Consider the following 288,358-nt stretch of genomic DNA (forward strand, 5'->3'; position numbering starts at 1 on the left):
TTTAGATATTAGACGGTAAGGTTAATTTCCAAGATAATTAGTAAAGATTGTGGCCGGGATAGCCTGATTGGCAGGGCGCTGGACTCACGTTTGTGTGAACGGGAGCTCGAATTCAGCCGGCCGGAGATACCCAGTGTAGTAAATGGTGACTGGTGCACGTTAAAAATATCGGGTCGCAAAGTCCTCCATGTTTCTATAACATATTAATACCTTTGAGGGTACTGAATTAGAAATTGATCATTCTCTGGTTCAGGTCTAAAATTACGATCTGTGGATGAATGGATGGATGTATGAATGGCTCCGCCCCATAAACGATTGTGACGTGTGGGTGTGGCAAAAGTCGAATTCTTGGCCATAGATGGTGCCACTGGAAAACAAGAACAATTTCACCCTCTCTGCCTTAATGGCTGACGATAATAAGAACATTAGTAAAGATTAGATAGTTACTGAAATCTTAATAAATTTTATGTTAACAACGACAAACATCTATAGTTTTTTGCCGACGTTTTTTTGTAATGGAGCAAATTTAATCACAATTAAAATCTTATTATATCTGCTGTTGACAAAAGTGTTCCTTTAGATACTATACAAACGTCCTAGGTTCACACAGAAAAGGCATAGAATTGTCAACTAGTCACACAGAATTTTAACAAAACATTTTTTTTTTTTTTTTTTTTTTTTTTGGAAAAATTAAGATTTTTGATGAAATTTTGAAAATTTTGCCGCTCTGAATAGTAAGTGATATGAGTACACAGAACTTTTTATGTTAAAGTAAAATGTAAGAGACACGTAAAATAGAAAAATACGCAATTTATTCGACAAAATTCTTATAGCACAGCAAATAAGAATATTCAAATAAGTATCAAATTCATGGACTAATACTTTTTCAGCTTTGTATCACAATCAGACCTTTATTTTATCGGATTTTTTATTTCTTTTCTGATGAGACAAATGTACAGTACGCTCTATAAACACAGTTCTTAGAAACTCTATAAACACAGTTCATTTTTGAATTTTTGGTAGAATATGTAGATTAAAAAACAAACATATTATGGGTTGCAAATTAATAAATAACATAACACTATCAAAATCTTTCAAATCAAAATCTAGGAAGGCTATTGTACAGAAATCTGTTCGATTGAAACTTGAAAGTGTTTAGCAATCGTATTTCCTCTCGGTATAAAACATATTTTTGTGTTTACTTTTCAATGGTGTATATAGTTTGTCTAAAATAAGAACTCCCCCAGACATACGTCTGGAACTGTGGCGGTGACTATGGTAACGACGTATGACTATTTCAAGTAGGGGTGCGAGGTCACTGCTTTGGAGTGGTTCCGGCGAAAGGGAATCTCTTTCTTCAGTCTATTGTGTTAGTCTTAGAGTAAAGCTACCCTCCCTAAAATGAGCCATTCTCGTTTCCATAGCACCAGACAGCCTCAGACTTAGTGGCAGGAGGACTTCTTATCTTAGACAAACTATAGTTGTAGTTTGCATAGTTTCCTGCATACATTTGTCTGAAGTAAGAACTCCCCTAGTCATTCATCTGGACCAGTGGCTGTGACTATGGTTATGAGATATAACTATTTCAAGTAGGGGTGTGGGGTCATTGTTTAGGACAGGTTTTGGCACTGGTTGGCGAGAGAAAAGGAATCTTTTTCTTCGGTCTATTGTGTTATCCCTAGATTGAAGAGAAGCTATACCCTCCCTGAAATGTGCTATTCTTGTTTCCATAGCAGCAAACGGCCTCAGATTTTGTGGCGGGAGGAGTTCTGACAGTAGACAAACTATATAGATGTATTTATTCCAAGTTTAACAATAGTATAACTTCTCTTATTAAAATATTCTCCCAATACGATCCTCTGCTTTTCAGAGCAGTGACGGTGTGAATGTCAGGTGGCATTTCACTGTTCTGGACACAGTAAGGTTCTGTGGCGCCAGTTCTGAGGAATAAAGAGTCTTCCGGTTCGATGGCGGGAATTGGCTTGGCGTGAAAACCCATGATGGCGACTGTAGAATTGGCGCACTTCTTGTTAACGAAATCTGCATAACTGCTGCAGTTGACAGCTTTGAAAGAACAGTTGGTATCATTGATGGAGTTCGTAAACAGGTCTATCGCCCGGATATGATCACATATATTTTCTCGAACAAGCTCCGGAACTAGGGGGAAAAATAGAAACAATGGCAGTCATTCTAAACATAATTCAGAGTTTCACATAAATTGTTCCGTGTACACCACTGTCAACGTTTAGAATTCTCGACAAAAATGATGTAAGGAACATTTGGGGTAGCAAATTAAAACTTAAGAGAACTCCATACTGCGGAAGAAAATTTAGCTAGCAAATTCTCTTTGTCCTTCATTACCAATTTAAAATGTAGAAAAAGTAAGTTCAGACAAACCTAGAATAAGCCATGAAGTTTCAAATACTGAAAAGAAAAATTTTAAATATACAAATGAAAATAAATGATGAGATTATAATTTTGTATTATGCAGCGGAGAAGTTCTCTTCCGATAATTTGTTTGCATTTGAATATTTTGAAGTATTTTTGTCAGCAATTGAAACGTCATGACTTACTCTAGGTTTGCCTGAATTTACTTTTTCGTTTTTTTAAATTTTAAATTAGAGTAATAAAGGAGAATTTTAGACTAAAATTTTCTTCCTCGGTATGGCATCTTCTTAAACGAGAAAAATTAAAAGGGCTATTTAAATACGAAAAACAATTAAATTTCGTCTTACATTTAGGAAATCAGTATTTAGCATCAAAACTAGTTTGCTTTATTTTTGACTTTCGCTTCGACTGAATTTTCTCAGGTAATCAATCAGGCTTGAATTCCTTATGACTTGCATAGTTTATTCTATCCAAAGGTTGGGACGAATTGAGAAATGTAGAAACCGAAAAAGGCCGGCTCTCCGAATGCGTAACTGTTGCTCGGAATTGCTCAATATGGGATGCTTGCCAGAAAATGAAAGCAACATACGCACCAGCAAAGCATTATGTGTGCAAAGATTCAGTGTTATCGAATCAGTTGTAAAGTGACAGTCAGGAGCTACATTTCTTGAAATTGTTGTTTGTTGGGTAGGATGCTTTCCGCCATTTAATTATTCTATTCTATCTCAAAATGTGCTAGAAGGTATAATTAACGCAACTTCGATGCATAATTAGTTTGTTTATGCTCCACATGACTTCGCACCTGTCTTTGTGTTAAGTCTCTGTGCAAATATAAAGCGAAAAAATTAAAATCTTCGAGAAAGAATCACTGTGAAAGAATTTAGAATGTGTAACTTAAGAGAATTGTTACTTGATGGACTTAGCTTATTCGAAATAGAATAGTAAGAATAGTTGCTAACATAAAAAAATGCCACTTTCAGCAACCAATTAGGATCGAACAACAAACATTACGTCACTTGCAGGTATACCAATGTAGTTATTAAATTGCATAAATTATGGAGTATTCTCACTGCACACGATTCCCTCATGCGTGATCAGTTCATCCTACACGTGTTCTTAAATATTTGACCCCTTGTCTTAAGGAAATCAAATGCAGTGTGAAAAGCCCCTAAAGTAGATTCTGAACCACTAACGGCTGATGCACTTGTATCCGATAGCCCAAGACACGAGCGCAAATGTTTAGAATTTATATAAAACGCATAGGCGAATCGCCTTAATGTGCGATCGCTTATGCCCATCGCATGAGGTGAGAATACTCAATCAGTCGCAATCGAAGAAAGTGCAACCCTAATAGATAACCCAAGGTCGGAATAGCCTGGTTGGTAGGGCACTGGGCTCATGTCCAGGAGTTCGTGGGTTCGATCTCCGCCGGCCAAAGACTCTCCGTGTGGTGACTGATGCATGTTCAATCTGTCGAGTCTCAAAGTCCTTCATGTTCCCATAACAAATCAATGCCTCTGGGGGCATTGGGGTTCTAGGAGCTTCCTTTTCTTCTGGAGTGGTTTCAAAAATTACAAGGCTACGGCGTTGAACATTTGTAGTCGTAAACCCCAAAACTGGGTCGACTGTTCAAAGACGGATATAAAATAAAATATATAACCCAAATATTAAAAAGGAAGTAGATCCCTGGTCTAAAGCGGGGAAGAACTAGGCATAACACACCATACCGACTGGATGGTGAAATAGCAAAGCATTACGAATGAGATATCTTAACAGTTTTGTTTTCTAAGTAAATATTTGCCTCATCCTCGTTGCTATTCGAAGCCGGAAAAGAGTTTATTTGGTTCTGTTACGCAACTAGCCATGCTCAGAGGGTGATAATCACGCTTCAAAATCGTTAATTGTTCAGATGCTGTTGTAGTTTTTTTACGTCGCACTGGAGCTGCTCAATGGGCTGTTGGCGACGGTCTGGGAAACATCCCGGAGGATGATCCGAAGGCATGCCATCACAATTTTGATCCTCTGCAGAAAAGATGGCACTCCCGCTTCGGTAGCCCGACCGCCTGCATGCGAAGTCGAGCACTTTACAGTAGAACAGTTTAACGAGGACCAATACTGCACATCCTCGGTCCCTACGTAGACTGATCCAAGTAGTCACCCACCTGCACACTGACCACAGCCAGTGATGCTTGACATCGGTAGTCTGATGGGAACCGTGTCTTAAAGATCAGTCCACTGCGGAACCGCTAATGGTTCAGATTGTGGATGAAGTTGAGGCAAATATTTAAATTTTTGCTATAAGTTCGGTTGACAATTACAATACAAAATGAAAAGATGTCCATTTAGGAGCACTATGATATTTGAAGCAACTGTTACTTACGGTTGAAAAAGCTAGTATCATTTCCACATCCAGGTTCTTGCACGCCCCCATCAGGGAAAAAATTCTGATGTCCAAAATGTTGAAGAGTCCCCAAGCCTGCTCAAGGAAACAGTGGAATGATCAAGATCGTGGATTTAGCCATTTTGGATTTTAGGCAAAATTGTTGTTTTGCGTTTTCTTGATATTTTTTTTGTACTTAACAAACTTGTAATATGATACTATTATTATTTAGCGCAATGGATGGTGTTTTCAATATAAATATCAACAACAATCTCGAGCTTTTGACCTTCTCTACTTTCAGTTAGAAAGTATACGGCTGCTTACTACAGCTTATTCTACGAGGGGATATTTTCAAACAGATAATTTTGTTTACAATAAAAGAAATAAATTATATAATTTCTGAGCTGAAATCAGGTGTGTCTCATTAGGTATTAATGGCATTAAGTAATTCTGATGAGTTCGAAGTGTAAATTTATTTCAGTTATTTAGAGATGCCTTGTTAATAATGGTGACATGGTTGCTAGATTTAGAAAAAAATAGTGCGTGGAGTCCCTCCGCGCGGAAGAAGTTAAACTTCGCAACCTGCGACGTTAATTGTAGAAGAATCAGCAGTCGTAGAAGGATCACTAGTTCTATTCAACGACTCTTTTTCCTGCTCCGCTCGCTTCCGTGCTTTGTAATCACGATAATATTGTGCATTTTTCCCTCGTGGACCTCTTGAACCAGTGGAAGTGCTTGTGGTTGCCTCATCGTCTCGCCATGGAAAATGTATTTGCATTAATAGTGTATGGTAAATGCGTCATAATGTAATTTCAGAAGAGAAAACCTAACAATCAATTGATATTCACAAGAGACGTACCTTGACATAACCTTAAATCCGTCGCATTGTCCGTGGGATTGTTTTCATTCATTTTTTACAATTGTTATCCACTAAATTTGAAAATAAAAAATACTACCCTATTAAATTATATGTGTATCAAAACAAACTAAGAAAATATTTATAGAAAAACAATACTTTTATGACTTTTATTATTTTTATGCTAGTGAGAACCAAAACAATATAGAAATGAATGAGGGAAAACTAGATCCTACCACGTGATTTCCGACCAATAAAAATGTAGCGTTAAGCGTTTAACGCAACCTTGTTACGCATAAGAAGTATAACTTCAAAAAATCGCTTTTTTGGCAATCTGATTTGGCCTCATTTTACTCGCTTATTGCTTTTTGATCTTGTTGCAAGCCTTGCACCATCATGCGTTAGTGTTAGCATATCGTTCAAGCAGTGAAATTCAGTTCATTTTACAAATTATGATTTAGGTTTACATTTCGAAGTTGTTATATTGTTGACACGGTATGAAGTGCTTTATAACGATTCTTTTTTTTTCAGTTGACGATTCTTACGTCTTGAAGGGACAGGTCTTCAAATGACTATTCTTCTAACGATTCTTTTTTTAAATACAAATAATAAATCAGGTAACTAATACACGTGTACAAAAAATACTTCTCTAGAGAATCTCAAAACACAATGATTACATTGTGAACCGAATGGCTACAAAATACACCGTAAACAGTAAGTATAGGCAGTCAAGAGCTTGCATTGCATCCTATAGTGTAGAAAACACCAAACATACATTTAAAAAAGAGGAGCCACTTTTTTAAATTAAAAGAAATCGCGCTTGATAACACTGGGAAACAATTTCATTTGTTTTGTTTTCTGTTGCATGAGATCTTTTTAAAACAGATCTGAGATATTTTCATATCGCTGATTTCAAAACTGCAATAGGTTTCTCTTTCCAAACCACAGTTTTTTAAATGATATTTTTAGTGTTCTTTTTGTCAAAATGTTATATAAGATGTTATGTATAACAGAGAGCTGCATAACTGTCGGGACAAACTTCCAGGAAGGTTAGGGCATATCATCAGGATTAAAATTTCATTGGATACCGTGCCCGGAAATGTCATCATATGCCTCTAGGGGTGCTTCTCCTATTATGAATTGTTTCTTCGTGTGCTTCTAAACAGGTCGTAATAGGGTATCGCCGCTAATCGTGCACGGTGATATTTCCGGGTATTGGTTCCTATCAAGTTTAAATCCCGATGATCTGCCCTAATTCTCCTAGAAATTAATGCAACCTTCTGTTATACATAACGTTTTTAAACTTGAACATTTCGACGAAAATATTATTAAAAAAAACTGTACTTTTAGGAGTAAAGCTAATTTTAGATTTTAAATACCCACACCCGAACTAAGTAAGATTAAGTATTTAGATGCAACAGAAAGATGCAAGGCGCAAAGATAAATTTGTTCCCCAGTGTAATTTTTAGAACTTCTATTGATTTTTTTCTCATTACTTTAAAGCAATAAAATGATGCAATTTATAGTTTAAAATCCGTAATTTAAAATTAAATATTTGTCTGTTTCGAGAATTTTATGAATATAATTTTATTACGGTTTCAAAACTGATTTTGGTGATGCTAAAAAATTCTTTCAACGTTAATTGTGCAAGAAAAAGTACTTAAAAATAAAGAAAATTTAAAATGCATTTTCAAAAAATTAAAAAAATTTTTTTTTTTAAAGAAACTGCAAAACTGATGTATGAAATGAGAAGGGTATGACATTTTCCCGTTTACCTCCTCCAATACATTCCTGGTTTTTACACGTTTGAAACTTAGGCTTTGTATCGATAAATATACTGTGAGTATAATATTCATAATTGTATACAATAATCAACAATTAAAACAATAGTTAATACAATTATAACAGTGATACAATAATTACTGAGCGTGCTTTAAATCATATCTAAACTTGAAAGTATCAACACAATTTACACTTTTTAGATATCTTTCAGCATACAAAATAATTCAGTCGTTAATTAAGAAAATTGAGGCTAAAAAACTTTTCTTTTTTTTTCTTCTATAAGCTCTAAGAAAGAACATTTGTTACAAACATTTTATTAGGAGCAGTTTTTTAGAAGCATTTACTAGAAGCATTTTATTCGAAGTTTTTTTTGTCATCTTAATATCTCGAATTCTAACTAATAAATTTTTTTTTCAGTCGGAAGTACCATCTGTTGACGAACTTAATAAATAATTTGAAGTTTAGTGAAAAAAATTTATCTCGTTTATTTAGAAGCAGGCATGTATTCTGTTAGCAGGCATGTATTCTTTGGTTTCTTTTTTTTTTTTCAAATTGTGGACCATTTTTGATTGAGCCATCTGGTAAAAGAAGATACACCTTATGTGATATGTTATAGCTGCATCTAGATCAGAACATCCCTACATTTTCTTTATTCCATATTTTTTTTTCTCCACTGAATCACTTTGTAAACGGCTTTAATATTCTAATACTAATTTCTCTTAAAAGTAGTGTCACATATTTTTTCACTGCAAATTGTGAAAATGTGATTAAAATTCTTTCATAAAACGCATTTTGAAACAAAAAAAGGTTCTAAATATATCGAGGATGATGCATGAAACTTTAGCCAAGCATTCTCTTACAAATAAATATTTTTAAAGTGTATGTAATTTAAAACAAACTGCACGTAAAAAAACGTAGAACAACTGATACAATGTTTAAATAGAATAAACAAGTATGGAGATTCACGTAAAATTTAGCTAAAATTGTGTTAGTAGTATTAAATATAAAAATATTTATAAAAATTGTAATCGCATTATTGCGATCGCTGATCAATTACTTTTTTTCCTTGGAGCATTAGAACATTTCAAGTTATGATTTGCAAGAACTGCATCAATTGATGTATGTTCTCCAGTCAATTATACGTTTCTTAAGATATCGCAAAACTCTTTTCTTTCTTCATTATTCGCATTCGTAATAGCCGGCCAAGACAATAATTATGAATAAGTTGACCTTAAAAATACTTAAAATGATATTACTTAAAATCATTGAGAATCCACGCTAGTAAAAGTAAAAATTCAGTCTGCAAAACAATCAACTCCAAGAAGTTCCAAAATTATCGTTTTATAATTAGTTTTATAGAGAAGTGTGCCACTCAATTTCTTAATAGGTAAAAAAATGTCAAATCAATTGAAAAAAGCAATTTAAATAAAATACCTCCACCTGCTGTGTTAATAGTATCGACGAATAAAGCATCAGATGGTGCTAGGTGTACGATAGTAGCTGTACCACTGAAGTAAGGACCGGCTGGTGAAAGAGCTGAAATAACATGTTTTAACTCGTTAACATAATTTATTTCATACAGCTCAAAGTTTTTTTAGAAATAGTACAACTAATTATATAGAGCCGCTGGTGTTTAGGGGATTAAGCGCCCGTAAACAAGGTGATCTAGAACCCAACGAAAGCGATGGATGGGTTATACGAATTTGCACCCGGCTAGCACTGACCACAGAGCTGACATAAAATATCCTCATTGGTAGAAGGATTATGGGTAAGAACCTCCTTTCTCCGTTTATCTTAGAAGGTTTTCGCCATTTTCCCCTCGTATAAAGCAAATACAGGTTTGTTCTACCAAAATGTCCTCAACGAAGGCTAGTTTGTCCCAATGCTTATTTCATAAAGTTTCCTTGTTCTTCTGGGTTGGGTTCAAAAATACAAGGCTGCGAAGTTGAACGCGGATAGTCGTAAACCCAAGAATTAATCACTTGTTTAATGCCTATTATAAAATAATATAAAACTAATCAGTTAAAATAGAATTAAAAAAAATTCGAACTTTTATTTCATTCAGTATAGATAGTCTCAAATGTGAGAATACGAATTTTATCTTACTAGCAAACTACTTCCGACTAATCGGAAAATTTTCTATTTTAAAACTGTTAAGATCAGAGGTCTACAGAAACTTAAAATTTCTAGGTGTTAAGATATATTTTTAGAAGTCATAAAGCTGTTATAAAATTCATATATTTCACGCTGGACACGGTTTCCAGTAGGACACCGAAGTCAAGCATCATAGGCTGCGATCAGTAAGCGGGTGGGTGACCACTTTGATCAGCCTGCGTAGGGACCGAGGATGTGCGGCATCGGTCCTCGTTAAACTGTTCCACCGTAAAGTGCTCGACTTGACACGCAGGTCGTCAGGCTACCAAAGCAGGAAAGTCATCCCCTTTTCAGAGGATCAAAATTGCGATAGCATGTTTTCGGATCATCCTCAGGGATGTTTCCCATACAATCGCCAATAGCCCATTGTGCAGCTCTAGTGCGACGTAACTACTAGTGCGTAATACCTACCTACTTCATATATTTCACGAATTGTTGTTGTTGTTAATTTATTTCGCACTAGAGCTGTACAATGGGCTTTTGGCGACGGTCTGGGAAACATCCCGGAGGATGATCCGAAGACATGCCGTCACAATTTTGATCCTCTGTGGAGGGGATATTTCACGAATAATAAAGAATGTTTCAATCGATCGTTTGTTATTTTTGACACTGCTGTTTTCAAACCGAAAGGTCTTTGCATCAAGTGTGACTGTGGTCTTTAACGTTTTGCTTACCGCTGGTACAACCGATGGTCTAGAACAGCAGGTGCTATCCAAAAGGTTAAATTTCATAAAAATGCAATGTTTAAGGACGTTAAAGCGTTACGGATGGTTTAATTGCAGGTCCCCACACTGGCAAATGTCGGGTAGTTTATTTGAAAGTATCAAGATATTAAGGGTTTAATAATCCCACTCTGTTTAATAATCCCACTCACCAACCAAAAAGAAGAAAGAAAACAAAATATACCTGATATTCTTCCAAAATTGTGTATTCTCTTTCCTATATATCCACATACGTGTCCTCCCAAACTTGGGCCTATACAATGCATACTTTCAGCTCTAACACCAGTTACATTCTACAAAGAAATTTCTTGAATCAAGTGCTTAGAAAGCTTTGTTCTATGGAATAATTAGTTGATTATCCATATTAGATCGTCTGAAGATTTAATCAAATGAGCATCTTGCTCTTAGAAAGAAAATATCGCATTCTTGGATAAAAACAAAACTTTATTCACTTTTCTTTACGTGCACTCCGCCACACTGCAAAAGGCGTTCTGCTGTTCTGTTCTAGGGTTGCACTAATTTTTTGTCGGCTTAGCGATGATTTTATTCGCCACGCCACAGTTCCATTTTTAGATGAAATAAATCAGACTGAGTAATGAATGATATATTTTCGAATTAGCCTAAGGGTATCTTCTGGGTTCAATTCTTCTATAAGCCTAAAAGTATCAGGTTGATGCAAAATATTGAAATTGTATAAAATTATTGTAAGATAGGAGTTAGATATTAATATATTACGTGCATACTACCACAAGTATCTTAGTTGGAAAAATTTATAATGAATATTTATGAGCTGGGAAACTATTATAAATAATGACTAAATTTATTCGCACATTTTTTTAAATAAATTTTTTCAATTGGACTAAATAAATTTAGTTATAGATTTTCTTCCTATTGCAATAGTTCAATTAGACATAGGCTCAAAAACTTTCAAACGTGATAAAAATTAAATTTGCGACAGGTTACAATTTAAATAATTGCCACACTATTAATTATTTGAGTAATATTTTTGTTCACTTATTAATAATAAATTTTGTCTAAATTTTGCCTCTTAACTTATAAGGCCTAACATTTAACCGACAGGAGTTGAGCAAAGATTCCTAAATTTTCATCGAATCCTAGTCTCTGTAGACTACAGCCATTACCTCCTACATCAGAAAGCCTACACACTGCTTTTTTTATAAGTAGTCTGCGCAGACTATTTAAAAAGTGAACCAGTTGTGAGCATGAATCAAAATTCTTTTTTAAAAGTAATTGAGAGAAATTTATCATATATATGTGGGTGATTCTCACGAAACATGACAATTCGGACCAAAAAATTTATTCAAATTTGAAGTTCTCAAAATAATCTAAAATTTTTTTTGTATACTTCTTTAGCTACACTTATCAATATCTTATACACAGCAGTGCAGTTTATTGACATTTGCTCGAGAAAAAAAAATAGAAATTCACCAAATCTTGAATGCCAGGAAAATGGCATATTACCTTAGAAGTTTAAAAAACAGTCATTTTAAGTTAATAGTAAGTAACTCAACTTAAGCCTTTATGTTAGATGGACCATAAATTGCTTAAATTAATTCTTTTTATCCACTGTAGATAGAAACAAAAAAAATTTTGTTGCTTATATGTACAGAATAAAATTGTGTAAAATAATCAATCATTAAATAAATAAATAACTTTGATTACATCCAAGCATATTACAATCATACATAAACTTGGTATTAGGTTAATATTTGCTTTCCCTCTTTACAGTATTAGCAGTTAAAAAGAATTTCTGGTAACACTTCAATGTCCTGGTATTCATAAGCCAGGAAAATGACAGCCAGGATAATGACAAATTCGCTTTTTTATAGCATATAACTTTACTTTAATTTAATATTTTGGCCGAAGATGTTTATATTCTGCAGAAAACAACAGTATTTCTTAAAATAACTCAGATAAATCTATGCAGTTTTTGTAATTAATGATTTCTAGAAGCCAGGAAAATGACAGCATAAAAACCTACTCTCCTTGAAAAATTTTTTGAAATAGATTTTGAGCCAGAAAATTGGTTCTTTATTCATGCAACAAGACATGTTCAGATAGGAGGGTATCTAATCAATCTATTAACGTAAGATATTGATTCCTGGCGCTATCTATTTTGGTTATAAATCACTAAATAAAAGTAGCCATGAAAATGACAGATTTTCATGGGACAAACAAACTATTGACAGAAAAAATTGTTTTAAAGGAAGTTTTAGTACACAATACCCTCTGCGTATATTCAAGAAATGCTTACATAGGATAAGATAAAAAAAAATTAGGTTTTGAAAAATGTATGGGAAGTTTTGAAGCTAGTTATTATTGGAAATATTGTTTGGGACATGTCAGGAAAATGCCATTTTGATATCCAATAAAAAATACAAAACAGTCAATGCCAGTGCAAAGTCATTTTAAAATACTAACAACAATGCTATTTTTTTAATTTTTTTTAAAAAAAAGTTCTTTTAGTATTATAGTATTAGATTTTGGAGCAAGGGACAGTGAATTTCATGTTTCATGAGAATCTCCCATATACACTGAAGACCCAAAAAAAACTGGTACAGGCATGAGTATACAAATAATGGAGCCAATCAAAGTACAGCGCTGCAATCGGCAACGCGTATTTAAGACAACGAGTGTCTAGCACAGTTCTTAGATCGGTTACTGCTGCTACAGTGCTAGGTTATACAGATTTAAGTGAGTTTGAAGGTGGTGTTATAGTCGGCTCACGGGAGATGGGACATAGCATCTCCGAGTTAGCAATAAAATTTGGATTTTTCACGTACGACCATTTCACGAGTATCGGAAATCCGGTAAAACATCAAATCAACGACATCGCTGGGATATTTGGAATGCCTCGCAACGTGATGTTCAGAAGATATCCCCACCCCCTCTTACTCTCAGTGGTTTATGGACAGCCCGGCAGGATTCATGATGTCAATTATCTCCAGCACTACTTCACACATTGATCGAATCCATGCCACTTCGTGTTGCGGCACTTCTGCGTACTAGCGGGGGCCCTACACGACATTAGGCAGGTAAACCAGTTTTTTTGGCTCTTCAGTGTGTGTGTGTATATATATATATATATATATATATATATATATATATATATATATATATATATATATATATGAAAAGTGTGTCTGTAGGCGTTGACAAGTAAATAAGACAAACCTATTATATTAAAAAATTAAACAAATTTTCAGACACATATTTGTCACCACTATCTTATTTTTGCTAGATTTTCAATTAAATGCTTCTTTCGTAAACTCGTTTACCTCCATAGTGGTCTGATCAGACTTCCTACAAAAAACCGTGTGGAGGCTTTCAGTTACAGGAGGCTTTGCTGCAGCTCCCTTTTTTGAGAGTCATTCACCAGAAAAAGACCCGTTGATTCACAGGTAGCACGAGTCCATTCACTAATAAGCATCGGCTTTACGAACTATTGAGTTTTTTTTGTGTGAGAAAGTTTGATTGGTTCATACCTACCATGATTGTTTTTAAGAGCAAAGCAGTTCTTGCTCCCACAACTCTTATATTGGCAGCTGCCTGATAGAATGGAGCGAAGGAATACTTGGAGTAGTTCACTACAATAATGTTGTAATCACCCACGCTGAGGAGGACATCTTTCTGTTTCTAGAATGACGAGAACATAGTTTCATAGTCTGGAAAGTATATATGAGAGTATATATGGGAGACTTTAGTTAGTATATATGGGAGAGGGAACTCTTTTACCAGCTGCAGAAGCGTGAACGGAATTGACACTCATCAACAGTTGCCAACGTTTGGTGTGGTGTCGCTCTCGACCGGATTAGACTGCAATTTAATGGAACGAGGTCGTCTTCAGTTATGAATCCATATTTAATTTGGGCAGTGATGACCACTGTGAAAGAGTGTAGAGGCCCCACGGTGAAACATCAACCCAGTCTACAGTGTGCACAATACTTCTACAACTAGTGTATGGGGTGGCATACGACACACAATCACTTCTAATGTTGGCGCCATGCCACCCCAGCGATGTGACATTGTTTCATCAAATGTGTTGTCACGGCTAACAAGACCCATTTTTTTAAAACAAAACAATGCAAATACAACAAGGCTGTCAGAGGAATGCCTTCGCCACCTTTCTATGTCCTGCTCGATTCCTTGAACGAGGGACCACCTGAGATGGTAAGCCTGCAGTCAGTGTTTTTGCTGCAACACAATGATCAGAGACCTCAATGCCCAACCGTATCGCATCCTGCATGTGAGTTAGAATTGTCCTAAGAAGGTACTAAAACCTATTTTCCCCCACAATAAATGAACAGATTTGATTTAGTTTTTTAATCGGATATCAACATTGTACTTGCTCATGCTGACTCCATTCTGACAACTCTTTTTAGGTGCGCTAATTTTATATTGCAATGAGTGTAATGACGAATTTATTTTTTTTGAATTGAAAATATGTAGGAATTAAGTTTTATTAAGTACAATTAGTTTCTTTTCATTAAACGTAATTAGGATTTCTTATAAAATGTAGAGAGCGATGGAATTTAAGTGGGTGGAACTTACTAATTGGCCTTGAAGCTGTTTCTGGTCTGCTTTGTAGCCGTGGACTAAAATTTTGGTAGGTAAGGTTGAATTGAACGGAGAGGCTAGAATAGAGTTCCTGGAATCCTTCAGTGTATAAGGATTCATCGAATATTGTGGACCGAATAGATAATATTGGACGTCCTCCAAGTCTTCAGGTAAAGCACTGTAGGGCCTTAGCAGTGGTTCATACCAAGGCGGACCGTTGTTGAAGCACTCGACGCCTTTTATGCATTTCGTCTGTGAAAAGACTGTCAAAACAAATAATAATTTTTTTTTAAGAACAGCGTTTTAAATTACCAACGATAAAATTTTTTATTAAATCCCATTCTCTACGTCACGAGTCTTCATTGTTCATCTCTCTCAAAATAATTGCTAAATTAATTCATATTATTGCATTTCCCTTTAATATTAAGTTATAAATTTCAAACTCGGACCCTAAGTAGAGGTCCACGTTCCAAACATGCCCGCCGAAGGGAATTTTTATAGGTGAATTAGGGGGGGGGGCAGGGTGAGCCCCCAAGGGTCTATTGCATAGCTGATCGTAAGAGGGCTTTTGAAGCGAAATTGTGGCCGGCTTCTCGTGTTCGAGCGGTCTGGTGGTCAAGACACCGGACTAGTAACTCACGGTTGGAGCGAGGGGGCGCAGGTTTGAAACCCAGCTGCGGCAATTTTTCAAAAAATTTCCTTTTTATTCACTTATTATGCATTATAAATTTTTTAATGCGTTTTTCTATATTTTAGGGGGTCCTACATGTAGGAAATAATTTTTTTAAATTGGGAAAAGGGCGAATAATGGGTAAACACAGGAAAAAACCAGGAAAATTGGTTTATTTCCATTATTTTATATTATTTTACGATATGAAGTAACAGATGAGAGGACGTTTGGGATCTATTATTTAAATGTTTGAAAAATTTCTCCAACACATTGTCTAGTCTCTTAAAAAGATGCAAAAATCGAAAATTATGCACCGATTTTAAGATTTTTTGTAATACAAGACATTAGAAAAGAAAAAAAAAGCATTGAATAAAATTTCAACTGATTTTTCTTTTTAAATTTCAGAATATCAGAGATTATGCATGATAACAAATGAAATTAAATTATGAGTTTCTCACACTGTTCTGTGGATGATTTTTGTCTCTTTCAATTTGCACTAAAAATAAGCAATTTCATATGTTATCGTTATCAAATGTATGCTACTATAATCAGTAGGAAATAGCAAAAATGACAAACCGTCAAAAATATTGCAATGTATCTACCACTACGAAAATATAATTCCAATTCACTAGTATATAAGACATGTTAACTCAATTCTACGATGGGTATCTTTTCATAGATGAAAGTTGACATTGTCAATAACTTCTCTCTCTACATTGGTGACCTTCGGACGTGATGTGAACACGCCTACCTTGGCAAAAACGCCCACTTTGATTTGAACACGCCTTCTTCGATGGATGGTCCACATTGAACAGTTGACTTGCTACTTGTGACTGCGACATTGTCCTCCTCACGCTGTTGGTTCTTAGTCTCGATCACGTACAACGTATACACTCGACTGCTAAAGGCAATTCAGGAGCGACCACGACAGTGAACTTAATACATCTCTCGCAATCAGCACTCAAAAAGTACGGTGATCTTACTACAGTTCTCACGGCTTCTCACAAAATAGCAATGAATCAACTAGTGATATCCGTTCATCGAATTCTATCACAGACATAATTCTGGTAGGGGAGTACTGTAGTGTATCTACCACCACGAAAATGTAACTCCAATTCACAAGTATATAAAACATGTTAACTCGATTCTATGTTGGGGCACCTTTTCATAGATGAAGGTTGACATTGTCGATATCTACTATCACCACATTGGTGACCTGGACGTGATGTGAAGACGCCTACCTGGACAGGAACTCTCACTTCGATTTGAATACATCTACTTCGGCTTATAATAAAGTTATTTTAAAAAAGTTTAAGAAACTAGAATTTGATAAAATATAAAATTCAATGCACAAAAAATTCTAATTGTACTTACGGTAAAAATAAGTATGGCAAGTTTTTTTGTAAATGTCGCTCATGGTACTGAGCATGTCAAAAGAATGACTGTACGTAATGGTGCAAACCACAATCCACAAGACGATAATTTTACTGAAATCCATTTTTGCCTGAGAAGAGATAATTATTGAGAGAAGACGGAGATAATTTCTTACACTTTACAACATTTACCTGATAAAAAGTGAAAATAATCCTCCACCTATTTAAAAGAAACTATATATTTTACGCAGTTGATTTACATTCAGGTGTTTTTAGTAATAATTTGATAGGAAAAATAAAATTAATTTTTCTTTTCTTCTTAGAGGTCGGTCATCCAAAAGCATTCGATTGGCAAGCGAGTAATTTCGGTTTTAAGTATAGAATTAAACTCAATATCTTCTAAATGAAAAATTAAATTTAATCAGTCAAATATTCCGTACGATGATCTTTTTTGTCGTCCTTTATTTGAACCCCAAAGCGATAAGACCCTATTACTGCAGGCGTGGTGGCTCAGGGGATAGAAGTGTAAGGGTTCCCATGTTTTGAGTATTATCTTCTGTTTTTTATGTCTTCTGATCTGAAATAAAATTGATTTATAAATTAACTTATTAAGTAGTAACCCGGAAGTCTTTTTACGAATTTTAACCGCAAGCGCCCCCTGCAGCTTTATACGATTCACCATTTATAACGAAATATGTACCACAATATGTTTCACAATAGTTACCACTATTTTTCTAGAGCATTCGTCTTCCAATGAGGTGAACCGGGTTCGAATTCCAGAAAAGAAAGGTCGATTCGAATTCCGCATTCGGCTCGCACCGACCACAGTTCAGTGGTAGACGGATCATCTTTCTGTGAGGCTAACCACGGGTGGTTTTTCTCTCCTCTCCATGTAACGCTAATGTGGGTTAGTTCCCTCAAAAAGTCCTCCACAAAGGCAAATTTCTCTCCAATACTTGATCCAGGAGTTCCCTTGTCTTCTGGCTTGGGTTCAATATAACAAGGCTACGGAGTTGAATATTAGTAGTCGTAAACCCAAAATATTGGGTCGGCTGTTCACCGACGGTTATAAAATAGAAAGACCATATTACTGAAGTTTTTACCATTTAAAAAGTTTTGCTAACTTGGAAATGAATGATAATCCGTATCCGATAATGCAAGGTCAAAACTACATGGGGAATCTCAAAAGAAGCGTGTACCACCACGACCATGTGAAGCCTCACTCATCTTAAAATTATTGAAGCTAGTTTGGGAAGTGATATCACATCACCCTTACAGGCTCGACATTGCACCATTAGATTATCATTTATTTCAAAGTTAAGGAAACTTTTTAAAAAGTAAAAAATTTCAGTAATCTCGAAAATTGCATCTGGTTAATTGAGCGAGTGTGGAAGTGATGGAAACATCGATAGGAAATATCGAACTTTATTTCATACTAAAAAACCGAAATTACTTTTCTGTCAACCCCCCCCATAATGTCTCTCTTTGAGGTGAGGGAGAGGTTTTGTGACAAAGGGTGATAACAAGGAGTGTTTAAAATAAATAAAAATAATTTAAAAAAAAAAACATTTAAAATTAGCAGACAATTAAATATATTTATATAATTTCTTTCACTTTATTTCAAAGTGATTCTAATGTGTTTTTTCTTCTTCTATTGATTTTGAATTGTATTCATGTTGATTTTATTTTGTATAAAAAAAAGGAATGTTGATTAAGGTTTAAATTAATCCTACCAAAAAGCAAATTAAAAAATGAATTTATGTTAAACAGAAATCTTCACGGACTTTAACACTCTTATAAAAAATTACGCGAACCATTTTCACAAAAATTCATTCGAACAAAATTTTTATTAACTGCATTTCAAACGATTTTCAATGACGTAAAAAAAGTGAATTATCAGTTCTTACCAAACCTCTGTGGGAAAAGGTCGCCACACACAAAGATGTAGTAACTATTTTTTATTACAATTATAACTAAGATACTTCATAAAGTTAAAAGAAATGATTTAAAAATAAACATCAAAATTTTACAATAAGAACAGCCAAACGTTCAAGTAATAGAAAACGAAATGCAGTTTTGGAAGAAAAGTGAAAAAAGTTTGAAAGTCATTAAGGTGATGAAAAAGCAAAAGATTATTTAGATTTTTATAATTTTCCGATTAATTCTCTGTCATGCAAAGTAGTTAAGCAACTCAATAATTTGCGTTGTTCTAGAAAAAATTGGGTAAACAATGACTAAGCATCAGGGAAGTTGTCTCTGGAAATTATATAAAAGTTATATCCGCCTGTCACAGATGTTTCAGAAGGGTTTTTTTTTCCACCGCCAACTGTTACTTATTGAAGTTATACTTCTTATGCGGCATCCAACAAGGTTGCGTTAAACGTTTAACACTACATTTTTATTGGCCGGGAAATCACGTGGTAGGATCCAGTTTTCCCTCATTCATTTCCATATTGTTTTGGTTCTCACTAGCATGAAAATAATAAAAGTATTGTTTTTCTATAAATAATTTTTTAGTTTGATTTGATACACATATAATTTAATAGGATAGTATATTTTATTTTCAAATTTAGTGGATGACAATTGTAAAAAATGAGTGAAAACAGTCCCACGGACAATGCGACGGATTTAAGGTTATGTCAAGGTACGTCTCTTGTGAATATCAATTGATTGTTAGGTTTTCTCTGTTGAAATCACATTATGACGCATTCACATCTATATTATATAAAACGCTAATACGTACGTATGTATCAATAAAACCGATGATATTTCTTTTCTCGCGCTGGCAACAGTTTTCATTTTTAATTGATTGGATTCGGCGCGCAAGAGCACGTAGTGAGCATCATATGGCTAATCCATGTTATATAAAACGCTAATACGTTTTAATTGATAGGCTTCGGCGCGCAAGAGCACGTAGTGAGCATAATATGTCTAATCGGGTGAATTCTCACCGAATTATCAAAAACATTCTCACAAAATTATCTTCATCGAAGCCGATGTTTTACATCCGGCGTTCAGTACTATTTTATATTGTTTTACAACACATGGTTTTAGCCCTCTGGTGGGAAAGACTTTAAAACAAAACTTACAACAGTTACTTTTCTCAACAACTGAAATTTAGAATAGTGTGATTAAGAAAAATATGCGAACTGTTTTCAATTTCAAATTAATATTGACATGCACAGGTTTAGAATTTTCTACAGTGAAAAGTTTTCGGAACTTCAGCGTTCAAAAAAGTATACAAAAGCTAGACGTTAAGAACGTATCCAATGAGCGAGCAAAGCGAGCATCGGATTGCGAAGCAATCCGAAATGAACTGCGAAAGCAGTTCCGGGGGTTGGCGAGCGCCAGCGAGCAGGGGGCGAAGCCTCCTAGTACATTATTAATACAAATACATTTTCCAGGGCGAGACGATGAGGCAACCACAAGCACTTCCACTGGTTCAAGAGGTCCACGAGAGAAAGATGCACAATATTACTGTTATTACAGAGCACGGAAGCGAGCGGAGCAGGAAAAAGAGTCGTTGAATAGAACTAGTGATCCTTCTACGACTGCTGATTCTTCTACAATTAACGTCGCAGGTTACGAAGTTTAACCTCTTCCGCGCGGAGGGACTCCACGCACTATTTTTTTTAGTTACATGACTCTCAAATGGAAAAATGAGTAATTTCGTATATTCGTAAAAGAAATACTCCTCTGATATTAAAATGTTATCGATGCGGTCAGGGGAATTAGATTTTTTTGCCCCTACGTATTCTTTTTAGTCCAGTAAGATTTAAAAAAAAAAAAATTTCAACTTTTTTTTTTCATTGAAAGCTTTTTCACGTATAAATATAAAAATTTAGTGATGGTGTCGCTGTTTTCCATTGTTATCGGTGCATATTAATTGGCCGGAAAATCACGTGGTAGGATCCAGCTTTTCCTCGTTCATTTCCATATTGTTTTGGTTGTCATCAGCATAAAATTAATTAAAGTTATAAAGGTGTTATTTTTTGTATTCTTACTTTAAAGGAGTTTTACTGTACTGCTATTATTACGCTTTTAATTTACGAGTTTAAAATTAAGATAATTGTTTTTTTTAATTATTATTATTACGAGTTTAAAATTAAGATAATTGTTTTATTGTTATAACGTAATTCTGCCCTACATTTTAAGATCAAGTTATTTAAATCAGTGTCTGGTCTCTTATTAACCGTTTTACAATTATTATTTTTTGTGCAAATAACATTAATATATTGTTGAAACAAAATTTCATAGGGAAATATACCTTATATGTTCCGATAACCCCTAAATAGGAAGGTAAGTATATACCGAAAGTAGTACTTTTTATACACAAAAATGCTTGCCAATATATATTTCATTTTGACTTCGTAATAGTAAATTAAACGTAAAAAATGACTTCGGAAACAATATCTCACTTGGTTGGATAACAATGTCAGATACGTAAATTGCAAAAATTGTACTTCTGTGGAAAAAAACCGTACTATTTCAATTTTTTAACTATTAGTTATTTTATTTTTATTTAACCGTTTTTGAACAGCCGACCCAATTTTGGGGTTACGACTACTCAGCCGCAAGCCTTTCTACTCCGTAGCTTTGCAATTTTGAACCAATCAAGAAGACGAGGAACCTCCAGAATCGGCACCCCCAGAGATATGATTGGTTATGGGAACATGGAGGATATTGTGTGACTCGACAGCTTTAACGTGCATCAGTCACCATTTACTAAACGACGGGGAGGCTTCAGCTAGCTGGGATCGAACCCGCCGTCTCTTGGACCTGGGCCCAGTCCTCTACCAACCAGGTTATCCCGGCCTTAACAATTAGTTAAATCGTCTCTGAATCAGTTTCATTCAATTCAGCGAGAAAAAATGCCTATGAAACCATCGACGCACCAAAAAAAAAAAAAAAAATCGACGCACCAAGACGCGTAAAATCGACGCTCGATCAGGCTGGAATGATGCCGACTGGGGACGTATAGTCTTTAGCGACGAATCCCGCTTCCAACTGCGTCCTGACGATCATCGAAGCTGTGTTTGGAGACGAGAGGGGGATCCTGCCTTCACTATTGCACGCCACACCGGCCCTCAACAAGGCATTATGGTCTGGGGCGCCATTTCCTTTGACAGCTGGACCTCTTTGGTCGTCATTAGAGGTACACTTACTGCACAGCGGTGCATCGACGACATCCTAAGACCTGTTTAGTTACCGTTCCTTTTGCAGCGCCCTGGGCTGGTTTTTCAGCAGGACAATGCCAGACCACATACGGCACGTGTTGTTATGAACTGTCTGCAAGCTTGTCAAACTCTTCCTTGAAATGCCAGATCACTAGATCTCTCTCCCATCGAGCATGTCTGGGATATGATGGGAAGGCGATTGCATCTGGCACGGAATGTTGATGACCTAGTTCGACAATTGGATCGAATTTGGCAGGAAATACCGCAAGAGACCATCCGGGAGCTTTATCGGTCTATGCCACACGGCGTGGCATAGACCGATAAAGTATCCAGGCTTGTATCCAGGCTAGAGGCGGGTCAACACCTTATTGAACTTGTTACTGTAACTCTGCAATAAATTATTCGATTGCTCAGAAATTTTAATCATTTACTATTCTATACATTGTCTTCCTATCCACCAATTTTCGTTCTCCCCTAATTTTCAAACTCCTTCTTGGTGCGTCTATTTTTTTGTTATAGAGTATATTTATAAATATACGTAAAATCTTTCTGACTAAAAATATCTTTAATAATCCTTGGATTGTTGAGAAACATCTTTCCTTTTTTGTTGCTGCTACGTTTGTTGGATTATGTGTAAGAAGAAAATGAGTTTGAAGATTCATTTTATTTAAATTTTAAAAATTAGCTTTTTGAGTAAGCAAAAAGTTTTAAATGACGGAGTTTTTGCTATAAAGGAAAAACTCATCGAAATAAAATTATGATTTTTTGTTCACTCTTATGATTATTACAAAAAATTGTTTTTGGCCTTTTGAAGTTTCCAATTAGTTTCGGTATTATTTAAAGCAGTAGCGTATTATTAGAAGAAAAAAAGGCAATATGCTCTTTCTTCATAAAAACAACAAACTGCAATTTAATGGTATTAGGAAATAGAGGGGATTATCAGGGATACAGCGTTCACCTTCTAATGAGGTGAACCGAGTTCGAATCCCATCGATGGCTGGCCAATACGAAGTCCGAATCGGGCTTGCACCCCCTACAGTGCTGACGTAAAATATCTTTAGTGGTAGACGGATCATGGGTTAAAGTCCCCTTGCCGTCAGGTTAACCGAGGGAGGTTTTCCTATCCATGTAATGTAAATTTGGGTTAGTCCCATCAAAAAATCCTCCACGAAGGGTTCGAATCCCAGCGATGGCTGGTCGATATGAATCCCGCACCCGGCTCGCAGTTATCACAGTGCTAACGTAAATTATCCTTAGAGGTAGACGTAACATGGATTAGAGTCCCCTTGCCGCCAGCCTAACCATGGGAGGTTTTACTCTCCATGCAACGCAAATGCGAGTAAGCTCCATCAAAAAGTCCTCCACGAAGGCAAATTTTTCTCAATACTTGGTCCAGGAGTTACCTTGTCTTCTGGACTGTGTTCAAAATTATGAGGCTACGAAGTTTAACAATAGTGTCCCGCAGTGGACTGATCGTAAGGACACGGCTTACAGCAGATCACCGAAGTCAAGCATCACTGGCTGCGGTCAGTGTGCGGGTGGGTGAGCACTAGGATCAGTCTTCGTAGGGACCGAGGGCGTGCGGTATTGGTCCTCGTTAAACTGTTCTACCTTAAAGTGCTCGACTTCGCGTGGAGGTCGTTGCGCTACCGAAGCGGGGGTACCATCCCCTCGGCAGAGGATCAAAATTGTGATGGCATGTCTTCGGATCATCCTCAGGGATGCTTTCCAAACCGTCGCCAATAGCCCATTGTGTGCGACGTAAATGAACTACAACAGCAACAACAACAGTTTAACAATAGTAGCCATGAACCCAAAATTGGGTCAGCTGTTCAACGGCGGTTATAAAATAAAATACTTGAACCAGGAGTTCCCTTGTCTTCCAGATTGGGTTCAAAAGTACAAGGATACGGAGTCGAACATTGGTAGTCGTAAACTTAAAATTTGGTCGACTGTTCAACCGAGGTTTTTAAAATATAAAATATTTCCATTTAATTTTTTCCCAAAATAAATTAATGATCACATAAACATATATTCCATACATTTCTTTCAAATTTATTTCTATACAAGATATACAAATAAAACATACAAAAGACGTCACTAATAACATTTTTTGTTTCATTGGAAGTCCCAAGAAAATAGTTTTTGTTTTCAAAACATAAACTGTACACTAAGTTGCCAGATGTACAAAACCAGAATATTCAAATTAATACATATTCCGCATAAACTATTTAAAACTCTTTTCTTTGTGATAAAATGCACAAAAATGTAAAAGATAAGGTAGCCTATAATTTTATAAACCTGATTAGGAGTCAATAATTAACTACTAGTTGAGCTTTTTAACACAGCGTGGCTCTGAAATAGTTTTTGCGAGAGTGTCGCTTTTTTGTTTCATCTGGCATTAGAGTGAAAATACTTTACATAATATTAACAGTGAGGGAGGGGTAAATGAAAGTTTAATTACGAAATAGCGATTTAATAAAAAGGTATTCATTTGATAAAATACGAAGTTTGCTATAAGGTATAAGGTCAATTGAATTAAAATTAGCTACCAAATTATAAATCTGTTTATGGCAATCCTTTTTGAATTGTTCTAGAACTGGGATTTCCAACTTACATGAGGCCGGGGGTCACAATTAAAAACACAAATCAAATGACAGGCAGCAACTTTATCAAAATTTTATATAAGACTCTTTTATGTTTAAAGGAACATTAAATATTACTGTCAGATTTTTATCAAGTTGTACTAAACAAAAGTATTGAATTACTAATTAAAATAAGAAGTAGATTTTTAAAAACAATTAATTGCATATTAAAAAATTCGGGCTACAATAACTTTAATGTGCACCTATGTATTAAACATGTAACGTGCATCAGATGTCTAATTGTTAAGATATAAAACTTTAAAAGGTTGGTATTAAAACTTACATAGTACCACCCAAAATGCTCAATGAGAAAATTGAGGTTAATCTGCTGCAACCACCAGAAAATAGATATTTACAAAATTTAAAAATGTGTGTGTAAATAGTTTAGTCCAAAATGAGTGGTTTCAAAAAATTAAATCGGAGAATTTCTTCGAGAAAATTTCTGATACGCACATGCTAAATTATATTCACAAAATATTAAAAAAAATGAAATGAAAAAGAGCAACATACACGATTATTTTTGTATTTGAATAAATATTTTCTTGGATGCAAAACCTGAGAAATAAATTTTTTTGCACCGTTGGTGTGTTAAATTACACAGAAACGAAGAAATTAGGTTTTTTTCTTAACGAGAAAAGTATTTTAAAACCATATAGATTTTTTACGAAAATTGTCCTAAAAAAATGACAACTAATATATTTTAGTTTGCGGGCCGCAAAAAAAAGCTTCGCGGGCCGCCAGTTGGAAACCACTGTTCTAGAATATAGTGAAAAAATTGTTCTAGAAGTATTCCAACTAGAGCATAAGAATTTCTTCAAGCAAAAGAGAAATTCATCCTAGAATTTTTTTTTTTCTGAATGGTTTTAGAAGAAAACGATATATCAATTTTCATTGCATTATATAAAATAGAAAATAATGATTTTAATTGTAATTTTTGTAATCTACAACATAACTGTCAGCATGGACAGGAAAAAAAATCCAGTAGATTTTACGAAATAATATAAATTTCATGATAATAGTCGCAAAATGTACTAAATATTTTACACATAGGGAATTTTAGGGATTTTTATAGTCATCAAAATAGAAAAACTTCAATATTGTTCCAGTTATGATTAACATTAAATGAACTTGAAATGTTTTGCATTATGTTTACTCATAATTTTGAATAGTAATAAGCATTTAATTTATCAGAGATATTAAAAGATTATTTAATTAATTTAAAAAATGGAGTTCTGAACAAAAATAAACTAAACGTTTTAGAACAAAAAAAAAGTTTTAAATTGATTTTTATAAATGAGGTTGGCTTCATTATGCATTAGCAACACTTATTTATATATTCAAGCAAGCAATAATCTACGCAAAAATCGTAATTCAATACGAATTTTTTGAGGAATTTTACTAAATTTTAGGGAATGTTATAAAATAGGAAATAAACTAGGAGAATTCTGAAATTCAGGAAAATTTCTATTTAAATAATAATTTTCCCATCTGAACATGTAAACAGTTTGAATATACGTTTTCAATAAAAGTTTTATTAAGTTGCGTATTAATGGTGACATTTAATGCTTACACTCTATATAATGTAAGCGTAATGTATGTAGAAATCGCTATTTAAAATTAGTCAAAACTAACATTATATGAAAAATTCCTGTTTTAATTATTTCGGAATATTTAAACGAAAATACGCTTCTGTATTTAAAACCAACACAGCCTTAAAAAAAAAAAAAAAAAAAAAAAAAAAAACCAACTTTGTATGAAAAAAACCCACTTATTTCCGGACGAAGTCTAAATTTTGCCAGGAAATAAGTTGTCAAATATATTCTACGTGCATAGCTTTATATACTTAATCAGGGCCCCACGCTAAGGATTTCAAATTATTCGTCAGTAAATTAGCCAAATATCAAAACTAATCGCCAATTTCGAAAGTTCCAGCTTTCCACTCGCAAATTTTCCAATTTTATTTTTTAAAAAAAGTAATTTTTTTTCCCCGTGGCAAAAAACCATTCGCCAAAACACAAATTTATTCGCCAAATTTACGATTACGATAGCATTTGGCGAGGTAGCGAACGCGGGCTCTGTTAAAATAAGAATCAAAAACGGTCATTTTTCAAAAAAAATGTATAATGAATTGCATGTTATTGAAATGAGTCCTTGTGAAGTGCCAAGTACATTTTGTTATTCTATTAGTTTTAAATTATAAATTGATAACATAATTATCATACATAATACATAAGTTATTGAATGGAATTTCTCGAAACATTGCATGCAATAATGAAATACATGTATCTTTTTGTTGATCAACAAATGTACATTTTTATTTTTCAATGTATGAAATCTATATATATTTCTCACAATTCACAAAAAATTAACAACATTTGTCATAATTATACTTTTTTTTTTTTTTTTAAAAAACAAAGTAAATTTTAAACATTTGTTTTCTAAGCATTGCAAGTATATAATTTAAGATTTTAATGAGCCTACAGAATGGCTCATTAAATTTTATTAATGACTGTACACAAATGAACATATCATGGACAAACAAGATCTACAATATGCATTCACATTCCATTAATATGCATTAATTTTTATTTTATGTTCATTATTTAATTTAATCTGTATTTTGTAATTAACAAAATTATTACCAAATGAAATATTAACAAACAAACAACAAAAAAAGATTCACAAATATTAAATAAAGCCCATCTATAATAGAAATCTTATAATAAAATGGGGATATTTTGTTACAATAATTTAAAATGCTCCTTACAGAAAATTTTTTTTAACTTAAAAGTTTATCACCACATTCTTGGTCAAAAATATATAGGGGAGAGTCGGGTAGCCCCGTCCAGCGGGTATCCCCTCCCACTGTCCATTTCATATGTATAGAATATTTTTTCAAGTCAATGGGCCATCGGACATTAATTGTTATATTGAAAAAAGATTATTTTCAAAGTTTCAAGTATTTATGCAGTTGTTAACATGGTAAACAATAGTTTTAAAAATATGTTGAATACAGTAGTCATGAAATTAAGAAAAATTGGTTGAATGTTTTGATTAAACTTCATTTTAATACTAAAAAAATAATTTTTTCTATACATACAGCATTAAAGTATGCAGTCTTAAGTTTAATTTGCACAAAGAAAGAAGTCTATATGCGAAAAATTGTTCGAGTAATTACAAATTTACAAAAAAATTGGGTTTCGGGTAGCCCCGCTCACATTAATGTCGAGTATGAACGACCAATTTTATTTCATCGATAAATATACGGTTGCAAAGATTATTATTTTATTGCTTCAAATGTAAATGTTATACGCATTTTTAACAACAAATATTGTTGTTATTAAATGATAGAATTCACTAAAAGTATATAAATATGTAATAAATAAAATAATTTTGTGATGAAAATAATAAACGTGGTTTACCTATTGTCAATACATTGATCATTTTCGTTTACACCTGAAAAAACAGTCAAAAAACATAATTTTTGTAACTGGGCGGGGCTACCCGAAACATTTTGAAAAGAGCTGAAAAACGTGTTTTTTTAAAATTTCTATTTTTTTAAGTTAAACTATTCTTTTTTTGGTTCATTCTTTTTGCATTATTTAATTAGATGATAAAACAATAGAAACATGCAAAAATATTGATTATTACTCAATATTATACAGAAATATAAGCAAAATACTCCTTAAGTGAGAGGGGCTACCCGACTCTCCCCTTTATCACATTAATTTTGAAATATTGGATGTTACATCTAATTGATTATAATTTGTTTAGATTACAATCCCTGAAGGGTTTACAACCTAAATAAATTATATACAATAAGTGGAATGTGTATGCATGTTACACATACTTTGTTTTATGGATAAGTAATGTATTACAATTTAGTAATATGTTTCGTGTAATCATGTACTTCATTTTTTTCCTTCACGTATTTAATTCAATAACTTTAAATTTTGCTCGCAAAAATCATAGATTACTGAAATGTTAATGTAAAAAACCTATTTTCAGTGAATGTTAATGCAAAAAAAATGATTTAATGTGTACTTCTCGCTTGTTGCATGTCAAATGGCACATACTTGCACGTGTGTCATAAGTTCGCATATGACACTTTGGCCAAGTTAGTTTTTAATGACACTTGTGATCTTAAACTCGTATCTAATTGATCTTAAAAGACTTTATACATCCTTTTGATCTAATTGCGGGGGGATAAAGTCTGACGCCTGATGAACCTGCTGATGAACGGCCTTTCTTCTGGCGAGACTAAATCAAAATCTATATCAGTTTCGTTCAACTCAACTGATAAGTTATGATTGCATCAATCAAGTCATAATTAAACATAAATAATTTGACTGTCTGATAGTCTAAACATGATACAGCAACAACAAAAAAAAAACATGGTCAACATATTGCTATTACTAATGACATAAAAGTTAAACATTTATTATTACATAAATGTATGAAATGATATAATCTATTCAACCCAACGATTATCAATACAAAAATCTTTCACAATTATTTAATGTTCGAAAATTATTTTTTGTAAAGTGCCTTTCTTTTTTGTATTTAAAAAAAATTAAGCTTATGACATCTGTCAGTACAGAAATAACAAGAATTTAAAACGTTGCAAAATATTACACTTTTAGGACAATATAATAACCTAAACTGGAAAATTAAAAAATTGTTTGAAAGTAAATCTGGCAACAGCAAAATTATAAACAATATTTGTGACTAAATCGGGTCTCTCAGACCGCCGTTCAATCATCACACATTTGAGTTCGTTTGCTGTTCTATATCATCTTCCGTAATATCGTCTGCGGATGCGTAATAATAATCGTTATCGTCTTCACCACGAGTACTTTCCAGGGCATCCTCACTGGCCACAGAGGCATCGTCTTCTGTGTTAGCGTCCAGTTCCTCTTCAATGTTTTCCTCCTGCGAGAGTAATTTTTTGGCAATGGCCACTTTCATGGCTTCTTGATGACGATTCATTTTTCTCTTCAATTCGAAATCCTCCCGGCGAGCTAAAATAAAATACCTTATGTTAAAATATTTTAGTCAATATGTAATTTTAAAAAAAAAGTTCTATTTACAGATTATTATATTTGTAAGGATTTGGTTTGAGGTGTGATGGCTCAGGGGATAGAGCTTTCGACTTCCGATGAGGTAAACCGGGTTCGAATCCCAGCAATGGCTGATCGATACGAATTCCGCATTCGGCTTGCACTGACCACAGTGCTAACGTAAAAATATCCTCAGTGGTAGACCACCACCTCCTACATCAGAAAGCCTACTTTCAAATAGTCTGCGCAGACTATTTAAAAAGTGAATCAGCTGTGCGCACGTATCCAAATTCTATTTTAAAAATAATTGAAAGAAATTTATCATATATATTTGAGAATTTAAGCTATAGTGGTTGACAAGCAAATAACACAAACCAATAATATTCATAAATTAGACATATATTTGCTACCACTAGATTTTTATTAAATGGCTCTTTTATAAACTGGTTTACCTTCATAGTGGTCTGATCGGACAACCTATAAGAAACCGTGTGGAAGCTTTCAGTTATTGGAGGCATTGGGTAGACGGATCATGGGTTAGAGTCCCCTTGCCGTCAGACTAGCCGTGGGAGGGTGTCGTGGTTTTCCGCTCCATGTAACGCAAACGCGGGTTTCTATCAAAATTACAAGGGTACGGAGTTAAACATTAGTAGTCGTTCGTAAACACAGGGATGAGATTAGCCAAAAGGCAAAAAAGCTGAATTTCCACAATAGTAAATTTTACGCAAGCGCAACCCTTTAATAATAAATTTCAGACAGTTTAAGGTAATAAATAATGTGTCGACATACAATTGGTACTAATCTATTATTATATAAATGATTACATTGATACTTAACATTTAGTGAAAATAAAAATTACCAATTGAAAAAATAAAGCTGGAAATTATATTTTTCCTCAGTTCACATAAGAGACAATTATTACTTGAAAAACTACCTGGTTCAGCAAATTAAAACTACTGAGAATATACATTAATATTTCATTTCTTTTAATAAATACTGTTATGTGATTTATAGCAAATATATCAGTAATATTACTTTTTAAATTATATTGGAAAAAAAAAACTTTAACAATGGACCGAATCACTATGTTCATATTATAGTCTAATCTAACTAGAGCCCTTTGAAACATATCAATAACAGTGAAGTAGAAATATATAGTAACTCCTTAACATACAAAAATTGCTATTTTAGTTTGAAAAATTACATGACAATCAGCAACTGTTTAGATAATTGTCTTTTATTTGATAAGAATTTTGCATTTTATAGCATAAATAACAGCAATTATAAATAAAATTTTGATGATGAGTTAACTCTTTCCCCCCCCCCCCAAAAAAAAAAAAAATTATTAAATCCCTTTTTAAGTGATTGCTTTTGTTTGCTATATCTTTTATGTTTGCTATATTTAGTCGTTAGTCCATCTTCAAACATCTTGTGACAAATCCTATTTTTTCTTTTTTGCAAGCACAGAATGTAAGTTTTGAATATATTCCCCCCTTCCAGTTTCCTGATGTTGTAACACTTACATATACTAATAATTGTAGTTAGAAAAACAGTCATCCTTATGGTAACTAATTGAAAAATTTTACTTCTTACAAGAATCCCGATAGTTGATCTTAAAATTGCGTGAATATGAATAACAATTATGGATTTTGAAATCACATGAATATGAAACTAGATATACGATTTTGAAAATGAGAAAATACAAACTGGGATATAGAATTTTTAAAACGCGTAAATACAAATCACGATTCATAATTTTTAGATCGCATAAATAGGAATATGATGCGGAATTTTCAGATTGCATAAATAAGAATTATGAATTTTTAGAGTGCGTGAATCCGAATCCCAATGCCTTATTTTAAAATAACGTATAAATACGAAAATCAATGTTTGATATTATAAACCGCATGAGCAAATCAAGACATTGAATTTTAAACTTGCGTGAATATGAATCGCTACATGGGTTTTCAAAAAGGCGTAAATACGAATCACAATATCGGATTTTTAAATCTCGTAAATAAGAATCGCAACATACAATACTCAAATCACGTGAATCAGAATCGCAACACGCAAATATGATAAGCTATGTTTGATATTAAAATCGTGTGAATGAGATGGAGATATTAGCAGATTCCAGGCTTGGGACCTCTAAAAGGCTTGTCAGAAGCAGCGTCGTTTGAACTACAAAAATCGGATCTATCTGGAGGGCGGGTAAAAAATTCCGAAAATCTTATTTGCTGTGAGTAAACGGAGAGAAAATAGCTAAAATAAGTAAAAATGAGAAAGGTTTGGTAGCTATGCAGTTTGAATTTTCTGTTTCTCTTTGAAAATCGGTAAATTTTCTGAAAAAGCGGAATACTTGTAAAAAAAATGAAATTTTTAGAAAAATCTGAATTTTTGACAAAAAAGCTGAAATTCAAGTGATAAAAGTGAAAAAAGCGGAAAAATCTCATCCCTGTAAACATAAAAAATTGGGTTTGCTGTTCAACGATTAAAATAAGGATTTTTTTTTTATATGTGGTGATTTTAAACGTTATTGACACTTGTTATGTCAAATTTTAAGAATCTGAATGAATGGTGTTTTAAATTTTAACATCAAGTATATTTAGAACTAGTTTTAACGAGAGAAAAAAAAAGTCACAAAATATACGACATGAAAAAAATATTTGTTAATTTATTTTGTAAATATAAATATTTAAAAAAATTAATAATATGTTTAACCTTGAAATTTTTTCATTGTACACCGAAGAGCCATTACATTATGACCACCCTCCATCTATAACAATGGGCTCGCCCAGGAACAAAGTTTTCATAGGGCACATTAGGAGCCATAATCCTTTTATAACAATCCCTGACGTCTGTAAGCTACTTGAACATAGTTGCAGACTAGGTTCACCCATTCATGGCAATAGTTTTTCCTGCGAGGAATGATGTTTACCAACAGGATAATGCACCATGTCATAAGGGTCGAATCGTCGAGGAACATTCCAGTGACTTTCAAGTCATGTCTTGGCCCCTAAATTCACCTGACCTTAATCCGATAGAGCATTTGGTCCTACTTGGAAAACCAAATTTGTGCTGCCACGCTACCCTCTCGCAATGTGAGGGAATTGCAGAACCATCATTTGGTGAGCGCTTAGTACCAAATACCTCAGACTATCTATCAGCACCTTGTGGAATCAATGCCACAGCGGGTGTTAGCAGTTTTAAAGGCTAAAGGTGGTCCTACATGTTATTAGCAGTGTGGTCATAATGTAATGGCTATTCGGTGCATATTATAAATATATTATGTCGCTTATTACATATTAATTTTTTATATAAATATTATGTCCTTTAATGTTTTTAAAAAATAATATCTAAATCTTTCATTGTAATGACTTTTTTTTCACTTTGTAAAAAACAAAAAAATGGAACATTTTCTATAATTTTTGATTTAATTGATCAGATTTTCACGGACTAAGATTTCAATATTAATGGTTTGAGGACCTAATCTTAAATATGATAATTAGATTAGTTTAGTTTAAGTTACGAAATCACAGACATAAATAAATTCTTCGAATCAAATCTCTGAATAAACATACAGTCGGACTTTTGTTTTACGAACTTCCATATTATAAATGTCTCTATTTTTCGATTTTTTTCTTCTTCGAAGAAGCAAGAACATATTTGAAATTTCCACATAGCGAAGTGAATTTTCTACTTAACGAACTTTTCTTTGAAATCCACTTTCCTTATTTCAAGAAATATTTCAGAACCTTTCAAACTTAAATTACACATTTTATTTTCGAAGCCACTTTACTTTTAGAGAAAGCAGTAAAATCCCTTTCCCTTATCGTTTGCACTTCAAACAAAAAACTCTGGCACAATTATTTATCTGTAGCAATTAAACTGAATAACGCATGCGGTAATGTATGTTTAAAATTACTTTTATATTAAAAGCAGCAATAATTTTATGCCTAAATTCAGTTTTTTTTTCGTAGAAAATGTATGTAGCATGATAGTGTAACACTTTATAATGTTTTGCTCTATTCTTGCTTTCCATGCAGATTTCTTTTATGATAAAAGATTTAAAAAATAAATAGTAGATACTAATTTACAACATAAAGATGCATCACTTGCTATTTTAATTATGTCTAGAGCTTATGAATTTAAAACCTGTTTTGTGTTGTTCCAGTATTTCAAATGGTGATTTTCTATTTAACGAATTTTCCATATAACGAACTTATTAACGGGATTTAGCGACTTCGTTAAGTAGAGGTCCGACTTTACTTTATTCTTTAAGGGATTTGAATTCTTACTAATCGTAATATGGAGAGTAGCTGCAATCTGAAACATATAGATTTCATGGATGGTTGACTGAATGTAAACAATAGCAAGCTTTCTAAAATCGGAAGAAATTCAGAAGACTTCGGGTGTATCCCTCCGCTTATGTTATTCTTACGAGGCGATGTGTAAACAGGCTTAAATGTTCTAGGAAGTTTTATTATTGTGATTTGCGTTTAAATTTAAGCTTAATTTTACTTTTCATAAGAGTTTTCTGTAATTTATATATTCTAACAGGTCACGAGTCTGAAACAAATTTACCAAAATTAATATCGCAGCATAAATAAAAGTGTAAAGTTTGCCATGTTTTGAGTGTTTATCCCTTATTTGGCTATATTTGAAAAAAAAATAGTGCCGTTTGTTTCATGTTAGGTTAGCACGATAGCAAGCTTGCGGAGTCTTTAGCATTTGTTTTTTGTTTTGTTTTGTTTGTTTTCATTTGTTTTTTGTTTCGTTGAAAGTTTAAGTTCAAGAAAGCGCTATATTAGAAACACTACAAGTATAATAATATTGGATGGCTCGTTTTTTCAAGCTTAGGCGTAAAAATCAGTCGGAAGTACTAACCCAGAAGTATCTAAAAGAACACATATTTTGGATAAACCAGTTTAGTGCAAAAAAAATAATTATTTATGTCCTGAGAGGTTACGAAATAAGCAAAAAATGAAATAATCGATCGTTTTTTCGATCGTTCTCCAGTTTAAATAAGCATCTTTTAAGCACTAAATGAATATTTTTAAGCACTATATACACTAACAAAATGCAAAATAATTTTCAAAGTATTTTCATGATCCTGATAAAATAACTAGTTTCTGATAAAGAACTCTTTTCTTGATTACATTAGCCACCATAAGAAGATCGAGAGATTTTTCAGTTCCATTTCAGAGGGCGGAAAATGAAGCCTGAAATTGATAATATCTTGCAAAATGCAGAAGAGTCGCACACGAGAGTGCTATAATCTCACCGAACCCAGCTCAGTAGACGCACATGCAGACCCGCAAGTATTTCATCAAACATGCAAAATGATTGGCGCTTTCATACGCTACGGACCTGCGGTAAGCCGAAACGCATTGTGTTTGCATGAATTGAGAAAACGCTGAATAGAACAATGTGAAAACCACGCATTTGCATCATACGTGGTGAAAATCGACAAGAAGAAAATCTCATTTTCGAAAAGGGGAAATTAAGCACTTAAAAAAAACCCAATAAAAAAGCACCTTTAAAAAACAAAATCGAAAATAAGCACCTTTAAGCACTTTTTTAAAAACGTTGCACACCATGTTAAAATAATTTGAAATAGGATTCGTTCTTCACGTTCATCCATAACGTGGATGATTATGGGACGGCCCAGAAAATATCAAAATGGTGTCCGTACTTATTTCCGTATTCGCCTTTAATGGCCGTCCGAATTAAGGTGGTTTTCTTTTTCTAGTGTTTAGATGTAATAAAAGTCACTGAAATACATGTCCGCTAATGGCACGCGTTAAGAGGACGCCATATCAATGGGAAAACTTTTCATTGCAAATTCTTTTTCACTTCCATAACCAATTTAAAATTGAATGTATAGAAAGACTGACTTCAGACAAACCTAGAGTAAGTCATGAAATTTCAAATACTAAAAAGAAATTTTTAAGCTATCAAAATGAAAACAAACTATGCGATGATATGGAACACGATGCGATGATATGCGACACAATGGAAAAGTTCTCTTCCAATAATTTGTTTGCATTTTGATGCTTTGAAATTTTTTTTCCAGCAAACAGAAACTTATTTTTTTAAATATATATTATAACCGTCTTTGAACAGCTGACCCAATTTTTGGGTTTACGACTTCTAATGTTCAACTCCGTAGTCTTGTAATTTTGAACCCAATCCAGAAGACAAGGGTATTCCTGGATCAAGTATTGGGAGAAATTTGCCTTCGTGGAGGACTTTCTGATGGAACTAACCCGCAATTGCGTTACATGGAGAGGAAGACCACGAGAACCTCCCACGGTTAGCCTGACGGCAAACGGACACAAACCCATGATCCGTGTACCACTGAGGATATTTCACGTCAGCACTGTGGTCGGTGCAAGACAGATGCGAATTCGTATCGACATCTCATTGGAAGGTGAACGCTCTATCCTATGAGCCATCACGACTCAACAGAAACCTATTGGTTTGCCTGAACTCAATTTTTTTTTTTTTTTAAATTTGCTCTGGCTGTTGTGGTTCATTTACATCGCGCTAGAGCTGCACAATAGGCTATTGGCGACAGTCTGGGAAACATCCCCGAGGATGATTCGAAGACATGCCTTCACAATTTTGATCCTCTGCAGAGGGGTTGGCTGCCCATCTTTGGTAGTGACCCGAGGAACTGCACAAGAAGTCGATCCCCTTACGATTAAACAGTTTAACGAGGACCAACAACGCACACCCTCGGTCCCAACGCAGACTGATACAAGCGGTCACCCACCCGCACATTGACCGCAACCAATGATGCTTGACTTGGGTGATCTGCTTGGAACCGTGTCTTCACGATCAGTCCATAGCGGGACAAATTATTTTTAATTTTTAATGGAGGTGAACGAGAATTAGCGACGGAAAGTTTCTCCCGTGGTCTGGGTCCTGTTAATCTGTAGTATAAATGGAGAAATCCAAAAGATAAAATATGATAAATATACCTTTCTCTTCTTCTGTTTCACCAGGATATTCTTTTGGGGGCGTTTCGATGGGCTCGACTATCACTTTTGTTGGTTTTTCCATATCAAGGGAAATTCTATAACAAGAGAAAGAACAAAAATATTGAAACAATGCATGTAAGATGCAACAATGTTACACAAATAATCAAATGCCAGTTCACAGGAGTACTCAAGTCAAAATTATTGATGGTTTACCATTGATGGATCAACATAATCTTGTTGATAACTATCAATAATTCCATCATGGACCATTATATTTTTGATAGTAACTAACATAAGTAACCACCATCCCAATGTAGGAATTCGGACTGATTTACGATGGTCCGAGAAATGAGTATAGCAACTGGTTTTGATGGTTTGTTCATGTTAAACCATCAGAAATTTCCATCATAGTTTCTTAGAAATCAAATGTTGGAACGCTTATAAACAACCATCATCCCTATGTAGGAATTCGGACTGATTTATGATGGGCCAAAAGAAAAAAAAAATCTAATTATTTTGATGGCATATTCCTGAGAACCAACAATAATTCTCATTAAACCATCATGGAAATGTATAGTTGGAACCATCGTGGATTGTTGGTTCATGAGAATCAAACTTCTCTTGATGGTTAACCATCATAGTATTAAAGTAGCACTTTCCATCATGAAATGATGGAAGTTTGTTGGCATATCAATAATCATGAATGCATAATGGACAATGTTGGATGATGGTGACCATCAAATGATGTTGAACCATCATGAATCGCACTGAAACCACCAAAATAATTTGATGGTGACCATCAAATGATGTTGAACCATCATGAATCGCACTGAAACCATCAAAATAACTTGATGGTGACCATCAAATGATGTTGAACCATCATGAATCGCACTGAAACCATCAAAATAACTTGATGGGACCATCAAAAATTTTGATCCGGGTAAGTTTGGAGGAGAAAAAATTAGCTGAAAATAGGAGATCCAAAAATGTTATGAGCAAAACACATTTTAAACAATTGAAAAAAATACTTTACATTTAAGCAAGAAAAAAAAATTATGTAAGAAAGATATACATCCATAGGATATTATAAACGTTTTAATAGAAAAATATTGATGCGTTTTTAATATTGTTTTTTCTTAAATAGTGTGAGTATGATTCTCGAACGAAAATTTTTAAATCGTGTGAATACGAATTTCGCTGCGAGATTTTAAATCGCGTGAAGACGAATCCAGATTTTAGAGATTTCTAAATCACATGAATACGAATCTCGATGGGAGATTTTTAAATCGCGTGAAGACGAATCCTGATTTTAGAGATTTTTAAATCACATGAATAATTTTTAAATCGCGTGAAGACGAATCCTGATTTGAGATTTTTAAATCACATAAATACGGATCTCGATGTGAGATTTTAAAACCGCGTGAATATGAAGGGCGTATGTGAGATTTTAGAGAAGTAGTGAAAATACTATAATCGCTACTTTTTTCTGGAATTTTCAGTGTAGTGCTCTACTTTTTAAAAGAAGTAGTGTGGCCGGGATACCCTGGTCGGTAGGGCGCTGGACCCATGTCCGAGAGTTCATGGAACCCCGTCGGCCGAAGACTCCTCGGGTAGTAAAGTGACTGATGCACGTTAAATCTGTTGAGTCACTAAAGTCCTCCATGTTCCCATAACAAATCAAAACCTCTGGGGGTACTGGATTGGAGATCGATCGTTCTCTGATTCAGGTCAAAATTAGGATCTATGGATGAATGAATGGATGTATGAATGGGTATAAAAGTACTGCATAAAAACTCGTGCAAATTATGTCATTATTAAAACACTACAGTGCGTCTAATAATTTGATCCACTTATTATAATATACTAATATAATGATTGATATAATAAGTATTCTATATTTATATAATATATCGTCTAATTTAACTAATTGATACACGAACGTAAACAAGTGCAAACCGGCTTCAGTCGTGTAAAAACAATAAATGTGTATAGTATCACCTGATAATTAAGATTTTAAGTAGAATCTTACAGAGCGTCTCATCATTTGGCCAGGTACTATAGGTGAAAAATTTTTAAAATCCCATATACCTTCCCAGAATTTTTTTTTTTTAAATTTTAAGAATAATTCGAAATAAATTCATTTTTATAAATCAATTTTAACTCCAAAATATTTTCGCATAACATTAGAACAGAAAAAAATGGTCTTATTACATATATTAAACATAAAAAAAGGAGGAAAAACAAAACAGTTTTTATGGTTATTATGAATGAGTAATGACTCACATAAATTTAAATAGCTCCATTTTTATTTTTCTACCTTTTAGAATACGAATCCAAACAACTTATGTCCAGTAACAGTACGTGATTTTCGAAGTACAATTCTATTTTTCTCGAATAGAATTGTATTTCGAAATACAAATCTATTTTTCTTCTAAGATGGAACTTACGAGTAAAAATTGCCATTCACTTAATGGATTATTGAAGTTTGATTCTCTTTTAGTCGACATTTATTATTTGTTTCAAGTTCTTCGATATCAACAATTATTTTTTAAAGAAAGCGTGACTGGAGGTACAGGGCAAAATTAGGAAATTTTAATATCGACCAGCATAGTTAATGGTTGTACAAGGCGTGTAAATATGTATCAAATGGCGATTAAATAATTGTTTTTCAGTCGCCTTCCTTTTTCGTCGAAAAGACGCTAACACAGACAGGGGTCTGTCAAGACATTTTGTGAAAGGTCCGATTGTTCTGAAATTGTGAAAAAATTACATTCTTTAAACCAGGGTCCTGCTTTCATGAATTTGTGCAAATAGGGTGCGGTTACAGCCAAACCTTTTTCAAGGAGTTTTTAAATTGTAAATAGACACAAGATTATGCTCAGCACTGTAAAATTATAATATATAAAAAAATAAACTTTTATAAATAAACAGTAATTGCTGCTTCTAAATTAGAGATGCAACATACAAATATTTGGTATTTAGCCTATACTGCTGAATGGAGAATATTCATTTCGGACGAATAATGGAAGAATCGTCTGCCGAAGACAAAACAATTCGTTTACATCCATCTTTCTTGTTTTCTGGCCTGTTTTTTTTTTTTTTTTTTTGCTTATTTTAAATTTACTATCGTGATTTTCTATGGAAAAATTCCAAAGTTCCAGGAAGATTGGGATAAAATTTCAATTTTATTCTTAAAAAACATGTTTTGCTTTTTATTTTAACATTTATTAAGATAACTAATATTCTCAAATCTTTTAGGCTCTTTTTTTTGAAAATAAATTAGTAAACTTACTAGTTTTAATTAGAAGAAGGAGAATATTCATTTCGGACGAATAATGGAAGAATCGTCTGCCGAAGACAAAACTTAATTCGTTTACATCCATCTTTCTTGTTTTCTGGCCTGTTTTTTTTGTTTTTTTGTTGTTTATTTTAAATTTACTATCGTGATTTTCCATGGAAAAATTCCAAAGTTCCAGGAAGAATGGGATAAAATTTCAATTTTATTTTTAAAAAACATGTTTTGCTTTTTATTTTAACATTTATTAAGATAACTAATATTTTCAAATCCTTTAGGTTCTTTTTTAAAAAAGGAAATAAATTAGTAAACTTACTAGTTTTAATTTTACATAAAATATGTTTCTTAATGTTTACGATGAATGAATTAAAAATAAACTGCAGAAAATTTAAAGAAAAACTGCAGTTTGAAGACTGCGGTGATTTGGCCCATAGCACTGCAGAATTTTTGAAGTCGAAGAACTACAAAATTACTACAGTTTTTAAACTGCAGTTATTTCGATGTTGATCTACTGCAAAATAAATGCAGTTTACAAACTGTAGTAATTTTGTAGTTCTTCGACTTCAAAAATTCTGTAGTGCTATGGGCCAAATCACCGCAATCTTCAAACTGCAGTTTTTCTTTAAATTTTCTGCAGTTTATTTTTAGCTGGGAAGGGTTTATCCAATTAACAACACAATAATGAAGATAAGCAAATTTGTGAAGGGTCCGAAGGGTCTGCAGTTTATTTTTAGCTGGGAAGGGTTTATCCAATTAACAACACAATAATGAAGATAAGCAAATTTGTGAAGGGTCCGAAGGGTCTGCAGTTTATTTTTAGCTGGGAAGGGTTTATCCAATTAACAACACAATAATGAAGATAAGCAAATTTGTGAAGGGTCCGATTAAAAGAAAAATCACTTTGTTAAGGGTCCGTTTTTAAGTTAAAATATTTTGTGAAGGGTCCGTTTTTATGAAAAGATATTTTGTGAAGGGTCCGTTAACGGACCAAAATTTCTTCTAAACAGACCCCTGATAGGGTGCATTTCATTAAAAACAATAATAAAAGGCACCCTATGTGCATATTATTATTATTTTTTTAAATTGTTAAAAAGATCAATTTTTGAAAAAGTGACCGCATGTTTTTAAATGTGGCTACTTTTAAAAATGCTACAGCTGGCCACGAAAAAAAAAGTTTCTAATTTTGCCCATGACCGATCAGTGGGCAGTAGTAGCTTTTTTAATAGAGCCCACTTTTTCAAAAACTGAAAATTCGTAACTAATGATATCATTAATGTAAAGCAATTTTTAAAATGTGGTAAACACAATAGAGTTCATTTCTAAAAAGAAGAAACATTTGCCAAAATACTCTGCGTCGGTTTGTGCAAAATTCGTACATAACGTTTTCAGTGCATTAAATGCAGAGTTTTTGAACAAATAATGCAACATTAAATTTATGTTTATAACAAACGTAGAGTTTTATTAGTTACAAAATAAATCTGAAATAATTTTTGTTACTGTGATATTTATTAGATTGCTTTTAAATATTATTTGGTCATTAAATTTAAAAAAAATAACCTTTGCCCCTTGAAAGAATCGTATAAATAATGACGGATGATTTTCTTTGTAATAAATAGCACATCTCTTAGAGCGCATTTGGTTAAAAAAGTGGCGATTGGGTGGCGATTTAACAAACAAATTTTTAAACGCCATTTTCGATCTGTGGCGACCGTTAATTTCGCCCTATAATTCGAAACAGGAACCGTTAAACTGGGTGCCTAGCCAAATCTTTCAACAAAATATAAGCACATTTCAAGTACTAAAAAATATTTTAAGCACCATATGCATTAACAAAATTCAAAATAATTTTTTAAGACTTTACATGATCATGATAACATAAATAATTTCTGACAAAGAACTCTTTTCTTGATTATATTAGCCACCACAAAAAGCTCGAGAGAATTCTCGGTTCGATTTCAGAGGGTGGAAAATGAAGCTTGAAATTGAAAGTATCTTGCAAAATACAACAGAGTTTCCCTTAAATCCTGCAGTGGGTGTAAGTAATACTTATTCATGAACAAAATATTTTAATTAACATTTTAATCAACAACAAAAATATTTTAACCAACATTCAACATCAACATATTTTAATCAACATTTATTTTAATGAACATCAACATGCTGAATGTCGACAGGTGTATAATTTCGAACAATAACCAAAGCGATTATGTAAATATCAACATTCACCGTGCAATTTCGACAGAAGAATTTTGATTAATCAGGGTGCGCATGCCAGATTTTTCAACAAAAAATAAGCACCTTTTAAGTACTTTTTAAGCACTCAAAAAATATTTTTAATCACTCTCCAAAAAAAAAAATCATAATTAGGATCTGTGCAGCAATAAAAAAAATAAAAAAATTTCTATCGTTTAAAGTTCTTAATTTATGAACACAAAATCAATAAAATTCAAAAACATTTTCACTAACTTCACATAATCATGTACCTATAATATCAAGTTTCTGATAAATATTGCAGAGAAAATTGTGAAAATCATGCATTTTTTTGGAAATCAGAACGACAATCGACACGGCAAAGAAAAAACTCTTTTTAGAAAGATAGAAAATTAATCACTTTTTACAAACCCCGAATAAAAAAAAAGCACCTTTAAGTACTTTTCAAAAACGCTAAGTACTAACCCTGTTAATTAGAGAAACCGGTTTAAGATATCCTTCAGATTAGAATATGTTTTAACGATGTTGTTAATATTTTCATACAGAAATGATATTTTGTTGCCTAAATCAGTTATTCAGTGTTGCAAATTCTTGCCAGAATTGTTGCCAAAAAAGTAACGCCAACTCATAATTAAATAACAAATAATCGGGCGACGAAAAGATCAACTTATCGATTTTCTCTCCAGTTTATCTTATTTTACCAACTCCAATTCCCTTCAGGGGAAATGTTATATATTGATTTATGTTTTACTTAACATGTTATTTACTTTGAAGATGGTTCAATATTTTTTTACAAGCATAGGGAAAAGTTACAAACCACTAAACCGATTTTCGAATGAGGAGTTGGAAATGACACTTTCTTATCCTCAAAATTTAATTTTTCAATATTTAATGCATAAATATTGTGAAACTAACTGGAAATATAACTTCAAAAATTCTTTTTCAAAAAGGTTTTCTTTTATTTCAGGGTGCGTAGCCAGACTTTAAAAAAAAAAAAAAAAAAAAAAAAAAAAAAAAAAAAAAAAAGCACCTTCTAAGTACTTTTTAAGCACTTAAAATTTTTTTTTACTTTTCAAAAGAAAAAAAAAATTGTAACTAGGATCTGTGCAGTAACAAAATGATTTTTTTCTATCGTTTAAAATTCTTAATTTATAAACATAAAATCAATAAAATTCAAAAACATTTTCAAAAACTTTACATAATCATGATATAATAACTAGCTTCTGATAAATATTGCGTAGAAAATTATAAAAATCATGAATTTCTTGTAATTTTGAACGACAATCGTTAAGGCAAAGAAAAAAAATCTCTTCTTAAAAAATAAAAAAATTAAGCACTTTTTACAAACACCAAATAAAAAAAGCACCTTTAAGAGCTTTTAAAAAACGTAAATCAAAAATAAGCACCTTTAAGCACTTTTTAAAAACGCTACGCACCCTGTATTTACATTTATATCAGCTTGACTTAAATCGTGATTAAAATCATGGTTAAAATAAATTTTTTTTTTTTTAAAAAAAGAAAGAAAAAATTATTAATTTAAAACAAAAATTTCTTACAAGTATCTTGTTATTATTTTTGTGTAAAATAAACCTATTAAATTATTTATCATTTATGAAAGAATATCTGTGTTTATATATTGAGACATTTTTGGGAAGAGCGGAAGCTATTTTCAAATTTTCTTTATTCTGCCGCAATCGAATACCTTCCAGTTTTACTCCTATAGATGGCGCCACTGCTTTGACTATAGGTGGCGCTACTGCCAGAAAATATGTCGTTTTCATCTCCATGTAACGCAAATGCTTAATCCAGGAATTCTCTTGTCTTCTTCCTTTGTCAAAATTAGAATACTGCGGAATTGAACATTGATAGTCGTAAACTCAAAAATCGGTAATCTGTTCAACGTCCGTTATAAAATAAAGCAAAACTTAAAAATTCCATGGAAATGTAACAACATAAAAAAAGCGTAAGGGTCCCCATGTTTTGACTATTATCTTCAGTTTTTTATGGCTGCTGTTCTGAAATAAAACGGATTTATAAATTAACTTATAAATCGGAAGTAGTAACCCGAAAGTCTTTTTACGAATTTTAACCGCAAGCGCCACCTACGCTTAGCTTTACACGATTAACCATTTATAACCAAACATGTACCACCACTTTTTCACAATAGTTACTTATTTTTCTATAATGACTAGTTGAGCCGTGATGGCTCGCCTGCCAATGAGGTGAAGTGGGTTCGAATCCAAGCGATGTCCGGTCAATACGAATTCTCCATCTGGCTTTCACCAAGCAAGGTGTTAACGTAAAAATATCCTCATTGGTAGATGGATCATGAGTTAGAGTCCACTTGCCGTCAGGATAATCGTGGGAGGTTTTCGTGATTTCCCACTCCATGTAATGCAAATGCGTGTTTGCAGAGCAAAATTTCTCCCACTACTTGATCCAGGAGTTCCCTTGTCTTTTGGATTAGGTTCAAAATTACAAAGTTACGGAGCTGAGCATTAGTAGCAGTAAACCCTAAATTGGATCGGTTGTTCAACGACCAGGGGTCTGTCCAGACATTTTGAGAAAGGTCCGTTTTTCGTGAAATTGAGAAAAATTTACTCACATTCTTTCAACCAGGGTCCGCTTTTATGAATTTGTGCAAATAGGGTCCGTTATTGCAAAAAAAATTCTTTCAAGGAGTTTTTAAATTGTAAAGACAAACAAGAATATGCTCAACACTGTAAAATTATAATTAAAAAAATTAAATTTTAAAAGATAAACAACAATTGCTGCTTCTAAATTAGAGATGCAACATACAAATATGTGGTATTTAGCATATACTGCTGAACGCAGAATATTAATTTCGGACGAATAATGGAAGAATCGTCCGCCGAAGACAAAACTTAATTCGTATACATCTATCTTTCTTGTTTTCTGCCCTGGAAAGGGTTTATTCGATTAACAAAAAAATAATGAAGATAAACAAATTTGTGAAGGGTCCGATTAAAAGAAAAATCATTTTGTGAAGGGTCCGTTTTTAAGTTAAAATATTTTGTGAAGGGTCCGTTTTTATGAAAAGATATTTTGTGAAGGGTCCGTTAACGGACCCAAATTTCTTCTAAACAGACCCCTGACGACGGTTGTAAAATAAAAATATAATGACCAGTTTTAGTGACCAGGCATTCGTGGGTTTACCAAACAATAATCTTACAAAATATATGTGTTGTTAAAAAGATATTTAATAACAATAAAATAAGTCTCCAGCTTATTTAAGATATCGATGAATTATAATGCTATTAATTGAACTTAATTTACATGTTGTGGTTCATTTCTTTCAAAGAAAAACTATTTATGATCTAATTAATCCATTAATTATTTTAATGTCTTTTTTAACATCTTTCGGCAATGATTCGATGTTATAAATAGATTAGTGGTTATTCTAAAGTCGTAATAAAATGCTTTAACTGAAAATAAATCTTTCCGGTAGCAACATAAAAAAAGTACTATGATTTCATTATTCTAAACTGAAAAGACTTTTCTTTCATAAATGCGTTCGTATATATTCTTTCTTTATGTATAAACATTTTTTACATATTTTTTTCCCCTCTTTGTTACAGAAAGTGAAAACGAAATGAATGTTGCTTTGGAATTTTAAATGAAAATTCTTTTGTCGTAGATTCTTTTTCCCTCTATGTACACAAATATAATGAGTTTATTTGAGAAACAGATATTTACTTATTTATTATTTTTAACATAATTGGAAAAAAAAAGCGAGGCAGAAAGGAAAAATGAATACATTTGACAATGTGACACACTATATTGAGAATAATGTCCAAATTTTTTTAACCACAAGAAAAGCTTTTTTTTGAAATAAAGAAAGAAAAGAAAATATTATATTTCAATGTAAACGCCGATCTTATGGTTTAAAAACTGACAATAATGTAAATTAATCTATTAATATAAATTAAAAAAACATATTTACAAATATAATTAAAAATAGTATTAAAGAAAATTGATCATAGCGATCACAGGTTTCCCATTGGCAAAATGGCTGATGTCGAATTTTTTTTTCCAGTTTAAACTGCAGGTTAGAATTTCTGATTCTTAATTAAAACAATAAAAACAAAAATATCGTTGAAATGATGAAATTCTCTTTAATTCAGTAAGTTTCTATGGCAGCGGTTGCCATAGCAACGCATGCAATAACGACGCATGCGCACTGTTACTCTTGAATGCAGTTGAAAAGTATGATGTCGCCCAAATAAGGTGCGCACTCCATCAAATCCAAAACAACACCCATTTTGCCAATGGGTAAAAAAAAAAATATGACGTATCATTAAGCAGTACCTTTACAATTAATACTCTTACTACATTTTTATTTTAAGCATTATCTTGAGAGCCGTAATTGTTTTCGTAACCATCACAAAGACAAAATATTGAAGTAAGACTTTTTCTTTAAATCGCTTATTTATCGAGAATTATGGATTCATTACATTATTTAACAGTTGAAAGAATGTAAAAGTGTATATACTTAACAATTCCAGATTTGTCGATCAACATTTAACTATAAATAATCGTTAAAAACTATTAAAGTAAATGTCCATTATAACGATAATAATAGCAGGTCATTACAGCGAGATTGTTGGTATAATCGTTATATTATCATGAAATAAAATAGTGTGTCTTTTCGAAAAATGGTACCTCATTATATGTTGAAGTATATTTTATATGGTGTAAAGATAAAAGGAGGTTTAATTGCTGCATGGAGAATTAATTTCTTTTAGCATAATTTTTCTAAATTTTTAAATTTTCAAAATAATTTCAGTGTTTTTATGTTATAAAAAATATTGTAATTTTGCTTTATATTCACTTTTATTTAGTTTTTACCCATAGGCAAAATGGGTGTTGTTTTGGATTTGATGGCGTGCGCACCTTTTTAGGACATCATCACACTTTTCAACTGTGTTTAAGAGTAATAGTAAACAGTGCGCATGCGTTGTCATTGCATGCGTTGCTATGGCGACCGCTGCTGTTTGATAATTTTGTTGAAACCAGAGAGATGACATAAATACTTCTTGAGTTGTGAATAACAGAGAATTTCATCATTTGAACGATATTTTTGTTTTTATTGTTTTAATTAAGAATCAGAAATTCTAACCTAAAGTTCAAACTGGATCGTTTTCAGTACTAATTCAGGTGAATATCACGAATAAAGAGGGTTAAAAAATTAAATAACAATCATTATGCCAATGGGTAACCTGTGATCGCTGAAAGGCTTTCACAATTTTTTTTATTTATATAATTCTTTTTAATAAATATTTATTAAATATTTATATTAATGAATAGTTATACTGATGATTAACGGTTTTATTTAAGTTGAATTGTTCATTACTTTTCCCTTGCTAAAAATTTTCTAATACTTATTATAAGTTATTTATGGTTATGGTATAAGTTATTATTTATGGTTTACTGTTATTATCACAAATACTAATTTCATTCATCTTGATCTGCTAATTTTTGCTTTCATAATATTTTCGAAATATTTCTTGATTATGAAAGTAATTTGGCGTTTAAACAGCAGTGATATTTATTGATTTTAGAGTTATTAATTTTTTTTCTTCTAATCTTTGACGTATATATTAGTAATATTTTTTATATATACTGAGTTTATTCACTATATTAAAAAGTTTTATTTATTTTTATATATTCGCAAAAAATTTTCACACTGGTTACAAGTTGCTTTTCTTTATCATGTTATTGACGTTTCATATATGTGTCATAGTATTGTTAAACAAAAATATATTCAGTGGTAAAATTTTATTATTGTTGAAGTTAATTTTTCTGGTGCTCGAATTCAAATTTTCATTATAAATAAAATATTTGTCGCTTAAATATAATATTAAAGTTATTTCAAATTGCTAATACCTTTACGAAGTGGTTAAATATGAATGCTGAAAGTAATTTAATCGCTAATAATAAACCGATGCCTCAAATAGTTTTATAATTGATATAGAAGAAATGATACAAATTTGTCACAAACGCTTATTTTTCTTGTTTTGAAAGTGAAATAAAATCATTTCCAATTAATTCGTGTTTTCTTTCAATCTAATTTGACTGGACTATTGACACACATCTTCTTCGGGTTCTCGTACAGGTTTTTTCCTTCAACAACAACCATTTTCAGACATTTTTGTCTGAATGGAGACTTTCATATCCGCATTTTAATCCTGGGTATCATCCTGCTCGGCTCGTTACAGGAGTCTGCATGCTGCGACATGTCCTTTAATTTATCATTTCAACTAACTTCACACAAAAATCCATGCACATCATCTTATATAATAAAGAGATAGCCATGATGGCTCAGGGGATAAAGCACTCGCCTTCTAATGAAGCGAGCCGGGTTCAAATCCCAGCGATGACTGGTTGATACGAATTCCGCATCCGGCTTGCACCGACCACAGTGCTAACGTGAAATATCCTCAGTGGTAGATGGATCATGGGTTAGAGTCCCTTTGCCGTCTGGTTAACTGTGAGAGGTTTTCGCGGTTTTCCTCTCCATTTAATGCAAATGTTGGTTATTTCTATCAAAAAGTCCTCCAAGAAGGAAAATTTCTCCCAATACTTGATCCAGGAGTTTTCTTGTCTTCTGGATTGGGTTCAAAATTACAAGGCTACGGAGTTGAATATTAGTAGTCGGAAACACAAAATTGATTCGGCTGCTCAACGGTTATAAAATAAAATAAAATATATTTATACAAAAATACTGTAGGGAGTTTTATAGGGAAAATTTTGTTAAATCTTCCCTATAATATGTGCTAAAAGCCATGATTATAACATGCCCGAATAATCTGTTAAAAGGTTTCTTAGGGGATTTCTTATTTCCTTACGAAAAAAACTTATTATTGTTAGCTCTGCATTATATAATCTATTATTAAAATAGGATGTGAGTTATTAATTATGTGAACAGGTTTTATTCTGAATAATGTAGCAAAAAGGAAAATTTAAAGAAATAAATAATATAAAAATATTTGTTAAAGCACATTATATTTATGAGTAAAAAGTTATTAGCGAATTAATAAAAGTTATTAGTTATTTGCCAAATATCGAATGGCACTCAATTTGCTATCACCAAATTTTTATACTTTTCTTATATTTTCGTTACTTCGCTTAAGTTTTATACCTTTTTGTTGCTGACATCACAAAGAGTTTCTAGCTTCCTTTTCAATGCAATACGTTCACCAAAATTAGGCAATAGTTTCAATATGTCGAATTATTAGTTGTCGTTTTTTTGCGAACAATTTTCGTAAAAAATCCATATGGGTTTAAAATACTTTTCTTTCGTTTAAAAAAACATAATTCTTCGTTTCTGTAAAATTTAACATACCAAGAGTGCAAAAAAATTTTGTTTCTCAGGTTTTGCATTCACGAAAATATTTATTCAAATACAAAAATAATCGTGTATATTTCTCTTTTTTTATTTTGTTTTCTTTTTGTATTTTGTGAATATAATTTGGCAAGTGCGTATCAGAAATTTTCTCGAAGAAATTCTCCCATTCAACTTTTCGAAACCACTAATTTCGGATGAAATTATTTACATTTGTAAATTTTAAAACGCACGAAAGCTGGAATAAATATCATGTTTTATTTAAATTCCTTGAATTGAATATTGTTTGAAAGGAAAAGAAGAAAAAAAACTAATTTCATATGCTCGGGAATTTTTTGTTGTTGTTGCTATAATTCCTAATAAGTCTAAAAAAAAATTTTATTTATCACAGAATTAAATTTAAATGGAAAAAAATCTTTTCATTAAGTTTCTGATTAGGAGAAGATTCAAAATGATACGTAACAGGTATTATTTGTAACGCTGGTTATTTTGCTTTTTAATATTAAAAAAACTTTGTTAAAAATCTGACGGTAATATTTAATGTTCCTTCAAACATAAAAGAGTCCTATATAAAATTTTGATAAAGCTGTGGCCCGCCATTTGACTGGTGTTTTTAATTGCGGCCCCTAGCCACATGTAAGTAGGAAACCCCTGGTTTAGTTTGTATTGAGATTTAAAAATTTAACAGCTCACAGCTTACTTACGAACAACAATTAATTCAACAAATCGTTTTCAGAAACATAATGCTTAAAATAGTGAAATAAATACAACTTAAAATTTATTCCGAATTTCGTATGCAAATCCTAAATAGAACAACAAAAAAAAGAAAGAAAAGAACTTAACTTGGAAAAGAAAAATGCTCAATCTGAACTTCAAATGTGCATTAAAAAACATAAAAAGAACATTTAGATTCGAATTTCAGATCAAAGCTATAAAACGAATTTCATTTAAATAAAAGCAGTGAAATAAACGTTTTATTTCCGGTAAGGTCTTCTTTAGAAAGAGAATACAAATGACTAGAATAATATTCAAAACAAGAACCGAATAAGTAGGACGAATACGGAGGTGTAAAATGACCTGATTGACACCATAAACCCTTTTAGAAATTAAATTGGAAAGACAAAACAGCTAAAAACACAAATTACGAAGGAAAAAAAATCGTCTGCAAGGGAAGTTAGTTTCTCGTTTTAGTTTTGATGTTAGAAATTCAGATTTAAAACTACTGCTTTGATAAAATACTGAGTCCAAATTTTCTCTCAAAAGTTTCTTTAAATGAGTTTTACCTTTGAATAGTTAGCAGTAGAATAGTTTATTGAATATTTTCCGTAGTACACTTTTTGCAACTGATAAAAATTTTAAAATAAGGGGATTTTAGTGTCTGACACAATCGTTTGCTCATATTATCTTGTAAGTAACGAAAACCTTTACTATTTACGAGCTTTCGTATTATTTGAACGACCACAAATTAAATATTTAGTTAGCTTTTGTAGAGAATGCAAGAGTTATGCCTTCTTAAATAAGTAATCCAGTAACATTAGAATTTCTCATCGGATCGGCATAAATTTCAACGCGATACCCTAAGAATAAATGCTTTTATAACTCTTGTTAACGCTTTCGTTGTTAATCTTAAGAAAATAGATTAAAAATAGTTAGCGCAACTACAGTGTGTGGGGTTTTAAGTTCTAATGGCAGATGCATTTTTATAGATGCATCAAAGGAAACTTTCAAATGATATCGAATCACTTATTGCATGCATAATTTATTTATTTCATATCATGTTTAACAATGAAAAAGGAATTAATCATCAGAATATGAAATAAAGCGAGACTTTTATTATCTTCGAACACGCCAAAATGGCATTGTAATTCAAACATATCATTCACGACAATCCATATTGATGATCTGACTGGTATGAAATTAATGTTTGCAAAGAGGGTTTATAATATTGACAAAATGCCAGATCTTGCATCCTCAGCTGTTGAGTTATGCATAATAAGAATGACATAGCATCTTTATAGTATTTCATGCACGAAATACAGATCACAACGCAGCCTTATCTTACCTCTGAATATTCATCTCGTAATGAAGATTTGTAATAATAATTTTTTTTTTTTTTTTTTACATACAATGAAATTACGAAAATTAGTATGCATCTAAATTGTTTTCTCATGACAATAGTATTCCTACTTTCTCGAAGATGGCGTTCTTTAGAGAATTTCTTTACGGCGAGAAATAATACGAAAAAGGAGTATGCATTTGGTGTCGGGTCTCTACCACAAGTATATTCAAACTTTTTGCATTTCAGGGGATGATTTGAACTTTCTTATACAGGGTGCGTAGCCAAATTATTCAACAAAAAATAAGCACCTTTTAAGCACTTAAATAATATTTTTAAGCACTTTAAAAAAATCACAATTAGTTAGGATTGGAAAATTTTTGACAAATGACGGTTTTAATTGGTTTTAACCGTCATGTCAACAAAAAAAAAAAAATCTTTCGGCATTGTTTTTGACAAATGTCAAAATTTTTGAATCAATTTTAAATGCTATCCATTTTAAAAGCTAGATTTTTCGGTTCGGTATCAGAGGGTGGAAAATGAAGCCTGAAATTGAGACTACCTTGTAAAATGGAGCAGAGTTGCACATGAGAGGGCAATAATCTCACCGAACCCAGCTCAGTCGACGCACATGCGGACGTCCCAAGTATTTCATCAAACATGTAAAATGATTGGCGCTTTCATACGCTATGGACTGACGATACGCCGAAATAGATTGGGGTTGAATTAATTGTGAAAACGTTGAATAGAACAACGTGAACAGCTTCCTTCTGCAAAATTCGTAGCGAAAATTAACATGGTAAAGGAAAAATCTCATTTTGGAAAAGGGAAAATTAAGCACTTTTTTAAAAACATCCAATGAAAAAAGCACCTTTAAGGGCTTTTAAAAAAACGAAAATAAGCACCTTTAAGCACTTTCTAAAAACGCTACGCACCCTGTTAAAGAAAGCTCTTGATCAAAGAACAGAAAAAAAAAATAGAATATCAAAGTTTCATCCTATTTAAAATTATTATTGCATCTTTATTTTATCAAACATCTTAATAAAACCATAAACCTTAAAGTAGCTAATGGTTTTCTTTCCTTTTTTTCTGTTTTCTATAATTTGTATTATACTAAACAGAAGGAAGAATATTAGCTAGCAATAAATTCTACCAATTTAATTTATAAAAACTTAATTGCTTTTTAATTGCAAAGTAATTTTACGTTTGGAATGATTGTAGAAATCTGCAACCTTAAGTTGAGCCCTTTACAATAGAACAGTTTAACGAGGACCGATACCACGCAGCCTCGGTCCCTACGCAGGCTGATCAAACCGCTTACTGACCGCATACTGACTCTTCGGTGTTCTACTGGGAACCGTGTCTTTACCATCTTTCCAATGAGGGACCTCAAATAAAGGAAGACATAATATCAATCTGCCTGTTGTATCAATTATAGTAATAATATATAATTATAATTTTTAATTGATAAATTATAATCACACTTATTATGAAATGATCATATTTTATAATTTGTCATTGTATACAATGCTCAAGCAATGTGAGAAAGATTCAATTGTTTCATACTTTGCTTAATTTATTAATGAGTTTTTAATTGAGTGAAAACAAAATATTAAATACTTTTTCGGAAAAACAAGTTTGTTAAATTTATTATGTATCTCAGTGTTAGGAAACACTACCCTTATAGAATGGTTTCGAAAACAACTTTTGTATGATAAGAATTGAAATAAAATAAAAATGTAAAAATTTGTAGAGCACTAAAAATATGAATTACAGCTTTAATGATTTATTTTTCAAACACGAACAATGAGGCTCGCTATCTGATGCAAAATTATATTGCACTTAATAATAAAAGTAGCATTGATAAATAATAATTTTTTTTTAAAGTTTCTAACTTAAGAAATGCAAATTTATTTTTGAAAATATATTGGCAACAATGGAATCGCAGACGAGTGTAAACAAAAGATTTACATGGATGAAAATACACGAATATGGCGAATGAAAAAGTTTCACAAAATAGAAACGAAATAGGTCTGCAGCATTTTGCATTTAAATTATACTCAGAATTACAAACTTCTTTTTTAAATTTTTATTTGTAAGTCAAATGTTATACTTTATACCGACCGTTTGAAATATTTATGCAAGAAAAACGGAAGATAAATTTGTTCTGTGTTTCATTCTCATCCAGTTAGAAAATTACTAAATCCGTCGAAAGATGGCGCTGCTAGCTGAGATAGTTCTAAAGCAAAGTTCTCAAAGTAATCACCAATCAGTTCTTTAAGTTTAGAATTTTTTACTGCTGAAATATTAACTTAACGTTAGTTAACGTAACGTTAAAAACGTAACGTAACGTGATATTAACTTTACGTTAGCAACTTGTTCTTTCCATTCGATTTTGAGTAAGCTAAACTGGTCAAGTATCAATTCTCTTAAGTTACTCATTCTATATACTTTCACAAAGATTTCAATTCTTTAACTATATATTTCTTACTAAACACAAAGACATGCTCAAGCTATGTAGAACAGAAGCAAATTAATTATGCATCGAAGTTGCCAGGAACACAAATTAATATTATATCACTGTCACAATAAAATAATAAATCTAAGTTAAGTAAAAGAAGTAGAAATATATTTCAACTAATTCGATGTGCGATACGGCTCTATATTTAATTAACTTATCGTTAATTAACATCCTAACTTATGTAGAGAAACTTAGCTCAACTTTAATACGCCATTTTGCTGATAAAGATTAGCTGCCTCTGACGTCACAGATCACGTGTGCGGGTGTGGGAGGTCGTCTTCTTCTTGAAGTGCAAGTTCCAAATTATCAAGATCTATTACATTCAAAGTGATAAGCGGCAGTTAAAAATAAAAAGGAAAAAAAATGATAACAATTTAATCAGTTTATCAAGAACTAACTATGAATAACGTCTCATTAATTATTCGATTTTAATTCTTTTGTTCTTTTATCTTTAGATAAGATTACCAGTCTTTGGGTACAGAGAGAATGATCTGGGGTTTCCCCGTTTTTCCCCTGATTATTGAGATTATCAGGGGTGATTGTGAGCCCTACTCAAAAAACCTGAAAATTTCTCGAATAATATCATAATGACGCATTTCAGAAAATTAATGTCTTTATAAATTTAAATCATTGATATTTTCAAAACATGAAACTCTAAATAAATTATGTGCAGCATAATTTAAATGACATGAAAGTTTACTTTTATCTCTAATCACGTTTATTATTCTACTAGAAAAAATACATACAAATGAAAGAGATGCCAAGTATAAATTCGAATTCTAATGTTTCTAAATAAAACATAAAAAAAAAATCCGAATTTTTAATTTCCGGAAAAAATCCGGAAATTTAGCAAAAAATCCGGAAATCCGGATTTTTCCCGGAGCGCAATCATCTTTGGATTGTTTTAGATAGGGTAGTCAACGAAAATCTCAAATGACTTCTTGATCCCTCTGAAATTATAGGGTTAAAATGAAATTTTAATTATCTATATACTACAAATAATAGAACACTATAATGCACTTTTACAGGGTGCTGGACTTCGGTAGCGTACACTATCGATCCTCTTTAACAAGTGCTGATTTTAGCTGGCTTCCTATTGGTCGTCATCTATTCACCCTTCCCTCCTATTGGTCGTCATCTATTCACCCTTCACTCCCATTGGCCGTTGCTGTTCGTGAGAACGTTGAGTTCTAATTCAGCAGGCCGAAGACTCCCCTTGTAGTAAATGGTGGTTGGTGGTAAATCAGTTGGGTCACAAAGTCCTCCATGTTCCTATAACAAATTATAAATCTGGGAGTTCTGAATCGGAGATTGATCGCTCTATGGTTCAGGTCAAAATTACAATCAGTGGATGTATGAGTGGGTCCGCCCAATAAACGGGTGTGACGTATGGGTGTGGCAGAAGTCCAATTCTCGTCCATAGATGGCACCCCTTTACCTTAATGGCCAACGACAACAACTGAATGTATATGCTAGAAATTAGGAAAAAAGTTGAACTAATATATTTATGATATAATAGAAGTACCCAGGAGTTAATAGTTTAACCCCTTAACGCTTGGTTAATTCTCAAGAAAACGGTCATAATAGTGCCTATTTTTTCCTTCTATCACAAATAAAAGTACATATTTCATTAGAGCTGACATCTAGTTTAAAATAAACTAATTATCTACAATTGCCTTAAAAATATCCTGGTACTGCCATCTGGTGTGTAAAATGAGAAATAAAGTGTTTTCCGAGCAAAAGAAATTAATTAGTTTTATTCTTATTGGCGTGTTACTACTGAACACTCCAACCCGGAAATATCACGGGAGCGAGAAATAGAGGGCGAAAGCTCACCCCGTCACTTTCATGGGAGGGAGAAGGAAGGGGTTAAGGTAAATACCCAAAATTCAGATATACCCAGGCATTTATAAATTTAATTGAAAATTCAAAGGTTATTTCTTTTTTTTTTAATTTTTACAAAAATCTATATTTTAAAAACGAGAAAGTTAAGCTTGCATTGCGTACATTTTTTAAAGCAACAATGAGCCTCAAAAATAAGGTTTTTATCAGGTATTTATAAATATTTTGAATATTTCTTCCTTACCTGTAATATTTTAAATAGTAAATAGATTTTCTTTTTGTAAATTAAAGATATTTATGCTATTCTCAAAACTATAATCAAGACAAATTCAGGGTGCGTAGCCAGATTTTTCAACAAAAAATAAGTACTTTTTAAGCACTCAAAAAATATTTTTAATCACTTTCCAAAAAAAAAAAAAATCATAATTAGGATCTGTGCAGTAATAAATATTTTGTCCATCGTTTAAAGTTCTTAATTTATAAGCCTAAAATCAATGAAATTCAAAAACATTTTCAAAAACTTTACATAATCATGATAAAATAATTAGTTTCTGATAAATTGTGCAGAGAAAATTGTGAAAATTCTGAATTTTCTGCAATTTAGAACAACAATCGACACTGCGAAGAAAAAAATCTCGTTTCAAAGGATAGAAAATTAAGTACTTTTACAAACACCGAATAAAAAAAAAGCACATTTAAGGACTTTTAAAAAACGGAAATCAAAATTAAGCGCATTTAAGCCCTTTTTAAAAACACTACGCACCCTTAAATTATGTCATTTGCCTTAAAAGTTACTGAAAACTATATAAATGCGATAATTTGGGGGTATTTATCCAGGGTTACCAAGAAAAAGGAAGAAAAACAAGATTAAAATGGTGTAAACTAAATTTTTAAAATTAGAACTATTAGTAAATTTTGCGTTACGAAACTATCATTATGTTAAATAAAACTCCCTTTTAATTGTTCTTTTTTTCTCAATCATACCCGGTAACCAAACTACTACTGCAATAAATAGTACCATAGTAAATTAAATAACGTATAACTATAATTTATACTTTTAATGCTTTTAATTCCTGAATAAAAGAAAGAGAAAAAAAATGTTAAAAAAAATCGTTTGCTATGCTAATATTTTCGTATTTAACAGACGATAACCAATTTAAACTCGTGATTTTTTCTCAATCGTACCACAATTTTTTCTCAACGTAATCAAAACTTTTTTCTCAATCATACCCTGTAACCAAACTACTACTGCAATAAATAGTACCATAGTAAAATAAATAACGTACAACTATAATTTATACTTTTAATGCTTTTAATTCCTGAATAAAAGAAAGAGAAAAAAAATGTTAAAAAAATCGTTTGCTATGCTAATATTTTCGTATTTAACAGACGATAACAAATTTAAACTCGTGATTTTTTTCTCAATCGTACCACAATTTTTTCTCAACGTAATCAAAACTTTTTTCTCAATCATACCCGGCAACCAAACTACTACTGCAATAAATAGTACCATAGTAAATTAAATAACGTATAATTATAATTTATGCTTTTAATCCCCGAATAAAAGGAAAAGAAGAAAAAAATGTTGAAAAAAAATCGTTCGCTATGCTAATATTTTCGTACTTAACAAACGATAACAAATTTAAACTTGCATAAACATTAAATACCGGATTTGTTAATCTTTTCAAAACAGATACTTAGGCAGGAATAAAAGATAAAAAAAAATGAGCATAAACTATTTTTAATCGCACCATTGTATCTGACAGACAAAAAGATATAAATTGCAATCATGTATTTCCTTGATAGCATTTTTTTTTCTTCTTAAAAGAAGAAATTGATAGAAGTATCCGAAGGTCAGTATAAATATGCGCAAATCTGAAAATGCATGCGTGTATGCATTATTTTTTTCAATTATCAAATAACAAAAGATAATAACTGTGAAAGGAAATAGACGCGATAGATAAATTATGCAAGAAGAAAACGTAAATCCTTCGATTGCAAAATACGAGGGGAAAAAAAAGAATACAAGATATTCGAAATCTTTAGAATAACGCTCCGATGGAACAATAGACAGTGATTCGTAGTTCGTTTTGGGCAGTTTTAACACTAAACATACCATATAAGAACTTTTGCATCGAAAATGCGCTTATCATATTATCGTTTCTGCACATTTGACTTCATGACTTTTTCTAACAATTATATACAATTAATATTCTATTAATATTTTTTTTTGTATTTTGTTTGTTTCGAATAATACTTGTATATCTATTTCTACCACAACCGCTCATTTGACCGGGAGAATATTTTATTGCTTTATAAGGTTATCGGATCAGAAATTACGATTATATGCGCGTTCATCGTATTGCTATTCGATGAGTTGCACATTTCTGCAAAGACTGTTGCGTAGTTGGTTCAATCAGAACAACTGTGAATTCAAATACCAAAAGTACCTAAAATTTTAGATTGGCATTTTTGTGTAATAAAAAGTGACAAAAACTAAATGTTTCGGTAAGCAGCTTATATTTTATTTTGACAGCTTTACTTCATTTCTAATTAACTGTTAGTTTTTACCCAGAAAAATGTCACAACAATCAAGACAGCACAAGTTCTTAGAAGAAATAATATTAATTATAAGAATTATAAAAATAATAATAATTGGAAGAAATATGTTTGCGGAAAATGTATAATGGAAACATACTGTATATGCAAACAATGCGTTGAGCGATGAAATAAAAATTCTTATTCTTTGTGTTTGTAATACAATATAAATTGGCAATATACAATTTTGTTTAATTATAATAAAGTTTAATTAGTTTATTTCCTTTCTAACATCCATATTTCATTCCATTCAATCAAGAAACATAAAGTCCGAGAATTTGACCGACTATGGTAGAAATAGGCATAGATTAAGTGTTGGTATGTTTAGTGTTAAAAGCATGCTGGGCCCCCCGGGCACAAAAATGTTTCAGACCCCTTTAACATGCCATAATGTTTAAAAACGAACTAAAAAACATAAAATAAATCATTTTCAAGATATGCAATGATTTTAATAAATTTAAACACATTTTGATTACTTCAAAAACTCAATTAAAGCATTTTAAATAGTGCATAATTTTTTACAAAAAAAATTGAAATGCTAACCAGTTGTAATCCTCGAATAATAAAATAATTTTCAAAACCAAGGAAGTTAATTAAAATAATTAAATTAAATAAACATAAAAGTGTAACTAATCAAAATAAAAAAGTTCAAAAGGTAAAAATTATTTTATTAAACTGAACAGTTATAAAAACATCTTTCAATGCCAAAGTACCTAAAATTTTCATTGAAACAAATAGAATTCGGTTGCCTTTTTAAGTTCTCTCGGTGATAAACTATTCAAGTTATTGATGTTTGCATGAAAATCGATCACTATTTTTTCTTCCTTAAAAATTAATATCTTTAAATTTCGTAAGTATTCACTTTAATCCTTAGCCCCCCAAAAAATATTTTATTAAATTGCTTATTATTAATTTTTTGCCTTTCAAATTTTCCTTCTTTTTTCAAAAAATATCAAACATTTTTTGTGTACTAGTTCTTATAAGTTTCAAAACAAATCCCTTTTCAATGTTACAATTACTTTTTGTATTACAAAAACTATTTGAAAAATTACACGTCACACTTATAAAAAACTATATATTCTTTAAGCAAATTATTTCTCATAATTATTTGACGATATTGATATTAACATTAATCGAAACAATTTTGAATTGTAAATTATCCTTACGCAATGTTTACCAAAATTTAAACAACGCAATTTTAAAAAAAATAAAATTCTGACATTTTAACTAAACCAGACGAAGAGTTCTCGAACAATAAAACCTAATACACTTATGAAAAACAATCCTCCAAAAAAATTATTTCTCATAATTATTTGACGATATTGATCTTAACATAGATCAAAAAAATTATAAATTACGGAATATTTACCCAAAATTTAAACAACGCAATTTGAAAAGAAAAAAAAATTCAGACAATTTAACAAAACCGGTCGAATAGCTCTTGAACAATAAAATTTAAAAAAAAGCACTTTCAAATGCATGTTTCTCGAGTTTTATTGCTAAAGACAACAATGAAAAGTTATTTCCAGTTTTATTGTGATTTAAATCATTTAGTTGCTAAGTCTGTATAAATATTTCAAAGGTTATAAACCAACAGCACCGATAGGAATATTTCAGCAAAGATAGGAAACATCCTCTTCACGGTTCTGCTTATAACGCTTTCAAAAAGTAAACACACAGGTCACGCTTTAGAATGGCAAATGCTATCCCTATCTATTCATATTTCGATTCCTTATAATTCATTCATGATTCACCCAACAGAAAAAGCAGTCACGCAATTGTAAAATTAGTCAGAGAACTGTTTACTTTTTTTAGAGGAAAAAAAACTTTTTTATTTCAAAACAAATGGAAAAAAAACATTTACGTCGAAGAAATAGATAATTATTTGATTAAGTGCGTCTTCTCTTGGATTTGATAATTTTTAAGATTTTGCACTTTTTACGTCGAAGAAATAGATAATTATTTGATTAAGTGCGTCTTCTCTTGGGTTTGATAATTTATTAAGATTTTGCACTTTTTACGTCGAAGAAATAGATAATTATTTGATTAAGTGCGTCTTCTCTTGGATTTGATAATTTGTAAGATTTTGCACTTTTTACGCCCAAAAAATAGATAATTATTTGATTAAGTGCGTCTTCTCTTGGGTTTGATAATTTATTAAGATTTTGCACTTTTTACGTCGAAGAAATAGATAATTATTTGATTAAGTGCGCCTTCTCTTGGATTTGATAATTTGTAAGATTTTGCACTTTTTACGACGAAGAAATAGATAATTATTTAATTAAGTGCGCCTTCTCTTGGATTTGATAAATTATAAGATTTTGCACTTTTTACGTCGAAGAAATAGATAATTATTTGATTAAGTGCGTCTTCTCTTGGGTTTGATAATTTATTAAGATTTTGCACTTTTTACGTCGAAGAAATAGATAATTATTTGATTAAGTGCGTCTTCTCTTGGGTTTGATAATTTATTAAGATTTTGCACTTTTTACGCCCAAAAAATAGATAATTATTTGATTAAGTGCGTCTTCTCTTAGATTTGATAATTTATAAGATTTTGCACTTTTTACGACGAAGAAATAGATAATTATTTAATTAAGTGCGCCTTCTCTTGGATTTGATAAATTATAAGATTTTGTACTTTTTACGTCGAAGAAATAGATAATTATTTTATTAAGTGCCTCTCCTCTTGGGTTTGATAATTGGTAAGATTTTGCACTTTTAAGACTTTTCATGATTGAGTGTCGTTCGACAGACCTTTCAGGAAAAAAAGGCTTTATTAGAAAGTGTAATTGAGAGATTTTACAACTCTTATAGAGTTTTGCTCAAGCAATAAAATTATGCGGTTGACCGTCAGATTTTATTGTATTTTATAACTGCTGTTGAACAGTCGAACCAAATTTTGGGCTTATGACTACTAATGTTCAACTCCGTCTCCTTGTAATTTTGAACCCAATTCAGAAGACAAGAGAACTCCTTGATCAAGCATTGGGAGAAATTTGCCTTCGTGGAGCACTTTTGGATGGAACTAACCCGCATTTGCATTACATGGATAGGAAGACCACGAAGACCTCCAATGGTTAACCTGGCGACAAAGGGACTCTAACCCATGATCCGTCTACCACTGAGGATATCTTACGTCAGCACTCTGGTCGGTGCAAGCCGGATGCGGAATTCGTATCGACTAAGCCATTGCTCGGATTCGAACCCGGTTCACCTGATTGAAGGCGAACGCTCTATCCCCTGAGCCATCATGGCTCATTGCATGTCATTTGTAGTATTCTATTTTAGAATTTTACGGCAATTGATGTTACTCATTTTATTCTTCCTCTTTGTCAGCGCAACAGCCCCTTGCAGGCCTTGCCTTCATGAGAAAGAATATTGCCTTCGTGGAGGACTTTTTGATGGAACTAACCCGCATTTGTGTTGCATGGCAAGAGGACTCTAACCCATGATCCGTCTACCACTGAGGATATTTTACGTCAGCACTGTAGTCAGTGCAAGCCGGATGCGGAATTCGTATCGACCAGCCATCACCGAGATTCAAACCCAGTTCACCTCAATGGAAGGCGAACTCTCTATCCTTGACAGTCAGATTAAAAAACTACACATTTGTCGGTTTTTAGACATTTTAAAATTTAATTTTTTGACAGTTTAATCTAATGAAAAACCAATTTAGATGACACTAAAAAAGTTTTTTAAACTTAAATCTTGCAAAAATAAACATACTTATTTAAAACCTAAAAACTGACAACTATATAAAACGAAACTACCTTTCGAAAAACAGTGATTACTGGGAGTTATGAAACTGAGATACGTTAAATATTCTATGTTCAAATTTACGATTGGCTACTTGCAACCAGAGAAAAAGAATACTGCTGAAATTATATGATTGTATACAATCACGTGGTTGTGCATGACGTGTTGACGTTACAGATATTAAGCTTAGTATATTATCACACTAAATAAATTTTCTGATCAGATTTGATTAGATCCCTGCAAACGTCACGCGTGTGTATCGAACCTGATTGGCTGCTGAATTGTAACTTAAGAACAAATACAGCGATTTATCCACGTGTGTATGACGTAACTTGCAGGTATCCAATTGTTTCTAAATTATAACCCTTTTTAAAGCCAAAGCTGTGGTGTCGGTAGTTGAAAAATTCGTCTCAGAGAGCTTGACTCCGACTTGATCTTTCTTAAAAATTTTCACCGAATGTTCGAAAACTATTAATAATATTACTTCATAAAATTATATTCTTCAAATTGTAAATTCTGGAATGTACGGTTAAAGGTACTATATTTAAAATTGCATTTAATAATAAAGTATAACAATTGAGTACTTGCACTTAGAGAAGGAGAAGATCAAACATACCCACCCCTATGACGTCAGAACCAGCTGATGGCCAATAAACAAAATGCCATGTCAAAGTTGAACTAAGTTTTTCCACATAAGTTAGAATGTTAATTAACGTGAAGTTAATTAAAGAGAGAGAGCCATATCGCACATTGAATTTGTTGTGAAATACTTTCTTAGATTTATTATTGGTTTATGTATTTTGTTGTAACATGTGATATATTCTTGCTTTGTGTACCTGGCAACTCCGTGCCTGTCTTTGGGTTAAGTAATAAATATATGGTGAATGAATCGAAATCATAGTAAAATAATCTTTGTGAAAGATTATAGAATGTATCACATAAGAGAATTGTTGCTTTACGGGTAAGTTAACTCGAAATAGAATGGAAAGAACAGTTGCTAGCGTAAACAAAGCCACGTTTTAACAACCAATCAGGATACTACCAGGTACTACCAGATACTACGTCACTTGCAGGTATCCCATAGAAGAAGAGAATTTTTAAAAACACATGTGTATTAAACATAGTAATTACGTAAAACGATTATCAGAAAGGAGTTAGATATCAATATCTAACATGCATACTCGCATAAAAGAAGATCTTTTATTTAATATCCATGAACTAGAAAACAAATTATACGTTACTTTCATTTGTATTATTTTTTTATTTCACTTTTCAACTAAGTTGAACAAAACTTCGTGTTTATTTAACAAAAAACAACAACAACTTATAAATAACTTCTTAATCGATGTCAATCAAATATTTATACAGTTTTAATGGCTATCTGCATGAGTTCTTTTTCAATAGTTCAATCAAGCGATTTCAATATGCTCAATAAGGATTAGGTTCAATAATTTTGGAACAAAAATTATTATTTAGATAGTTATCATAATACTTATTTGAATACCATTTTAGTACTCTTACTAATTATTAATATCATTAGTATATATACTGACGCCCGGTGGCTGAGCAGTAGCGCTTCGCGCTGTCGTGCCACAGGTCCTTGGTTCGATCCTTGGGCCGGGCAAGGCCGACTCAGCCTTTCATCCCTTCAGTGGGTCGATAAAATGAGTACCAAGCATGCTTGGGAACTAACACTGGGGGTTCCGCGTTCGGCTGACCACCTGACTGGAACATATGCTCCGGCACCCCAGAGCCCAAGGTCAAGAAAACTGAGATGGGCACAGTCGGCCTTGGCCCTCTTAATGGGCTGTCGCGCCACTGAGTTAGTTAGTTAGTATCAGGGATGAGAGTAGTCAGAAAGTAAAAAAGAGGAAATCCAAGAATATATATATATATATATATATATATATATATATACAAACACAAAAAATTGACAAAAAGAGTGAGATCCTTAAACTTGTAAACCATGTGATTATAAATCCTAATGATTAATTTTAAAATTGCATGAATATATAAATATTAATCACATGCCTTATTTTTAAATTGAGACAATATGAATCCCGATATGAGGCTTTTAAATCACGTGAATATGAAACTCTATATAGAATTTTAAAGTATGCAGAAATACAAATCATGATGCGTAATTTTTAGAGCACGTAAACACGAATCACGATGCATAATTTTCAAACCGCATAAATACAAATCACAATGTCTAATTTTTAAGGCACGTTTAAGTACGAAAATCGATGTTTGATTTTACAAACACAAAAACGTATCACGACATAGAATTTTAAGCTCGCATGAATACCAATCGCTACATAGGGTTTTAAAAAGCGTAAATACAAATTACTTTATTGGATTGGATTTCGTATAAATACGAAAATCGATGTTTGATATTACAACCGCAAAAACGAGTCACGACATAGGATTTTAAGCTCCCGTGAATACGAATCGCTACATAGGGTTTTAAAAGCGCGTAAATACAAATCGCTATGTTGGATTTTTAAATCTCGTAAATAAGAATCGCAATGTACGATATTTAAATCGCCTGAATAAGACTCGCAACGTTCAACTTTTAAATCAGGCAAATACGAAAATCGATGTTTGATAATATAATAGCGATTTTAAAAATGCATAAATGCAAAACGCGATATTGGATTTTTAAATCTCGTAACTAAGAATCCTAATGTGCGATGTTTGAATAGCGTAAATAAGAATCGCATAGCGCAACTTTGAAATCAGGTAAATACGAAATCGATGATAGATATTAAAATCGCGAGAGACTGGACTTGTGATTTCTAAAAGGCTTGTTTGTATTGTTTTTGTTTAGACATAATAAATAAAAATTTACAAGATTAAGTGCATGAGCAAACAAATATTTTCACCCCAAATCCACCTCTATTATTTTATTTATTTATTTATTTTTTTTCGTTTGCTTTCACGCCAGACAACAGGGTCATGACGTCTGAATTGCAAAAATACGAGCTATCCGGCGGACGAATAAAAATACGGAAAATCTTATTTTCTGTGAAGAGAAAATAGCTAAAATAAGTAAAAATACGGAAGGGTTAGCAGCTAGGATGCAGTTTGAATTTTTTGTTTATCTTTGAAAATCGTAAATAAATATGATTATTTTATTTCAACGATTGAATTTTCAAAAAAAAAAAAAAAAAAGCGGGATATTTATTTAAAGAAAAAACGAAACTTTTAGAGAATCCGAGTTTTTGATAAAAAGGCTGAAATTCGAAAGGCAAAAGCGAAAAAATCTCATCTCTGTATCATCTCTGTGTAAGGTCAACCAGTTTTATCCCAAGGAAATGATTTTTTGAGAAACTTCAGAGGGAGGAATGAGGACTTCAATGCTTTCGCTCCGCGGAAAATTAAAATCCTCATAAAATATTTTAACTTGTTCAAAAAAATTTCCGCGGAAATTAGCGGGAAAAATGGAAAAATCTAAAAAAAAGCGGAAATCCGCGAATCCGCGGAAGAATCTCATCCCTGTAGTATATATACTAATTATTAATGTTTTAATAATTTTCATAAGATCACTAACTTCTCTTCTTCCTATAATCTAACTTTTAACTAACCGAATTCAGCTAATTTTCTTCAATTTTAATTTTCATCGTCGACAGCCAAATTTTCTTCGACAAAACGTCACAAAAGTAAACAAAAATGAGAAAAAATGAGATGCTTCAGGAGAAAGCAAGAAGATATATTTTAGAAAGAAGTGAATGAATGTAAATCAAGAGTTTTGATAAACGGCAAACCTATTTACAAGCAGACAGTTTAGTGAATGGTCTGTACTAAAATAGAACCTTTTCAACTTCTACAAGTGGCATAAATCAGTCACATTCCAGTGACCAGATAAGAGTTACATATGTATGGGTGTCCATGACAGAGGATGGTACGTAATCGAACATCACTTTAGAGATAGTTTCCAGTTTCTCAATTTTTTCTCGTAATGACGGATCATAAATTACAGGAAACAGTAGCGCCATTTTCTTTAGTTAACATTCGAAATGAATCGAATTTCAGATGTCACTGTTTCAGGAATCTATTTATACGGATTGTTAGATATGTTACCGTCAAAGCACAAAAGATACCTAACTAATTTGCATATTGTGGTGTATTTAGCCGTTCGAGGCCAGGTCTAAAGAGTGAGTAGAAGGGTTAGGTCACACCTTTGAAGAGACTCTTGCCGCTTTGACGTTATGGCGGCGCAGCATCAATTTCTCGCTTTAAAAATAAATTGTTTCGCATGTAACAAGCTTTTTTTAAAAACTTATTCCAATGCATTCATTGTTTTCCATATTTATTTGAAGTAATTTTCTTCTCATCTGATAGCAAAAAATTTAACAGTAGTAGTCAAGTATCACCGGCAAGAATTATTATTAAATACAAAATGAGAAAACGTAATTTTCCATGTTTTACTTCAGAAAATATAAAGGTGGCATCAAATGAATTATAAAATGTACTAGAAGAATTCCTGTGAATATAAAAAGCATTATGTTTTTCGTTTATACGTTTAAGAACTTTTAATTTCGCCATTGAAATAGATACCGTCTCGTAACATTAAACAGAAAAGAAGAAAAAAAATGTACAAAGAAAAAAAAAACATAAAAAATAATACATTTAAAAAATAAAAGTTATTAATGCTTAAAAATTCTTCCAATTTCATAATGAATGTATTTTTTAATGTCATTATTTAAAATATTTATAACGCCTCAATTTTAAACATTTTTGCCACGGAAATCTCCCCAGTTATTATAGTTAGTCATTAATTTCGTTAAGTTAGTTTCAGTATTTAATAGTTAGTTATTAATTTCGTTGATAGTTATTTTATTATATAGTTATTGTATTTGTAAGTTATTGTTTATTATTTTATTAGTAGTTTATTTTATCTTGTTTTTAGCTATTTTACTTAGTTGTTTATTATTTATTTTATTTTGAGTTGAAAAAGACGTGATAGTAAATATTGCAATATTTTATAAATGATTGTCATTTTCATAATTTGTTTAACATCTTTTTAATAGAAATATTATATTTTCTTTTCAAAAATGCTATTTCCATTTCATTTACATGAAGTAATTTCATAAAGGCAACCGAAATATTAAATAAATTATGAATTATAGGTTGGATCTTAATACATCACTGGTTTAAAAGAAGTACTAATTATTGGAACTTCTTTGGCCCCTAGGTTCCGCGGAACACCATTTGGGGACCGCAAAGCTAGGCCCCATAGTCTACACATTGGCTACATAATTAGATGAATGATTTCTACACATTAGTGGTAAAGGATATGTTAGGACGTTAACTATTCGCATTTAAGTTGGAAGTATATTCGTTGTTCAAATAATTTGCACTCGTATCATAAGATAAAAATTATAGCAGAAAGTCTTTAAATTAAAATTTAATCGTTATTGTATCGACATTAAGCAATTCCATTATAAAGAAATTCGCTCATAAAAATTACGTAATTTTTATGAGCGAAATTCGCTCATAAACGTGACTTGCTCAAAAAATTCGCTCATAAACGTGACTTGCTCAAAAAATTCGCTCATAAACGTGAAAAAAAAATATTCCAATGTAATAATTCGAATAACAGTAAACAATTCTGTCATTATATTTGAGTTTGACTGTAGGTAGTTTTTTTTTTTTTGGAGAATGAGAAAAAAAAAAGATAAAAAGAATTCCTTAAAAACGAAAATCGCGAAAAATGAGCTTTTGTAATGCTTGCAATAAATTACATAATCAGAAAAATAAACATCCTCTTGAAACATTTTTTAACTGTTTGCACGCATCGATTTTTTATTGCAATAACAACTGCAAAAAACAATAACACTTTTCCCCTGTTTTAACCATCTTCTCCACTCGTTAATTTGAAGCAGAGAAATTAAATAAGAAAACTGGTAGCGGTAAATTGAATTAGAATTCGGCTCAATTTATTCTGATAGACTTATTAATAGCTTTTTTTTTATTTTCTCAGAGAGTGGGCGATTTACAGACGGCAACGTACCAAATTCAATTTAGGAAGATGCCCCTGATCACGTGATGAATAGTGGGAAGAGGAGAAAAAAAAGAAAGAAGTCCTTTTTATTCTAAAAAGTCTGTGTGGGAAGGCATAGGCAAATATTATTCTCAAAATTTCTAAAATAAATAATGAAAAAAATTTAAATAAAGGATAAAAAAATATAAATCGGTTTCAAAATAAAATCAATCCGAGGCAAATATCGTTTGGTTTTCAACAGAAAGCGGACGTTTACAACTGAAGTATGAAAACGATTTCAATACTTCGCCTTTTATAAAATAATTTACTTAAAAACTCGTTTTTCATTTTGCGTTTTTCAATACAATTAAATAAAGCACGATATATTTTAATAAAATTTCAGGAAAAAAAAAGCTACTGCAATATTTAAGTAGCTCAGACAATAAAAACTTAAAATAAGAAGCCTTGGTAATACGAGAACAATTTTGCGGTGTATTATTAAGAGGCACAACCACGTATCTAGAAAACGCACGGGGTCCTAATACTTAAGGCAGGAGAGCAGTCGAATGTGTGGACCCATCTCAAGAACTAATGAAGAGAATATAAAATGTTTGCACACAATTGCAAAATTCGTTTATCTAAAAAAGAGTTCAATGTAAACTATTTAATATCTATTTATAATTTCATTTACTAATAGTTGAAAAATTCGTAAGGTACACAAGTTTTCACATAATATTGAGGTGTTTAAGTGTAAATGAATAATCTTTGGATAAACGAATTTTACAATTGTAAGCAAAATGTCTTCGAATCGCTTCATTAGTTCTTGAGGTGCTGAACTCACGTTCGTAAAAACGGGAGTTCGAATCTAGCCAACTGAAGCCTCCCCGTGTAGTAAATGATGACTGGTGCACGTTAAATCTGTCGAGTCACCCAGTCCTCCATGCTCCCATAACGAATTACACCTCTGGTGGTATTGAATTGGAGATTAATCGTTCTCTGATTCAGGTTAAAATGATGATCTGTGGAGGAATGAATAGATGTATGCAAGGGTTCGCCCTGTAAACGGGTGTGACGTATGAGTGTGGCAGAAGTCGAATTCTTGGCCATAGATGGCGCCACTGGAGAACAAGAACAATCGCTCCCTTTGCCTTAATGGCCAACAACAGTTCTTGAAATATGCGAAATAAGCAAAATTAAAGTTAAGGGTTCAAGTTTTTGACTTCAGATTGAGGCCTGCCTCCTTCCCAAACCATCGGGAAAAAATACGTTTTCATCGTCTGCTCTAGCAAGCAACAAACAGAATTTAATTTGAATTTAATCTGATCATCGTGAAAATCTGATCATCTGGTCAAAAATTATTCAGGGTGTTGTTCAGGGTTAATTATTTTTTTCGCAGACTGTATATTATAAAAATTGAGTTTCATAAAATTTTCAGACTTTTTTTTAAATCTAAATTTCAGTTTAAACTCAATTTTTTGGACAAAACTTTTATTAAATTTTTAACTTTAATTCGAAATCTTTCAAATTAAAAAAAAAAATATATATATATATATATATATATATATATATATATATATATATATATATATATATATATATATATATATATATATATATATATATATATATATATATACAGGGTGTCCCAAAAGGTCGTTTACAAACTTAACATGCTGGTCTGTCATATCATGATGAACAAGATTTACATAGGAACTTGTGTCCGAAAATTAAAACTGAGACCGCTAGAGGGCGATAATTGCACGAAAACGGGAGAGTGGGAAAAACAGTAATTTCAGACGTGGGCGTTGAAGGCAAAGGATGAATGAGTTTAGTAACGCATAAATGGCCGACATGCATTACGTATACGGCGCCGCTGATGGAAATGGACGAGCCGCAGCACAGACGTACCTTGAGCGCTTCCCAAACAGACGTCAGCCAAGTCATGTTTTGTTTGGACGATTACACCGCAGATTATGTGAATCAGGTGCTTTCGTAGCACGTAGCCACATCGGTCGAGAACATGCTACACGCACACCTGTCGTAGAGGAAACCGTGCTACAGGAGTATGCCATCAACCCGCAAAGAAGTCTCCGAGAAGGCGAACGTGTCTTGGGTGTAGCTCGTTCCACCATAATGCGCATACTGCACGATGACATGCAACACCCTTACCACTTCCAAAAAGTACAGGCATTGTGCGCTGACGATTATCCCAAACGCATTGCATTCTCACGCTGGTATTTGCAACAGCGGGTCGCACAGCCAGATTTTCCATCATGGATTTTGTTTTCTGATGAACCCTGCTTTACACGGGATGGTGTCGTGAACCTGCACAACATGCACGTATGGGCGCATGAAAACCCAAGATGTACACGTGCCCATGCACATCAACAACGTTTCAGCGTAAACGTTACGGCTGGTATTATCGGTGACATGTTGGTTGACCCTTACCTTCTACCTGAACGCCTCGACGGAAATACCTATCGCATTTTTTTAGAAAGAGTTCTGACGGATCTGATGGGTGACGTTCCAGCCGCTACACGCCGAAACATCTGGTTTTAGCATGATGGAGCGCCTGCCCACTTTAGCTACGCTGTTCGAGAATACCTCGATAGGATTTATCCTAATCGCTGGATCGGTGGAGGCGGACCAGTCCCATGGCTGCCGCAATCCCCCGACCTGACTCCCCTGGATTTCTACCTGTGGGGACACATGAAGTCCATAGTGTAAGAGACACCTGTAACATCGGACATGGATCTTATAGCGGAAGCGGCAGCACGTGTCCGTGACTGTCCTGGCCAATTTGAACGGGTTCGTGAATCCATGCGCCGACGCTGTGAAACGTGCATTGTGGCGAATGGAAGGAATTTTGAGCATTTGCTGTGATGTAATGTTGTTTTATAATAAAAATCATATTAACACCGCTATCGATATCATTTTTTCTCTCCTCATCCAAACCTGCACTTATCGCCCTCTAGAGGTCTCAGTTTTAATTTTCGGACACAAGTTCCTATGTAAATCTTGTTCATCATGATATGACAGACCAGCATGTTAAGTTTGTAAACGACCTTTTGGGACACCCTGTATATATACTAGTAAATATTTTACTAGTATATATATATTTTTTTTAATTTGAAAAATATACTAGTAAATATTTTACTAGTATATATATATTTTTTTTAATTTGAAAAATATACTAGTAAATATTTTGACGCCCGGTGGCTGAGTGGTAGCGCTCCCGTGCTACAGGTCCTGGGTTCGATCCTCGAGCCGGGCAAGGTTGACTCAGCCTTTCATCCCTTCAGTGGGTCGATAAATGAGTACTAAGCATGCTTGGGAACTAAACAATGGGGGTTCCGCCTTCGGTTGACCACCTGACCGGAACATCTGCTCCTGCACCCCAGAGCCCAAGGTCAAGAAAACTGAGATGGGCACAGTAGGCCCTGGCCCTCTATGGGAATTTAGTTCAGTAAATATGTTTTAATAAAGTACTCAAATGAAAAAAAAAAGTGGCTCTTGAAAATTGAAGATAACCATTTAAATATGAAATGAGATAAAAAGATGCGTCTGCCCTTATTAATTTAAAATAAAACAGTTTTATTTGTATAATTTAAATAAATATTTATTTAGAAAGTTCTTATTTTTTCGGCATTTTTTCCCCACTATCACAGATAATCGTAGTAGCTACTCTTATGCGCTGAAAGCTAAATTATGCAATTTGTCACTTAGCAGTAGAAGGCTATTGCCATCAACGAAAACAATATCAGACTATTTTGTCTTCTTTTTTTATTTTTTATTACGATTTACGATCTTTTAAAGATATGAGATGTGCTCCCGTTTTTTAGTGTAAGTAGGATAATGACTTTTTTTTTTTGCACCTGCCGAGATTAAATAAAATAGCTTTTTGTTACAAGTGTGGACAAAATAATGAACAAAATGATAGTTTAAATGGAAGCCCGCGGTGAGAGAAGTTTTAATTAAAATACAACATTTATTTCCGATTAGCGATTTTTTTTTCAGGGGTTGCAAAAAACTAAGATGATATTTGTGTTAGCAACGCTGACTTTTAATAGTTGGAGAATTAGTTTAGGAAATTTTAATTGAGATTGATGCAATTGACGTTTCAATTTAAGTGTTGAATTTAATTTATTCCCATTTATGGAAATAAGAAGAATTTACTTAACTAACTTCAGACTAAAAAAGAATAGAATCGATTCACATATTTAATAGCTTCCTTAATATTGTTTGAATCAGAGCTACGAAATCAGTAGTTGATTCACTCAAAATATTATTTTTAATTAAATGCTTACAAAGAAAAGGAGATAGTTTTTTTTTTATGTACTTACGTACTTTATTGACGTCGCACTAAAGCCGCACAATGGGCTATTGGCGACGGTCTGGGAAGCACCCCTGAAGATGATCCGAAGACATGCCATTGCAATTTTGATCCTCTGCAGAGGGGATGGCTCCTAGCCTTTTAGTACTAGGAGCCATCGTTTTTTTAAATTAACGATTATAGCTAAGGTTATTTCATTTAAAATTAAATTTTATTTTATAACATAACAACTGATGGAATAAAAGATTATCCCTAATTAACGGAAATTACATTCTAAAAAGTCCAGAAACGACTGTTTTATTATAATTTAATACTTTCTTTAGTCGACCAATTCGTAATGCTACGATAAAACAGGCGTTTCTAAGCCTGTTTAAATAAAAGTTTCGACAATTATTATTCAGGGTGCGTAGCCAAATCTTTCAACAAAAAATAAGCACCTTTTAAGAGCTTTTTAAGCACTAAAAATATTTTTAAGCAGTATCTACAGTAACAAAATAATTTTTCATGGCTTTACATGATCATGATAAAATAAGTAGTTTCTGACAAAGAACTCTTTTCTGATTATATTAGCCATTATAAAATGATCAGAGATTTTTCGGTTCCATTTCAAGTATTTCAGCAAACATGTAAAATGATTGGTGCTTTCATATGCTGCGAAACGACTCAACGCCGAAATGCATTGTGTTTGAATGAATTGTGAAAACGTTGAATAGAGCTCTAAAATAGATAAATGAATAGTAACGATAGAAAAATAATTATAGATGTATGATAGAAATCGTTGAATAGAACAATGTGAAAAACTGCGATTTTGTATAATCAGGGGTCTGTCCAGACATTTTGTGAAAGGTCCTGTTTTTGTAAAATTGTGAAAAAATTACTTGTAAAGTCACATTCTTTCAACCAGGGTCTTGCTTTTATGAATTTGAGTAAATAGGGTCCGTTTAATGCAAAAAAAAATTTTTTTCTATGAGTTTTTAAATTGTAAATAGATACAACATGATGCTCAACACTGTAATATTATAATAAAAAAATTTAAATTTTCAAAAATAAACAGCAATTGCTGCTTCTAAATTAGAGATGCAACATACAAATATTTGGTATTTAGCCTATACTGATGAAAGCAGAATATTCATTTCGGACGAATAATGGAAGAAGCGTTTGCCGAAGACAAAACTTAATTCATTAACATCCATCTTTATCCCCTCCCCCCGCTACCGGGAAGAGTTTATTCGATTAACAAAACAATAATGAAGATAAACAAATTTGTGAAGGGTCCGTTTTTATGAAAAGATATTTTATAAAGGGTCCGTTAACGGACCCAAATTTCTTCTAAACAGATCCCTGATAATACGTGGCGAAAATAGACATGGTAAAGAAAAAATCTTATTTTCGAAATGGGAAAATTAAGCACTTTTTAAAAAAAATCCACGAAGACTCCCCATGTAGTTAATGGAGACTGGTGCACATTAAATCTATCGAGCCGCAAAGTCCTCCATGTTCTCATAACAAATCATTACCTCTGGGGGTACTGGGTTGGAGATCGATCGTTCTCTGATTCAGGTCAAAATTAAGATCTGTGGATGAATGAATGGATGTATGAATGGGTCTGCGCTATAAAGGGGTGTGACGTATGGGTGTGGCAGAAGTCGAATTCTTGGCCATAGATGGCGCCACTGAATAACATTTCAATCGCACCCCTCTGCCTTCACAGGCATGCGAGAAAGAGAGAGCTGCATTCTTTATCGCTGAATTTATTAAAGTCTATAAATCTGCCAAATTTCTCTGCCTACAGAACCACAGTTTTACGTAGAGCAAACCATTTTAAATCGTATGCCACATCTTTAAAGAGTTAGTCTACGTCCATTGTAAATGTTTGTTTTGATTTTGCAGTCGAAGTTAAAATGATATTCCACTACGTTAGCGTTTTTAACTTACGGAATTTTTCAAAATCTCTACTTTTCACTTACGTAAGTTAAGATATTTTTTCACGTTCGTACGTGTATTTAATCAGAACTGACGCATGCGCACTTGAAATGCTCATGCGCAATTATTTGAAATCTTGCGTACGAAAGCTAACGCAAATTTGTGAAATCTCCATATTTTTTATATTTTATTTTATTTTATTTTATATCCATCGTTGAACAGCCGATCCCATTTTTGGGTTTACGACTACTAATGTTCAACTCCGTAGCCTTGTAATTTTTGAACCAATCCTGAAGACAAGGCAACTCCTGCATCAGTACCCCCAGAGGTATTGATTTATGAGAACATGGAGGACTTTGGGACTCGACAAATTTAACGTGCATCAGTCACCATTTACTACACGGGTAAAATCTCCCTATTTATTTATTTTTATTAAATCGGTGAATAGCCTTTTTCGTAAGAAGGGCCGCAGGCTCACATTTAGTCGTAAACCCTAAATTGGGTCGGCTGTTCAACTTTGGTTATAAAATATAAACAGAAATGTGGCATTATTGTTAAAGTTTTAACCGACCACTTTCTGATTAGTTAGTTTGCTTACATTTTAACCACAGTCTAATACGAATATAAATTTTTAAAGCATTTCTAAATGGTGCAAGGATTGCTGATCAAAATTTTGACCACTTATAGAATTAAACTAACAGACCAAAACTAAGAAGAATAAAACACTAAAATAAAATAAAAAAATTTAAAAGCGGAAGAAAAAGAAAAATTTAAGACCTAAAACGGTTTAAAGCATTTATTTCAGAGTAACATTTTCGCATTTTTCTCCATAGTCTTTTGTGATTTGAGATCCTTTGATGGCAACATTAAAATGCCAATTTTTGCTAACCGAATCAAATATGATAGAACGTAACCGCTATTAAACTGTGCGAGTATTTCTTCTCTTCTGAAAAAGTTATTTTAAGCAAACGATAAAGTGTTTTATAAAAGAAAAAAGGAAAAGTATTTATGTAAAAGGTCAAAGCTAGGTTGCACACAGGGCTAAAGAGAATAGAAGGGCTGGTTCACTCCTTTGAAGTATCTCTCGCCGCGCCGATACTCCGACGTCACTCTAGTGACGTCACTTTGGCGCAAAGCTTGCACTTTTACTTCAAGAACGGAGCGTTTGGCCTTACTAGCTCTAACTAATATTGGATCATTTCTTTTTGCGAGATATTCTAAGACATTTGTTATTTTCTATAATGACTTTCCTCAGTTTTTGCAGTGAATTTACAAGAATTTAAAACTATTATCGAAATGCCAGTTTGCGCGATTGCAACTTGCAAAAATTCTGATATAAAAACAAAAGGAAAAAGTTTAATTTTTCGCGTGTTCCCTAAAGTAAATGAACAACTACGTAAAGAATGGATTTCGAAATGATACAGTTAGTATAAAACAGCAATACGTTTATTCTGTCGTAAAGAACTTTTATAAAAATTCATTATCTAAATAGAAACCGCCTCGTTACTTCATAAAGAAAGGCAGGTGAAAAGAATTAAAAAATAGATAAAGTCAAAGAAAATTAAAATGTAAGTAAAAAGTATAAGTAAAATATATAGTACATTGTTGAAATTCTCCTAATTTCATAACATATTTTTTAATGTAGTTATTCTAAATATTTATGATTTTTTTTAAAAATTATATTCTCTTCAATTTAAATATCTATAAATTATATCATCGTAAATTTAAATGTCTATAAACAATTGTAAAATTTCTAATGTCATTATGAACCTAAATTATTATTTTGTTTCAGTAATTAGCGTTTAAGGTTGATGTTTCCTAATGATTAAGTATGAACAAATTGCTATTAACGACATATTTTAAAATCAGGGATTCTAAATTTAACTTAACTTATCTTTATAAAAGAATATGTACATAAAAAAAAGTGTCGATATATGCCTTCATTTTTCTTAATAGTTAAAGTTAAAACTGAACTTTTTAAAATAAAGTATTTATCGCGTCATTTTCACCAACTAGCAAAAATTTTTTATAAGTTTAAAATGGTATTTTTTTAATATAATAACCAAGAAAGTTTTTTTGAACTATGTTTATGAACTGAAATAATGTGTTAATTACGTAAAGTTTGAAGGCTAATAACCAGAAAAAGTCTAACTTATTTTTACAAAGAGAAAGATGCAAAGTTATCATATCTTTGCTTGCGATCTCCGAGATCTGTGGACACAGTGACGTCATGAGGAGGGAAATCGTAGCTTCAGCTCTAAGAGCGGTGTGAACTAGCCCTTGTATTCTCTTTAGCCCTGGGTTGCACATGCCATATGGTTAAGACGAAGAAAAAAAAGTTTATTCGCAGTCTTTATCGAACAAATCATCAGTTATTATATGTATACTGAATTTAGACATAAACGTCAAAAAATGAAAAAGAACGCCTGAATTTCCTATTGTTTCCAAACATCAAAAGAACCCTTCGATGTAGAAAATAAATTGTAAACTGTTTCTATTAAAAATACATTTTCCTTAACATCAGTGACATAAGTTTCTTCACAAAATGTCCGTTTTTTCTAATTCTTCTTTTTTTTTTATCGTTTGCTATTTTTTTTTATTTTATCGTTTGCTAAAAGAAGACAGAGCTCATCGTTTGTCACGAAAGGTTAATTTCTACTTAGGATAAAATTGAAGAAGAAAGCCTCACGCAATGTCCTTAAAACTGATAGTAATTGATCTTAAGATGAGTTTTATTAGAGGGACTCTCTTATATATTTTCCAAAGCTTAGCTAAAGTTGCCAGTAGGGGTCATTTTAAGAAAGAATATAAATGAGTCTGCTAGTTTAATTTACCAGGAATGTCGTCATTAAGGTGGTTTTTCTGTCTCACGTCTTATTTTAATTTCATAACCGTCGTTGCACAGCGGACCCAATTGTTGGGGTTGTCCCGCAATACTCAACTCCGCAGCCAGACTTTTGAACTCAATCCAGAAGACAAGGGAACTCCTGGATTAAGTATTAGGAGAAATTTGCCTTCGTGGAGGACTTTTTGGTGGAACTAACCCGCATTTGCGTAATTAGTGTCACTCGAGAAATGAGGGCTTTAAATGGTCATTTTACAACTTCTTTAAATCTAATACCAAGTGATCTTTCCCCGTCTTTTTCTTGGCCCCGTAGTGGGCTGATCGCAAAGACACGGTTCTCAGTAGAACACCGAAGTCAAGCATCACTGGCTGCGGTCAGTAAGGGGGAGGGTGATTACTTAGATCAGTCTGCTTAGAGACCGAGGGTACGCGGTTTCGGTACTCGCTAAACTGTTCTACCGTAAAGTGCTCGAATTCGTGCATAGGTCGTCGGGCTACCAAACGATCGTTTGTTATTTTTTTCTCTGACTGACACTGATTTTTTCAAACCATGTGTGACTGTACTCTTTAACCTTTTGTTTACTGCTGGTACAACTGATGGTCCAGATAGCAGGTACTATCAGGCGCCTTAGGCAAAAGGTTAACATGTTTCCATAAATTAAATTAAAACCATCTTTATCCCTCATGAATGAAAACGATATTTGGCACCACAACTCTCTGCATATTGACTTAAAAAAGAAAAAGAGAGTAAAAAAAATTTCAGTAAAACGGAAAAGAATAAAAATCTTTTGCTTTAAGTTAGAACAAAGTAAAATAAAAAACGTTTGGTCTCGAAAAGGAAGAGGAGAAAAGCAAAGAAATGCAAATTTTATTCCACCCCTATTTTAATTTTTCAAATAAATAAATAATAATTATTTTTAAAAAGAAATAAAGATGTCTTCCACATTTTCCCCTTTTTCGTATAGGCTTGTTCACATAAACGACAGAAAACCCTAAAAAAGTTAGTCGCGCGAAAGTGGGCTATCTTGTCATAAATATACAGTTTTTGTATCTTTAATACTAATATTTTGACGGAAACTAGTGGATTATTGGAATAGTGACAATAATGGATTTATCGTTGTATGCTGTTTTCGTTACATCGGGTTTTTATTGTACGTATTAAAAAAATTATATCCCGAACGCTTATTCTTATCTAAGTGTGACATTTTTAAAAGTGTTTTCCCGTTTCATTGGAACTGATCATCTGCACACCAAGCTTGTGCTCAACAATAAAACAATTTTAACTTACAGTTCATTTCAACAATTAGCTTTCTCATTGTTTACATTTGTTGTTTAAATACAAAAAAACTTCCTAATTTCCTTACCAACAATACTCTAATTTAATTGTTACAAGATTAATAACGAAACATTGCTTTGTTTCAGTCATTTCCATTTTGATAGTGGTGCGATCAACTTGTTCTTATTAAGCTCTTTTCAAAAAAAGCGTTTTAAATACCCACTGACATTATGAAGTGGTTTAGAAAGATCTGCAAGTTCTTTTCCAAACTCAATTGCTGTTCAATGCGTAGCGTTGGACAGGGTGAACATTGTTCACTTGCAATTGGATTTTCTGAGCCAGACAGAGTAATCGTTCTGTATGGCCCAGAGAGATTGATTTAATCTCTCTGAATGTCCGTGATAAGTAGCATCAGCATGTTCTGAGGGTTACGCTGTGTCCGGACCTTTTCTTGCAGTTGCTTTTTCTGTGATTTTTGGCTTTAAGACAATTAAAAATCAAAATATTTCTTGCATTTTACACGATTTTTGGCCGAAGGACAATTAAAAATCGAATCACTATCTGCTTTTTATACGGTTTTTGGCGGGACAATTAAAAACCGACCCTATCCGATGTGGCACCACCTTGTCGCGGTGGATAGGCTTTAAACAAAGAGTGCCACGACAGCTTCAGTTACTTAAAAATAAGAATAAAATACTTATATCACAGTATATTAGACAAAAATATAAGTTTATATTCTAACTTAATAATACTTCTAAATGTAAATTTATATATTAACCACTGTTTAAACTCATAGAAGATATTGAATGATCGTAAATAGCTTCACTTTTTTAAAAAAAATTGTCACCATACTATTCATAAACAAATATTAATATCATTGATTCACGTAACTAAATAGTTTTAAAAAATTACATTGAAATATAAGGATATGATTTAAAACGAGAAATATTTGAAAACTAAGAATTAATTTGATTAAACAAACCCTCTCTATTTCAATGAAAAACTTGGGTTTGATTCAATTTAAAAAGCAAGGTCTAACAGTTATCAAACATTTTAACAAATTTTATCTGTGTCAATTTTTGATTATTGTAAACCCGACAAAATTAATATATTTGGGTTTGAAAAAGGTAATAACGAATCTAAATAGGTTCTTCTTCTGGATCTTCTACTCTTCTAAAGGGAGTCTTCTGAATAACATTTGATCTGATGATCAGATTTTCACTTTCTCAATCTCAATGGTTCGAAGGGTGACCTCAAATAAACTATCAGTTACAAATATATATTTATAATAATATATTTTCAGTTACAAAGTCAGACACAAAGACGTATTTTCTCTGAATAAAAAAAAATTTCGACGGATTCGGATTTTTGACCCCAATTATATAGGGAGTATTCGCTGTCTAATAAATACGCTCCCGATAGTTTGCTTAGAACAGGGGTTCAAAGTTCGGACCCCTTAATGTTAATTTAAGTTTTTTTCGAACTTTTTAAACGAAGTGAAAATTTTTTGCACACGATTATAAAATTGGTTTGCCAAAAGAAAATTCGATGCAAAAATAAATTCTAGTAAATATTCGTTATTTTTTTTAATTAATTCATTAAGTAATAATCAAAGAAATTTTGAATGGTAAAGTATACAATTTTTTAGCATCATCTTAAAGCACGTAATTCTATATAGCAAAATACAAACTTTAATATGATTAAAAAAATTTTATACCTTACATTTCGAACTGCAATGATTGCATATTATTTTACGTAATTCTGAACATTAATATGTTGAATAATACATATTTCTTCTTCTTTTTTTCATATATTTTTACATATGTGTAATATTTCGTTATACTCCGGCCCACCCTAAGTTCAAATACTAAAACCCTCAGATATTTGAATAAGAAAATAGTTCGAATGGAATAGAACAAGAAGGCGTAACAGGAACCATCTTTGGCCCTCATGAATGAAAAAGATATTTGGCACCACAACTCTCTGCATATTATTGACTTAAGGAATAAAAACTGAGAGAAAAAAAACTGTTGTGGAACGAAGAAGAATAAAAATCTTTTGCTTTAAGGTTGAACAAAATAATAATAAATAAAAAAAAAATGTTTGGTCTTGAAAGGGAAGAGGAGAAAAGAAATGCAGATTTTATTCCACCCCCACTTTCGGATTATGTTGGCGGGATTGCTTTAGCGCATGCGCATCCATTGATTTCTACATCATTGATGGTTGGGAGACGAAGAAGAAGGTTTTGCTCTGTTGGAGACGGCGATCGGAAACGCTTTTGGAGTAAGTCGTTAGGTTAGAGGTTGAAATTTCCACCATTTGGGACAAAATATATTCACTTACCAACCTGATCTTTGTCGGCAAATTAAAATCACATTAACTCTGTCCCCAAACGTTAAAAGATGAAGAAAAAAAATTTCATTTTTCCATAAGGAATATAGTTAGATTTCAACTCACTAATTGAACAATATGTTCTTGCTTTAATTTTTTTTTGGTTGCAGAAAACGATTTCACATTTTCCTTCAATTTATAAAATCGTTTTCTAAAGATAAGGATCAAAATTGTAATAGTATGTCTTCGGATCATCTTCAACGATATTTCCCAGATCGTCGTCTATAGCCCATTGTGCAGCTCTAGTGCAATGTAAATAAAGTACGTACCTACCTAAAAACAGGAGATATAGTTCTGAGGAGATATAGTTTAAGGCTATGTCAACCTTCATCTATCAAAAGGTACCTCAAGATAGAACTGACTGATACAGTATTTGTCAGGGTATCGATTCCGTGGGGGGTATTTTCATCTTCATCTAAGATACGAAGTCATCGAGATTGTCTTATATACTAGTGGATTGGTATTTAATATTTATAGTGATAATTACGCCACAATTCTAAATTTAAAGTTATCTTTTTTTTTAATTTAAATGAATAAATAATGCTCAACAAGACACCTTTTGGGAAACAAATTGTTTATTGTTGTAACGTATACAGCGAACCTTTAATATACACTACCCTTAACATTAGTTTTTAAACCTTAGTCAAAAAATAAATAAATAAATAAAAAGAAAGAAAGCAAAAAGACAGAAGTGAAGCAAGAGGACGCAAAATTTACATTTAAGCGAAGAAACAGCAAAACCATTGCAGAAATCTGGCGAATTACAATTCAGAGGGATGAAACAGAAAACTTAGGTGCCCATTGGATTGCCGAAGGAATTGTAAAGTGATTATTCGAAACACAATCGGAGATTATTCGATACACAGTAAAGCGATCTTTAAAAACAAAATCTGAGATTGTTAGAAACACAGTAAAGCGAATATTAGAAACACAATCTGAGATTGTTTGAAACACAGTAAAGCGAATATTAGAAACACAACCTGAGATTATTAGAAACACAATCTGAGATTATTCAAAGCACAATCTGAGATTATTAGAAACATAATCTGAGATTATTCAAAGCACAATCTGAGATTATTAGAAACATAATCAGAGATTATTAGAAACACAATCTGAGATTATTAGAAACACAATCTGAGATTATTAGAAGCACAATCTGAGATTATTAGAAACATAATCTCAGATTATTAGAAACACAATCTGAGATTATTCGAAACACAATCTGAGATTATTAGAAACACAGTGAAGCGATTATTAGAAACACAATCTGAGATTATTAGAAACACAATCTGAGATTATTAGAAGCACAATCTGAGATTATTAGAAACATAATCTCAGATTATTAGAAACACAATCTGAGATTATTCGAAACACAATCTGAGATTATTAGAAACACAGTGAAGCGATTATTAGAAACACAATCTGAGATTATTAGAAACACAATCTGAGATTATTAGAAGCACAATCTGAGATTATTAGAAACATAATCTCAGATTATTAGAAACACAATCTGAGATTATTAGAAACACAATCTGAGATTATTAGAAACACAATCTGAGATTATTAGAAGCACAATCTGAGATTATTAGAAACATAATCTCAGATTATTAGAAACACAATCTGAGATTATTAGAAACTCAATCTGAGTTTATTAGAAACACAATCTGAGTTTATTAGAAACACAATCTGAGATTATTAGAAACACAATCTGAGATTATTAGAAACACAATTTGATATTATTAGAAACACAGTAAAGCGATTATTAGAAACACAATCTGAATAAAATTTATCAACATTCGCAATATAACCCTATTATTAACATTCGCGATATTATCTTTTAGATAGTTATGGAATCGATAATGACCGTGATATTAACCTTTTCAATAATTATAGTTATTAATAATAATCATGGTATCATCGCAAACAAAAATTGCTGTTGTCATAATGATCGCGATAATGTCATGATATGAATATGCAGAGCCCGCGCTATAAGGATTTCAAATTATTAGTCAGTAAAAAAGCAAAATATCAAAAGTATTCGCCAATTTTCGAAAGTTTTCGCCAAATGCAAATTTTAACCATTTTTTATGATTAATTTTTTCCGCATAGAAAACTATTTTACTGTAGTTTGTTTCAGGCTTGTATTATTCGGACCAAACTCTAATTTGCTATGCGGAGCATCTACCAAAAATTACTATAATCGAATTAAAAATACTGATTTGTTTAGAAAAACTTATTTAGACGTAATTTTCAGCATCGAGGTAAATATATATTTTTCTTCTCAGTGTAAAAAATCATTCGCCAAAACACAACTTTATTCGCCAAATTTACGACTTTTTCTCATTTGGAGAGGTGGCGATTACTTAGCGTGGGCCCTGAATTTTGGTATTATTGCATTCAATAATTATTACTGCCGTTCATAATTGCGATAATGTTGAATTTGATACGCCTATTGCTTATTATCGGTAGCCGGTGCGACCCTGGTAAACCCGAATCAAGCGTTCTTCTTTCGTGTTGGGCGAATCATGATCCCTATAACCGATAAATACCCATAATATTACTATTTTATTAGTTCCATTTTAAACATTTAAAGGAACTCCAAATGAAATCAACTAATATATTCAATTTTCATGGATCCTTGCGCATTAGTTCGTATTTGCCAGTTTATAGAAGAATATTCGATGAAATCCTGATATTCCAAATGAAATCGACTAATCTATTCAATTTTCATGAATCCTTTCGTATTGGTTCGCATTTGCCAGTCTATAGAAAAAAATTAGGTGAAATTCCAAATGAAATCAACTAATCTATTCAATTTTCACGGATCCTTTTGTATTAGTTCGTATTTGCCAGTCTATCAAAGAAAATTAGATGAAATTCTGAAATTCCGAATAAAATCAACTAATCTATTAAATTTCCATGGATCCTCTCGTATTAGTTCGTATTTGTAAGTCAATGGAAGAAAATTCTATAAAAATCTGAAATTCCAAATGAAATCAATTAATCTGTTAAATTTTCATGGATCCTTTCGTATTAGTGCGTATTCGCCAGTCTGTAGAAGAAAATTTAGATGAAATCCTGAAATTCCAAATGAAATCAACTAATCTATTCAATTTTCACGGATCCTTTCGTATTAGTTCGTATTTGCCAGTCTATAGAAGAAAATTAGATGACATTTGGTAATGTTACTTCCCGTAATTGATTAGCGCCCATGACAAACAGACTTCAATGCACTCATTCGAATAGCCTGTGATTAAAATTCTCTCAACCATTTCGCCTTTTTTGTTCGTGGACTCATCATTAAGATGTTTAACTCAACTAGAACATATTCTGAACTCACTAGACCAGTAAGAATAGTTCGTCAAAAATGTATAAATTTTTAATTGTAGTTATTTTTATTAAATTACTATTTTATTTATTTCAAATATTTATTTATTGCAGGGATGAAGGTCCACGCCAAATAGTGAATGTATAAGCGAGGACAACAACCTGCGTATTTAAAAAAAAATAAAATGTTTTCTTTTAACTCTTTAGTTTAAGTTGTTTAAAATGTTAAATGACTTAACTACGTTTTTACTAACTCGTTGGACTTCGTGTGGTGAAATATTGCACAATCAGAATTTCCATCCGTTCTTTTTACAACTAATCAATCTTTTCTTCATCACGACCAGTAGAATTTATCATTCTTTAATATCCAATTAGAATTTATTGTCATGATCAGAATACAAGCTTTAATCTTTCCTTGATCACTGTTGGCAGAATTTATAGTTCTTTATTCATGACATAGAATTTATTGTCATGATCAGAATGCAATCTTTAATCTTTTCTTGATCCCTGATGGTAGAATTTATCGTTCTTTAATCATCACATAGAATTTCTCCTCATGATGACAATACGATTTTTAATCGTTTATAAGATCACTGCAGACAGAATTTATCATTCTTCTTGCACTAATGATGTCAACACATGATGTTTCTAAAATGCAACTACCATCTGAAAAAACCACAAAACTTCCGGCTGTTATTCTTGAAGAAAAATAAAACCAAATTATTTTTTAAAAATTAACTGATCTTCTAATTATTTTTCTGCCGTTTACTTTAATGAGCAACCTCCTGTTTCTCAGTAGTTACGAAATTCCAGTTTTATTTCAGTTCCTCACGGGATTTCTACAAATGACACATTTTTGTGTTTACTTTAATCCATATTCAAGACAGTAGCCTCGTAATTTCGAAACCAACCCAAAAGACAAGGGAAAGGGGGAGCCAGGAGGAAAGTACCCAGAAGAAGAGAAGGAAATTCCTAGATCAAACATTGGGACAAACTCACCTTCGTGGAGAACGTTTCGATGGAACTAACTCGCATCTACGTTACATGGTGTGGAATACCTAGAAAAACCTCACATGTTTAGCCCGACGGCAAGAAGATTCTAACTAACCAATGATCCATCCAACACTGAGGATGTTTTACGTCTGCACTGTGGTCGGCACGAGTCGAGAGCAGATATCGTATTTCAGAGTCGAGGGTCTGTATTGCCCCATTGGATGTATCAGTTTCTATATTTTTAGTTATAATTCTTATTACGTGCTAAGTGTAAAATTTTTGCCTTACGCCGAACATCTTTAAGTGCTCTAAAAAATTCAATCACTGATTCCAATACGTTTTTTTCAAGAAATTATTAATTTATAAAAATAATTTGTGCTTCTACACTATTTTCTTAATACTTTCCACACAATTTAATAACGAATTAATGTTTTATATAATGGATGCATTTTTTATGATATTTATATATTATTATTCATGTTTTATAGTTCAACTTTGATCTTTCAATTGGGTACTTGCACTTCGAGAAGAAGAAGATCAATCATACCCACACATGTGAACTATGACGTCAGCGCCCGCTGATCGTCAAAATAAACAAAATGGCTTGTCAAAGTTGAGTTAAGTTTCTCCACATGAATTAGAATGCTAATTAACTTGCAGTTAATTAGATAAAGTGCCGTCAAGCGTATTGAATTTGTTAAAATATAATTCCTTCTTAGATTTATTATTTGTTTATGTATTTTACTGTAACAAGAGATATATTTTTATTTTGCGCACCTGGCAACTTCGATGGATAATTAGTTTCTTTATGTTCTACATGGCTTCGAGCCTTGTGTTAAATAAGAAATAGATGGTCAAGAATTGAAATCATTGTGAAAGAATTTTGTGAAGGATTATAGAATGTATCACTTATGAGAATTGATACTTGACGGGGTAAGCTAACTCGAAATAGAATGGAAAGAACAGCTGCTAATGTAAACAAAGCCACGCTTTTACTTGCAGGTGTCCAATTGGCAACCCTAACATAAATAGTAACTTAACATAACTATCAAATTGGGCACAATCTGTAAATTACAAAAAAAATATATGCTTATTTAGAATTGTTTGTAAATTGAAAAAGTATTAAATATAGAAGGAGTGTCCAAAAAAAATCGAAAATTTGGACTTTTCCTTTATCAAGTAACCAATAAAAAATGCCAGAGATCCATAATCACAACGCATTTATTAAATAGTTAAAAAGGAATTTTGATCTTCTCCAGTAATTTAATTCATAAACTCGGTAAAAAAATAAACATATCGCCTTTTTTTAAATAAAAACAATTTTTAGAAATAAAAGTCAAAATCGTTTGCTTGCAAAATCGTTAAGAAAAAAATGAAAAAAAGAGCGTTCTTTTCTTCCATTTTAAACATTAAAATAACACTAAATCAAACGAAATAAATCAAAATTCTTTTAGGTAAATAAATAGTTTCATATGAGCGGCATGCATAAAATATAGAAATAATATTTAACCTATCTCTTTTAGATAGTGAAAATATATATGTGTTCATTCTTTTATGTTAAAAGAAAATGGCGCTAAGATCGTTTGCTAAGGTCATTTAAAATCAACTAATTACGCATTACTACAGGAACTTAATAAAATGTTAGCAGTTAAAACGCTAAAACATATCACCGGGGATGCGTTAAATAAACTGGAAACCACAGCGAAATTGCATAAAACGCATCACAATATTTTAAGAAGACTTAGTAAACTTCATGGTCGTATGCGTCGTCAATTTTAAAGCGAGTTCATTTTATCGTCGTCAACTATGCATTATGCTCCAATAATTTCTTCATTAATTTGGAAAATATCGCTCCAATAGTTTAGCTACGAGAGTATTTGAAATATTGATCCAAGCCATATAATGTTAGCAATTTTGAGCATACCTTTGAAAATATTAATGCGAATTGAAAACTTTTTGCACTTAAGTTTGTACGTATAGTCTGTTTTATTCCATTTAGCTTGTTTAGTCAATTACTCAATGATTAATAATAGATTTCAATAGTTATTTGTATTATTTTATGTAATTTAATAGTCTTCAAAGTACAAAGAAACCTCTCCGGAGCGACCCACCACTCTCTGTTCCACAGTAAAATGATCGTTAATGAAGGTTGGTCGTTATTAGGGTTAACTTCCATTGACTTCAAAATGTTATCGATTGATTGATATTTGATTTTTTGTAAACACTTTTAATTTCAGTCAGTGTCCCTCGTGTTTTAGTCAAAAACCGAATTGATGAGTAAAATTTAGCTTCAATAAAAATGATCCCTACTAATGTAATTATGAGTAAAAACAAATTTACCAATTATGACTGATAGAACTATTTTAAATAAATGAACAATTATGTTTCAGTTTGCATCTAATTTCATTATAAAAATTGGTTAGCTTTAAGAAATGAGAGGTTTGTTTGAGATGCTCAGTTTTTTCTAGAATAACTTTTTTTTCTTCCTAATTTAACTTTCAACTCTAAAAAAAAAATCATTGATAACCTCATCTTCAGTGCCCTCTGCATCAAGAGGTTGTTCCAAAGATAGTCAAAAAGAGCTCTCTAAATATAAATCTCACACAAATATTTTGAATACATTTTAACGTTTATTTGCTACTTATTTGTTTGGTTAATATTTTTTGTTTTGATATTTTTTCGTGTTTCCTTGTTAGACCTTTTCCACATTTGATGCAGAGGTGTGTCCCGTCGATAGGAGAGGTTTTGATGGTCTCTTTGGAAGGTTTTCTTCACACCAAGTTTAATGGCAAAAAATTCCGTGTCTCATAAAAGTGGTCGTAATAGAGGAGGTCGCTACATAGAGGTGGTCATTTCTAAAGGTTTCACTGTATATTTAAATTATGACAAACAACTATCGTGAGCCATGGTGGCTCAGGGGATAGAGCGCTCGCCTCCCAATGAGGTGAACCGGGTTCGAATCTCAGCGGTGGCTGGTCGATACGAATTTCGCATCCAGCTTACACCGACCACAGTGCTGACTTGAAATATCCTCAATGGTAGACGGATCATGGGCTAGAGTCCCCTTGCCACCAGGTTAACCGTGGGAAATTCTCGTGGTCTTCCTCTCCATGTAACGCAAATGCGGGTTAGTTGCATCAAAAAGTCCTCTACGAAAGCAAATTTCTCCCAGTACTTGATCCAGAAGTTCCCTTGTCTTCTGTATTGGGTTCAAAATTACAAGGCTACGGAGTTGAACATTAGTAGTAGTCGTAAACCCAAAAATATTGGGTCTGCTGTTCAACGACGGTTATTAAAAAAAAAAAAAAAAAAAAAAAAAACGTGAGACGTGGTGGTTTAGGGGAAAGAGCGCTCGTCTCCCAATGAGGTGAACCGCTTTCGAATTCCGGCAAAGACTGGTTTATTCGAATTCCGCACCCGGCTCGCACCGACCGCAGTGCTAATGTAAAATATTCTCAGTGGTAGACGGATCATGGGATAGAGTCCTCCTGCCGTCAGGCTAACCGTGGGAGGATTTCGTTTTTTTTTTCCTTTCCCTTTAATGCAAATGTGGGTTAGTTCCATTAAAAGTAACCAAGGTAAATATTCCCCAATATTTGATCCAGGAGTTCCTTTGTCTTCCGTATTGGGTTCAAAATTACAAGGATACGGAGTTGAACATTAGCAGTCGTAAACCAAAAATTTGGCCGGCTGTTGAACGACGGTAATAAAATTATAAAATAAAAAGCAACCAACGTGAAACACAAAATTTGAAGGAAAAAAATACAAATCCAGTCTGTAACGAATAACAATTTAAATAATAATAATACTTTTTTTTAATTAAAAAAAACGTATTTTTATGAAAAATGCTAATTATAAATCGAAAAGGGTTTTCTAATTTAAAATAATTTTTTAATATTGTAAGCAATGGGGTGCATTTTAGACAAGCACAATCAAAAATTTCTGAGAAGTTTTTTTTTTTTTTTTCTAAAGATTTTCCATTTCTAAAGATTTGAAAGATATTACAAAGTTAAAGGAAATACAAGAATATTTATAATGAATGACATCCTTTTTTTGTTACATTGAACAAAAGAAAAAAATTCCTAAAAGCTGAAGTTCATTATTCGAAAGTTATAAATGCAAAAGAAAAAAAGGAAGTGATACGTGTAATCAAAACAACATTAATTGTTTAAATACTGTCGAGTTTTTGAGTAATCGGCTGAAAATAAAAGCAACTGATGAGTTAACGAACATTAAAGATGCTGCTTTGTGAAAAAAGCATTTTGTATTATTTATATGATTTGAAACTTGGTCTTTTTGAATGTGGTGTCACATTTTAGGAGATTTTTACGGCAGCTTTCCCCTTAAAAATGTTTTAAACAATTAAAATAGTTTATTTTTTTAATTTTATTTAAATCAAATGTATTTTTTAAATATTCGTTTCCTTTTTCAGGAAAAACGTCAGAAGATTAGCCAGAATAAGTTTCAAACGATTTGAATTAACTTATGATTCAGGAATCGTTTTCTTAAATTTAAACTATCACCTTATTTATCTCATGTACCATAAATACAGTTTCGAAAGTTTTTTTATTTTTTTACAAGTTTAGACTGCTTGAAAAATTAAAAAAGAAAAAGGAAGAAGAATCTGGAGAAGAAATTATTTATTAATAAAAAAAAATAAAAAAAGAACTTCGGTACCAGCATTCCAAGTAACTCTACCATATAATTAATTAGAATTTCAAAAATTCATATCAACAACGCTATCATATCGTGTTGCAAGTTTGAATCAACTAATAATTGACTAATATGAACATAATAAAATTCAAATAACGTTCAAGATGAAATGATATGCAGTTAAAACAATTTATTTTGTTAGGTTTTTTAATATATCTTAGCAATTAATTTAAATTTATTATTGATTATAATTTATATATTTTATTACATATCATAAATTATATTAACTAATATTATATGTATTAATTAATATAATTTATTAGTAATTAATTTTAATTTAAAGACCTATAAGAAGAGATGTAATGCAGACGAGAACTATGTAAAAATAACTGTTTAATAATTATTATAGAATAAAATGTTATTATTCATTTTTGTTATTATTCAATAAAATGTTATTGATACATAACCAACTCACTGAACTCATCTTCATAGTAGTCTAGTGTAATAGTGAAACCACTTATTTATGACAAAATTATGTATTTATCAAAAATTTTAATAATTTTAACCTTATAAATAACAAGATTTTTTTAATCAATCACCTAAAATTGAGAAAATATAAACACAATGAATGTGAATATTATGACTACAATTCTTATAACCTTTCCTAATCATCAAACATTTTTCCGTACCGTAAAGGGTTAAAATGTATTTTAACAATGAATAAATTATTTATTATTTTTAAACATTCATTATATTATTTTTAAAAAATGTAAGACTACGCAGACTTAGATGAGAATTATACGTTATAAGCAGAAAAAAAAACCACAATCGACCTATAAATATCGCTTTTTTTTCACTTTTTACAATTTTTTTCTTTAGAAAGTAGCACTCTTACGAGGAAGAAATAGGTTAATTTAATTTTATTAATTTGAACACGATGCCAACATTAAGAATAATCTTATGAATTTTTTTTAAAATTTTATTTGCTTACAGTGATTTTAGAATTCTATCACGGCTGAAGTTCAATGCCACTGAAAAGAAATTTACCCAAATGCACTGCAAATTGCTCTTTTAACAATGAATTCGCGGGAAGGAAAGAATCATGCTCTATTTTCAATTTTTATAATTTAGGCACGGACAGCGCTCATATTTTTTTCTTCTTAATTTTATTTTCGGAAAATCAAATTGTGTTTCAAATAAATTGACATTATGTAATAGATTAGCATATGTGATATGATGAGGTTATTTAAAAATTCTGCGAAAAGTTCTTTTTACTTTAGTGAAATTAAGAAAAATCGGTACTTATCGGTAATAGGTACCTTATTTTGGCAATTGCTTTTCCAAGTTGTCGCCAACACGAACCCCATTATAGGTACCCTATTTTGGCGACTACTTTTCCAAGTTGTCGCTAACAGGAACCCCATTTGATTCCCATAACCCAGTGTTTCCCAAAGTGTGGTACGCGTACCCCCAGGGGTACGAGTACAGTTTAGAGGGGGTACGCTTTCTTATTCGAAATATCTTCCAACCAAAGAAAATTTTAAAAATTTTTATTCAAAATCAAAGCTATCCATGAAAATTTCCGATTGCGTATTTTTTGCAGAGTTAATATTTAGTGGGTGTCAACAGCCAGTTGTGATTTTTAGCTTTAGTGCAATTTTTTTTTACAGTAAAAAATACATTCATTTTTTTATTAGTTTTACACAGCGTTACGAAAAATTTAGAAAGGGTACGCAAAAGTCATAAGTTTGGGAAACACTGCCATAACCGATTAGTGCCGAATTTTAATACTGCGATATACTTAACAATATGGCTCTACATTTTTTTTTCAATTTAAGTAATTTTTTATTATTTTTACAAAGCTTAATATTCCCGGTTTTGAAAATAAAATGTCTCAACACTCATAATATAGTATTCAGTAATAAAGAAGATTTTGAGAATAGATAGATTTTCAGATAAGAAGATTTTGCCTTCACAAGGTATTTGTCCATCTTACATTAGCACATAAAAAATTTGAACGTCTTACATGAAGAAACCTAACCTACGGTAAACACGTGGTTGCGGATATCTGCGGCAGTGTGGCATAGGTAATATTGCCCGCCTCTGTGACTTCGCTCGCCAGGCTAAGCAAAACGAGCAACAATTCCAGAATCTTCCACGGCGAAGTTCAGTGCATGCCGTTAAAAAAAAATAGTTTTATTTAACTTTTTTAAGCTCATCGACGAAAGATTTTTGCTATTTAAAACTTTCTTTCATAATATTAAGACGCAGGAGTTTAGACTTAATTGATATAAGTCTTAAATGTTTTCACTCAAATACATAATTTAAGTACTTTTGGGGAATCTATCCGCATGTTCGTACGTCCAGCAGTGGACACGGTTCCTAGCAAAAAGTAAATCATCGTAGAGATACGGTTCCCAGTAAAACACCGCAGTTAAGCATCGCTGGCTGCGGTCAACAAGCGGGAGGGTGACAAATTTTGTCAGTCTGCGTAGGGACCGAGGGTAAGTGGTATCGGTCCTCGTTAAACTGTTCTGCCGTAAAGTGCTCGAATTCGGGCGTAGGTCGTCCGGCTACCAAAGTAGGGGAGCTATCCTCTCTGCAGAGGATCAAAAATAGAGATGGCATGTCTTCGGATTATCCTCAGGGATGTTTCCCAGACCGTCGCCAATACCGACCGAGTATGCAAATGAAACTCCATTGTGCAGCTCTGGTGCGACGTAAATGAAGTACCTACCTAAGTACCTTATAAATAAGCGTAGGAAACCTTACAGTATGGTTACTTTTAATTAGAGTACTGTAAATGGGGCAGAGTTGCACATGCGAGTGCAAGAATCTCACCGAACTCAGCTCATGTGGACCCGCAAGTATTTCATCAAACAAGTAAAATTATTGGAACTTTCATACGCTACGGACCGATGGTATGCCGAAATGAAATTGTGTTTGAATGAATTGTGTTGTTGTTGCTGTTGTTAATTTACGTCGCCCTGGAGCTGCACAATGGGCTATTGGCGACGGTCTGGGAAACATCCCGGAGGATGATCCGAAGACATGCCATCACAATTTTGATCCTCTGCGGAGGGGATGGCACCCCCGCTTCGGTAGCCCGACGACCTGCGCGCGAACTCGAGCACTTTACGGTAGCACAGTTTAACGAGGACCAATACCGCACACCCTCGGTCCCTACGCAGACTGATCCAAGTGGTCACCCACCCACACACTGACCGTAGCCAGTGATGCTTGACTTCGGTAATCTGCTGGGAACCGTGTCCTAACGATCAGTCCACTGCGGGACTTGAATGAATTGTGAAAACGTTGAATAAATAGAAAGTACAACGTGAAAACCACGCTTTTGCATAATACGTGGCGAAAATCGACAAGGTAAAGAAAAAAAAATCTCATTTTCTAAAAGGGAAAATTAAGCACTTTTTAAAAACTCCCAATAAAAAAGCACCCTAAAGGGTATTTTTAAAAAAAAATCGAAAATAAGCACCTTTAATCTTAATCTAATTTGTAGATGTCATATCATCCGAAATCCACTTTTTCGAATATTTCACCTAATAAGACAAATTTATTTGTATTTTCAAAATTAAATTTCTCAAGTCCGATTTCGCTTAAATTTTTCCGTGTAAAATGACATTCTTTAAAACGATGTAAAAAATTGTATATACAAATTTTTTTCCAACTATTATTAAATAAAATATAATAAATATTTACTAAAAGTTTTTTTTTTTTTTTTGCGTGGAATTATCTTTGGATAAACGAATTTCACAATTGCGTGTAAAAAATGTTCAACTCTCTTAAAATATTATCGAGAAATGGAGAAAATTTGCAAAAAGTAAAATTATCTCTTAAAGGGATCCAAAAAGAATTAATCCAAACTTCTGACTGCTCTCCTGATCAAACTATGGGGATCATATTTTCCAGATTGCGACTACCCCCTATACTTTGGGGGTCTGAAATCCGAATCTGTCGAGGAAAAAAAAAGGTATGTTTATTCAAAGAAAGTGCTTTTTTGTTTACTTTAGCAAGAGCGGGTAGAAGAGTTAAATCCACGGTTAACAGCAAACGATATTCAACTCTAGTTAAACTCACGAGACAAAGATTATTAATAATCAAAACACTAATCAACATCGATTTTTGGAAAATTTCACAATGGCAAAAGAGTTAAGAGTAAATCATAATAATCTTCTAAAATATATCAATAACATAATGAGCTGTGATTGCACGGCGGTAAAGGCACTTGACTGTCATTGTGCATAGCGTAAGATCAGACTTAAAGCACACCTAGCTTCAGGTCAGTGGGTACCAGCTTGACATTTGGGAAGTAAAGGTGGCGAGTGCGCAGGGCTAACCACATTGCCACCACCAAGGTGGAGCCTTAACCTCCATCACCCCCTTGGCTGTTGCGGAAATGGCTTATTTAATAATTATTGTCATTATTACTATTTATTTACAAATGTGTAATAAATGTGAATCTTAAGAATAATTTTAATAATAAAAGATAAATTTAAAAAAAAAAACTATTTAAACGTAGAAGCCTTTTAACCTTTTTTTCTTTGCCTTGCGAAAACCAGGTAAACAATTAAAGATACAAATTCTTCCAGAAACTTGCTGCAAGAAAAATTATAATTTTTTATTGGAGTTGCGATTTTAATCCATGAAAAGTAATTACGCAAATTCTTAAAAATTTTAAATTTCCAAGTAATAAGAAAACTCGTGTAAGGAAAAAAAAGTTCACCTTTTTAAAAATTACTTTAATTAAATTTTATAAATGGATAGGAGAAATTGAAAGATAGATGGTAAAACCATAAAAAAGCTGATTTTAGGTAATAAAAATTTAGTAGTAAGTTATTGTTAAAGTAATAGTTGATTTCTGCGAGTTTCAAGCCTAAAATTAAAATTGTTTTTCGTTAAATATATTTTGCGGTGATTTTGCTTGCTTTTTTTGATCGATTCTTCCAACAACTGGTTCATAACAATACCTTGTCATTATTTTACTATGAATCACGTTTTATAAATCCAAATTTTGGCATTATTGCTTCATTATTAGTCCTTACGTTCAATAATGGATACACACTCTGCGAAAAAGATACGGCCCTAAAGAAGGTCGTGAACGAAAAAAATGAGATAATATATATAGAATAAATAATTTAATTAAAATTTTTTTTTTCGAATTTCTTTAACCAAAACCTGTTCAAAACAAATATAAACAAAAGGTTTATTTAAAAACTGAAGAAATAATAACTATACATATAAAGTAAAACATTAAAAATAAAAATTTCAAAAGAAAGTTGCTAACCTGCAATCATTTTATTCTTAAAAAAAAAAAAAAAAAAAAAAAAGAAGAAAAAAAACAGCGAATTCAAAACTTCTTTTTTTTTTCAATTCATAAATATTTATATTCGTACTTTTTAAACATTATATGCACTTTAGTTCAATTTTTAAAACAGATTGATCTTGCTTTTAATAATATTTAAGTTATTATCAATTGATAAATAATAATCAAGTTGTTATAAATTAATATAAAACCATATTCATAGCGGCTCCAAAAGCAATTTTGTGGACCCCCAATCAAAGATTTAAACGCTCATTAAAATCTTAAATTAGGTACTTACTGAATTTCAGAATCATCGTGTTCTATAAATGTGAGCGAACTCTTCCGTAGAATGCTCTTAACGGGTAGTTTTGTTAAATTTTCCGTCATGATCACGAAAGTTCCGCGGTTTTTTTATGGTTTCGTTTAAACCTTCTTCACAGCTGATTTGAAAATTTCTTCTCCAGAGAGAGAGAGAAAAAAAAGAAAACAATATCTTTCACACTAACGCAGCACGAACACCGGCAAATAGATTCTGCCTTCTCGTCTATCAGAGAGAAGAAAACGTTGGCGGCATCACCGAACGATGGCAAACAGAAAACTGTTTCCAACCATCGCCAATGGTTGCCTCTTCACTTCGCCAAATTTGGTGAGTAAAATTTATAGTTCAGTAGGGCAAGATACTATACTAACGGCATTTTATCCGAATGGAATTTTAATTCGTTTATTTATTTATTTATTGTTTTTTCAGGTATTTGATGCTAATTGTGCAAATTGAATTTTTTATTTTTGATACTATATGGTTTTATGTTTTAATGCAAAATAATATTTTTATGCGTTTAATTCTTAAATATTGTTTGAACCCCGAAACGGTGTATTACAAAAGTATGACCTGTCCACTTCCGTATCCATAAAGGTCAAAAGGCTGAATAAAAACATTTAGATATTTTGTAATTCTTTTTTTTTTTCATTTAACGGGAAATTATGATTAGAAATATAAAGAGTCATTGATTTAACCTGTAACAGAATTCATTATTTTATTTTATTTATTCATTTTCGCTTTTGCTGAAGGATAATACTGTAATATATATATATATATATATATATATATATATATATATATATATATATATATATATATATATATATATATATATATATATATATATATATATATATATATATATATATATATATATATATATATATATATATATAAGTTCAAAATGAAGAATAAAACAAAGAAAAATTATAGACATATGAAAAAAAGGGGGTGGGAAATAATAAGTAAAAAAACAACAAACAAAATTTTATTTAAAAAAAAAAAAAAAAAAGTGAAATAATAATTAAAAAACCGGAAAAAAAGATAAAATCTCTTCAGCCCACACGATTATATCCGCAAAACAGAGTGCTTTCTGATATTGTATCAATAAAGCCAAAGCAAAATACATTAATACAATAGTGTGAGGAGCACTCAAAAAATTTTTTTTTATAAAATAACTACATAAAAATAGATCATAAAAAGTAAATATAACATGTAAAAACAGATAATAAAATAAAATAAAAAGAAAAAATAAAATAAAAAACATTAAAAAGGGGGGACTATAAAGCGAGTAGCAAAATCATAACAACTTACATGGACAGTTATTTTTCAAGAATGATTTAAAAATGTTTTCGCAGAAAGATTGCCAGATAACAAAATATGAAAACAAAAGCGCAAATTGAGTGTAACAAAAGGGTTCTAAATTATGATCAATTTTTAAAATTATCCAGTATAATATTACCTTGTGCACATCCATTTCGGGCCCATCCTTGGTAACTAACAAATCAAAACTCAGAATAACAAATCACTTCAGCAGTGCAGTAAGAACGACACTTTATAGAGAAGGAATGTATAGAGAAGGAATGTGTATTATGTAAGAACCACGCTTTTGTTTTCATATTTTGTAATCTGGCAATCTTTCTGCGAAAACATTTTTAAATCATTCTTGAAAAATAACTGTCCATGTAAGTTGTTATGATTTTGCTACTCGCTTTATAGTCCCCCCTTTTTAATGTTTTTTATTTTTATTTTATTTTTTCTTTTTATTTTATTTTATTATCTGTTTTTACATGTTATATTTACTTTTTATGATCTATTTTTATGTAGTTATTTTATAAAAAAAATTTTTTTGAGTGCTCCTCACACTATTGTATTAATATATTTTGCTTTGGCTTTATTGATACAATATCAGAAAGCACTCTGTTTTGCGGATATAATCGTGTGGGCTGAAGAAAAGATTATATCTTTTTTTCCGACTTTTTTTCCGGTTTTTTAATTATCATTTCACTTTTTTTTTTTTTTTTAAATAAAATTTTGTTAGTTGTTTTTTTACTTATTATTTCCCACCCCCTTTTTTTCATATGTCTATAATTTTTCTTTGTTTTATTCTTCATTTTGAACTTATCTAATGAGTGCTGTTTACTTGCAGCTTAAGCGCAATAAATGTTACTTATTGTTTCTCTTAACTTTCTTAGTGTTTTCTTGTATTTATTTATATATATATATATATATATATATATATATATATATATATATATATATATTGAATCGAACGCAATTTTTAATCCGGAAATATCATCAGTTTCTTAAAATTATTTATTTAATAGAATGTTTTTTTTTTCTTGCTTGATATCTTTTATGTTTGTTGTTTGTAACGCTTTAAAACAATAATAAAAAGCAATCTAATTTAATCGAGTGAGCTGACTGTGAAATTACATTTTGTTTTCTAGCTTTTAAAATTAATAATTTTTTTTTAAATGCTTAAAAATTTTTTTTTTAATTTAATTAAATTTTAAATACTTTTAATACTTTTTTTCTTCTCTTTTTCAAAAATACTTTTCTTTTTTATTTATTCCCTCTTTTCCTGTAATTGTTTTTTTTTTTTTTTGTTGCATTTTTTTCTCTTAAAAAGAGTTTTATACCCTTGCAGCTTATGCGCTGTTAACACTAGATTGCCCAAGGAAGTCATTTTGACTGCTTTTAATTTCAATTAGAAAAACAATGATGTATACAATGACACAATTTCTTAGAATTTTGTGACTTTTTGAACAACATATAATTATTTTTTTTTTGTTAATATTTACTAATACAGAACTGTATATAATATAAAAAATATTAAAAATTAATTTTAAACTAATTTATTGACGCATTCACAATCTAGTCATTTTGACTGCTTTTCGGCAATATAGGTATATAATAATTTTCCGTCTTTCTAGTGTTAATAAAAATTATTAATTCTTTGTTTAGCTTTTGTTTCTTTGTGAACTTCTCTTTTGTTTATTTTTTGTTGCGTTGTTGTTGTTGCTTACATGAAGAAAAAAAATCTTTTGTATTATGATAAATCGCGTGCAGGACCAACTGGCAAACGTAAGCAGCTAGTACGAAGTCTATTTAAATATGAAATAGACAATTATAAATGCAGCACCGAAGGAATATTCGAACAAAAACAACTTTTTGGCAGAAAAGAAATAATTTTGTAATGCATTTTAAGTTATTGAATTCAACGAATTATAAGGCTCTTAATATGTGATCATCCACTAATAATGTCACGCTTAAAAGGAAGGCGTGGAACAGTTCGTGACAAGAGGGTGGGAGGGTTAACAAGAAGCGTGACATCCCACATTTTGATAAGGATAAAAACATTTTAAACGAACACATTAACTATTTTTATAATTCTTATTGTCACATTTTTTTCATTTTTTACACGCTTATACCCTAGTACATTTTTAGTCACTAGAACACTATAAATACAAATATAGTCATTGTTATTGTTATGTTCTCAAATGCCGGTACTTAAAGTTATAAAGTCATAATTAAAGTTAAAACTTTAAATGTGATCTAGAACGAGATACTTTGTTTCTGCTCGTCCAATCCAATGTTCTTTCCAATGAGGGGAACCGGGTTCGAATCCCGGCGATGACTGACCAAAACGAATTACGCATCCGGCCTGCACGGACGACAGTGCTGACGGGAAATATCCTCGGTGGTAGACGGATCATGGGTTAGAGTCCCCTTGCCGTTAGGCTTACCTTGGGAGGTTCTCGAGGTCTTCCTCTCCATGTAACGCAAATGTTGGTTAGTTCCATCAAAAAGTTCTCCTAATACTTGATCCAGGAGTTCCCTTGTCCTTTGGATTGGGTTCAAAATTACAAGGCTACGGCGTTGAACATTAGTAGTCGTAAACCCAAAAATTGGGTCGGCTGTTCAACGACGGTTACAAAATTAAATATAAAAAGGATTATATATGGTAATGCAATTTGCAACGTGTTGATAAGTGGAGGGGTAGGGGTATAACACAAGATCGATTTCTTCGTCAAAGGCAGTAGCATTGCTAAAGGCACATCGTTTTATTATTATTATTATTTTAATAAATATGTCATTATCATGAATATTTTATAATATTTTTTTAAATGACTTTTTTTCACGGTTGTTTCTTAAAATTTTTCTTCATTTCAGAAACGTGTTTACTGTAATGTTTACCACATTTTGAGAAATGCGTATCATCATTAATATTAACAGTTTTATTTAATCGTTCAAAATATTATTTTTTTTCCTCAAATAGTGGCCCCAAGCTTTTTTTTTAAAAACCATTGTAAAAAATGCTGCAACTAATGCGACCACTGGCTTTGAGCAAAATTTTCTAATTTTGCCCTATATACTCTTGGGCGAGAAAGGGGAGGAGGGGTTCGAACTTTGAAAAGAGGTGTGACGTCATTTATGAACGTTCCCTAGATAGCTCTAAGTACAAAGCGACGAAACAATATCTCTCTTTTTACACCTAGTGCCATGAATCAAACAAGAACCGGTGAAACTTCTGTTCCCCATGCAGACATAAATGTAGGTATATAGTTTGTCTAAAGTAAGAACTCACCTAGCCATTCGTCTGGACCCGTGGCGGTGACTATGGTAACGATGTTTAACTATTTAAAGTAGAGGTGTTGGGTCATTGTTTAGGGCAGGTTTTGGCACGGATCGGCGAGAAAAAGATAATCTTTTTTCTTCGGTCTATTGTGTTAGCCCCAGAGTGAGGAGAAACTATAGTTTGCCTTAGGTAAGAACTCCCCTCGCCACAAAGTCTGAGGCCGTCTGCTGCTATGGAAACAAGAATAGCGCATTTCAGGGAGGGTAGCTTCTCTTCACTCTAGGGCTAATGATTACCTTTCTATCTCCGATCCGAGCCAAAACTTGTCTTAAACAATGAACCCACACCCCTACTTGAAATAGTTATACCTCGTTACCATAGTCACCGCCACGGGTCCAGACGAATGGCTAGGGGAGTTCTCACTTCAGACAAACTGTACCCTCCTTGAAATGAGCTATTCTTGTTTCCATGACAGAAGACGGTCTCAGATTTTGTTGCGGGGGGAGTTTATGCCGTAGACAAACTACAGGTAGGTATTTTATTTATGTCGCACTAGATCTGCACAATGGTCTATTAGCAACAGTCTAGGAAACATCCCTGAGGAAGACATGCCATCACAATTTTAAGCCACTGCGGAGGGGATGGCTTCTCCCCCTTTGTTAGTCTATTGACCTGCACGCGAAGTCAAGAACTATACGAACAGTTTAACAAGGACCGATATCGTGCACCCTCGGTCCCTACTCGGGCTGATCAAAGTGGTCACCCACTCGCTTACTGACTCGCTTACTGTAGCCAGTGATGCTTAACTTCGGTGTTCTGCTAGGAAACGTGTCTTCAGAAATCAAATACCACTAGTACTTAACAATTAACGTATTGTTTGTTAGACACATGCTATATAATCCATTTCCATAAGAGACCTTTTTAATAGATATTCGAGAAACAACTACATTTTTTTAAAAATAATTTTGTATGCAATATAACTTTTTTGTCTTTTCGTTCCGAATTACAGACGACATTTCTCATTAAGATGTATTCTATAATAACTTCCCAAATTTAAAACGCAATGTATATTTGGAGGCGGGACAAAAATAACTAGGTGAAGAAAAAACAAACTTTTCTTTCTTCAATTTTTAAATTCGGGAAGAATAAAAGTTTAATTCGTATCTACCAAAACCGGTCCATTTGTTTAATGAGCAGAAACATATACGTTTTTCGCTAGAAACTATGTATCAGTTTGATCTTTTTTTAAAAAGAGAAAGAAAAAAAAAAAAGCTGGTGGTACTTGATTTTAATTGAGTTTTTGTTTTCATGGTAGTTGTTGTGGTTACTTAGGCCATTTGCCAATGCCAGCAAGACTGCTTGAATTGAAATCAAGCTAATTTTTAAGGCAGAGAGTGTGTTTCTTATTTCTTCAGTGGCGCCACCTGCGCCCAAGAATACTTCTTCAGCCACACACACGTTTCAGCTCGTTTTACAGGGAGGACCTAATCATACACCTTTAATTCATCCACTGATCTTATTTTTGATCTGAACCAGAGAAGAAACAATCTCCAATTCAGTACCCCCAGCGGTATTGATTTATTATGGGATCTGAGAGGACTCTGTGACCCCAACAAAAGTTCCGTGCACCAATCACCATTTACTAATACGCGAGAATTCTTCGGCCTGTGGGATTCAAACTCACGATCTTACGAACCATACGCCTAACGTCTTACCAACCTTGATATTGTGGCCCATGATAATTGTGTTTGATGATGGTAATTGGATATTGATTAAAATTTTTATCTCTCGAATATTAATCTGTGACCAAAGTTTTTTTTAACACTTAATTTACTATAAAGACTCTAGAAATACGTAACGAAATGTCCATCGAGAACTCCTTTAAATATATGTCGCATTATTTATTCATAACATACCAATTTATGTCCTTATTATATTTGTTTAGAACACATTGGAAATCCCACGGAAGAACGAAAAACACAAACAAACAGGAAACGCATTCGAAAAATTATTTCCTCGTTATGTTTGCTATTAATAAATTAATCTTTACAGAAATGTTGTTCGAATAGTGGAACATTCAGAATTAATTTTGATTTAATAGTCGGATTTTCACTTACCAGAACTCACTTACTCGAACTTAATGATTCACGGGGTTGACCTAAAACATGAAGGCAGACGATATTTTAAATTACGAAATCAGACGCAACATGCTTTCTCTGAATTTCTCTCATGCTTTTTTTCCAACCGATTTGTGTTTTTGGCCCTCATTGAGAGGGGGGGGGGGAAGCCGCAATTTGAAGGAACCAAATACTTCAGCCAGAAGAGCGATTCATAGTTGGAATCCCTTAATAATTTTATTTTTTGTGTATTTCGCTAAATCTCGAGAATTTTTTTAAGCGAATTGAAAATTTTTTGTTTACATTTATACATTTCGTTTATCCGAAGATAACTCCATGCAAAAAAAAAAAAATTTAGTAATTATTTACTATTTTTCATTATTTAATTTACTAATAGGCAAAAATATTTTGAATAGTGACGTTTACAAATTCTTATATCATTTTAAAGAATGGAGTTTTCTATTTCAAAATATAAAATTTGTGAAAAATCGGTAAAATAGTCCCTGAGAAATTGAATTTAAATACGCAACCTTTTTACAATTCGATTTCTCAGGAAATATTTGACTTTGGAGAAGAAATGCCGTGTATCTATGTTCAACTTGCATAAATGATTTAAATTTTTTATTTATTTTATTTTAAACACTGGATTTAATAGTTAATTTTGTTTGATTTCGTTTCAACTTTATACAAATACTTATACTACATACTAAGTAAGCATTTCCAATTCTGTATTTCTATGTCAATGGTTAAGCATAGTACTTATGACGTAACTATGTGACATGCTCTACGTTTGTTAAAAATGTTCACAAAACTAAAATCTTATCATATTTGCTTTTTTCATTTTATATTATAACCGTCGTTGAACAGCCGAACCAATTTTGGGCTTATGACTAGTAATGTTCAACTCCGTAGCCATTTAATACTGAACCCAATCCAAAAGACAAGGGAACTCCTGCATAAAGTATTGAAAGACATTTTACCTCCGTGGAGGACTTTTTGATGGAACTAACTCGCATTTGCGTTACACGGAGAGGAACGCCACGAAAACCTTCCAAGGTTAGTCTGACGGCAAGGGGACTCTAACCCACGATCCATTTACCACTGAGGATATTTTACGTCTGCACTGTGGTCGGGGCAAGCCGGATGCGGAATTTTTATCGACCAGCCATCGCTGGGACTCGAACTCGGTTCGTTCACCAAATTGGAGGGCGAATGCTCTAACACCTAATACATCACGGCTCGATTACACTTCTTGGGAAATTTAAGGGTGAGAGATGAAACATAATGTAAAGGAATCCAAATAAAACATGTTTATGAATTGTGAAAAGTTGCAGAATGCCTATGATCATTCACTGTTCGTTCCCATAACAAATAAAACCTCTGGGGGTACTGATCCAGATTTTTCTTGTCCTTAAAAATGTTATTTAATTTGTGATAAAAAAAAATATGTTAAATTAGTGATTAGACAGTTGATATGGAAGATGAATTTCTTTATAACATATAATAATATTATATTATAATCATCGTTGAACAGCCGACCCAATCTTGGGATTATGACTACCAATGTTCAACTTCGTAGCCTTGTAACTTTGAACCCAATACAGAAGACAAGGGTTTACTTGACAGCAAGGGGACTCTAATCCATGATGAGGAAATCGTATCGACCAGCCATCGCTGAGATTTGAACCCGGTTCACCTCATTGGAAGGGGAACTCTCAATCCCCTGACCCACCACAGCTCCATACCTGCTTTTGTAATTATATATTAAGTTTTATTCTCGTGGATGGCCGCCATATTGCTATGTTCATAGGTTATCCCAATCTTTTCTGACTCAATCGCCCACTTCGTAAGGTTATTAATGTCATGACCAGGCCCATACTCGAAATTTCTTGACGACCTGCCACGATGAAAGCAACCCTATTCTGCAGGCACGACCAAACGATCTCGAACTCACTGGCACAAGGCCCCGAGTCATGAACAAAAAAAAAACGTATCATGTACATTGGAGACAAGTCGAGCACTAAGCCACGAGGCGAAAGTCACAAGGCTGCAGTGCCGTCTAGGTGTTGATTTTTTACATACAAATTTAACGGTTGAATATTCTTGAAAAAATAATAAAATCATTTTTTATTTTATTTTATCGTACTTCTTGTACATTTTTGGCACACCTACGAAATCCCTTTCTGAAAAACTAAATGTAATTCTAAAGTGATAAAAAATTCACAAAAAAAGTCCATATAAAAACACAATTGGTTTACAAGCAAATTAAATTAAAAAAAAAAAAACGTTATTGGATATTTTTTTTATTTCATCATATTGCGTTTCTACATTGTATTTTCTACACAACCTCGTAATTTCAACTTTCTAAATCTTATAGTTTTGTGCAACAAAAACAAAATATGACAAAAAGTTGAACATCCAAATTTGCGTCATTTTTTTTTTTAAATATAGAGAAATATGTACCTAACTTTTCGCTAATGCAGCACTCAGCTCAAATTTCACAAGTTATTTTTGCGCCTACAATTTAAAAAATTAATAATTCTCGGATTAATTTACGAATGTTGCGCGAGCACCCAAAACAACGATAGCCTTACAAATTTTTAATATAATGTAGAGCAGGGGTGTCAAACTCAAAAGCAAACTTGGGCCAAATAAACAATGCTTAACTTTAGGTGGGCCTCAAAAAAAAGTTTTAAAAAAGATCAGTGTTTACAGAAAGAAATATTTTTATTTTGAATAGTTCATTGTAATAAGCATATATAAAGTAAAGTTATTGTTTGACATTTCTTCTCTGCGAGACTACTTTCAATATTGACCCAACGAGAGCTATTAATATGGTTTCGGACAGGAGATTTATTTTCATTCATAACAGAAAAAAAAATTGCTCGCACTAATAAGTACTTCCAAACATGGAAATAATTTCATATGCGAATTTTCGAGTATTTTCAAACCTTGCCGGTAAATATTTGTAAAATTCAAGCGCACCCACTTCAATGAATTTTGTTTTCAAATTTGAGTCGCACTGAATCTCAAACATTTCCATTTGCATATTACTGGGTACTGAATCTATATTTATTGAGAAAATCGAAGAAAACAAACAAAACTTGTCTTCCGAAGAATTAAAATCTTTAAAACTTGTTTCAAATTCTGTTTTAAGATTTGAAATTTTTCTGCGTATTTTCGATACGATGCAGTATCCCTGGATAGGGTAGGTGCCGCAAGCCAATTAGAATTTTTCATTTTCGCACGTACAATTTAAAATGATCCGTGTAGTTTATAAATAAAGTATATTATAATTTTATATGCTAGTTTCCTTTCTAATTCACATTTCTATTTTATTTTTACTTTGCGTTGGATATATTGACTGGGCCGCGAGTTTGACACCCCTGATGTAGAGAGACAATTTTCTTATCGAATCAATCATTATATTTATAGGTAGATTAAAAGAATTCTTTAATAAAAATTAAACATTGACTGTAATAATTAAGTGAAATAATGAATTAAATATTTTCTTTTAATGAAACTAAATATAGTCCTTGTCGTTTCATTTCTAGGTATTGTTTAATAACACTAATGACAGTAGTTTGATTGCCTTAAAAAAAAGTACAAACACAAATTATTAGATAAATAATTCTTTTATTTACAAATCCAACACACAATTATTAGTAACAGTAATATATAATTTCAAACTTATCAAAAAGTATAGACAGATGGAAATGGTTTTAATTGCATGGACTAGCTCTTCGAAATTCAATACTGCGGAAGAAATATTTAAGTTCTTTAAGAAAAATAAATCATTTTGCATGCTGATATGTCACACATCTATCCCTAGTTGTTAAGATACAAAACTATACATTTTTATATTTTTTTTACTATTTGGTTAAATATCTAAGAAGAATACAAAATTGAGATACAAAAAAAAATCTATAACCTAGTTAGAAAAAGAACACAAAATGCTTTAGGTAAATCACAGATTTTAGAAGTACTTTGCTCTTATTAAAATACTGATAAAGGCGCAAAATGTACGCTAAAATTTTTATTTTAAGCTCTTCTATAATACAGTAGCATTGTAAGATAAGCTGTAGAGTCGGTAGTTAAAATATTCGACTCTACAAATTTTTCTCAAAGGAAAAAAATCAAAACTTGTATATAATTGTACAAAGTACTGAAGTGGTTGAAAAGCATGTTAAGAAAAGAGCATCATCTCTCACATTTGTAAACACTTTATTACAACGAGATTACTTAGTGAATATTCATGAACTATGTATAGGAAACTATTGTAAATGATATTTTTATTAATTAAACTAAATGAAATATATTATAAAATATTTTATTTATTAAATCATAGTAATCATTTATTAGATCATTCATTGCTTTTTTTTTCACCAAACAGGCTTACTGTTATTGGCAAGTGGCATTAGAAACAACAACAACAATTACAGTCTAATTTGTTAGATTTCGATAGTGGTTTTCTTTTTTTCTTCCTGACTTAGATATTAATGCCTGACACCTAATGTATTTACTCTTTGTATTTCATTTTTAACAAGAAATCTATATTAATGGTGTAATACTATGAATAAAAATTTTTTTTGTGTGTACAGAATCTTTCTGGTTACGTAGTAAAAAGAGTGAAAATAAAGTTATAATCATGCAACAACTTATAAGCCCATATTATTATAATAGGATATATTTAAGTTAAAATATGCATCTCCGTAAAAAATGTTACTTTTTATTATTGTACATTAGATTTTTCTGACCAATACAGTAATAAAAATGTAAAATGTGTATCAAAAATCGTGAAAATCTCAGTGCTTAAAAATAAATCATAGGAATTTTATAAACATAGTAATTAAAAGGCACTTGCTTACTTTATAAAAACTTTCAAACTCCATCATTAATATTTAAACTATCTAGTTGAAGATGTGTAGTAAAAATAGAAAAGAAAATTTAAATTAATTATTATAGTAAGCAAAACCAATCTAGAAAATTAGAAGTTTTAAACTATTAATATCATAGAAAGTGAACCATGCGATAAAAAAGACAATAAACTTACAAACAAAAATCATCGGTGTTCATAGTTGTTACAAAAAACATGAAATATGAGTATAACAAGTATTGCTGTTCTTTAAACATACTATATGTGCCACAAACATAACTATATTGGTTATTATGAATGGATTATGAGTTATCAAAATAACCACAAACAAATAAAATAAGAAATACTATCTGCAGTAACCAACTGAAGTGAATGTATCACAAAAATGAAATCACCATAACAGAAACAGAGACTAGAAGGTATGATGACATATTATAGTAGAAACTATAAAAGAGATGGGGAACAAATTTATTAAATATTTCTCTTCATGTTTCTGTTCTTCTCGTAACAGAAAAGCTGAATTATCAGTGTCCCATTAATAAACTACTGAATTTAAAATCAGAAACTGATAGACAAATTTTCTTCAATCATTACATAACTTTTTAAAAATAAGGAAACAGTATAGAGTAGTAAAACTAAAAAAGTGTTTTTTGAATGCAAAGTAACAAGTTTTTGTTAAATGATATTAAGAAGTTTTTGAAATTTCTTTGCTATTAATCAATGGACAATTGCAGCATCTCTTAAATTTTCCAAATTATAGTCATTACTTCTTAAGATTGATTTCCTGATTACGAAAATATAATTTTTAACTCTGACAAATAAATATTTATTTAATTATTAATATTTTAATTTGAGCGAAAACGCCCTCACTCGAAAACGACCGCTGATTGGTGTGACGTCATTAGAGCCTTACTCCTCACGACCTTCCCGTTGTTATTATGTATTTTCTTTCTTGCGGTTTTAACTAGCTCTTCTTTAACTTATTTTTTCCAAATTTTCCCGCGTGTATTTAAATGCGTATTTAGCAGCAAATATTTTAAAATCTATTGCATATATAGAATCAAAATGGAAGAGGGGTTTCAAAAAGCTCAAACGGACAATTTGCCGCAAGTTACTGAAGAGATGATTATGGATTTTTTTCGAACGAACCAAGATTTCATTTCGCCTGAAATCAAAGGCATAAAGGCTCAAAGGTATAAATTTGTTTATTTATAAACTGTAGCTGTAAATAAGGGCGTCGGCAAGGAGGTGCACTTGCACTACCCTGGATTTTCTTTAAGCAATTAAAAATAAATAGAAAAGCAATTTAGTTATAAAATTTTATGTAAAAAATTGATTAATCAAACAAGAATTGCAATCATACAGAATAGTTTTAATCTTTTTTTTTTGTGGGGATGGTAGTTTGTTAGAGGGTTGCACCCCCCTATATTTTATTCTACCGGCGCCCCTGGCTGTAAATAATTTTGTGTGTGAAAATGGAGCGGCGATTTGTTATAACACATATAGGTACACGTTAAAATATAGTAAGGATTTAAGTATACTAAAAACATCTTTCCACTTTCATAAAAGTATAAAACTAAACGCTATTCTTACACACTAAATTATTATTACTCACAAAAACAAATAATTATACTTACTCACAAAATTATTATTATAAACGTTATACTTACTCTTTTATTAAAATTATTTTATTAAAAATTAATTTTAATAAAATGTATTATTTTATTAAAAATTAATTTGAATTAAAGTTATTATTTTATTAAAGACCAATTATAAACAACTTTGTAATAATTACAATCAATTTTATTAAAATTAATTTAGTTAAAAATTAATTGAAGTCAATTTTATTAAGAATAATTTATAAACGATTTTATAAAAATAAATAAGCTATTATTTTTATTAAATTATTGTTTTATCAAAAATTAATATTTAATAAAATAAAATTAAAGAAAATTAGATTCTAATTTATAAAAAAAATTAAAGAAATAGTCAGAGGCAAGCTAGTTATAGAATATTTTTACCCTTTCTACTGTCAAACATAAATACACATCTTCAATTTTAGTATATTTTACTTTAACTACACCTGCTAATGTTTTTTTATCGAATTTTTTTATTAAATTTAAAAATAAGTTTTGCTTCATAATATTTTTTAAAGTGTTAAATCCAAGGTGTAAATAATAACATGAACCATTTTGAAAGATACTGGTACATTTTATGAATGATGTATTAAAAATCAAAAAGATTTTTATTACATTATATTTTAAAGCGTCTAGTTATGCAGATAGTGTGCATATTGAAGGATTTAAAAAAATATAATAGTTTTTATCCCTATTCTGTAAAAAAAAGAAAAAATTAATGTATACTAAATTTTATATTAAATAACTATTTCATAATTTAAGGTTTCCAGAAACTTTTGGAATTTTTACGGAAAAGAAAGATATGAAATAGCGATTAACACAAACTAATATTACATGGACATAGGAAAGCTGTAAAAAACTTCTTCTTCTTTATCGACACTATGGCCTTGGGGAGGCCAGGTCTGTCTCAATTGGTTGTTTAGTCTAATAAGATTCTGTTTTTCAGTTTTTAAATCATCTTTTTCACATATATATATATATATATATATATATATATATATATATATATATATATATATATATATATATATATATATATATATATATTTTAACTTCAGATCAGCAAGACAAACATATGGGGATAATGCTATAGGCTATGTGCAAGTTAAGCGAGAAAGTGATATCTGCATTGTTAAAGGGAAAATGACTCCTGAGCATAAAATAAAAACCAAAGCATATGTAAGTGGTCTTGGCAGATATGTCGAGGGCATTTTTCAGAAAATTCAGGATTTTTATTCTCATCACGCTTCATTAGATGGCACCATCTTTTCCTTATCTCAGCTTTTCTTGGCACATCAAAAAATATCTTTTCAGGAGCTGTGGAAGTTGTGTTAGTGCACATAGGCACTATACAGTACTTATATTTACTTGATGAAGACATCAAACAGCAATACACTTCGATTTTAAAATATATTTTTAAAAAAACAAACGATGTTCAACTAGGCACGTAAACAAGCGTTAAATCACCAAGGAGAAAAAGTGTAAACAAACGCGAGTCAGGCTCGAATGGCGTCACTTTCCTAAAAGTCACGTGACTTCCTTTTTAAACTGAAAACGAAAGTACACGATTTTTAATTGCTCTTAATTAAAAAAGTAGCATTTTTTGGGAGGTAAAAAGATGTTTTTCAGGACTTTTCCATCATTCTGAATTCATTAAGAACATAAAAAAAATTGACTGCAATTGTCCATTTAAATTTCATAACATAATTCATTCATTTAAATTTCAAGACATAATTTAAAGATAAATATTTTAAAACTTTTTTAGATACTTTGAAATAGCAACATAACTTCAACAGTCCTTAGAAGATCGCCTTATTTTTATGCACCCACTCATAACAGATTCAAACAATACATCAAAATATGCCATGTTAGAATAAATAAGCATTACACAGCAAAAGATCATTTGACTATGCACAGCATACAAATTTCAGGTAGGAGAATCAAATCAACAACTGATAATCTTCCAAACACTATTTCACAGTCTCGTATCGTGACATTCACTGTTTACCCGCAGTTTGAGAGCATGGTTGGGGGGCTTATTTCTAAATGTCAGTTTGGAACTTTCCACCTCGACGACAGTGCGGAACTCTTCCACCTGGGAAACTTTTCCCGCTTCCGAATCAGCGAACCATATAAGATTGGACTGATGTTTGTCATCCCCATAGTGTTCGAACCACGTAGGAGTGCCACCCGTGAAGTGGCAATCTTTCAGATTATCATCCTGATAATCCTTAGAACTTGTCACATTATCATCCTGATAATCCGTAGAATTCTTCAGATTATCATCCTGGTAATCCTTAGAACTATCAGAGATCAGCTGATCAAAATGAACAGAATTAGAAGGTTGTCTGGTTTTGCTGGAATCCACTAAGTAGTCAGAAGTGGCAACATCTGTCGGGGCACTGTTGGTACGGTGGTTCGTCTCAAAGTACATTTGGCACTCGTTGTAGCTGTCACTACCAGAGCTGTCAAAAGACAAGCTGATATCTTCAAGCTCTATGGGGGAATCGATTCTCAAATCAGCAGAACTCAAGGATCCAGATTTGTTTTGAATCATCAAATCAGCAGAACTCAGGGATCCAGATTTGTTTTGTATCATCAAATCAGCAGAACTCAAGAATCCGGATTTGTTTTGTATCATCAAATCAGCAGAACTCAAGGATCCGGATTTGTTTTGTATCATCAAATCAGCAGAACTAAAGGATCCAGATTTGTTTGATATGTCTTCGTTGCTGACAGACTTTTCATAAAAATTTGGCATATCCATGGAGCCCCCCGAAAGACTGTAAGGTCGCTGCATGTCTTCCGAACTTACAGAATCTGATTTGGGAAAAGAATCGGGACGCTCTGGGGGTGGAACTGAAGGTCGGCCGACGGGCTTTCGAGATCGTTCCACGACGGGTGGAAGACTCTGCCGCACAGAGTGAGTCTGTCTAGGAGGTTTAGTCTTTTGCCTGAGCTCAGGATTTAGGTTGCTCTTAGGATCTGGAATCAGATGATGTTATAAGTAAAGATTATTACAAGAGTAAAGTTTACATTATAGGTATAAAAACATACAATACAAGAGAAAAAATACATGTTACCATTCATAGACTATGTTTTTACTGTAAAAACAAATACTTTTAAATTTTACAAAAACTGTAACGTCAATTGTACCAATCAACGGACATTATAAGCTAAAATTCTTACATTTTGCTTACATATGGGTTTTATGTTTATATTTATTTGGATGAATGTGCAGTTTGCTGTTAGGAGGCTACACTGGGGTGTGAAATATTAAAAATTTTAAGGGCCAAAAATTCAAAGTTTTAGTTTTATGTGCGAATTTTTTCCCAGTGATTGATGTTCGTTAAATCAAAGCTAAAAAATCGTTAAATGAGAGCATTTTAGCACCCTTCTTGTCAGGACAGAAAAAATAGTCATTAAATCGGAGAGTAGGCAGGTCGCAAGACACAGAGTTTCTTTTACTCTCTTTTTTATCATTGATTAGCATTTTACCACCTGTTGCACACCCAATAATGAAATTCAAGGATTTTAAAGTTGTTTTACAATTTTAATGTTTCCAACAAATATAAACAGACCTGCTAATAAAAATTTCTGTTTCCAAATTAAAAAATTTTCCTTTTGTATTTTGATGTGATTCAGTCAATTATTAAGTAGCACTAAAATAAATAATTGTTATTAGAGATATACAAAGCTAAGTCAGATAAAAAATTAATTTTTTTAAGTTACCTTAAAATATTATGACTTTACAGGATGTTTAAATACTTATCTAGGTTTTGACAGTTGTACTTTATAGTTGAAAAAAAAATTTTTTTTAACGAAAACATATATTTAAAACAAAACAAAAAAAGTTTAAATATGAAATAGTATTAAAGTGACACTTTAATACTATTAATACTAGCAACACTTTATGTGTTATGCATTATTATTTTTTGTAAATAAAAAGGGGCAGCCCAAGGACAATTAACCATTTGCATACCAATGTTCCAAAAATGGAACATAAACTTTAAACTTAATAAGCAGTTAAAGTCAGAATAACATTATTTTTCACACCTTTAAAACTAACATTATGAAGAATTTTTTGCATTTAGTTTGGTTTCATTTCCATAGTTATTTTATGAATTTTAGAAATTTGATATAATTTGTAAATATTTATCCTTTTTGCAATATACCAAAAATCCAATATTTATAATATACAACTACAATAGTTCTAAGCTTTTAAAGGGATAATATAACCCTCTGTTAGTCCTCAAATTCAAAATTTTATTTCAAAACTTTAAAGTCAAAATATAAGTTTAGAAAACAAATGTTCCATTTTTGGAACATTGGCATTTTTTATTTTTAGATTTTAAGTGATTTATTGCATTATGTTGAGTGCATTTCATTCAACTGGTATTATGACATTTATACAAGATAAACTATGATGTCTGTGAGGGGGAATTTTAGTTTAACTTTTTTTTTTTACATTAATTTGCAGGGGTAGATAATAGTGTAATAATGGCAGAATATTTAGTTGCTGATAATACTAGTGTAATAATGGCAGAATGCTTAGTAGCTGATAATTGTGTAATAATGGCAGAATATTTAGTTGCTGATAATTGTGCATACCCTCCAACTTTGCCTACCTGGCCATCAGTAGCACTCGCGCAACACACATTTACGGCATCCCGCAATATTTGCTATGCTCATATTGATACTTAATTATATTCACTTATAATTTCAAAAAGCAGTTGATAAATATAAGAAAATAGATTTTGAAACAAGCGTAAAATTTTATTTCACATTGAGAAATTTTTTAAAACATTAAAATGCCATAGACTTTTAAAAAATCATGTTATTTAGATAGTACAATTTTAATTCACATACAGGAAGGTACACTTTTCTAAGGATATAAAATTATTAAATTGCAAATGAAAGTTTATTGTACATTTATACAAATTTCAAAGAAAAATAATATAACATCTCAGTAAAATGCAAAAAGTGAACTCTCCACAACTTTTTCTCTACATTCATTCAATTGTTACCAAATTTTTTTCACTTATTTTATTTAGGAAGGTCAGATTCTAAGATGTTTCCTATTAAATACTTTTTACACCAAATTTTAAAACAATTAAATCAAGAAAACAATTGAATACCAATTTATTGAAAGAAAAATGGAATATATAAATGAGTTTCTTCCTAATAAAACTTTCAGAATTAGAAAACAATATTTAAAAACTTATATCATCTAAAGCTTACACATTAAACTTTGTTCTTTAAGAGGAATGAATTTGTATAGACATTAACCAATAGCTAAATTGTTTCAAATCTTTGAATTATCTATTATAATTAAGGAGTAAAAGCATTAATTAAGAAATCTAATCTATAAGCAAATCTGATTTTAATTAAAAATACCCTTAATTACAGAAACACAGTATCTAAACCTGTCTATGCTTTTTCAGTGATGAATAACAAGCATTTTTTGCTCTTTTTAACTCATCCTCAGTAAATTGTGCATTGTAACAAACTCCCATGCTTAATTTAGTGATTAGAATTGATTCTAATGTTTTGGTACTCAGACTTGAGCGATTATCAGTTTGATTTTTACGAATCATGCTAAAAATTCTCTCAGATCCAGCATTACTATGGGGAATTGACAGAATTGAAAGCATTATTTTTGACAAAGCCACATATCTCTTTATTCCATTGTTATCCTTTAACTGGCTAATTTTATGCCATGCCTCATCTACTCTGGTATGATTTAAAATTTCAGAAGGAAAATTGTCTGCCTGATAAAAGGCAAATTCTAACTCAAGTTGATCAATGTCAATACCACAATTAAACAAATCATAAAAATACTTAAGAGATGCAAAATTTGCATTCTGCCTATTCAAAATGTTTGCCACAGTAGCATGCTTAAGAAAATCATCCTCTAAAGGAAACTTTTTGAGAATATATTCACATGCAGTGACAAAAAACTTTCGCACTGCCAAAAAGAACTCAGTTGTTTCTTCTGGCGTCAGATCACTCAAAATGGATCTAGCACTTGATCCTATTATAAGAGACTCATCAGGTTTTTGATACTTGGGTTTCTGAAATTTCGCTTGTAACAGAGAAGACTTGGATTTGCTTATGGTAGAAGGCGAAACAAATCGTACAAGAAGCTCATAATATAAGCTCATTAAATCATCATACAAAGTATGGATAGAAGGTTGCTCTTTTTGCAGGGCAACATTTACCTTGGTGAATACAGGCAATATCGATGTAACAAAAACACAATATATCTTTGTTTTGTTTGATTTAAGTAACTCTTTTATTTTTTCTGAGGTAGCATTCTCTTTAACATCAGATTGTGAAAAAAAAATTAGCAATGGGTCCCACTGCTCAACTAGTCTCTTTAGAGAATTTTCTAAACTTAACCACCGAGTTGAAACATGTTTTAAAATCTTGTGAAGTTTCACATCACATTCTATCTGACAGTTTTTAAATTCATACTTTCTTTTACTACTCTTTTCAAGGTAGTAAAAAACTTTTATCACCAAATTCTCCACATCAACGGGCAATGAGGCTGTAGCCTTTTTAGCTGCTAGATGAACCAAATGACAAGGGCATCCAATGAATTTTATATTTGGTTGCTTCTGTTTTATATAGCTCAAAACACCTTTATTACATCCAGTCATTGTGTTAGCATTATCAGAACTGAATGCTATGCAACTCTCCCACTTCAGTAGATATTTTTTAAACTCTCCATCAAGAAGTTGAAAAATTCCCTCACCAGTGTTGTTAGTTGATTCAGATAAAGAAACCAGTGATGATACGATTTGTCCTTTTTCTTCATCATAATAATTAAAAATTAAAGGATATAGCTTTTTATCTGATATGTCATTGCTTCCGTCAGTGGAAAGAGAAAATAATGAGGTTCTGAGCTTACTTAGAGTACTCTCTCTTATCCCCTCAGCAGTGGAAACAGTTATTGCCTGGGTCTTGGTATGTCCACATCCATACTTTTTTGCAATGTCGGAATCTGGGAACATTTTTTTAAATAAGGCGCCAGAATGATCGGAAGCAGATAGAGAAATATTGTGCTCAATTAAAAACCGTACGAACAATACTTCAGCTTTAATCACTCCATTTTCTTCTAATTTGGAAGAATAAAAATTGTTAATAGGTTGCTGATGCACCTGTGCTTTTGCAGTAGCACAATGTTTAGGACCGATCACGTGTCGGCGACAATCATCCAGTCCACCGTGGACAATTGAGAATTCCGAACTACAAATATTGCATTTCGCAAAGCCATCTTTTCCCGATACTAAACAAGGAAACTTTTTAGTATATTCCTCTCTAAACTTTTGATTATTCTTCCTCTTCTTTCGTAATCCATCGTCATTAGAAACTTCCCGATCCTGATTAGATCTTTTCAAATAACGATCCATCACAATAAAATTTAATAATACATACACAACTTATAAACTAACGCGATAAAAGCTGGATGAAAAATAATCTAAAATTTCAAACAAAAACGTATCATTCTTTTAACATCGGAGCAGCAAAATTCAAAGTTGTTTTCAAAAATTTTTATTGAAGTCACTTCACTTCACACGGTGTAAAGCAAAAAACTAACGCAGTTTCTCAAAGACCAGCTGCATTCAGGCAGATTACAATGGCGCCGCCGATGAGTAACCCTTCATAATCACGTGGTTTCTCCCGACCAAGGCTAACAACTCATGACGTCATTTTCGGCGATACGCAATCAGTGACGTCACCATGCTTGAAAGACGACAACAGCGGAAGCGGATAGATCGGACAGGCGCTTTCGTTTAATCCGTAGTATTTTACTATTCACCCGTAGCTCCGTAGTTTATCTCCAATTTCCGTAGCAACTACGGAAATTCCGTAGCAGTTGGAGGGTATGATTGTGTAATGATAGCAGAATACTTAGTTGCTGATAATAATGCATTTAGTTCAGGGAAAAGTTATTTTAAAACTTTAGAAAAAAAATTGATACGACAGCCAGTTGAGTAAATCATCTAATAAACCACATGTTAAAATAGTCACCTTTCACTGGATCGTTGAAAACGGAATCGTTTGGGAGTGTTCCGAGAAGATTTTCGTGGGACACACTGAGACTAGAGATTCTGTTATTTGAAGAGGCAATGTTAGACTGTGATGAAAAGCCACTGCAAGATAGAGAGCGGCTGATGGATTGAGGAGCTTTGGGGGCAGCTTTTTTCTTTGGCCTAATAGGAACTCTTGGACTAGGCGACTTTGGGCTACTGTTAAAAAGAAAATCATTTCATTATACAACTCCAATATGTTATGGTAATATAAGTTTTCAGCATACAACATCATACATAATCCAAAATTGTCTATAAAATTTAAATATGTTTTTGTCTATTCATCAGGTTTTAAAGCATCAGTATAAAGTACCAAGTAAAAAAAAAGGCATCAAAGTTTTAAAGTATTAAGATGAATCATAACAACCCTTCAGCAGGACAGTAAGCATTGCAGAGTTTCACAGCATCTGCAGATTAGATGTGCAGATTTTTCATCTAAAAGTTTAAAAAAAACTGCAAGTCAAACAGTGTCTACATATCCGTTTTCAATGCTGTTTTTTCCCCCACTTACAACGACGAGAAAAAAAGATCTCATGAGAAAATGAAGATTTTTCTATCGTTATTAGGGAGCAATAAGGACTCATTTCTCTCCCTTTCAAAATTTGACCAGGGTGCGTAGCCAGATTTTTCAATAAAAAATAAGCACCTTTTAAGTACTTTTCAAGCACTTAAAATATTTTTAATCACTTTCCAGAACAAAATCATATTTAGGATTTGTGCAGTAACATAAATTATTTTTTTCTATCCTTTCAAGTTCTTAATTTATAAACATAAAATCAATAAAATTCAAAAACATTTTCAAAAGCTAGACATAATCATAATAAAAGAACTAGTTTCTGATAAATTTGTAATTGATAATTTGTAATCTGATAATTTACATTTTCAAAAGCTAGCGAAGCGCTACCGCTCAGCCACTGGGCGTCAAAATATTTACTAGTATATTTTTCAAATTAATTAAAATTTTAAAACTTTCATTAAAACACAATTAGTCCTCGGAAAATTATGAAACTTTTTTTGTAATTAATAGTTCTTATGTTACATAAATAAATGATAATTGATTGATACTGTAAAAATTAATGCAATTGTTATTGATTAATTGTTATTGTTTTAAAAAATTAAGTACTTCTTTCGGAATTCCTATGCAATCCTTTTGGTGTATAATCGTGAACTAAATACCATAAAAAAATTTCATGATTTAAAGAGAGTGTTGACTATTTATGAAATAAAATACCTTTTATTATAATTAATACGTTATTTTTTATAACTATTGCAAGTTTTTGTTTGATATTCAAAACAGTTACATTTTATTAATCTTTTGTTCAACATTCCAATGCTGCAAAAAAATTGTTGTACAAATCTCAATGGAGAAAAAACTACAATTTTTAAATTTTAAAAACTGTTTTGAGAAACTGATCAAATTTAATAGATGGAGAACTATTCCATTATTTGCCATCATGAAAATGTGCAAAGTTTGAGAATTACTCATAGATTCTAATGATTTCCATTTAATTGAAAAAAATCTTGCCACATTTAAATTTTTTCTAAATTCATCTTTTTTTAACTATTTAAATTATTTGTCTGTTTTTAAATTGAATTTACAGAAAAAAAATTAAAATTTTACTTCAAGCTGTAGTTTTTAAAAATTTTCCTGAAAAAAGAGCTTTAAGTAGACTAGGAAATATCGATAGAAAAGAGCCAGTAAGTAACAAATATTACGAGCTTGCAAAATAATGCATACATAATACACAAACATTGCAAAGATACTTAAAATTCTATATTCAACTCTGCAGCTAAAAGCAATGATTTATAATTTTTTATAATAATCATAATGTAATAATCACAATATCAATAACCTGTTAGTAGGGCTACTGGACATAGAATCGAGAGCAGAATCATTTCCGTTCAAAGCTGAAAAACTTATGGAGTTGACAGGGGGGAATCCATCGATGTGTCGAGGGGTGGTCGGCGTGCTCAAATAGAACTCACATTCTACAAAGAGAACAATGGCGATGACAGTACAGTACTCAACAAATATAAATTTTTTCAAGAAAAATCAAAAACACTTTTACCTCCAGGGAAGAACCAATCAGCATAAGTTATGAGGGTGTCGACGATGGAACTGTGTAAATTAGTAGCAGCCATGTTCATGCTATTAAAGAAAAATATATGTCATATAAAAATTGGATTTCTGTTAAATTTGCTAAGAATTTAAGAATATATCAATGAAGGATCTGTACGTAACGAGAGAAAGAGATATTCAGTCAAATCTCAGTGACATTTCTCCTTTTTCTGAAGGTTGTTGTTAATAATTCGGAAAAAAAAAACATTTCAACTATTTCTAAATGGCATTGAAACATATTTTATAATGTTTATGTACTAAAATACCAACGTTGGAGAACTAAAATAATGGAGAATTAACTAGCAACATTTTTTAAGCTACATGTACAGTTTTGATACATCATGCTTATTCAAGAAGAGAAATTCGAAATTGGAAATAATATAAGCACTTACATTTATTGATATGCATATAAATCTTAATCTAAAAAAGATTTTTAAACCATTATTCATAATTACTTTAACTACAAACACTCAACATTTCCATAATTCTAAGTAATTGGCTTTTACAGAATTTTTACATATTCATATTTCGAACACAAGTAGCTGATTTGGCTTTGCATAGGAATTTTTTTTTTATCAAAGTTCTGTTTATAACAATTATCAGGGGAAATTAATATTCATTAAAAGCAAGCTTTTCACCAGAAAGTGATAAGCGAAATTCGGAGAGAATTTTTTTAACTTTAGAGAAAATTATCTCGAGCTCTGCATTGCTCACCAAAATGCATAGGATGCCTAACATAACATCTGCTTTATTTTGGAACTGTTTTTTTTATGCAGTTAATTTTTTAGTAACAAAACTGACACCCACAATAAATGTTTCTGAAAAGAGAAATACATTTATTTTTTGACGATTGGTAAAAATACAATTCAAACAAACAAAGTTATTGTCAGATTTCCGTAGGTAAATAACGAAGTTTGTTATTGGAGAAAAAACGATTGACTGAATAAACGACTCATAGCAGCATCTTCACTATATCTGATTTAGTCAGCACTGCAGTGCTGCCATCTGTTGAGGAATAAGAGAAGTATTTTTGCTATTAGCTAATATTTATTGACAAAAAATTGTTAGAAATTCAAGAATATACAGGGAAACGAAGATAGACGCAAAATATGGGAGTCTTCATTTAAAAAACAGGAGACTTGGCATGTATGTACAGGAGAAGGGATAGAAAAAAGAACTCCTCCTTATCTAACTTTTTTTATACGGCATATCCTTCCACCACATTAGGCCTTATACTTTAGAGCCTACAAAGACAGCTAAATGGAAATAATATTGGTTGAAGGATTTGTAACTTACCCTAAGACATTATCATTTGTGGGAGGCCAGAGCAGGTTGGGACCAATCACAATTGCAATATTCTGAATAGACATTTTATTCACATTTGAATTTTGGCAGAGCTTTGCCAAAAACTTAATGAGGTATCTGCAATAAACATAAAAAATAATGAATATTTTATTGACATTTTCCCCTAATTACTCAAAATTTGAAACAAATAACTTAAATGTTCATTTTTTAATTTTAGAAACAGCTATCCTTAATGTACAAGATTTGAATTCATTTACTAAAAATAATAAGTATATGATCTCATTTTACCCTTCTAAAATTTCATAATACTAAAATTGAATTAAATAAATAATTTTTCTTCACCCAAGAGTCTTAAAAATTCTGAAACAGTAAATCGGATTATATAGTTAAGACACTTCAAATATTTTTACCCAATTTGTGGATGGTACCCAAGGTAAAGATATCAATTTTTTGCAATTTCAGAAATGTGAATCAAGGTTTTTTAGTTTTTTTTTGTTGGAAATCAGATGAAAAAAGCAGACTTCCGTGGATTTGCCAGAAAGTAGCACACCTGCTAAATAAGGGGGGGGGGGAGAAATAGGAAAAATAAATAAATAATATCACCTGAGATTGTTGAGATGAGTATCAGGTAATGAATTCACAACATTCCACAAAGCTTTGAGCCTTGAATCATGGTCAGGATCCCTAAGAAATACATCCACTCATTAATCATACAATGTCTATATTATCAATGGAATTTAGATATACAAAAGTTGAAGGATTCCAAGCATTTAAACATTTTAATTATAAAAGTTCAGTGTTAAGTGAATATCTCTATTATGATAAAATTTCTTGAAATATTAATCGATAATAACATAATTAGTAATTAAATTAATTAGTATGCACCATAAATTTAATAATTAGTATGCAGCACAAAAGAGTTTAAACACTGCATGTGCTTATAGCAGGGGTCTGTTTAGAAGAAATTTGGGTCCGTTAACGGACCCTTCACAAAATAATTTATCTTTTAATCGGACCCTTCACAAATTTGTTTATCTTCATTATTGTTTTGTTAATCGAATAAACCCTTTCCAGGAAAGGGGGGAAGAAAGACAAATGTAAACGAACTAATTTTTGTCTTCGGCATACGCTTCTTCCTTTATTCATCTGAAATGAATATTCTGCGTTCAGCAGTATAGGCTAAATACCAAATATTTATATGTTGCATGGCTGTTTATTTTTTAAAGTGTCAGCAATTGCTGTTTATTTTTTAAAATTTAATTTTTGTAATTATAATTTTACAGTTTTAAGCATAATCTTGTATGTCTTTACAATTTAAAAATTCCTTGAAAAAGTTTTTTTGCAATAACGGACCCTATTTGAACAAATTCACAGAAGCGGACCCTGGTTGAAAGATTGTGACTTAACGTTTATTTTATATTCACAAATTACAAGTAATTTTTTCACAATTTTACAAAAACGGTCCTTTCACAAAATGTCTGGACAGACCCCTGTATATAAAGTTTTGCTACTTCATACAGTTGTAGGTTCGAAACAACAATTACTTCAACTATATAATATTTTTAAATCTAAATAAGAGAAATGATTTTTTCAAAATAGAAAACCATACAGTATTTTAAACTAGGATTCTTATTCTGAATTTTATGATGAAAAGTGTAAAAAAAAAATTTCTTTAAGATAAAACAATAATTGTATAAATAATAATTACAAAATGATAATTGTGGAAAATAAAAAAATTCAAGGTACAAATATAAATTAACCTCATAGGAATAGTTTTTCATAAAATATAGGATTTCATCGCTAGAGATATTAAAAAAATTGCAGTTTGCTAAAATAACTAAATTTGGTTTAAAAAATATTTTTTTATTTTTGCTGACACTTCAAAATTCTCAAACATATTACATAAAATATGTATATAGTTTGTCTAAAGTAAGAACTCCCCTAGCAATTTGTCTGGATTCCTGGTGATGACTATAGTAACGAGGTATAACTATTTCACGTAGGGGTGTGGGGTTATTGTTTAGGACAGGCTTTGGCTCAAGTCGATGAAAGAAAGGAAATCTTTTTCTTGGGTATACTGTGTTAGCCCTAGAGTGAAGAGAAGCTACCCTCTCTGAAAGACGCTATTCTTGTTTCCATAGCAACAGACTGTCTTAGACTTTGTCGCGGGTGTAATTCTTACCGTAGACGAACTATAGAAGTCACAGTACCATGAAAACAAAATTTTTTTAGCAGCAACCAAACTGAAGAATTAAATTATTGTAAACTGCAGTATTACAAATATCAAAATGTTCATCCTTCATGCACATTTTTAGAATCCTAGTCAAAAAGTAATTCACTTTAAGGATTCATAAATTGAGATCCAAATGATAAAGAATATGACTAATCAGCATTGAGTTAAACAAAAACAAAGGACGGTTTAAAAACATCTATTATTTGAGGTGGGTGCAATCAACCAAAGCATTCCTGTTTTATTAAACAGGATTTTGACGATATTAAACCCTCCTCACAACTCAATAGTTAGTTGTGAGAATTTAAAGACTTTTTTCCACTTAAATATTAATTAGCCATTCCTAGCGAGCACAATTTTTTTAAAATTAAACTTTTACAAGAATTTTAGAAAGCAATTATTACACAACAACTTAAAGTTTAAATAAATAAAATGAACTTACACGGCAGCCTCCATCCACTGATCGTAGAGCTCATAAGTGAGAAGAGGTTCAGGAAGTGATCTTAGATATAACTTCAGAACGCCTGTAACATAAACAGAAGCAGCACTTCATAAATGCAAATCTAGACAAGACAGCTCTATACTATTCTCAGTAATAAATAGAGTTGGCAAAATTTAATCCACTACAAAGTGGGCCATCATCCAAGGTTTCAGGGCCAAAATTAGTATTTCAATAAAATTTGTTTCAAAATTTGGAGTTTTTTATGTGCAGGTAAATTGAATTCATAGTTAATATTTTGAAATATGCTAAACATACCCACCCCCCCAAAAAAATGGCGGCTGAAATATGGCGAGCAAAAATAAGAAAGATAATATAGTATGTTTAAATAATTAAATACAGCAATGAAAATATAATAATTTTTGTAATTTTATATTAAAAATGAAAAGCAAATTATATTTCCGAAGTAATAATACAAAATAACGCGTAAACATGAAAAAAAACATAGCTTTTGTTTTTCGGTATATTTAGTCCACCTTTGCAAGACGGGCAAAATGGGGCAGGTTCTTTCGAAAGAAGAAACATCAAAGAAGACAACAAAAAAAAGTTTAGCTAATTACCTTGCGGAACTTTTTGGAACTAAGTTTTGAAAGTCATTCAAACATTATAAAATGTCAAATGATAAAATAGAAACTATAAGTTTGTCAAGAGTATTAACTAATCCAACAAATTGAAAAATTGTACTATAATTTTAGACTAATTACTCTGATAAAAATGCAACAGTAAGGTGAAATTCCTATATATATTTCTGAAATAAAAATTTAAAAGTTACATTAAAAAAAAAATTTTAAACATTTTTCAGAACATGGTATTCTTGTTGGTTCAGGAAGTAAATTATGAATACTTATAATATTTGCAATGATTATGAATACTTAATTTGGGCTATATTAAAACTGCCTACACATATTTTAGTTGAAAATTTAATATTTGACTTTTGGCCAAAGATCATGGTCTTCTGGCCCACAGTGCACTACTTCAAAAACTTTAATTGATTTAAATAATTTTTTTTATTGAAAGAATTATTGATTAAGGATAAAAATATATATTTTTTGATTTAGGATAATTTGTAATGTACATTCGGAAGCTTACATTTTTGGTAATACAATTTGGTAATACTAATTGTATACAGAAATCTAAATTATCATTTAATGTTCAAAACAGACTAAAAAATAAGACTAAATGTGAAACTTTCCATTTGTTTTGTGTAAAATAATATGCTATTAATAAACGCATTTAAACAAAACTAATTACCGTTGTCTAGGTCGATTCCCTATTTTTGGCAAGCCACTTGCAAATTTTGGATGTGTCAGGTGTAGAAGTCATACTTTGAAAATACCAAATAATATTACAGAATTTTTAAAATTAAACAACGTAAAAAAAATTATAAAGCCTAAGAGATTTTATCGAATTAAAAATGTTTCACATTGTTCTCTTTGGATAAGACAGATTTGTCCACAAATAATGTTATAGTAAAATCTTTCAAAAATATGAAATTTCAAATTATTTGAATGGGGATGAGGACAATTTTTTGTGTAACTCGACAGTTTAAATTTTCAGATTTAAAAGTTTTTATTTGTAATACTCCAGAATAAGTAAACTTTTTTTAATTCTTAATTTTATTTCTGAACATAATTTATTATTTTCTTAAAAAAAAAAAAAAAAAAAAAACTTTTCAAGCTGAAATATGCATAACATATTTCCTAACATTTAAAAACCAAATTATTATCTTATTTAATACTTTTTCGATAAATAAAAATCATTAATATAATCTGTAATCTTTTTATACCGCAACCTTGAACTGAGTGCGGAAGAAAATCTATTCTAATTAATTCCCTCTACATCTGTCTACACGTTAGCGTAGAATTCGAAAACCGTTATATGGTTGCCAATGTTTTGATTTAATTAAAATTTGCTATTATTTCTTACACTTTCCTCTCCGCCAACTCATTTGAATGCATAAGGCTAAGAAAAAGAGCGTTTGCTTTAAATTTAATCATGGATTCCTTAACTTTCCTTGGTGTAAACTATGCCAACATACGCATGCTACTGGCATTTTTGAATTCTTGGTAAAAATTTTTTGACTATTATTAAATAAGATAATAAAAAAAAAAATTTATTAAAAGTTATTTTTTGCATGGGAATATTTTTGATAAAAAGGAAATTCATACTTGTGAGCAAAAAATTGAAACGTGGTAAAATACACAAAAAGTTAAGTTAACATTAAGCGGTTCTACTTTCGGTCACTCTCCTAACTTAACTTTTAGGACCGTATTTTTCATATTGCGGCTGCTTCCCATATTTATTCCTATATATTTCCTATATTTTTGAAATCCGAACCCATAAAAAAAGTATGTTTATTCAGAGAAAGTTTGTTTTTGTGTTCCATTTCGTTAACTAAAAATGTCATATGCGTTAATTAATTAGCATATTTGAGGTCACCCCCTCGAGTCATTAAGATTTAGTCCTAGAACATGAAGATCCGATCATTAGATCAAAAATTCTTCAGTGTGATACGTTTTTGTGTTTAAGCACTGTACCTGAAAACTTTATTCAAAAAATAAACTTAATGCATAATACAAAAAAAAAAAAATTTCTTCAGCATCATACTTCAGGAATAAACAAATCTCAAATTTCTTTTTAAAAAATTTAGGTTGTGCTTGATCAATAAAAAAAAACTTCTACTTGATTTATGATTAAAATTAAGCTTTATTAGTAAAAAATATTTACCAGCAACATTATGAGGGTCTCGTTCATCTTCAATTAAATGTTGAAAACTCGAATCAAAAGCACTCTGAAAAAGACGTGTGAAAAAAAAAAAAAAACTATGAGATATCATCGTAGAACATTGCATATGAACATTAGCATTTGAAATGAATTTAAAAAACTGAACTAAAAATAGCAATTAACCATGAGACCATTATCCTGAGAGTCAGGAAGGAAAAATTCCCAGCATCTAACTTTTATTGACATTTTATTTCTTTAAAGCTATCTAATGGGATATTCTTTGTAAAGCAAAATTGTGAGTAGACAGCGCCCAGCTTTTGATGTGTCCAATATTAACTGTTATAACTTTCTTATTAAATTCTTTGGTTGCTTTTTTTTCTTACACTTGGGTCTATTTCCCATTGGTCTCAGAAATGCAAGAATTACTTTTCCAGGATGCACAGCCAAATCTTTGAAGAAAAAATAAGCACCTTTTAAGTAATTTTTAAGAACTAAAAATATTTTCAAGCCCTATATACATACATAAAATGCAAAATAAGTTTCAAAGACTTTACATAATCATGATAAAATAACTAGTTTCTGATAAAGGACTCTTTTTCTTGATTATATTAGCCACCATAAAAACATTTTTGAAAAACAAGAGATATTTTGGTTTGATTTCAGAGGGTGGAAAATGAAGCCTGAACATGAGAATATCTTGCAAAATGCAGCAATGTTGAACATGAGAGGGCAATAATCTCACCAAACCCAGCTCAGTGTGAGCACATGCGGACCCTCAAGTAATTCAGCAAACATGTAAAATGACGTTGTGAACTGAACTGACAGTACGCCAAAATGCATTCTGTTTGAATGCGGAGTATTTCATCAAACATGCAAAATGATTGGTGCTTTCATAGGCTATGGACCAAAAACATGCCAAAATAGATTGTGGTTGAATGAATTGGGAAAATGTTGAATAGAACAATGTGAAAAGCATGCTTTTGCATAATACGTGGTGCGAACTCGAGCACTTTACAGTAGAACAGTTTAACGGGGACCTATACTGCACACCCTCGGTCCCTACACAACCGTGTCTTTACGATCAGTTCATTCAGAGACACTTAAATGTTTAAAAATGTCTACTTTTTAGAAACAAGAGTAGTAAAGAATTTCGCTTCATTTTTAAAAATATCTTAAACTTATTGGATTAATAAAAGAAATACACTTTAATTCAAAAACAAATTTTCTAATTCATGTATAAGATAAAGCTTAAATATTTATACATTTTAACAGTCTGTAACAAAATATTTAAAAAAAATACTAAACTTGTTCATTTTCAACTTAAGGTTGATAACTTATTATTCAGTTATTATTGTAAATTATTTATAAATTGCAACTAAAAGTTAACTTTCAGTCATTTTAATTGCATTCAAACCAAGTAGAATCTAATACAAACTAACTTTATCATATAAAACTGTTTATTAAATCATATTTTTAAATACAAACTAAAACTTAGTTTGATGTCAGGTTTTAAAATGATTGGTAACAAAAATTATATTTTGAGTATTAAAAAAATTGTTTTAACTAATTAGGTGCTAAATATATACATTATATAAGATATTTAGAACAAAAGCTGTGATGATAATGATATTCAATTATTATTGTAAATTATTTATAAATTACTACTAAAAGTTAACTTTCAATCAATTTAATTGCTTTCAAACCAAGCAGAGTCTAATACAAATTAACTTTATCATATAAAACTGTTTAGTAAATCATGTTTTGAAATACAAACTAAAACTTAGTTTGATGTCAGGTTTTAAAATGATTGGTAATAAAAATTATATTTTGAGTATTAAAAAAATCGTTTTAACTAATTAGGTGTTAAATATATATGTTATACAGTACAGAACCCGTTATCCGGATATCAGAAAACCGGAAAACCAAAAAACCGGAGCGAAATTCGATAAATTTTCCCACCATTTTTTTAAAACAATGTTTTTTTCCTCATTAGATTTTCGGATTTTTCTTTCTTTTTTGAAAGATGTTTACCTTACCATCATTTTGGAAATAATCATTAGAGTATTACTTCATCGTTCTTTCTTCTTTTTAAGATTATTTCCAAATAATTTCTTTTTTTTTAGTTGGGTTTAACAATAAAAAACGACTTTTTGTAGCGATTCAGAAAACCGGAAAAATCAGTTATCCGGAATAGCGATGGTCCCGATCGTTCCGGATAATCGGTTCCCTACTGTATAAGATATTTAGAACAAAAGCTGTGATGATAATGATATTCAATCATTACTGCAAATTATTTATAAATTACTACTAAAAGTTAACTTTCAGTTAATTTAATTGCATTCAAACCAAGCAGAGTCTAATACAAAATAACTTTATCATATAAAACTGTTTAGTAAACCATGCTTTGAAATGCAACATAAAACTTAGTTTGATGTCAGATTTTAAAATGATTGGTAATAAAAATTATATTTTGAGTATTAAAAAAATTAGGTGTTTAGGTGTTAAACATATACATTATATAAGATATTCAGAACAAAAGCTGTGATGATAATGATATTCAATTATTATTGTAAATTATTTATAAATTACTACTAAAAGTTAACTTTCAGTCAATTTAATTGCATTCAAACAAGCAGAGTCTAATACAAAATAACTTTATCATATAAAACTGTTTAGTATACCATGTTTTGAAATGCAACATAGAACTTAGTTTGATGTCAGGTTTTAAAATGATTAGTAATAAAAATTATATTTTGAGTATAAAAAAATTAGGTGTTTAGGTGTTAAACATATACATTATATAAGATATTCAGAACAAAAGCTGTGATGAAAATAAATCTGTTATTGAGATCTGTTTTTGACACAGCCATAGTTACAACAAATACTTGAAGATATGTACAAATGTTTTACATTTTGAATTGAAACTTAATTGTATGAAATAAATCTTAAAATAAACAGTTCAAAAATTGAATTGTTTTGTAGCATAAAAAATGCAACCAGTATATGAGAAATTGCGACAATATTTAATTTAATAACCATTAGATTTATGTTACACACACAAATTATTGACAGTTTAATGCCTCATGCAAATTAATTAAAAGTTTAAACACTTTTTTAGCGAACATAATACTTTATTTGCAGTTGTACAACAAGTGGACAAGTAACCTGGTCCATTTGTTGTATCATTAAAAAAATAATATTCATGACATGCAGACTTGTTTTAATATAAAAGAATGAAACAAAGTAAACCTTTTATATTCAATTGAATAAAATTAATGAAATTATTTAAAATAATGAAACCAAGACTTACTTTTATTTTTTTAATTTTAATCATGCTTCCACCGATTCTAAAGAGTCCCTAAAAAATAATTATAATTCCACATTTTTATTTATTGATTAAAAATAAGCATTTCTTTATTAACAGTTATTACAATAATTGAAAAACAAATGTATTATTACAAAACAACAGCAAATACACAAAATATTTTAATTCGTAGAACAAAATATTTCGAAAATATTGCTAAGTTATTAAAAAAAAACCATAGGAACAGCCTTAATAATCCTGAATATTGAAAACCTGAATAGTATTTATGTTCAATACATTAGTGCTCTTATTAGAGATGTTTCTAAAAATTTATTTTAAGTACATTTAAAGTCAGTTTTATAACTTTAAATATCATCTGTACTAACTAAAATAAGCACATTTGAGGTCACCATCTCAAACTAATAGGATTGAAACTTACTATGCGAAAATCCCATCAAAGGTTATTCAGAGTGTTTACTTTTTTATTTTGTGTATAGTACATAGATTTGTTGGGCAGCTCCACAGAGCAGGACACATCGACCAGAGGTCTATTGTACCCTAACCCTAAATCATGATTAGCATGAAAGCTTTATAGCTGAAGTAAAGTTCAGCAAACACATGATAGGAATATCTTGCAGTTCCCAGGTCTGCAAGATATGCAATGTTGTTCTAAATGCTCAAATCTTTAAGCAGAAAAGACCTCACAATCACATAGTATATGATGTGAAGTCTTCTCGTCAAGATGACAAAGTCAACAAAGAGGATCAGATACAAGACCCATTATGTGTAGGTCTCTCCTGATACTGGGTGCAGTGTCCGATACAACCGGGTGCGGGTCCAGCGAGAAGACCAATGATCTTCCACAAACTCTTACTGTTCTGCATAAGCAGCTCTTTTTGACGCACACTAGAACAGTCATGATTCAGCTCTTTAGCCTATCTCTGACAACCCGAGTTGTATTGCATACCTGCCAACATTGGAGAAATAAAATAACGGAGATCTTACTAACCGATCCAATTTTGGGTTTACCACCACTGGTGTTCAACTCCGTCACCTTGTAATTTTGAATCCAATCCAGAAGACAAGGATATTCCTGGATCAAGTATTGGGAGAAATTTGCCTTCATGGAAAACTTTTTATGAAGCTAACCCGTAATTTGCGCTACATGGAGAGGAAGACCACGAAAACCTTTCACCGTTAACCTGACGACAAGGGGACTCTAACTCATGATCCATCTGCCACTGAGGATATTTTACATCAGCACTGTGGTCGGTGCAAGCCAGATGCACAATGCGTATTGACCAGTTATTGCTAGGATTCGAACCTGGGTTCACCTTATTGGAAGGTGAACACTCTATCCTCTGAGACATTGCGGCTCGACTTAAGCAATTAACACTCAACACACTGTAGTACTGGAATTAGCACCATCTGCTGAGGAATAAGATAAGTATTTTTGACATAGGTAGATATTTTATCACAAATTTTTTTCAAAAAATGTCTTCAACAAATACGGAGAAATTTGAAAATATACAGGTGAACAGAAGATGGTCGTAAAATACAGGAGTCTTCATTAAAAAACAGGACACTAGTCAGGTATGGTATTGTACATAGAAATAGTAAATGAGGTTATAAATAAAAAAAAAGGAATTAATAGAGTAAATAAGAAAAAACCTCTTCCTCCATAGCTGATTCCAGAAGCCAACAGACACTTGTTTCAATGACAACAGCAATCTCCCTCTTCGTCACTCGGAGGTGATCCTCCAGGGATACACCAAATACTGGTTGGTAAGGCCAGCTCTCTATGAACAAAAATATTCATTCAGCACAACTGTTTGAATAGAATTTTTCAATCTGTTTTATTAAAAAGGATTTGATTTTTGAAGTAGAATTTCAAAAAGAAATATTGATTTAATATAAAAGCGATTTGTGTTAAAATATGCATAAATTAAATAATGCTAACCAAAAAGTTATAAATACTAAAAATTAAAAAAAAAATTTGTGTTGTTAAAAATTTTACTTATCGAAATACAAACTCAATTCTTTAGTCACTGACATGGAGTAAGACATCCATAGGGGACTTTCAGGTTTAATGTGTATGAAAATAAATTTCATATTCTTACAATAGGAAAAATAAAAATACATAAAGTACAATGCAAAGAAAAACACACCAAGTATAATCAAAATCAAAAGGCATGTTAATAAGTAAAACAAGCTCATAACCTGTTGCAAGTTTTTCTTCTTCTTTGCATCATAGAAAAATTACTTTAGCATGTATGTCGATACATATCTACAGATAAATTTGTCAGACATATTGTAGAACAATAGAAATTAAGAGAAAAGAATGATAATGCAAAGTTTTAGTTATTTATTTTTAAGACCTGGACTGGCCTCCTATTTGTAGGCATGAGAGAATACATGTCTGAGCTTGGCTAGATATCTAGAAAAAGTTTCAGTTATGAGTTTTTCATTTATTTTCATATAACTTTTAAGTTTATTAAATATTAATTTAGTTTAGAATTAAAAAAATGGAAAAAATATTTGATCTCATTATTTAAAAATCTCTAATTATTCATCTTATTTTATTTTTCTCTTCGCGAATTTCAGCTTTCCTCTAATATGTGAATATCTTGGGCTCAAACATTTCTTATGGATCTTAAGTAGGCAGATACTTGTTCTTCTACAAAAACAAAGTAACCAAAGTATTGTCTGTAACACTGAATAAAACATTAAAATCAAATAACAGTAGTTAAAACTTTCTTCTCACAAAGTTTTACAAGGATACAAAATTAAATAACTAATTAGCTAGAAAAAAAGCATTCCCACAACAGCGCATAGTGAGCCAAGGTGGTGGTACATGTAGGTTAGAGCTGAGTAATTTTGCATATATGATCATTACATATACAGTGAAACCTGTTTTTGTGCGGTCCTTTTTTATGCGATTTTGTTTTTGTGCGATTGGTTTTGCGTGATTTTATTTTTGTGCGATTTATTTTTATGCGGTATATGAATCTTAGCGGCGTTAGCACCAGTTTCATGTATCCTATCAATGTGCATATACATGTTGTGGATGAACTCTAATTGCGTGGTCTCCTTGACAATGATGTATTTGGACTTCGCGATGCTCTGTTTATTTATTTTCATTAGTTCATTTATTATCAACTCCATTTTCTCTTCTGTTTAAAATTTATTCTACGCTACACAAGTTGAAGTAAGTCAGTAAAAAATCGTCTACTGTGCTAAAATACTTTGTATTTTAAAATTAAACCATTATTTTTATTTTGTAAATTTGCGTCTGCGCATATCTCAAATACTATACGCTTCGTATTTAGAGTTTTACACACGATTCACGTGATTAAGGATTCATTTTATAGTGTGATTAAAGGTAAATAAATTAATTACTTTTGTTTCTATTTATATGCAGTTTTCATGATTTTTATATAATTTTTTAATCATTAGTATTCCCTTAAATGGACAAGAGTACCGGAATCTATTACAGCAGATAAAATATATGCAGAGATTCATATTTCCAAAAAATTGGAAACGCATTTTCGTAAAATAGATACCAATGCGGAAAGACGCTTAAAATTCCAAAAAGAGCTGAGATCATGCATGCCTCACTATCGTGACGTTTACAAGCAATTGACCAGTCGACTGTCGTCACAAAAACTGATCACTGACATTATGGTACCAAAAAACAAGTCAATTGAAATCCTATCTTCAAGCGACGAAAGCGATTTTCAACCAATTCATCACAAGAAGATGCGCGTTTTGGATTATGACGAATAGCAGCAAACTATTTAATGCATAATTTGAAAACTTCTCCATGTAAATGTACAATGAAGAATTAAATATTTTCAAAATTTCTTTTGGTCTAATTTAATTATTTAATTTAATTGAAAGCATTCTCTCATCTATTTCATGAATCATTGATGTATTTTCGGAGTCCGACTTTTTTTATGCGGTCCTTATCCATCGCATAAAAAAAAATTTAGGTTGTATATCGTACAAAGTTGTTATTATATGTAAGAATTCATAAAATTTTCGAATATTTTTTTTGTAGAATTTCTTTTATGCGGTCCCTATCCACCGCACAAAAAAAGGTTTTACTGTATGTGTGATATGATTGTTGCAATGTGCATAGGCTGTCTCTACATCCTAGACAAGCTGCCACCCATTGATCCACCACTAGATATTGAACCCCAGTTAGTTCAGTGATTTAACCACTGAGCCACCGTGACTCTAATAATTATTTTACTATTCACATAATAAGTGAATGAACTGACTGATTTGAGCTTCCATTTCAGGCAATGCAGATTCCAGCATGTAGAAAGCCTTCCGGTGATAATCCAACTGCGACTGGCACAGCTTAACAAACAGTTGAGACATTTCAGGCTCTCTGCTGATGAGGTTATACATCTCGGAAGTCAAAGAATCCTGGAAAGAAAGGTTTTACCACACATGTCTCTAAATTCATAAAAATGTATTAAAATTATCAGCATATTTTTTTTTAAAAAATAACATAAAGATGGAGAGCACATGTTGGCAAATAACACACATTAGAGCATATTAAATTTAATACACTTATTACTTTTTAAACAACATTAGTTTCAAAATCATAATTGTCACATACTGTATTTAGTTAAATGGAAAAGGGGAGTTTGGCCAAACCTGTCTAAAATAAGATGCCTATGTCTTGCTTGTTAGTTTGAGATGAAAGATATTCAGGGTTTGCTACTCTAATCCAGAAAAAAAATATTTTCTGTGTTTTCTCTGTACATATTATACATAGTATATCAAGAGGAAACACACTATCACTGTGCTTTTGTGTGTGAGATAAATTGTTCTAACTATACCAAATTTAATTACTGGAGAAACTTAGAGAAAAAAGATATAGCTGAACGTATTTAAAACAAATAATTACATAGTAAATGTAATAGTTTAGTATAGCTGAAATATCTTCCTTAAGTATCCCATAGATTGCACTTTAAGTGGTCACCATTTTTTAGAAGACAAAAATAAAAAACAAAATTCACTGTATTTTCCCAGTTTTGCAAAGAAAAATTTTAAATCCATGCATTATCCCTGTTATTTTAGGTGATTTTTAAATTCCCTGTATTTTCCAGGTTTTCCCTGTGGAGTGGTAGCCCTGTTCAACCTAGGAAGGGTTTTTATATCTTTTTGAACATTGTTTTTAAATATGCATTAATAGATCTCAGCAATGTGATATGGATATCAGTTTTCTAAGCCAAGAACCACACCATCACTTTTTCAAAGCCAATTAAATCAATATTGTTACATTTTTGTGGGACAGTCTTTTAAAATAATGCACATTTAATACTAACTCTATTTATAGATTAGATTCAATAATTCTTTTAAAATTACATGTGTTACAATAACTAATAAATAGTTAGATAAACAGCTGAAGCATTGAATTTATGAACCTCTGAGCAACTGAACTTCGTTTAGTTTGTATCACAACACTGCATTTACAAAATATTTCAGCGTCGATTCCTGTCAACTTTTAAAGTGGCAAATTTAAACTGAGTTAATATCTGTAAGAAAACAGTTTTGCCTATTTATATCTAGGATATTGTTTAGTTATTCAATAGAAAATCTTTGGATTTTTGATTAAAAAAATTTTTTGGCAACAAATAAGTTTCGTTTTATTTCAGTTCCGTTCATCCTTCACTTATTTATTCATCCTTTTATTTGTGATAAAAAATTGCAAATTCATTGCCGACCTACTAGTTATTATAAATATTATCTGCATGACCACACTTTTAGCTGCTCTAAACAGTTATGACCATACTTTCGAGATTGCTGTTATCTCCCTGAGGGTTCAAGAATCAGAAACAAAAAGCATGTTTTTGTGTCAGATTTCATAACTTAAAATACTGTCTGCACTAATTAAATTAAAATATTTTAAGGTAAGGCCTTCAAACAAATAAGATTTAATCTTAGTGTGAAAAAATAAAATAATTGGATCAAAAGGTTTACAACAGGTTCTGTTTTTTTTTTTAATATTTTGTGCATACACATTTCAAATGCAAGAAACTCAACAGTTGAAGGTTTCTTAAATTCGATAGTAGCTTCATTGAAAATATTAAAATGGTTTTACCAAAAGCATAATCTGAAGAATATATGCTGAATAAAATTTATGAATTAAGCAATCACAACTTTGTAAATTCTGGGTTGAAGGAAGAATTTCTTTTTTTAATAGCAATACATAAAAAACCTTCTTTGACATCTTGACAGAATAGTGACTAAATAATAACTTCTTAAAAACAATTTTGACGCCCGGTGGCTGAGCGGTAGCGCTTCGCGCTGTCGTGCCACAGGTCCTTGGTTCGATCCTTGGGCCGGGCAAGGCCGACTCAGCCTTTCATCCCTTCAGTGGGTCGATAAAATGAGTACCAAGCATGCTTGGGAACTAACACTTGGGGTTCCGCGTTCGGCTGACCACCTGACCGGAACATATGCTCCTGCACCCCAGAGCCCAAGGTCAAGAAAACTGAGATGGGCACAGTTGGCCTTGGCCCTCTTAATGGGCTGTCACGCCACTGAGTTAGTTAGTTTTAAAAACCATTTTACTTTGATGCATGTTTAATAAGAATGTTAAACAATGATACATAATTTTATTCAATCAGTTCATAACTTCTTTAGAGAGAAGGATTTTTAACTTTTGTAGTGTATCTACCACTACAAAAGTGTTATTCCAATTCACTAGTATATAAGACATGTTAACTCAATTCTATGGCAGGGTACCTTTTCATAGATGAAGGTTGACATTGTCGATGTGACTCTCCCCACAATATTCAACCCACAATATTCTCCCCACAAATTTTTTTTGTCAATATTCATTGTGTTTAAGTAAAGTTTTACTGTTATTTGATAAAATAATATTTAAAATTTCTAAATATTTTAATTCCAACAATTAAATACAAAAGCTGGCAGTTAGTTACTCGGAAGTTGGCAAATCCGTTTACAAACAACACACCAATTTAATCAGTGAAACAAAGATATTGAAATAAATATGTTTATTATTGCTTTAATCTATTTCGGCCAAAGGTGCGTACACGCACCATTTCAATAAAAAAACCTATATTTTTCACTAATTTTATTTTCTTGCTATTGTCAAGGATTCTTAAGATACCCAAAATTTAATAGTAATTCAATTGGAGTAAACACTTTCTGTTGAGAAATTTTTTACTATTAAAGTATTTTAATTTAAAATGGTTATTGAGAAATTAAATTTTTTTTAAAAGTTTATAATTATTCCTTTTGAGATTTGTCATTATGTTTCTATGAGGGATTAAAGTTGCAAGCAGGCTTCTAAAGCTTGGGCAATGACAAAACAGGAGGAAAATTGCAACGGAATAATTGAGAGAAAGATTTTGCAGAGTATACAAGGTAAATGACAACAATAACTGGAGAAGGAGATTTAACTTTGAACCGAACAAGATTTATAAGCAACCTGATATTATTAAATACATAAAAATAAATAGAATGAATTGGATAACCCCTATGTGATTCGAATGAATGATGACAATATAAAAAAGATACTGCTTTTTAGACCCACTGGAACAAGAAAGAGGGAAAGGTCACGGTTGAGATGGGCTGACTCAGGAGTCTGATTTTCTTGCAATTAATGAAAATAATTGGAGATCAAAGATAAATCGAAACTCGTTATGGAGAAATCTTCAGAGTAGGCATTGGTTCATATTGGGCTGTCTGGCTAACTATGATGATGATGAGGATGAAAGTTGCAAACCAGTAAATAAAAAAACAAATTTCATAAAAAAAAAAAAAAAACAAGCGCTCAACTAAATGGTTTGTTCATAGATTTGGTGAATGGTGCCTATACGCACCATTTTATTTATTAAATAAAATATAATTTTTTATCCACGCAATTTTTTTGTGTCTTAATGAATGTGATCTAAGCATTTTTAATGAAAATAATACCCCATTTAATAAAATTTATATGCTTGGCTCTTAAAGTGGGTTAAATTAAAAACTCTAGTAAATACATTGCAGAAAAAACAGTTTTGGTAAATAAAAACTAGCTTATACAAGAAACAAATATATAAGAAAAATTAATTGTTACTCGACACTGGTCTACTCTATTGACTATATCTTCTGCTTCTTCTTTCAAAAGTTGAGCTTTGGTTAGAGCATTGGCGACGTTGGCATTAGTTGCTTGCTGACTACTTCTCCATGCATTCTGATACCTACAAAATGTAGGACAGTTGTAGGACAAAATGTACAACAAATGAAACTTTTTCAAAGGAGGGCTACATCAATTAATAATAACATAATTATTGTTAAGTATAAAATGAGTAACATCAATTTGTCTTAAAATTCTAAAACAAAATACTACAAATGACATGTAATAGGGCTGGGATAGCCTGGTTGGTAGGGCCTGGGCCCATGTTTTAGTGTTCGTGGGTTCGATAGGAGGGCGGCCAAAGACTCCCTGTATAGTAAATGGTGACTGATCCACGTTAAATCTGTCGAGTCACAAAATCCTCAATTTTCCCATAACAAATCATTACCTCTGGGGGTACTGATCCAGGATTGGTTCAAAACTACAAGGCTACAGTGTTGAACATTAGTAGTCATACACCCAAAACATTGGGTAGGCTGTTCAACGAAGGTTATAAAATAAAATGACATGGAATGAGCCGTGATAGCTCAGGGGATAGAGCGTTCGCCTTCCAATCAGGTGAACTGGGCTCAAATCTCAGCAATGGCTGGTGGACATGAATTCTGCATCTGGTTTGCACGGTCCGTAGTGCTGACGTAAAATAACCTAAGTGGTAGACAGATCATGGATTAGAGTCTCCTTGCCATCAGGCTAACTGTGACATATCTTCGTGGTTTCCCTCACCATGTAAAGCAAATTCGGGTCAGTTCCATCAAAAAGTGCTTCATGACGGCAAATTTCTCCCAATATTTGATCCAGGAGTTCCCTTGTCTTCCGTATTGCGTTCAGCATTACAAGGCTACGGAGTTGAACATTAGTACAGTCAAACCAGGCTATAGTGAACCTTCAAGGGACCGACATTTCAGTTCACTATAACCGGGAGTTCACTATATCCATTACGCAGGTAATTTAACTAATGGTTCCCTAAATCCTCCCTTTTATTACACCTTATTCAAATAAATGACTGAAAAATATTAGGTAGTAGCAAAAAATGTGTTATTTTTTTAATACTCTTCTTGTGTACAAAAAAAATTAGTAATCCCTAGCTGATGAGCAATCCTCAACATCAGATATAGCAACATTTCCCGACTCTCAGATAATTTTTCCTGAATTTCTGTTATTCCGCTTTTTAAACCTGTCTAACCTGCTCTATTTTAACACATAAAAGTAGTCTCATAAAATCGCTCAGCAAATTCATCGACATTTGTTTAAATACTCTGAGATTGCGGTTTCTAATGCTGAACCACTTCAGTAATGCTTCTTCAACATCTTTGTGATTAGCTTTTCGCAATTTTTTTCTGGCATCTAAATTTTTTTCACGAGAAGAAATTATTAACTGCCCATTTTTTCATATTTTACAAACTGCAGATTTTGATAGTTTATATTCTCTGGAAATATCAACTTGATTGCATCCATTTTCAATTTTTCTGACTAAGCCTATTTTTTCATCAATGAAGAACGTTTTACGTTTACTGCTCGTTATAGTTAAATTTGAGACACTTGTTTGCAGGCTTTTTTAAACTGAAATGAGGGCCTTATCAACACATATTAGTGTCCAACCCTTTAACCAATAATGATTCATTCCCTATGTTAAAAAATGCATATTGATCCCACTGACACCTTAGTGGTGCATCAATTGCCTGGGTTGGAAACATCTGCTTGGTTTGTTTAGGAATGGGAAAGTGAGATAATAGAAGCAAACAAGAAAAAATGCTTATCGCTACATTCCCCTCTATAGATAGTTTTAAAAATCGGTGTATGTATTTATTTTGAAGTAGAAAGTTCAAAGTTATTACAAAAAAAATCTGTCGAAGACAGAAAAAAGTTCATTATATCCAACTTCCTCACTTTTTTGGTTCACTATATCCACAAAAAATAACATTATACGTGTATAGCAAGGCACGGGACCGAACATTTTGTTCACTATATCTGGGAGTTCACTATAAACCTCGTTCACTATAAACCTCGTTCACTATAGCGGGGATTGACTGTAGCAGTAAACCCAAAAATTGGGTTGGCTGTTCAATGACGGTAATAAAATAAAATGCAATATAACACTTACAAAGTAAATGTAAGGTGTATTTACAAAGTAAAAAGAAATATAATTTCTTTGAAAGCATTTACTTTTCTATATATATCAAAGTGAAAGCCTTATCTGGATGAATGTTCGCTAATGACTCGCAAAAGGGAGCACCGATTTGGATTGAATTTTTTTTTCAGCAGTTGGCAAATTTTCAAGGGGTAGTTTAAAAAAAATTTACCTCTTTCTGGTATTATGTGGTTTGGCACAGTATCGAAAATACAAAATTCTCTTGATTAAAACCATTGTTATAGGTTAGAACATGTGATGTCAGGGAAACAGTATTTTTTAAAAAAATATTTTAAAAATAGAAGGAGGCAAAACCACTAAAAAAAAATAAAATGTTCTTAAAGCTTGCATATTTTTCTTTTAATGTTAACATATGTTGCAGTATTCATTTTAACGATAAATTCACCTTGACGCCATATGAACATGTAAGAGACAAAAATAAAATCCACTCTCATTTAAGCAATGTGAGTTTATTCTACTTACATACTGCCCAGAATTTTGTGTATACGATTTTACACCTATAAATACTCTAAGTTCTGCATAAAGGTGAACTAGTCAGCCATAGGAGGCTAGTGTTTAATAAAATTAAAATATAGAAAGTGTTTAACGTTTATGAATAAATTCTATTTAAAAATATTATTCTCTATTTCACTTTGGATAAATTACATGTACCTTTAATTTTTAAGTATATCCTAGAGTAGAATTTGTTTTGAGAATTTTTTCATTAAAAAAAATTTTTTTTTCTTCACGAAATTCAAAATGTTGAAAGATGACTTTTTTCTGCTTTAAAAACTTACTATGTATCTCTGTGCATATCAAAATTTGGTGTTTTGTCAAAGTTTACTGCTTGAAAAACAATTATAATTGATATGAAATGGATTTAATACAATTGAATAATCAATTATTAAAGATTTTAAGCAGGGACAGCTCTTTAATTTTTTATAAAGGTCACTCACTATTCCAGGACCACATCTGGTAAACACTTAACATAGAGCAGTGTTTCCCAAAGTGTGGTACACATACCACACTTTGGGTACCAGGGTAAACACCAGGGGTAAAAGAACAGTTTAGCTGGGGTATGTGTTCTTATGCAAAATATCTTGCAATAAACGAAATTTTTCAAAAATTTTTATTTAGAAACAAAGCTAGCCATGAAAATTTACAATTACGTATTTTTCTCCTAGCTATATTTTGCTGAGTTAACAGTTAATAATTAGTGGTGTCAACAGCCAGTTGTGATCTTTAACTTTTGTGCAATTTTTTTATAGCAGCAAAAACAATATCATCCTTCGCACTGATGCAAATTAACTTAACAAAACTTTGTATCAAAAAAGAAAAATAAACATATTTTTAAAAAAATACATTCAATTTTTAATTAAAGGTACACAGCGTTACGAAAAATTTAGAAAGGGTACACAAAGGCCATAAGTTTGGGAAACACTGACATAGAGGATACAATCATCAAAAAAAAATTATTAACAAAATAAAAAATTGTTTTGTTAAGAAAATAAAAAATTATTTTGTTAACAGAATAAAAATTATAATCTATTATTTAATTATAATTAAAATAATATATTTTTATTCCTGATGACCAGCTGTGTTAACATTTCGTCAATTCAGGCATTTACAGAGCAGATTTGTTGGTTACTTTTTCAGGGGCACCATATTAGGTGGGCCAACATTGCTCCCACAGTAAGAACAGATAGTACAGAGAATGACAGAACATCCATGCCTTGATCGGGATTCAAAGCCAGAATTTTTTTGGTGCAAAGTCAATTCCTCGATCTCTACACAGTCCGGTCGACTAATTAAAACAAATAATACTTAAGATTTTTAGAGGTATTAATCTTCTGGTATTAAGTACACTGATTGAATTCGATTCTTGGTAAAAAATAAATAAAAGTTAGAAAACCAAGTCAATAGATTAATACTTGACATTAAAATGAATATTAAGATGCTTCCTGAAGTAAAAAAAGGAATTTTTAATGAAGCTTTTCTTACTTAATTAATTTGAGCTCGATAGGCAATTTTGCTTCACTTTCAACCCTCTTTTTCAAAATAAATAGTTTAATCAAATTATAATTTTAGATTGTATTAACAGAAAATTCTTAATTACAAACACTGTTTCATATATCAGAGGAAATTAACATAGAGAAATCAACAAACCTTGTCTTGGCAGATTCCATTTCAGACGTTAGTTTTGATAGCTGCTTTCGATACTTCAGAATATTGGAAACATCAGTCTGCAAATTTAAAAACATATTTAATTTTAGATTTTTTTTCATTTCATTTTTTACATTAAATTAGAAAAGACGGAGAAGAGGAAATTTCTTACATTTAGTATGTTTTGAAGGGGTCCGACAACTTCTTCCTTCACTTGAAGGGTATAGGTCATAAGGTCATTTGCCAGAGTATCTTGAATGTGAGCATAATCAACCAACGTTAATCTACAAAAGTATGGGAATTCATAAGAAATTAACTTTGTAAACAAGTATAAGAAGGTCACTAATACAGTCCTTTCAATTAAAAATTAATTTTAGTATAAAGATAACTAGAAAAACTTTGTCAGTAAAAAATAGGATTTGTGATAAAAAAGAAAATCGATTAGAAAAATTCATACATTTTATACATGCTTGAAAAGAAAAAATAATTGTTAAGACAACAGTTCTTTACGACAATTCATGAAAACTCTCTTCCTTAATTCATTAAAGGTGGTATGTAAGGTATAAAATAATAATAGTCCATTAATTTAAGTGCACTTTTGATAAGTTCTTTTAAAAAATAAAATAAAGGAATTTTTTTTTCTCTCACTGTAACTGATATTTAAGAATTCTTTCTTCGTCTTTATTGACTAAAATTGCCACAAAATAGTATTTTTAACAGGCAATTAAAAAAACTGCTTTTATTTAAATATTATATAATTATTGTACATTGATCGATATATTTAACCATATATATGTCATAACAACATATATGTCTAACCATAATTATTTACAATGATCCATAGCGTTTTTTTTTATGTGCTAGGAAAATATTAATCTAGCAATATCATTTTACCATAAGTTAAATTTTATTATATAAATAATATAATTAAATAAACAAAATGGTTATATTTCCATTATCTTAAGTTAAAGAAAATTAAAACAATAAAATTTAGGCTAAAATCTAAATTTTAAAATTTTGTTTTAAACAAAAATTTAGTTGTTTGAATGAAATGTCTTTTATCTACAAAATAGAAACCAAAAGTATATTTACCAGATAGATAAAAAAAAAATCTGCTTAAATCTAAGACAAAAAATATTCAAAAAAACATACATTCGACAAAAGACATTTTCTTAAATGCCTTTAATTATTGAGTATTTAATTTCTTAAAAATAATTAAAGTTAATGAAAATTTAGCAGTTTTTCTATGTATGGAACAATGGTAGAAGTAATCGAAGACAACACATGACAGTGCAAGAAACTAAGCAGAAGTTACTGAAAAGAGCTCTAGAAATGAAAACTTATCTTGGTATGCTAGAAAATTTTCACACTTCTGCATTTAATAATGATGATGAAAAATTGCTTTACGTATAAAACTATTGACATTGTTAGTTATCTGGGGAAAAATTACAACTAGAATTAACTTATGTTTTTTTTTTTTGGACAGTTAAATCGTCTTGTTTGTAATAATGAATTTTTTCCACATTTTGTTTGTTGTATGCTGCTTGTGATGTTTTTTTGTTAACTTTCTGAAAAATTTATTTGTTTATAACTCTGAAAAGGGGCAACTTTTAATAGCGATCACATAGGTACAGTTCTGCCAGTGATGTTTGTTCGGAGCTTATAATGTGACAATAATAAATTTTACGTTTTAATGTCCCTAATTGTAGACAGGATACCCCTTTTATACTTTGTTTATGGTAAGAACTTCCCCTGCCACAAAGTCTGAGACCGTCTGCTGCCATGGGAACAAGAATAGCGCATTTCAGGGAAAGTAGATTCTCCTCACTCTACAGCTAACACAATAGACCAAAAAAATAATATTTCTTTTCTCTCGCCGACCGGAGCTAAAAGCTGTCCAAAGCAGTCAGGGGTCTGTCCAGACATTTTGTGAAAGGTCCGTTTTTCGTGAAATTGTGAAAAAATTACTCACATTCTTTCATCCAGGGTCCGCTTTTATGAATTTGTGCAAATAGGGTCCGTTATTGCAAAAAAAAAAACTTTTTCAAGGATTTTTTAAATTGTAAAGGCATACAAGATTATGCTCAACACTGTAAAATTATAATTAAAAAAATTAAATTTTAAAAAATAAACAACAATTGCAGCTACTAAATTAGCGATGCAACATGCAAATATTTGGTATTTAGTCTATACTGCTGAACGCCAAATATTCATTTCGGGAAGAATCGTCTGCCGAAGACAGAACTTAATTCGTTTACATCCATCTTTCTTGTTTTCTGCCCTGGAAAGGGTTTATTCGATTAACAAAATAATAATGAAGATAAACAAATTTGTGAAGGGTCCGATTAAAAGAAAAATCATTTTGTGAAGGGTCCGTTTTTATAAAAAGATATTTTGTGAAGGGTCCGTTAACGGACAGAAAATTTCTTCTAAACAGACCCCTGGCAGTGACGCCACATCCCTACTTGAAATAGTTATACCCCGTTACCATAGTCACCACCACGGGTTCACACGAATGGCTAGGTGAGTTCTTAGTTTAGACAAACTATAGTTGGAAGTCTCAAGCTATTTCATGCCACTGGGCATAATGTGGTTCAAACTACAATGAATAAAATAAACAAACCCAAGAATGGAACTTTCTCCGAGAGACAGTCCCCATTCTTCCATGCATTGAGCCAGAGCAGCTTCTGGAGTTTTCTTCTGAAAATAAATACATCTTCATTAGTAAATTATTTGTTGAATGACCAACTAAAGATTACAGCTCAATTCTATTAATCTAAAGAGTGGTTGTTCCGAGAGAAAAAACATTGTACTACCCTGAAATGAGTTTAAGAAGGGGTGAAATGAGTTTAAAGGGATAAAAATAGTTGTTCTCTATATAAAAGCATAACCAAAATATCACATTCAAATTTTCGGAAAATAAACACATTAAATCTAATTTTTATAGTAGGTGCCTAAAAAACTACTGACAATTTGAAAAATCATATAAATGCGCAACTTCTTGTGTTCAACATAGGAAAACAGAAAATTTAATGGCAACAAGTTTCAAAATTAGTTTTAAAAAAAAAAAAGTCAACAGATGTTGCTGCAAAGTTAAAAAACGATTAACACAAAGCAACAAAAATTTCGATTCCAAATTTTGTCATTAAAATATCTTACTATATGTAAAATATATAATGTTGGTGTCGCAGTTTTCCATTGTTCCCGGTGCATTTTTATTGGTCAGAAAATCACATGGTATGATCCAATTTACCCACATTAATTTTCATATTGGTTTGGTTGTCATTAGCATAAGATTAATATAAGTCACAAAGGTATTGTTTTCCTATAAATATTTTTGCATCCCTAATTTAAATATATTTACCTTTATTTTCATTATCACGTTTTTGCTTTTGTTTGTTTTCTAAATTAAAGAGCTTAAGAGGATTGTTATTTCTAAACATGATTACTTAGAAAAACGATTTATATTCACTAACATATCTTAATAGTATCATAAAGGGGGGGGGGTATTTGGACATGGAAAGTGGCAGGAAATATGTTCTTTTTAATGCAGTTTTTAGTTGATTAATTTCAACTGTTTCATGCCAAGAAACAGCAATTATTGCAAAGCAATCATCGGGTTGGTGAGCACCAGCGAACAAGGGGCATAGCCCCCTAATAAATTATAATTTTTACGAATTGATATAAAAAATATAAAAAGACGCAAGTTTTGTTTAAGGAACTTGTTTTTTAAAGAACAAAAAAACTAATATGGAGTTCTTGAGTCAAGTATTAAAAGATAAAAAACTAGTTAAAATTCCCAATGAGTATACACACATTATATATACATATATATATATTGATTTTTTACTTTGGTCAATATTTTCATTACTCCAATAATATTTACCGGCACTTAAAGTAAAATCTTATTCAATCGTTACTATTAGCGATAATTTTTTTTGATACATAAAGTATCAAAATATTGCATTTAATGATTCATATTCCTGTTATCGATAATACCATCCTATACGACAGTTATTTTCGTCGATCGCGATAACCTCAGAGTATTATCAGCGACCTGTGTAAACCACAATCTAGTGTTGGTTCCTGAAGTAGGGGATAGTCGGGTTACCCCGCCCACTTAAGGAGTATTGCTTATATTTCTGTATAATATTGAGTAATAATCAATATTTTTGAATGTTTCTATTGTTTTATCATCTAATTAAATAATGCAAAAAGAATAAGCCAAAAAAGAATAGTTGAACTTAAAAAAATAGAAATTTAAAAAAACATGTTTTTCAGCTCTTTTCAAAATGTGTCGGGTAGCCCCGCCCAGTTACAAAAATTATGTTTTTTGACTGTTTTTTCAAGAAAATGACCAATGTATTGGCAATAGATAAACCTCATTTATCATTTTTATCACAAAATTCAACCGATTTTTCTTAATTTCATGACTACTGTATTCAACATATTTTCAAAACTATTGCTTACCATGTTACCAGCTGCATAAATACTTGAAACTTTGAAAATAATATTTTTTTAATATAACAATTAATGTCCGATGGCCCATTGACTTGAAAAAATATTCTATACATATGAAATTGACAGTGGGCGGGGGTACCCGACACTCCCCTACCAGAATTAGTTGTTTCAAAATTCAATTCCTGTCCATAAAAATGCATTTCGTCAGGGTGTCTTATTCTTTTAAACAAAACCCTAATATTTGCTGTTGAAAAAAACAAATATTGGACAAACTCAAATTATTCGTACTTTCTCTGACTTTTCGGTTACTTTAAATAAATCCTCTGACATTTCCTTAATATTTGCAGAGTCATAAAATTCTCTGTCCTCTGGCTCACCTGTTCATATATATATATATATATATATATATATATATATATATATATATATATATATATATATATATATATATATATATATATATATATATATATATATATATATATATATATACAGTCAAATCCCATTTCAGCGAAATTGTTCGATGCAACGAATATTTTTCAAATCCCCAAATGAGAGCTGTGATGCTCAGGGGATGAGGAGAACCCAGTCGATACGAATTCCGTATCCGGCTTGCACCGACCACAATGCTGACTTGAAATATCCTCAGTGGTAAACGGATCATGAGTTAGAATCTCCTTGCCGTCAGGCTAACCGTGGGAGGTTCTCGTGGTCTTCCACTTCATGTAACGCAAATGCGGGTTAGTTCTATCAGAAGGTCCTCCACGAAGGCAAATTTCTCCCAATACTCGATCCAGGAGTTTCCTTGTCTTCTGGATTGGGTTCAAAATGACAAGGCTATGGAGTTGAATATTTGTAATCGTAAACCCAAAAATTGGGTCGGCTGTTCAACGACGGTTATAAAAAAAAAAATCCCCAAATGAATCTCCATGGAAACAATGAATTAAAAATACCGATATTACGAAATTGGTAATCGTAATATTTAAGGAAGGTGGAAATAAGCAACAATTCTCATTTTCTCTCATGATCAAGACACTTTTCCGTTCTTCAAAAGTACACAATGGTCTCAGAATTCAAATATTTTTGCGCATCTTCAAATTAAAAAGTTTCAGATGTGAAAAAGACATGTCAAAAAAAGACGCGGAAGGGACCTGAAAAGACTAAACCTCAACCTATTCATGTTTGAAGAAGTAAAAATACACGTGGCTTTCCAAAAGAGTGATTTCCAGTTAAGTTCAGTTTGAAAATGTGCAGAATTTTGGAGGAGTTTGTAATTTCTACTGGTTCTAAATCATTTGCGCAGAAAAAAAAATACGGATTACGTAATTTCTGATAAGTGAGTGATAATAAATCCACTGTGCATTTTTATTTAAAATTGTTTTTGAGAGCTTTCAAAATATTGAATTGATATTTTCTACAGGTAGAGTACAAATACACTCTATAATAAAAAAAAAATCGACGTACCAAGAAGGAGTTGTCCGATTGAAACGAAAATTGGTGGATAGGAAGACAATGTACAGAATAGTAAATTATTAAAATTTCAGAACAATTGAATAATTTATTGCAGAGTTACAGCATCAAGTTCAATAAGGTGTTGACCCGCCTCTAGCCTGGATACAAGCAGCCACACGGCGTAGCATAGACCGATAAAGTTCCCGGATGGTCTCTTGCGGTATCTGTGCTGTAAGTGTACCTCTAATGACGACCAAAGGGGTCCGGCTGTCAAAGGAAATGGCACCCCAGACCATAATGCCTCGTTGAGGGCCGGTGTGGTGTGCAATAGTGAAGGCAGGAGGATCCCCCCTCTGCCCAGTGCGTCTCCAAACACGTCTTCGATGATCGTCAGGACACAGTTGGAAGCGGGATTCGTCGCTAAAGACTATACGTCCCCAGTCGGCATCATTCCAGCCTGATCGAGCGTCGATTTTGCTCGTCTTAGTGCTTTCTTTCTGCGTTGATTTTTTTTTGTTATAGAGTGTAGATCAAAACTGTCATTAAATGCAATATTCATTATTGTTTTATGCGAAAAATTCCAATGTAACTAAACAATTTTGGTTAATGTAGAAATTCGTAATATCGGTATTACGAATTTTCGTTACAGCGTAGCGATTGCTTCGGTCCCTAGGAACTCGCTAAAACGGGATTCGACTGCATATATATAAGAATAAATAAAATAAATAGAGACGTGTACCACAGCATTGCTTCGCTTGTCGGTGGTTTCGGCCAACCTGTTGATGCATGCCGACAGTTTCTTTCCAGTGGCGTAGCAACTTTCCTTGATGAGATCGACACGCTTTTCAGCCGCATTCAGTTCCTCAGACAGAACACTCCCACTCTTCTCACTGAGCAAAAGAAAAGAAATAATCAAAAATACAGTTCACAATACAAATTGTCGTTACAAACAAATGCCCATATTTAATGTTAAAACAACTAAATTAAAAAGACACATTCACCCTTTTTACTTTCGAAGAACTATGTGATTCAAAGTACGGATCTCAAGAGGACCCCATACCGCGGAAGAAAATTCTCCTGACAAATTCTCTTTCTCCTTTTGTACTAATTTGAAATTTAACAAATTCTCTTTCTCCTTTTGTAGTAATTTAAAATTTAAAAGAAAGAAAAAGTGAGTTGAGACAAACCTAGAGTTAAGTCATGAAGTTTCAAATACTGAAAAGAAAAATTTAAAATATACAAATAAAAGTAAACGATGAGATGATAATTTTGTATTATGCAGCGGAGAAGTTCACTTCAAAATATTAAAATTGCAAACAAATTATTAGAAGTATTTTTTTCAGCAATTGAAACATTATGACTTACTCTAGGTTTGCCTGAACTTACTTTTTCTTTCTTTTAAATATTGAATAAGTAATGAAGGAGAAAGAGAATTTGCGAAGAAAATTTTCTTCCGCGGTATGGCGTCCAAGTGGGAAAAGATTGAAGGCAAAAAAAAAAAACTTTTGACGTCATCGATAATATTGAATATCGATTTCTATTGTAAAGTGTCTATTAAGGAAATAAGGGAGCAATGTAGATAGATGTCAACAAAAGGTTCATTCTTTCGAAGTGTGCTGCGGAATTCTTAAAAATAGCTGTTAATTTTTCTTTCGATGAGGAGAAAGATAACTCGGCCGGTGGTCGCACACACATCACTTTATTAACAAAAAGGAGAAACTATGTTCGTTATTAACTTATCTGTATTGATACCGAAAATGAATAAAAAGTGCCTTCAATTTATTCTCTTTCGTATAATATTGTTCATTTAAACAGTAGAAAAATGTCATTTCTTCTAAAAAAATGTCGCAATAGCGGAAGGCTAAGCTTGTTACAGACATACAGTTTTTCAATCTTTAATATTTGGATAGGTAAGTACTTTATCAACTTAGAGATTAGCATTAGAGATTTTGTGACGGTGAGGGAAACATCCCTGAGGATGATCCGAAGGCATGCCATTGCAATTTTGATCCTCTGCAGAGAAGATGGCTCCTCTGCTTTGGTAGCCCGACAACCTGCGAGCGAAGTTGAGCGTTTTATGGTAGAACAGTTTAAAGAGGACCGCGCACCTTCGGTCCCTACGCAGGCTGATCAAAGTGGTGACCCACCCGCTTACTGACCGCTGCCAATGATGCTTGACTTCGGTGTTCAATTGGGAATCGTGTCTTTACAATCAGTCCACTGCGGGACATAATATTTGTACTTTGACGAAGATTAGGAAACTTACGGTCCTCTCATGGTATGCAGTATTCTTTATGGCGAGCTCTTACTGTAGTATAAAAATATCAACGGTGTTCAAAATAATATACAATATCTGTGTACAGAGATTTGCATGCATAATGTGTACAGAGGTACGTAGATGTCTAGGGCTAATTCCTCGATTAATTGCCCCCGAAAAATCCCTCGATTATTTGATGAATTGCCCCCAACATTGTTATCAATCTCTAAAGAGTTATAAAAAATTCTACTAAAAAAAAAAAAAAATTTGAAACACTATTTATTGAATTGATAAAAATTTAAATTCATATTTAAATCTTATTTCATTGCATGCAAAAGTAGTTATTTTGTAAAAATTCCAACAAAATAATCCTAAATGCAAATAAAAAATACTTAAATTTTAATGATCTAAAACTTCATTATTATACATGTATGAAAATATGTATTTATTTTTAAAATTTTCTGGCCTTACAAAGTATCAAGTCAAAATCTATTAAAGAAAGCTAAAATAAAAACAATCGAAGATGAAATTAAAAAACGAAGATGGAGCTGGCTCCGACATATCCTTAGAATGCCCAAAGAAAAAATTACATCTCTTGCGCTTACATGGGCCCCTGGTGGTAAAAGAACAAGAGGAACACCCAGACTTAGCATCCAGCTCATGTTTTTGGGTGAATTAAAAGAATGTAGAATATCTGGCTGGGAGGAAGCAAAATCTATTGCTAGAGATATGAGGCGTTGGAGGGATATGCTAGAGGCCTTAAGTGCCCAAAGGCATGTAGAGGATAAGTAAGTAAGTATGAAAATATGTACTATTTTGTTCTTCATAAAATATTTTGTTGAAGCCAAAATAGTTTAACTTAAAAAAAAAAAATTGAATTTCCCATTAAAAATACTACTACTCTAGTAGCAGATTATCAGTTATTGATTAAATGCCTGAAGCCGCTGCCGTATGTCATTGTTAGTTTCATGATCTCCTTGATCATGATCTACGTAATATGTATGTACGGTGACCAACGTACTCCGATAACTTTTGATCGGATCGTTATGCTCTAGGACTTAATGATTCGAGGAAGTGATTTCAAATATGCTCATTAATTAATGAAGACGATATTTTAAGTTACGAAATTAAACACAGAAACGAACTTTTTCTAAATAAACATACCTTTTTTATGTCTGATTCGGATTTCTAATCCCCAAAATACTGAAGGTAATCTGGGAAATGTGGTCACAATAGTTCGGTCAGGAGAGCGATGTAAGGTTTGAAAAAAATTTCCTAATTATCTCGATCGGGCATTTCATGGATAAGAAAACAAACAAAATCGGCAATTTTGTTAACAATCAAACTTAGATCTTATTAATCATGCGAACGAATGAATTTTAATTGTATGAGATAAAAGAATACATGGATGTAAAACACTAAAGATTACATTTTAAAGCAAAAAATAAACTTAAAAAATATAATTTAGCTTAATGGCGCAGTTAAAATACTAAAAGACAGGATAACCAAGCAAATCAGTATTTCACATTAAAAAATTAAAATCACTCACTACATTCATATGATAGATTAATTGTCAATTAAAATCGGTAATTAAAATGAAATTTGAATCCCAATCAGTTTTGCTTAACTCTTTATGTCAAGACGAAATATTTTTTGCTGGCTTATATCCAGGATTTAAGACTAATTGTGAGTTTTACGTTTAATGCATCTAGCCGCTGTTGGTGTCAAACATCTCTTCAATAAAAATGTGGCTTATTTTTGTAAGTTTTATGATATTTTCACTTCAAGGATAGTAATAAGTAATCAGAAAATTAAAAATTTGTGATTAAAAAATATGTCAAAATTGTTATTAATACTTGGCAACAAAAAGTTTGAGTATTAGAGTTAAATAATTATAAACGTTTTGAAATTGAAAATCCGTTTCATTTTTTTATTTTTATTTTATTATCGTCGTTGAACAGCCGACCCAATTATGGGTTTACGACTACTAATGTTGAACTCCGTAGCCTTGTAATATTGAACCCCATCCAGAACACAAGAAAACTCCTGGATCAGTACCCCCAGAGATATGATTTGTTACGGGAACGAACAGTGAATGATCATAGGCATTCTGTAACTTTTCCCAATTCATAAACATGTTTTATTTGGATTCCTTTACATTATGTTTCAACTCTCACCCTTAAATTTCCCAAGAAGTGTAATCGAGCCTTGATGGCTCAGGGGATGCCCCCCAATGAGGTAAACCGGGTTCGAATCCCAGCGATGGCTGGTCGATAAAAATTCCGCATTCGGCTGGCACCGACCACAGTGCTGACGTAAAATATCCTCAGTGGTAGACGGACCATGGGTTAGAGTCCCCTTGCCTTCAGACTAACCTTGGAAGGTTTTCGTGGTTTTCCTCTCCATGTAACGCAAATAAGAGTTAGTTACATCCAAAAGTCCTCTACGAAGGCAAAATGTCTCCCAATACTTTATCCAGGAGTTCCCTTATCTTCTGAATTGGGTTCACAATTACAAGGCTACGGCGCTGAACATTAGTAGTCGTAAATTCATAATTCATTGCGTAATTCATACAAAATGTTAATAAATAAATGTTAACAAAATGTTAATAAATTCATTGCGTAATTCATACCCGTAACTTAAATATTTTTCTTCGTAAGGGGTAGAATCAATTTTGTCAACAAGATCAAGATTATCAACAAGATCAGCATATTGACATAAATTTAATACATACTACGTAAATTTAAATTTACAAAACGGTGATGATGATTTATAAAAAGATGATTTCATCATGTTTCAAAATTGTAATGATTCCGTACTTGTAGATTTGTGATTTTATTAGAGGCGGTCATTGTACCATGAGCAGACGGAACCTTTGATAAAAAAAATCTGGAACGATCCCTACAAGCAAAATCTTGTAATAAGGATTCTCCGTGTAAAGAAACCACCTTTTCTTTGCAACGAACGCGGATTAACTCAAAACAGAAAAAAGTGAGAGAATTTCGAAAAGAAAGAGTGCCAAGGAGAACTAATTCCGCCATCCCATCCTTGAAAACAGCCGGAGTTATTTTTACTAACATCCCGCCAACTATTTGATACAGCTTCGAACTCTAAAATATATTAAAATAATTCTCCAACATTACTCTTCATTTTTTTCCCAACCATCATAAAGATTATTTTATTTTTACGTTTTAGGTGGAAGAAAAATTTATTCTAGTTTTAATAAATACGATTTAAAATTCATAATTTGGCCATTGAAACATTAATTTAATGCGTCAGGCGAAATTTTTTAATGAAATGTTATCTTACTACCATTTCGGAAAACGCTCTCGCGCCAAATAAAACTGTATACGTAAACCCGTAAACCTCTTGAATTCAACTATAATACACTGCTGGACAATGGCTAAGGACGGACCACAAATGGCTGCATAGCGCATAAAAAATTAAACGTGGTTAAATGAATAATAATAATATAAAAGTACGTAAGGACATTAAAAAAAAAGATAATTTATTGTGCTCTGAAACCCAGAAGGTTTGAAATGTGTTTAGGGGTGAGCCCTGGTGGCTCAGGGGTTAGAGCGTTCGTTTTCCAATGAGGTGAACCGGGTACAAATCCCAGCGATGGCGGGTTGCACCCAGCTCAGACCGATCACATTGCTGATGTAAAATATTCTCAGTGGTTGACGGATCATGGGTTAGAGTCCCCTTGCCATCAGTTTAACCGTTGGAGGTATTGGTGGTTTTCCTTTCCATGTAAAGCAAATGCAGGTTACTTCGATTAAAAAGTCCTCCACGAAGGCAAATTTCCCTAATACTTGATCCAAGAGTTCCCTTTTCTTCTGCATTGGGTTCAAAATTACAAGGATACGGAGTTGAACATTAGTGGCAAACCCAAAAATTCCATTATCATCATTTTTGTAAAATTGTGAAAAGAGGACCCAATTAAAAAACACAAAAACCACTGGTCTGTCCAGATTTTTTGTATAATGTCGCTTTTTTGATAATTTGTGAGAAATCTATTCAAAACGTTTTTGAATTTACAAAATAAGGTTAATGCTAGCAAGGTCCTGTTTTTGTGAAATAACACAAATACTATGTCTTTTAAGAAGTTGTAGCTTTAAAATTATGCATTAAAGACGTCATAAGACGCATATGCATTATGCATAAAGACGTCCGTTTTTCAAAGGAAAAATATTGCGAAGGTTCTATTTTTATGATAAAACATTTTGGGGGAATTAACGGTAAAACAATTTGTTAAGAGTCCTTAAAAGAATCCAAATTTCTTTTAAAACGACCCAGTGATTTCACTTAACTTTGGAAACTACAGATCCTAAGGAAACATGATTTTAAATCCTGTCCTTTTTTCCTAAAAGCGGGTCTCAATTTAAAATAATATAAATCATTTTAAACACTTGAAATTTTCAAAATTACAAAATTCAAAAAAAAAAATTTGCATTTTAAAAGCTGTTAAAAAAAACTAAAGTAAAGTGGGGGGGGAGATAAGCCAACAAGAAAAGAGTTATATTTGAAATCAAGGTTTTTAATGAGAATTGGTCAAATATTTGCATCAAGGAAAAGCTGCAATGTAATTTGATACTCACTATTACATTCATTTTCACCTAATGTAATTATTACAGACATTTTTTTTTTCTCTTTTAAAGTTTGGTTTCATTTGACTAGCTCAAATCTGCTGGTCTGATATTTTATTTGTATTATTATTTTTTTTTTCCTTTAAAGGGGGCTGGTCACGACATTTTTTTCGCGTTCCCTCTATGATTTGTGGGGCATTTGACGCGAGATCACTGAGACCTTTGTAGCTGATATAAAATGCACTGCGAGTAAGACCTCCACGTTGGCAAATTTATCCCAATAATTGATCCAGGAGTTCCCTTGTCTTCCGGATTGGGTTCAAAATTATAAGGATACGGAGTTAAACATAAGTAGTCGCAAACCTAAAAAATTATTCGGTTGTTCAACGACGGTTATAAAATAAAAATAATAAAATGCTCTGAGAGCGTTGGCGTGCATTCATAATTATAGAATATCTGAACAGTACAATTATGTGGACAATGCAATGTTATAAATAGCACAAAGGACAAATTTAAAAATCAATGGAAGCCAATCAGTAGCTTAATAGAGGTGAAAATAAACTGATTATGCAGACAACGAAAAACAATAGCAACGCTCAATAAAAGATACCTTTTTTTTGCTAGTTCAAAGATAAAATTATCACAACAGATAGATTATCAAAGTGTTACAAAGAGATAACAAAATGTGATTTCTAACAACAGCATCAAAATAATTCGAAACAAATAAAGACATAGCTAACTGGACAACAAAAGGGTCCTTGAAACGTACGCGTATAGAATGAGTACTATACTTAAATGGGGGGATCTGCCGACGGGCCTGTGTAGTGGTCAGGGAGATGACCTTACATCAGAAAGGTACTGGGTTCGAATTCCGGACAAGGAACGGATGTTCTTTCATTCTCTGTACTATCCGTTTTACTGCGGAGCAACGTTGGTAATATGGTGCAACTGAAAGAGTGGCTTACAAAACTGCCATATTTATGCCTGACAGACGAGTGTCAATCGGGTGGGCTTTGGAGGAAAAAAAATAATGGGAAAATATAATATTTAATATACTGCTGTTAAAATTTTGAATTATTTTTTGAAATATTAATTACACTTACGAAAACAATGAAAGGGAAGAATGTTTTTTTAAAAAAATTGAGGTGAGGAAACAGTTTACAGAGACAGGAACAGTTGTCTGGAACTGGTCAAAGCCGCAAAAGGACAACAACGCCGTTATTTGAGACTTCTAGCCAAAAGGGATAGGTCAGCGACAGCGAAACAATTGTCTCGTAATCTGTATAATGTAACAGGAATATCCATTTCACAGATAACAGTCACCAGGAGACGTAATACAGGTGGCACACATGCCTGACGTCCTATAGTCTGCATCCCCTGGACAATGAACAACAAAAAGGACCGTATAGCGCAGTGGTCGGCAACCTGTGGCTCGCGAGCCACAGGTGGCTCTTTTGATGTAAAGTTGCGGCTCTCCAGTTCCATACGAAAAAATTAATTAATTGTTACCAAAGCCCTTAAAAATAAGAAAAAATATTTTTAAGTACCTAATTTCTCAAGAGCTTTCTATTCTTATAATCGTTAATTACAAACCGCTACCCTCAGGCCTGTCGTTAAGCCCGGTTAGAGGGGTGTCTCATTCCGACTCGATTCCGAGTATTCACCCGGAAAAGTGGCAAGTCTGTTGTCTGTTTGAGCATGCCGTTACCGACACCAAGAAAAGGCACAAAAAAAGGATGATGCCTGCGACTCTGATCTTGTGAAACAGCAGACAAAACCCCGGAAATTTCTGTCAACTTGAAAAATCCAGGGTGCTTTAAAAGTATTTATCTAGAAATGCCTTTTTCTCACGTTTTCTCTTGCTCTTTCTAAGAATAAAGACAATATTTTTGTCCATGTCGTTAAGAAAGGGTTCAATGCACATACAGCTGTGGTTTTCTCTATATGACTGTCCAGTTTCTTTTCACTCACCTCCCCAGTTACTTCACTGACCTGTCTTTAACTGTCCAGTACCAGTTTACAAGTACTTAGTTACTCAAAGCATATCTTATAAATTAATATTATTATTGAATGTAAGTATAAATTTTTTATGAATATTTACTATTTGCAGTCTTATTGTTTAAATATTAAGGTAAAATTAAATTTCATTAAATATGTTATTTTCTTATTAAATTAATTCCTCAATTATTGCTTCAAAATTTAGGTATAAGACTTTTTTCAAAAAAGAAAAAAAATATTTTTTTTTAAAAATATATATGGGTAAAAATGGATTTTTATGAAGTAGATAAAAAATTTTTAATCTCTTTTCCACTGTAAAATGATTAAAAGAAAGAAAAAAGAGCAATTAAAATTTTTTTGCGTTATTTATATTCATTTAGTAGGAGCTTGAGATGGAAACAGATAAATCACATTTGAATTCTAAATATAGGAATTCTTTTCCCTTTTTTTAAATAGTTATTTACTAAGCTTTTTAATTTTGTGTTTAAAATAGTAATTTATTTTTAAATTTAATTTTTTCAGTTGAGATTATTTTTCACAGATCTTATTTAATTTAAATTTCAAAAATTAAATTCTATATTTGTTCGTAGCAGTTGTTTTCATAATAAGTTCAAACTGCAATTCTTTATGAACAAAACTATACTAATGCTTATTTTATTAAAAATGTAATGTGTTTAAAAATAGAAAAGCTGCAGTTTTTTTTTTAAATAATTTTTTTTTCATCTTTTTTGTTACTATGTTGATGTATTTCGTATGTATTTAATGTTTTTCATTTATATTTTAGATTTAAGTTAACAATTTTCCATTTGTTTAAGTTAATTATTAGTAAAAAGAAACTTAATATTTTTGTAATTATGTAAAAACTCAATTCACAGTTTTGTATTAAAAGGCACGACAATTAACAAAATAAATAATTAACAAAATTGTACTTTAACTACCTTAACTAGAAAAAAAAATTATTTTGCGATTTAAGGGTATTTTTTTTTTTTTTTAATATTTTAAAAAAAGACTTAAACATTCTTCGGTAAAGCATTATTTACAAATCATCAAATTTTAAAATTATTTATTTATGATTTATCACGCTGCAGTGTTTGAATACATAGTTAAATTTTTTTAAAAGTTTTATTTATTATTTATATAGTATTATTTTTATATAAAGAAATATTCGGATAAAAAATTTAACATTTTACAAATTTAAGGCAAGAATGCGTGAAAAAATTTATCTGTGCTTCCAAAACTAGTTCATCCCCCCCCCCCCAGAAAAAAAAGAACTATTTCTGTATTCCCATTCAAGATTTTAGTCACAGCTCTTATATTAATAACAATGTAAATTATAAAATGAATAATAAAAATAAATAAAATTATTAAATGAAAATGAAAAATAAAATTTTAGTAATAAATAAGCATTAAAAATAATTATTCGCAAATCAAATTACTAAAATTAAATAAATACGCATATAATATTTGAAATACATCAGAAAGAATCCTACTTAGATTAAGAGTTTTAAAAAAATGCACGAGTCATAATTGATGTCTGATAATTTTTCAGTTTAATGTTTCAGTTTAATGAATTTAATTTAATTTAATTTTCATTAATTTTCATTTCATTTAATTTTAATTAACTAATTTAATTTTCATCTACATTTTTTAAAGCCTTTGATGTGTATCACATGTTATTATCATGTAAAACATGATGTTATGAAAAGACCACCCTTAATATAAATTTTTATAAGCCTTGTCAAAAATAAAGATAAAAATCTACTTCAGCGGATGTAGTAAATTAAAATTTAAAAGGGAAAAAACAAGCATATAAATTTAAAAAATATCTAATGCAATATATTGATATAATCTTTATAATAATAGTAATAATAACAGGCCTGTTTAATTGCCAGGTGAATGTTGAAGTTTTTAATTTATAAAGTTATTTAATTTGGTAAAAAATCGCTAATCGCCTTTGTACACTCGCCTTCCTCAACAGTGATTTGTTTGTTTTCGATTGTTAAAATTCTAACGTGTGACCTCTATCCGTTCGTTTTCGCGTTCACTTGAAACAAAATTTCTTTAAATGCATATTAAGAGCGGTCACTCCGAATTACCTGCATATTATTAAATTTAGCAATCAAATACATTAATGTTGTAATTTTGCGTATAAAATATATTTAAAATAATAGAAGATCGTTACTTTCAGTGACTTTTATTAAATTAATTTTTTTTAAAAATGTTAAATTATTTGAGTTGGAAAGCTCGAGGCTCTATAAATGTTTATAATAAATAGAAAATAAATAGAAATAGAAATTACAATAAATAGAAAAAGTACGTGACCATCGTTTCTAGCACTTCATCATAAGTCGATTTAACGTTTGCCTTGAAAAAAAATGCAAAATTTATTTAAATGTTTAATAATTAAGTGCTTAAAAATTGTTTTTAACAATAACAAGAATAGACGGTACATATTTCTTAAAAAAGGAAAATTTTGAAAAATTCTGATATAATATAAATGAATATTATTACGGAATTGCTATGAAAAATTAAAAAGAATTATTATAAAATCTGTCTGATAAGATTGTGTTTCGTTGCACATTCAATAAAAAAAAATCGCGTTTTCTGTTGAAAATTTGACAAGAATTAGTAAGAAAATTTGCAATTTTCATCGAATTTTAATGACCCAAATATTCTTATCCCCCCCGAAAGAAATAAGTTAAAAAAATTAAAAATTAAATAAAAACTAAATTTTAAAAAAATTATTAGCGTATTTTGAAAATAAAGAATAAATATTATTCTGTATTCCAAACCGTTTTTTTTTTAATTAAAAAACATATATACATAAAAAAATATTATAGTATTAAATCAAAAATTTTCAGTGGCTCTTTAAAATCGGGAAATTTTGTAAGATTGTAACTTTTGGCTCTTTCATTTCAAAAGGTTGCCGACCCCTGGTATAGCGTGATGCAGAGAACGTCTGTCTTGGACAGAGGACGATAGAGGGCAAGTTCTGTTTAGTGATGAGCCACGATTCAATAGTGACACTTACCCAGAACGTGTTCCCATCTCGAGAGAACCCACGAATCGATTCTCGGACATTATGGAAAAAGACCACAACAATCGAGGTGGTCTGATGGTCTCGGCACGCATCAGGGTAAACGGATTCACCAACCGCCATGTTTCGACAAAGGTACTCTGACAGGTCAGCAGAACAGAGATGAGATCCTTGCACCCTATATGAGACTTTTCCATGGAGCATATAAACCGAATTCCATCTTTGAGAACGATAACACTCTTCCACATGGAGCATGTTTGGAAAACGAATAGTTCCAATCGAAGGATATTCAACGATTGGAATGGCTTGCGATGGCCCCTGACCTTAATCCTATCGAATTCGTAAGGGATGTTCTTGGAGACTTAATTGCAGCTGGAGGACCAACGAACATTGAATGAGTTGAAGAGTACCTTGGCACAAAAATGAGTGTAGTTGACTCAGAGATTGATATGAACCCTGGTAGACAATATGAAACGCCGAAGCGAGTGTTGTGTAGCTGCTAAAGCCGATTAGACATGTTTCGCGCTGACTGACAGGCTGTCGGCACTGACTGTCCCTGTACTGACAGCCTGGCTAAGCCTCCCTGGCGAAGGTGTCAGGCATTCCATATTGTATCACTCAAACAGTAATCGTATCACTAATTTATCACTTAATTAAGTATTATGTTAAAGGGCATCCTTGGATTTCTAATCAGATATTTTATTTTACGTTTGCTTCCAATGCTACAGCCGTGCATAACAAACACGAAGAAATAAATGAAAAACATGAAACAACCCATAAAAACTATACAGCAGTGTATAACATACATGAAAGGAACAAATAAAAAAAACATGAAACAACCCAGAAAAATTATACAACGACACACGAAAAACACAAAGGAATGAATGTAAAAACAAGAAACAACCCATTAACAGGGTGCGTAGACAAATCTTTCAACAAATAATAAGCACCTTTTCGGTGCTTATTATTTGCAAAATGCAAATTAATTTTCAAAGACTTTACATAATCATGATGAAATAACTATTAGTTTCTGACAAAGGACTCTTCTTTTTGATTATATTTGCCATTTTGATATATTATAAGCTGAATAGAACAACATGAAAACCACGCTTATGTATAATACGTAACGAAAATCGGGAGGGAAAAGGAAAAAAATCTCATTTTCGAAAAGGGAAAATTAAGCACTTTTTAAAAAATATTAATAAAAAAGCACCTTTTAAAAACGCTAAGCACCATGATTAAATGTACACGGTAACGTCAGGAAAAAAAAAAACGAACAACGGAAAAACGTCACAAAATTTGCAATATACATTCAAATACAACTAAAATTGCGCAGCTATTTTAGTTCTTTTAGGGGTTATTGGAAGTCAAAATTCATTCCTCATACTTCTTTTCTCATATTTACATTAGAAATACAGTAAATAACAGATCCAGTGTGCAGCATGCATGAAATCAAAGTCAAACTGAAATTAATAAATGATCCAGAAAGTACGCGAATTAGAGCATCGCTTCCGTAACGGCCAAGCAAGAACAACTGTCGAGGATTTCATGCGTTCAACACGGGTCACGCGTTACTCTTAACCCTAGGTGTAAATATTATTGAAAATGATCACGCTTATTGTATGGTATATAACTTACGATGAACTTGATAATGTAAAAACTTTATTTGCTTCAGAAAATTATGAAGGGTTTTAAAATGACAGAAGAAGTTGACATTCAAGATTTACATTTTCATTTAATCACATCTATTATTACTGTTATTAAAAAGCAAGTTTTGAAGAAAAATAATAAAAAAATATTTCTCAACAAATGAAAAACAAAAATATCTGTACTAGGTATGCAGTGAATTTTTGAAACAATAAGAAAAAACTTCTAAATATTGTAACTTATTTCTTGCTCGATAATTTTTGTTTTCAGAAAAAAATATAAATAATTATAAAAAATAATAATAAGTTAACTCTAATTGAGAATTATTGAAAATTAGACATTTTTTTTTTATAACGAATGTGGTTATTGGGATTCGTAAATTATTAAATAATTAAAAATAAACTATTGATAATTAAAGAGAATGTCAAAGAAAACTGGAATTGTTTAAAATTATAAAGTTAAATGTTCAACTTCCTAATTGATTTTTAAATGTCATATACCAAATGTCATATACCTGGCCAAATTATTAGACGCACTATAAGATTCTACATAAAATCTTAATTATCTGGTGATACAATATTAATATAGCTTTATTGTTCTTAAACGACTGAAACCGGTTTGCACTAGTTTACGTTCTAGTATCAATTGGTTAAATTAGGTCATATATAATATAAATTCGACGATATATTATATAAATATAAAATATTTATTATATCAGGTATTATATTAGTATATTATAATGAGCCGCGATGGCTCAGGGGATAGAGCGTTTGCCTTCCAATGAGGCAAACCGGGTTCGAATCCCAGTCGATACGAACTCCGCATTCGGCTTGCACCGACCACGGTACTGACGTGAAATATCCTCAGTTGTATACGGATCATGGGTTAGAGTCCCCTTGCCATCAGGCTATCTGTGGGAGGTTCTCGTGGTCTTCCTCTCCATGCAACGCAAATGCGCGTTAGTTCCATCAAAGAAAGTCTTCTACGGAGACAAATTTCTCCCAATACTTGATCTAGGAGTGCTCTTGTCTTCTGGATTGGGTTCAAAATTACAAGGCTACGGCGTTGAACATTGCTAGTCGTAAACCCCAAAAAATTGGGTCGACTGTTCAACGACGGTTATAGAAAAAAAAGTCTATGAAATTCAGATGGAAAAAAAGATAAAAATATATAATCATACTAATAAAGACAATAAAAATCTTAGATACATAAATGTGCCATGCAATCGGTTAAGGAAGAGTTGTCATAACTTCATGTTAGGGTTTTTGTTCTTAAAAAATTTGTCTGGTGCCTGAGCAACATTCTGACTCATCTTTAATTCCGACTCGACCCTAATTTACGAAGCACTTCAGTCAATTAATTCTTCTCCTTGAGAAACATTCCACGCTTAATTCACCCTTAAGAGCTGCAAAAGGCCAGGCCTAAGTGCAGTTCATAATTTAGAGTTACTGCAGTCATTTTATTTATGTAAAAAATTACTCAGAACGATCAGAGCTAAAATGGATCAAACACAGAAGCAGATGTGCACTAACTTCAACCATGAATGGTCGGTCCATTGGTCAATATGCGCTTCCAGTCCCAAAAAAAAAAAAAAAAAAAAAAAAAAAAAAAAAAAAAAAAATCTACCTAACCATGGGCATGAGAGTAAAAAAAAATCTAAATTATAAAAAAATAAAAAAGCGAGTTAAACTATTTTGCTCAAAAATTAAACATTTAAATTAGTTACATGCTTATTTAAAGTTTTTTTTTTCTCGTTACATGTGAACCAGGGTTCGTGATTTTTTTGATTTTTTTTAAAAAAATCGAAAAAATCGGATTATTTTGATTTAAATCGGATTTTTTTGATTTAAATCAGATTTTTTTGATTTTTATTTAAATACACTATAAGAGCTTTAATTTATGATCAAAAAAACTTTATAAATGTTTAATCAAAATTAAATTAATATTAAAACTATATTATAACAATATTTTAGAAGCTCTAACTTACTAAAATAATTTTTCATTATAATGCATAGCGACCATTTTGATACAAAGGCATGATTGAAATTAAAAGACAAGATAAAATAGATAATTTAAAGAATACTATTTTAACTAATAACACAAAGTTTCAATTAGCACAGCATAATTTTAATTTAAAACTGTGATCTCTTTTTTTTCCTCATGATTTATAAAATGGCAAAATAAATGCAACAGATTGTGTTTATAAATGTTGTTATTCATCAAAAAATAATTATTCAATCTATATATTTTTATGTTAAAATATTCATTTTCAATCTTTTATCAAAATACATAAGTTAAGCTAAAAAACATTTTTAAAAAAATCTATGTACTTATTGGAATTTTTTTTTCACAAAAGAAAATCTGATAATTTTTGAAAGATACCGTAAACATATTATGAGAAGAAAAATAAAAACCAGTTAATAACCCTACTGCTTCAAATAGACTTTGATAGGGAAGAATGACACTATATCAGGAAAAAAATATCTGAAGTCAGCTTTTTTTTTTTTTTCTATTTTTGGCATATTAAGGTAATTTCTTTTTAATATAACCTCAAGCTTTAGAAATATAGAAATTTCCATCAATAAACTATAATGTAGATTTGAATTTCATGCTTTTTTAATCAAAGGGTAGAATTTTAATTAACATTTGCTTTTTGAAAAAAAGCATGTTTATTTACTTTCTACAGCTATGCAAGTCTATATTAAGACAGCATTAAATATTTACTTTAATCTGTACTTTCAATGTTAAGAATCAAAAGATTTTTAAACATGTAATTTTAAATGTGTTTAACACACTCCAAGAAAAAAGTAATTTCGTTAACTAAAATTAATTAATGCAGCAATTTATTTAAAATAAATTTTAAAACTAAGAAAAGAAAATAATAAAAGTATCAATAATTTAAAGCACTGTTTTTTAACTTTTAAAATCAATATAATATATATATAAAAATCAGTTGATTTAAATCAATGATTTTTTTAAAAAAATCATTTGATTTTAATCATGATTTAAATCGTGATTTAAATCAAGCTGATTTAAATCAACGAACCCTGATGTGAACAGAGAGTATCCTATAAATTTTTAAGCTTTATTATAAATCATGATTAAAGAGAATAAAGTAAAACAATTAAATAATGTAAAAATGTACTAAGAAATGTATTAAGGAAAAATAGACATTTAACATCGCATTTTCCTTCATTGGAAAATTAAAATAAGAAAGACTGTAGAATCTCATGCCAGACTTGTATAAAAGTAACTTATTATGATTCATCAAACTAATTTCAATATTTTTTTTTAAAAAAAAAAGAAGAAAAAATTACGTAGAAATTATAACAATAAAAATTCCAAAATACAGAGCTACTATTTGAAGGTATCAAAAAATAAAAGACTTTATTAGAACATACTCAAAACATGTGTAATTCAAAATCTTATTTAGGAATTAAAAATATTATTTGAGCAACTAAAGGATAAAACCTCGATAAAAATTTTGTGATATCTAGGGATTGACAAGAGATAGCTTGCAAGCCATAGGGACCTATGGTTTTTATCATAAAAAATTAATGAAACCATATTTTAAATTATTTTAAGTTAAATTTTTTTTAAAAACCTATATTATAAATAAAAAAAATATATATATCACACTGATGATAATATTTTCATTATTTGCTTTCATTCGTTTATACAAATTTAAAATAAATTATAACGTAATTTTGAAATAAATATACTGTGTTACATAAAATAATCACAATAAACTGAATCGGTAAGACATTACTTGATTAAAATCTTCATTCGTTTCAAAAATATACGAATTGGAAATAACAGTCGACTGATTCAAGTTATCAAAAACAGGTGCCCATTTTCAAGACCCGTCAAACGTGAATTGGAAGAAACAAAAGTGGTTTGAAATATAAAACGATATATTGCCAAGAAAGATGGAAAAATAAAGGTGGGAAACAAAGCAAGAAAAACCACAGTAGAGCAAAAAAATAAATAAAATAAAAATAAAACAGAACAAGAAAACCGCAGTAGTCGAGAGAGGCAATTCAGGGTAAAATACATTTTAACACGATATGGAGAGGTGGTGAGGAACAAATGTTGCCAACAATGGAATCAGTATTCATGTGAATAAATCAGCTGATGAGACTGAGATAGAAAAAATTTTGACATTGTCGAAATTGAATTTTAAATTTAATAAATCCAATTTCAACAATGACAAAATTATCCCCCCCCCCGCCTCTCCATAGCGCGTTTTACAATGATTCCCCCCTCCCCTCTCTGTCGCTGTTGTTTTTCTTGTTCCATTTTTCATCTCCAGTTTTGTTTTTCAGCTTAGCGTTTTATTTTTCAAATCGCTTTTGTTTCTTCTCATTCGCGTCTGGCAAGTCTTAAAAATGGGCGTACGTTGTCTGATTGCTGCCGACTGTTATTTCCAAATTTGCATATTTTTGAAGCGAATGAAGTTTTTAAAATGAATAAATATATTGTATTTTTTGTAAAACACGCGAAAGTCACAGCAGGCGGAGGCTTAGAAAGAAGAAGTGTTATAAAGCAGCAGCGAGTTAAATGGCCATTCACTTTGGCTATGACTCTTTCACATGCCAACAGGAATCTGGATTGGCGCTCTTTTCGCGGGTAAATATTTGATTCTCATACTCATTCGCCTGAGAAAAAAAAAAAAAAAAAAAAAAAAACACATCCAGAGCAGCGATGGCTCAGCTCAGGGAATAGAGTGTTCGCCTTCCAATGAGGTGAACCGGGGTTCGATCCCGGCGATGGCTGGTTGATACCAATTCCGCATCCGGCTTGCAACAACCACAGTGCTGACGTGAAATATTCTCAGTGGTAGACGGATCATGGGTCTGAGTCCCATTACCGTCAGGCTAACCGTGGGAGGTCCTCTCCATGCAACGCAAATGCGGGTTAGCTCTATCAAAAAAGTCCTCCACGAAGGCAAATTTCTCCCAATACACGATCCGGGAGTTTCCTTGTCTTCTGGATTGGGTTCAAAGTTACAAGGCTACGGAGTTGAACATAAATAGTCGTAAACCCAAAAATTGGGTCGGCTGTTCAACGACAGTTATAAAATAAAAAATAAAAATAGTCACTATTTAAAAAAAAAAAAAAAAAAATTAATATGATATTTAAGCTTAAACTTTAGAGTGAATTAATTTAAATTTAATATTTATAAATTTGCATAACCCTTAAAAAACGTTTTTTTTTTTTTTTTTTTTTTTTTAATTTTTCTTCTTAAAAAAATAACGTTCCCTTCCTAAAAAATGTCTTCAAATTACAAATCATAATAAAATATTATACACAATAAACTACTACATCTGTTAATTTACAATAGAATTTTTTTTTTTTTTTATATATATATAAATACAGTTCAATTCACCACTATAAATCAGTGTACAACTGCTAGAAAATTTTTAGGAAATGCAAATAAGAAAAAAAAAGAAGATAATTTAAGATCAGCCCCAAATAATGATTGTACACAATTTAATAATTTTTCAAGCGTATATTTTATGCCGTAATTAAGTGAAGTTGACATTAATAGTGAAATGCAGGGAGGAGAAGTTACGCATGGAAGTTCTCCCAGAGTGAAAGCTTACGGATGACGTAAATAGGCGTTGTTGGCGGAATTCCGTGACAATCACCTCTTCCTTCACAATTAAAAGAGCCGGATGGATGACAAAGAGGAAGTTCACACTAAATGGGGTGCCTTCATTTTTCCAACTATTCCAAACGGATTAACGAAATGCATCTGTAACTCGGTGGTATCTCTCGCTGCTAACAACAAAACAAAGACCATAACATAACAAGAGATAGCATCATTTCAAAAAGAGATGCAATAAGCTATGGGTTTTAAGTTATTCCTGAAAAACGCAGTATTTTTCTTTTTTGCAACCATAATTCTTGACTACGATTTAATATCATTTGCCGCATTAAAAAACTAACAAAAGATGAAAGAAGGAGAAAAAAAACAGTGATTTAAATTAAAAATCCTAAAATGAATCCAAAATAACAGGAATCAGTTTAAATCAATGAAAAAAATGTATGCAGTGATAAAGGTTGTAGTATGAAAGATTATTTATCAAAAAAAAAAAAAAAAAGAAAGAAAAAAGAAGGTTGTAGTATGAAAGATTATAATAAAAAAAAGAGCGAAAAACACGATTGCAATTTCATAAAAAGTTTCCTCGATAGTGCTATGCCTAACCCTTTTCTTCGTTTAGATTGCTTTTTTTCTTTTAATTGCCAACAATTTAAATAAAATGTTAAAATCAGCAATTAAAAAAATTTATATTTGAACCCTTATTTCTTTCTTTTTTTTTAAAGAAAGGAAGAAATTACTAATTTAAATAGTACTACACGGAAAAGAAAGGGAAAAAAAAGCATTTTTTTTTTGTTTAGACTCTGTTAATTCCTGTTAACTCCAATTACTAATTCCTGTTTATTCTTACGGAAATTAACCTTCTGAAGAGAAAATCTAATTTCTAAAATATTAACAACTGCTTATATAAATTAGAGAATATCCTCCTTCTTAAAATAAAATAAAAACAATTAATTGATAATTTTTTCCGCAATTTTTTAAAACATTTTCTGCTGTTTGCAACCCCTTTTTCCTCCCCTAACACCCTGTAACCACAACAACAACGGAAAAATCCTTTACAGGTTACGTAGCCAGATTTTTCAACAATAAATAAGCACCTCTTAAGTACTTTTTTAAAACTCAGAAAAAATTTTAATCACTTTCTAAAAAAACAAAAACAAAAAAAAATCATAATGAGGATTTGAGCAGTAATAAAAATCTTAAAATGAAAAAATTCAAAAACTTTTCTTCAAAATTTTTTACATACACGTGATAAAATAATTAGTTTCTGATAAGTGATTGGTTATATTTATATCCAGTTAATAATTCAAAATTTATTTAATCTTTCGGAATTTTAGGCCTTTGTGAAACTATTTAAAGCAAAATGCATATGAATAGAAATGGCATTTTTTAAAAGAAAACATAAGATTGCTACATACAATTATATGACAATAAAAACATACAATTATACTGAACAAATTATGAAAAGAACACAATGCATTAATTATTATTATTGCATTAGTATTTCCAAACCCTTTTATGTTTTCCTATCAAAATAAAATAAAACTTAATTCTTTAATAAAGAAAAATGTTTCCCTAATAACCATTTTCAACGCTTATAGCAGTTATTTTTAGTTTTCAGTTCGAAATAAATCATAGGTCGGCCTATTTTATTTATTTTCAGCTTATCTATATGCACAGACTGGGCTAGATGCAGCACAAGGACTGCAAGTTAATTGTGGAATATAAAACCTATGAAAAAATTATTAATGATAAAAAATTTTCATTCCTCTAAGTAAATATATTTTAAAAATAAATTAGTCTTACATAGGTTGTTCACAATTGCCTTAATACATTTTATTTATACTGGTCCGGGTTCCCCTGAAAGAAGATTGATTATTTAGGGTTTCGCAGCCGAAAAAAATTGGAACCGCTGCATTAGTAAGCCTATTTATGCACTTTCATCGTTTTATGCTTCAGTCTGCGTTGCTCAAAGTATACCCTATCCCTTGTTGGATAATTTCAGAAAATTTCATTTTTTTAATACAGTTTAAGTGAGGAAATAACAAAACAAAAAACAATTAAAATAGTTACGTTTCCCTCTCGAAAAATAACCGATGTGTTGGCGAGAAAGTTTGGGAAGTTAACTTTACAAAGGCTTCCCCTCGCCCGGTTTAAGCCAAAATGGTGGTTAAATATTAGGGAGTGGATAATGCACAGATTTTCGGTAAAATATCTCCACCATTACTTTACCGAATTTCGACTATCAACACCACTTGCCGTGATGGCTCAGCAGTAGCGTAGCGAGGGGTGGGCAAGGGGGGGGGCATTATGCCCCGGGCGCTACACACAAAGGGGCGCCAAATGGTCCGCAAAACAAAAAATTGCTGAGTAATTTTTTTTTAATTATAATTGATTTCCGGAAAATATATTTTAAATTTAGTGCCAGTGTAATATAATAAATGTTAATTCCTAAATATTATTCATAATATTTAATATTTAATTCATAATGTCATTTTAAGTCTAAATCAAACTGTAATAATATATTCATAATAGAAATGGCACGTCTTTTCTACTGGCAGACCTGTGTCTGTCAGTACTTCCTTATGGCATCTACGCTGTGTGGTTACATAAATTATCTCGTAATATGTTATAATAAATATTTGCAGTGCACAAAGTACAAACATTATTTCAGAACACTATTTTTATTTGTATAAACGCAATCCAGCTTACGCATTTATTTTAAAACGATAGCAATAACACTCTAATGTACTTATATGTACAGTCACGGGAAAAAAGTGTCCGGAAAATAACAACTAAAGGATCGTCGAATTTTTAATATAGATACTTCTCAGACACACAGCAAATACAGCGTTTCGTCGTTTCTAGGAAAGGACACAAACAACGCCGTATTTGTTGTGTGCCTGAGAACTATCTGTTTTTTTAAAAAAAGATTATTTGTTACTTTCCGGATACTTTTTTCCGTGACTCTATATATCCGTGACATTTGCGACAGGTTGTGGAAGAGCGTAACAAATTAGTGAAATACCCGAAATAGTAACTTTTAAGTTATTTTGGGCGTGTATTTTTCAGTTTTGCGTCTTTGTCATCGCGCTCTGCTTAGAATAAAACTGAAATGTTATTAAATATTAAATGTTATATATAAGTTTAATGTCTGCATAAATTATATTGTATATTTCACTATGTTACTACCTTTCAAGTTCAAGGCATTCTTGGTAAGTAATAAATCGAATAAGATTACTTACTACATCTACTCGACGATTGTATTAGTAAGTGAATAGAGTATGAAAAAATTTGTTAACAGAAAAATTTTTTATTCTCATATTTGTCATCACAGATTCAAAATGAATTCATTCATCTTCTGGCATCTACAGTTCGAAATCAACTAATAAACGATATCAAAAGAAATAAATATTATGGACGTTTGTTTGATTCAACTCTCTCATCGATATCTCTCATCGAGAACAAATGTCCCAAATCGTTAGGTATGTACGTAGATACTGATTTTATCAATAAAAAAGTTTCCATCAAATAATCTTTTTTGGGTTTTATTGAAATACATGCTAAAGATGCAGCCTCGATCAAAAATACAATTTTAGAGAAATTAAATGGCGATGAAATTTCATTAACAAACTGCAGATCACAATGTTACGATAATGCTGCCGTGATGCACACATCTGAAACGCGATGGAGCGCCAGAATGCAAGCGGTTAGCGTTATCATCTATGGGCTAGAGAATATAAAAGAACTATTAGAAAAATTAGCAGAGCACACTACCACTACAAGTGACAACAGAAGTGAAGCTACAATTCTGTTGCAAAATATACTAATCAATTATAACTTTATATATTTTATAACTTTAGTTCATTTCTGGTATGAAATCTTAAGAAGGATTGATTGTGTGCAGCTCAGATTACAAGATACTCGAATGAATTTTAGAGAAGTGTTCCATGATCTTGAATCATTAGCGACTGAACTAGCCGAAATTTGAGACAAGCTCTGTAAAGAGGCAATAGAAAAAGCAGAGTCTCTTTGTAAAAAATGGGATATGAATACAACAATACGTGCCTGGAGAATTAGCTATGGTGGTCTTTCCGCAGAAAGTGAAATTTCTCGCGTTATGAAAAGCACTCTTGATCATCTCCAACAAGAAATGTGTACACGAATAAATGACCTTAATTTCAAATTTGGATTTCTACTAGACGTTAAAAATTTATTAAACAAGGATAATGTTGATAACGACCTTGAAAAAAAAATGTAAAAATTTGGGTAAATTTTATAATACAGATTTCAATGTAATAGAACTTTTTATCAAAATATGTGACAGCAAAATGTTACTCCTCAGTAGAAAAGAAATTGACCCTAAAATTCCATTAGAATTTCTTACTTTTATAATCAATCTCGAATGGAGAAGATGTTTTTACAAATCTGAGAGCGGCACTTCAAATACTCCTGACTATCTCAGTATCAATTGCCAGCTGCGAACGTTCATTCAGTAAATTAAAATTAATTTTGACAGATCGCCTAAGTGACCTAAGTGATCAATTTTGATGATATTATTGATACATTTGTTTCATCAAAAGCACTGAAAATTTAGACAAAGTAAATAGTTTTATTAATGTATTATAATCATATGATTATTAAATATATGTATCTCCTTAGAGATAATAAATATTTACTTTTTTATTGTTTTAAAACTGCATGTTTTTAAAATATTTCTTTATAAATATGCAAAATAAATAATAGGTATCTTTTGAACTAATTCTAAATGATCATATACATTTCAAAATCTAGTCTTGTTCTCTCAACTACATTTTTTGTCTCAAATTTAAAGCCTAGCTTAAGTCTATGACCTTATTTATTTTACTTTATTTATTTATTAATTTGTGAGTATATTTTACATATATGGTTTTCGAATGGGGAGTGGCGCTAAAAGGGTATTGTGCCCCGGGGGCGAGTTAAGCTCGCTACGCCACTGTGGCTCAGGGGATAACAGCGTTCGCCTTCCAATGAGGTGAAACGGGTTCGATACGAATTCCGCATCCAGCTTGCACCGATCACAGTGCTGACTTAAAATATCCTCAGTGGTCGATGGATCATGGGTTAAAGTCCCCTTGCCGTCAGGCAAACCGTGAGAGGTTATCCTCTCCATGTAACGCAAATGCGAGCTATCTCCATCAAAAAGTCCTCCGCGAAGACAAATTACTCCTAATACTTGATTCGGGTGTTCTCTAGTCTTCTGGATTAGGTTCAAAATTAGGAGTCGCAACCTGACCCCACAGCAGATGTAGCCGCCATAATCATCAAAAGTGAAAAACAAATAAAAGTCCCACGAACAGATCCCCTCTGTGATTGGACAAAATTTGCCTTGGCACAATGCAAAATAAATATTATCGAACCAACTGATCAGTCTGTATATTAGACAATCAGCAAATATTAATATGAGAGAGATAGAATAACTATACTTAAAACAAATCATAGTCAACAGTTTACACCAGTTTTAGATTATAAGTAGTTTTGGTCCCAGTAAAAAATAAAAGGGAAATTGATTCCTAAAATACTTTAGTAACCCCTTTATAAAGAGTCCGATTCGCGTGATTTCGATCTTGATCTTTTTTTTTCGGTAGTTACGGCTACAGATTTCAAGATTTTTTTTTTTTTTTTAATGTAATGATGAATTACAAAATTCGAAAAATAAAATAATTAGTGTGTTATCTAAAAAGGAAATAATTAGTGTGTTATCTTTCTGCAAAATGCGAGAATATCGCCCATTATATTAGAATTAAAAAAAAATATCACATTCAATTAAAAAAATTATTTTATTTTATCCAATTTTTTTGTATGTATTTATTTAATTTTTTTTTTGTTTTGTTTCTTAAAGTTAACGCTTCTATAAATTTTAATTAGTAACACGTAGTTTTGGTCCCAGCAAAAAATAAAAGGGAAATTGATTCCTAAAATACTTTAGTAACCCCTTTTTGAAGAGTCCGATTCGCTTGATTTCGATCTTGATATTTTTTTTTCGGTAGTTACGGCTACAGATTTCACGATTTTTTTTTTTAATGCAATAATGAATTACAAAATTGGAAAAATAAAATAATTAGTGTGTTATCTAAAAAGAAAATAATTAGTGTGTTATCTTTCTGCAAAATGCGAGAATATCGCCCATTATATTAGAATTTAAAAAAAATATCACATTCAATTAAAAAAAAATTTTTATTTTATCAAATTTTTTTGTATGTATTTATTTAATTTTTGTTTTGTTTTTTAAAGTTAACGCTTCTATAAATTTTAATTAGTAACACGTAGTTTTGGTCCCAGCAAAAAATAAAAGGGAAATTGATTCCTAAAATACTTTAGTAACCCCTTTTTGAAGAGTCCGATTCGCGTGATTTCGATCTTGATCTTTTTTTTTTCGGTAGTTACGGCTACAGATTTCACGATTTTTTTTTTTTAAATGTAATAATGAATTACAAAATTGGAAAAATAAAATAATTAGTGTGTTATCTAAAAAGGAAATAATTAGTGTGTTATCTTTCTGCAAAATGCGAGAATATCGTCCATTATATTAGAATTAAAAAAAAAATATCACATTCAATTAAAAAAATTATTTTATTTTATCCAATTTTTTTGTATGTATTTATTTAATTTTTTTTTTGTTTTGTTTTTTAAAGTTAACGCTTCTATAAATTTTAATTAGTAACATGTAGTTTTGGTCCCAGCAAAAAATAAAAGGGAAATTGATTCCTAAAATGCTTTAGTAACCCCTTTTTGAAGAGTCCGATTCGCGTGATTTCGATCTTGATCTTTTTTTTTCGGTAGTTACGGCTACAGATTTCACGATATTTTTTTTTTTAAATGTAATAATGAATTACAAAATTGGAAAAATAAAATAATTAGTGTGTTATCTAAAAAGGAAATAATTAGTGTGTTATCTTTCTGCAAAATGCGAGAATATCGTCCATTATATTAAAATTAAAAAAAAAATATCACATTCAATTAAAAAAATTATTTTATTTTATCCAATTTTTTGTAAGTATTTACTTATTTATTTTTTTTGTTTTTTAAAGTTAACGATTCTTTAAATTTTAATTAGTAACATGTATATTTGTTATTTTTAAAAGTATCTAGCAGAAAGATATTAATATTAGAGAGGTATGTAGCAGAAAGCCCGAAAAAATTTTGCGACCGAGTATATATATATATATATATATATATATATATATATATATATATATATATATATATATATATATATATATATATATATATATATATATATATATATATATATATATATAGTATGAACCAAATCCCATGTCTTCATAGACACACTCTTTTATTTGCACCGGATGATTGGAAAAAGAAAAAGACTCATCTAAACTACGTGGGACATTTTCTGTTTTTTCCTTACAATATATATCTCATTACTCAAACAATTACTTCTATCAACTCGTGAACTTCCTATGGATGTCCAAGATGCAACTAAATATTCAAAGTAAATTCCACATCCGTGAAATGAGAGTCATCTTTGCTACAACTTTGCTTAATGTTCTTTTCAGACGGAATTTTTTTTAGCAAATTAATTGTAAGTGACAGGAAGTGCAAATTGTCACAGCATCCATGATACCATAATTTAGAGATGCCATCCCAAGAAGTTAACAATTCTTAGATCTCTTTTTTGCCCAATGTCCTTGTTTTTTTTTTTTGTTTTTGTTTTTTTTTTACAACGAAAGCAGCTTACAGCAAAATGAATTTCGGTTTTCAAGCATCTTCTCTTCAAAACTACTCAACACCCAAAACTTCATAACATTAAAACAAATTTAATAAAACATAATAATATTAAACTAAACAATAGGAATTTAAAATAATTTAATAACAATGAAAAAAACACTTATAGCATAAAACAAAAACTAAAAGAAATAACAAATGGACGTTAGCTAGCATCATATATATATATATATATATATATATATATATATATATATATATATATATATATATATATATATATATATATATATATATATATATATATATACACACTTTTTTTAATAGATTAAAAAAAGGATTTCTTTTTTAAAGAAAAGAGTTTCATCTATTTTGATTGTTAAAAAGGTCAGAAAAAACACACGTATCTGGTTATGGGACCTTGTACTGTATTAATTCATGCTTAAATAAATAATTATTTTATAAGCCACCTTTTTGTCAGAACTGTTCCTTAATAACATACTATGTAGTCTTTACTAAATGGTTTGTGTCAATGTTAAACTCCAATTTTTTAAACAACATTAGTATTTCCTTTAACTTTTAGACTTGACTGTGTAATATTATAATGAACTTTAACTGTAACTTTATACAATAATTTAACTGTAACCATTATTTTTCCTTTAACTGTTTCTTATGTATCTTAAGAGTAATTTTATTTCCGTGTAAAAAGTGTTTTACCTACATAAAATTCTGGTATTTAAACAATTTTTCGAGCAACATGTTTGTTATCATTCATACACTCCATACAATGAAAAATATTTTGAGCCTAAACCTATTTAAATATAAATGAAATTAATACTAAATCTAATAAAAATATCAATATTGCTGTTAGTTATGCAATCATGTGTAGGTACCCAAATTATGTAACCATGTGTAGGTAGTGAAAGAATACAATTAAATACAAAATAAATAAACTAAACTCAGAGGAGCTACAGCCCATAGTGGGCCAAGGTCAACTGTGCCCATCTCAGTTTTCTTGACCTTGGGCTCTGGGGTGCAGTAGCTGATGTTCGGGTTAGGTGGCCAGCCTAACGCAGAACTCTCCGTGTTTAGCTCCCAAGCATGCTTGGTACTCATTTTATGGACCCACTGAAGGGATGAAAGTCTGAATCAACCTTTGCCCAGCCCGAGGATCGAACCCAGGACCTGTGGCACGAGAGAGAAGCACTAACACTTAACCACCGGGCGTCAAAAATAAATAAAAAAACAAAATAATAAACTTTAAAAACTTAACAGCTGAATTTACTGTGATTACTGTTGTTTGTTATTCACTAACATGTCAATTCTAGCAATCAAACCAGTTACCTCTGATCTGATTATATTAAAGTAGCTTTGAAGGGAAAAAATCAGATTAAAATAGTCTTTTCATTTTTATGCTTATAAGTAGAGGAAAAAAGATTTTTATTGTATTGTATTCGAAAATGCCTATATTGTGAGACAAATTTAAGGTAATAATATGCGCAGACCATTGAACAGTGTTCGGTGAACAATCAGTACTGGTTCATTGACTGCTGGTCAGAAACAATGATATAGACAGACCCCAAAATGCAAAACGAGCTAATTTAGAATTAAATGGTTATGAAGCAAAAATAAAACAGTAGCCAGGGGTCTGTCCAGACATTTTGTGAAAGGTCCGTTTTTCGTGAAATTGTGAAAAAATTACTCACATTCTTTCAGTCAGGGTCCGCTTTTATGAATTTGTGCAAATAGGGTCCGGTATTGCAAAAAAACTTTTTCATGAAGTTTTTAAATTGTAAAGACATACAAGATTATGCTCAACACTGTAAAATTATAATTAAAAAAATTAAATTTTAAAAAATAAACAACAATTGCTGCTTCTAAATTAGAGATGTAACATACAAATATTTGGTATTTAGCCTACACTGCTGAACACAGAATATTCATTTCGGACGAATAATGGAAGAATCGTCTGCCGAAGACAAAACTTAATTCGTTTACATCCATCTTTCCTGTTTTCTGCCCTGGAAAGGGTTTATTCTATTAACAAAATAATAATGAAGGTAAACAAATTTGTGAAGGGTCCGATTAAAAGAAAAATCATTTTGTGAAGAGTCCGTTATTAAGTTAAAATATTTTGTGAAGGGTCCGTTTTTAAATTAAAATATTTTGTGAAGGGTCCGTTTTTAAGTTAAAATATTTTGTGAAGGGTCCGTTAACGGACCCAAATTTCTTCTAAACAGACTCCTGGTAGCAAAAAAATTCTTCCTTAAAAGATGCTAAAAAAGTGGTACAAGAAACGCATTCTAGACACTATTTACATTATATATATATAAATATATATATTTATAATGTAGTATAAATATATACAATATACAATTATAGTATAAATATATACAATAATGACCCACTTTACATAAGAAGAAGAATTTAAATTTCGGACTACAAAAAAGATGTATATATATATAGATAAGATGTATATATATATACATCTTATCTATATATATATAGATATTATCTATATATATTATAGATATAAAAGATGTATATATATATATATGTAGTATAAATATATACAATATACAATTATATATATATATGTATGTATGTATGTATTATATATAATATGTATATATATATGTAGTATAAATATATACAATATACAATTATAGTATAAATATATACAATAATGACCCACTTTACATAAGAAGAAGAATTTAAATTTCGGACTACAAAAAAGTTGAAATGATTCATTGACCCAAATGAGATGTTTTGGAAAAAATTAAAAACAAATATATATTCTATGAGCCAGTCAGTTTATATGGAAGTAATTCTTCGTTCTTGATAGTAATAGAATAAACATAGCATACAAATGTCCAGAATAGTGGTCATAGAGGAAAAAAAAGATCATAAAAAGCTCTAAAAAATAAATCTTTGTATTAGTTAAATACAACACTAATTTCTTGGGGAAATCCTAGAATATATTACACACAGCGCTGTAGTTGGAAGGAAAGGGGAAGAGCGCTGTTCCCTGATATATTTGGTTTGTAGCAGAAATTTTTTTTTAAATATTTAAAAAATATTTCAAACGAATTTTTCTCTTGTTCATTATTTCTAAAAGAAATTTCTCCTTAGTTCGGGGAAAAAAATTTCATTTTGACAGAAGTATACTTAATGGTGTAAATGAAAACAATAACTGGACAAGGAAATTTAACTTTGAACTGTACAAGATTTATAAACAACCTGATATTAATAATTACAACAAAAAAAAAGGGAACAAAAGTTCGGGGTTGAAATATACTGATTCGGTGGAGTTTGATTTTCCTGCAAATTAATGAAAAGAACAGGAGATCAAAGATAAATCGGAAGTCGTTATGGAGAAATTTTCAGAGGAAGGTATTGGCCCACATTGGGCTGTATGACCAACTATGATGATGATACGAAAGATAAAAAATAATGCAAATTGGAAACAATCCCCCTTTTTTCAAAATTAATCTCTGCTTTTTTTAAAAATTAAAACCATGTCAAGTAATTTAAAAACGTGGTTTTTTGGCCTGAGAAAAATCAATCGGCTATATACCCTACCAAAAGATAAGGACCCCCCAAATTTATTTTCCAACTACAGGACTGTTTACACACTTGGTGCAATCTTGAAAACTGTCGCTAGCGATAAAATGGAGCATTGGTTAACACTTGTTGCCAATGCCGAAATAAACTTTTTACAATTACCTCCAAGTATTTGCTTAGGCAAAAACCATAGCAGATTTTAACTTGAAAATGCAAAAACATAACAGGCAGTGGCACTTAACCTTACGAGAACATCAATGTGGGGTATACCGGGCAGTGGCACAAAAAGTACAAAATTAAAAAAAAACTCAACATATAGCAATATATAAACACAAAACTTTTATTAAACAGCATTTATGCTAATCAGGCACCCTGTGGCACAATAATTTTAGGCTTTCTGCGACAAAACTCTCTAGCACTGATATCTTTCTGCAAGATACTTACAATAATAACAAAGATAATAAAGATGAGCCACTATGGCTCAAGGGATAGAGCACTCGCCTTCTAATGAGGTGGACCAGGGTTCAATCCCGGTAATAACTGGTCAATACAAATTCTGCACCCGGCTTGCACTGACCACAGTTCTATCCTCAGTGGTAGACGGATTGTGGGTTAGAGTCCCCTTGCCGCCAGGCTAATCGTGGGAGGTTCTCGTGGTCAACCTCTCCATGTAACGCAAATGCAGGTTAGTTCCATCAAAAAGTTCTCCGGGAAGGCAAATTTCTCTCAATAATTGATCCAGGAGTTCCCTTGTCTTCTGGATTGGGTTCAAAATTACAAGGCTAGGGAGTTGAACATAAGTAGTCGTAAACCCAAAATTGGGTCGGCTGTTCAACGACGGTTATAGAATATAAAAATAATAACAAAGATGTATGTTACTAATTTAAGTTAACAAAAACGAAACAAAAAAAAGTTCTTATTTTCAATTGAGTATGTAATATTTATTTGACTCTAATATTTTGGGCGATATTCACACAATTTGTTTGGGGGGGGGATAACGCACAAAGTATTTTCTATATCGCATTTTGCAAATCATCATCACATTAAAAAATAATTAAATAACATGAAATCTGCAGCAGTAATTAGCGAAAAACAGATAGATGACGAAATCACATGAATAAGACTTTTCAAAAAGGGGATACTCGAATGCAAGTTTCGTTACAAGATTTGATTGTTTTAATAAATAATATTGTTTAAAAGTATCTTGTTTTAAACACTATGCGAAAATTAAAAGCAATAATTGCCAAAAAAAATTATAGAATCATTGCTTTAAGAAATAAGTGATGAAATGCGCAATTTGAATTTCCAACATAACCAGCGGAAAATACAATCCACATGGAATTGCGATATCGGCATAAACCGAGTGCCTCGAAAAGTGATTATTTGAATGCACAATTCAAATTTTACGTGTAAATTTCTGCAAAAAAGCAAGGCAAAGTTTTTTATTTCCCAAAAGAAAAAATTTCAGCAAGAACTCTGTAAAGTTCTGCGACAATGTCGCCATGATTCTGCCACGGGGAACAGGCATATAAAAAAGATACAATAATAAATACTTTGAAGTTGCTCACTTACCATTAAAAAGTGTATCCTATTTCTTTTCAACAAAATACCTTGAAATAATATCTATCTCTAATCATCGCTTTAGTACATGCCCAGTAATAAAAAATTGATTCCACAGTCAACTCTTACCAAACACAACAAATCTACTTCTTAAACACATTTTATTTTAAATAAAGTCTACCATAATATTCATTCTGCAGAAAGAGGGGGAAACGTCACACAAAATACCATCTTAAAAACCAAAATTAAATTTCTGTAGAAAATGATACGTCTAAAAACAAAACATTCATTATGTCAATACTTTTCTCTTCCCATCTACGCAAATAAAAATCATCATTGCGACATAAAATATCAGCTGCCAATACTAACTTCTCATTTTTGCAACATGCCCAATGACAAAGCTGTCAAATATACATCATCATAACAGCAACATGCCTACTAACAAAACTGTAATATACATCTTCATAACAGCAATGTGCCCAATGACAAATCTGTCATATACATCATCATAACAGCAACATGCCCAATGACAAAACTGTCATATACATCATTATAACAGCAACATGTCCAATGACAAAACTCTCATACACATCATCATAACAGCAACATGCTCAATGACAATACATCATATACATCATCATAATTTGCGTCAAACATCCAACTCTCTAATATAATCTTGCCCATATCATTTATAATACATTTGATTCTCCAATAATTCCAGTTACAAATTAAAAAAATAAACGTCAAGCCAAATCTACAACTACAGATAGAAAACTTTATTACCCTCTTAAACACCACCTAGGTCACCATGTCATATACACTATGAAACCATGTAACATATACTAAGATTAAGGAGAGTTTTTGACCCACCCACATACCCAGAAAAACTGGGTGCGTTTTCTTAAAAAAAAAAAAAAAAAACACTTAAAAAACCTGGGCTTAAATGGGTTTTTCATAAACATAATCAAAATAGATTAATAAGGAATAAGGTAAAAGAAAAATAGATTTAAGGGATTTCATATTTATATTGAGTCTGGAATTTTTAAATCAAAACTATTAAAATTATAACTTTTTTATTTTAATTCATAACTTAATTATTATTTTGTATAAAAGTTTTCTTTTCATTAAAACTATTTTCTTATTAATTAAAATTTAAATCTAAAAAGTGTTAAACTAGGTAATATCTTAAAAAACCCAAAAAAGTCTAATAAAACCCACCCAGTTTGGGTTTTTTTAAACCCTGAGATTAAGTCAATTTATTAATTACTAGCCGCTAAAGGCGGCCAGCTGTCCGCCACGCTAACGGTTTTCACAAATAAAGTTTTTTAAAACATAGCAGGAAATCTGAAAATTAGTGGACAATTAAAGTGTTCCTGTCCTGCAATTTTGTCTTCATATCCAGTTCTGTTGCAGATGTGTTATAGCTCTTGAGGATGTTTGAAGATGTAACTTTGGTATGGTAACATAAGGCCTATGGTAACCTAAGGCCTATGGTAACCTAACCTATAATATAACTATCAGGTGTCTACCCTTCTTCTTCTTTGAGAATCTCTTAATATCCTTTTCTTTGATAAAATACAAAGTTTTTTGGAAGGCGGTTCTGCCATCATGTCAGTAATCGGGTTTTTAAGAAGTCAACGAATACTTTAGAACATACTATGAAAGCAAATCATGAAACTTCAGTATTAAAATCTAAGTGCTTACCTGCAAACTGAAACTTTCTGAAATAACTAATTACATTTAATAAAAACTGTTAAAATAAAGAATAGAAAAACCAAAGAGATCCAAGGTAAGTGTGATCGTTCCTTCAAAAACAATTTAATTCCTATTTTATATATTATATGGCTACAACGCTTAAGGAAAAAAACTAAAATGCTAAATACATGAAAAGAACACAAAAACGGGGAAAAATGTACTTGAGGGTGCCCCTTGGCGAAATCGACGACTTATGTTTGGCGTCTTACTTGGTTGCCAGAACTCCGTGGTAACAGGAATAGCGGCCAAAATATAGTGATATTTCAATGAAAAAATTGAAAATTTAAACAAAGCTTTTTGAAATAGCAGTGAACAGAATAGAATCAAAATTAATAAACCCACTAAAATGCATTTTGAATCGAAACAAAAATTAATGGAGTAAGCACAGAAAGAAAAAGAGAAAAATAACTCACTTCTTCATTAAGCTTGAATATCTTCAGATTTTGGTGCACAGAATTCTCTAATTGCAGTTAGGTACTGTCTAAACTACGATCCCTTTCTAATAGATCTTTTTATGATGGGAGCATTTGAACCTTTCACACGACCCATTCAAATCCATCTGATCAATCTTTACGTTCAACCAGAGACATCTTTCCCACAAACAGGACATTTATGTCTATTACTAATTAAACCTTCATTCATACACCAGTCAATCACTACTTTTTTTCCTTTGTTATTCAAATCGTACACAAACTTAAGATTTGTCTTATTGACAGTATTCATTTTTAGTACCAGAAGCAAAAGTAACCTTACCAGCCAGTATCCAAAGTAGAACTAACGGATCTCTGAAATTACATTTAAAAACAACGCTAAATTCTTAACCAATCAGAATCACGATTAAAATCTAAACCAATCAGAATAATGATTGGTTTTCAACATCGCCCAGCTTGGCGATCAACCTCGATCACAACTTGGCGGGGGCACCCTCAAATATAGTCTACCCCGAAAACGAATTCATTTTTTATGGTATCAATTTCTATTTCTATATAATTTTTATGGTATCAATTTCTATTTCTACATTGCTACAAAAATTATCGTCTTCGCTTAAGAAATAAAAAATAGAGCGTTGAAAGAAGAAGAAAAACTTTTTATAACAATTATGAACAGCGACAAATAAATCAAAGCAAAGCGTTCTATTTACATATGGAATATGTTGCCACATTTTTAATACAAAAGTTAAACTTTTCTCCACTTTGATAAATGTAAACAAATGCGAACCTTACAATTAAATTATTAATTCCTTCGTATATTATTGGTTTAAGTTATCGAAATTTAATATTTCAATTGTAAGGCTGGCATTAGCATACATTTATAAGAGATATGCATTTTTTAATAGTTTTTTTAATATGGCTCTTATTTGAAGACGAAAAAGCATAGATTTTCTTACAAAATGACTGATAACTAAAAAATTAATCCAAATTTTTGAAAAAGAAAAAAAATACTTCTTCATTATGTCAAAACATAATTTTGTGTCAAGTTTCGTGCCTGGGCGAGGCTTCTGGGGCGATATATTGTGATTACAGACAGACACACAGCCGCTTTTATTATTATGTATAGATTTCAGCTTCCATACCAAATTTAATAATTTTATCTTTCATACCCAGGAAAAATTTAAGACGTAATTCCTCCATGTGATCTTATATATTTTTATAAAATGTCATTAAAAACAGAACAAATTGACATAATATTTAATTCTTCAATGTTTAATCTCTAATATTTATTCTCTCTGTCCAATTCTGTAATGCCCATCTTTATGAATACTCAACAGAACAATCCAAAGATAGCCATTGATTATTTTGCATATCATGAGGTTTAAAAAAATCAAGACGAGATTGCAATTCAAACACCTACTAAATAATTCTTATCTTAATTATTGCTGCAAACATTACCCATAAAAAAAAAAAAATCAAAGAAAGAATCAAAAATGTCAAAATATCGTGAGGGTGAAAAAACTATTTTCATGTAGATATTAATTAAAAATCGCAACATTATTTGATAAATACAAAATCACTTCAAAGTAAAAATCTATCAAAGTTTACAGTATAATTAAATTTCCTCCCACCCTTCATGTAAATGTGCGTAAAAACAATAGCAAATGTGTGTGTTTCTTACCGCTGAAACTTCTGGTCAGCAATTTGTTTGACTCGCAAAAATTGTTTCATCATTTTGAATTCTGGTGGAATTCTGTAAAAACCGGGGCGAATCAAAAGGTGTATCTAAATGATCTCATTAGGTATGAAGAATTCATCATTTACACTAATTCACGACATTTTGAATGATTATCAACTCACATCACAAATCACTAGGAACTGAAAGTTTGAAATTGCAGACGATAAAAACAAACAAAACAAAAGATAAGCGCGTGCTGATTAAACATTTCGAAATGAAGTGAAAAAAATGAATATAATATTTTTTTTTTAAGAAACTTTTTTATTGATAAAAAATAAATAATCACGCATTCATTGTGTAAAAAAAGATTTGATTTTATTAATGGTTGAATATTTATTTTAAGGACATCACAACTTGGAAAACGACGAGTACAATTAAAGGCATATTTTCACTGATTCCAGTTAGCTTGAAAGTACGGACTTCGGATCCCACTCATGCGTAATTTGCGGATTGGTGAAATCTTACGCCGAGGAATTATCTTTTGTTTGCCAAGGTCAATGCAAACTGATCACTGGAGGGTGTGGAAATAGTGTACAAACTAGTGACTAGAACAGTTGTAGTTTGTCTACTATAAGAACGCCCCCCGCCAAAAACTCTCGGAGGCCGTTTGCTGCTATGGAAGCAAGAATGCATTTCAGAGGGTAGCTTTTCTTCACTCTAAGGCTCACCAAACCGAGCCAAAACTCGTCCTAAACAATGACCCCACACCCCTACTTAAATTAGTTATACCTCATTACCATAGTCACCGCCACGTGTCCAGACGAAATAAATTATGAAGCAAAATAAAAACATTTTTGTACGCAATCTAAGCTGCTCAAAACATTAAATTTCATAAAAAGCACAACTAAATGGAAGCTGTTAATAATTGCTGAGATTTAGAGTCTCATTAAAGTCTGTTAACATTTAATTAGTTCGTTATTAAAACGTTTTCGTGGTTTTTATCTGTGAGTAATTTAAATTCCAATTATTTTAATTTAAAAAGTCTGTGAAAATATGATTTTACTCCTAGGAGTGTATAATTACAAGTTACTTAGATATCTAGGTTGTGTACAAAAATACAAAAAGTACAAAAATTAGAAGAGCATTTCACGATATTTACTAAGATAGGCTATATATCAAAGATTATATAAAAAAAATGATTGATTATTAAAAAATAATTTCCTTTGCTATAATGAACATTTGAATAGAATCCTATTATCGCCAAGAAATTTGAAAAACATTTTGGTTTTTTTCCTTTGCTTGTATCGCAAAATTTAATTTGTTTTAATTTAAATTTAATTTCACATAAAATAGGTTACTACAATAGTTTTTATAAATGTGATTTTACTCCGATATTTAAATTGCAAGTTACTTTGATTTTTGGATTGTGCTAAAAATTAAAAATCTAAGAAGAGTATTTCACAACATTTGCTAAGATTGATTTACAGATTGTCTGTCAAGGATGATAAAAAGAATTATTGGTTACAAAAAACGGTTTTATTACGCTAATGAACATTTAGCTGGAGTCCTATCACCGTTCAGCAATCTAAAGGATTTTTTCGTGGTTTTTCTTTGTATGTAGCACAAATATTGATAATTTTAATTTAATCTTAATAAAAATAAGTTATTCTTTAAACTTTCATGCATATGATTGTACTCTGATAGTTAAACTGCTAAGTACTTTTATTTCTCTGTTAAATTTTTAGAAAAAAGGGCGTTTCGTTATGTTCACAAAGATGATACTCCATCTCTCAAGGATCACAAGAAAATGATTGGTTATTAAAAATAATTTCCGTTAAATAATTAACAATCAGCTGAAATGCTTTTACTGATAAAAAGCAATCTGAAAAACATTTGCGTGAATTTCTTTAGCGTGTAACGCAGAATTAGAAAATTTTATTTAAAATTGGTTATTTCTAATAGTTGTTGTTGTTGTTAATTTACGTCGCACTAGAGCTGCACAATGGCCTATTTGCGACGGTCTGGGAAACATCCCGGAGGATGATCCGAAGACATGCCATCACAATTTTGATCCTCTGCGGAGGGGATGGCACCACCGCTTCGGTAGCCCGACGACCTGAGCGCGAAGTCGAGCACTTTACGGTAGCACAGTTTAACGAGGACCAATACCGCACACCCTCGGTCCCTACGCAGACTGATCCAAGTGGTCTCCCACCCGCACACTGACCGTAGTCAGTGAGGCTTGACTTCGGTGATCTGCTGGGAACCGTGTCTTAACGATCAGTTCACTGCGGGACTTATTTCTAATAGCTTTCATACATTATTATTGGCGATCGAAATGGGCTGCAGGTGGCGTAGCAGAACTCTCTACCTATGGCAACACTTCGCATGCTTTTCCCATTAGCATGTGGAGAGTTATAGAGGTTGAACGTACGTTAATTTCTCTCTTGATTTTTATATAGAATAAAATCTTTCAGTTTGGAAAACTGCATGGAACTGAAAACTACATTAAACATAGCTCTGAAGAAAAGTATCACGGGAATTTTAAAATATATTTTTAACAAATAAAAAGGAAAAATATTAAGAAAAGGGAAAATATCGTAGTACATTCCTATGCAACTGAAAAGAGGAGGAGAGTGAAGGGAGAAGAGTCATGCGACTACTAATCTTAAACTCCCTAGCCTTGTAATTTTGAATCCAATCCAGAAGACAAGGGGACTCTTGGATCAAGCATTAGGAGAAATTTTGTCTTCGTGGAGGACTCTTTTGATGGAACTAACCCGTATTTGCGTTACATGGAGAGGAAGACAACGAGAACCTCCCATGGTTAGCCTGACTGCAAAGGGACTCTAACCCATGATCCATCTACCACTGGTGATATCTTACGTCAGCAGTGTGGTCAGTGGAAGCCACCTCATTGGAAGGCGAACGCTCTTTCCCATGAGCCATCCTGCCTCATATTCTATCTATTAAGGACAATAATAATAAAAAAATGGTTATTTATGAAAATATTTTCATTGAGATAATGACGAACACTTAACTGGAATCTTATTACAGCCAGTCAATTTGGAAAAACTTTTCTGTGGTTTTCCTTATCATGTAACACAAAATTTTATAATTTTAATTTTAAATTTTGTCTCAATTAAGATAGATTATTTTTATAACTTTCGTAAATATGGTTTTATTTTGATATTTAAATTTTGAATCACTTTGAATTTTGGAATGATTTAAAAATTACAAAAATATGAAGTGTATCTCGTTATATTCACAAAGATGCTAAAAAAATTGGGAAAAAAAATTCTTGCGATTACTGAGCATTTAGCTGGAATTCTTCGAGCGACCAGCAATCTGAAAGATATTTTCGTTTTTTCCCTTTTTGTGTAACACAAAGTATGAATTTTTCTTAAAAATTCAAAGGGTTTTTCTTTTGAATTCGTTCTGTTAAATGTGTATATCATATATTTAAATATACAAAAAAATTCAAAACTGAGCATTTATATTTAAGTTATAATAAAACCAGACTTTTCAAACTAGTAACTATGATTGAATAAGCAAATATCCTTCCTTCTGTTGTAATTAACCCAAATTCTGAAAACCGAAGCTAATAGTTAAGACACGGTTCGCAGCAGATCACCGAAGTAAAGCATCACTGGCTACGGTCAGTGTGCGGGTGGGTGACCAGTTGGATCAGTCTGCGTAGGGACCGAGGGTGTGCGGTATTGGTCCTCGTTAAACTGTTCTACCGTAAAGTGCTCGACTTCGTGTGCAGGTCGTTGGGCTACCAAAGCGGGGGTGCCATCCCCTCTGCAGAGGATCAAAATTGTGATGGCATGTCTTCGGACCATCCTCAGGGATGTTTCCCAGACCGTCGCACTGTGCAGCACCATAGAGTTGAAATACTGGGTAGAGAGAGTAGAATAACCCCCGACCCGTGGACAAGATAAAGTCACGTGACTGTAGCCCAAACTTGCCGTTCACTGAGACCGCTTCGATTCCCGTCCATTCGTTTAGCATTGCGATCGTCTGATGCAATTAACTGTCTGTCTTTTTAATTCAGAAATAAGAATGGTACAAAAGTCCTGAGCATTTTGCTGCACGGAGAAGTTTTCTAGGGACTGTCCGATAACTTTTTACAAGAAAGGGCGACATTTTTTTTTCACTTTTTCTATTTTAAAATTAATTTTAAAATTTATCCGATGCTCAATCATGCTCTGATAATCATGTTTTATTTGCTTTAATAATCAATTACGCTCGTTTTTGCTCACTTTTTTGGCATTTAACATAAGTTTTTATTGTTTCTTAAACTTTAAACTTATAATGTTTAAGTATATTTCAATATATACTCTATTTTTAACTGAAATAGCTGCAAAGCTTTATTGGCTTCCTTGGCGAGATACTTTAGCGCCAATTTTTTTTTTTTTCATTTCTGTATATTCTGAAGATTTTGTATATCTTTACCTCTTGATTACTAAAACCCAATATTTATCTTGTTCTAAAATGTTTCCTTTAAATATATATATTTAAATAAAAAATATGGTACATAAGAAGTTGTGTTTTTTAAATTACATAGGAATGCTTAAAAACCAAATTATTTGTATATTCTTTTATGTTTGATAAATAATTAAATTCTATGAAATATTTTTAGTATTTAAATATAAAATAGTGTATAGTAGTTTTAGTGTTAATTTTTAATAAAATTGTATAATTCTGTTACTATACATAAAATGAATACAAATTATGTACTATTTAGAAAATAAATTAAGGTATATTTAATATAATCATTAAGTGCTTGTTTATCTTCTTTTTATTTAAAAATAGTTGCTTTATTGGAAATACTTTATTTTACTAGTATATTAAAGCGTAGAATTAGTTTGATTTAGTGCAACAAATTTAGAAAACATAACATAGAAGTGGATAAGTTGTATAGGAGTAAATTAGTGCAGTAAATTAGCGCAGGTGATGCATTGGTATGGAATAAACTGCTCAGACGGCCAAGGCTAACAGCTGGCTGTGGTGCAAAGATTTAACATCGTGAACCTTTCTCGTAAAATTTCAACTGTTTTTACCTTTGTATAGATTGTATATATTTAATTTGCAGCTGACTAAAAGATATAGTTTTAAATGCACTTACTATTTTTAAGAAAATTAAATTTTTTATGGATGGGCATTGTAATTTTCTTTATGTCCATAAAATGATTATGGTTCTTTTATTTGTAAAATAAAATATTTTTAACTGTTACTTTTAAAGTTACTGGTTTTCTGTATAAAAATTATTAAATATACATTGACCTATAATAGTTGCATAAATTTACCTCATAAAAAGTTGCATAAATTGCAATTTCCATCACAAATAAAAGTAAGATATTTTAATTATAAGTTCGTCAATCTACATTTAGTACAAAGTAAAAATTCTAATTGCTTTCTCTTTTATTTAAGTATTTTTTGTTTAAATTTCGAAAGATTTTCCACTAGTCTCTTTGTATGTACAATTCAAACTTCCTAGTAATTTATGGAATTAGATTGTACATGAAATACAAAGTAAAATTTCTAATTAAACTCTTTTATTATTTTATTTGATTAGTTTAATGCTTTTAATCTTATATTTTTCTCTATTCGGAGCTGAAAACTTTTATATTAGAATAAATATTTTATTTTATATTTAGACAAACTGTTAAGTATTAAGTTAAAATGCAACAGCAGTTTATTTTTGAAAATATCTATTTTAAGTGTCAGGAAAAAAAGAAGATAACAATAACAATAACAATAGAAATAACAATAGAAAATAACAATAGTTAAATGTAATAATAGTTATTACAATATATATTGTTAATTTTTTTTTTAAAATGGGTCTTTGCAATAAAAACATTTAAAAAAAATTTTCTGAATATAGTAATAAATATAAGTGATGCAGAATATCGTTTTTTATTTTTATATAATGAATAAATTTTAAGGAATAGTGTTAAGGGTAAAGACGAGAACTACTGAATTTTTTTTTTAATAAAGGCAGTACTTTAATTAAAAATTATTTGTTCAGAAAAAAAAAACTCATGTTTTAAAAACCCATTTAATAATATTAAAGAAATGTGATTAACGAAAATATTTTTTTTCCCTCTTTCAAATGTTCCGATTATTTGCGCATCGGTAATATCGAAATAAAGCTGTTTAAAAACTTAGTGCGCCAACATTTGTGATACTGCGCCAAGTATTGCACTCTTTCCATCACGTGATTGTAACTCTTTGCTTGCTATCTGTGGCGTGTCTTTTCGGATGGTATAAAGCGAACTTGGTTCCTCTACCTACTATTTCAACTCTATGTGCAGCACTAGTGCGACGTAAATGAACTACAACAACTACAACAATCTGAATGATCTCTGTTTTTAAAGCTTCAATAAGCAAACAAATAAATTACAAGCAATGAATGGACATATTTAAACAATATACAAAATAATATACTGGTTTTCAGAAATAAAAAAATTTTAGAATTTAAATTAAGCTGCGTTTTAATGATCGTCACATTACGCGCAACGTTTAGGTGCAGCTGGGATGTCAGAAAAAAGTAAACTTAAAGATGCGAGCGCCACTTTTTGCGCTTAAAACCGGTCTTTCAATAGCGTGTTGCTTTTAAAAACGGTTACCCGGGAAAAATCCTTATCCCCTCTATTAGTCTCTGATTATTTGATTGTGTTAGTCGACTGATCGGTAGTGATTTTCTTGTGTGCAGTTAAATAATTACGTTAAAATGACTGACAAACAATCTAAACTTGCTGTTTTGCCTATATCTAGAGTTCGAACTATCATGAGAAGCTCCCCGGATGTTGGAAGTATCAGCCCTGAATCTTGTTTTCTAATTACAAAGGCCGCGGAAGGCTTCGTTGCTTTTTTAATTCGGCAGGCTTTAATGGCCAGCAACAACAAGACTCTGATTGACTACAAAGATTTATCAAAAGTTGTGGGCGATCAAGAAGTCTTCTCCTTTCTAAAAGATATTTTGCCTCCTCGAATCAAAGCAGCCAAATATCTTGAATTGTTGAAACAAGTTGAAGCGAGTGAAAGACGGGTGAATGCCGAACTCCATGATCTGTGATTTAACTATAATAAAACAAAAAGTAATATTTTTTATTGTGCGAAACTCATCTTGTGTAATTCATAGTGACAAATGCTTCATCTTTTCAAATGCCAACTATAATCAGCACTAGGATTTCTTTTTCTTCAATTTAAATAATCTTTATAACAGGAAATTATATTTTCTATTATTCCTACAAGACTATCAAGTTAGCCAACAATTGTTGTGAAACTTTATCTAATAAACACTAACTGTATTATATTTTGTTAGTTTTTTTTAAAATTTACATACACTTATCAGAGTTGCCAAACTTTTGTCATACATCATTTATTGAGGATGTTAACCAATTGTGAAAATACCATGTTAGAAACTTCCATTTATGCATATTAATTGAATAGTTGATCCTTTGGTTTGAAAAAAAAAATTAAATTCAATTAAAAATAATCTTATATAACAAAAATTAATTAATATAATTCTGTTTAGAGGAATTTTATTGATCATAAACCAGTGCCACCTACGTAAGTAATCAAAGTAGAGCCCCTTGTCATTATTTAAAGAAGCCACAGTTTTGTTTATTTTCTAATAAAAAATTTCTGTGATCCAACTTTAGAAAATTATCATTTAAGATGATATTTTAATATATTAGAAGTTACTCCAATGCTATATCAGGGTGTGTAGCTTTTTTAAAAAAGTGCTTAAAGATGCTTATCTTTGTTTTTTAAAAGCCCTTAAGGGTGCTTTTTTCCATGGGTGTTTTTAAAAAGCGCTTAATTTTCCCTTTTCGATAATGAGATATTTTCTTTACCATGTTAAATTTCACCACAAATTATTCAAAAAGACTTGTCCTATTCAACGTTTTCACAATTAATTCAACCTCAATCTATTTCAGCGTACCGCCGGTCTGTAGTGTATGAAAAAACCATTTGTTTTACATGTTTGATGAAATACTTGTGGGTCCTTTCTTGTGTATACTGATCTGGATTCAGTGGTAAGTATTTTTGACTTTTGTGTGCAACCCTGCTGCATTTTGCAAAAGATTCTCTATTTCAGATTTCATTTTCCGCCCTCTGTAATAGAATCTAAAAATTTCTCGAATTTTTGCTGATTACGGAGTAATGGGGACCAACTAAACATTGTATTTTTTTTCTCAAATCGATAGAAAATTTCATTTCTCTTGTTAATTTCATCGTTTGTGACACGCCATCGTCTTCGTCACTGTAAATAAAACCGTCAATTTTCAAAAACATGCCAGCCTTGTCTAGTTATGATATTTTGCTTAAAAATATTTTTTGAGTGCTTGAAAAGTGCTTAAAAGGTGCTTATTTTTTTGTTGAAAAATATGGCTACCCACCCTGTATATTATCTGGGTTATTTGCTTAAATAAGATAAAATAGTTAGAGAAAATCTTTAAAAATGTTCGAAATTATAATAAAAACTGTAGTAATAACAAGGAAAAAAAAGTAGGGAAACGAACTCCTTTTTTTGTAACTTCTTGGCTGTTTTTTTTTTTTTTTTTAAAGAAAACAAATAAAACTCCACTTAAATATGGGTTTTATTGGATTTCTTTTAAAAAAATCCACATCGATTATTTTGGGCAGATGAGTGGGTAGACAGCCCTGCCTTTGGTAATTTCTTAAAAAGTTCAATTTCTGTCAAGTTGCAGGGTCTTGGTGATTATTCTGAATAATAACCTATTATATATATCAGGTAATATAACTTCAGTATATATTACCTGAGCAATGTATTCTGAGTAATAACCTATTAATAACAGTTTTCAAATGTTAAATGACGTACTTCCTCATTTGAAATTTTTAATCACAGTAAGTGAATTATTAACAACTACAGTTTTTATTTAAAAAATCACACAAATAATTGAAAGAGGAAAAAATTGATGATTAAAATAAATTATCAAGACAAGTTAACTTGCACAAATTTACATTTTGATATAAATTTTTTTTCTCCAAGATGTAGTTATGATATTCTACATTCTACACTAAAATTAATTAACTGTACTGTACCACTAAAATTTAGCATAGTAAAACTGTTTGTTCTGTTTAAAGCAAGATTCTAAATCTCTTTTGTATCTAGAGTAGTCTGCTTTTGCCAATAGGTTTCAGACTGAAATTACAGAGCTTTGTATAGTGCGGCTTTCAGGAGAACTTCTCTGTCTCTCATCGCAGCAGGTACCATGGTTACGAGGAAAATTCACCTCGAATTGGGGTGTGGGAGGAATAGTTATGTCTTGATCTTGGCATAGGTCAGCTTGAGTAAACCTATCAACACTTTCATTCCTCCATTAGAAATGTGCTCTCGCTTGTTACCATTGCAGCTGACATCCCTAGACTTTTAGTCTGGAGGAGTTCTCAAAAGCTGCACTGTACTTTATGAAAGACAGAAATGTCTAAATCCTTAAAAATTTTTTTGCAAGAAAAAATTAAGCAAAGTGCATATTTTGTTAGAAAGAAGATAACTTAGTTGGTGGTCACCCACACATAACAAAACTAACTTGAAAACTATCAGATAAAAACTTAATTGAATGGAATGTTTAATGGCACTATAACCTGAATCAGCTATGCCGAGCAAAATTTAAATGAAGTTAGCTAATTCAGTAAGGTTCATCAAATAATGGTATAATTTAAAACAATTTTAATAAATTACAGAATGTTTATGCAGTTAAAAACTATCACAAAAACTGAAACTATGACTAAAAGGCAGAAAAAGTCAAATAAATAAAATTACTGGAACAATTTCATTTTAAACTTGTCCTTACATGCATAAGGAGTGACAATGACTATCAGCCAGATCCTGATTTATTTTCTTGATATTGGCTAATATCAAAACCAATATGTTTTTAAAATATGTTACTTTTTAAAGTGAAAAAAAAATAAAAAAAAGAACTTTCAGAAAGATGGAATATAAAACCTTTCAGTAATATTACAGTTAACATTTATAGGTTTATCAAAACTTTTTTTCACCATATTAATTTTCATCGAATTTGGAATAAGAAAGGCATCGTTTATATTTATGATAACTTTATTTATAATTACAATATAAGAAAAACAAAAGCTTTTTAAATTTTTGTAACTATTTTCTTATTACTCTTATCAAATACTTAAAAGTCTAATTAAAAAAATTTTTAAAAATATTTTAGACCAAAATTTATTTACGATACAAATATGCAATAAACATTCAATTGCATGTTAAGAAGTTACAAGTTAATGACTGCAAAACTCTTGTCACAAAAAACTAATTCAATAAGTTTAAGGAAGATAACAGTTAATCTTTTACATTTACTTTTACAAATACTCCTTATAACCCCTTTTACAAATTAAAATATTTTCACACAACAGACCTAAAGTAACAGTAATATGAGTGCTCCTTATCACCTATAAATTATTAAGGATTGTGTAAATAAATATAAATTATTAAATGTGTAAAGAGTCAAAATTTTCAACTTCATATCTACAGAAAAACATGACGCAACAGTCTATATCAGTGGTTTTCAACTGGGGTCCGCATTTTTTTGTGGCCAGCGAACTAAAATATATTAGTTGTCATTTTTTGCGGACTATCTTCGAAAAAAATTTGTATGGGTTTAAAATACTTTTCTCGATAATACAAACCTAATTTCTCACTTTCTGTAAAATTTATCATACCAAAGGTGCAAAAAAATTTATTTCTCAGGTTTTGCATCCAAGAAAATATTTATTCAAATACAAAAGTAATTCTGTATGTTGCTCTTTTTTATTTTATTTTTTTTGTATTTTGTGATTATAATTTAGCATGCGTGTATCAGAAATTTTCTTGAATAAATTCTCTGATTTAACTTTTTGAAACCACTCATTTTGGACAAAATATTTACACACACATTTGTAAATTTTAAATTTAAAATGTAAATATCTATTCTCTGGTGGCTACAGCAGACAAACATTTTGTCATTGAACATTTTGTGTGCTACTATGTAGGTTTTAATACCAACCTTTTTAAAATTTTATATCTTAACAATTAAATATCTGTTGCACATTAATTGTTTAATACATGGGGGCACATTAAAGTTATTGTAGCCCGAATTTTTTAATATGCAATTAAATATTTTTGAAAATCTACTTCTTATTTTAATTAGTAATTCAATACTTTTGTTTTGTACAACTTGATAAAAATCTAAAATCTATTTAATGTTCCTTCAAACATAAAAGAGACCTACATAAAATTTTGATAAAGTTGCTGCCCGCCATTTGATTTGCGTTTTTAATTGTGGCCCCTCGGCCTCATGTAAGTTGGAAACCCGTGGTCTATATTATAAACCCAATTGGTACAAATAAGTGTTCATGAGAGTAACAAGTAAGGAAATTAACAATTAGAGAACAGATATGTAGTAAGAATAAACTTCCTAGACAAATATTTACTAGAAAAAATTAAAGTGCATATTTTGTTAGAAAGAAGATAACTTAGTTGGTGGTCACCTGCACATTGCTTTATAGAAATATAAATCTAAAATTGTGAAAAAGAAATAATCTTTTTCACTTTTCTGTATTAATACAAGAAAGAAATAAAAATGTGTTTTATTGAAACTTTTTTCTTATAATATTGCTTATTTAAACTGCAGAAACATGCATTGACCTGAAGAAACTTTCATTGTAATAGTGGAATATTAATTTATAAAGATAAAAGTTTAGCATCTTAAAAATTGGCACTTTGACATCGACTTTGAAATTCATCTTTAAAGTGGATTTCTTCCAATATGCCGCTTATGAATTTTACTGTACTTTGTGAATAAAACCACCCAAAAATTGCAAGTGGTTTACTTATTTATAATGGCTAAAGAGGAGATTTCCTAATTAAAGAGGAATAATCAGATGTTTTAAATTGAAGTTTGAATAAAAACATACATAATCCCTCATATGAAATGTATCTGGAATAATGAAATGTGGCATACTGAGGTGTATAGATGTCTGGGAGGGCTTTTTTAAACTTCTTCGAACCTATCATCCATGACTTATTCTATCATTATACAAACTGAACTTGGCATCAGGACAGTTCAAGGAGGGCCAAGGTCTATTGTGCTCATCCAAGTTTTCTTGACCCTGGACTCAAGGGTGTTGAAGCATGAAGCTTATGTTTCAGTTGGGTGGTCAGACAAAAGTGGAAGCCACAGTGTTTAGTCCCCAAGCATGCTTGGTACTCATTTTATCAACCCACATTAAATTCATTTGAAATTTTTTAAAATTTTTTATTATATTTCATAAAATATCTTCAAATATGTATCTGTTAAATTTAATTGCAAAATAATTGTTAAAAATTGTTTTAAGGTCCTTTTGGGCTTTCTGCGACAAACCTCTCTTTTGAGTGTAATATCTTTCTGTAAGATACTTTTAATAATAACTAATATACTTGTTGTTAATTAAATTTAAAGTAACAGAAAAGTTGTATTTACTACGAAAAGTCTCTTTGGATGTAATAAAATTTTATATGTATATTTTTTAAAATGAATATGTAATATATTTTTTATTCTAATATCATGGGTGATATTTTTAGATTTTGTAAGAGGAAAACACACTAATTATTTCTTTTTTCGCATTTCGTAAATCATCACATGAAAAAAACATAATTTAAAATTGTAAAATCAGTGAAAGAAAAGAAAGCCAAAGTTTTTTTTATTTTTCCCAAAAGGGAATAATAAAAATCACGATCATTGCTTTCCCTCTGATGCTGGAAAAAGGTATCTATGAGTATAATTGTGGAAAAAAAAAAATCTTTCAAAAATTTCTTCAGAAATTTTTTTTGCTTCAATATTCCTTATTTTTCATTCTTCTCAAATAAGAATTGAAAATTAAGAACATTTCTTTCCCCACCGTTGCACGAAAAAGGCATATTTTAAATATAATTTTAGAGAAGAAAAAAAATTTCGAAAATTTTTGCAGAAAGGAAAATTAAAATTTTTTTCTTTCTTAGGGGAAATTCTTTCTGCAAGAACTCTGTAACCTTCTACGACAGTATCGTCGGGATTCTACCATGGGGGTCCATTTTGGCTGAATTCCTAGAGTTATGGGGTTATTGCTCCCCTTCTACATACCAGTGATCGTTAACATTGGGTGACTACAATCGAGAAAAATTGAAAAATTGGTTGGCTAATTCCTGTTTACCAAAATATATTTGTAAATTGAAGTAAATACACCTAGATGCTAAAACAGTTTTAATACCTGAAATTATAATGGTAAATACTTAAATTTAAAGAATATATTTCCACATGGGTATTATTAGGGGAATATATTTCATCACCCTGCTTTCGTAACCCTGCATTTTCCTAAACACATTTTTGTCATATGTAACAAATATTTTATGTGACAGTGACAGATTTTAACCTCTCACTGACAAATGAAACTTGCATCCCGTATCGGATTGCCATATTTTAATTATTGTGTTATTGTTTTAGGTATGGAAGAATCGCCATATTTTGTAGGAAATCTGTGTTATGATCCTTTATCCAAACAAGAAAATATTGATGCACTGACATTGCTGTTGAAAATTGTGAAAAGTTGCATTGGACCTCGCGGCAAACTCAAACTTATTCGCAACGCTTCTGGAGGCTACACCACAGTGACCTCTACATCATCAAGGCTTTTTCATTCACTCTCTGTGAAGAATCATTTCAATAAGATGGTACTGTCTTCAGTGAAATCTCACCTCAGGACATACAAGGACGGTGGGCTTTTCTGCGCATTATTTCCACTTACAATAATTCAGCACTCATCGCTGTGTGATACTCCCTCGTTCCTCAAGGCAAAACTGTACGAGTATTGTGTTGAAACGTACATCGCTTGCTTGAACTCGGTCGAAAATCATTGCGTTTGGAAACTCGATCCCTCTAATTTTCGACATTTGCAGGCTGTCACACGAACGATAATATCCTCCAAACTCGAGTGCTTACTATCCACCTCACAGAGGGATCAGTTGTGTGCTCTGTTGCTGGAGTTGTTCTTAAATATTTTTCCTTCGAGCCATTTTAACTTTAGATTCGTGACTCTGGAGGGACATAATATGAGTGAATCCCGCTTGTTGAACATGCTTCTTGTACGAGTTTCTAAAACAGATTGGATATTATTTCATCCACCTCATCGTCATTTGAAGGTCGCCTTGTTTACTTCCCCCCTGTCTTCTGATGAACATGGTTCTTTGAAACAGTTAGAAGGCAAGCTTGTTTCGGCAAAGGTTGACGTCGTTTTTTGCCAAAAAGTTGTTGACCCTAGTGTGAAAAAACATCTGAATGATGAGGGAATCACAGTGTTTGATCAACTTGGCACTGAAACTACTACATTTTTGAAGTATTTGTTAGGTAATCTTTGATAATTGTGTGTAAACTATGAGGAAAAATTTAAAATTCCTAATAAATTTTGATTAAATGGTTAGCCAACTAATATATTAAATAAGAAAGGTTTTCTTAGGGCCACTTGCAAAAAATAGTAAGATTGCTTTTTTTTTATTTTTAATGTAGAAATGCTTCATCAGACATTTAAGTGGGATTTTTATTTCTCTTTGTCACTATTAGAAGTGTGCGAAATCTCCTTAAAAAAATGATGTTATTTTCTTTTTCAAACACTTATGAGTATTTCATCAATTTGAGTTTGCTAAAATATGATGTAACACGAAAAGTTAAAGAAAGAAGGAAAAGTATTTTACGTTGTTGTAAAGTAACTACATTAATTGAGTTTAGTTAATTACCTTCATTCAGTACTCTCCAACAAATGACGAAGATATTAAAATTTTTTATAGCTATTATTAAATAAAAAATTTAATTTTGAGTCTTCAATAATACATTGGCCATAATTGTCAGGGAGACAAGTCTCCATAGCCATTGGGGGGGGGGTAGTGGTTAAAAATTTTATACAATATTGTTGTTTTAAAGCTGTAAATTAGATATTTAAGGAATATTATATTATATTTTTTAGAAACAAATATAATAATTTTTTTAATAAATATGAAATTATGAATATCTTAAAATTACTTTTTGTCACTTTCGTAAAATTTTTCTTTAGTATGAAAGGAACTTTGTAATGTTTATCGTATTTTGAGAATTGATTCAAAAGAAATGCCTTCATACGTTATTCATATTAATAGTTTTTTTTCAATAATTAAAAGCTTTCACTTTTTGAAAAAATGCCGACGTTTTTGAAAAAACGTTTTAAACCATAAAAAGCCTTATTTGAACAAATTAGACGACTCCGAATCTCATTGTCTATGTTATTGTCGGCAGTAACAATTGAACCAAGGTAAGTAAAATTCTGAACAGTCTGAAACCTGTGGGAACCAATCTCCAGATAGGATTCACATCTCTTTTATCAAAAAATACAAAACTCCTACTCTATAAAACATTAATTAGGCCAATACTTACCTATGGCTCTGAGACCTGGAATCTAACTCTAGCTGGTGAAAATAAAATTGCCATTTTTGAGAGAAAAGTTTTGAGGGCCATCCTTGGTGGGATAAAAATAAATAATTCCTGGAGAAGACGATACAATACTGAACTGTATAAAATCTACAGAGAGCCAGATATTGTGAAATTCATTAAAATAAATCGAATTAACTGGGCAGCTCACATTTTCAGAAGGAATGATGACTCAAATTTAAAGAAAATCCTATTACACAAACCCCTAACGAACAGGAAAAGAGGTAGACCCAGGCTGAGATGGCTAGATTTAGTTGAGACTGATTTCCTTACTCTAAAGGAGAAAAACTGGCGAACAAGTGTCAAAAGTAGAGAGAAGTGGATTCGAATTCAAAGGAAGGCACTGGCCCACCCTGGGCTGTCTAGCCAAATATGATGATGATGATGCCCACGTTTTTAGAAAAAAGTGGTCACTGTTAAAAATTTCCCAATTTTTCAACTGAAAGCTTCTGCTTTTACTTCATTTTTTACAAGGATTAAAAAAATACGTATGAAGGGTAGTCATTAAAAAACACCTTATATGAGTTTTTTTAGGTGAGGGAAATAATTTCTTTGCTTGTACTCTTTTTCAAATTAATTTTATATTTATACTATTGTATTTTTTCACCCCTATCAGATGACTGTGTCATTGCTACACTTCACAACGTTGATGATTTGTGTTTTAAGAGCATCAAATGTTTTAAGGAAGAAATTGGAAAAAAGCATTATATTCTCCTTCAGAAAGAGGAACACAACTTCTCTAGTATCATCCTTTGCCACTCTAATCAAGAATTTCTCTCGGAAATGAAGGTATATATTTTTGACACAGCTATTGAATGATCTCTAAGATTCTGCTAACATTACAATTTGTTTTCAATTTGGCAATAAGAATAATGAACTTAGAAAAATTATCCATGAAGCATAGCGTTTTTAAAAAGCGCTTAAAGATGTTTATTTTCAATTTTTGTTTTTTTAGAAGCCCTTAAGGGTGGTTTGTATGTTTTTAAAAAGTGCTTGATTTTCCTTTTTCAAGAATGAGATTTTTTTCTTTTGATTTTTTTTATTTTGATTTTCGCCATATATTATGCAGTGGTTTTCACATTGTTCTATCCAATGTTTTCACAAATCATTCACACACACAATGCATTTCGGCAAACCATTGACTCGCAGCGTATGAAAGCGCCGTGATGAAATACTTGCAGGGACGCACGTGCATATAATGAACTTGGATCGGTGAGATTCTTGCTCTCTCATGTGCAACTCTGCTGCATTTTGCAAAATATTCTCAATTTCAAGCTTCCTTTTCTACCCTCTGTAATTGAACCGAAAAATCTTGATCCTTTTATGGTGGCTAATATAATCAAGAAAAGAGTTCTTTGTCAGAAGCTAGCTGTTTTATCATGAATGTGTAAAGTCTTTGAAAGTTATTTTGCATTTTGTTAATGCATATAGTGCTTAAAAATATTTTTTAGTTTTTAAAAAATACTTTAAAGGTTCTTATTATTTGTTGAAAGATTTGGCTACGCACACTGTATGAAATCATTTGGACAATTAATTGGTTACTCTTGTTACATGTATAATGGTGTTGTACATCAATTTGCTTTTACTTATAAGCTTTTTATTTTAGCTAGAACAATTTTTTTACTCAATTACAATGAATAATGCCTACCTTTCATATTTATGAAAGAAAAGAAAACTTGATAAATTTTAATAAAAGTTTTCATAGAATTTAAAATATGGTTACTCTAGTTACCTGAAATGAACTCGAGATATTTACAAATTTCCCTTAATGATTATATTATCTAAACCATATAATAAAATCTTTATATTTTAAATAATTTCATCCAAGGAAGGTCAACTTATGATTCTATACATTCTGAAATAGATTTTTATAAATTCACCATAAAATGTCGTTCAACATGTTCTTCCATTATGCAGCTATATTTGTCTCCAAATATCGCTGCTATAATTTCTTTGTTTCATTCCTTTTATTACAAATTTAATTTACAATTCTTGCCATCACTACATACATATATTTGATATGATAGTCTCCTTTGAAGCAGAGTTCGTAAGGTCCTTTAGAAACTGTAATGATATCTACAATACTAAGAAGATAGATGTATATTATTACTTTCATATTCACCATAACATTCAATAATCAATTTCAACAACTCCATTTAGTTACAAAATCTTTTTTGAAATTTTAAAGTTGAAGATCACAATAAAGATGCCGGTTTTCTTAATGTTTTAAGGACCATGTGTACCTTTTGAGAATAGTAGTATACAAATGTTTGCTTCCGTCAGCATAAGATAATGATCAAAATAATAAATCAAGACCCAAGTATACTTGATTAATCCAAATGTAATACAGTATACTTGATACAATGATCAAAATAATTTATTAGCATAAAAAACGTATGAACACGGTAATAAAAATCAACGTGTTTCAAGCGCTTAAAAATAAATGAACATTTTAGACTTGCCAGACATAAATAAGGAAAGCAAAAATGATTTGAAACAGAAATTCTTAAGTTGCCAACGAAAAATGAAAATAAAGTGAAAAATAAAACTGGAAAAATTTTATTATCCGAGAGTTAAATAGAAAATAAGAAATGAAATAAAAAAAAATTAGAAAAACTACAATGGCTAAAAACTATTTATTATTTTTTAGATGTATAGTCACTTTCTAGCAGAAACATGCTTTTATGAAACTGAACATTCGTTGAATATAATGTTTTTTCAAGTCTCTTTCCGAAATTGCGAATAAATTTTCAGATGCATTTAAAATAAGCATCATATTTCATAATTAAAAATAAAAGTTTAACAATCTGCTATCAGCAGAAAAAAGTATGAATGAAGTTTTTTGTTACATGTGTGTAAGTCAAATTCTTCATAAGTGAACTACATTCAACTATTAATTGCCCCACATAAATATTTCTTCTTTCTCGCCAAATTTATATTTTAAAAATAACTAATTGTATTTTTTTCTCAGCTTTTACTAAGTAAAAACAGTTGGAACTTTAGATTTCAGGAAAAAAATTGTACATTTATGCTTGCTTCTTCAATGAAATCAAAACCACTTAAACCCCTGAAAGTTGCTTTTCATCTCTCATAAGTAAAAGTGGCATAAAAAAAAATTTGTGTCTTGTCCATTATATCTCTGAATCTATCTGCCCCACCGGCCTAAGAATCCCTGTGTAGTAAATGATGACTGATGCACGTTAAATCTGGTGAGTCACAAAGTCCTCCATGTTCTCATTACAAATCAATTCCTCTAGGGGTACTGATCCAGGAGCTCCATTGTCTTCTGGATTGGGATCAAATTTACAAGGATACAGAGTTGAACATCGGTAGTCATAATCTCAGAATTGGGTCGGCTGTTCAATCATGGCTATAAAATAAAAGAATATGTTTAACTAATACTAAATTAGAATTTTCTAAATCACCTCTAAATTTGAAATTTTAGTGAGAAAATATTTTAAGGGTAGTAAAAATAAGTTAACTGTATTATTTCAATATCTGCTCTTTGTTCCTTTATTTATTTATTTTTACCTTAATTGGATTGTGAAATTCTTTTTGTGTCCTTAGGTTGTTTGTGAACAAGTTATTGCTACACTATTTCGCCTTCTACAAAATCCAAAAGTATGCTTTGGGGCTGGCTGTACTGATATCTTTACTGCTTTATTGTTAACCCAAAAAGTAAGCAAACAGCAAGCTGTCTTTTTTTACTTTTCTAATTATATAAAATGCACTACGAAACTATTATAGGGCTATAAACAATGCAAATATTATTACCAAAACAGCTTTGGATTTTTTTATTTCAAAATCTGGTTTTTGATTTTGACAAGCCTTAAATAAATAAATGATAAAAATGATAATAAAAAAAGTGGTTAAAACTGACATAAGGGTTTAAATCATGTTGATACCAAATTTTATTTCTTTACTTTCATTTTGTTTTTACAGAAAGTAAATAAATAGCAGATCCTTTTTTCAACTATTTTACACCATGCTTCATGAAGTTATTATAGAGCAGGGATGGCGAACCAATGGCACGCGACACAATATTTTGGACACGCCACCGATCACAAAGTTCACTATGAAGCATATTAACAATTAAATTATAATTCACAAAGAACAAAAAAATAGGCAATTATTGACAAAAAATTAACAATTAGTGTCAAAAAACAATTAATAACCATTAAAAACAAGCTAACAATAAATGACTAGCAAAAAAAAATTTAACAGTCCTGCATAATCTAACATCTTACAACCTAATATATGTTATTTGTCATCTTATCTGCAACAACAGAAGTCACACTGATGTTACTTTAAGTTGAACTACGCGTATAACTGAGACATTGTAAAATGTTTTTTTTTTCATAGTAAATAAATAGTTTTGAGTTGATACTATTTTGTATCATTATTTTCCCAAAAATCACGAAGTCAAAATTATTCGACGGCAGTTCTATGATCTCATTCAACATTTTTTTTAGAAAAAATGGCACATTGGTGCATAAAGGTTCGCCACCCCTGTTCTAGAGCAATAAATAATAAGCATATACACTACCTTACAATAATGGAAGAGACACTTTGAGCTCTTGACATTTTTTTCAAATGTCTCAAGAAATATTTAAAGTATTATTTTATAACTTAAGAGATGCTTAGTTCGTGCGACGTTTCATACTTAGCAATAAGATTTAAAGCTTTCAATAGTATGAAAGACTGACAATAAGTTATGAAAGAAAACAAGTATTTTTTTACTCCCTATACCGGAAAATTAAGTAATAAACTTCTAACTTATATCGATTACTTTAATTTTTTTTTGTAGCTTTTGAACTTTTCAAAAAAAGCTCAAAACCATCAGGGGTTTTCCTAAAATTTCATTATGTATTATATATTCATATATTCATATTGTATATTGTATATATTCATAGTATTTCATATTGTATTAAACAAGATTTATTAAAAATGAGACTGGTATGTGGGTTATCATTCCCCATGAAAGGATGTTTTCTTTCACACTTTAGTTTCCAGATGATTATTATAAGGTATGATTTTTTATTAAATTTTGTCTTATGAGATACAAAATAAAATTTGTGGAAAACCCTTAATCAATTAACGCTTTCTTTTAAAAACTGCAAAAACTACAAAAAGAAATATTCAAATCAAATTTTTTACGTTAGTTGCCAAATACAATCACTGCAAAATTAAAACATTTTTTAAAAAAAATTTTAAATAAAAAATCTTGTAATTAATTTAAACTGTTCCAAATTTTTTTTTGATTTCATTGAATATTTATTAAGTTAGAGCGAAAATTCATAAGGCAAAAAAATAAGTTTTTTTTTAAAGATGTCCATATTTCCATTAATATTTACTCTAGGTGTACAAAATTTTATGCAATTATTAAAAATAACAACTAAAGTAATGGATACAAGTTACAAGCTTATTGCTAGATTTTCTGGCATAGCGTGCTCAAAAATACTTGTTTTTTTTTTTTTGTAATTTATTGTCAGTCTCCTAAACCTCTGAAAGCTTTAAATCTTATTGCTAAAGTTATAAAATAATCCTTTTAGTACTTCTTGAGAAATTTCAAAAAAATGTCAAAAACTGAAATTTTCTCTACCATTATTATAGGGTAGTGTGTATATATATATAATTTATCAGGTTAAACCAGGACTAAAAAAAATTATATTAGCTTATATTTCCCCCGAATATTATACACTGATAAAAGAATTAAAGGGAGAAAAGTTTTTTTTTTTGAAGAAAAGAATAAAATAAGTAATTCCTATATGCAAATAAGGTTTCAGACAGATGATAGCTAAGCTCTTTGCAGACACTTCTGCTACACAGTGGCCTGTGACATTATAAGGCAGTGACACTGTTTTCAAATTTGTGTAGAAGTACCCCATTTGCTCACCAAAACTTGTAGTGTAGCAATGTTTGTAATATTGAAGCTTACCACAATCTTTGGTTTTTGAATTTCTTTGTTTACCCATTGTTAATATAACCAGTTATCATTACCTGGACTATGCCACGAAATGATGAATAATTGAAAAGTTCAAAATGGGCCAGTAACAGACTACCTGTTGGCTGACGTCGTTTTTGAGAAATGTGGTGTCTGCTGACCGGTTCAAGGCCGCAAAGAGGTAACAATGCTGGCTAAAGAGCGTTATTTGAGACTTCCAGCCTAAAGGGATAAGTCCGTGACAGCGATACAACTGTTCCGCAACCTGTATAATGCAAAAGGAACATCTATTTCACACATAACATGACTGTCTTGTGTTCAATAGAGATGGTCTGACACGTTAGTGGTACAGGGACGAGATCCTTGCACCCTATGTGAGACTTTTTCGCTGAGCATATGGGCTAAATTTAATTTTTATGGACTATAACTCTTGTCTACAAAGGTGATCCTCCAATCGTTGGATATTCAATGATTAGAGTGGCCTGTGAGGTCTCCTGACCTTAATCCCAATGACTATTGATGAGTTCAAGGGTACCTTGGTGCAAAAGTGGGTAGGGTTGTCACTTCTAGTAAACAGTAGAATACACTGATGTGAGAGTTGTGTAGCTGTTGGAGTTTATCATACACCCTATTAGGCATGTTGATTGACTGGTTAGCTGTGGTGTTGGACAAGTGACCATTTTCTTTATTTAGGATATAGGTTGTGCTTATTTTCCATATATTGATCTTATATCAGATGATATTTTGATTAGGTTTGGTTATATTTGTTTTGTTAGATATTTTTTTATTACAAACAAAAAAAAAAAATTGTTTCACCACTGCATATACAATCTACAATCTTTAGCATGATCTTCCGTTAGTGCAGCCCTTCCATTATGACGACTGCACCATGAAGTCCCATCTGCTGCTCCACAGATGCAGTACTATTAAGGCCAGTCAGAGCATCCGAACTGAGCCTTCATTCCAATACAGTGACCAAAATTGTGTTAATTTTTTTAATTCCCAGAAAGTCTTTTCCAAGAATGGCTGTTGCACAATTTTGCGCTTTCAAGACTGGGAAATTTATCTGGTAGACACTTTTTTCTCACCACTAACTACTTTTTCCATTAAAAGTATCTTAATAATTTTGCTTGTAAATTGTTAAAAAAATTATTTATTTTTCTTAATGTAAAAAAATTTTAATATTATAAGGTATTATTAAAGAATGTAAGAATATTATAATTATTACTGTTGTAGCATCATGTTTTAGGAAAAATAATCACGAAATACATAATGGTTTTATTTCAGACTTGTTTTTCTCATAATCGATTTTAAATTTTTGAATCAGAATGAAATATAATATTAATGTTAGAATTTCTGCAAATGCTACTCTCAGCTTTACTTATCTTTTCATTCTTTAATGTTCATTGAGGGTTGGCAGGCCGCAGGTTGTGCATTCCTAATTTAGGACTTTCTGAAATAAACTGGTTTATGTTGATAAAGAAGAAAACCACAAAACCACCTAGAAATTACCTGATTGCTACTGTACGATTTCTGGAGACAGAGTGTTTAAAAATTAATGTTTTTTCTCATTTTCTTTTTAAATAAGCTAAATTTTTGTCATGTTTCTCTCCTGTATAGATCAAAAAGGAATCAAGAGACATTGCTGCTAATTTCCAATGCACTGATGATAAAATACTGTCTGTTCTGAGTTATTTTCTTTTAAGCCTCACCTCTACTGCCATTTCACCTCACCAGGAGTCTCCACTTATGTTTAAGGTCGACACTAAATACTGGCATCTTTGGAAAATGGATGATAAATCTGACTCTCCCAGCAAGATTTGCTGTTGTGGTCACTGCAGCATTTCAGACTCAGAATCACTTTCTTGGTATTCCTTGTCAGACTTAATACAAATCCCAGACTCTGTATCATGTGACAAGCCGTCTTTTGAAGAGATTCGTATAATTGACGAACTGAGTAGCAAATTGAATGCCATTACTGTGGGTGGAGAAGTAGCACTTTCTCTGTTAAAAACTCATCTCTGTATATTTACAGCAACTCATGCTTTTTCTTGACTGTTTGTCGTGATCAATAAATATTTTAAGTATAAAATCAAATCTTTGGTGCTCTATGTTTGACTTGATGCATATCATTTAATTATGTTTTTTTCTAATTATGTTTTATTATGTTTTCTAATTATGTTTTATCTAAATAATTTAATTATGTTTTTTTTCTTCTAGTAAAGCTTCATACATAATCATGGTGCGTAGCATTTTTTAAAAAGTGCTTAATTTTCCCTTTTCAAAAATGAGATTCTATTTCTTTCCCATGTCAATTTTCACCACATATTATGCAAAAGCTTGCTTTTCACATTGTTCTATTCAATGTTTTCACGAATCATTCAAACACAATGCATTTCAGCCTACCGTCGATCCATAACACCAATAATTTTACTGGTTTGATGAAATACTTGTGAGTCCACATGTGCGTATCGTAAGCTGGGTTCGGTGAGATTATTGCACTCTCACGTGTAACTCTGCCGCATTTTGCAAGATACTTTCAATTTCAAGCTTCATTTTCCACCCTCTGAAATCGAGCCGAAAAATCTCTTGATCATTTTTTAATTACTAATGTAATCAAGAAAAGAGTTCTTTGTCAAAAACTAGTTATTTTATCTTGGTCATGTAAAGTCTTTGAAAATTATTTTGCATTTTGTTATTATCTATAGTGCTTAAAAATATTTTCTGAGTGCTTAAAAAATACTTAAAAGGTACTTCTTTTATTTTGTTGAAAGATTTAACTACGCACCCTCATAATTGATTAACTGTTTATTGATTATTGATATGGTTTGAAGAGAAGTTAGACTTTCTCTGTTAGGTTCACATCTTTGTGTGTGTTTACAAGAACTCAAAATGGCTGAACAACTTGATGATGTTGTCTCTGCATCACTTTCCAAAAACATAAAGAATAATTAATTGATTAAAGCAATTCAAACAATAATTTGATTTTAGGTATTCTGGAATAACATAATTGATAAAATGTCAAGAAGCAATGTGTTAACAATATAAATACAATGTAGCAATATACTGCATACTATATCCTAGTCTTCTTAATGCTTTAAAGTTCTTTGTTTTACCCAAAAATAAACTTATTTAATAAAGTTTTTTTCTTCTCTTTTTTTAAAAATTTTAATATATATTTTTGCATCAGCTTTTTTAATCCCTTAACCCCCTTAACATATATTTCAGAAAAATGGACCAAAAATAGAAAATTTTTTTAACTGTTTAATTTTGTTCTTTATATTATTATAAGAGTTAGAAAATGATTTTGTATTTCAGAAATAAAATTCTAAATGCAATAACTACTGTATTTATAATTTTTACATACGCATTAAAAAGCAATGTATTACATGCACATCTTATTCAACAGCAGCAAATTAAACAAAATTTTTAAGCTAAATATGATATAACTATTATAATATAATATAAAAACACAACAATATGATTTTCAATACATAAATTTTACAAATCTTTTACAGTATGGTATATCACAAAACCCCCACCCACATTTCCCTCCTTCGACTGAAGTCGTAATCGTTGAAAAACTAGGACCACTAATTCCATCTATTAGGATAATAGTGAAATAAGTATCCTAAGTAGAAACGAACCCGTCTCGGGCTTCACAAAATAGAAACGTTAATTTTTCTCCAGTTTGAAAAAAATTTCGGCATCTCTAAAGCACGTAGTAATTGCCCAAACTGGATTCGGGCAGCGCTGGCAAGGTGTTAAAAATGCAAATTTTAATTCTATCATTGCTTTTTATTGTCTTCTTATATAATATTTATATTGTTTAATAAGGGAAACTTTTTTTTAAAATCATTTTATAACACTTTCTATCTATTAACTCAAGGTATCTATGCATGACATTCGATGTCGATTTGAAGCATGTTTTAATAAAATAAAAACTGCAGTAAAACCTTACTACAACAATATTTTGGGGACCAAATAAATATATTGTTGTTGAGGGATATATTTTTGTTATATTGAGGGCTCACATCCTTTGGGGACACAATGTGATTTTTTTAAAATTTAGATGTTATATATGTATATAAAAAGTTAATTTGCAGAGTGTTAATTATGGTTAAATATTAAAAACGATTGAAATAAATTCAGAAAATAAGATTGTAAACATACCTGAAAACCGTTTTTATTGAAAATAATCTGATAGTTCTGTTTGTTTATACATTTTTTTGACTGTCAAGTCAACCAACAAAGTATGCATTGAAGACAAAGCACGAAAATGAGTTTTGTTTGTGAATAATGCTCCCCCGAACCCTCTACAGAAAAAGTCTCCTTCTGGTGTTAATGTGATGCTCGTGGTCGTATGAGCCTCATGATCAGCTTCTAACATGAAGGAAATGAAATCAGATACAGGGTTGCCACAGGTGACTAAAATGCGACTATTTGCAACTATTTTCAACCTGAGGCAACTATGGCTATTTTTTTTTTCCTGAAAAGGCTATAAAAGCAACTATTTTCAGCAAAAGGAGACTATTGGGAGACTTTTCTGTGCTCCTAGCAATGTTTTTTTATAGCATAAATTGGGTTGACAACCTGCAAACTGCGGTATCTGCTGAAAGTAATGAGTTCTTTTTCTTCTAAAAAAATAAAGAAATGTTAAATTACAAATTTGAGTCATCACTTTTTAATGCGCTCAATTTGCACGGATTCCATTGTGAATCTTTTTTGTTTCTCAATTGCCTTTTCAACAGTTATTGCTATAAAACTCTGCTTGATTTTAAAGAACCCAATTTTTAATACAATACTATGATGAATTTCGAATTTTAGTAATCACTTTTTCAATATATATATTTGCTAAATCAATTATTGATAAAAGGAAAAATTATGTGAAAGGGAAAATTAGTAGAAAAGGTATTTTTTTTAACAAAAAATTATTTTTCTGCATTAATTCTAGCATTTAAAAGTATTTAATGTTCTGCAAGTATACTAATTTTTTTATAAAAAAATTTAGTGCTAGAACACTAAGGTTTATTTAAAAATTATCATATTGGCCGTCAACTTGACTAAATGGATCATGGTATATTATAATGAAGTCATTTAATAGAATTTTAGTCATATTATTGAAAATTTTTTGTTCCTATTGAGGCAACTATTTTCATAATTTTAGGCCACTATTTTCATGCTTTAGGCTACTAAAGACAACTCTTTTGTTCATTTTTTTTCTGTGCATGGCAACCCTGAGATAGGAATGTTACATCTGTGACTTAAGACATAAGGGAGGCAATTCTAAAGAATGGAAGTTCTTGGGATGGTCAGCAGTGAGTCTTCTGTTGTCAGAAAAGATAGAAAAAATGGCGAAAGATGATAAAAGAATATTTTTTTTTACATTATTTGAAAATCAATAATGAATGGAGAAAATAAGGTTCAAATTTGGAAAAAAATCGTTTTACAGGGATTTATCGCTTCAGAGAATATCGTGATAAGCATGGCGTTAATTCACATGCAAGTTTGTTGGGACCACAAAACATTATCGTAATAAAGGGAGTTGTTGTATTGGATGTCGTAGTAACGAGGATTCTCTGTATTATAAAGTTCTTTTTCTGAAGTTTTAGCCACAACATGTAACACCCTGATATTATGAACAAAAGTGGATGGTATTTGTGACGTAGCAAATTTAACAGATAGCAAATTATGTCAAAACTATTTTTAAAAAATCATTATTTCCTTTAAGGACAAAAGATATTATGTTACTACAATAGTGGAGTTTGTAAAGCTTGCATGAAAAAATACAATTTTTAATACAGCACAAAAAAAATTAGTTCTTAGCTTCTACGTAAATCAATTTTTTTTCTAGTTACGTCATACACTTTTAAGAGAAGTATTAAACGTAACAACCTTGTATATAATACGTAAATAATAATGCAATTTTTTTTTTAAATATGAGCATTTTTTTAAAAAAAATTTGAAGAACTTGACCATGAATTTTGAAAACAATAAAAAAAAAACTTGTATTACTTCCGATTTACGAAGATCATGTAATTAGTCAGATATTTCAATAAATATTTATCACGAGGAAATTAAGTTGACCAATATAATCACTTACAAACAACAAATTGTATTTTTTTTAACACTCTAAGTCAGAGATGAGGAACATGCGGCCTCTATTATTTTTCTTACTCTGGCAGTAGCTCTTGTATTAATTAATATTTAATTAGTTTGGTTACAAAAATTTAAAAATTAATGTAATAAAAGAATGCCCTGCCATCTATATTTTTCATTTATAGCCGTCGTTGAACAGCTAATCCAATTTTTAGGTTTAACACTGCCAATGTAATTTTGAACCCCATCTAGAAGACGAGGTAACTGCTGGATCAAGTATTGGGAGGAAATTGCCAAACGTTGCCATTAACCCTTTCACGCCGATCGTAATGTACAATACCCATTAAGCTCCAACTACTGAATCTGATTGCTTTCCAAGTCGTCCCATTGCTGAAAATCTGCTGATCCACGGGTGCTTACTGCCATGCTAAAAGGAAACCTGAAAAGTGTTAGAGTGTGCTGTGTCGATTAGAAACTGGAGTGTTGACCTGTTCCCCAAGTTCTGGCTGCAATACCGATGGGCGTTCAAGGGATTTGGTTTGAATTTAAGAACTCTAAGTTCGATTTTCGAATAGTTTTAAAGGAATAATTTACTTTTATTAGATTATAATTGCTTTTAGTAGATTTTGAGATAAATGTGCCTTTTATTTTTAATAGTTTTTAATGGATTTGGAGAACGTTTTGCTTTTTATTTTTAATTATTTTTAGTAGATTTTAAGATAAATGTGCCTTTTATTTTTAATAGTTTTTACTGGATTTGGAGAACACTGTGCCTAGTATTTTTAATTGCATTTTATTGAAGATATAATTTCGTATTGCTAAATTTCAAACCAGAAGTAACTAATAATTTGTACATATGTGATATCTACATAATAGTATTTGGAAATGATTTCAGATTGTATATATATATTTTTTTGAAATATTTAGTATCAATAAAATTTGTTTGTAAATGTTTAATTTTGCAAATGATTCCTTGATTGATTTTTGTTTTCGAACCTGGGTGATACTGTTGCCAGTTACTAAATTGATCACTAGATAACGTAAACCTAAATTTGAGAGGTAACAGTACATTAATAGGAGAAAATGAATTATTTTTTTCAACCAGTATTTAATATTTTCAGATTTAGGAGCAAGCTTAGAATTATTTGTGGCAAAATGCGTAAAAAATAGCTGGTTTAGTTGATTATAAGTGAGTGGAGAGTTTAAGAGTAATACTAAGTTTGTTGAGTCACTTAAAGCTTTTCAAGCATCACTGGCTGCGGTCAGTGTGCGGGTGGGTGACCCACTTGGATCAGTCTGCGTAGGGACCGAGGGTGTGCGGTATTGGTCCTCGTTAAACTGTGCTACCGTAAAGTGCTCGACTTCGCGCGCAGGTCGTCGGGCTACCGAAGCGGGGGTGCCATCCCCTCCGCAGAGGATCAAAATTGTGATGGCATGTCTTCGGATCATCCTCCGGGATGTTTCCCAGACCGTCGCCAATAGCCCATTGTGCAGCTCTAGTGCGACGTAAATTAACAACAACAACAACAACAACAACACTTAAAGCTTTTGAACTAAATTATCCTGAGTTCCACCAACATTTGCCACGCCATTCGTGCGGGCATCTCGATTGATTCCAGAATTGTACCTAGGCGCATCTTTCTGCAAAATAAAATAAGCTCAGTCAATAATTAAAAGCATTAACTTATCAGGGCTGTTTGTATTCCGGTAAAGATCTTAAAGCTTGTAGTAAAATCATTTTATATCTAGCTTATATTTTCGAGAGAAGTAAAGAGCCTTGGCTACCACGACAAATTTAAAGTTATAAGGCTTGTACAAGACTGTTTCCAACCGTGGTAGCCGAGCGGTTAGAGAATTAGACTATTGTTCAGAGGGGTCGGGGCTCGGTCTCCGCTAAGAGGCACATGCGATATACATGGTCCTAGAATCTGTGGAAGTCCTGTGACCGATCGCTGAGCAAAACCATGGGTATACCACCTGAAGAAAAATTTTTCGTTTTTAGATATATGTCAAAAGTTTGGCCTCACGAATGAGTGGTGCTGCCAACTATACAAGAGGTTCTGAGCAAAGACGCACTTTCACCTTTTCAGCATGCAACAAGAAACAACACGCTGTTTCATATGCTTTGAAATAAGTTCCAATAATGCTTTGGTAAAAATGGTCTTCACAAAAATAAGCTCGAAAGAAAATAATGTTATTTCAGTTTCATAACTTTCCGGCTATACAAACAGCTTGTAGTGTATCTACCACTACAAATATACAATTCCAGTTCACTAGTATATAAGACATGATAACTCGATTCTATGCAGGGGTACCTTTTCGATGAATGTTGACATTGTCGATAACGACTCTTCAAACATTGGTGACCCGGACGTGATGTGAACATGCCTACCTTGACAGAAACTCCCACTTCGATATGAATACGCCTACTTAACAGTGGCACCCACTTCGATCTGAACACGCTAACTCGATTGGCTAACTCGCATACTTCGATGAATGGTTCACATTGAATAGTTGACTTGTTGTGACTGCGACATTATCCACCAAAGTGCGGTGTTCTTAATACAGCTCTCCCGGCTTTTCACAAAACAGCAAACTAGTGGTATCCCTTCGGTCGGTAGGGCGCTGGGCCCATATCCAAGAGGTCGTGAGTTCGATCCTCGCCGGCCGAAGACTCCCCGTGTAGTAAATGGTGACTGATGCACGTTAAATCTGTCGAGTCTCAAAGTCCTCCATGTTCCCGCAACAAATCAATACCTCTGGGGGTACTGATCCAGGAGTTTCCTTGTCTTCTGCATTGGTTCAAAATTACAAGGCTACGGAGTTGAACGTAAGTAGTCGTAAACCCATGAAATTGGGTCGGCTGTTCAACGACGGTTATAAAATAAAATATAATTCTGGTAAGGGAGAACTGTAGTGTATCTACCACTACAAGTATACAATTTCAATTCCCTAGTATATAAGACATGTTAACTCGATTCTATGTTGGGGTACCATTTCATGGATGAATGTTGACATTGTCGATAACGACTCTTCCCACAAGCTTTAACTTAATACAAGACATTCAGAATTTTTAAAGCTGATTAAACTAAAATGTTTGAAATAAAGCATAAATTGATTGATTGATTGATTTGTTCATTTACGTCGCACTAGAGCTGCACAATGGGCTATTGGTGACTGTCTGGGAAACATCCCTGAGGAAGATCCGAAGGCAAGCCATCACAATTTTGATCCTCTCCAGAGGGGATGGCAACCCCGCTTCGGAAGCTCGACGACCTGCACGCGAAGTCGAGCACTTTACGGTAGAATAGTTTAACGAGGACCAATACCGCACACTCTCGCTCCCTACGCAGACTGATCCAAGTGGTCACCCACCCGCACACTGACCTCTATCAGTGATGCTTGACTTCGATGATCTGCTGGGAACCGTGTCTTAACGATCAGTTCACTGCGGGACAATAAAGCATAAAAAAGCATTTAAATAGTGTTAATCCAATTGCGACATTTAACGAACGAGGCTCATCATATATTTATTTAGTAAAAATTAAAAAAATTGCTGCCGAAATATTTTTTTGTCAGTCTATTTCAGAGAGAAATAATAAGTAGCAGGCCCTCAACCGACGGTCCAATTCGTCCCAGAGATGTTCAATTTGGTAGATTAACTATATTGGGTTAAGATCAGGGCTCTGCGCCGGCCACTCCATGTGTTTAAAGTTGTTGTTCACATACCAATCAAGAGTCCTCCTTGTAACTTGGGATCTTGCGTTGTCGTCTTGATACAAGCAATCATCCGTACCGTACGTTGCCCACAAGGTGGGAAGGACATGATTGTCGAGAATATCACAGTATCCATCGGCATTCATCCTACCATCTACCTTTACCAGTGGGCCAGCCCCATACCAGGAGAAACACGCCCATACTATCAATCCTCCTCCACCAAACTTTGCAGTTGTCCCGTCACTTTCTTCCAGATAGTGTATATAATTTTATGTTATTAATACATTCTGGTTGATGGAAATATTCAGCTTGTCCATTTGTAATCACTAAGAAGAAAAGATTTACAATCCCAGTCGGTATTCATTCCGCACCCGGCTTGCACCGATCAGAGTGCTGACTTGAAATATCCTCTGCGGTAGACGGATCGTGGGTTGTTAGAGTCCCCTTGCCTTAAGGCTAACTGTGTGAGGTTCTCGTGGTCTTCCTCTCTATGTAACGCAAATGCGGGTTAGTTCCATCAAAAAGTTCTCCACGAAGGCGAATTTCCCTCAATACTCGATCCAGGAGCTCCCTTGTCTTCTGGATTGGGTCAAAAATTACAAGGCTACTGAGTTGAGCATTAGTCATCGTAAACGGTTACTCTCGTTTCCCTTAGTTAAGCTTTGGGTGACCCGTTGACCACACCTGTGAAATATTCCAATTAAATATTTATATAAATATCTATTTATGAAACAAATCGTTAATTTATATTTCAGAGCCCTTATTTAAAGTAAAGTAAAAGAAAAGAATAACTCGAGTTAACATTGAGGGAGGGGTTCTTAACACATTGAATGCCATGGGGGTCACCGGTGGCCGGCATTGAGTTTGTTTGTAGCGCCACGGGGATAACCGGTGCCAAGATTATTAGAAACGCATAATTCCAGTAAATTTTTAATTTTTTTAATATTATTATCGTTACTAAAATGGTTTGAAGAAATGTATGCAATATAGAACACACCAAAATAGTTTTATTCATATACACAGAGATGCCTACAACAGAAAAAAGCTACAACAGAACCAAATATATACTAGATAATATATAAATTTTTTTAAGTAATAAATTTTGGCTGCTAGGAACATTCTGTTTATCCAGTTACACATGCTGTTTCCAGTGTTTAACAATTTGAAAAAAAAAAATGTTCTAAAAATGAAACATTGTCATTTAACCTCTTCGAGACGGGCTAGTCATATATGTGTTCTCAGAGTGTCGAGGTAAAAAGAGATGAAACTGGTAGCCAAACTATTTTTATAGCAGTTTATTTGTGGGCGGGGTAATAATAGTTTGCTTTATTTAATTCACCACCACTTAGTTCGAATTGAAAATTGTATAGTTACACTATTAACACGCAAGCCCAGATAGCAAAATAAGAGTTATTTTCATTCAGCAAAAACCTTTCAATCTAAATCTGAAAAGGTTTGTAACCTTAAAACGAGATCTGCGACAATCTACTCTAATCTACGCACATTACCCTCATCCAAAGCCATGGAAAACAACCTGTTATATAAAAACCTTAAATCGAGGTTGACTTAGGGTTTTCAAGCGTGAAAAAAACCTTTAATAAAGCTAGTCTCAGGGTGAAAATAATCTTAAATCTTGGTAATTTTAAGGTTTCTTTTCGCAAAGTCTCGTATGCTCAGCTAAAATCCACCTTGTCATGGAATTTTAATGGACAATGCAATTTGATTCTATCGCTAGTGTGACGTCAGATAAAACGTCATTATGGACCTAAGTGACAATAGTTTTTAAAAAAGCCTTAAAAAGTAATTTTTAATCTTTTTAGGATAAAAGGTATGAAACTGCAATATTTTTGCACTATTGAAAAAAGGTTTTTTAGTACAAACACATTTTCGTGACAATAAAATGAAAATTCCGACACAAGGTTTGCCGTAAGGTTACATGCTTTCTGGGAAGGATTGGATGTGTTAGATTCAAAGTGAAAGCAAAAATAAGCCTGTCAAATTAGCTAGGCCCAAATTTAAGCTACCGCTTTTTAACTCTCTTGATTCTGATTCCGTTCGACTACATTTATGACTCAGCAGCTACTGGCCCTCCAACACAAATTTGAAAATGCAGTTCTCTTCTCGGACTCACAAGCGGCCATACAATCAATTAGCTCACATGAACGTCCCTTGACACCCGAGATTTCCCGATGTCAAGACCTCTTGAGGTCTTCATTTTTGAGGGGAAAACGAAGAGTCCTCCAGTGGGTGCCAGCCCATTGTGGTGTTTGGGGCAATGAGCAGGCAGATGTACTTGCCAAGAAAGGTGTCAATTTTCTGCAACAACCAAATACGGCAACTTCCTTTTGGAAAATCAAACTGTTCCTTAAAAATTTATGTAAAACCAACTCATTGCAAGACCTTCAGACTCGCACAGCTCTGAAAAGTTGGAGAAATGTAAGCTCTTCTTTAATTCCTGACAAACCAAGACGTGATGCAATTGCGGCCTTCCGCTTATATACAGGCCACGATTGTCTTTCTGCTCACTTATACCGCATAGGCCTTTTTCTTTGTGCACTTTGTAAATCTGGAGAGAAATTGGGCAGGGACCACCTGCTTCTATGTGGGCCCCTTCATGGACACACTGAGTCCTCAAGATATTGGGAAGCAAGAGAACTTTTAAGGCAATGACTTGGGTCTTCTTTCTTTGTTATCCTACGTACATTTGTATTTGCTATTTATTTCATCTTTCTATTTGTACCTTTTGCCTTGCCATTAGAAAAAAAAAACATTTATGACTCACCCGTCCCGAAAAGGTTGAAAAGTAAGGAAAATATTCCAGAAAAAGCGCAGTAGTTGGTAATCCTGCTTATCAAATAAAAATTTTCCTCTCATTTTTAACCGTGTCAAGCGTTCATTTTGCAGTAATGGAGAAATTGCCTTTATGACCTTTGCACAATGATAATAAAATGTGTTTGGATACAAATTATATTTTATTCAATTAACAACCAATTTGATTAAAAAGCACAGCAATTACTTGTATTCAAAATAAACTGTGGAACATTGTGCAAACGAGGTAACCGGCCTCAGCACTTAAGTGATAGTTTTTGACTCAGGGGGTGAATTAAAATGAGGTTAGTAGTTAATAAGTGGTTAGTCACAATATGTTGCTGTAAATGACCGAAATAGGTGGTTGTTGACTTCCACAAGTGAATGTTGACAATAGTCAATAATAAATGCAATTATATCATCGAATAAATTAATATCAAATCGGATATAACACCGGACATTCACCAAAGCGACTGTAAGATTCACTGGTGACAATGTCGACATTCCCTTGATTTCGGTCTTTCACGATCATATTTATAATTTTATGTTCATTTGTAATCACTAAGAAGTAAAGATTTCGAATCACAGTTGATACGAATTCCGCACCCGGCTTGCACCGACCACAGTGCTGTCTTGAAATATCCTCAGTGGTAGATGGATCATGGGTGAGAGTCCCCTTGCCGTCAGGTTTACCGTGTGAGGTTCTCGTGGTCTTCCTCGCCATGTAGTCCATCAAAAAGTCCTCCACGAAGGCAAATTTCCCTCAATATTCGATCCAGGAATTCCCTAGTCTTCTGGATTGTGTCAAAAATTACAAGGCTACTGAGTTGAACATTAGTAGTCGTAAGTCCAAACAATTGGGTCGGTTGTTCAACGACGGTTATAATATGAAAAATAAAGAAGTAGAGATTTAATTTATCAGTCTTTAAAAGTTGTAAAAAGAGGCATGTTCCCAAAAATGGAACATCGGCTCTTTAACGTTTAATCAAGACTTATCACCCATTTTTAACTTAAAATTAGTGGTTCATTCTTAAAATTATGTACAAGTTCTGGTGCTGCAATTGAAAATCATCTTCAATTAGAAAAAGTATGGAGAATGAGCTGTATAAAGAAAATAAAGCTTAAAAACTGAACGACTCAATAAAATGAGAGACGAAAAACATAAAATACATCCGTAGTTCCATCTAAAGAAAGACATGGCATATTTTAATAGAATGGGGAAAAAAACAAAAATTAGGAATCTTAAGTTTCGAAAGCAAGCAGTGGTGTCTCCATCTGGTGTGGAAACGAGAAAAGTTTTCATTTGCGATACTGACCATATTTAATAACAACACTACCTGATTTGCAAAGGGTTTTGTAGAATTTAGATAAGGGTTGCCAAATTTAAACATAGTGATATTGATACCAGATTTGCAAAGGCAGATAAGAGAAGTGTATCTGAACTGATAAACTAGTACACATGTGAGAATGAAGGTGAAAGTAAAGGTGTACTAAAGACTGATGCGCCCACGCAGAACAGCGTAGAATAAAGCAGATTTTAGTGGGTGGAGATGATTGTACTGTTCTTTTTCTGAGACAAAGTGCTGCGAGCCACACGTGATAATTGTGCGATACGAAAGCATTGTTTCAAAAACTTTAAATGTTTTAATATCGCTTTTTAGCTTTAGAACATCGACCGGAAAGTTTTAGTGCTTAAATTTATTCCCTTTAATTCGGAAAAGTTTTTGGTAGGTAAAAACTATTTTGATTATTTTAGTTCATAGGGTGCATGTCCCCGGTTGCTCTCGTTTCCCTTAGTTAAGCTTTAGGTGACTCGCTGACTACACCTGTCAAATATTCCAATTAAATATTTATATAAATATCTATTTATGAAACAAATCGTTAATTTATATTTCAAAACCCAAATTTAAAGTAAAGTAAAATAAAAGAATAACTTGAGTTAACATGGAGGAGGGGGGGGGTTCTTAACACATTGAATGCCATGGGGGTCACCGGTGACCGGCACTGCATTTGTTTGTAGCGCCACGGGGATAACCGGTGTCAAGATTATTAGAAACACACAATTCCAGTAAATTTTTAAATTTTTTTATATTGTTAACGTTACCAAAATGGTTTGAAGAACTTTATGAAATATAGCACACAAAAATAGTTTTATTTATATACACAGAGATGCCAACTTGCTCCGGACAGCGAATAAATATTATCAAGTGGTAGTTTATTAATTGTGATTTTTCGTTTAATGAATTAAATTTAGTAGACTTTTATTCACCACTATTTCTAAACAATTCGTTGGCTAATGTAATTCACCAAATTTCTTTGGGGATATGTAATGCTAAACTTTTTAAAAAACCAGCAAAATCTGCCTAATATTTGCGAATTTAGTTAGTAGTTATTTACCGTTTGGCCAGACGGGCAAGCCATGTAAAATTAGCGTGTCATTCAAAGTGTTAACATCATCTTATGGATCATTATGTTTATTAATTTGGAATTCCTAATTTATTTACGATTTTATGGAGCTTCTAAAAATATATGTTTAGGCCAGATTTTGTAGAACAACCTGATTAAGTACTTATTGCGTAAAATTATACAGCAAATCTTTGAAAATCATGTTTCGTTTTGTTTTACACTTTTAAAAACTAAAATTCTTTCTTTAACAATAACTATTAAGTTATATTTAAATTCTCATTTTTTTTGTCCACTATTGTTTAAATAGAGCTAATAGGTATAGTTAAATAATTGGAGTCAAAAGTAACAAATAGTATTTAATGAAGCATTCATTGTTGAAAACTAATTTAAACGATAAGTAAAAGTCATTATTGAATTCATTTTGTGTTTGAAATTCATGTCTGAAGGTTGCGTTCTGAAGATGAGTAAAAGTTGTTGAAGAAAGCTGAAAGAAAATAGTAAGTTTAAACATTACAAATACTTATTTTATAAAATATAAAGAAATAAAAAAATACAGTTTGCAAATAGTTTAATGGTACTCAAAATATTTTAAATTTTTTCATAGCAATGCATTTAAGTATCTTTAAAATGAAACTATTTGTGAGTTTGATGTTTGAATTATCTCTTTCTAAGAATACAATCATTATAATTAAAAGCCATAATATATTTTAAAATATTATAAACATAAACTAAATGTAAGAATTGTAATGAAATGAAATTAATTTTTTTTCCTTCAGTTTTGTTGACTGTACAATATCATTGAAAATCAGCCATTTTATGGTTTTTGTTAAGGCTGTCTTTCGAAAACTCCGTTGTTCATTATGCTTTTTTGAGTATTATATACTAATTTCATAACAGTTGTTAATTTGCAACGGTTACTCCTGACTGTTGGATCAAGTTTAAACTATATTCTAAAAATGGCGCAAAACGTCATAATGGAGAAAAGTCACTGTTTTGTTGTGAAAATGGAAAGCGTTTGTAGTTTAAGTTTGTAGCATTTAAAAACTTACTCCAATGTCGCATTATCTGGGCTCATAAGAAATGACAAAAATTAAGAAAAAGACAGCGATTTTGATACTTTTCATCTAGGGGGAAAATATCGCCAAATTGGTGATTTTTAAAGAAGTTTAATAACTAAGTTTGAACTATTTTATTTTTGAAGTTCGAACTATTTTATTTTATATTTTATAACCGTCGTTGAACAGCTGACCCAAATTTTTGGATTTATGACTATTAATGTTCAACTCCGTATCCTTCTAATTTTGAACCCTATCCAGAAGACAAGGGAAATCCCGGATCAAGTATTGGGAGAAATTTGCCTTCGTGGAGGACTTTTTGATGGAACAAACCAGCATTTGCATTACATTTGCATTACATGGAGCTACCTTCCACAGATAGCTTGACGGCAAAGGGACTCTAACTCTTGATCCGTCTACCACTGAGGATATTTCACTTCACCACTGTGGTCGGTGCAAGCCGGATGCGGAATTCGTATCTACTGGGATTCGAACCCGGTTAGCCTCATTGGAAGGCTAACGCTCTATTCCCTGAGCCTTCGCGGCTCACCCCCATAGGTATTGATTTGTTATGGGAACATGGGGGACTTTGCGACTCGACAGATTTAACTTGCATTAGTCACCATTTTACTACACGAGGAGTCTTCGACCGACGGGAATCAAACCCGCAAACTTTTGTACATGGACCCGGTGCTCTTCTAACCAGGCTATGACGGTCTCAAACTTACTCCAATGTCGCATTATCTGGGCTCATAAAAAATGACGAAAAGTTAGTGATTTTGATACTTTTCATCTAGGGGGAAAATATCGCCAAATTGGCGATTTTTAAAGAAGTTTAATAACTTTTGAAATATTTAAGATATTTGTTCTAGCATCCAGATATAGTTCGTTCACCAGGAGTTGAGACTTGGCTCCACCTCCTCGGACGCAGAGTTCATTTCAGCGCGGGGGAGTTAGAGGAAAAACATCTCCGTTGTTGAAATTGAGACAACCCTTAATTTGCGCCAAACACAGAAAGTAAATTCTTTTTCACTTACTTTGCTTTATCATCTGCTAATATACCTTTTGTTACACTAGCTAATTAAATATAGTTTAAATTTAAAAACTGTTGTTCTCCCAGCGAAATGTCTCATAATGGACAAACTATTCACTCAAAAGAAAGAAATATCATAAAAAATAGTGTAAAATATCATCAAATTTATGAAATATTCATTGTTAAAAAAATTCACATAAAGTTTGCGAAATAAATATTTTTGCCAAACGATCGCCAAATAGCAACATTGTTCAGGATTGCTCACAACCTTCTCCCTAAAATAGCGAAATAGTATCGTACCACGTGATGAAGGCGGAGCCAAGTGCCAACTCCTGGTGAACGAGCTATAATTCTTTACGCCAAGATGATATATATATAATTTGAAATTATAGCTTTGCTTCAAATGTAAGGCACTTAAATTGTTGATTTTTTATTTTCCTTGGAGAAAGAACTTCGAAAAATCGTGTTAATTAGTGTCACAATAAATTAAAGATAACTATTTCTTTCATTCATTTCATTTTCATTTCTTAGATCATAACATGATTTTTTTTTCGCCAGACATTGATAAAATCTCCCTGGAAGTACTGGTACAAATTTAGCGTTAGGTAAAAGTATTAGATCTAAAATGTTTCGTAATTTTAAAAATAAATATTTAAATTCATTATTATATATTTAAAATTCATTTAAATTTATTATTTATCTAAAATTTATTTAAAATTATTATTTATTTAAAATTTATTTAAAATTATTATTTATTTAAAATTTATTTAAAATTATTATTTATTTAAAATTTATTTAAAATTAATATTTATTCTAAATTTTAAAAATAAATATTAAAATTAATTGTTATTTATTTAAAATTATTATTTATTTTGAATTTTAAAAATAAATATTAAAATTCATTATTATTTACTTAAAATGTATTTAAATTTCTTATTTATAATAAATTTTAAAAATAAATATCAAAATTCATTATTACTTATGTAAAATAGAAAAAGGAAGAAAAAATGCAGCCATCGACTTCAGTGCCAGAAGTTATGTGGTATTAAAAATTTCTTTATTTCATTGGAAGATGAATAAGCCTGTAACTTCCTCGGTAGTTAAAAATCGTATCTCTAAACTACAGGAAAACACTCTTCTATATAAAATGAATATTGATTTATTTTAGATATAGGCTTCTATGTACATTCCGTACAAAATAAAAATTACAGCCGACTTCTCTGCTAAATAAAATTAAAAAGTGACATAATATATCATTCAAGCAATGAGAAAATACCATGGAAAAGAGAACACACTGGTGGTAAAAACCATTTCTGTTTTAAATAGTTACCGGGAAAAGCAAATATATTCACTTGTTTAAATTATTCATCCATATCTACGTTTTCTTGAGAAAAAAAGCAGTTCTATATAAATGCCATAATTATGCATTTATATCATAGTGCTCCTAAATGGACATCTTTTCATTTTGTATTGTAACTGTCAACCGAGCTTATAGCAAAAATTTAAATATTTGCCTCAACTTCATCCACAATCTGAACCATTAGCGGTTCCGCAGTGGACTGATCTTTAAGACACGGTTCCCATCAGACTACCGATGTCAAGCATCACTGGCTGTGGTCAGTGTGCCGGTGGGTGACCACTTGGATCAATCTGTGTAGGGACCGAGGGTGTGCGGGATTGGTCCTCGGTAAACTGTTCTATCGTAAGGTGCTCGACTTCGCGTACAGGTCATTGGGCAACCGAAGCGGGGATGCCATCCCCTCTGCAAAGGATCAAAATTGCGATGGCATGTCTTCGGATCATCCGCAAGGATGTTTCCCAGACCGTCGCCAGTAGCCCATTGTGCAGCTCTAGTGCGACGTAAATGAACAACAACAGCTATAATTGTGAGAAAAAATCTTATTCCTTTTATTTTTCTCGAAATTTTTATTTTTCTTGATAAAAATGCTAGAGTGAAATATCTTCCGTACCAGTTTTTTTCCCCGTCTTGGTATGCATACACTTTTAGCCCCGGAAAATCGGTCGCTTCTGTCTGCAGCACATTTCAATGAAATATTCCTACATAAAAATTTAACTGAAGGTAAAAGACCAATAGCAGCATAGGATTGCAGTGAATGTATCATCAGGGGATAAGGCGTTCGCCTTCCAATGAGGCGAACCGGGTTCGAATCCCAGTCGATACGAATGCCGCATCTGGCTTGCACCAACCACAGTGCTGACGTGAAATATCCTCAATGGTAGATGGATCATGGGTTAGAATCCCCTTGCCTTCAGACTAATCGTGGGAGGTACTCGTGGTCTTCCTCTCCATGCAACGCAAATGCGGGTTAGCTCCATCAAAAAGTCCTCCACGAACGCAAGTTTCTCCCAATACTCGATCCAGGAGTTCCCTTGTCTTCTGGATTGGGTTCAAAATGACAAGGTTACGGAGTTGAACATTAGTAGTCGTGAACCTAAAAAATTGGGTCGGCTGCTCAACGACGGTTATAAAATGTAAAATAAAAAGTACACGTCCCCTCTGGCCTTGTTTACCTTTAGTTTAATCCTTTAATTTTAATCCTTTAGTTTAATCCTAGTTTAATCTTTTAGTTTAGTTTAGTTCAGTTAGTTTAGTTCAGTTAGTTTAGTTCCTTTAGTTTAGTTTCCTTTAGTTTAACCCTGGCAATCCATTGACCCTCTTGTCAAATTTTTTTATAGAGAGGAAGGACCTTTTGAAATATATATTATAGTATAAATATATATTTTAAAAATCATGTCTAAAGTAAAACAAAAGAATAACTCAAATTAGCATTTAGGAGATAAAATAAAACGATTGTCTTATTTCATACTTTACAGAACATTAGCTAAGCTAATTTAGAATATTTGTATAAATTTTTGCAAGGATTTTAAAAATATCTGTTTGGGGTGGATTTTGCGAAAAACACTGATAAAATACTAATTGTGTCGAGTTGAATGTCAAATCTATATAAATTATGATTCCTTGTGTATTCGAAAAATTAAATAAATTCACTCTCCAACAATGGCTATTGAGTTGGTCTTTAAATTTTTTTTGTGTACACCACTGTTTCAACAAAGCAAAAATATGTAGTTAAACAATTAGTCAAAAGTAACAAGTATTGTTAGCTGTAAAAGTATCCATTGTTGCAAGCTAATTTGAACAATATATAAAAATCATTATTGAGTTCATTTTACGTTTAGATTTCGTGTGTGAAGGTTATTTTTTGAATTTGAGTGAAAGTTTTTAAAGACTGAAGAAATAAAAGATGCTGTTGAAAGAAGTAAGTGTAAAGATTAGAAAGATGATTTAAAATTGTAAGTCAAAGTATTTCGTTAAATATTTATTTCATAAAATTTAAAAAAAAACAAACGAAATTCAAGTTAATGGTTTAATGATATTCAAAAATAAATGATATTCATTTTTTACAATGCATATAACTAATTTTAAAATTAAACTACTTACGCGTTTGTTTGGTCTTTTCTAGGAAACAATAGAGTTCAATAAATATAATTAATATATGTGAAACTATAAACATAACCTAAACGTGCGAAGTAGCAATCATAAATAAATGCAATAATTTCTTTTCCTTTTCGTTTAAATTGCAAGCATCTTTTACCTTTAATTAATAAGTGTCACTATACATTATCGACAACTATTTCTGCTTAAGGTGACCAAATTTTATTCCTGCTATTATAATTCCTTATTTTTTTGATAGAAATCTCCTACAGGGAGTAAAGAACTGGTAAAAATTTAACGGGAGGCAAAAGTATTGCTGTAAAATGTTTTATCAAAGTCGTATTTTACTCAAATTCATATTTTAAGGATGATAGTAAACACATATTTTGAGTGTCAAAAAATAAAATTTCCTGTTTATTTGGAAGAATTATATGTATAGAGATAATTATATTTCCTGAATTTGTAAATTAGCGTATTTAGGACGCACCGCTTCAAACGTGACATTTGCAATTTAATATGTGATTTCCCGATTGCAAAGTCGAAAATTGATACCGGTTAATGACCGGAATTAACTTTTTGAGACAAACATAATATGTAGAAGATTGATAAAATTGTCGACAATTTAGGTTTCACTAGGGTTTCTCAAAGGATAATTTTTATTAGTACCAGTAGCTACTGATTTTATGATCCCCTGACAAACATTATTTTTCAATTGCCATTTTACTATTTTCTTACCTAAGTTGAACAGTTCTTTGGTTTCAATATATATATTTAGTACCAGTCTCCATTAGTGCCATCATTTGCAGTAAATTATTGATTTTATAATCCATAACATAAATTTTTTAATTGACATTTCACTATTTTTGACCTAGGTTGAACAATTCCTAGGTTTCAGTTTATAAATTTAGTACCAGTCTGCATTAGTGCCAGCAGTTGCAGTAGATTATTGATTTTATGATCCCTAACAAACATTATTTTTCAATTGCCATTTCACTATTTTCCTACCTAGGTTGAACAGTTCTTTGGTTTCAATATATATATTTAGTACCAGTCTCCATTAGTGCCATCAGTTGCAGAAGATTATTGATTTCATGATCCCTAACGAACATTATTTTTCAATTGCCATTTCACTATTTTCCTACCTAGGTTGAACAATTCTTTGGTTTCAATATGTATATTTAGTACCAGTCTCCATTAGTGCCATCAGTTGCAGAAGATTATTGATTTTATGATCCCTAACTTACATTATTTTTAAGTTGACATTTCACTATTTTCTGACCTAGGTAGAACAATTCATTGTTTTCAGTTCATAAATTTAGTACCAATCTGCATTAGTGCCAGCAGTTGCAGTAGATTATTGATTTAATGATCCCTAACTTACATTATTTTTTCTATTGACATTTCAATATTTTCTAGGTTGAACATTTCTTTCGTATTAATTTACTGTTTTTCAAATTTAATTTTTCTTTCTTTTTTTATTTCACCAGTTATTTCAGAGCCATTTTTAAAATCTAATTCACCAGTTTTGAGTTTTGTACTTAAAGCGAAAATCGTCTTTATGTATACATATACTTTATTATATTACTTAGCATGCATATACTTTTTAACCGCTTTATTTTGCTTTGATACTTTCTATTAATACTTACATTTATTTTAATTTACTTAATATGTAATCAACCTAATCAAAACGTGCTAATATTTACATTTGGCTACACCTTCTGAAGCTACGTAGCCATTTGGATTTGTTTTAGAAGAAGGTTTTACAGAAGCCCGTTCTCCAGTTAACATGTTTGAATTTAGATTATCCTTACAAAAGGATTTAACACTAGCACAAAATAAATCAATGATATCTCTTATCAATTGATATCTGAGAACAGATGTTGGTCGAAATCATTGAACAACTGCATCATAAGAAAACCACACTTCAAGCAATAAAAAAGTAATCACATAATCACATTTTTCATTAAACTGTCACATTTTACTTCCATTTTTTCCCCAAAAATCATCCAGTCTCGAGTCGCCAAAATAGGAATGAAATCGAACAATACAAACTAATATATTTTGTATTGGATATTTGTAGCCATCTTAGAAACATAGAATTTTTCTTTTTAAATGGATGAATATTGTTTTATTTAATTTCTAGAACTTTAGATTAAAATAAGTTGAAAGGCAAATATTTTAAAGGCCTTCGGAAATCTCAAATATTTGATATCAGTGTAATTTTAGGGTTTTAACAAAAAGTAGTGTCAAAATTTATTGATATATATGAGGTAAAAATAAGGATTACCTGGTTTCAAATCTTACAAATCATTATATATTTCTGTCATAACTATTTCTGCTTAAGATGAAATAGTTCTTTAATTAAGTGATAGTTTAATTAAGTGATAGATTAATTAAGTTTATTTCAATTCCGCGCTTATAATACCACTACTTGACTTTTTTCTCTGAACTTTGATAAAATTTTCTACACAGTATAAAGAGCTGGTAAAATTTAACGCAAGGCAAAAGTATTGCTCTAAAATTTTTTATCAAATTAAAATGAAATAATAAAAAATAGGTATTATTCATTTAAAATTATTTTTGCAATAGATTATTTTTGAGAAAAATATATTACAGTTGCGCGAAAACATTTCTCAAATCATACAATTAGTTTTCCAGCAAAAATGAAATACAAGAAAATGTATATGCCTGAAACCTAGATCGCTTTTACTAATTTTATTTAGAGTCATATTTTTAGGACCCATATTAAGTAAACCCATATTTTGAGTGTCAAAAAATAAAATCGCACCACTATTTAGAAAAATTATATACTTAGATAATTATAATTATATTTTCTGAATTAGAAAATTAGCATATTTAAGACGCACCGTTTCAAATATAACATTTTCAATTTAATATGTGATTATTCGATTGTGAAGCCGAAAATTGTGACGGGTCAATGGCCGGAATTAATTTTTTTGAAACAAATATAATGGGTAGAAAATTGGAGTAAATTGTCGGCAATTTTAGGTTTCACTAGTGTTTTTCAATGGATTATTTCCATTAGTACCAGTAGCTACTGATTTTATGATCACCTGACAAACATTTTTCAATTGGCATTTAACTATTTTCTAACCCAGATTGAACAATTCTTTGGTTTCAAGTTATTAGTTTTCAAACTCATTTTTCTGCCTTTCACAATTCACCAGTAATTCAAGAGCTATTTAAAAAAAAAATCTGATTCACTATTTTTGTGCTTACACGGAGAATATCGTCTCTATACAGCACACATATACTTTTTTACTAATATATTTTTCGTTGATCTTTCTATTAATGCTTACATTTACTTTAATTTACTTAATCTGTTATCGACCACCTAATCAAAACATGCAAATATTTACATTCGACTTCAACTTCTGAAGCTATGTAACCATTTGGATTTGCTTCAGGTGGCAATTTAACAAAGGCCATTCACCAGTTAGCATTTTGAAGTTAGTTTACCCTTACAAAATAAATCAATGCTTGCACCAGTTTCCTTTAGAATAGAATTAAGACAACAATATTAAAAACGACAGTTTTAAATAAATCCGTAACTGTTTCAGTAATAACAGCAAGACTCGTTTCAGCTTTATACATTTCAGTTTTTCATTTCCAAATTTAGCGCTTGGAAATATCTGACACAGTTATGAATAGTCCTGTATTAAAATTAAACCATCATTACTATTTCATCATCACTCTTTTCACGATGATATCTAACTTTACTTTTATTTTTTTTAATCTCACGATACGCAAAAATACATTATTACGAACGAATTAAAATTTCTTTAGTTTTTGAATCCATCTAGAAAACAAAACTTTTCTTTTTTTGCTCTAGTGGGACAAAATTTTGCGTTTCAAGAACTTCGGAATTTGTTTGCTGAAATTTAAGAAATAAATAATAAATACAGATTGCTTAAAATTTTAGGTTGTATTTGGCTAATAATATACAATTTTAATCATCTGTTATAGTTTATGATTGTTTTATCATGGCTTCGTGATTAAAATTGTATCTCTGGTCTTAATCATCTGTTACTGTTACTTAGGATTATTGATGCTGTTTTAAGTTAAAGTTAAAGATGAATGGGAAAGGGGAAACACATAATTCGAAATTTTTTTAAATTTTTTTATATTATTATCGTTATTAAAATGGTTTGGAGAAATTAATGAAATATAGAACACACAAAAATAGTTTATTTATATACACGGAGGGGCCAACTTGCTCCGGACAGCGAATAAATATTTTCAAGTGATAGTTTATTAATTGTGATTCTCGGTTTAATAAATTCAATTTAGTAGATTTTCATCCACCACTATTTCTAAACAATTCGTAGGCTTATATAATTCACCACTTTTTTCAGATATGTTATGCTATACCTTTTAAAAAACTAGCAAAATCTGTCTAATATTTGCAAATTCAGTTTGTAGTTAGTTACCGTTTGGCCAGACGGTCAAGCAATGTAAAATTAGCGTGGCATTCAACATGTTCAAAATTTTTGAATTCAAATTACTCAACAGTGTCAACTTTTAATATATATATATATATATATATATATATATATATATATATATATATATATATATATATATATATATATATATATATATATATATATATATATATATATATATATATATATATATATATATATATATATATATATATATAACAAATTAACATTTACACAAATGATAACCTTATCCAAATCAAACGGTATTTATGTTATTTTGATTACCCTAATTTATAAATATTTTTACTCAGATTCCAAAAATACAAATTTATGGAGAATCGTCTTGGACACCCAAATAAAATTATGAATTTGCAAATATATCGGAATTTCGTTTTGTGTGTTTTCATTTTATCTAGAAATGAAATAATATTGATTTACATTTTAATTGTTGCTTACCTCTGTACACCATTGTTTCCAGAGAGCAATTAGATGTAATTAAACAATCACTGCCGTTAGTAACAAATACTATTTTATTTAAAAATGTCCATTGTTGCAAACTAATTTCAACAATAAGTAAGAAGCATTATAAGAATCATTTTGTACCTTGAATTCGTGGTAGAAGGTTGTGTTTTGACGATGAGTAATAGCTGTGAAAGCTTAAATGATGAAGTAAACAAAAGCTGCTGTCCGATGATTAAAAATAGTGAGTCGAAATATTTAATTTAATATTTAACGAAAATGAAATAATATTTAAATACATATAGTTAATTACAATTGCATGCACTAAACTAACCAATACACATAACAATAACTAATACGTGCACTAAATACAAAGTCACAAATAATATTCTTTTAAAGCAGTGCTTTTAACTATCATTAAATCTTGTTGAATTTTCAATCTATCGAATTATCATATGGGAAAAACACAAATATTGTAAATAAAATGAAATAATAAATTTTAATAATGAGAATAATAAGCAACATCCTTTTATAGCAGTATTTTTTCAAATAATTTTGAAACTTGTTTGATGTTTCATATCTAACACATTATCATGTAAGAAAAATACAATTTTTATAATTAAAATAAAATAATAAAATATAATATTGAGCTTAAAAAGAATTAGCATAAACTAAACGTGCAAAGCTTAATGAGAATAAAATTTAAAGTTACTATGAGAGTTAAACTATAATTTATTATGAGTAACTCTACTTTTTGTTCTTTAATTTCGTTAAATGTATAAACAATAAAAATAAGTTACCTTATTTTTTTTTTTTAAATAAGTGCAGCAATAAATTTTTTATAATAATTTCCGTATAAGTGAAAAAGTTTTAAATTTTGAGATCATATTCCCACAACTTGAATTTACTTCTTTTAGTAACGGTCTCCCACCCCGTAATGTGCGGGGAAAAAAAGCTGAAGGTATTATTTATTACTTAGTAACACTTATTCAAAACTGTTTCCAATTTAATGTCTAAAAATTTTTTTTAACTTTACGAAGAAAAAAAAAACCCGATTGTAATACCAAAATCAATAGAATTGAAATCATTATTATTTTCTTATAAACTGATTCACTTGCCGCTGATTTTCTCACTCGAAGATAATCCAATTCTCTAATATGCTGATTTACTGATTCGCCCAGTAACTGATTCGTTGACATAATTCATTTTCCATCTACGTTTAATTTGATACATCTACTCGTTCACTGAACCTCTCATTAATTTATTCATTATAAGGATTCTTTGCGAACCAATTTTATAGTTGCACAGTTTTGAAGAAGGCAGTAAATAATGTGAAAGCAGTACAAAAGTTCAGTTTTTTGCGCTTTAAAGGTCATTCTAGTTGTTTGAAATCCATATGTTGATTTTTTTGATACTCATTGGTATGCATTCAAAGAAACATGTGCCTTTGTGGATCACTGACAGCACAAGATTTTTATAATTGATTAAAAACTTTGATTTTTAGATTTTGACGGAAAAACTCTAAATAAATAGCCTTTTTCCATAACATGTAGCCTTTTTTAATGACTTTTGACACCAAGGACTACCGAAAGTATTTATGTCTCAATAGTTAATGTGGAAGTAGTTAAACACAAAATAATTACTCACTCATTAAAATTTCATACATTTCTTAAAAAATGTCATTACATAGAAATAGGTATGATTTTCTCAAAAATCAAGATGATCTGCAATTTTTAACTCACCAAAATCTTAAGAAGAGAAAACTCTTTTTGCCAAAAATTAAAAAGCTAGTATATAAAAAACATAAAAAGCGAAACTTGTAATCTTACAAAAAATATTGAAGCTATTTCATCGTAGATTATGTTTAACGCCAAGCATGTTTTATTTTCTATTTAAAGGTTCAAAAGGGATATTTTTCTCCAATTAAGAAAGATTGTCATGGAACTTTTTTTCGTTCGGAAGAGAAGAAAGAAAAAAGAAGATCCACCCCAAGGGAAGGAAAATTGACAAGCTTTCTGATGTTGGAGAACATACTCCTTTGATGGTATATTAATATTTTTTATACATCTTACTTCTCAAATCAGTTATTTCATCTTTGATAATTTTTAACGCCAAGCATGTTTTATTTTCTATTTAAAGGTTCAAAAGGGATATTTTTCTCCAATTAAGAAAGATTGTCATGGAAATTTTTTTCGTTCGGAAGAGAAGAAAGAAAAAAGAAGATCCACCCCACGGGAACGAAAATTGACAAGCTTTCTGATGTTGGAGAACATACTCTCTTGATGGTATATTAATATTTTTTATACATCTTACTTCTCAAATCAGTTATTTCATCTTTGATAATTTTTAACGCCAAGCATGTTTTATTTTCTATTTAAAGGTTCAAAAGGGATATTTTTCTCCAATTAAGAAAGATTGTCATGGAAATTTTTTTCGTTCGGAAGAGAAGAAAGAAAAAGGAAGATCCACCCCACGGGAACGAAAATTGACAAGCTTTCTGATGTTGGAGAACATACTCTTTTGATCGCATATTAATATTTTTTATACATCTTGCTTCTCAAATCAGTTATTTCATCTTTGATAATTTTTAACGCCAAGCATGCTTTATTTTCTATTTAAAGGTTCAAAAGGGATATTTTTCTCCAATTAAGAAAGATTGTCATGGAACTTTTTTTCGTTCGGAAGAGAAGAAAGAAGATCCACCCCAAGGGAAGGAAAATTGACAAGCTTTCTGATGTTGGAGAACATACTCTTTTGATGGTATATTAATATTTTTTATACATCTTACTTCTCAAATCAGTTATTTCATCTTTGATAATTTTTAACGCCAAGCATGCTTTATTTTCTATTTAAAGGTTCAAAAGGGATATTTTTCTCCAATTAAGAAAGATTGTCATGGAACTTTTTTTCGTTCGGAAGAGAAGAAAGAAGAAAGAAGATCCTCCCCAAGGGAAGGAAAATTGACAAGCTTTCTGATGTTGGAGAACATACACTTTTGATGGTATATTAATATTTTTTATACATCTTGCTTCTCAAATCAGTTATTTCATCTTTGATAATTTTTAACGCCAAGCATGTTTTATTTTCTATTTAAAGGTTTAAAAGGGATATTTTTCTCCAATTAAGAAAGATTGTCATGGAACTTTTTTTCGTTCGGAAGAGACGAAAGAAAAAAGAAGATCCACCCCAAGAGAAGGAAAATTGACAAGCTTTCTGATGTTGGAGAACATACTCTTTTGATGGTATATTAATATTTTTTATACATCTTGCTTCTCAAATCAGTTATTTCATCTTTGATAATTTTTAACGCCAAGCATGCTTTATTTTCTATTTAAAGGTTCAAAAGGGATATTTTTCTCCAATTAAGAAAGATTGGCATGGAACTTTTTTTCGTTCGGAAGAGAAGAAAGAAGAAAGAAGATCCACCCCAAGGGAAGGAAAATTGACAAGCTTTCTGATGTTGGAGAACATACTCTTTTGATGGTATATTAATATTTTTTATACATCTTGCTTCTCAAATCAGTTATTTCATCTTTGATAATTTTTAACGCGAAGCATGTTTTATTTTCTATTTAAAGGTTCAAAAGGGATATTTTTCTCCAATTAAGAAAGATTGTCATGGAACTTTTTTTCGTTCGGAAGAGAAGAAAGAAAAAAGAAGATCCACCCCAAGGGAAGGAAAATTGACAAGCTTTCTGATGTTGGAGAACATACTCTCTTGATGGTATATTAATATTTTTTATACATCTTACTTCTCAAATCAGTTATTTCATCTTTGATAATTTTTAACGCCAAGCATGTTTTATTTTCTATTTAAAGGTTCAAAAGGGATATTTTTCTCCAATTAAGAAAGATTGTCATGGAAATTTTTTTCGTTCGGAAGAGAAGAAAGAAAAAGGAAGATCCACCCCACGGGAACGAAAATTGACAAGCTTTCTGATGTTGGAGAACATACTCTTTTGATCGCATATTAATATTTTTTATACATCTTACTTCTCAAATCAGTTATTTCATCTTTGATAATTTTTAACGCCAAGCATGCTTTATTTTCTATTTAAAGGTTCAAAAGGGATATTTTTCTCCAATTAAGAAAGATTGTCATGGAACTTTTTTTCGTTCGGAAGAGAAGAAAGAAGATCCACCCCAAGGGAAGGAAAATTGACAAGCTTTCTGATGTTGGAGAACATACTCTTTTGATGGTATATTAATATTTTTTATACATCTTACTTCTCAAATCAGTTATTTCATCTTTGATAATTTTTAACGCCAAGCATGCTTTATTTTCTATTTAAAGGTTCAAAAGGGATATTTTTCTCCAATTAAGAAAGATTGTCATGGAACTTTTTTTCGTTCGGAAGAGAAGAAAGAAAAAAGAAGATCCACCCTAAGGGAAGGAAAATTGACAAGCTTTCTGATGTTGGAGAACATACTCCTTTGATGGTATATTAATATTTTTTATACATCTTACTTCTCAAATCAGTTATTTCATCTTTGATAATTTTTAACGCCAAGCATGTTTTATTTTCTATTTAAAGGTTCAAAAGGGATATTTTTCTCCAATTAAGAAAGATTGTCATGGAAATTTTTTTCGTTCGGAAGAGAAGAAAGAAAAAAGAAGATCCACCCCACGGGAACGAAAATTGACAAGCTTTCTGATGTTGGAGAACATACTCTCTTGATGGTATATTAATATTTTTTATACATCTTACTTCTCAAATCAGTTATTTCATCTTTGATAATTTTTAACGCCAAGCATGTTTTATTTTCTATTTAAAGGTTCAAAAGGGATATTTTTCACCAATTAAGAAAGATTGTCATGGAAATTTTTTTCGTTCGGAAGAGAAGAAAGAAAAAGGAAGATCCACCCCACGGGAACGAAAATTGACAAGCTTTCTGATGTTGGAGAACATACTCTTTTGATCGCATATTAATATTTTTTATACATCTTGCTTCTCAAATCAGTTATTTCATCTTTGATAATTTTTAACGCCAAGCATGCTTTATTTTCTATTTAAAGGTTCAAAAGGGATATTTTTCTCCAATTAAGAAAGATTGTCATGGAACTTTTTTTCGTTCGGAAGAGAAGAAAGAAGATCCACCCCAAGGGAAGGAAAATTGACAAGCTTTCTGATGTTGGAGAACATACACTTTTGATGGTATATTAATATTTTTTATACATCTTGCTTCTCAAATCAGTTATTTCATCTTTGATAATTTTTAACGCCAAGCATGTTTTATTTTCTATTTAAAGGTTTAAAAGGGATATTTTTCTCCAATTAAGAAAGATTGTCATGGAACTTTTTTTCGTTCGGAAGAGACGAAAGAAAAAAGAAGATCCACCCCAAGAGAAGGAAAATTGACAAGCTTTCTGATGTTGGAGAACATACTCTTTTGATGGTATATTAATATTTTTTATACATCTTGCTTCTCAAATCAGTTATTTCATCTTTGATAATTTTTAACGCCAAGCATGCTTTATTTTCTATTTAAAGGTTCAAAAGGGATATTTTTCTCCAATTAAGAAAGATTGGCATGGAACTTTTTTTCGTTCGGAAGAGAAGAAAGAAGAAAGAAGATCCATCCCAAGGGAAGGAAAATTGACAAGCTTTCTGATGTTGGAGAACATACTCTTTTGATGGTATATTAATATTTTTTATACATCTTGCTTCTCAAATCAGTTATTTCATCTTTGATAATTTTTAACGCCAAGCATGTTTTATTTTCTATTTAAAGGTTCAAAAGGGATATTTTTCTCCAATTAAGAAAGATTGTCATGGAACTTTTTTTCGTTCGGAAGAGAAGAAAGAAAAAAGAAGATCCACCCCAAGGGAAGGAAAATTGACAAGCTTTCTGATGTTGGAGAACATACTCTCTTGATGGTATATTAATATTTTTTATACATCTTACTTCTCAAATCAGTTATTTCATCTTTGATAATTTTTAACGCCAAGCATGTTTTATTTTCTATTTAAAGGTTCAAAAGGGATATTTTTCTCCAATTAAGAAAGATTGTCATGGAAATTTTTTTCGTTCGGAAGAGAAGAAAGAAAAAGGAAGATCCACCCCACGGGAACGAAAATTGACAAGCTTTCTGATGTTGGAGAACATACTCTTTTGATCGCATATTAATATTTTTTATACATCTTGCTTCTCAAATCAGTTATTTCATCTTTGATAATTTTTAACGCCAAGCATGCTTTATTTTCTATTTAAAGGTTCAAAAGGGATATTTTTCTCCAATTAAGAAAGATTGTCATGGAACTTTTTTTCGTTCGGAAGAGAAGAAAGAAGATCCACCCCAAGGGAAGGAAAATTGACAAGCTTTCTGATGTTGGAGAACATACTCTTTTGATGGTATATTAATATTTTTTATACATCTTACTTCTCAAATCAGTTATTTCATCTTTGATAATTTTTAACGCCAAGCATGCTTTATTTTCTATTTAAAGGTTCAAAAGGGATATTTTTCTCCAATTAAGAAAGATTGTCATGGAACTTTTTTTCGTTCGGAAGAGAAGAAAGAAGAAAGAAGATCCTCCCCAAGGGAAGGAAAATTGACAAGCTTTCTGATGTTGGAGAACATACACTTTTGATGGTATATTAATATTTTTTATACATCTTGCTTCTCAAATCAGTTATTTCATCTTTGATAATTTTTAACGCCAAGCATGCTTTATTTTCTATTTAAAGGTTCAAAAGGGATATTTTTCTCCAATTAAGAAAGATTGTCATGGAACTTTTTTTCGTTCAGAAGAGACGAAAGAAAAAAGAAGATCCACCCCAAGGGAAGGAAAATTGACAAGCTTTCTGATGTTGGAGAACATACTCTTTTGAAGGTATATTAATATTTTTTATACATCTTGCTTCTCAAATCAGTTATTTCTTCTTTGATAATTTTTAACGCCAAGCATGTTTTATTTTCTATTTAAAGGTTCAAAAGGGATATTTTTCTCCAATTAAGAAAGATTGTCATGGAACTTTTTTTCGTTCGGAAGAGACGAAAGAAAAAAGAAGATCCACCCCAAGGGAAGGAAAATTGACAAGCTTTCTGATGTTGGAGAACATACTCTTTTGATGGTATATTAATATTTTTTATACATCTTGCTTCTCAAATCAGTTATTTCATCTTTGATAATTTTTAACGCCAAGCATGTTTTATTTTCTATTTAAAGGTTCAAAAGGGATATTTTTCTCCAATTAAGAAAGATTGTCATGGAACTTTTTTTCGTTCGGAAGAGAAGAAAGAAGATCCACCCCAAGGGAAGGAAAATTGACAAGCTTTCTGATGCTGGAGAACATACTCTTTTGATGGTATATTAATATTTTTTATACATCTTGCTTCTCAAATCAGTTATTTCATCTTTGATAATTTTTAACGCCAAGCATGCTTTATTTTCTATTTAAAGGTTCAAAAGGGATATTTTTCTCTAATTAAGAAAGATTGTCATGGAACTTTTTTTCGTTCGGAAGAGACGAAAGAAAAAAGAAGATCCACCCCAAGGGAAGGAAAATTGACAAGCTTTCTGATGTTGGAGAACATACTCTTTTGAAGGTATATTAATATTTTTTATACATCTTGCTTCTCTAATCAGCTATTTCATCTTCGATAGTTTTTAACGCCAAGCATGTTTTATTTTCTATTTAAAGGATCAAAAGGGATATTTTTCTCCAATTAAGAAAGATTGTCATGGAACTTTTTTTCGTTCGGAAGAGACGAAAGAAAAAAGAAGATCCACCCCAAGGGAAGGAAAATTGACAAGCTTTCTGATGTTGGAGAACATACTCTTTTGAAGGTATATTAATATTTTTTATACATCTTGCTTTTCAAATCAGCTATTTCATCTTCGATAGTTTTTAACGCCAAGCATGTTTTATTTTCTATTTAAAGGATCAAAAGGGATATTTTTCTCCAATTAAGAAAGATTGTCATGGAACTTTTTTTCGTTCGGAAGAGACGAAAGAAAAAAGAAGATCCACCCCAAGGGAAGGAAAATTGACAAGCTTTCTGATGTTGGAGAACATACTCTTTTGAAGGTATATTAATATTTTTTATACATCTTGCTTTTCAAATCAGCTATTTCATCTTCGATAGTTTTTAACGCCAAGAATGTTTTATTTTCTATTTAAAGGATCAAAAGGGATATTTTTCTCCAATTAAGAAAGATTGTCATGGAACTTTTTTTCGTTCGGAAGAGACGAAAGAAAAAAGAAGATCCACCCCAAGGGAAGGAAAATTGACAAGCTTTCTGATGTTGGAGAACATACTCTTTTGAAGGTATATTAATATTTTTTATACATCTTGCTTTTCAAATCAGCTATTTCATCTTCGATAGTTTTTAACGCCAAGCATGTTTTATTTTCTATTTAAAGGATCAAAAGGGATATTTTTCTCCAATTAAGAAAGATTGTCATGGAACTTTTTTTCGTTCGGAAGAGACGAAAGAAAAAAGAAGATCCACCCCAAGGGAAGGAAAATTGACAAGCTTTCTGATGTTGGAGAACATACTCTTTTGAAGGTATATTAATATTTTTTATATATCTTGCTTTTCAAATCAGCTATTTCATCTTCGATAGTTTTTAACGCCAAGCATGTTTTATTTTCTATTTAAAGGATCAAAAGGGATATTTTTCTCCAATTAAGAAAGATTGTCATGGAACTTTCTTTCGTTCGGAAGAGACGAAAGAAAAAAGAAGATCCACCCCAAGGGAAGGAAAATTGACAAGCTTTCTGATGTTGGAGAACATACTCTTTTGAAGGTATATTAATATTTTTTATACATCTTGCTTTTCAAATCAGCTATTTCATCTTCGATAGTTTTTAAAGCCAAGCATGTTTTATTTTCTATTTAAAGGATCAAAAGGGATATTTTTCTCCAATTAAGAAAGATTGTCATGGAACTTTTTTTCGCTCGGAAGAGACGAAAGAAAAAAGAAGATCCACCCCAAGGGAGGGAAAATTGACAAGCTTTCTGATGTTGGAGAACATGCTCTTTTGAAGGTATATTAATATTTTTTATACATCTTGCTTTTCAAATCAGCTATTTCATCTTCGATAGTTTTTAACGCCAAGCATGTTTTATTTTCTATTTAAAGGATCAAAAGGGATATTTTTCTCCAATTAAGAAAGATTGTCATGGAACTTTTTTTCGCTCGGAAGAGACGAAAGAAAAAAGAAGATCCACCCCAAGGGAGGGAAAATTGACAAGCTTTCTGATGTTGGAGAACATACTCTTTTGAAGGTATATTAATATTTTTTATACATCTTGCTTTTCAAATCAGCTATTTCATCTTCGATAGTTTTTAACGCCAAGCATGTTTTATTTTCTATTTAAAGGATCAAAAGGGATATTTTTCTCCAATTAAGAAAGATTGTCATTGATTTTTTTTTCGTTCGGAAGAGACGAAAGAAGAAAGAAGATCCACCCCAAGGGAAGGAAAATTGACAAGCTTTCTGATGTTGGAGAACATACTCTTTTGAAGGTATATTAATATTTTTTATACATCTTGCTTTTCAAATCAGCTATTTCATCTTCGATAGTTTTTAACGCCAAGCATGTTTTATTTTCTATTTAAAGGATCAAAAGGGATATTTTTCTCCAATTAAGAAAGATTGTCATGGAACTTTTTTTCGCTCGGAAGAGACGAAAGAAAAAAGAAGATCCACCCCAAGGGAGGGAAAATTGACAAGCTTTCTGATGTTGGAGAACATACTCTTTTGAAGGTATATTAATATTTTTTATACATCTTGCTTTTCAAATCAGCTATTTCATCTTCGATAGTTTTTAACGCCAAGCATGTTTTATTTTCTATTTAAAGGATCAAAAGGGATATTTTTCTCCAATTAAGAAAGATTGTCATGGAACTTTTTTTCGCTCGGAAGAGACGAAAGAAAAAAGAAGATCCACCCCAAGGGAGGGAAAATTGACAAGCTTTCTGATGTTGGAGAACATACTCTTTTGAAGGTATATTAATATTTTTTATACATCTTGCTTTTCAAATCAGCTATTTCATCTTCAATAGTTTTTAACGCCAAGCATGTTTTATTTTCTATTTAAAGGATCAAAAGGAATATTTTTCTCCAATTAAGAAAGATTGTCATGGAACTTTTTTTCGTTCGGAAGAGACGAAAGAAAAAAGAAGATCCACCCCAAGGGAAGGAAAATTGACAAGCTTTCTGATGTTGGAGAACATACTCTTTTGAAGGTATATTAATATTTTTTATACATCTTGCTTTTCAAATCAGCTATTTCATCTTCGATAGTTTTTAACGCCAAGCATGTTTTATTTTCTATTTAAAGGATCAAAAGGGATATTTTTCTCCAATTAAGAAAGATTGTCATGGAACTTTTTTTCGTTCGGAAGAGACGAAAGAAAAAAGAAGATCCACCCCAAGGGAAGGAAAATTGACAAGCTTTCTGATGTTGGAGAACATACTCTTTTGAAGGTATATTAATATTTTTTATACATCTTGCTTTTCAAATCAGCTATTTCATCTTCGATAGTTTTTAACGCCAAGCATGTTTTATTTTCTATTTAAAGGATCAAAAGGGATATTTTTCTCCAATTAAGAAAGATTGTCATGGAACTTTTTTTCGTTCTGAAGAGACGAAAGAAAAAAGAAGATCCACCCCAAGGGAAGGAAAATTGACAAGCTTTCTGATGTTGGAGAACATACTCTTTTGAAGGTATATTAATATTTTTTATACATCTTGCTTTTCAAATCAGCTATTTCATCTTCGATAGTTTTTAACGCCAAGCATGTTTTATTTTCTATTTAAAGGATCAAAAGGGATATTTTTCTCCAATTAAGAAAGATTGTCATGGAACTTTTTTTCGTTCGGAAGAGACGAAAGAAAAAAGAAGATCCACCCCAAGGGAAGGAAAATTGACAAGCTTTCTGATGTTGGAGAACATACTCTTTTGAAGGTATATTAATATTTTTTATACATCTTGCTTTTCAAATCAGCTATTTCATCTTCGATAGTTTTTAACGCCAAGCATGTTTTATTTTCTATTTAAAGGATCAAAAGGGATATTTTTCTCCAATTAAGAAAGATTGTCATGGAACTTTTTTTCCTTCGGAAGAGACGAAAGAAGAAAGAAGATCCACCCCAAGGGAAGGAAAATTGACAAGCTTTCTGATGTTGGAGAACATACTCTTTTGAAGGTATATTAATATTTTTTATACATCTTGCTTTTCAAATCAGCTATTTCATCTTCGATAGTTTTTAACGCCAAGCATGTTTTATTTTCTATTTAAAGGATCAAAAGGGATATTTTTCTCCAATTAAGAAAGATTGTCATGGAACTTTTTTTCGCTCGGAAGAGACGAAAGAAAAAAGAAGATCCACCCCAAGGGAGGGAAAATTGACAAGCTTTCTGATGTTGGAGAACATACTCTTTTGAAGGTATATTAATATTTTTTATACATCTTGCTTTTCAAATCAGCTATTTCATCTTCGATAGTTTTTAACGCCAAGCATGTTTTATTTTCTATTTAAAGGATCAAAAGGGATATTTTTCTCCAATTAAGAAAGATTGTCATGGAACTTTTTTTCGCTCGGAAGAGACGAAAGAAAAAAGAAGATCCACCCCAAGGGAGGGAAAATTGACAAGCTTTCTGATGTTGGAGAACATACTCTTTTGAAGGTATATTAATATTTTTTATACATCTTGCTTTTCAAATCAGCTATTTCATCTTCGATAGTTTTTAACGCCAAGCATGTTTTATTTTCTATTTAAAGGATCAAAAGGGATATTTTTCTCCAATTAAGAAAGATTGTCATTGATTTTTTTTTCGTTCGGAAGAGACGAAAGAAGAAAGAAGATCCACCCCAAGGGAAGGAAAATTGACAAGCTTTCTGATGTTGGAGAACATACTCTTTTGAAGGTATATTAATATTTTTTATACATCTTGCTTTTCAAATCAGCTATTTCATCTTCGATAGTTTTTAACGCCAAGCATGTTTTATTTTCTATTTAAAGGATCAAAAGGGATATTTTTCTCCAATTAAGAAAGATTGTCATGGAACTTTTTTTCGCTCGGAAGAGACGAAAGAAAAAAGAAGATCCACCCCAAGGGAGGGAAAATTGACAAGCTTTCTGATGTTGGAGAACATACTCTTTTGAAGGTATATTAATATTTTTTATACATCTTGCTTTTCAAATCAGCTATATCATCTTCGATAGTTTTTAACGCCAAGCATGTTTTATTTTCTATTTAAAGGATCAAAAGGGATATTTTTCTCCAATTAAGAAAGATTGTCATGGAACTTTTTTTCGCTCGGAAGAGACGAAAGAAAAAAGAAGATCCATTCCAAGGGAGGGAAAATTGACAAGCTTTCTGATGTTGGAGAACATACTCTTTTGAAGGTATATTAATATTTTTTATACATCTTGCTTTTCAAATCAGCTATTTCATCTTCGAAAGTTTTTAACGCCAAGCATGTTTTATTTTCTATTTAAAGGATCAAAAGGGATATTTTTCTCCAATTAAGAAAGATTGTCATGGAACTTTTTTTCGTTCGGAAGAGACGAAAGAAAAAAGAAGATCCACCCCAAGGGAAGGAAAATTGACAAGCTTTCTGATGTTGGAGAACATACTCTTTTGAATGTATATTAATATTTTTTATACATCTTGCTTTTCAAATCAGCTATTTCATCTTCGATAGTTTTTAACGCCAAGCATGTTTTATTTTCTATTTAAAGGATCAAAAGGGATATTTTTCTCCAATTAAGAAAGATTGTCATGGAACTTTTTTTCCTTCGGAAGAGACGAAAGAAGAAAGAAGATCCACCCCAAGGGAAGGAAAATTGACAAGCTTTCTGATGTTGGAGAACATACTCTTTTGAAGGTATATTAATATTTTTTATACATCTTGCTTTTCAAATCAGCTATTTCATCTTCGATCGTTTTTAACGCCAAGCATGTTTTATTTTCTATTTAAAGGATCAAAAGGGATATTTTTCTCCAATTAAGAAAGATTGTCATTGATTTTTTTTTCGTTCGGAAGAGACGAAAGAAGAAAGAAGATCCACCCCAAGAGAAGGAAAATTGACAAGCTTTCTGATGTTGGAGAACATACTCTTTTGATGGTATATTAATATTTTTTATACATCTTGCTTCTCAAATCAGTTATTTCATCTTTGATAATTTTTAACGCCAAGCATGTTTTATTTTCTATTTAAAGGTTCAAAAGGGATATTTTTCTCCAATTAAGAAAGATTGTCATGGAACTTTTTTTCGTTCGGAAGAGAAGAAAGAAAAAAGAAGATCCACCCCAAGGGAAGGAAAATTGACAAGCTTTCTGATGTTGGAGAACATACTCTCTTGATGGTATATTAATATTTTTTATACATCTTACTTCTCAAATCAGTTATTTCATATTTGATAATTTTTAACGCCAAGCATGTTTTATTTTCTATTTAAAGGTTCAAAAGGGATATTTTTCTCCAATTAAGAAAGATTGTCATGGAAATTTTTTTCGTTCGGAAGAGAAGAAAGAAAAAGGAAGATCCACCCCACGGGAACGAAAATTGACAAGCTTTCTGATGTTGGAGAACATACTCTTTTGATCGCATATTAATATTTTTTATACATCTTGCTTCTCAAATCAGTTATTTCATCTTTGATAATTTTTAACGCCAAGCATGCTTTATTTTCTATTTAAAGGTTCAAAAGGGATATTTTTCTCCAATTAAGAAAGATTGTCATGGAACTTTTTTTCGTTCGGAAGAGACGAAAGAAAAAAGAAGATCCACCCCAAGGGAAGGAAAATTGACAAGCTTTCTGATGTTGGAGAACATACTCTTTTGATGGTATATTAATATTTTTTATACATCTTGCTTCTCAAATCAGTTATTTCATCTTTGATAATTTTTAACGCCAAGCATGCTTTATTTTCTATTTAAAGGTTCAAAAGGGATATTTTTCTCCAATTAAGAAAGATTGTCATGGAACTTTTTTTCGTTCGGAAGAGACGAAAGAAAAAAGAAGATCCACCCCAAGGGAAGGAAAATTGACAAGCTTTCTGATGTTGGAGAACATACTCTTTTGAAGGTATATTAATATTTTTTATACATCTTGCTTCTCAAATCAGTTATTTCTTCTTTGATAATTTTTAACGCCAAGCATGTTTTATTTTCTATTTAAAGGTTCAAAAGGGATATTTTTCTCCAATTAAGAAAGATTGTCATGGAACTTTTTTTCGTTCGGAAGAGACGAAAGAAAAAAGAAGATCCACCCCAAGGGAAGGAAAATTGACAAGCTTTCTGATGTTGGAGAACATACTCTTTTGATGGTATATTAATATTTTTTATACATCTTTCTTCTCAAATCAGTTATTTCATCTTTGATAATTTTTAACGCCAAGCATGTTTTATTTTCTATTTAAAGGTTCAAAAGGGATATTTTTCTCCAATTAAGAAAGATTGTCATGGAACTTTTTTTCGTTCGGAAGAGAAGAAAGAAGATCCACCCCAAGGGAAGGAAAATTGACAAGCTTTCTGATGCTGGAGAACATACTCTTTTGATGGTATATTAATATTTTTTATACATCTTGCTTCTCAAATCAGTTATTTCATCTTTGATAATTTTTAACGCCAAGCATGCTTTATTTTCTATTTAAAGGTTCAAAAGGGATATTTTTCTCTAATTAAGAAAGATTGTTATGGAACTTTTTTTCGTTCGGAAGAGACGAAAGAAAAAAGAAGATCCACCCCAAGGGAAGGAAAATTGACAAGCTTTCTGATGTTGGAGAACATACTCTTTTGAAGGTATATTAATATTTTTTATACATCTTGCTTCTCTAATCAGCTATTTCATCTTCGATAGTTTTTAACGCCAAGCATGTTTTATTTTCTATTTAAAGGATCAAAAGGGATATTTTTCTCCAATTAAGAAAGATTGTCATGGAACTTTTTTTCGTTCGGAAGAGACGAAAGAAAAAAGAAGATCCACCCCAAGGGAAGGAAAATTGACAAGCTTTCTGATGTTGGAGAACATACTCTTTTGAAGGTATATTAATATTTTTTATACATCTTGCTTTTCAAATCAGCTATTTCATCTTCGATAGTTTTTAACGCCAAGCATGTTTTATTTTCTATTTAAAGGATCAAAAGGGATATTTTTCTCCAATTAAGAAAGATTGTCATGGAACTTTTTTTCGTTCGGAAGAGACGAAAGAAAAAAGAAGATCCACCCCAAGGGAAGGAAAATTGACAAGCTTTCTGATTTTGGAGAACATACTCTTTTGAAGGTATATTAATATTTTTTATACATCTTGCTTTTCAAATCAGCTATTTCATCTTCGATAGTTTTTAACGCCAAGCATGTTTTATTTTCTATTTAAAGGATCAAAAGGGATATTTTTCTCCAATTAAGAAAGATTGTCATGGAACTTTTTTTCGTTCGGAAGAGACGAAAGAAAAAAGAAGATCCACCCCAAGGGAAGGAAAATTGACAAGCTTTCTGATGTTGGAGAACATACTCTTTTGAAGGTATATTAATATTTTTTATACATCTTGCTTTTCAAATCAGCTATTTCATCTTCGATAGTTTTTAACGCCAAGCATGTTTTATTTTCTATTTAAAGGATCAAAAGGGATATTTTTCTCCAATTAAGAAAGATTGTCATGGAACTTTTTTTCGTTCGGAAGAGACGAAAGAAAAAAGAAGATCCACCCCAAGGGAAGGAAAATTGACAAGCTTTCTGATGTTGGAGAACATACTCTTTTGAAGGTATATTAATATTTTTTATACATCTTGCTTTTCAAATCAGCTATTTCATCTTCGATAGTTTTTAACGCCAAGCATGTTTTATTTTCTATTTAAAGGATCAAAAGGGATATTTTTCTCCAATTAAGAAAGATTGTCATGGAACTTTTTTTCGTTCGGAAGAGACGAAAGAAAAAAGAAGATCCACCCCAAGGGAAGGAAAATTGACAAGCTTTCTGATGTTGGAGAACATACTCTTTTGAAGGTATATTAATATTTTTTATACATCTTGCTTTTCAAATCAGCTATTTCATCTTCGATAGTTTTTAACGCCAAGCATGTTTTATTTTCTATTTAAAGGATCAAAAGGGATATTTTTCTCCAATTAAGAAAGATTGTCATGGAACTTTTTTTCGCTCGGAAGAGACGAAAGAAAAAAGAAGATCCACCCCAAGGGAGGGAAAATTGACAAGCTTTCTGATGTTGGAGAACATACTCTTTTGAAGGTATATTAATATTTTTTATACATCTTGCTTTTCAAATCAGCTATTTCATCTTCGATAGTTTTTAACGCCAAGCATGTTTTATTTTCTATTTAAAGGATCAAAAGGGATATTTTTCTCCAATTAAGAAAGATTGTCATGGAACTTTTTTTCGCTCGGAAGAGACGAAAGAAAAAAGAAGATCCACCCCAAGGGAGGGAAAATTGACAAGCTTTCTGATGTTGGAGAACATACTCTTTTGAAGGTATATTAATATTTTTTATACATCTTGCTTTTCAAATCAGCTATTTCATCTTCGATAGTTTTTAACGCCAAGCATGTTTTATTTTCTATTTAAAGGATCAAAAGGGATATTTTTCTCCAATTAAGAAAGATTGTCATTGATTTTTTTTTCGTTCGGAAGAGACGAAAGAAGAAAGAAGATCCACCCCAAGGGAAGGAAAATTGACAAGCTTTCTGATGTTGGAGAACATACTCTTTTGAAGGTATATTAATATTTTTTATACATCTTGCTTTTCAAATCAGCTATTTCATCTTCGATAGTTTTTAACGCCAAGCATGTTTTATTTTCTATTTAAAGGATCAAAAGGGATATTTTTCTCCAATTAAGAAAGATTGTCATGGAACTTTTTTTCGCTCGGAAGAGACGAAAGAAAAAAGAAGATCCACCCCAAGGGAGGGAAAATTGACAAGCTTTCTGATGTTGGAGAACATACTCTTTTGAAGGTATATTAATATTTTTTATACATCTTGCTTTTCAAATCAGCTATTTCATCTTCGATAGTTTTTAACGCCAAGCATGTTTTATTTTCTATTTAAAGGATCAAAAGGGATATTTTTCTCCAATTAAGAAAGATTGTCATGGAACTTTTTTTCGCTCGGAAGAGACGAAAGAAAAAAGAAGATCCACCCCAAGGGAGGGAAAATTGACAAGCTTTCTGATGTTGGAGAACATACTCTTTTGAAGGTATATTAATATTTTTTATACATCTTGCTTTTCAAATCAGCTATTTCATCTTCGATAGTTTTTAACGCCAAGCATGTTTTATTTTCTATTTAAAGGATCAAAAGGAATATTTTTCTCCAATTAAGAAAGATTGTCATGGAACTTTTTTTCGTTCGGAAGAGACGAAAGAAAAAAGAAGATCCACCCCAAGGGAAGGAAAATTGACAAGCTTTCTGATGTTGGAGAACATACTCTTTTGAAGGTATTTTAATATTTTTTATACATCTTGCTTTTCAAATCAGCTATTTCATCTTCGATAGTTTTTAACGCCAAGCATGTTTTATTTTCTATTTAAAGGATCAAAAGGGATATTTTTCTCCAATTAAGAAAGATTGTCATGGAACTTTTTTTCGCTCGGAAGAGACGAAAGAAAAAAGAAGATCCACCCCAAGGGAGGGAAAATTGACAAGCTTTCTGATGTTGGAGAACATACTCTTTTGAAGGTATATTAATATTTTTTATACATCTTGCTTTTCAAATCAGCTATTTCATCTTCGATAGTTTTTAACGCCAAGCATGTTTTATTTTCTATTTAAAGGATCAAAAGGGATATTTTTCTCCAATTAAGAAAGATTGTCATGGAACTTTTTTTCGCTCGGAAGAGACGAAAGAAAAAAGAAGATCCACCCCAAGGGAGGGAAAATTGACAAGCTTTCTGATGTTGGAGAACATACTCTTTTGAAGGTATATTAATATTTTTTATACATCTTGCTTTTCAAATCAGCTATTTCATCTTCGATAGTTTTTAACGCCAAGCATGTTTTATTTTCTATTTAAAGGATCAAAAGGGATATTTTTCTCCAATTAAGAAAGATTGTCATTGATTTTTTTTTCGTTCGGAAGAGACGAAAGAAGAAAGAAGATCCACCCCAAGGGAAGGAAAATTGACAAGCTTTCTGATGTTGGAGAACATACTCTTTTGAAGGTATATTAATATTTTTTATACATCTTGCTTTTCAAATCAGCTATTTCATCTTCGATAGTTTTTAACGCCAAGCATGTTTTATTTTCTATTTAACGGATCAAAAGGGATATTTTTCTCCAATTAAGAAAGATTGTCATGGAACTTTTTTTCGCTCGGAAGAGACGAAAGAAAAAAGAAGATCCACCCCAAGGGAGGGAAAATTGACAAGCTTTCTGATGTTGGAGAACATACTCTTTTGAAGGTATATTAATATTTTTTATACATCTTGCTTTTCAAATCAGCTATTTCATCTTCGATAGTTTTTAACGCCAAGCATGTTTTATTTTCTATTTAAAGGATCAAAAGGAATATTTTTCTCCAATTAAGAAAGATTGTCATGGAACTTTTTTTCGTTCGGAAGAGACGAAAGAAAAAAGAAGATCCACCCCAAGGGAAGGAAAATTGACAAGCTTTCTGATGTTGGAGAACATACTCTTTTGAAGGTATATTAATATTTTTTATACATCTTGCTTTTCAAATCAGCTATTTCATCTTCGATAGTTTTTAACGCCAAGCATGTTTTATTTTCTATTTAAAGGATCAAAAGGGATATTTTTCTCCAATTAAGAAAGATTGTCATGGAACTTTTTTTCGTTCGGAAGAGACGAAAGAAAAAAGAAGATCCACCCCAAGGGAAGGAAAATTGACAAGCTTTCTGATGTTGGAGAACATACTCTTTTGAAGGTATATTAATATTTTTTATACATCTTGCTTTTCAAATCAGCTATTTCATCTTCGATAGTTTTTAACGCCAAGCATGTTTTATTTTCTATTTAAAGGATCAAAAGGGATATTTTTCTCCAATTAAGAAAGATTGTCATGGAACTTTTTTTCGTTCTGAAGAGACGAAAGAAAAAAGAAGATCCACCCCAAGGGAAGGAAAATTGACAAGCTTTCTGATGTTGGAGAACATACTCTTTTGAAGGTATATTAATATTTTTTATACATCTTGCTTTTCAAATCAGCTATTTCATCTTCGATAGTTTTTAACGCCAAGCATGTTTTATTTTCTATTTAAAGGATCAAAAGGGATATTTTTCTCCAATTAAGAAAGATTGTCATGGAACTTTTTTTCGTTCGGAAGAGACGAAAGAAAAAAGAAGATCCACCCCAAGGGAAGGAAAATTGACAAGCTTTCTGATGTTGGAGAACATACTCTTTTGAAGGTATATTAATATTTTTTATACATCTTGCTTTTCAAATCAGCTATTTCATCTTCGATAGTTTTTAACGCCAAGCATGTTTTATTTTCTATTTAAAGGATCAAAAGGGATATTTTTCTCCAATTAAGAAAGATTGTCATGGAACTTTTTTTCCTTCGGAAGAGACGAAAGAAGAAAGAAGATCCACCCCAAGGGAAGGAAAATTGACAAGCTTTCTGATGTTGGAGAACATACTCTTTTGAAGGTATATTAATATTTTTTATACATCTTGCTTTTCAAATCAGCTATTTCATCTTCGATAGTTTTTAACGCCAAGCATGTTTTATTTTCTATTTAAAGGATCAAAAGGGATATTTTTCTCCAATTAAGAAAGATTGTCATGGAACTTTTTTTCGCTCGGAAGAGACGAAAGAAAAAAGAAGATCCACCCCAAGGGAGGGAAAATTGACAAGCTTTCTGATGTTGGAGAACATACTCTTTTGAAGGTATATTAATATTTTTTATACATCTTGCTTTTCAAATCAGCTATTTCATCTTCGATAGTTTTTAACGCCAAGCATGTTTTATTTTCTATTTAAAGGATCAAAAGGGATATTTTTCTCCAATTAAGAAAGATTGTCATGGAACTTTTTTTCGCTCGGAAGAGACGAAAGAAAAAAGAAGATCCACCCCAAGGGAGGGAAAATTGACAAGCTTTCTGATGTTGGAGAACATACTCTTTTGAAGGTATATTAATATTTTTTATACATCTTGCTTTTCAAATCAGCTATTTCATCTTCGATAGTTTTTAACGCCAAGCATGTTTTATTTTCTATTTAAAGGATCAAAAGGGATATTTTTCTCCAATTAAGAAAGATTGTCATTGATTTTTTTTTCGTTCGGAAGAGACGAAAGAAGAAAGAAGATCCACCCCAAGGGAAGGAAAATTGACAAGCTTTCTGATGTTGGAGAACATACTCTTTTGAAGGTATATTAATATTTTTTATACATCTTGCTTTTCAAATCAGCTATTTCATCTTCGATAGTTTTTAACGCCAAGCATGTTTTATTTTCTATTTAAAGGATCAAAAGGGATATTTTTCTCCAATTAAGAAAGATTGTCATGGAATTTTTTTTCGCTCGGAAGAGACGAAAGAAAAAAGAAGATCCACCCCAAGGGAGGGAAAATTGACAAGCTTTCTGATGTTGGAGAACATACTCTTTTGAAGGTATATTAATATTTTTTATACATCTTGCTTTTCAAATCAGCTATATCATCTTCGATAGTTTTTAACGCCAAGCATGTTTTATTTTCTATTTAAAGGATCAAAAGGGATATTTTTCTCCAATTAAGAAAGATTGTCATGGAACTTTTTTTCGGTCGGAAGAGACGAAAGAAAAAAGAAGATCCACCCCAAGGGAGGGAAAATTGACAAGCTTTCTGATGTTGGAGAACATACTCTTTTGAAGGTATATTAATATTTTTTATACATCTTGCTTTTCAAATCAGCTATTTCATCTTCGATAGTTTTTAACGCCAAGCATGTTTTATTTTCTATTTAAAGGATCAAAAGGGATATTTTTCTCCAATTAAGAAAGATTGTCATGGAACTTTTTTTCGTTCGGAAGAGACGAAAGAAAAAAGAAGATCCACCCCAAGGGAAGGAAAATTGACAAGCTTTCTGATGTTGGAGAACATACTCTTTTGAATGTATATTAATATTTTTTATACATCTTGCTTTTCAAATCAGCTATTTCATCTTCGATAGTTTTTAACGCCAAGCATGTTTTATTTTCTATTTAAAGGATCAAAAGGGATATTTTTCTCCAATTAAGAAAGATTGTCATGGAACTTTTTTTCCTTCGGAAGAGACGAAAGAAGAAAGAAGATCCACCCCAAGGGAAGGAAAATTGACAAGCTTTCTGATGTTGGAGAACATACTCTTTTGAATTTTTATTAATATTTTTTATACATCTTGCTTTTCAAATCAGCTATTTCATCTTCGATCGTTTTTAACGCCAAGCATGTTTTATTTTCTATTTAAAGGATCAAAAGGGATATTTTTCTCCAATTAAGAAAGATTGTCATTGATTTTTTTTTCGTTCGGAAGAGACGAAAGAAGAAAGAAGATCCACCCCAAGGGAAGGAAAATTGACAAGCTTTCTGATGTTGGAGAACATACTCTTTTGAAGGTATATTAATATTTTTTATACATCTTGCTTTTCAAATCAGCTATTTCATCTTCGATAGTTTTTAACGCCAAGCATGTTTTATTTTCTATTTAAAGGATCAAAAGGGATATTTTTCTCCAATTAAGAAAGATTGTCATGGAACTTTTTTTCGTTCGGAAGAGACGAAAGAAAAAAGAAGATCCACCCCAAGGGAAGGAAAATTGACAAGCTTTCTGATGTTGGAGAACATACTCTTTTGAAGGTATATTAATATTTTTTATACATCTTGCTTTTCAAATCAGCTATTTCATCTTCGATAGTTTTTAACGCCAAGCATGTTTTATTTTCTATTTAAAGGATCAAAAGGGATATTTTTCTCCAATTAAGAAAGATTGTCATGGAACTTTTTTTCCTTCGGAAGAGACGAAAGAAGAAAGAAGATCCACACCAAGGGAAGGAAAATTGACAAGCTTTCTGATGTTGGAGAACATACTCTTTTGAAGGTATATTAATATTTTTTATACATCTTGCTTTTCAAATCAGCTATTTCATCTTCGATAGTTTTTAACGCCAAGCATGTTTTATTTTCTATTTAAAGGATCAAAAGGGATATTTTTCTCCAATTAAGAAAGATTGTCATTGATTTTTTTTTCGTTCGGAAGAGACGAAAGAAGAAAGAAGATCCACCCCAAGGGAAGGAAAATTGACAAGCTTTCTGATGTTGGAGAACATACTCTTTTGAAGGTATATTAATATTTTTTATACATCTTGCTTTTCAAATCAGCTATTTCATCTTCGATAGTTTTTAACGCCAAGCATGTTTTATTTTCTATTTAAAGGATCAAAAGGGATATTTTTCTCCAATTAAGAAAGATTGTCATGGAACTTTTTTTCCTTCGGAAGAGACGAAAGAAGAAAGAAGATCCACCCCAAGGGAAGGAAAATTGACAAGCTTTCTGATGTTGGAGAACATACTCTTTTGAAGGTATATTAATATTTTTTATACATCTTGCTTTTCAAATCAGCTATTTCATCTTCGATAGTTTTTAACGCCAAGCATGTTTTATTTTCTATTTAAAGGATCAAAAGGGATATTTTTCTCCAATTAAGAAAGATTGTCATTGATTTTTTTTTCGTTCGGAAGAGACGAAAGAAGAAAGAAGATCCACCCCAAGGGAAGGAAAATTGACAAGCTTTCTGATGTTGGAGAACATACTCTTTTGAAGGTATATTAATATTTTTTATACATCTTGCTTTTCAAATCAGCTATTTCATCTTCGATAGTTTTTAACGCCAAGCATGTTTTATTTTCTATTTAAAGGATCAAAAGGGATATTTTTCTCCAATTAAGAAAGATTGTCATGGAACTTTTTTTCGTTCGGAAGAGACGAAAGAAAAAAGAAGATCCACCCCAAGGGAAGGAAAATTGACAAGCTTTCTGATGTTGGAGAACATACTCTTTTGAAGGTATATTAATATTTTTTATACATCTTGCTTTTCAAATCAGCTATTTCATCTTCGATAGTTTTTAACGCCAAGCATGTTTTATTTTCTATTTAAAGGATCAAAAGGGATATTTTTCTCCAATTAAGAAAGATTGTCATTGATTTTTTTTTCGTTCGGAAGAGACGAAAGAAGAAAGAAGATCCACCCCAAGGGAAGGAAAATTGACAAGCTTTCTGATGTTGGAGAACATACTCTTTTGAAGGTATATTAATATTTTTTATACATCTTGCTTTTCAAATCAGCTATTTCATCTTCGATAGTTTTTAACGCCAAGCATGTTTTATTTTCTATTTAAAGGATCAAAAGGAATATTTTTCTCCAATTAAGAAAGATTGTCATGGAACTTTTTTTCGTTCGGAAGAGACGAAAGAAAAAAGAAGATCCACCCCAAGGGAAGGAAAATTGACAAGCTTTCTGATGTTGGAGAACATACTCTTTTGAAGGTATATTAATATTTTTTATACATCTTGCTTTTCAAATCAGCTATTTCATCTTCGATAGTTTTTAACGCCAAGCATGTTTTATTTTCTATTTAAAGGATCAAAAGGGATATTTTTCTCCAATTAAGAAAGATTGTCATGGAACTTTTTTTCGTTCGGAAGAGACGAAAGAAAAAAGAAGATCCACCCCAAGGGAAGGAAAATTGACAAGCTTTCTGATGTTGGAGAACATACTCTTTTGAAGGTATATTAATATTTTTTATACATCTTGCTTTTCAAATCAGCTATTTCATCTTCGATAGTTTTTAACGCCAAGCATGTTTTATTTTCTATTTAAAGGATCAAAAGGGATATTTTTCTCCAATTAAGAAAGATTGTCATGGAACTTTTTTTCGTTCGGAAGAGACGAAAGAAAAAAGAAGATCCACCCCAAGGGAAGGAAAATTGACAAGCTTTCTGATGTTGGAGAACATACTCTTTTGAAGGTATATTAATATTTTTTATACATCTTGCTTTTCAAATCAGCTATTTCATCTTCGATAGTTTTTAACGCCAAGCATGTTTTATTTTCTATTTAAAGGATCAAAAGGGATATTTTTCTCCAATTAAGAAAGATTGTCATGGAACTTTTTTTCCTTCGGAAGAGACGAAAGAAGAAAGAAGATCCACCCCAAGGGAAGGAAAATTGACAAGCTTTCTGATGTTGGAGAACATACTCTTTTGAAGGTATATTAATATTTTTTATACATCTTGCTTTTCAAATCAGCTATTTCATCTTCGATAGTTTTTAACGCCAAGCATGTTTTATTTTCTATTTAAAGGATCAAAAGGGATATTTTTCTCCAATTAAGAAAGATTGTCATGGAACTTTTTTTCGCTCGGAAGAGACGAAAGAAAAAAGAAGATCCACCCCAAGGGAGGGAAAATTGACAAGCTTTCTGATGTTGGAGAACATACTCTTTTGAAGGTATATTAATATTTTTTATACATCTTGCTTTTCAAATCAGCTATATCATCTTCGATAGTTTTTAACGCCAAGCATGTTTTATTTTCTATTTAAAGGATCAAAAGGGATATTTTTCTCCAATTAAGAAAGATTGTCATGGAACTTTTTTTCGCTCGGAAGAGACGAAAGAAAAAAGAAGATCCACCCCAAGGGAGGGAAAATTGACAAGCTTTCTGATGTTGGAGAACATACTCTTTTGAAGGTATATTAATATTTTTTATACATCTTGCTTTTCAAATCAGCTATTTCATCTTCGATAGTTTTTAACGCCAAGCATGTTTTATTTTCTATTTAAAGGATCAAAAGGGATATTTTTCTCCAATTAAGAAAGATTGTCATGGAACTTTTTTTCGTTCGGAAGAGACGAAAGAAAAAAGAAGATCCACCCCAAGGGAAGGAAAATTGACAAGCTTTCTGATGTTGGAGAACATACTCTTTTGAATGTATATTAATATTTTTTATACATCTTGCTTTTCAAATCAGCTATTTCATCTTCGATAGTTTTTAACGCCAAGCATGTTTTATTTTCTATTTAAAGGATCAAAAGGGATATTTTTCTCCAATTAAGAAAGATTGTCATGGAACTTTTTTTCCTTCGGAAGAGACGAAAGAAGAAAGAAGATCCACCCCAAGGGAAGGAAAATTGACAAGCTTTCTGATGTTGGAGAACATACTCTTTTGAATGTATATTAATATTTTTTATACATCTTGCTTTTCAAATCAGCTATTTCATCTTCGATCGTTTTTAACGCCAAGCATGTTTTATTTTCTATTTAAAGGATCAAAAGGGATATTTTTCTCCAATTAAGAAAGATTGTCATTGATTTTTTTTTCGTTCGGAAGAGACGAAAGAAGAAAGAAGATCCACCCCAAGGGAAGGAAAATTGACAAGCTTTCTGATGTTGGAGAACATACTCTTTTGAAGGTATATTAATATTTTTTATACATCTTGCTTTTCAAATCAGCTATTTCATCTTCGATAGTTTTTAACGCCAAGCATGTTTTATTTTCTATTTAAAGGATCAAAAGGGATATTTTTCTCCAATTAAGAAAGATTGTCATGGAACTTTTTTTCGTTCGGAAGAGACGAAAGAAAAAAGAAGATCCACCCCAAGGGAAGGAAAATTGACAAGCTTTCTGATGTTGGAGAACATACTCTTTTGAAGGTATATTAATATTTTTTATACATCTTGCTTTTCAAATCAGCTATTTCATCTTCGATAGTTTTTAACGCCAAGCATGTTTTATTTTCTATTTAAAGGATCAAAAGGGATATTTTTCTCCAATTAAGAAAGATTGTCATGGAACTTTTTTTCCTTCGGAAGAGACGAAAGAAGAAAGAAGATCCACCCCAAGGGAAGGAAAATTGACAAGCTTTCTAATGTTGGAGAACATACTCTTTTGAAGGTATATTAATATTTTTTATACATCTTGCTTTTCAAATCAGCTATTTCATCTTCGATAGTTTTTAACGCCAAGCATGTTTTATTTTCTATTTAAAGGATCAAAAGGGATATTTTTCTCCAATTAAGAAAGATTGTCATTGATTTTTTTTTCGTTCGGAAGAGACGAAAGAAGAAAGAAGATCCACCCCAAGGGAAGGAAAATTGACAAGCTTTCTGATGTTGGAGAACATACTCTTTTGAAGGTATATTAATATTTTTTATACATCTTGCTTTTCAAATCAGCTATTTCATCTTCGATAGTTTTTAACGCCAAGCATGTTTTATTTTCTATTTAAAGGATCAAAAGGGATATTTTTCTCCAATTAAGAAAGATTGTCATTGATTTTTTTTTCGTTCGGAAGAGACGAAAGAAGAAAGAAGATCCACCCCAAGGGAAGGAAAATTGACAAGCTTTCTGATGTTGGAGAACATACTCTTTTGAAGGTATATTAATATTTTTTATACATCTTGCTTTTCAAATCAGCTATTTCATCTTCGATAGTTTTTAACGCCAAGCATGTTTTATTTTCTATTTAAAGGATCAAAAGGGATATTTTTCTCCAATTAAGAAAGATTGTCATGGAACTTTTTTTCGTTCGGAAGAGAAGAAAGAAAAAAGAAGATTCACCCCAAGGGAAGGAAAATTGACAAGCTTTCTGATGTTGGAGAACATACTCTTTTGATGGTATATTAATATTTTTTATACATCTTGCTTCTCAAATCAGCTATTTCATCTTCGATAGTTTTTAACGCCAAGCATGCTTTATTTTCTATTTAAAGGTTCAAAAGGGATATTTTTCTCCAATTAAGAAAGATTGTCATGGAACTTTTTTTCGTTCGGAAGAGAAGAAAGAAAAAAGAAGATTCACCCCAAGGGAAGGAAAATTGACAAGCTTTCTGATGTTGGAGAACATACTCTTTTGAAGGTATATAAATATTTTTTATACATGTTGCTTTTCAAATCAGTTATTTCATCTTCGATAGTTTTTAACGCCAAGCATGCTTTATTTTCTATTTAAAGGTTCAAAAGGGATATTTTTCTCCAATTAAGAAAAATTGTCATGGAACTTTTTTTTCGTTCGGAAGAGAAGAAAGAAAAAAGAAGATTCACCCCAAGGGAAGGAAAATTGACAAGCTTTCTGATGTTGGAGAACATACTCTTTTGATGGTATATTAATATTTTTTATACATCTTGCTTCTCAAATCAGCTATTTCATCTTCGATAGTTTTTAACGCCAAGCATGCTTTATTTTCTATTTAAAGGTTCAAAAGGGATATTTTTCTCCAATTAAGAAAAATTTTCATGGAACTTTTTTTCGTTCGGAAGAGAAGAAAGAAAAAAGAAGATTCACCCCAAGGGAAGGAAAATTGACAAGCTTTCTGATGTTGGAGAACATACTCTTTTGAAGGTATATTAATATTTTTTATACATCTTGCTTTTCAAATTAGTTATTTCATCTTCGATAGTTTTTAACGCCAAGCATGCTTTATTTTCTATTTAAAGGTTCAAAAGGGATATTTTTCTCCAATTAAGAAAGATTGTCATGGAACTTCTTTTCGTTCGGAAGAGAAGAAAGAAAAAAGAAGATTCACCCCAAGGGAAGGAAAATTGACAAGCTTTCTGATGTTGGAGAACATACTCTTTTGAAGGTATATTAATATTTTTTATACATCTTGCTTTTCAAATCAGCTATTTCATCTTCGATAGTTTTTAACGCCAAGCATGTTTTATTTTCTATTTAAAGGATCAAAAGGGATATTTTTCTCCAATTAAGAAAGATTGTCATGGAACTTTTTTTCGCTCGGAAGAGACGAAAGAAAAAAGAAGATCCACCCCAAGGGAGGGAAAATTGACAAGCTTTCTGATGTTGGAGAACATACTCTTTTGAAGGTATATTAATATTTTTTATACATCTTGCTTTTCAAATCAGCTATTTCATCTTCGATAGTTTTTAACGCCAAGCATGTTTTATTTTCTATTTAAAGGATCAAAAGGGATATTTTTCTCCAATTAAGAAAGATTGTCATGGAACTTTTTTTCGTTCGGAAGAGAAGAAAGAAAAAAGAAGATTCACCCCAAGGGAAGGAAAATTGACAAGCTTTCTGATGTTGGAGAACATACTCTTTTGATGGTATATTAATATTTTTTATACATCTTGCTTCTCAAATCAGCTATTTCATCTTCGATAGTTTTTAACGCCAAGCATGCTTTATTTTCTATTTAAAGGTTCAAAAGGGATATTTTTCTCCAATTAAGAAAGATTGTCATGGAACTTTTTTTCGTTCGGAAGAGAAGAAAGAAAAAAGAAGATTCACCCCAAGGGAAGGAAAATTGACAAGCTTTCTGATGTTGGAGAACATACTCTTTTGAAGGTATATAAATATTTTTTATACATGTTGCTTTTCAAATCAGTTATTTCATCTTCGATAGTTTTTAACGCCAAGCATGCTTTATTTTCTATTTAAAGGTTCAAAAGGGATATTTTTCTCCAATTAAGAAAGATTGTCATGGAACTTTTTTTCGTTCGGAAGAGAAGAAAGAAAAAAGAAGATTCACCCCAAGGGAAGGAAAATTGACAAGCTTTCTGATGTTGGAGAACATACTCTTTTGATGGTATATTAATATTTTTTATACATCTTGCTTCTCAAATCAGCTATTTCATCTTCGATAGTTTTTAACGCCAAGCATGCTTTATTTTCTATTTAAAGGTTCAAAAGGGATATTTTTCTCCAATTAAGAAAAATTTTCATGGAACTTTTTTTCTTTCGGAAGAGAAGAAAGAAAAAAGAAGATTCACCCCAAGGGAAGGAAAATTGACAAGCTTTCTGATGTTGGAGAACATACTCTTTTGAAGGTATATTAATATTTTTTATACATCTTGCTTTTCAAATCAGTTATTTCATCTTCGATAGTTTTTAACGCCAAGCATGCTTTATTTTCTATTTAAAGGTTCAAAAGGGATATTTTTCTCCAATTAAGAAAGATTGTCTTGGAACTTTTTTTCGTTCGGAAGAGAAGAAAGAAAAAAGAAGATTCACCCCAAGGGAAGGAAAATTGACAAGCTTTCTGATGTTGGAGAACATACTCTTTTGATGGTATATTAATATTTTTTATACATCTTGCTTCTCAAATCAGCTATTTCATCTTCGATAGTTTTTAACGCCAAGCATGCTTTATTTTCTATTTAAAGGTTCAAAAGGGATATTTTTCTCCAATTAAGAAAGATTGTCATGGAACTTTTTTTCGTTCGGAAGAGACGAAAGAAAAAAGAAGATTCACCCCAAGGGAAGGAAAATTGACAAGCTTTCTGATGTTGGAGAACATACTCTTTTGAAGGTATATTAATATTTTTTATACATCTTGCTTCTCAAATCAGCTATTTCATCTTCGATAGTTTTTAACGCCAAGCATGTTTTATTTTATATTTAAAGGATCAAAAGGGATATTTTTCTCCAATTAAGAAAGATTGTCATGGAACTTTTTTTCGTTCGGAAGAGAAGAAAGAAAAAAGAAGATTCACCTCAAGGGAAGGAAAATTGACAAGCTTTCTGATGTTGGAGAACATACTCTTTTGAAGGTATATTAATATTTTTTATACATCTTGCTTTTCAAATCAGCTATTTCATCTTCGATAGTTTTTAACGCAAACCATGTTTTATTTTCTATTTAAAGGATCAAAAGGGATATTTTTCTCCAATTAAGAAAGATTGTCATTGATTTTTTTTTCGTTCGGAAGAGACGAAAGAAGAAAGAAGATCCACCCCAAGGGAAGGAAAATTGACAAGCTTTCTGATGTTGGAGAACATACTCTTTTGAAGGTATATTAATATTTTTTATACATCTTGCTTTTCAAATCAGCTATTTCATCTTCGATAGTTTTTAACGCCAAGCATGTTTTATTTTCTATTTAAAGGATCAAAAGGGATATTTTTCTCCAATTAAGAAAGATTGTCATGGAACTTTTTTTCCTTCGGAAGAGACGAAAGAAGAAAGAAGATCCACCCCAAGGGAAGGAAAATTGACAAGCTTTCTGATGTTGGAGAACATACTCTTTTGAAGGTATATTAATATTTTTTATACATCTTGCTTTTCAAATCAGCTATTTCATCTTCGATAGTTTTTAACGCCAAGCATGTTTTATTTTCTATTTAAAGGATCAAAAGGGATATTTTTCTCCAACTAAGAAAGATTGTCATTGATTTTTTTTTCGTTCGGAAGAGACGAAAGAAGAAAGAAGATCCACCCCAAGGGAAGGAAAATTGACAAGCTTTCTGATGTTGGAGAACATACTCTTTTGAAGGTATATTAATATTTTTTATACATCTTGCTTTTCAAATCAGCTATTTCATCTTCGATAGTTTTTAACGCCAAGCATGTTTTATTTTCTATTTAAAGGATCAAAAGGGATATTTTTCTCCAATTAAGAAAGATTGTCATGGAACTTTTTTTCGTTCGGAAGAGACGAAAGAAAAAAGAAGATCCACCCCAAGGGAAGGAAAATTGACAAGCTTTCTGATGTTGGAGAACATACTCTTTTGAAGGTATATTAATATTTTTTATACATCTTGCTTTTCAAATCAGCTATTTCATCTTCGATAGTTTTTAACGCCAAGCATGTTTTATTTTCTATTTAAAGGATCAAAAGGGATATTTTTCTCCAATTAAGAAAGATTGTCATGGAACTTTTTTTCCTTCGGAAGAGACGAAAGAAGAAAGAAGATCCACCCCAAGGGAAGGAAAATTGACAAGCTTTCTGATGTTGGAGAACATACTCTTTTGAAGGTATATTAATATTTTTTATACATCTTGCTTTTCAAATCAGCTATTTCATCTTCGATAGTTTTTAACGCCAAGCATGTTTTATTTTCTATTTAAAGGATCAAAAGGGATATTTTTCTCCAATTAAGAAAGATTGTCATTGATTTTTTTTTCGTTCGGAAGAGACGAAAGAAGAAAGAAGATCCACCCCAAGGGAAGGAAAATTGACAAGCTTTCTGATGTTGGAGAACATACTCTTTTGAAGGTATATTAATATTTTTTATACATCTTGCTTTTCAAATCAGCTATTTCATCTTCGATAGTTTTTAACGCCAAGCATGTTTTATTTTCTATTTAAAGGATCAAAAGGGATATTTTTCTCCAATTAAGAAAGATTGTCATGGAACTTTTTTTCGCTCGGAAGAGACGAAAGAAAAAAGAAGATCCACCCCAAGGGAGGGAAAATTGACAAGCTTTCTGATGTTGGAGAACATATTCTTTTGAAGGTATATTAATATTTTTTATACATCTTGCTTTTCAAATCAGCTATTTCATCTTCGATAGTTTTTAACGCCAAGCATGTTTTATTTTCTATTTAAAGGATCAAAAGGGATATTTTTCTCCAATTAAGAAAGATTGTCATGGAACTTTTTTTCGTTCGGAAGAGAAGAAAGAAAAAAGAAGATTCACCCCAAGGGAAGGAAAATTGACAAGCTTTCTGATGTTGGAGAACATACTCTTTTGATGGTATATTAATATTTTTTATACATCTTGCTTCTCAAATCAGCTATTTCATCTTCGATAGTTTTTAACGCCAAGCATGCTTTATTTTCTATTTAAAGGTTCAAAAGGGATATTTTTCTCCAATTAAGAAAGATTGTCATGGAACTTTTTTTCGTTCGGAAGAGAAGAAAGAAAAAAGAAGATTCACCCCAAGGGAAGGAAAATTGACAAGCTTTCTGATGTTGGAGAACATACTCTTTTGAAGGTATATAAATATTTTTTATACATGTTGCTTTTCAAATCAGTTATTTCATCTTCGATAGTTTTTAACGCCAAGCATGCTTTATTTTCTATTTAAAGTTTCAAAAGGGATATTTTTCTCCAATTAAGAAAGATTGTCATGGAACTTTTTTTCGTTCGGAAGAGAAAAAAGAAAAAAGAAGATTCACCCCAAGGGAAGGAAAATTGACAAGCTTTCTGATGTTGGAGAAATACTCTTTTGATGGTATATTAATATTTTTTATACATCTTGCTTCTCAAATCAGCTATTTCATCTTCGATAGTTTTTAACGCCAAGCATGCTTTATTTTCTATTTAAAGGTTCAAAAGGGATATTTTTCTCCAATTAAGAAAAATTTTCATGGAACTTTTTTTCGTTCGGAAGAGAAGAAAGAAAAAAGAAGATTCACCCCAAGGGAAGGAAAATTGACAAGCTTTCTGATGTTGGAGAACATACTCTTTTGAAGGTATATTAATATTTTTTATACATCTTGCTTTTCAAATCAGTTATTTCATCTTCGATAGTTTTTAACGCCAAGCATGCTTTATTTTCTATTTAAAGGTTCAAAAGGGATATTTTTCTCCAATTAAGAAAGATTGTCATGGAACTTTTTTTCGTTCGGAAGAGAAGAAAGAAAAAAGAAGATTCACCCCAAGGGAAGGAAAATTGACAAGCTTTCTGATGTTGGAGAACATACTCTTTTGATGGTATATTAATATTTTTTATACATCTTGCTTCTCAAATCAGCTATTTCATCTTCGATAGTTTTTAACGCCAAGCATGCTTTATTTTCTATTTAAAGGTTCAAAAGGGATATTTTTCTCCAATTCAGAAAGATTGTCATGGAACTTTTTTTCGTTCGGAAGAGACGAAAGAAAAAAGAAGATTCACCCCAAGGGAAGGAAAATTGACAAGCTTTCTGATGTTGGAGAACATACTCTTTTGAAGGTATATTAATATTTTTTATACATCTTGCTTCTCAAATCAGCTATTTCATCTTCGATAGTTTTTAACGCCAAGCATGTTTTATTTTATATTTAAAGGATCAAAAGGGATATTTTTCTCCAATTAAGAAAGATTGTCATGGAACTTTTTTTCGTTCGGAAGAGAAGAAAGAAAAAAGAAGATTCACCCCAAGGGAAGGAAAATTGACAAGCTTTCTGATGTTGGAGAACATACTCTTTTGAAGGTATATTAATATTTTTTATACATCTTGCTTTTCAAATCAGCTATTTCATCTTCGATAGTTTTTAACGCCAAGCATGTTTTATTTTCTATTTAAAGGATCAAAAGGGATATTTTTCTCCAATTAAGAAAGATTGTCATGGAACTTTTTTTCGTTCGGAAGAGAAGAAAGAAAAAAGAAGATTCACCCCAAGGGAAGGAAAATTGACAAGCTTTCTGATGTTGGAGAACATACTCTTTTGATGGTATATTAATATTTTTTATACATCTTGCTTCTCAAATCAGCTATTTCATCTTCGATAGTTTTTAACGCCAAGCATGCTTTATTTTCTATTTAAAGGTTCAAAAGGGATATTTTTCTCCAATTAAGAAAAATTTTCATGGAACTTTTTTTCGTTCGGAAGAGAAGAAAGAAAAAAGAAGATTCACCCCAAGGGAAGGAAAATTGACAAGCTTTCTGATGTTGGAGAACATACTCTTTTGAAGGTATATTAATATTTTTTATACATCTTGCTTTTCAAATTAGTTATTTCATCTTCGATAGTTTTTAACGCCAAGCATGCTTTATTTTCTATTTAAAGGTTCAAAAGGGATATTTTTCTCCAATTAAGAAAGATTGTCATGGAACTTCTTTTCGTTCGGAAGAGAAGAAAGAAAAAAGAAGATTCACCCCAAGGGAAGGAAAATTGACAAGCTTTCTGATGTTGGAGAACATACTCTTTTGAAGGTATATTAATATTTTTTATACATCTTGCTTTTCAAATCAGCTATTTCATCTTCGATAGTTTTTAACGCCAAGCATGTTTTATTTTCTATTTAAAGGATCAAAAGGGATATTTTTCTCCAATTAAGAAAGATTGTCATGGAACTTTTTTTCGCTCGGAAGAGACGAAAGAAAAAAGAAGATCCACCCCAAGGGAGGGAAAATTGACAAGCTTTCTGATGTTGGAGAACATACTCTTTTGAAGGTATATTAATATTTTTTATACATCTTGCTTTTCAAATCAGCTATTTCATCTTCGATAGTTTTTAACGCCAAGCATGTTTTATTTTCTATTTAAAGGATCAAAAGGGATATTTTTCTCCAATTAAGAAAGATTGTCATGGAACTTTTTTTCGTTCGGAAGAGAAGAAAGAAAAAAGAAGATTCACCCCAAGGGAAGGAAAATTGACAAGCTTTCTGATGTTGGAGAACATACTCTTTTGATGGTATATTAATATTTTTTATACATCTTGCTTCTCAAATCAGCTATTTCATCTTCGATAGTTTTTAACGCCAAGCATGCTTTATTTTCTATTTAAAGGTTCAAAAGGGATATTTTTCTCCAATTAAGAAAGATTGTCATGGAACTTTTTTTCGTTCGGAAGAGAAGAAAGAAAAAAGAAGATTCACCCCAAGGGAAGGAAAATTGACAAGCTTTCTGATGTTGGAGAACATACTCTTTTGAAGGTATATAAATATTTTTTATACATGTTGCTTTTCAAATCAGTTATTTCATCTTCGATAGTTTTTAACGCCAAGCATGCTTTATTTTCTATTTAAAGGTTCAAAAGGGATATTTTTCTCCAATTAAGAAAGATTGTCATGGAACTTTTTTTCGTTCGGAAGAGAAGAAAGAAAAAAGAAGATTCACCCCAAGGGAAGGAAAATTGACAAGCTTTCTGATGTTGGAGAACATACTCTTTTGATGGTATATTAATATTTTTTATACATCTTGCTTCTCAAATCAGCTATTTCATCTTCGATAGTTTTTAACGCCAAGCATGCTTTATTTTCTATTTAAAGGTTCAAAAGGGATATTTTTCTCCAATTAAGAAAAATTTTCATGGAACTTTTTTTCTTTCGGAAGAGAAGAAAGAAAAAAGAAGATTCACCCCAAGGGAAGGAAAATTGACAAGCTTTCTGATGTTGGAGAACATACTCTTTTGAAGGTATATTAATATTTTTTATACATCTTGCTTTTCAAATCAGTTATTTCATCTTCGATAGTTTTTAACGCCAAGCATGCTTTATTTTCTATTTAAAGGTTCAAAAGGGATATTTTTCTCCAATTAAGAAAGATTGTCTTGGAACTTTTTTTCGTTCGGAAGAGAAGAAAGAAAAAAGAAGATTCACCCCAAGGGAAGGAAAATTGACAAGCTTTCTGATGTTGGAGAACATACTCTTTTGATGGTATATTAATATTTTTTATACATCTTGCTTCTCAAATCAGCTATTTCATCTTCGATAGTTTTTAACGCCAAGCATGCTTTATTTTCTATTTAAAGGTTCAAAAGGGATATTTTTCTCCAATTAAGAAAGATTGTCATGGAACTTTTTTTCGTTCGGAAGAGACGAAAGAAAAAAGAAGATTCACCCCAAGGGAAGGAAAATTGACAAGCTTTCTGATGTTGGAGAACATACTCTTTTGAAGGTATATTAATATTTTTTATACATCTTGCTTCTCAAATCAGCTATTTCATCTTCGATAGTTTTTAACGCCAAGCATGTTTTATTTTATATTTAAAGGATCAAAAGGGATATTTTTCTCCAATTAAGAAAGATTGTCATGGAACTTTTTTTCGTTCGGAAGAGAAGAAAGAAAAAAGAAGATTCACCTCAAGGGAAGGAAAATTGACAAGCTTTCTGATGTTGGAGAACATACTCTTTTGAAGGTATATTAATATTTTTTATACATCTTGCTTTTCAAATCAGCTATTTCATCTTCGATAGTTTTTAACGCAAACCATGTTTTATTTTCTATTTAAAGGATCAAAAGGGATATTTTTCTCCAATTAAGAAAGATTGTCATTGATTTTTTTTTCGTTCGGAAGAGACGAAAGAAGAAAGAAGATCCACCCCAAGGGAAGGAAAATTGACAAGCTTTCTGATGTTGGAGAACATACTCTTTTGAAGGTATATTAATATTTTTTATACATCTTGCTTTTCAAATCAGCTATTTCATCTTCGATAGTTTTTAACGCCAAGCATGTTTTATTTTCTATTTAAAGGATCAAAAGGGATATTTTTCTCCAATTAAGAAAGATTGTCATGGAACTTTTTTTCCTTCGGAAGAGACGAAAGAAGAAAGAAGATCCACCCCAAGGGAAGGAAAATTGACAAGCTTTCTGATGTTGGAGAACATACTCTTTTGAAGGTATATTAATATTTTTTATACATCTTGCTTTTCAAATCAGCTATTTCATCTTCGATAGTTTTTAACGCCAAGCATGTTTTATTTTCTATTTAAAGGATCAAAAGGGATATTTTTCTCCAACTAAGAAAGATTGTCATTGATTTTTTTTTCGTTCGGAAGAGACGAAAGAAGAAAGAAGATCCACCCCAAGGGAAGGAAAATTGACAAGCTTTCTGATGTTGGAGAACATACTCTTTTGAAGGTATATTAATATTTTTTATACATCTTGCTTTTCAAATCAGCTATTTCATCTTCGATAGTTTTTAACGCCAAGCATGTTTTATTTTCTATTTAAAGGATCAAAAGGGATATTTTTCTCCAATTAAGAAAGATTGTCATGGAACTTTTTTTCGTTCGGAAGAGACGAAAGAAAAAAGAAGATCCACCCCAAGGGAAGGAAAATTGACAAGCTTTCTGATGTTGGAGAACATACTCTTTTGAAGGTATATTAATATTTTTTATACATCTTGCTTTTCAAATCAGCTATTTCATCTTCGATAGTTTTTAACGCCAAGCATGTTTTATTTTCTATTTAAAGGATCAAAAGGGATATTTTTCTCCAATTAAGAAAGATTGTCATGGAACTTTTTTTCCTTCGGAAGAGACGAAAGAAGAAAGAAGATCCACCCCAAGGGAAGGAAAATTGACAAGCTTTCTGATGTTGGAGAACATACTCTTTTGAAGGTATATTAATATTTTTTATACATCTTGCTTTTCAAATCAGCTATTTCATCTTCGATAGTTTTTAACGCCAAGCATGTTTTATTTTCTATTTAAAGGATCAAAAGGGATATTTTTCTCCAATTAAGAAAGATTGTCATTGATTTTTTTTTCGTTCGGAAGAGACGAAAGAAGAAAGAAGATCCACCCCAAGGGAAGGAAAATTGACAAGCTTTCTGATGTTGGAGAACATACTCTTTTGAAGGTATATTAATATTTTTTATACATCTTGCTTTTCAAATCAGCTATTTCATCTTCGATAGTTTTTAACGCCAAGCATGTTTTATTTTCTATTTAAAGGATCAAAAGGGATATTTTTCTCCAATTAAGAAAGATTGTCATGGAACTTTTTTTCGCTCGGAAGAGACGAAAGAAAAAAGAAGATCCACCCCAAGGGAGGGAAAATTGACAAGCTTTCTGATGTTGGAGAACATATTCTTTTGAAGGTATATTAATATTTTTTATACATCTTGCTTTTCAAATCAGCTATTTCATCTTCGATAGTTTTTAACGCCAAGCATGTTTTATTTTCTATTTAAAGGATCAAAAGGGATATTTTTCTCCAATTAAGAAAGATTGTCATGGAACTTTTTTTCGTTCGGAAGAGAAGAAAGAAAAAAGAAGATTCACCCCAAGGGAAGGAAAATTGACAAGCTTTCTGATGTTGGAGAACATACTCTTTTGATGGTATATTAATATTTTTTATACATCTTGCTTCTCAAATCAGCTATTTCATCTTCGATAGTTTTTAACGCCAAGCATGCTTTATTTTCTATTTAAAGGTTCAAAAGGGATATTTTTCTCCAATTAAGAAAGATTGTCATGGAACTTTTTTTCGTTCGGAAGAGAAGAAAGAAAAAAGAAGATTCACCCCAAGGGAAGGAAAATTGACAAGCTTTCTGATGTTGGAGAACATACTCTTTTGAAGGTATATAAATATTTTTTATACATGTTGCTTTTCAAATCAGTTATTTCATCTTCGATAGTTTTTAACGCCAAGCATGCTTTATTTTCTATTTAAAGTTTCAAAAGGGATATTTTTCTCCAATTAAGAAAGATTGTCATGGAACTTTTTTTCGTTCGGAAGAGAAAAAAGAAAAAAGAAGATTCACCCCAAGGGAAGGAAAATTGACAAGCTTTCTGATGTTGGAGAAATACTCTTTTGATGGTATATTAATATTTTTTATACATCTTGCTTCTCAAATCAGCTATTTCATCTTCGATAGTTTTTAACGCCAAGCATGCTTTATTTTCTATTTAAAGGTTCAAAAGGGATATTTTTCTCCAATTAAGAAAAATTTTCATGGAACTTTTTTTCGTTCGGAAGAGAAGAAAGAAAAAAGAAGATTCACCCCAAGGGAAGGAAAATTGACAAGCTTTCTGATGTTGGAGAACATACTCTTTTGAAGGTATATTAATATTTTTTATACATCTTGCTTTTCAAATCAGTTATTTCATCTTCGATAGTTTTTAACGCCAAGCATGCTTTATTTTCTATTTAAAGGTTCAAAAGGGATATTTTTCTCCAATTAAGAAAGATTGTCATGGAACTTTTTTTCGTTCGGAAGAGAAGAAAGAAAAAAGAAGATTCACCCCAAGGGAAGGAAAATTGACAAGCTTTCTGATGTTGGAGAACATACTCTTTTGATGGTATATTAATATTTTTTATACATCTTGCTTCTCAAATCAGCTATTTCATCTTCGATAGTTTTTAACGCCAAGCATGCTTTATTTTCTATTTAAAGGTTCAAAAGGGATATTTTTCTCCAATTCAGAAAGATTGTCATGGAACTTTTTTTCGTTCGGAAGAGACGAAAGAAAAAAGAAGATTCACCCCAAGGGAAGGAAAATTGACAAGCTTTCTGATGTTGGAGAACATACTCTTTTGAAGGTATATTAATATTTTTTATACATCTTGCTTCTCAAATCAGCTATTTCATCTTCGATAGTTTTTAACGCCAAGCATGTTTTATTTTATATTTAAAGGATCAAAAGGGATATTTTTCTCCAATTAAGAAAGATTGTCATGGAACTTTTTTTCGTTCGGAAGAGAAGAAAGAAAAAAGAAGATTCACCCCAAGGGAAGGAAAATTGACAAGCTTTCTGATGTTGGAGAACATACTCTTTTGAAGGTATATTAATATTTTTTATACATCTTGCTTTTCAAATCAGCTATTTCATCTTCGATAGTTTTTAACGCCAAGCATGTTTTATTTTCTATTTAAAGGATCAAAAGGGATATTTTTCTCCAATTAAGAAAGATTGTCATGGAACTTTTTTTCGTTCGGAAGAGAAGAAAGAAAAAAGAAGATTCACCCCAAGGGAAGGAAAATTGACAAGCTTTCTGATGTTGGAGAACATACTCTTTTGATGGTATATTAATATTTTTTATACATCTTGCTTCTCAAATCAGCTATTTCATCTTCGATAGTTTTTAACGCCAAGCATGCTTTATTTTCTATTTAAAGGTTCAAAAGGGATATTTTTCTCCAATTAAGAAAGATTGTCATGGAACTTTTTTTCGTTCGGAAGAGAAGAAAGAAAAAAGATGATTCACCCCAAGGGAAGGAAAATTGACAAGCTTTCTGATGTTGGAGAACATACTCTTTTGAAGGTATATTAATATTTTTTATACATCTTGCTTCTCAAATCAGCTATTTCATCTTCGACAGTTTTTAACGCCAAGCATGCTTTATTTTCTATTTAAAGGTTCAAAAGGGATATTTTTCTCCAATTAAGAAAGATTGTCATGGAACTTTTTTTCGTTCGGAAGAGAAGAAAGAAAAAAGAAGATTCACCCCAAGGGAAGGAAAATTGACAAGCTTTCTGATGTTGGAGAACATACTCTTTTGATGGTATATTAATATTTTTTATACATCTTGCTTCTCAAATCAGCTATTTCATCTTCGATAGTTTTTAACGCCAAGCATGCTTTATTTTCTATTTAAAGGTTCAAAAGGGATATTTTTCTCCAATTAAGAAAAATTTTCATGGAACTTTTTTTCGTTCGGAAGAGAAGAAAGAAAAAAGAAGATTCACCCCAAGGGAAGGAAAATTGACAAGCTTTCTGATGTTGGAGAACATACTCTTTTGAAGGTATATTAATATTTTTTATACATCTTGCTTTTCAAATCAGTTATTTCATCTTCGATAGTTTTTAACGCCAAGCATGCTTTATTTTCTATTTAAAGGTTCAAAAGGGATATTTTTCTCCAATTAAGAAAGATTGTCATGGAACTTTTTTTCGTTCGGAAGAGAAGAAAGAAAAAAGAAGATTCACCCCAAGGGAAGGAAAATTGACAAGCTTTCTGATGTTGGAGAACATACTCTTTTGATGGTATATTAATATTTTTTATACATCTTGCTTCTCAAATCAGCTATTTCATCTTCGATAGTTTTTAACGCCAAGCATGCTTTATTTTCTATTTAAAGGTTTAAAAGGGATATTTTTCTCCAATTAAGAAAGATTGTCATGGAACTTTTTTTCGTTCGGAAGAGACGAAAGAAAAAAGAAGATTCACCCCAAGGGAAGGAAAATTGACAAGCTTTCTGATGTTGGAGAACATACTCTTTTGAAGGTATATTAATATTTTTTATACATCTTGCTTCTCAAATCAGCTATTTCATCTTCGATAGTTTTTAACGCCAAGCATGCTTTATTTTCTATTTAAAGGTTCAAAAGGGATATTTTTCTCCAATTAAGAAAGATTGTCATGGAACTTTTTTTCGTTCGGAAGGGACGAAAGAAAAAAGAAGATCCACCCCAAGGGAAGGAAAATTGACAAGCTTTCTGATGTTGGAGAACATACTCTTTTGAAGGTATATTAATATTTTTTATACATCTTGCTTCTCAAATCAGCTATTTCATCTTTGATAATCATTAATGCCAAGCACGTTTTATTTTCTATTTAAAGGTTCAAAAGGGATATTTTTCTCCAATTAAGAAAGATTGTCATGGAACATTTTATCGTTTAGAAAAAAAAAAAAAAAAAAAGAAGATCCACCCCAAAGGAAAGAAAATCGCCAAGCTTTCTGATGTTGGAGAAAATACTCTTTTGAAGGTATATTAATATTTTTTATACATCTTACTTCTCAAATCAGCTATTTCATCTTCGATAGTTTTTAACGCCAAGCATGCTTTATTTTCTATTCAAAGGTTCAAAAGGGATATTTTTCTCCAATTAAGAAAGATTGTCATGGAACTTTTTTTCGTTCGGAAGAGACGAAAGAAAAAAGAAGATCCACCCCAAGGGAAGGAAAATTGACAAGCTTTGTGATGTTGGAGAACATACTCTTTTGAAGGTATATTAATATTTTTTATACATCTTGCTTCTCAAATCAGCTATTTCATCTTTGATAATTTTTAATGCCAAGCATGTTTTATTTTCTATTTAAAGGTTCAAAAGGGATATTTTTCTCCAATTAAGAAAGATTGTCATGGAACTTTTTTTCGTTCGGAAGAGAAGAAAGAAAAAAGAAGATTCACCCCAAGGGAAGGAAAATTGACAAGCTTTCTGATGTTGGAGAACATACTCTTTTGATGGTATATTAATATTTTTTATACATCTTGCTTCTCAAATCAGCTATTTCATCTTTGATAATCATTAATGCCAAGCACGTTTTATTTTCTATTTAAAGGTTCAAAAGGGATATTTTTCTCCAATTAAGAAAGATTGTCATGGAACATTTTATCGTTTAGAAAAAAAAAAAAAAAAAAAAAAGAAGATCCACCCCAAAGGAAAGAAAATCGCCAAGCTTTCTGATGTTGGAGAAAATACTCTTTTGAAGGTATATTAATATTTTTTATACATCTTACTTCTCAAATCAGCTATTTCATCTTCGATAGTTTTTAACGCCAAGCATGCTTTATTTTCTATTCAAAGGTTCAAAAGGGATATTTTTCTCCAATTAAGAAAGATTGTCATGGAACTTTTTTTCGTTCGGAAGAGACGAAAGAAAAAAGAAGATCCACCCCAAGGGAAGGAAAATTGACAAGCTTTGTGATGTTGGAGAACATACTCTTTTGAAGGTATATTAATATTTTTTATACATCTTGCTTCTCAAATCAGCTATTTCATCTTTGATAATTTTTAATGCCAAGCATGTTTTATTTTCTATTTAAAGGTTCAAAAGGGATATTTTTCTCCAATTAAGAAAGATTGTCATGGAACTTTTTTTCGTTCGGAAGAGAAGAAAGAAAAAAGAAGATTCACCCCAAGGGAAGGAAAATTGACAAGCTTTCTGATGTTGGAGAACATACTCTTTTGATGGTATATTAATATTTTTTATACATCTTGCTTCTCAAATCAGCTATTTCATCTTCGATAGTTTTTAACGCCAAGCATGCTTTATTTTCTATTTAAAGGTTCAAAAGGGATATTTTTCTCCAATTAAGAAAGATTGTCATGGAACTTTTTTTCGTTCGGAAGAGACGAAAGAAAAAAGAAGATTCACCCCAAGGGAAGGAAAATTGACAAGCTTTCTGATGTTGGAGAACATACTCTTTTGAAGGTATATTAATATTTTTTATACATCTTGCTTCTCAAATCAGCTATTTCATCTTCGATAGTTTTTAACGCCAAGCATGTTTTATTTTATATTTAAAGGATCAAAAGGGATATTTTTCTCCAATTAAGAAAGATTGTCATGGAACTTTTTTTCGTTCGGAAGAGAAGAAAGAAAAAAGAAGATTCACCCCAAGGGAAGGAAAATTGACAAGCTTTCTGATGTTGGAGAACATACTCTTTTGATGGTATATTAATATTTTTTATACATCTTGCTTCTCAAATCAGCTATTTCATCTTCGATAGTTTTTAACGCCAAGCATGCTTTATTTTCTATTTAAAGGTTCAAAAGGGATATTTTTCTCCAATTAAGAAAAATTTTCATGGAACTTTTTTTCGTTCGGAAGAGAAGAAAGAAAAAAGAAGATTCACCCCAAGGGAAGGAAAATTGACAAGCTTTCTGATGTTGGAGAACATACTCTTTTGAAGGTATATTAATATTTTTTATACATCTTGCTTTTCAAATCAGTTATTTCATCTTCGATAGTTTTTAACGCCAAGCATGCTTTATTTTCTATTTAAAGGTTCAAAAGGGATATTTTTCTCCAATTAAGAAAGATTGTCATGGAACTTTTTTTCGTTCGGAAGAGAAGAAAGAAAAAAGAAGATTCACCCCAAGGGAAGGAAAATTGACAAGCTTTCTGATGTTGGAGAACATACTCTTTTGATGGTATATTAATATTTTTTATACATCTTGCTTCTCAAATCAGCTATTTCATCTTCGATAGTTTTTAACGCCAAGCATGCTTTATTTTCTATTTAAAGGTTTAAAAGGGATATTTTTCTCCAATTAAGAAAGATTGTCATGGAACTTTTTTTCGTTCGGAAGAGACGAAAGAAAAAAGAAGATTCACCCCAAGGGAAGGAAAATTGACAAGCTTTCTGATGTTGGAGAACATACTCTTTTGAAGGTATATTAATATTTTTTATACATCTTGCTTCTCAAATCAGCTATTTCATCTTCGATAGTTTTTAACGCCAAGCATGCTTTATTTTCTATTTAAAGGTTCAAAAGGGATATTTTTCTCCAATTAAGAAAGATTGTCATGGAACTTTTTTTCGTTCGGAAGGGACGAAAGAAAAAAGAAGATCCACCCCAAGGGAAGGAAAATTGACAAGCTTTCTGATGTTGGAGAACATACTCTTTTGAAGGTATATTAATATTTTTTATACATCTTGCTTCTCAAATCAGCTATTTCATCTTTGATAATCATTAATGCCAAGCACGTTTTATTTTCTATTTAAAGGTTCAAAAGGGATATTTTTCTCCAATTAAGAAAGATTGTCATGGAACATTTTATCGTTTAGAAAAAAAAAAAAAAAAAAAGAAGATCCACCCCAAAGGAAAGAAAATCGCCAAGCTTTCTGATGTTGGAGAAAATACTCTTTTGAAGGTATATTAATATTTTTTATACATCTTACTTCTCAAATCAGCTATTTCATCTTCGATAGTTTTTAACGCCAAGCATGCTTTATTTTCTATTCAAAGGTTCAAAAGGGATATTTTTCTCCAATTAAGAAAGATTGTCATGGAACTTTTTTTCGTTCGGAAGAGACGAAAGAAAAAAGAAGATCCACCCCAAGGGAAGGAAAATTGACAAGCTTTGTGATGTTGGAGAACATACTCTTTTGAAGGTATATTAATATTTTTTATACATCTTGCTTCTCAAATCAGCTATTTCATCTTTGATAATTTTTAATGCCAAGCATGTTTTATTTTCTATTTAAAGGTTCAAAAGGGATATTTTTCTCCAATTAAGAAAGATTGTCATGGAACTTTTTTTCGTTCGGAAGAGAAGAAAGAAAAAAGAAGATTCACCCCAAGGGAAGGAAAATTGACAAGCTTTCTGATGTTGGAGAACATACTCTTTTGATGGTATATTAATATTTTTTATACATCTTGCTTCTCAAATCAGCTATTTCATCTTTGATAATCATTAATGCCAAGCACGTTTTATTTTCTATTTAAAGGTTCAAAAGGGATATTTTTCTCCAATTAAGAAAGATTGTCATGGAACATTTTATCGTTTAGAAAAAAAAAAAAAAAAAAAAAGAAGATCCACCCCAAAGGAAAGAAAATCGCCAAGCTTTCTGATGTTGGAGAAAATACTCTTTTGAAGGTATATTAATATTTTTTATACATCTTACTTCTCAAATCAGCTATTTCATCTTCGATAGTTTTTAACGCCAAGCATGCTTTATTTTCTATTCAAAGGTTCAAAAGGGATATTTTTCTCCAATTAAGAAAGATTGTCATGGAACTTTTTTTCGTTCGGAAGAGACGAAAGAAAAAAGAAGATCCACCCCAAGGGAAGGAAAATTGACAAGCTTTGTGATGTTGGAGAACATACTCTTTTGAAGGTATATTAATATTTTTTATACATCTTGCTTCTCAAATCAGCTATTTCATCTTTGATAATTTTTAATGCCAAGCATGTTTTATTTTCTATTTAAAGGTTCAAAAGGGATATTTTTCTCCAATTAAGAAAGATTGTCATGGAACTTTTTTTCGTTCGGAAGAGAAGAAAGAAAAAAGAAGATTCACCCCAAGGGAAGGAAAATTGACAAGCTTTCTGATGTTGGAGAACATACTCTTTTGATGGTATATTAATATTTTTTATACATCTTGCTTCTCAAATCAGCTATTTCATCTTCGATAGTTTTTAACGCCAAGCATGCTTTATTTTCTATTTAAAGGTTCAAAAGGGATATTTTTCTCCAATTAAGAAAGATTGTCATGGAACTTTTTTTCGTTCGGAAGAGACGAAAGAAAAAAGAAGATTCACCCCAAGGGAAGGAAAATTGACAAGCTTTCTGATGTTGGAGAACATACTCTTTTGAAGGTATATTAATATTTTTTATACATCTTGCTTCTCAAATCAGCTATTTCATCTTCGATAGTTTTTAACGCCAAGCATGTTTTATTTTATATTTAAAGGATCAAAAGGGATATTTTTCTCCAATTAAGAAAGATTGTCATGGAACTTTTTTTCGTTCGGAAGAGAAGAAAGAAAAAAGAAGATTCACCCCAAGGGAAGGAAAATTGACAAGCTTTCTGATGTTAAAGAACATACTCTTTTGAAGGTATATTAATATTTTTTATACATCTTGCTTTTCAAATCAGCTATTTCATCTTCGATAGTTTTTAACGCCAAGCATGTTTTATTTTCTATTTAAAGGATCAAAAGGGATATTTTTCTCCAATTAAGAAAGATTGTCATTGATTTTTTTTTCGTTCGGAAGAGACGAAAGAAGAAAGAAGATCCACCCCAAGGGAAGGAAAATTGACAAGCTTTCTGATGTTGGAGAACATACTCTTTTGAAGGTATATTAATATTTTTTATACATCTTGCTTTTCAAATCAGCTATTTCATCTTCGATAGTTTTTAACGCCAAGCATGTTTTATTTTCTATTTAAAGGATCAAAAGGGATATTTTTCTCCAATTAAGAAAGATTGTCATGGAACTTTTTTTCCTTCGGAAGAGACGAAAGAAGAAAGAAGATCCACCCCAAGGGAAGGAAAATTGACAAGCTTTCTGATGTTGGAGAACATACTCTTTTGAAGGTATATTAATATTTTTTATACATCTTGCTTTTCAAATCAGCTATTTCATCTTCGATAGTTTTTAACGCCAAGCATGTTTTATTTTCTATTTAAAGGATCAAAAGGGATATTTTTCTCCAATTAAGAAAGATTGTCATTGATTTTTTTTTCGTTCGGAAGAGACGAAAGAAGAAAGAAGATCCACCCCAAGGGAAGGAAAATTGACAAGCTTTCTGATGTTGGAGAACATACTCTTTTGAAGGTATATTAATATTTTTTATACATCTTGCTTTTCAAATCAGCTATTTGATCTTCGATAGTTTTTAACGCCAAGCATGTTTTATTTTCTATTTAAAGGATCAAAAGGGATATTTTTCTCCAATTAAGAAAGATTGTCATGGAACTTTTTTTCGTTCGGAAGAGAAGAAAGAAAAAAGAAGATTCACCCCAAGGGAAGGAAAATTGACAAGCTTTCTGATGTTGGAGAACATACTCTTTTGATGGTATATTAATATTTTTTATACATCTTGCTTCTCAAATCAGCTATTTCATCTTCGATAGTTTTTAACGCCAAGCATGCTTTATTTTCTATTTAAAGGTTCAAAAGGGATATTTTTCTCCAATTAAGAAAGATTGTCATGGAACTTTTTTTCGTTCGGAAGAGAAGAAAGAAAAAAGAAGATTCACCCCAAGGGAAGGAAAATTGACAAGCTTTCTGATGTTGGAGAACATACTCTTTTGATGGTATATTAATATTTTTTATACATCTTGCTTCTCAAATCAGCTATTTCATCTTCGATAGTTTTTAACGCCAAGCATGCTTTATTTTCTATTTAAAGGTTCAAAAGGGATATTTTTCTCCAATTAAGAAAGATTGTCATGGAACTTTTTTTCGTTCGGAAGAGACGAAAGAAAAAAGAAGATTCACCCCAAGGGAAGGAAAATTGACAAGCTTTCTGATGTTGGAGAACATACTCTTTTGAAGGTATATTAATATTTTTTATACATCTTGCTTCTCAAATCAGCTATTTCATCTTCGATAGTTTTTAACGCCAAGCATGTTTTATTTTATATTTAAAGGATCAAAAGGGATATTTTTCTCCAATTAAGAGAGATTGTCATGGAACTTTTTTTCGTTCGGAAGAGAAGAAAGAAAAAAGAAGATTCACCCCAAGGGAAGGAAAATTGACAAGCTTTCTGATGTTGGAGAACATACTCTTTTGAAGGTATATTAATATTTTTTATACATCTTGCTTTTCAAATCAGCTATTTCATCTTCGATAGTTTTTAACGCCAAGCATGTTTTATTTTCTATTTAAAGGATCAAAAGGGATATTTTTCTCCAATTAAGAAAGATTGTCATGGAACTTTTTTTCGTTCGGAAGAGAAGAAAGAAAAAAGAAGATTCACCCCAAGGGAAGGAAAATTGACAAGCTTTCTGATGTTGGAGAACATACTCTTTTGATGGTATATTAATATTTTTTATACATCTTGCTTCTCAAATCAGCTATTTCATCTTCGATAGTTTTTAACGCCAAGCATGCTTTATTTTCTATTTAAAGGTTCAAAAGGGATATTTTTCTCCAATTAAGAAAGATTGTCATGGAACTTTTTTTCGTTCGGAAGAGAAGAAAGAAAAAAGATGATTCACCCCAAGGGAAGGAAAATTGACAAGCTTTCTGATGTTGGAGAACATACTCTTTTGAAGGTATATTAATATTTTTTATACATCTTGCTTCTCAAATCAGCTATTTCATCTTCGATAGTTTTTAACGCCAAGCATGCTTTATTTTCTATTTAAAGGTTCAAAAGGGATATTTTTCTCCAATTAAGAAAGATTGTCATGGAACTTTTTTTCGTTCGGAAGAGAAGAAAGAAAAAAGAAGATTCACCCCAAGGGAAGGAAAATTGACAAGCTTTCTGATGTTGGAGAACATACTCTTTTGAAGGTATATTAATATTTTTTATACATCTTGCTTTTCAAATCAGCTATTTCATCTTCGATAGTTTTTAACGCCAAACATGTTTTATTTTCTATTTAAAGGATCAAAAGGGATATTTTTCTCCAATTAAGAAAGATTGTCATGGAACTTTTTTTCGTTCGGAAGAGAAGAAAGAAAAAAGAAGATTCACCCCAAGGGAAGGAAAATTGACAAGCTTTCTGATGTTGGAGAACATACTCTTTTGATGGTATATTAATATTTTTTATACATCTTGCTTCTCAAATCAGCTATTTCATCTTCGATAGTTTTTAACGCCAAGCATGCTTTATTTTCTATTTAAAGGTTCAAAAGGGATATTTTTCTCCAATTAAGAAAGATTGTCATGGAACTTTTTTTCGTTCGGAAGAGAAGAAAGAAAAAAGATGATTCACCCCAAGGGAAGGAAAATTGACAAGCTTTCTGATGTTGGAGAACATACTCTTTTGAAGGTATATTAATATTTTTTATACATCTTGCTTCTCAAATCAGCTATTTCATCTTCGATAGTTTTTAACGCCAAGCATGCTTTATTTTCTATTTAAAGGTTCAAAAGGGATATTTTTCTCCAATTAAGAAAGATTGTCATGGAACTTTTTTTCGTTCGGAAGGGACGAAAGAAAAAAGAAGATCCACCCCAAGGGAAGGAAAATTGACAAGCTTTCTGATGTTGGAGAACATACTCTTTTGAAGGTATATTAATATTTTTTATACATCTTGCTTCTCAAATCAGCTATTTCATCTTTGATAATTTTTAATGCCAAGCACGTTTTATTTTCTATTTAAAGGTTCAAAAGGGATATTTTTCTCCAATTAAGAAAGATTGTCATGGAACATTTTATCGTTTAGAAAAAAAAAAAAAAAAAAAAGAAGATCCACCCCAAAGGAAAGAAAATCGCCAAGCTTTCTGATGTTGGAGAAAATACTCTTTTGAAGGTATATTAATATTTTTTATACATCTTACTTCTCAAATCAGCTATTTCATCTTCGATAGTTTTTAACGCCAAGCATGCTTTATTTTCTATTCAAAGGTTCAAAAGGGATATTTTTCTCCAATTAAGAAAGATTGTCATGGAACTTTTTTTCGTTCGGAAGAGACGAAAGAAAAAAGAAGATCCACCCCAAGGGAAGGAAAATTGACAAGCTTTGTGATGTTGGAGAACATACTCTTTTGAAGGTATATTAATATTTTTTATACATCTTGCTTCTCAAATCAGCTATTTCATCTTTGATAATTTTTAATGCCAAGCATGTTTTATTTTCTATTTAAAGGTTCAAAAGGGATATTTTTCTCCAATAAGAAAGATTGTCATGGAACATTTTATCGTTTAGAAAAAAAAAAAAAAAAAAAAGAAGTTCCACCCCAAAGGAAAGAAAATCGCCAAGCTTTCTGATGTTGGAGAAAATACTCTTTTGAAGGTATATTAATATTTTTTATACATCTTACTTCTCAAATCAGTTATTTCATCTTTGATAATTTTTAACGCCAAGCATGTTTTATTTTCTATTTAAATTTTCAAAAGGGATATTTTTCTCCAATTAAGAAAGATTGTCATGGAAATTTTTTTCGTTTGGAAGAGAAGAAAGAAAAAAGAAGATCCACCCCACGGGAACGAAAATTGACAAGCTTTCTGATGTTGGAGAACATACTCTTTTGATGGTATATTAATATTTTTTATACATCTTGCTTCTCAAATCAGTTATTTCATCTTTGATAATTTTTAACGCCAAGCATGTTTTATTTTCTATTTAAAGTTTCAAAAGGGATATTTTTCTCCAATTCAGAAAGATTGTCATGGAAATTTTTTTCGTTCGGAAGAGAAGAAAGAAAAAAGAAGATCCACCCCAAGGGAAGGAAAATTGACAAGCTTTCTGATGTTGGAGAACATACTCTTTTGAAGGTATATTAATATTTTTTATACATCTTGCTTCTCAAATCAGCTATTTCATCTTCGATAGTTTTTAACGCCAAGCATGCTTTATTTTTTATTTAAAGTTTCAAAAGGGATATTTTTCTCCAATTAAGAAAGATTGTCATGGAACTTTTTTTCGTTCGGAAGAGAAGAAAGAAAAAAGAAGATTCACCCCAAGGGAAGGAAAATTGACAAGCTTTCTGATGTTGGAGAACATACTCTTTTGAAGGTATATTAATATTTTTTATACATCTTGCTTCTCAAATCAGCTATTTCATCTTTGATAATTTTTAATGCCAAGCATGTTTTATTTTCTATTTAAAGGTTCAAAAGGGATATTTTTCTCCAATTAAGAAAGATTGTCATGGAAATTTTTTTCGTTCGGAAGAGAAGAAAGAAAAAAGAAGATCCACCCCAAGGGAAGGAAAATTACAAGCTTTCTGATGTTGGAGAACATACTCTTTTGATGGTATATTAATATTTTTTATACATCTTACTTCTCAAATCAGTTATTTCATCTTTGATAATTTTTAACGCCAAGCATGCTTTATTTTCTATTTAAAGGTTCAAAAGGGATATTTTTCTCCAATTAAGAAAGATTGTCATGGAACATTTTATCGTTTAGAAAAAAAAAAAAAAAAAAAGAAGATCCACCCCAAAGGAAAGAAAATCGCCAAGCTTTCTGATGTTGGAGAAAATACTCTTTTGAAGGTATATTAATATTTTTTATACATCTTACTTCTCATATCAGTTATTTCATCTTTGATAATTTTTAATGCCAAGCATGTTTTATTTTCTATTTAAATGTTTAAAAGGGATATTTTTCTCCAATTAAGAAAGATTGTCATGGAACTTTTTTTCGTTCGGAAGAGACGAAAGAAAAAAGAAGATCCACCCCAAGGGAAGGAAAATTGACAAGCTTTGTGATGTTGGAGAACATACTCTTTTGAAGGTATATTAATATTTTTTATACATCTTGCTTCTCAAATCAGCTATTTCATCTTTGATAATTTTTAATGCCAAGCATGTTTTATTTTCTATTTAAAGGTTCAAAAGGGATATTTTTCTCCAATAAGAAAGATTGTCATGGAACATTTTATCGTTTAGAAAAAAAAAAAAAAAAAAGAAGTTCCACCCCAAAGGAAAGAAAATCGCCAAGCTTTCTGATGTTGGAGAAAATACTCTTTTGAAGGTATATTAATATTTTTTATACATCTTACTTCTCAAATCAGTTATTTCATCTTTGATAATTTTTAACGCCAAGCATGTTTTATTTTCTATTTAAATTTTCAAAAGGGATATTTTTCTCCAATTAAGAAAGATTGTCATGGAAATTTTTTTCGTTTGGAAGAGAAGAAAGAAAAAAGAAGATCCACCCCACGGGAACGAAAATTGACAAGCTTTCTGATGTTGGAGAACATACTCTTTTGATGGTATATTAATATTTTTTATACATCTTGCTTCTCAAATCAGTTATTTCATCTTTGATAATTTTTAACGCCAAGCATGTTTTATTTTCTATTTAAAGTTTCAAAAGGGATATTTTTCTCCAATTCAGAAAGATTGTCATGGAAATTTTTTTCGTTCGGAAGAGAAGAAAGAAAAAAGAAGATCCACCCCAAGGGAAGGAAAATTGACAAGCTTTCTGATGTTGGAGAACATACTCTTTTGAAGGTATATTAATATTTTTTATACATCTTGCTTCTCAAATCAGCTATTTCTTCTTCGATAGTTTTTAACGCCAAGCATGCTTTATTTTTTATTTAAAGGTTCAAAAGGGATATTTTTCTCCAATTAAGAAAGATTGTCATGGAACTTTTTTTCGTTCGGAAGAGAAGAAAGAAAAAAGAAGATTCACCCCAAGGGAAGGAAAATTGACAAGCTTTCTGATGTTGGAGAACATACTCTTTTGAAGGTATATTAATATTTTTTATACATCTTGCTTCTCAAATCAGCTATTTCATCTTTGATAATTTTTAATGCCAAGCATGTTTTATTTTCTATTTAAAGGTTCAAAAGGGATATTTTTCTCCAATTAAGAAAGATTGTCATGGAAATTTTTTTCGTTCGGAAGAGAAGAAAGAAAAAAGAAGATCCACCCCAAGGGAAGGAAAATTACAAGCTTTCTGATGTTGGAGAACATACTCTTTTGATGGTATATTAATATTTTTTATACATCTTACTTCTCAAATCAGTTATTTCATCTTTGATAATTTTTAACGCCAAGCATGCTTTATTTTCTATTTAAAGGTTCAAAAGGGATATTTTTCTCCAATTAAGAAAGATTGTCATGGAACATTTTATCGTTTAGAAAAAAAAAAAAAAAAAAAAAGAAGATCCACCCCAAAGGAAAGAAAATCGCCAAGCTTTCTGATGTTGGAGAAAATACTCTTTTGAAGGTATATTAATATTTTTTATACATCTTACTTCTCATATCAGTTATTTCATCTTTGATAATTTTTAATGCCAAGCATGTTTTATTTTCTATTTAAATGTTTAAAAGGGATATTTTTCTCCAATTAAGAAAGATTGTCATGGAAATTTTTTTCGTTCGGAAGAGAAGAAAGAAAAAAGAAGATCCACCCCAAGGGAAGGAAAATTGACAAGCTTTGTGATGTTGGAGAACATACTCTTTTGAAGGTATATTAATATTTTTTATACATCTTGCTTCTCAAATCAGCTATTTCATCTTTGATAATTTTTAATGCCAAGCATGTTTTATTTTCTATTTAAAGGTTCAAAAGGGATATTTTTCTCCAATAAGAAAGATTGTCATGGAACATTTTATCGTTTAGAAAAAAAAAAAAAAAAAAAAGAAGTTCCACCCCAAAGGAAAGAAAATCGCCAAGCTTTCTGATGTTGGAGAAAATACTCTTTTGAAGGTATATTAATATTTTTTATACATCTTACTTCTCAAATCAGTTATTTCATCTTTGATAATTTTTAACGCCAAGCATGTTTTATTTTCTATTTAAATTTTCAAAAGGGATATTTTTCTCCAATTAAGAAAGATTGTCATGGAAATTTTTTTCGTTTGGAAGAGAAGAAAGAAAAAAGAAGATCCACCCCACGGGAACGAAAATTGACAAGCTTTCTGATGTTGGAGAACATACTCTTTTGATGGTATATTAATATTTTTTATACATCTTGCTTCTCAAATCAGTTATTTCATCTTTGATAATTTTTAACGCCAAGCATGTTTTATTTTCTATTTAAAGTTTCAAAAGGGATATTTTTCTCCAATTCAGAAAGATTGTCATGGAAATTTTTTTCGTTCGGAAGAGAAGAAAGAAAAAAGAAGATCCACCCCAAGGGAAGGAAAATTGACAAGCTTTCTGATGTTGGAGAACATACTCTTTTGAAGGTATATTAATATTTTTTATACATCTTGCTTCTCAAATCAGCTATTTCATCTTCGATAGTTTTTAACGCCAAGCATGCTTTATTTTTTATTTAAAGGTTCAAAAGGGATATTTTTCTCCAATTAAGAAAGATTGTCATGGAACTTTTTTTCGTTCGGAAGAGAAGAAAGAAAAAAGAAGATTCACCCCAAGGGAAGGAAAATTGACAAGCTTTCTGATGTTGGAGAACATACTCTTTTGAAGGTATATTAATATTTTTTATACATCTTGCTTCTCAAATCAGCTATTTCATCTTTGATAATTTTTAATGCCAAGCATGTTTTATTTTCTATTTAAAGGTTCAAAAGGGATATTTTTCTCCAATTAAGAAAGATTGTCATGGAAATTTTTTTCGTTCGGAAGAGAAGAAAGAAAAAAGAAGATCCACCCCAAGGGAAGGAAAATTACAAGCTTTCTGATGTTGGAGAACATACTCTTTTGATGGTATATTAATATTTTTTATACATCTTACTTCTCAAATCAGTTATTTCATCTTTGATAATTTTTAACGCCAAGCATGCTTTATTTTCTATTTAAAGGTTCAAAAGGGATATTTTTCTCCAATTAAGAAAGATTGTCATGGAACATTTTATCGTTGAGAAAAAAAAAAAAAAAAAAAAGAAGATCCACCCCAAAGGAAAGAAAATCGCCAAGCTTTCTGATGTTGGAGAAAATACTCTTTTGAAGGTATATTAATATTTTTTATACATCTTACTTCTCATATCAGTTATTTCATCTTTGATAATTTTTAATGCCAAGCATGTTTTATTTTCTATTTAAATGTTTAAAAGGGATATTTTTCTCCAATTAAGAAAGATTGTCATGGAAATTTTTTTCGTTCGGAAGAGAAGAAAGAAAAAAGAAGATCCACCCCACGGGAACGAAAATGACAAGCTTTCTGATGTTGGAGAACATACTCTTTTGATGGTATATTAATATTTTTTATACATCTTGCTTCTCAAATCAGTTATTTCATCTTTGATAATTTTTAACGCCAAGCATGTTTTATTTTCTATTTAAAGTTTCAAAAGGGATATTTTTCTCCAATTCAGAAAGATTGTCATGGAAATTTTTTTCGTTCGGAAGAGAAGAAAGAAAAAAGAAGATCCACCCCAAGGGAAGGAAAATTGACAAGCTTTCTGAAGTTGGAGAACACACTCTTTTGATGGTATATTAATATTTTTTATACATCTTGCTTCTCAAATCAGTTATTTCATCTTTGATAATTTTTAACGCCAAGCATGCTTTATTTTCTATTTAAAGGTTCAAAAGGGATATTTTTCTCCAATTAAGAAAGATTGTCATGGGAATTTTTTTCGTTCGGAAGAGAAGAAAGAAAAAAGATCCACCCCAAGGGAAGGAAAATTGACAAGCTTTCTGATGTTGGAGAACATACTCTTTTGAAGGTATATTAATATTTTTTATACATCTTGCTTCTCAAATCAGCTATTTCATCTTCGATAGTTTTTAACGCCAAGCATGCTTTATTTTTTATTTAAAGGTTCAAAAGGGATATTTTTCTCCAATTAAGAAAGATTGTCATGGAACATTTTATCGTTTGGAAAAGAAGAAAAAAAAAAGAAGATCCACCCCAAAGGAAAGAAAATCACCAAGCTTTCTGATGTTGGAGAAAATACTTTTTTGAAGGTGTATTATTATTTTTTATAGATCTTGATTTCGAAATCAGTTATGTCATCTTCGATCATTTTTAACGCCAAGCATGTTTTATTTTCTATTTCTAGGTTCAGAAGGATTATTCATCTCCATTTAAGAAAGATTGTCATGGAACATTTTATCGTTTGGAAGAGAAGGAAGAAAAAAGAAGATCCACCCCAAAGGAAAGAAAATCGACAAGCTTTCTGATGTTGGAGAACATACTCTTTTGAAGGTATATTAATATTTTTTATAGATCTTGCTTTCGAAATCAGTTATGTCATAATAGATAATTTTTAACACAAAGCATGTTTTATTTTTCATTTCTAGGTTCAAAAGGAATATTTTTCTCCGATTAAGAAATATTGTCATTTAAGATTCTATCGTTTTGAAGTGATGAAAGAAAAAAGAAGATCCACCCCAAGGAACTGATAATGACAAGCGTTCTGATGTTGGAGAGAATACTCTTTTGAAAGTACATTAATTCTTTCTATAGATCTTGCTCTCCAAATAAGTTATTTCATCTTTGATCATTTTTAACACCAAGCATGTTTTATTTTCTATTTCATGGTTTAGAAGGGTTATTTTTCTCCAATTAAGAAAGATTGTCATGGAACATTTTTCCGTTTGGAAAAGAAGAATGAAAAAAGAAGATCCACCCCAATGGAAAGAAAATCGACAAGCTTTCTGATGTTGGAGAACATACTCTTTTGAATTTATATTAATATTTTTTATAGATCTTGCTTTCGAAATCAGAAATTTTATCTTAGATCATTCTTAACGCCAAGCATGTTTTATTTTCTATTTCTAGGTTCAGAAGGGATATTTTTCTCCAATTAAGAAAGATTGTCATGGAACCTTTTATCGTTTGGAAAAAAAGGAAGGAAAAAGAAGATTCACCTCAAAGGAAAGAAAATCGACGAGCTTTCTGATGTTGGAAAACATACTCTTTTGAATGTATATTAATATTTTTTTTAGATCTTACTTTCAAAATCAGTAATTTAATTTTAGATCATTTTTAACGCCAAGCATGTTTTATTTTCTATTTCTATTTTCATAAGGCATATTTTTCTCCAATTAAGAAAGATTGTCCTGGGACATTTTATCGTTTGGAGAAGAGGGAAGAAAAAAGAAGATCCACCCCAAAGGAAAGAAAATCGAGAAGCGTTCTGATGTTGGAGAGAATAATCTTTTGAAGGTAGATTAATACTTTTTACAAATCTTGCTCTCCAAATAAGTTATTTCATCTTTGATCATTTTAAACGCCAAGCTTGATTTCTTTTCTTTTTCAAGGTTCAGAAGGGATATTTCTCTCCAATTAAAAAAGATAGTCATGGATTATTTTATCGTTTGGAAAAGAAGGAAGAAAAAAGAAGATCCACCCCAAAGGAAAGAAAATCGACAAGCTTTCTGATGTTGGAGAATATACTCTTTTGAAGGTATATTAATACTTTTTATAAGTTTTGCTCTCCAAATAAGTTATTTCATCTTTGATCATTTTTAACGCGAAGCATGTTTTCTTTTCTCTTTCAAGATTCAATGGGGAATTCTTCTCCTATTAAGAAATATTGTCTTGGAAGATTCTATCGTTTGGAAGATTTGAAAGAAAAAAGAAGATCCACCCTAAAGAACGGATAATGACAAGTGTTCTGAAGTTGGAGAGAATTCTCTTTTGAAGGTATATTAATACTTTTTACAAATCTTGCTCTCCAAATAAGTTATTTCATCTTTAATCATTTTAAACGACAAGCTTGTTTTCTTTTCTTTTTCAAGGTTCAGAAGGGATATTTTTCTCCAATTAAGAAAGATTGTCATGGAACATTTTATCGTTTGGAAAAGAAGAAAGAAAAAAGAAGATCCACCGCAAAGGAAAGAAAATCGACAAGCTTTCTGATGTTGGAGAATATACTCTTTTGAAGGTATATTAATACTTTTTATAAGTTTTGCTCTCCAAATAAGTTATTTCATCTTTGATCATTTTTAACGCGAAGCATGTTTTCTTTTCTCTTTCAAGATTCAATGGGGAATTCTTCTCCTATTAAGAAATATTGTCATGGAAGATTCTATCGTTTGGAAGATTTGAAAGAAAAAAGAAGATCCACCCTAAAGAACGGATAATGACAAGCGTTCTGAAGTTGGAGAGAATACTCTTTTGAAGGTATATTAATACTTTTTATAAATCTTGCTCTCCAAATTAGTTATTTCATCTTTCATCCTTTTTAACGCCAAGCTTGTTTTCTTTTCTTTTTCAAGGTTCAAAAGGGAATTCTTCTCCTATTAAGGAATATTGTCATGGAAGATTCTATCGTTTGGAAGTGATGAAAGAAAAAATATGATCCACCCTAAAGAACGGATAATGACAAGTGTTCTGAAGTTGGAGAGAATTCTCTTTTGAAGGTATATTAATACTTTTTACAAATCCTGCTCTCCAAATAAGTTATTTCATCTTTGATCATTTTAAACGACAAGCTTGTTTTCTTTTCTTTTTCAAGGTTCAGAAGGGACATTTTTCTCCAATTAAGAAAGATTGTCATGGAACATTTTATCGTTTGGAAAAGAAGAAAGAAAAAAGAAGATCCACCCCAAAGGAAAGAAAATCGACAAGCTTTCTGATGTTGGTGAAAATACTCTTTTGAAGGTATATTAATATTTTGTATAGATCTTGCTTTCGAAACCAGTAATTTCATCTTAGATCATTTTTAACTTCAAGTATGTTTTATTTTCCATTGTTTCAGAAGGGATATTTTTCTCCAATTAAAAAAGATAGTCACGGATTATTTTATCGTTTGGAAAAGAAGGAAGAAAAAAGAAGATCCACCCCAAAGGAAAGAAAATCGACAAGCTTTCTGATGTTGGAGAATATACTCTTTTGAAGGTATATTAATACTTTTTATAAGTCTTGCTCTCCAAATAAGTTATTTCATCTTTGATCATTTTTAACGCGAAGCATGTTTTCTTTTCTCTTTCAAGATTCAATGGGGAATTCTTCTCCTATTAAGAAATATTGTCATGGAAGATTCTATCGTTTGGAAGATTTGAAAGAAAAAAGAAGATCCACCCTAAAGAACGGATAATGACAAGTGTTCTGAAGTTAGAGAGAATTCTCCTTTGAAGGTATAT

At 31.3% G+C, this 288,358-nt stretch overlaps 6 protein-coding genes across 9 annotated transcripts; 3 read left to right on the plus strand and 3 right to left on the minus strand.

The window, feature by feature from the left end:
* Window positions 1-1,786: 1,786 nt before the first annotated feature.
* On the minus strand, window positions 1,787-18,975 carry LOC107454226 (pancreatic triacylglycerol lipase-like). Its single transcript, XM_043045856.3, has 8 exons — window positions 18,811-18,975; window positions 16,905-17,034; window positions 14,855-15,123; window positions 13,793-13,939; window positions 10,467-10,575; window positions 8,841-8,942; window positions 4,769-4,864; window positions 1,787-2,157 (listed from the first exon to the last, which is right to left on the minus strand). The coding sequence occupies exons 2-8, from the start codon at window positions 17,026-17,028 to the stop codon at window positions 1,799-1,801; spliced, it is 1,206 nt and encodes a 401-aa protein (XP_042901790.2). The 5' UTR covers window positions 17,029-17,034; window positions 18,811-18,975; the 3' UTR covers window positions 1,787-1,798.
* A 5,139-nt stretch (window positions 18,976-24,114) lies between these two features.
* On the minus strand, window positions 24,115-96,077 carry LOC107454197 (uncharacterized). The gene is made up of 3 exons (XM_043045840.3): window positions 95,765-96,077; window positions 36,772-36,866; window positions 24,115-29,746 (listed from the first exon to the last, which is right to left on the minus strand). The coding sequence occupies exons 1-3, from the start codon at window positions 95,851-95,853 to the stop codon at window positions 29,487-29,489; spliced, it is 444 nt and encodes a 147-aa protein (XP_042901774.2). The 5' UTR covers window positions 95,854-96,077; the 3' UTR covers window positions 24,115-29,486.
* A 14,598-nt stretch (window positions 96,078-110,675) lies between these two features.
* LOC107454229 (rho GTPase-activating protein 44) lies at window positions 110,676-183,771 on the minus strand. Of its 2 annotated transcripts, none has more exons than XM_016071341.5 (17): window positions 183,498-183,771; window positions 148,382-148,532; window positions 144,353-144,429; window positions 141,902-142,013; window positions 141,733-141,809; window positions 137,379-137,502; window positions 133,558-133,708; window positions 130,946-131,073; window positions 129,281-129,328; window positions 125,974-126,037; window positions 123,190-123,271; window positions 121,121-121,201; window positions 120,509-120,634; window positions 119,163-119,242; window positions 118,947-119,082; window positions 117,035-117,249; window positions 110,676-111,982 (listed from the first exon to the last, which is right to left on the minus strand). In XM_016071341.5, exons 1-17 carry the CDS (start codon window positions 183,548-183,550, stop codon window positions 110,973-110,975), a joined length of 2,715 nt encoding a protein of 904 aa, XP_015926827.1. In that variant the 5' UTR covers window positions 183,551-183,771; the 3' UTR covers window positions 110,676-110,972. The 2 variants fall into 2 exon arrangements, with proteins under 2 accessions (XP_015926827.1, XP_015926826.1); XM_016071340.5 differs by having other exon boundaries at window positions 117,035-117,252.
* Window positions 183,772-190,233: 6,462 nt separating this feature from the next.
* Chrac-16 (chromatin accessibility complex protein 1) lies at window positions 190,234-190,818 on the plus strand. Its single transcript, XM_016071345.4, has one exon. The coding sequence runs from the start codon at window positions 190,234-190,236 to the stop codon at window positions 190,576-190,578; it is 345 nt and encodes a 114-aa protein (XP_015926831.1). The 3' UTR covers window positions 190,579-190,818.
* Window positions 190,458-207,041, plus strand: LOC107454230 (molecular chaperone MKKS). Of its 3 annotated transcripts, none has more exons than XM_043045838.3 (6): window positions 190,458-190,600; window positions 191,447-191,545; window positions 196,991-197,890; window positions 199,617-199,789; window positions 202,568-202,678; window positions 206,565-207,041. In XM_043045838.3, the coding sequence occupies exons 3-6, from the start codon at window positions 196,993-196,995 to the stop codon at window positions 206,997-206,999; spliced, it is 1,617 nt and encodes a 538-aa protein (XP_042901772.2). In that variant the 5' UTR covers window positions 190,458-190,600; window positions 191,447-191,545; window positions 196,991-196,992; the 3' UTR covers window positions 207,000-207,041. The 3 variants fall into 3 exon arrangements, with proteins under 3 accessions (XP_042901772.2, XP_015926828.3, XP_087017893.1); XM_087161767.1 differs by lacking the exon at window positions 190,458-190,600 and adding an exon at window positions 190,957-191,075; XM_016071342.4 differs by lacking the exon at window positions 191,447-191,545 and having other exon boundaries at window positions 190,463-190,600.
* Window positions 207,042-216,827: 9,786 nt separating this feature from the next.
* Window positions 216,828-219,097, plus strand: LOC107454227 (uncharacterized). Its single transcript, XM_016071339.3, has 2 exons — window positions 216,828-217,196; window positions 219,023-219,097. Exons 1-2 carry the CDS (start codon window positions 216,828-216,830, stop codon window positions 219,095-219,097), a joined length of 444 nt encoding a protein of 147 aa, XP_015926825.3.
* Window positions 219,098-288,358: the final 69,261 nt, after the last annotated feature.

This window comes from Parasteatoda tepidariorum, chromosome 4, assembly GCF_982258835.1.
Source record: "Parasteatoda tepidariorum strain Cologne lab strain chromosome 4, Ptep-v5.0, whole genome shotgun sequence".
Lineage (NCBI taxonomy): Eukaryota > Metazoa > Arthropoda > Arachnida > Araneae > Theridiidae > Parasteatoda > Parasteatoda tepidariorum.

Bases quoted from the DNA above. Each gene is read 5' to 3' on its own strand.
- LOC107454226 (XM_043045856.3), bottom strand. From the start codon at position 17,028: ATGGATTTCAGTAAAATTATCGTCTTGTGGATTGTGGTTTGCACCATT. The intron at 10,576-13,792 runs GTAGGTATGAAC...ATTTCTTTGTAG, and splicing joins TGCTCTTAAAAACAATCATG to AATGTAACTGGTGTTAGAGC. The intron at 4,865-8,840 runs GTATTTTATTTA...TTCCTTGAGCAG, and splicing joins TATTAACACAGCAGGTGGAG to GCTTGGGGACTCTTCAACAT.
- LOC107454197 (XM_043045840.3), bottom strand. From the start codon at position 95,853: ATGACGGAAAATTTAACAAAACTACCCGTTAAGAGCATTCTACGGAAG. The intron at 36,867-95,764 runs GTAAGTACCTAA...CTCTTGTTATAG, and splicing joins CACGATGATTCTGAAATTCA to AATTTCCCTTGATATGGAAA. The intron at 29,747-36,771 runs GTATATTTATCA...ATTTTATTTTAG, and splicing joins TGAAACAGAAGAAGAGAAAG to CTCGCCGGGAGGATTTCGAA.
- LOC107454229 (XM_016071340.5), bottom strand. From the start codon at position 183,550: ATGATGAAACAATTTTTGCGAGTCAAACAAATTGCTGACCAGAAGTTT. The intron at 133,709-137,378 runs GTAACAATTAAT...CTTTCTTTCCAG, and splicing joins ATAGAGTAGACCAGTGTCGA to GATTCTTTGACTTCCGAGAT. The intron at 123,272-125,973 runs GTAAATATTTTT...TTTATGTTACAG, and splicing joins AGACCCTCATAATGTTGCTG to GCGTTCTGAAGTTATATCTA.
- Chrac-16 (XM_016071345.4), top strand. From the start codon at position 190,234: ATGACTGACAAACAATCTAAACTTGCTGTTTTGCCTATATCTAGAGTT.
- LOC107454230 (XM_043045838.3), top strand. From the start codon at position 196,993: ATGGAAGAATCGCCATATTTTGTAGGAAATCTGTGTTATGATCCTTTA. The intron at 197,891-199,616 runs GTAATCTTTGAT...CACCCCTATCAG, and splicing joins ATTTTTGAAGTATTTGTTAG to ATGACTGTGTCATTGCTACA. The intron at 202,679-206,564 runs GTAAGCAAACAG...TCTCCTGTATAG, and splicing joins CTTTATTGTTAACCCAAAAA to ATCAAAAAGGAATCAAGAGA.
- LOC107454227 (XM_016071339.3), top strand. From the start codon at position 216,828: ATGACTCAGCAGCTACTGGCCCTCCAACACAAATTTGAAAATGCAGTT. The intron at 217,197-219,022 runs GTAAGCTCTTCT...CTGATAAACTAG, and splicing joins CTCTGAAAAGTTGGAGAAAT to TACACATGTGAGAATGAAGG.